At 35.9% G+C, this 254,503-nt stretch overlaps 2 protein-coding genes and 1 long non-coding RNA gene across 9 annotated transcripts; 2 read left to right on the forward strand and 1 right to left on the reverse strand.

The window, feature by feature from the left end:
* Positions 1-60,071: 60,071 nt before the first annotated feature.
* CycT (Cyclin T) lies at positions 60,072-110,003 on the reverse strand. Of its 4 annotated transcripts, none has more exons than XR_011336155.1 (9): positions 109,815-110,003; positions 97,825-98,035; positions 97,625-97,748; positions 86,815-86,860; positions 86,384-86,474; positions 67,934-68,128; positions 67,599-67,858; positions 62,196-65,572; positions 60,072-61,569 (listed from the first exon to the last, which is right to left on the reverse strand). XR_011336155.1 is itself a non-coding variant. In XM_069847596.1 (9 exons), exons 1-9 carry the CDS (start codon positions 109,958-109,960, stop codon positions 61,495-61,497), a joined length of 3,786 nt encoding a protein of 1,261 aa, XP_069703697.1. In that variant the 5' UTR covers positions 109,961-110,002; the 3' UTR covers positions 60,072-61,494. The 4 variants fall into 4 exon arrangements, 3 of the variants coding, with proteins under 3 accessions (XP_069703697.1, XP_069703695.1, XP_069703698.1); XM_069847596.1 differs by having other exon boundaries at positions 62,935-65,572; positions 109,815-110,002; XM_069847594.1 differs by having other exon boundaries at positions 60,072-65,572.
* Positions 110,004-110,145: 142 nt separating this feature from the next.
* Positions 110,146-168,223, forward strand: dgt1 (dim gamma-tubulin 1). 4 transcript variants are annotated; one of them, XM_069847598.1, is made up of 8 exons: positions 110,146-110,294; positions 122,205-122,411; positions 128,671-128,795; positions 140,191-140,298; positions 147,961-148,120; positions 160,000-160,423; positions 160,688-160,846; positions 168,030-168,223. In XM_069847598.1, the coding sequence occupies exons 2-8, from the start codon at positions 122,215-122,217 to the stop codon at positions 168,171-168,173; spliced, it is 1,317 nt and encodes a 438-aa protein (XP_069703699.1). In that variant the 5' UTR covers positions 110,146-110,294; positions 122,205-122,214; the 3' UTR covers positions 168,174-168,223. The 4 variants fall into 4 exon arrangements, with proteins under 4 accessions (XP_069703699.1, XP_069703702.1, XP_069703701.1 ...); XM_069847601.1 differs by lacking the exon at positions 168,030-168,223 and adding an exon at positions 167,879-168,023; XM_069847599.1 differs by lacking the exon at positions 110,146-110,294 and adding an exon at positions 110,623-110,729.
* Positions 152,073-158,431, forward strand: LOC138715089 (uncharacterized). The gene is made up of 2 exons (XR_011336156.1): positions 152,073-153,567; positions 153,598-158,431. It is a non-coding gene; the product is annotated as an uncharacterized lncRNA (long non-coding RNA).
* Positions 168,224-254,503: the final 86,280 nt, after the last annotated feature.

Consider the following 254,503-nt stretch of genomic DNA (forward strand, 5'->3'; position numbering starts at 1 on the left):
GTTTATGTGTAGTTATAAGCGACTTCTTTAGGGATATCACTGAAGTTTTGAGTAACATTAAAGTTCAAAGATATCATTATCCTGATGAGTTATGGTGAGCGTCGTTAAATAAGCATTGAAATGTAATAAACCATAATTCGTAACGAAAACTATAATTTACATTTTAACCGTTTATAACACTTCACAATGATAACAACAAATGCCTTATCGACTTACACTGTATGTTTTTCTTAGACGCTGAACTATATAGAGTGTCCTGGGTGAACAATATCGATAAGAAAGTTTTATAACTTAACAACCAACAAAGTCGTTTGCTGCAAAAAAAAAAAAAAAAAAAAAACAGAGGATTTCACCAAGATTTTATAGTAATCAATAAAATATCTTCACATCTTCACACGTGCATCTCGTGTGGTACGGCAGACGTCAAAACTGTATTCGGTCAGCAGTAATGAATGGAATAAGAATACCGCAAACATATACATGTAACGGAAGTCAGAGGAATGGAACATTGTATTAGTTACAGAGCTATAAAATTTTCTTATTGGTAACATTCGTCCCTGTTAGTTCCAGGCACTGTGTATTTATCAGAAATCACTGCCGCCTATTTTGATGAATAGGCCATCCGCGGTTTAAGCGTTGAAATTTGGTCGCGAGTTCCTATTTCTCCTAAGGTATGGATGTTGGTCCGTTGTCAAAATTAAGTTCTGTGTTATCTTAAGTAGAGTTCTGATATAGAACTGAGGCAAGTAAAAAAAGACAGAGGGCTCCAATTAAAATTTTCCTGTCACTTCTCGTCCGCGTAAAAAAAATTGGAGTCCACACCTGTGGGGTAACCGTTAGCGCGTCTGGCAGCGAAACCAGGTGGCCTGGGTTCGATTCCCGATCGGGACAAGTTACCTGGTTGAGGTTTTTTCCCAATATGAGCAAACGCTGGGTAACTATCAGTGCTCGATCCCGTACTCATTTCACCGGCATTATCACCTTCATCTCATTCAGACGCTAAATAACCTAAGATGTTGATAAAACGTCGTAAAATAACCTACTAAAAAAATAAAATTTTGGAAATAAGACCATAGATCCTTATCAGTAGCTTTAGTGTCAATGAGCGTGCCCCACAAGCAATCTATACCGTAAGTTAAATATAGACATGATTACTACCTAATACCACAGTCTAGTGGTGTATACAGTCACGAAGCTCAATACGTAGTAAATATGCATCCATAGATAGTTGCTAACCATAGGATTGCTATTATCGCCTCATTACAGACAATGCGAAATAGTACCTGCACAGTCTATTGTTCATAGTCCCTCATAAACTCAAGCTTCGTGACTATATAGCCTATACAAGAGTGTGCTAATACTATATATTTGAAAAGTTTATACTTATGCTCATTTTTAATCACTTGTAAATTCAATCTGATTTGATTTCAGTAACGTCAAGTAGCTAATAGTAATACAGTAAAAACTGAACCTTTAACGAAAGAATGTGATATTGCCTAAGATTTCACCGGTAAAGAATCTACTGTCTGAAGAGGCCAATGTATTTAACGAAAAATACCTAGTTTATAGAAAGTGAGAACGTGAGAAAGATCTGTTGTTATTTTCGCTTACGAATTTTTGTAAGCGTATAAGTTACACTTAAATACACTGTTGTGATATAGAAATAGTTTCCGAATTCTAATGATAATTTCTGAAAGGTAAAGAGCAAGTAGCTACTTCCTGATCCTGTTGAGAGGGAGAGGATGCGTGAATTTATACGGATTGGACTGCAGACTCGGAGGTATGTTAGCCAGTTCCCAGATAGAGGAACAAACTCGGCCGATACAGATAAAAGTTGATCAGCCTGATCATCTCCATATCATATCACCCAGGGAAAGGGAGGATGCATTTCAAGGAGACAGAAGAAATCTGGAAGAACACAGCTTCTGCTTTTATACACAATATCACTCCAGACTCCATCAGGATCACACCCGAGTTCGTCTAATGATTGGTATGAACTCTAATACTGAGGTACCGGAGGGAATATGGCAAGTATTATAGAATATGTGGCCACAGTAATTTCAAGACGAGTTTTCCGAAAATTTTCTACATATGATTAGAACTTAGTAAATTCCAAGAGTTAAAGTTTTTTTTTTTTTTTTTTTTTTTTTTTTTTTTTTTTTTTTTTTTTTTTGTATGAACGTTTTGAAAATTGTGAGCATATTGATTCTAAGTGCTGTACTGACATTCCTCAACCTGAAAATTACAAAATAAACTGACTTCATGAATGAGAAGCGTACAGTGTTTCCAAATATACGAGTTATTTTTCGAAAGAGTATACATTTTATGTCACGTTAAATTCATTAATATTGCAATACAAATTAAATCTTAAAGAGCTAAAGGTTAAGTTTTTAGAGAAGTTTATAGACATGTGTTTTATTCATACTACTAATACGTGTATATATTCAAATAGTTCAATAATAAATTTTGAAATGGTTTTCAAAGTAGATAATACATTTTAATCTTCATTATTAATCTGAGTGATGTGATTACATTCCTTGTGTCTTTGAACTACTAATTAAAAATTAAACAACAATTAGCCTGTTCAGAGAAAATAAAAATTAGTAATATTAAAGTGTGAAAAGAAATTAATAAGTAGCCTATTTTTTCTGTAGCCTTGAATAGTTTAGATGTAAGAGAGGGTTCTTTAGAATTGAATATCTAGTCAAAGACAATGAATAAGAAAAGTGATAAAAGAAAATATAAAAATACTGTACTATAACAAATAAGAGCTTAACCAGTTTGCTATGAATCAAATTATGCTGATATTAAGAATAATCATAACTCTTTCCTGAAAACAGGCCTATCCCCGAAGTAGCCTAATTTATATTTATATAAAAGTACTTGCTTTATATTTAAAACGACTAAATGTAAGCCTATAGCCTATATTTTTGTGGTTAATTATAATACACTATAACATAATATAATTAATTATAATACAGGTCATATAACATACAAATCTTACCTTACGCAAATGAAACATTTTTTATTTTAGATGAAGTCTCTTGTTATAGGCTAGATCACAGAATTTTATTCATTTATAATTATATAGGCCTACTTAATATCAGCTAAGACATGAACATCCAATAGCATAGATAGATAGTAAATATGATTTTGTATGAGTTGTTTTAAACCTTACCATTGTCTCAGAGTGGATAGAAAATTATCATTCCGTAGACAACTGTTTATACAGGCTGAAAATGATGAAACGTGATTCATGATCATGCACACAAATAGGCACTTTAATAATAATTGCGACACTTCGCGGAAAAAAAAAATGCATTAAATTAGTAAGGGAGGTCTTTTCAGAGAAATAAACACTTTAGATTTTTTATTGGTTATTTTACGACGCTTTATCAACTGCTAAGGTTATCTAGCGTCTGAGTGAGATGAAGGTGATAATGCCAGCGAAATGCGTCCAGGGTCTAGGGCCTAAAGTTACCCAGCGTTTGCTCTTAATGGGTTAAGGGAAAACCCCGGAAAAAATCTCAACCACGTAACTTGTCTCAACCAGGAGTTGAACTCGGGCCCGTTCGTTTCACGGTCAGACATTCTAACCGTTACTCCACAGCGGTGGACCCTTAGATTTTTTTTAATACTTGAATTTATAGCTTGATCAAAGGCATATGCACTGCTCCTTGCGGCTTGTTCCATTCCTGTTAAAATTGCTCAGCAATTCAATCTGTTTCACAGAACCCCAAACAAGGATTGGTATAAGTTACCACCTCATTAGACGTAATTTATGTTGCAAATGCATTTATGCTCATATTTAGAATCACGTGGAACGACGCCACAACGACATGTACCGCTGTTGCTCGCGCGGGGCCGGCGCCTGTAATGGCAGCGTCTTCTGAGAATTGACTTGAAACGGTCGGCGGAATACGGTTATAGAAAAATCTCTGTTCCAGTAAGTTGATTAAACGAATTATCTGAGTGCTCTTCCCATTGTGATCATCTGCGGGTAATTACTACTGGCTATAGAATGGGCAGAAAGAACGCAGAAGTAAAGAAAAAGAAAAAAGAAACAAAATAGAGAAAAAAGAAACGAAGCAAAGAAGCAAGGGAAAATAGCATAGGCTAAGGAAATAATGATTAAGAGGAAAAAGGAAAGTAGGAAAGAACGAATGGAAGAAAGAACTCATGAAAAAAAAGAAAAAAATTGAAGAAAGAAAGAAAGAAAGAACAATAGGCGTAAATAAAAGTGACTCATGTGAATGAATGAAATAGGTCAAAGTAATTAAATTATGAAAGAAAATCAATCAATGACTGAATGAATCAATAGAATGAAAGGAACGAATGAAAGGAAAAAAATAATAAATATCGAAAAGAAAGAATATAATATCCGACGAAGAAGATAAGATAGAGAGTACCGGTACTCTTGATTTGTCGCGTGGGACTTTCACTACGCTGCTGAGGACACGCTGGAACAGCGCCTGCTGCTGCTGCTGCTGCGACTGTACTGCCAGCGCCACTCCAAAACATCCACAATCGCCAAATAACGAAATGGTAATTAACACAAAATGGCTGCTGCCCTGCTCCACCCAGCTTATAAATCAGCCGCCATCTTAACCAGCCGTGACGCCAGCAGGCAACAAGGATCTACACCGCACAGCGCCGGCCGTGTTTATAACATACACCAGAATACCTGAATAAAATCATGGACAATGCAGTCCTCGTCTCCCTGACAACGCGCCCACTGTCCATTGGTCCACCTTCTAATCGCCTTGATTACAGGCGCACCCGCGCGCATTGGTCGCCCCCTCCCCGACGCTCCCTTTTCAAAAATGGGAAACACTTTGCCGCGAGCTCTTCCATCTCCCGCCACAGGGCGCCCCACAATATACATCACGCATTCACAAACGCTAAAGACAAGTTAGCACCGTCACAAAACTGAATTCTACAGTCAGCACTATCACAGTCTGTTGCAGGTTAATACGAACTGAGTTTCAAGGTCATCTCTTTCACAAAATACGTAGGCCTACTGTACTGCATCTACAAGCTAAGTTCTACAGGCAGCGCTCTCACGACGCAGCTCAAGACGAGTCGACAGTTTGTACTCTCAAAATATACCTACGACCTGATAGTTCTACAGGCAGGTCTCGCATGGCCTAAATGTAGGCCTATAGGTCTATATTATGATCGGAGTTTTACGGTTAGCTCTTTTATGAAGTATCTACAAGCTGCGTTCTATAGGCAACATTCTCGAGGTCTACACGATCTAAATTTTAAGGTAAACTCTTTCACAAAATATCTACAAGCTGAGTTCTACAGACCTCACTCTCATGATATAGCTACAAGACAAGTTCGACTGATTGTAGAACTACTCTCAAAATATACCTACGATCTAAGTTCTACAGTCAGCACTGTCATAATTTCATAGGCCTATACGATCTTAGTTTTATGGTGAGCTCCTTTGCAAAAGAGCTACAAACTGAGTTCTATAGCTAGCATTCACACGATATAGCTACCAGAAGAGTTCGATGCTTTGCACTTCAAAATAAATCTACAAACTGAGCAATATAGTCAGCACTCTCATCCAAGTTAGCTCTGTCGGTAGAGTGGCATCCTACGGACTGGACTGGAAGAGCCTGAGTTAAATCCCAGGTAAAGGCGAGTTTGTCATATCAAGAACTGATAACAGGGCCCACTTATTCTCATATAAAACTGAATATCGCGTCTTTCGCGGTGGTAAAAGGCGGCCGGAGTGTTTATCACATCATCATCCATTCTAGATTACTTTCCAGTTTTTGAACCATGGAAACAGGAAGTTTTGTGAGCGAAAAAAAAAGTGGAGGCTAGATGGATAGCGAGTGTAGGTTGACACATCAGGTAGGAAGGAACAATATAGCCTATTCATTAATACTTTTCTTGCAAGATATCGTCTTGCAGCAAAAAACTGATATGTTTTCGTGAACAATGGACTTGTATTACCAGATCATGTGAGTTAAACCTCAATGTGTTGTTAAAACTTCCCACTTTTGCTACTATAGGCCTATAGCCTACCCGAAACTTCCGTAATCCTTGTGTTTAAAATATAGGCTGCAAGATCGAATCCTGAACTACTAGGGCCTATGTTACAATAGAGTCAGCTCCACGAGAGTAGCTTAGATGGTAGAGAGTTGGATTTGTGATGATCTGAGGCTACGTTCTGGCGTGTGTTCGAACCGCGTTTGGACTGTTCGCGTGGTTGAGTTTCTTTCCGAGATCTTCCCCAAATTGTAAGGCGAATTTCAGGTTATTTCATGGCGAATTCTCGAACTCATCTAGCTATCACTAATTCCACCGATGCTAGATTGCCCTGCAGTTGTTACAGCGTCGTTAAATAACTGAATAAAAGCAACAGATTCTTGACTATAGTCGGTCTGGGTAGCGTAGTCGGTATAGCGCTGGCCTTCTGTGCTCGAGGTTGCGGGTTGCCGGCCCAGGTCGATTGCATTTAAATGCGACAGGCTCATGTCATTAGATTTACTGGCATGTAAAAGAACTCCTGCGGGACAAAATTCCGGCACACCGCAGTTACGAGCGTCGTTAAATAAATATTTTTTTTCTTGACTGTAGGCAACATGTTGCTTCCGATTTAGTAGTATGTGAGATTGAAAGCATGATATATTCAAGAGATGATTCTTTCCTTTTTAATCGGTTATTTAACAACGGTGTATCAATTGCATTGTTATTTAGCATCTGTGAAACTGATGACAATGAGATGGAGTCTTCTTAACAAGATGAATCGGAATATCAACATGGGATTGCCTGACATTCACTTTACAGTTGTAAAAAAAGCTCAGAAAAGAACAACTATAATCCGTTCAAATAGAATTAAAGAAAGACGAAGACTGCGAATAAAGATAAAGACGACGGTGACGATAACGATGAAAACGAGACGAGGGACGACGAAGACTGCTAATGTAAAGTAGAAATAGTAGCAGCAGTAGTAGTGGTAGCAGTGGCGGCGGCAGTGGTAGTGGTAGTAGTAGCATTTTATTTAACGACGCTTTCAACTGTAGAAGTTATACAGCGCCGAAATTCAACGTTGGTGAGAAACTGCGGACAAGTTTTGTCTGGAGCTCTCTGTCAGGAACAGAATTCTTTTACGTGCTATAAACCTACGAAAAGGCCCTCCAGCTTTACTTTCCTACCGGAAGTAGCAATGCTAAGGATTTTACTGTTCTTTGAAATCAACCCACTCAGCTAGGTCTGAATCCGCGAAGGTAAGATTCAACGGCCAGCATGGTAATCGCTAATCACCGAGGACGACAGAAATTAAAATAAAAATGATGACGAGGAGTGATTACGAAAACGATGAGTGATGACGGAAAACTATGATTACTATGAATAGTCTACTGAATACGATAAATAATTTAGAGAACGATATATATATAATGACAAAGACAATAGGCCTAAATTACGACGGATGACTGAACAATAACGAAGACGATAAATGATGACAATGATGACAAAAAAAAACTCTGAATAATGACGATGAATTATGATGAAGACTATGAATAACGAAGACGGACGATGACGAAGACTAAGAATGAAGAAAATGAATGATTACGATGACGATGACGATGACGATGAATGGAGATTAAAAATATGAGTAGTCAAGGTCAAAGAGTAGTGACGAAGGCAATAAATGTTGACGAGGAAGACGAATGATGATAAAAACAACGACGATGATGAAGAGAAGAAGACGACGATGTTGATGAAAACGAAGATGATGTGATAGCAATAGTGGCAATAATGATATCTGATTATGATTTAAATCGGTTATTTATCAACGGTTTATCAGCTGCATGTCTAGTGTCGGCGGAATTAGTAATAGCGAGATGTTTTTTTTTTTTTTTTTTGAGATGAGTTCTAGATTTTACCATGGCATTACCTTAAATTTGACATACAGATGTGAGAAAACCTCAGAAAAACCCAACCCAATAATCAAGACAAGCTGTATTCGAAGCCGAGCACGAGTCTCGCTCACTAACCCATAGACCACGTCAATGGCCCAAGAAGATATCTGCGATCAGCACTCTCATGATACTATATCCAGGATAGCCTATGTGGCTTATACCTATGAACTAAGCCCCACAGTCTTTAATGCAACAATCTTTCTGCAAGCTGATTTTCAGTCCGTAGGCCTACTCTCAATTTAGGCCTAGCTTTGAGCTGCTTTTCACAGTCAGTACTTTCACGTTACGGCATATTACAACACTCTAATTAGGCCTATGTAGTCAGAGTCTCGCTCTTGGTTGAGTGGCTAGTCATTCTGCTCTTCACTGTCATGAACCGAGTTCGATCCTCGTCTTCGTCAAAGTAAAATTTGTAGTGGACAAAGCGGATGCTGAGGGATTTCTATCTAGCTTCTACTCTTTCCTCTAACTATTATCATCATTTGACCAACACATTACAATCACTTTTCTCTTTGCGAGGTTCCGAATCAGGACTCAAGAACAAAATAAAAAAATAATTATAATTATGAACAAGTTGTCAGTGGTCCCTATCACCACGGCATGGAGCGTCCTCTGGTTGCGGATAGAGGAGACGGCCTCCAGATATGGAGGATAGCTGCGAATATATGGAATAAGCAGTCGCGGACAGCTTGTGGGTTGGGCGAAGGGCTAACAACCCATCACCATAAAAAAGAGCTTGTTGCGAGACTCCAATATAAGCCTCGGAAGAGCTGCATAAAACAGTTACCGGTTGTTCTGCATGGTTATGAAACTTGGACTCCCACTTTGGGAGAGAAACAGAGATTAAGGATGTTCGAGAATAAGGTGCTTAGAAAAATATTTGGGGCTAAGAGGGATGAAGTTATAAGAGAATGGAGAACGTTACACAACGCAGAACTGCTCGCATTGTATTATTCACCTAACGTAATGAGGAACATTAAATCGAGACGTTTGAGATGGGCAAGACATGTAGCACGTACCGGTTAATCTAGAAATGCATATAGAGAGTTAGTTGGAATACTTGAGGAGAAAAGACCTTTGGGGAGGCCAAGACTTAGATTGGAGGATAATATTAAAATAGATTTGAGGGAAGTGGGATATGATGATAGAGGCTGGATTAATCTTGCTCAGGATAGGGACTGATTGGGGGGGGGGCTTATGTGAGGGCGGCAATGAACCTCCGGGTTCCTTAAAAGCTATTTGTAAGTAAGTATGAACAAGTTGTACACATTGTGTTTAATAGGCCTAATGATGATGATGATGATGATGATGATGATGATAATAATAATAATAATAATAATAATAATAATAATAATAATATAGTCAACACTCTCACAAGTTGAATTACAGTATCTAGAAACTGAGTTTTACAGTCAGTTTCCTTCCAACCTATCTACGACATGAGTTCCGCACTCAGCACTATGAGTTATGTGCGTACTCTCCACAGCGTATCCGGCGCACGGAGCACCACCGGCCTGTCAACTTGCGGGACACCCGGTGCAGGACACGAGCGACAAATTGTTTCATTAACACACGTCGTTAAAACTAATTGCTCCCACCTGAACAACGCTGTGACGTCACTACTCTGTAAGACATCATCATGCAGTGGAGGATAGACGCACATTTAAATTCAAGGAAGACCTGAGTGAGGCCTGATTACCACCAATGGAATTCCATAAATTCAGTCATGATGCTTTCACGTAATTTTTATTCGCCTCATTCTTGTCGATAATTTAAAAAAACGATGTATTCCTTATCATTGACTTCAACGAGAGAAGTTGAAACGGCAGAATTTAATATCGTACGAACATGATGAGGGTACTGATAACACAGCAGACGAGCGAGGCCAAGCGTATTGCCTCAATATTATTTTCTTATTTAATGCATTTGTCGCGCGGCTCGTAAACTGGCAGACCTAATTAAGAGCGATTCCCTCCCTTTGTTGCATGTTTGTATATAAAGACATGAAGGCGCGGAAAAATTGCAGGGTTTTACGTTGTTTTAATGGCGGTCTGATCTCCCTCAGAACTTAGCCATAAAAATCCCCGCGAACTCCATTGCTGCGAGCGAGCTGTGTGTACCCGCCTCTTACGAGCCATCAATGCATTCAATTATCTTTATCGCCCCAAACAGATGCACCGCCTCAATAATAAACTCTGATATTGATATTTGAACGAACCTGATAACACTCACCCAAATTACACATTATTTTCTCACAGTCCATCATTTCAGTTTGATTTGTTCTGTTCCTCCGATAACATTACGTGGGAATGAGAGCAATCTCATTAGACTCCAGCTGACACAAACTCTCCAATGACGGTTTTAAAATCGATGCAGTGTTTACTTTATTTTTACTTCACTCTACCTCTCCATTTAGCTCATTTATAGAAATCGTTTTTTTTTCTTCCTTATACTGTATTCTCATAGTTTGTGGTGAATACTTTAAAAAGATACAGAGCGTTCTAATTAACGTTCAGATTGTTTAAAATTGTCATATGGCTGCATAATAGGCTTATAATGCAGACCACGGTAATTATAAACACTTTTCACTGATTTCAAATATATTTCACAACCCTCAGTAACGGTAAGCATGACAAAGAAACATTGTGTTATTTTTAGATCTTTCTTTTCCCTGAAAATGGTTTTAAAATAATAAGGTTGACTTTTTCATCTTTTAATTGCTAGTTTACATTTACCCAACCTGTTTATATTTACCCCTTTGAGAGGGGGGGTAACTGTAAATACCAATTTTCGCACGGGCTATCAGATACTGAATTTTTTTTTTTTTTCTGTTTCAGAAGAAAAAGCTGTACTCCTTCCAACTCCAATTTTGGTCACTGGTACATTTCGTCCCTTTAACCTATGATATATGACGATATAGAAACTCAGTACCTCTCCTGAGGTTCACGATAACTGTAGTTACTATTTTTCACATCTGTGACAACCTTCTCTAAATCCTCTACAGTGTAGTTGAGTTGGAAGTCTCTTTTTAATATAATTTCTTGGCATTTTGATTACTGAAAAGTACGAAATGTAACCATAGTAAAACATGTTTACAATTACCCCCAAGCAATTAAAACTATGGGACAAATGTAAATACATCATAATTTAATGAACTGAGGTTATGAGAGATCTCAAAACCATTGTAATAAATGTTAACTACTATACATTACTCATAAAAACAACATAGTCTAAAAAAAATAGCATTGTAGGTTTACTTACAATGCCAAAAATGAAGGTGAAGCAAAATTATTTCTAAACTTTTTTGTAGCCTCTTACAAAACATTCGTTCATAACTAAGCAGTTACTCCTATTTGGCGCCAAACTGTTTTGTAGGTTAACCAACATGTTAATTTTAATATTCCCTCGAATTAAAATTTTTCTATTGACAGTTTTGTATTTCTCACAGCATTTGTTTACAATTATCCCCTGTTTACAATTACCCTCATCTACCCTATATTAAGATTTTCTTTTATGAAAACTTAAATATTTTGGAAAACATACATGACACAACTATGGGCCCTTAAATCGCCGAGGAAATATTTTTCAAAGAAAGATACACTTTTTAAAGAAAGCATACATGATTCCTAAGAAGAAATTTGAAATTACGGAAAATATCGTAACCTATTAGGCCTAACTTATTAATACTCTTTCCAATTTCCTAAACTGTATACCGGTACTTCGAGAAATATTAGCAGTGTTGTTTATTTATACAATTAGGCCTACAATATGATGGCAATAAAGATTTCTGAAATATAGGCCTATTTTATCCAACTGTAATCGAAATCGATATTTCATTAATAAAGCATAAGAAAGAGACAGCAACGGATTTACGTATGGCATACCCGCTATTTCTTACATCCAATTCCAAACATAGCCTAATTTAGGTAGACCTACATAATAGAACATTTGTGCAGTTAATCATGATTAAGCAAGTCAAATAAAAATTAAATTAATAAGTACATCTAAACCATCAGTATTTCCCACCATTAATGATTTCGTCCCGGAAAAGCATGTTCCAATATGCCTACTTACGTGTAAACTCGAGATTCAATATTTCCATTGGAGTTCTACTCATCATTTTATCTTTTTTACTCAAAATTAGATGGACGAATGGCAGAACTCCCGTGACATGGGAACCTGCACTGACACCACATTCACAACAGAGAAACATTCATGCCCTTGATGGAACTGAAATCCAGTTGAAGTTGCACGTTTTAGTTGTCATGATCCCAGGCTACGAACACTAAGGTAGGCATATTTCTGTTTTCAGTGATGTTTTCCATCATGAACACATCCGAAACAGCTCGAAACTGAATGTCTGGTATAGTCTGATTAGGGTCAGGATTGTCTGATCATCAGACATCGGATTCTAGGGCAAATGCCTATTTTGTTTCTTTAGGAGAAAAGTAAAAATAATTATTAATATTTGTGTTTCATGGAAATTGAAAGGTATTCAAAGAGTTTTATAGTGCCCTAAAATGCCCTAAAACGGTTATTAGAGCCTAATTTGTTAATATTCGCCTAAAAATGCCTAACTCACTGTAAAGTTTCGCATTTTACTCTTACTTTTTATAATTTATACATGCATTCACTGCGAAATTTAAGGCATTTAAAAAGTGGAAAGTTTGCTTCACACCGGCCATGAAACCATTGATAAAGGAAACAAAATGTTTTGAATCTCACGACACTCGCAATAGATTTCACCGAATTTAACATGTTTGGAGGCATAAATGCCGACAAAGAACCAACCTTAGTTTTGAAGCAGGCAACAATCACAACATGTGCTGCTACCGATTCAGAGATATACTATACTATAAAAATGACTGTTTTCGGTCTGAAACCGATTAGCTGTACTGCCCTTCAGAGTGTCATAAAATCACAATTTTTGGAGAAAGAGTGTTTTTGAAATATTTATGAAAAGTCGTAAAACTGCGAATTAGTAGGGTAAACCGTTACAAAATATTTAAAAGACTGGCCCTCCTAGTGTTAACACTACCAGGAAATGCAACAATAAGTGGAACTTTGTATTTTTGTCCAATTGAATCTCAATAACAACGGTTCATTTGAATGCTCGTTAACAGTTGCTCTTTCCCTCACCTTATTTGTGTTGAGAAGTTTTGAGCGGTAGGACGGTTTCCTGTGAAGTTTAACGCGATAATGCCGAAAAATATAAGTGCAAAATCTACATTGATCCGGCAATGGCTAACAGAATATTCAGAATTCACTTATGATGGAAAAATAATATTCTGCAAGATTTGTAGCAAACAGGTATGTAACTTTTTCAGTGAAAGAAAGAAAGAAGTATGATACCTTGATGTGCCTAAAATGCCTATTTTCATTAAAATAGAGCCTAATTTTACAAATTTTGAGCTTATTTTAGGCGCCTAAAACTGCAATTTTTAGTGCCTAAAAATCCGATGTCTACTGATCATTCTTCTCCGTAAAACAACTAGTACCTAATTGCTGGACCAGATTGTGTAACTCCAAGCAGCTGATGGCAGTCCAACGATTCAAGGCAGATCTCTCTCGCAATAGAACTAGTTCGAGAATCTCTCAACACATTTCTAGGACTGTCACAACGGACCCATTTCGTGGCCACCACGTTCACCCATTATCTCGCTAATGAATTTATTTTTGTGGCGTTAAGTTAAAGATCGTGTAGACTATGTAAGAGTCAGAAGTGCCTGACTTCACAACTTTATGATCCGCATCTTTGATACTGGAAAAATAATAACAAGAAACTGACTTCAGGTTGGATTTTATCAGTGTCATTAATGGGTTACGTGTAAGAATTTACTAATAAATGGACATTTATTTTAGGTTGTGTTTTTTTTTTTTTTTTTTCGTGAAGATTAATTTCCCTAAGTTTTCTACTTTTCCCTTTATGATATAATAAAATAAGGAAGATTTGAACAGAACACATTGAATAATAATGATAATAATAATAATAATAATAATAATAATAATACTTACTTACTTACTTACAAATGGCTTTTAAGGAACCCGAAGGTTCATTGCCGCCCTCACATAAGCCCGCCATCGGTCCCTATCCTGTGCAAGATTAAGCCAGTCTCTATCATCATACCCCACCTCCCTCAAATCCATTTTAATATTATCCTCCCATCTACGTCTCGGCCTCCCTAAAGGTCTTTTTTCCTCCGGTCTCCCAACTAACACTCTATATGCATTTCTGGATTCGCCCATACGTGCTACATGCCCTGCCCATCTCAAACGTCTGGATTTCAAGTTCCTAATTATGTCAGGTGAAGAATACAATGCGTGCAGTTCTGTGTTGTGTAACTTTCTCCATTCTCCTGTAACTTCATCCCGCTTAGCCCCAAATATTTTCCTAAGCACCTTATTCTCAAACACCCTTAACCTATGTTCCTCTCTCAGAGTGAGAGTCCAAGTTTCACAGCCATATAGAAGAACCGGTAATATAACTGTTTTATAAATTCTAACTTTCAGATTTTTGGACAGCAGACTGGATGATAAGAGCTTCTCAACCGAATAATAACACGCATTTCCCATATTTATTCTGCGTTTAATTTCCTCCCGAGTGTCATTTATATTTGTTACTGTTGCTCCAAGATATTTGAATTTTTCCACCTCTTCGAAGGATAAATCTCCAATATTTATATTTCCATTTCGTACAATATTCCCGTCACGAGTCATAATCATATACTTTGTCTTTTCGGGATTTACTTCCAAACCGATCTCTTTACTTGCTTCAAGTAAAATTTCCGTGTTTTCCCTAACCGTTTGTGTATTTTCTCCTAACATATTCACGTCATCTGCATAGACAAGAAGCTGATGTAGCCCGTTCAATTCCAAACCCTGCCTGTTATCCTGAACTTTCCTAATGGCATATTCTAAAGCGAAGTTAAAAAGTAAAGGTGATAGTGCATCTCCCTGCTTTAGCCCGCAGTGAATTGGAAAAGGATCAGATAGAAACTGACCTATACGGACTCTGCTGTATGTTTCACTGAGACACATTTTAATTAATCGAACTAGTTTCTTGGGAATACCAAATTCAATAAGAATATCATATAATACTTTTCTCTTAACCGAGTCATATGCCTTTTTGAAATCTATGAATAACTGATGTACTGTACCCTTATACTCCCATTTTTTCTCCATTATCTGCCGAATACAAAAAATCTGATCAATAGTCGATCTATTACGCCGAAAACCGCATTGATGATCCCCAATAATTTCATCTACGTACGGAGTTAATCTCCTCAAAAGAATATTGGACAAAATTTTGTACGACGTCAACAAAAGTGATATTCCTCGAAAGTTACCACAGTTGGTTTTGTCCCCCTTTTTAAAAATAGGTACAATTATGGACTCCTTCCATTGTTCTGGTACAATTTCCTTTTCCCAAATAGCAAGTACAAGTTTATAAATTTCGCTATATAATGCACTTCCACCCTCTTGTATTAATTCTGCTGGAATTTGATCGATACCTGGAGACTTGTACTTTTTCAGATTTTCTATCGCAATTTCGACTTCTGAAAGCGTGGGTTCGGGTATAAATGGCTCAGCAGTTTGTATTTCAATATCGTCCCGATCATTTCTATTTGGCCTATGTACATTTAGTAGTTGCGCAAAATAGTTTTTCCATCTGTTTAGGATTGATGGAGAGTCTGCAAGCAAGTCACCATTCTCATCCTTGATCACGTTTACCCTTGACTGATATCCGTTCTTAAATTCCTTTATACCCTTATATAAATCTCGAATGTTTTTATTCTTACTATTTGTTTCTACCTCATTCAGTTTTTCCTTCAAGTAACCTCTCTTTTTATTCCTAAGTGTACGACTTGCTTCCCGTCTTTCATTGAAATAATTATCTCTCTTCTCCTCAACTGGATCCTGTAAGAATTTCAATTTTGCCTGTTTCCTTCTTTCTACTACCATGCAACAATCTTCATCAAACCACGGTTTCTTTTTCTTAGTTTCATAATAACCTATGCTCTGCTCAGCTGCAATTTTGATACTATCTCTGATATTTTCCCACACGCTATTAACATCTAATTCTTTCTCAACTTCGTCGGAACTTTCTAAAGTGGAAAACCTATTCGAAATTTCGACCTGATAATTTTGCTTAGCTTCCTCGTCCTTTAGTTTCAAAATATTGAATTTAGTAATATTAACTTGTTGCTCTACTCGCTTGGCTACTGATAATCTTTCTCTTAATTCTCCAATCACCAAATAATGGTCAGAATTACAGTCTGCACCCCTGAAAGTTCGAATATCTACTATACTAGTATGTCTCCGATTATCTATCAAGATGTGATCTATTTGGTTGTGTGTCAATCCATCTGGAGAAGTCCAAGTATATTTATGTATATCCTTATGGGGGAATGTTGTACTTTTGACAATTAAATTTTTCGATGTGGCAAAGTTGACTAATCTAACTCCATTGTCACTACTAATTGCGTGTAGGCTCTCTTTTCCAATAGTTGGTCTAAAAATATCCTCCCGTCCTACTTTAGCGTTGAAATCCCCCAATAAAATTTTCATGTGATACCTAGGGAACTGATCAAAAGTATGTTCCAATTCCTCATAGAAGCTATCCTTTATATAGTCGTCTTTCTCTTCCGTAGGGGCGTGAGCATTTATAACTATGATGTCGCACCATCTACCCTTAAGTACTAAATATGATAACCTGTCACTGATAAATTCGACCTTTTTTACTGCTGATTTTATTCTTTTATGTACAAAGAATCCTGTTCCTAATTGGTGATTATTGTTTCCTTCCCCATAATACAACAAGTAATCTCCTATTTGTGATATGCCATTCCCATCTAACCTAACCTCTTGTACTCCCACAAAGTCTATTCTATATCTAGCTAGTTCTTTTGCTACTAATGTTACCCCTCCTGTTCTATAAAGACTAGTTACGTTCCAAGTGCCAAATCTCAAAACCTTATTCCTTTGCTGTGGTCGTGCCAGAGAATCAGTCCTATTCCGAGGCTTACTGTAGGAATTCGTAACAAGCTGTTTTTTACGGTGATGGGTTGTTAGCCCTTCGCCCAACCCCCAAGCTGGAGGACCACCCCTTATCGGCTGTCCACGACTGCTTATTCAATATATTCTCAGCTACCCTCCATATCTGGAGGCCGTCTCCTCTATCCGCAACCTGAGGACGCGCCATGCCGTGGTGATAGGGACCCACCATACATGGAATAATAATAATAATACCGGTAATAATAATAATAGTAATAGCCTAATAATAATAATAATAACAGTAATAATAATATCCAGTCATCTATTAACATGTATCTAGTTTACAGCTCACTCTCTTAAAAGAATATTCTGGAGTATAACCTAACACATACATACATACATACATACATACATACATACATACATACATAGCCTACATAGTGTTCTGCCAAATGGCAGGTCTTTCACTGCAAAGCCAGCATTCTCCAATATTTCCTATTTTCTGCCTTCCTCTTAGTCTCCGCATATGATCTATATATCTTAATGTCGTCTATTATAATCTAACATAGACTATAAAGTGCTGTGGAGTAGTGGTCAACATATAGGTCTATATGACTACGAAACTAACGGGCTCTGGTTCGAATTATGATTGGTAGGCTTACAGATTGCTTAATTTGGAATTTTTTCAACCATTTCGCCACCATTAATTTCAACTCGATATATCATCATTCAGTAGTTTCAGGTCAACAGAGAATGCAGCAGAATGTAGTACCGTTGACTTGTATACAGATAGTATAGTTCTGAGGAGGTTGCAGAACTTTCAGGCGACGAAGGGACGTTAATCGAAGACTCTGTTGGAATTGGACGTTATATGCTGAATCGATAGAAAATACCAAACAGTGAACGATGATCAAGCACAGGAGTACGGTCCTACCGACTTAAACAATCATTCCTACAAAAAGAAGTGGCAGCACAATAAACCCGTTAGTTCGCTCTATCAATCAAAACTCTCAACGAAAGCAATTTGAGTGTTTTTCTCACTCAATAGGAGCAGTGCATTAATAACTGCGGATTCCCGGCCAACAAGTCACTCAGCTGAGTGCGCTCCAGGTATAATGGCAGTTGCCATTGGACGTATACGTCAACATATATATATATATATATATATATATATATATATGCCTAACTTGGAGTCAGGCCACAAAGGGAAACATCGAAGGAGGAAAGTTCGATCCGGTGCTGTGGATTGAATTCGGCGTAGCTCAGTGGTCAGAGCGCTTGGTACGTAGAACCAAGGACCCGGGTTCGATCCCCGGCGCGGAGCGAATTTTTCTCCTCAAATATTAAGTGTATATTGCCAGATGATACAGTTCAAACTGATAAGTTTTAGAATGAAAATTAAGACTAACTTACATAAAATATTGGACAAAATAAAACTTAATCAAATGAAGAAAATTGACACAACTACTGTCAGTTGCACCCACCACCTACCTACGATAGTCGTTCATCAGGAGTCTCTTAAGTACAATGCTTAGTAGCTTCAGTAAAAATAAATGTGCAAAAGTATGCGCAATTTGTGTTACTATGCCCACTACTTAGCGCAATTTGTGTTACTATGCCCACTACTTACGTACTGCGAATAAAGACTAGAAAGCCTGTGCAGATAAATATTGTTTTTATAGTGGTGAGTTTTACCGATCTTGTCATGTAATTTCTTTGTAACTTCAGGTGTTCTTCCAAGACTAGTCCTCTGTTTAGTTGTTTGCATTGTTAGTTTGTTTATTCACTTGTTTACCTACTTATTCATTTGTTTATTTGCAATTGATACAGTTAATATGATCACTTTTTTATCGCTCACACAAAGTATAACTCTCTCCTCAAATCATAGCCAAAATCTTTCCCCACTTAATCTAAAAGTAAACAAGTTGCCAGAACAGAACCGATTACGCGCTGTTACCTGACTCGGTTTTGCCCTAACCACACCATGAAACTCAAATGCAGGCAAATTATCAAGTTTTAGGACTGCTATTTATATAACGAGATTGTACCGTCTTGTTACAAAGATTGCAAACACAACAAATTCACTGAAACTCGATTAATACATAAATTTCACTGTTTCTATTAGTCTGTGAGGATTTTCTAACAGATTGTGCTCTTTTTTCTACTAAGAGTCTGTCTTCACGAAAAGCAAAATGTAACGTCTCGTTTGAGGGCCTTTGGCTTATTTTTCGAAACAATATTTTTTTAGGAACAAAGCATATATATATGTATATATATATATATATATATATATATATAATATAAAAAAAGGTTTGTGCTATTTTTCATACATTTTTAAGTCGGCTAACGATGTCGCAACAAGTCTCGTATCGTATCTAACTTCGGGAGAGTTGGTAGTAGCGAACTGATATTTTGAAGAGATTAATCAGAGAAGTACATCCCTGCTGAAGAGAGGTGATAGTAGCTCTCAGGTAACAATTATATCTAATAGGAATAATGTATTATAATTACATTGTAGCAGTATGGGATGAAGATAAATGCAAATAAGACGATGACCATGATCATAGGAAGAAAAATAAATAAGGTAAACTTGTGAATTCTAAATGAGACAGTAGAGCAAGTGGACAGCTTGAAATGCTTGGAGTGTACTATAAGCAGTAACATGAGCTGCTGCCAGGAAATCAAAAAAAAAAAGGATAGTAATGGCCAAGGCCGCAACCCTAATTGTAATTCAAGACAGAATTATAGAACAATCATTATGTCAGAAAAACAGGCCAGAAGATTACCTGGAAACGGAGAACTGATTTACGGCATTGAGGTCACTACGCAGTCGGGAGAACGATTGCACGTAAAAGAGCCAGGAATGATACTACTTATATTTTATAGTAACACAGGTAGGCCTATAGTACGTTCTGCGAACATCGAAAAAATACATCATATTATTTTAGTAGATTTCTTCGTGTAGCAAACAACAATGCGTCCTTTGTTATGAATTTGCTGCAATGAGTGGTGTAAGAATGGTGGGTCATTGTATGTGACGGCGTTCGTGGCTATAATTATCATTCATTTTGAAACCTTAATAAATAGTATTTCAAGATCGATATAATTCCTTCCTCAATTTCATTACTTTTAAACGGTTACCGGTAGGTATATAACGACGCTGTAACAAATATAATGGAATTAGGCCTATCTGACATCCGTCTTGCATTGTGAAAATCGTTGTAAAAATCCCAACCAGGTTATCAGACCAATCGAACTTACGCCCAAGTGCAGCCTCAGACTACTAATCCCGCTTACTACCTCTAGACCACTTATATACTGCTGCTGCTGCTACTGCTACTACTACTGCTGCTACTACTACTGCTGCTACTACTACTGCTACTACTACTACTACTACTATATAGGCCCTATTACATAGGGTACTTCAGAATGAACGTACAGTATAGTCCGGGTCAGTTTACTTCGTACCTTAAGGGTAAAACCTAACAATTTTCCCCCATTAATTACTACATATTCTAGTGGATTGTGGTGATTTTCTAGTTTGCAGGTTGAATTTTCTTTTGCCAACTTCGTTTCGAATTTCGATACTGACAAATAGGCCTACCAACAAATGGTAGTGATTTTGTAACTGTTATGTTGGCAGCTGAGACAGATATTGTCGGTACTGGAGCTCCATGCAATTAAAATTGTACTAGATTTCTGAGCCGATTGCTGGAAGCTAGTGAAATTTGAACATACTAATAATTTTAATTAATATCAATATTAATATTATTACATAATAGTTATTTTATGTGTTGCGTTTTGGTTATAATTCAAGACTATAGTCAGGTAAGTATAAATAAATATAACATACTTGAGACTGTTGTACCTTTAAACACTTTTCATATTTTATATTTTTTTAATTTTGGGAAATTAAATTTTTTAAATGAAAAAAATGCTTGAAATAATTATTGAAGATTCCTTTACAACTTCCTGTATTTAGTTTCCTGTTTTACCCGATCTATTAAGGTTGGAAAAAATAAAATGAATGGATATGTAATGTGTTCAAAGGTACAACAGATTCGTGTACCTTGGGACATATCCTCTTGTAAGTTGGAACACATGGGAATATAGATGGGAATACAGCTGTAAAAACTGACAATCATATTTAAAATGTATTTGCCATCATAAACCAGAGCAGGCTTCTCTGATTGAGATTTTATTTCCTGGAGGAGCAATAACTGCTTCAACAGCTTTCTTCAAGGCATCTGGATCAATTGGAGGCCTCTTAACTCCAGACTTACTTCGTGACATGATCTTAAAATAAAAGAAAAACAAAAACCGATAGTATCGTGTACTTTGAACATGTTCCATGGTACAAGATGTTTTATGTTCAAAGGTACAAGAGGGTGCACTTTTAAACAAATATGGCTACCAAAACTAGAGATTCGAATAAGTCATGGAAATTAAAATATGTTATTACTCACCAGATGATAGGGAACAAACTGTACTTGAAAGATATTAACAAATACAATCTGGTTTTGTGTTAGAAAACGTAGCGACTCCATCAAGAAAGCGTAAAGCGTGGTGCGAGAGTGGGGATAACTTCCTCTACTGGCGTTCTGTTCTTCCAGATTTAACCGAAAGAAGATAATTAAGAAGGAATTATGCTCACGGAGACAGCAATTATAACTAGAATAGAAAAATTATTAGGAGTAAGTATTCTTAGGCATACATTTCATGGTGATTCGGTTTTCGTAGTTAGTACTAATAATTTCATCCGGTGAAACAAGATACATTTTTAGGTTAGGTCTAGTGAACAAATTGTTTAGTCAAACCAATGAATTTCACATTGCCAGACAAACTACCTAACATGTTGATCCCTTTCTCGTATAGTTTGCCTACGTAAATATGTTATAAATTATTGAATTATTTAGAATAACCTTCCAACATAAAGGTAAAGTACGGCAAGTAAATAAGCCATTCAGTACGTAGGATCGTGATTTACTTCATATGGTGATATCTGGTAACAGTGGTTGCGGAGCAAACATGAAAGATAAATTGGTCGCGATTCCTTGTTCTATATCTACTTGATGTGTCGCTACACCACGCCAAGAGTGCACACCGCAGAGTCGTGTTAATACAGTATTATATTCCGTTCTGCAGTTTGACACAGAAATGCCCACAAGATCGCCAGACTTCATTGCACTCGACTTATTCCTGTGATGTCATATAAAGACTGACGCCTAGTGAAGAGTCTCTACGACGAATTTTTTCTTCTGCACAAATATTTACCCTCGTATCGCACTTTCAGCTACCCGATTTTTGCGTACGAGATTAGAACAATTCATGACAATTGGAATAGGACACTTGTAAATTACAAGTCAGCTAATTTCCTTTAATTTGATATAGTACCTACACAAATTAGTAAAGTGATTAAAATGTCTAATAGATAAAATTCAGTAGCATGCGCTTTAGTGTATTTCCCGATCATACTACACCATGTAGACACAGTGAAATTACTAGTCTGTAATATGCGTTTACAGTCATTTTCATACTTAGTTTGTAACTAATGTAAACTAAAGGCGTTAAATAGCACGAAATATATTATATTTAATAATTCATCGCATTAAATTTGTCTATAAATGTACGATTACGTGTATGGAACTTATCTGCAAAAAAATGTCATTATCTCTACTACAATAGTTCGCTTTCAGATATACGTAATCGTAGATAGACTATGCCAAGTTAAATCGATATAATTTATCCAAAATAACATTTTCCCAAAACAATGTATACATCCCTTCTAATATATTCTACATAAAATCTTGTGTGTGTGTGTGTGTGTGTGTGTGTGTGTGTACATGATCGCCCAAAAGTCACTACCATTATTGAACTTAGATTATATTTTTAATCTCACCATGCATTTGAAATTATCCTCCCTTTCACATTAATCTGACAACTAGTTACCAATGTAAACACCGAAGTGCATTACTATATAATCAATCAGCTGTCAATAAAGTAACATTTTACCATTCAATCTCTTTTTTTAACTCGGTAGTGACTTTTGGGCCAACCTGTAGCCTACATACTTCCATATGATTTGCAATATGACCTTCTTAACGCCTAACTTTGTTTTAGAGAACAACAGAGAAGCAGTAGATAAATAATGCGACAAAATTTTCGTCAGCGTCTTAGTTGGAGAGTGTATTTCCGCTGAAATTCTAAATTAATGTTTAAATCATCATTATAAAGAGAAAATAAAACTGTCACTCTCTCGCGTCATCTATTGTTCCAGAACTAGATAATCAACTATTTACACGAAGAAATTGATAATAAACTGTCAAACAGAGGCCATAAACTAATTAAAACTGTCAGTTGATGTGGGCTAATCTGTCAAACCAAGATTTTAATAACGTGATTAATGGAATCATAAGTGGTCTTGTACCAGCAGAAATCTTTCAAGGAACAGATTACCAATACTTTATCACGAGAATGCGATAAGGAACAGATCTAAGACGAGGCAGAACTCCAATGAAATTGTCTGTTATTAAATTATTATTATTTTGTTTTAATGAGTGAAATCTGCTATCGCGGCTTGACAGCAGATTAGCACTTCCAGATAATGTCACGACAAGTGACACGTGTTGAGCAATTGTAAGACAGCGGACAAAGGTCGAGTACGAGTAGGCATAGCAATTGCTATTCCAAAGTAGTAAAACCAATAATATTACTCAGCATTCGGTGTAATAACACTAGGGAACAAAAACTTTTTGTCGTACCTCCGAATTGAAAATAGCTTATTCTTATGGAAATCCACGCGCTGTTTCCGAAAATGCCTTTGGAGTTTTCATATCAGACTTAGTTCATAAGATATCCAAGAAAAATGAAATAAACATAAAATTATACAATTTTTAATTATCAATTTAAATGTCAATTGAAATTTTGGTATTTTTAAGGACAATGAAAGATACTTGTTGGTCAAAATTGCAATAATATTAATTTGCATGAATCGTTTAAAATATTAGCAATAAAAATAGTAAAACTCGTACCTGCATAGGTTCTAAAAAGCTTGCCGCTTGGTGGCTTTCTCTTGTAGCCAGAATTACTGTCCCTCTTCAGAAACCAGCCAAAGTCCTCCAACACTGCAGTATTCCAACGACCTTGATAACGATTTTCGATTGTGGCTATGTCCTGATGAAAACGCTTTCCCTGTTCATCACTAACAGCACCCAAATTTTCGGAAAAAATGTCTAAGTGCGAATGGAAAAAATGCACTTTAAGTGACATCCTACAGTCCATTTCTTTATGACATTGTAGAAATGTGTCCACTAAAAATTCATTTGTTCATCCCTTCTATTGCCAAGAAACCTTTCCAGCACTGCCTTAAAAGCACACCAAGCTACCAGTTTCCACATTTGATAACTTACGTTTAAAAACTTCGTCTTTTAAAAGCTTCCTTATCTGTGGGCCAATGAAAATATTCTCTTTAACTTTGAACATATTAAACTGGGAAATAATTGAAGACCTCCCCGGGATAAGCATGTAACCAACACTACTGTAATTCAGGTTTCAGAAGAAAGGAAAATAATTTCAGGAGCATATTTCATTAAGCCTATATTTACTATCATAGTCATTTGACTAAACAAGGATACAAATTTATTCAGCCATTGAACGCAATGATTTATTGTTATAAATAAATGTTTTTAAATTACTTTTACATCACATGTTTCAAGAATTTGATGTTACAGCCTTCTTCCGGGGAGGTCTATAATTATCGAAGGTAACAAAACACACTGCCTTCTCTATTAAATCCTTTAACAAATTATTTCATTAATCCCAATTTTATATGAAGAGGTGGCAGGAGAACATTTGTGGGTTTCACAAGTGGACTATGGTTCACATTGCATTGACCATGAATGAATTCCTGTCTAGTTTTCCAATGTTTAATGTTATAATGGTGTCACGACTGTCTCACAAACACATGAAGCAACGTTCATTATTTGGTGAACCTTTCCTGCATTCCTACAAGAAGTTCTTGCACTTTAAGTTCGCCACATATTTGCCATGAATATAACTAGTAATTAATTAAATTATGGATCATGGACATAGTTTCATATGTACTTTTCAAGGCTACTGCGTGAAGCAAAGAGACTGGGAGAAATATATTGGCATTGCGTAGCGAAAGTGCTTTTATATTTAACTTTAAGGAGTTGATAAATAATCCAACTCATTTGGATTATGCTGCATTCCTAGTGCAGTCACTAGACCACTGACATCATTGCAAAAACATGACATTTATGATCTTTTAGTTCGAAAAAATTTGCAAACGCTTCATGCCGTTTCCTTTAGACTGTAATTCTATTTCTAGAAGTAAATAAATGATGATAAAATAACCTTAATTTGACTGTCTATTTATGTATGTTTTGTAAATTACTTTTAGAAAGCTAATTCCATTGCTGCAACCTCGAGCCTAAGATCTCTGCTTCCCTCTTCCCAAATTTAAACCCCGTGTTAAATAATCTAAATTTGATTGTTGCCTAAGTGTGTCACGCTTCTAGTGGTGGAGATTCGTAAGTTGAATCACTTGAACCTGAGGATGTATTTGAATCATCACTGACGTTAATATCTGTTTGTTCAAATGGCTTTGGTCTTTGGGGAAACTGGGAACTGGTACTGGTGAAGTTTCACTATGAGTGACTAGACTAATTTGCTGATGGCAAATTTGGATATGTAACATTGGAATTTGTTTTCTTTTGTCTTACAGAAATAATAGTCATTCACGTGATTTTGTTGTTTCTACCTAATCATAGGCACGGCAAATGGTAAAGATTTTAAATTCCCGTATCAACGCTTTCTCAAATTAGTTCTACAGTAGGCCTACAATGTTTCGGAGCCCACATTTTATTTTGATTACCAATTTTGCGACCAAAGTAGTGAAAGTAAGCTGTTTTACAGTAATTATATATATTTTTTTCTTTTGGGATTTGATGTGAACTTTCTACAATCATAACAAAATTGTCTCGATGATTACGACACTGACATGTGCTACATTTATCCATGTTGAGCAGAGAAATAAAATCACTGCACCGACTAACAATAAGACACTACTCTCTTGCTTAAAAGAACAACAGCACTAGACTAATTCATCAAACCAGATCTCAAAACGAACGTTTCACCCAGAACAATTTTAAAAGAAGCAATAACATGTTTTTTATTAGTATAAATATTTTAAGATAACACTTCTTCTCAATACAAAACAAATTAGTTCTTCCACTCTGGCGCTCCCATCCCAGGCAAGAGAGATCCGATAATAGAGTTCTACCTGCCTCGTACATGATACACAGTTTAGGAATTAGGTGAACTCAACAAGTACGAACATTACGAAGTGTCAGAATTAAGTTTTAAACAGTGTATAAAGATTTTTAGTATTATTTGTTGGTTATTTATTTATTTTTATTGGGTTATTTTACGACGCTGTATCAACATCACAGGTTATTTAGCGTCTGAATGAAATGAAGGTGATAATGTCGGTGAAATGAGTCCGGGGTCCAGCACCGAAAGTTACCCAGCATTTTCTCGTATTGGGTTGAGGGAAAACCTCGGAAAGAACCTCAACCAGGTAACTTGCCCCGACCGGGATTCGAACCCGGGCCACCGGGTTTCGCGGCCAGACGCGCTGACCATTACTTCACAGGTGTGAACTTGGCTATTTAATGACGTTATATCAACTACTCGGTTATTTAGCATCAATGGGATTGGTGATAGCGAGATGAGGCCAAGGATTCGCCATAGATTACCTGACATTCGCCTTACGGTTGGGGAAAACCTCGGAGAAACCCAACCAAGCAATCAGCCCAAGTGGGAATCGAACCCACTCCCGAGCGCAGCTCCGGATCGACAGGCAAGCGCATCAACCGACTGAGCTATTCTCCGGTGGGTTTTTTACTATTTATTCTACAAAATAGCCTATAAGTAACAAAGTCTTAGTGTTTACTGTACATCATATTAATTTTACTACAGTCGGAAATCGAATATAAATAAAAACTGAGACCTGATAGGCTAATTTAAACAACATATTATTTGGTTTCAACACATAAAAATTGACAAAAGACAGTCATTACTTTTCCCAGTGTGATTTCTTTTTACTTTCTCCTTATAATTCCCGGAGATATAAAGAGATATGAAGAAGAAGAAGAAGAAGAAGAAGAAGAAGAAGAAGAAGAAGAAGAAGAATCTAAAACATATATTTGGAGATTTTCGCAGAAACATAAGTTTTCAACATTCCTGTTATCTAAAGAATAATTTGTTTGTCTTTTACCTCAAATATTATAATAAAAGAACGCTTTAAAGTTCGAAGTGACTTTTTAATGACCGTATAGGCCTAATATTACTGTTATTTACTTTTTGTTTAAAGACAAGATTTTGAAGAATCAGTACTGGTCATATCTTAAGAGTTAGGCCTATTTAAGTTTGTGGTTGAAGTTGTTATTGTGCTTTGTTAATTTCTGTGGCTGGAATTGGAAAATGTAAAGAACTCCAGCAGTAGATATTTGCAACTTAAAAGAAATTGATATATAAAAATCTGACCTCGAATGTTACCGTAAAATGGTGCTACTTGAAACATCGGGGTTACTTGAAACATTTTTACCAGTAATCATTTAAAGTGGTGTGGCAACACTGCTTTTAAATTCTTTCCAAGTGTTTTGTGGCCACTTGTAGACCAAAGCCAGGAAGATTATTGCTCATCATCACTAGATGGAATATCATAATGTAAGTGATTTTAAATGGGTATCATACCTCCCCATTAGTACTTAGGCCAGCCCCCTCCGTGCGTCGCCAGCCTGCGTTTGGGGAATGTTATGGAATGATGACGAAATGGAGAAATGTTGAGGGAATGATGTAAATACCTAATATGGGGAAACGGGAAAACCCCGAGAAAACCTCCAACTGCGACCTTGTTCGCCATAGTGTCACTATGGATTTTTCAAAGGTTCGAATCTGGACCATCTGCACGACAGGCTGAAAGGCCTGAGCACTCAGCCACGTTTGACCACTAGAGCCTCAATCAAACTGTCAGACCACATAACATACATACGTAGCTTACAGAAAGCAGGGAATTGAATTAAACTGAATTTGAAGGGGTAAGGGGCACTACACTTCGTGGCTGAGAAAAAGTTAGTCGATTATATTTCTTGGAGCTCTCTCAGTCATTAAATAACCGATTACAAAACACCATCAAGAAAGACGAGAAAACTGACTACTAATACCGTCTTTGTCCACTACAATATTATTTGAGCTTGCTGCGAACTGAACGTGAGTGTGCGGTGTAAGCAACAACACTTATAATCAGAAGAGTTAACGTGTTAAATACGATCGATGTAATGATTATTGAGACTCAGTACTCAAAAAACTAAGTTAGAGGGAATTCGGTTAGTACATTGTGAACAGTAGCAAAAAGATCCTACTTACGAAAAACTTGTTAAGAGACTTCAACATTATTTCCATTAAAATAAAGATTTCTTACAATTATATTTCATTATTATGTGCAGTGAAACAAAGGGAAGATAGGCCTATGTAATGTATATAAAACTAATTGACAAAATTAATACAAAATTTCTGCTTCGCTCTTTCCTTAAATAAGAAATAGTCACGCTGAACGCATTGAAACCGAGGAATTTAAAAAATCTATTATTCAGATACATACTTTAAGTGCTGAAGTATGCTTTTACTATAGTCTAATATTTATTCAGATAAATGTGTGAGGGTTAAAAGGAGTGAAGTAATACAACAAACATAATTATTAAACGTTTCCAATCGGCCTCAATATCAATAAAATATTAAACACGGTTCTACATAAATCTATACATAACAAAATTTGTCTAATGGTATTGAGAGATTCATTATCCATTTTACACAATCACTTGTATAATAGTATGTAATTTTTTTTTCACTTCATCTCATTACTCTTCAATGTCTTTTCATCTCATGTTTCTCCGAACTCAAATTGTACTTATTTTTAAATTTATCATTGTTCCGTATTCTCTCCGCAATCATATTGTATTTTTCATTTAACATCTGCTTTATATTCTGGATCCTAGTGGTCAGCCGTAGATTTCGGCCAGATGTCCCAAATTGTGGAAATTGTTGTAAAACTGAATTTAAATAATATGCATAATAATAATAATAATAATAATAATAATAACAGTAATAATAATAATAATAATAATAATAATAATTTGATACTCATAATACTGTATTACCAACATTAACCATTATCAAGTTTAATTTCTCAATAATTATAAATCGTTAAGGATATAATTAGACAGCGCGGACACACCTTTGTCAGGCATTTTACTCTGTTGTCCAAGAACAGAATCACTATGTGGCAGATATCAAACAAACCAAAGCTATGGCTTTAGTGCACCGACTGCTGTTTCAGTTATAAAAATGTCTGTTTGTCCAATTTGCAAGATACCAGATCGAGAAAATTTAGGTCTTGTTTGAATGTTTCAGCCAATTCCAAATATTTGTAAGTTATTATTATTATTATTATTATTATTATTATTATTATTATTATTATTATTATTATTATTGCAAAACTTAAAAATCATGGAGACTTCTGAAAGCCGAATAATTTTATGTTTAAGTGTTAGGTCTATATCATTACTAGAGTCCTACGTTTGGTTACTTTGAGTGCAAGTTAGGTGTACAGACGTGGACAAATTTTTATACTAAAACGTTTTTCTTGGAAACATAATATAATTCGTCATATCAACTATCAGTATAATTCATAGAGTCTCTATTGTTGTAAATATCATTGTTTACATCTTCTAGTATATTTTTCCAATGGTTAAATATATTTTGTCTGGCTGTGTTGGTACTACTGGTGTTTTAATTATACACTGTAGAAGATATTCAGCAGTCTGTTCTCCCATGGCCTGCAAGAAGACCGGACATGAACGAAATTGAAAATCTGTGATCTATACTGAAGAAGAAAGTGAACAAAAAGAGGCTTACAACAAAACATGGACTCATTTAAGCTCTGTCTGATATCTGGCTAAATGATGCTGATATTCAAAGAAAGTGTCAAACTTTGGTTTCCAGCATCCCTGACAAAATCAACGTGCTAGTAAAGAATAAGGGAATGTTCACAAAATATTAGTAACCTCCAGTTTTCTGTTCATTATTTCTGTGCAAAATACATGTTTGTTCATTATTTCTGCCGATAAATACAGCTTTGTTGCACATATAATTTGTCCACGTCTGTACATGGTTCATACTAGTTTCGCTTGGAATGAAGAGCTCTGACTCGTCTCCCCGCTTCGTTTCGTGTTTACATGTTTACATCTGCTTATTTCTATAGGCTTTGAACAATGAGAATACTACTCACGTACAAAATATACTGTCTCGTGGATTTAATAACAAACTAAATATATTTATTTAAAGTCACATTATGTACAACACAATAAGCAAAACGCATCTAGATAGGGCTAATTTTTTGCTTCACAATATATTTTTCATCCAAAAAGTAAAAACAAATGCCAATTATTTTTTTCCTAATTACAGAGTTTTGAATATTAAAATTGAACTTTTAAAATAAAGATATATTTCATCAAAGTGGAACTGAGTTAAGAGGTGATTAATATGAGTTTTTGAAAGGACTGAAATTGGAATATTTACAATTGAAAATGAGTTAATATTGAAATGTTTAAAATATATATTTCGACCCTGATGTTTCAACTTTCGTTCATTTAGAAATGATTGTAGTTTTTTGTCTCCATGTATTACTGTCTCTAATATCAGATTATGGAAATTAATTATGAATAGGCCTACCTGTTTTACACGTAAATGTTGTAACTGGACTCAGCCTATGTATGTACACATCTATAAATAAATACATAAATAAATGGTGGAAATTACAATAATACAATAAATCACAGTTTAAACAAAATCATTTACACTGACTACTTACTTCACGAGTCTCTACAGATTACAACGAGTGACTTAATATTTTAAGTGTTTCAACTGAAACATTTCTCCTTCTTCCTGATAAAATACGCTTACTCCTTTCGTGATGAAGTGCTCGCTACCAAATCCTTCTATTAGAGCACTGATCTCCAAGCGTCTAACTTTGTTTTGTTTTGGCATGTTCACTGAACAGCAGACCTGAGGTGTGTATCGCTATATAACCTACTCCATATATAGCCTACCTACAATGTTGCGGGTTGCTCGGAGCCTCTAGGAACCAAACGCAGGACTCTAATCATTACACAAGTTTGTAGTTATCCACTTGTAGTAGTTTTACATATTTTTCAACTTTATCAGTAATCTTTTGATCAAAATAATTGTTATTCTACGAGCCTTTGTTCTTCTCTTGTACATTCGTATGTATTAATCTGTCTGACCATATAAGTGTTCACGTTCAGGACAAGACATTTTCCGTTATTTATTATGATTATTTACTATTTAATAGTTAGTGAATGCAGCATTATATCGCTTGGTTGCACAAGAGCGCCTTGCGCCACTGTTGCGGGTGGTGCGCCATCTCCCCCGCGCCATTGCAGGCGTCCTCAAAATGAGCGAAATTAGCTCGAGATTAAAACTGGCTCCCCGGAACGAGTCGCTCCTAATTAGCCCCAGATTAAAGTAATGTCCGGGGAGCTATTAGCCCCGCTTTAGTGTTACCTAATTAAAAGTGTAGCGCGCAGTTTAAGATTAATGGTCACTGGGGGGCGGTGATGCCGCACAGGCTGCTTGCAAACCTTCGACACAGATCCTCGCTGCGTCGTGCTGACCCCGTAACGCGCGTTGAGAGGCAAACGTGGGATCGTCGTGATGTTTGGCTGTCACGACGTGTCCAGATTGTGGCTTCCTGTGTGCACAATGAAATTCTGTTACTCGGAGCAGCAGGTGTGGCGGCTGCACGCAGAAAGGACACAACTGCGCGGCTGTTATGACGCTTTTGCACGTGGTCCAATGTTATCTACGTCTCTGATTGAGTGGAGTAATGTGTGTTTGCTCTGCCGTGTCGACAAGATAACAACGTGTGTCTTCAGGAATTGCTGAGATTGAGATCCACTAACCATGCTCGTTGTTAAATGATTAAATAATAAATACAAATTTTGAGGTGTCACAAATCTAACTCTAACCAGAATCCATGGTCCACAAAATCAGAAAGCAGGTCTCATAATATGAGGCGAATTCTCTTCTCTCTTAGGCCTACTAAACCTTGCTGAAAATAATAGCTAATGTTACTTTACGTTCATTCAACGGGGTCTGTTGTATTAAGAGTACTTGGAATCCTTTAATTAACTGATCTCATTATCATGATCAACCGTAAAAGATTTGATCTTTTGGCTTGCTCCGTTCTCACTGTTCTGAAAATTTCGAACCAACATTAGACATTCATGAGCAGTTAGCATTAAGCAAGGTCTCCGATTTAAGGCAACACAAAACATCTGCAAGAGAACAACAACAACAACAACAATAATAATAATAATAATAATAATAATAATAATAATAATAATAATAATAATAATAATAATTTTAGTGCGTTATCTAACGACGCTGTAGAACTACTAGGTTGCTTAGTGCTTAGCGTCGATGGAATTGGTGATAACGCGGTGGTATTTGGCGGAGACCGAATATTCGCCATAGATTACCTGACATTAGCCCTACTGTTGGGGAAAACATCGGAAAAAACCCAATCAGGTAATCAGTCCAAGTGGGAATCGAACTCATGGCCGAGAGCAACTCCTGATCAGCAGGCTAATGTGCCTGCCGCCTAAGCTACGCCGGTAGCGTAATGATACATCACTTACCTATATTATTATTATTATTATTATTATTATTATTATTATTATTATTGTGCTGAACTGTTCTTGGCCTAGGCTGTGGTACAGCACAATAAAATATTAGTAAATAAATAAATAGATAAATAAATAAATTAATTAATAATTATTATAACATACGTTTATATTTTACTCTTTTGGTAACGACTCAGTTCCTTCATTATGTTGCGAATGATATTACTGTTTATAGTTCATTCTCTTGAATTATTATTATTCAAAATACATATGATACTGTACCTAAATGAATAAATTTAATTTGCATCCAAATAAAACAATGAACTTTCTGTTTTTGGATTACATACAAAAGGCATTCTCTATGATAACAAACTTAAGATAATTTAGATAAAATATATACTTATGAAACTTATTCTAATAGGCCTACTTATTATTTTTCTTTACAAAAATCGGCACTAAAGGGACATCGATGTTAAAATACATTCAATTTTTCTTTGGTTCACTAACATGTAACAAATGTGTTTCTGACAGGAATGCTACTTCTATAAGAATAACGACCTCTTCACTAAGGGTAGTTACTACCAGGCTTGGCCTGAGTGCTCCTGTGACGCTGACGAAATTCGCAACGGAAAGTATAAATAATTATGTATTTTGGTGTTATGGCAGAAGCTGATATGTACAATTTTGGCAAAAATATTTTACTGTTTATATATGTTAAAAGTGTTGGTTTTAACGCTATGGGAAAACATGGTATGTCTACTCCCATTAGCAGCTAACACCAATATTAATAAAAAAATGTTTGCTCTAATGAATCCCTGATTTTTCCTGAAAGAAAAAATTTAAAAACTGCTCTCCTATAAAGTAAGGAAAATGTACATATCAGCCTATGCCATAACACCACATAATAATTTCTCGGATTGTTAGGGGTATGAGAATATACTACAACAGTCTAGTATATACTGTCATGAAGCTCAATACGTAGGGAATATCCCTTGCTAACCACTAGGATCGTTACTATCGCCTCATCACAGACAATGCGAAATAGTACCGGCACAGTCTATTGTTCTTGGACTCTCATCACCTCAAGCTTCGTGACAGTATGTACTAGACTATAATACTACTGTGCTCATTTCGTTTATGTTTTATTTATTTGTTACACAAATGTCTCTTAACAAGCTACTATTCTACCAGAGCAATTCGTAGTTCGTGTAAGTTTGTAATGTGCGGTAACCATTACTTTATATAAAATATATAAAAAAATAACTTGATATAACTTAACAAACTTACACCTAAGTGTAGCATAAATACTTAAAAAAATTAATCAAATATTCCATACAGTAAAAACCAACTATAATTAAAAAAAATAATTCTACAACATATACAAAAACAATAAATTAATTTTAATTCAAATAATAAAATAAACAAACATAATTTATATAATTTCAGACTGTACCGAATTGCACGGAAAAGCTGTTTAAATTTCGTTCTACTTCTTAATCTTATGCAAGAAACAAAATTGAAAAAAAAAAAAAAAAATCGTTGCATTCAAATTCGAGTTCATAATCATTTTCAATTTTTATTTGAAATAAAGACGTTGATTGTTACTTGTTTACTAAAATTGCGCCATTCTCAAACAAATTTTACATATTGAAAATTAACATGTCTTGGCTTGAATCATGAGGTCTTGCTTCGCGTGTGTCAGAGGATTAAAAAAATAAATTAAATGAAAATCCCATTGGCTTCATTTCCTAAACTATTCTTGAGCTTACCATAAATTTTAATTTTGCAAAATCAACTTCGATTAACTATGTTTTTCTAAAGAGCAGAAATCAGCATCAAGTTGGTAATATTCCACGATGTTGGTATCGAACTGTGAACAGTTAATTTGTTCAGTACTTCAACTAATATGCCCACATCCACTTGAAAAAATGAGCTGTTTAGTCACATTAGGAATACTAAATAGTATATGAAAAATCACAGTACACATAAGGATGGAAGAAAGACAGACGGCTTGCCCACACAATTTCAGTATCGGGAATAATGAAAACTTTATTTTTCTGAAAATCTCAAAGTCGAGTATTTGCAGTATCACAGTGTTTTCTCTAATGCGAAATTAAAAAAAAAACATAGAATCTCTGCAATTACGTAAAACTTTTATGCTTTCGGTTGAGTGTTATCGTGTTATTAGATTTTTAAGAGGTTGGTACCTATTTATAAGGATTGTGGCTATGATTGAGAGTAAAATAAATTTAATGCTATTTATATACATATTAGTGATTATTTTTGCTTTATTTTTATTTATTAAATGTATACATTATCATATATCTGTACGAGAATTTTCAATAAAATTACAGTGTTTCATGTGAATTGCTTTGTTAGTTTGTTCTTACTCTAGATCTACAGTATGATAAGAGAAAATGACTCATGCAAGAAAGTATGTCTATCCTTCTAGCAAACAATATAAGCCTAAGGTATCACTGCAAAAGTGTAATCTTATTGTTCCTATTTTTGGATTTGAAGTTCGATCCAAATCAAAGTTATCTCTCATCGGTACGTAATGACTCTTGATTTTCAGGTTTTGAAACACTGTGTTAAAATGATCGGATAACACTATTGGCATTCATATTCCTTAAATTCCATAATTTCGAACAGCTCCGTAAATATCTAGACTAAATGCAAAACCAGAAACTATCATAATGACTATCATTTGCATGCATGATGGATTCGTTCATTTTGGAAGTTAGTTCACATTTTTAATTCATAAGAAATGCATTAAAAGGATTATTCTGTGCTTACTCTTATTGCCTAAGTGGACTTGTCCAACTGCTAAAAAGCGAGGCTAACGAGAAAGACAGGCTACTGCGCGACGTCACATTCTTAGTCATAACATGGCCAAGATTGAACAAATTTAGGCTATTGAGTAGCTTAATATGAAAGACGGACATCTGACCTCAATCGAAATTTAGATAGCTATGGTTTTTTATACAATTTTTCTTGCTCTTTACAGTTATAGTGAAACCATATGCAAACTCTAACACTACATTTATAAAATAAATTGTGTTAAATATTACAAAGAACACTGTGAATTAAAAAATTGCCTCTAGATCAATACTATGGAGACGACAGATGTCCGTCTTTGATATTAAGCTACATTATAAATGCACATTTGACACGAGTTTAATATAGCTATTCCTTTGTTTTTAGAACTTTGAACATGTATTTATATTACGCGATTGTCAAGATGGCCATGATTAGACCATGTTTACCACGTGACTCCGAATCATGCCGCAGCCTGTCTTTCTCGTTAGCCACGGCTAAAAATAATGTGACGCAATTCGTTGCCTTAGCTAAGCACGTGGTGTCAAAATAGAGCGGCGTAACTCGTTCTCATTGCTAAGCAATAATGTAACGTAACTCGTTGTCGTAGCTAAGAAAGTTACTTCAGATGTTGAAATTTACGTAACGTTTTATTCATTTGATCCTCGAGCATCTACGTTTCACTTAAAAATATATAATATAAATATAGATAAAATTCCACTTCCCTACTGCGAAATGAATAGAGATGCGCTCGATTTGTTGTCAGCTTCGTTATTGTATTTATTCAATAACAAGTTAAGGACTGATGGCAAAAGTCAACATTTTTCCAAGTATGTCTCCAAATCTTCACATAGATTTACATTGACTTAAATTGTGGGTACAAACACCTGAAGTCTATTAAATTACAATACACACACATACACACAATGTTTTTCATAAATAAAACATAAGTTAAATTAAAATGAAATGGAGAATAAAAGAATCCCTTGGAAACGCCAAACATATTTTGAAACGAATAATTTTTATAAAAAAATATTATTTTTGCGAGGCATGACGTAGTCAATATTTTTAAATTTTACTCTATATAATGTCATCTGGCACAATAATGGTCGTAAAAGTATTTTGTTTTCATAAAAATATTCGTCCTAATATTTTCTGGAAAAATATATATATATATATAAATATATATATATATATTTCATGTAAAATTTCTACCTAGTCTAGATGGCCTGGGTTAAATCCCAAATCTCTCCGCATATGAAGACATATGTCACTGTTGATAGTGATTCGTCCGTCGGATGGGGACGTTAAGCCTGGCAGCCCCCTTGGTGCTATTCGACAGGAGTAGGCTGCGTGCCAGCACCGGGTTTCCCCTTCTCCCTTCCTCATCTTCATCATCATTACTCATTCTACACTTACACGAACACTTACACATACACTCACCCTTGTAGACGATATAACCCTCCACAGATACACATCATGTACAGTATGACCCGCCGAAGTGGTATATATCTAGAACCCGAATCACGCAAGTGAAGTGGGTAGGCGGATAGGTGGAGACACACATATTAGTTCAAGAAGCGCAATAAATGTCTTTGAGAGCCGCATGCGGCCCACTGGCAGCTCTACATAATGTCATCTGGCACAGTAATGGTCGCAAAAATATTTTGTTTTCATAAAAATATTCGTTTTAAAATACAAGATTTGGTCTGTCCTAATATTTTCTAAAAAAAAAAAAAATCTCCGTTTAATTTCAATCGAATTTATTCATTAGTTACGAAGAACCCTGTAAATATAAGCCTTACGTATACATTGTGTGTCTTTAGGTCTGCAAACATCACTGATCATAAATGGAATTTTTTAGGCCTACTTATTACGGTTTCAACTGCAGAGCTTATTAAGCACAGGTGACTTAAAAAAACAAGAGAGGAGGTGGATAGCACGCCTTTCCGTGGCTGTTCTCTAAGCTATGCAAGTACTTTGATCCGGAGTTGTGCTGACTCCATATTACGAGAGTCCTGACATGTCTGTCTATATCAGTGTGAAAAGCCTCTACATTGAGCTTTGACAGGGACATTTAAAGCTCTATATATTTGGTTATCTTAAAATTAAATTCGGCTGAGATTTAATTAACTATTGTGAATGCTCACATTTAAATACATTATTTATTTTAACATTATTTCCGTTCTCGTTCCCGTACCCGGTTTATTGTGAACCAGCCTTTAGCAGCATTTAAGTATGTCCAGTAACGTCTTGCGATGTTGAGAGAAGCTTTTCAAGATACAAATCCTTCTTCAGAGACTATAGACACTCTATCTCTATTGAAAACCTACGCCATATAATTATCGTGAACTACAACCCATCGCTTCTTCTGGACAGCGATTCACATACTATAACTTCTCAATAATAAATGCAAGTTTAATCTCATCTAGTTTGACCTATATTATTATTATTATTATTATTATTATTATTATTATTATTATTATTAATTTGTTTATTGATATATCAAGAAATATAGAATTTTATTAGTGCATATTTATTGGCATATTTTAAGTTTTTAAAGGCATACTTGCATGCATATTTAGTAAGTTTTTAGGGCATGAACTTCCTGGCCCTAAAGATGATGATGATGATGATGATGATGATGATGATGATGATGATGATGATGTTACCCAGCAATTTCATAGGCCCTTCTCTATTATTTGATAATGATCTGTAATAGGCCTATATCCGTCTTTCAATGTGCACACTATTCCAAGTGTCGTAATGTTTTCTAATAATTTACAACTGTAACTGCCATCTGTTAACGGCAAGGTGCAATGACGTTACTGGTTGCAGCGTCAAGAACGCCACCTTCGGTTTGACATACACAGTACGAGCATAGACGGAGATAAAACGATTTTCTGTGAGGGGGGTTTTATTGGACGACAAAATTAGCTAACTGCCTAATGCATATGCTTATCGTGAGCATACGAATGCGCCCACACGCATAATAAAAATAATACCTTTTTTTGACGGAGGAGGGGCCCGAAGGCTTGCACAACAGCTTGAGATTATTGTGCTTAGGACGTTTTATAGTACCGGTACCACTCCTGTTCTGTGAATGATTTTTGTTTTTTTCAGTTTCAAGTAAGACTATTAATTTTACTAAGTATCATTGTAGAATATGCAAAATTCCCGGATAAATTAAATCGCATGCGTACCTACTGATTATGTGTATAATTCGAGTAAATGTTTAGAGGAAATATAGAAATATATAGACCTATATAGAAATCGAGCCCCTACAGCCGAGGTTGCGCAGAAGTTTAGAGTAGGGACAAATTGAAGCTTGCGTCCGCCGCCATGCTTTGGGAGAAGCACCGGCTAGCAGACGGCTGCACTATACAATGCTGAATGTTTAATATATATGTTTGGTGTCTCTTATAAATCAATCTGAATGGATAAATGAAAATAATGCTATTAACATTTAAATCGACCACGTTAAAGACATAATCAAGCTTAGTTACCGTTAGTTTGACATGAAACGAAAGAAAACTGTAGTAATTTCATACCGCATCTAAAGATATTGTATAGTTATTTGACAACATATAGAACGAATAGAAATACAAATGCATATTGTAGTAATAGTTCAGATGAAAAGAAAATTATTAGTATTAACTATTATTAACAAAACACTGCCTGTATAAGACGTTACATTAGGTCGATATTGTAAACACGTTTGCTTTGATGTGGACGAGAAATGAACAATTATTATTATTTATTCGCTTCCATATCACATAATATATGCCTACACCTGTAAAAATAGAAACACGTACCTAATATTTTACTTAGAAATATAAGTAGGCATACCGTGCAATAGCTTATTATTACAGCTGTAGTATGAAATAAATGTCACATGCATGAATTAGTCATATAATAGAACTCAGGCCTAGTGTACAGAACATCTTGCCTATTGATTCATTATTATTATTATTATTATTATTATTATTATTATCATTATTATTATTATAATTATTGACTCCGTTAAATATTATATTACAACATTTTAATGTAAAATTGTGTTGTACTGGTAACCTTAAGCTGTGTGCTAACATCTGCTCTTTATATAGTACTTTCTTTTATTTGGTTATTTGATGACACTCTATTAACTATTACATTATTTAGCATCGACGGTATTGATGATCGCGAGTTGATATTTGGCGAGACCAGGCCAAGGATTCGCCATAGATTACCTGACATTCACCTTACGGTTGGGGATATAAGAAAAAACTCAACCAGGAAATAGGCAGGAATCGAACCCGCGACCGAGCGCGACTCCGGACCGACAGTCCTTAGCCCACTGAGCTACGTCAGTAGATCTTTATGTACTTCTATGGTCAGTTTAACAAGTTTGAAATATGATTCTCAGAAGGAATCTGGGATCCATTTTCTAAAATATGTTCCTATAAGTGTAGAAAGATTGTACAAGTGTTCTACTTCTAGAGCACATTGCTTTCACACGATGTAAGAGTGAGTGGTAATATGCCATTAAACTGTCAACATCTGTATAATCGCTCTTTCACTTAAGCGGTAGCCTATATATCTATAATCTCAGATGATTATATGACAAGACTCCCATTATTCTTTCGTTAAAAAATAAACGAGATTTTGTTTACTGCTGGTAGGCTACGTACCATAAATTGAGTCTTTAGATTTATTACACTATTTTTTTCTTAATGATTTAACAACTAACCCAGCAATGAACACAATCACATTTTGACGATATTGTGTCATTGAGAATGATGTAAGAATGAGGGAATTGCAATCAATGTCTGCAGTAGAAGAGCCATATCGCCTCTGATTCTCAAAACACTGAGGATTATTATTACAGTGCATTAGGTGTTTTGAAAATACCATTGGGTATATAGAAATTTTTAGCACACATCCCTATCTTTGTAATGTAATTTAAATAAATTATTTACGTATTTTCTAACGTATATAAAATAACACAAGTAAAAATATTCCATGTATTCGATCATAGGAAATAGAAATAAACTAATAAGTCTATTTATGAGCAATATAAGGCGTTTATATTTAAAGTAATGCTTAGTTACATTATTTAAATTTACTTCTGTTATTTTATATTATACGTTAGAAAATATGTGAATAAGTTTAGTTATATTACAGTGAAGGAGGAAATCCACTAAGAAAACGCCTATATACTGAATGGTATTTTCTAAACGCCGAATGCTTTATAGAAACAATCATTCGTGCTCCCCAAACATGGCGCCGCGCGAACCTGCGCGAGAGGTTTCAAATTTGTAAACGACACCAGCGCCTATTGTGTGTCTAGATATATAACTACAACGTCTTTGATAGAAATAGACAGACGACAAAACAAAGTACCGTATAGTAAGGATGCTAGAAATGTGTATTTCCGTGAAAATATCGAAATCAACTTTTTACAACACTAATCTCCTTAATAATTAGTTCGGGTACACAATTTTATAGCACTAACAACTCTAAATCACCAACATCGACTTGCAAAATCTCCCCTTTGTTTCGTCGTAATAGGATAATAATTATCCTGAATTATTGTTATTGTTTAGTCAACTGTCCGAAGACAGGTCTGAACCTACAAGTGATATCAAACAGCACCACTTATGAGGAAACTAGGCCAGGAGATTATGGGACAGAGTTGTGAGTTTCTTTCCCCCTCCACTGTATACATCTCCGATTACATGTTACATGTTCCACTAACCAGAGTTCAGATACTTCAGATGCGTACAAACAAATTGTTCTTCCTCTGACACATATCGTCAAGTGAGATGTACTGCCTGATAATAGAGGTACATATCAGCCAGAACCTCAACCAGAGGATAAATAGCCATATAGGCCTAATGATAGAGGTAATATATGAAAGACGAAAATAGCGAATGAAAGACTATTACAAATGGAAAATGAGCATTATAGCATCTGGGATACCGATATTCCGAGATTTGCGACGAAGTTAGAGGGTTTGATGTGGGGTTAGGCCTACTGTGATAGACCGAGGTCTGTGATAGTTCCAAGGTAGCTATGTGACAGATAGCCCAGAAGTCTGTGACGCATAGCTTTGAGTAGTAGGCCTACTGTCATGGTGGCTTTCTTCTTGACCATACGTCCCATTCCTTATTTTCTCCTTTGAAATATATTTTACTCTCCTCTCTCTATATTTCTCGACAATCACTTATGGGACTTTTTATATTAAATAAGACGTAAAGAAATTGTTTTGCTTTAGCTTTTAATTGCAAAACAAGCTATATTTAAAGAAGATCCCATGAAACTTTCACAATAAAGTTACAGCTCATGCATTATGTCCAGACACTCTCCCACTCTTCCTACAGAGCTGCGCACGAGATTGGATGAGTCTATTTACGAATTATAGGGGACTGAGTTAGCCTTTGCCTTGAACTCGGTAGACACACGCCCGACCTTCCTTTCTACTCCTACCCCCGCCAGAGAAACGTTGTTCCCCTACTGCGCATTGCGAGTGTCTTGACAAAATGCATGAGCTGTACACTGTCTTGATGAATCCTAGAGCGAATATCTGCAGCACTTCGGTGTTTTTTCAACCATTCTTTTATATATGGTTCTGGATTCCAGCGCTGTAGAAGTGGATCATATGTTTATAATATCAAAGAAGATAGGCCTATAGGCCTATTAGGAACAGCAAGAAATGATCTAAGAACAGTAGACTACAGATTTCTGTGCACAAAACACAGATCTCCGTGTACAAAACTTAGCCACCCATACGCCGCAGCGCTCATATGAACAAGATTTTGCCTTCCCCATTACGATTCATTAAAAAAAAATAGTAGGTCCACGTAGGCCTACACCATATGGCCTCCATAACAGCACTGGCTCCGAGGTCTGTGACAAGGTTAGAGTGGATTAGATCACATAACAGATTGCTCAGCCTTAATAGGCTTTGACGTCTACACCTTTTATCAATTTCACTATGCTGCCGTCTAGCGACTATACAAGAAGTCAAGCTATAACTCTAATTTGAATTGCATGGAGCAACTGTACTTCCATCTAGCGGTCGTTCTGAATAGGCGGTGGCAATCCTGATGGTTGCTCTCTTCCACATGTTACCGATTTTAACATGGGGATGATCAATCTGTTACTATTGTGTGATCAGGAGGCCGAGAATATTCGTGTAGTGTCATATGCTCTGGAATAGGTAAGTAGCGCTAAAAAATTTACGTCGTAGTTTAGTGTATTAATCAACTATCACAAAAGACATAAAGTAGATAAAAAAACATCTTGGAGGTGAAGCCGCGCTTGCGCACAGTCGCCATCATGATACTACCAAAACATTAGCTCCCACCAACGAGTTAGAAGAGAGATTCTAACTCGTTGGCTCCCGCTTCGCACATTGACCGTTAATTGTGGTATTACATCGTCGTTTTTATTCGTAAATTCAACTAATTTCAAGATTCCTACATGTGCTGCGTTTGACTACACAAACAGATTTTCAAAGAATGGCGTACTTATTATATAGTGATTTAGCCAAGGTTAGGTTCGTAATGTTCATGTATTAGTCTGATTAAGAGAAAGGTATAGTGTAAGTTATTGATCTTATTGCAATTAATTGTTATAGTCACAATACCACGAAATAAAAATTAAGCTTTGCAGACTTAAACATTTACGAGCGAAGCTGACCTATCTTAACCCAAGTTGGAAGTTTCAGTGTCGCGTGCTATAGAAAAACCAGCATTGGGTGTAGGCTACCGAGGTTTCTCTTCAGCCGAATGGAAGAAAAATGTATCTTCCCACACTACACAATTCATTGGTTTCATATCACTTAAATAATCTCCTCATCTAGCTCACTAACTTGTCACATACTCGGCTTAATGTCACTAGTTACTCCTTCATTTAATCCATCTAACGCATAAAGAAACTTAAATCAGATGTCAGTCCCATGTGTGGTGTGGGGCGATATCGAAGATTGGCCAGAATAAATAATGGTCAATGTAGAGTATCTACCGCCCACTGAACGAATATTGGTTAAACGAGCGTTAGCGACTTCCGCCGATTTTGGAATAGACACCGATACACTTAGGTTAGGTTAGGTTAGGTTAATTTAGGCTTTTATTATCCCGTCAACATGAAGGTGAAAGCGATTGAGTGTGATTTTTTGTTTTCTATGTTGGCAGTTCAAGTGCGTCGGTGTCTATTCCAAAATCGGCGGAAGTCGCTCAACGCTCGTTTCACCCGAATATTTCACACTTTTATCACTCCCAATGTTGCGCTATAAACCACTTTTCCCAAATCTAATGTAAAAAACTGCCTACACAAGCAACGTTATACTAAATGTTTAGGATTAGTGCAAAACTGGCCTATGTCTCCTATAGTGGGCTGGACATAAGTAACATTCACCTGAATAATCATATTACAAAAATTCAAGGTAATACTTATTGTTTTACAAAACTAAATCATTTAGAAGTCATTCGCATCATCCTCGTCATATTCACTTTATGAATATTGTATTACCATATGTGTAACTATTATTAAACTGGAAACTATTATATTATTAAATAATAAATATCAGTCAAGACGAGGTTGAAGAGGACGACATACTTCCGTCGAAACGATCCTCTTACCAATACAGGTACAGTATGTTATACGGTAGTTTACAGCATGAAGAAACATGAGTGAAATAATAATTTACCTAAATAAATATGACTGTATTAATTATATGAGAATTGGTTATAAATTCTTTGATTTTTGTTATTTCATTTTACACAGATAGTCGATACTAATACAAAGAACTGCAACCAGCAATTAGTAGAAATTAATTTCCATTCGCAAACATCAATAATAATGCAACAACTATGGTAACATTTTGTATTTTTATTGTCAACTTCATTATGTACGCTACAAATGTTATGGCAAAGCAAATTTAACGAAGAGTCTATCAATTTTTATATGGTTAGGCCTAAGTGATTCCATTTTTCCTAAACAAAACTGGGACGTCCATATGAAATACTGGCAAAAGGAAGTGAATGATAACATGCATCTGTGGCGGTGCGTCAATAAGAGCACGTAAACACCTTGTTTCCATTAATACACAATTAGTTTTATTATTTAATACCGTATTGGCGTAGTGGGGATGTATAATATCAGGATCGAGTATTTTAAACTTCCCGCATCTTGCATAAACTTCTTATGTAAATTTGGCAACATCCGTTCACGTACAAGTCGTGCTCTTTTCAAGAAGGTTACAGGAATTTCACGCATGCGCGGGAGAAAATTGTCTTTCACTGGCCGCTTATGACTCGTCAAGAGCACAAAAGCGTTAAGTGAACAGTGAATCTATCTTACAGATGTCAGATGCATCGATGCCTATCGTTTACGTGCTATATCTCGAGAAAAAAATGTAATAAGCAGTGGCGGCTCGTGAACTTGTGGATTGGGGGCGCTGCAGTAGATTTTGGTATATACAAATTTCACTTCAGTCTTCTCCGCAAGGGAAAGTTGAGAAAAATTAATATTCTGTAATTCACACACACTCATGCTTGCACATTTGCACTGGTTAAGTTACGGTACTAAGATGTCACACCAAAGCAACACTCGGATATACTGATGGCCAACAATTTTCTAAAACTGGAAAGAAGTCTCTTTCGTATTTTACATGCTATATCAAAAGGATTCTACTCGCGCAAACATTTTGATTTAAGGAGGCTGGATATATAATAATAAGGCAAAAGAGGATATTAATTTCGGTTATATTAACTCGATAAGATTCTACAACAATAAGTATGTGAAGAGAAACTAAAAATTTTGTCATTAAGTTTCAAGGGAATAGAGAATCCATTTGACGCAGCATTACAATAGCTGTGTGGGAGGAGAGGAAAGATCTTCCCTTATGGCCTGGCTCTGCAAGCCATGCAGCGAAATATGGGTTTTAAACAGCGGCAGTCTCCCTCTGCTTCCCTTCACCTCTCTACCCCCTGACCATGCAAGACACACTCTCTATGAGCTGACCCCCTGCAGACCCCAGGACGATTTTGAATGCAGTGAACATTCCAGTACAGTCGACGCGTAAAAATATTATGCATCAGATAATAGTACATATTCCCGGCCAGAAAATATATAAAGCAATTTACCAATAAAAACTATAAAAATTGTTCTACAAATTAAAATAAAAATTATTTTTATTTTCTTGAAAAAGCAGGGAATGCTGCAGCTCCGCAGCTCTTATGGGCGAGCTGCCCCTGGCTAATAAGTCTGTATTTTAGCCTGCAGGTGTCAGCATCTTACTGTTGTTCCAAATGTGGATGTGTGTACAGTGCTGCTACGAGAGTGTAGTTTGTGAATTACTATACTTCAGTGTCGGCATATAGCATAGTTTGGCTTTCAAAGACGTGCTGGCTGAATGTGATGGTGGTATTAATTTAAATATCTGTATGGTGGTGTATCTTATTTAAGAATAATATTTACTGGTATGTATTTTTAGTTATCAATCTATGCGAATGGGATTACAGTATTGGTCTAGGCTATAGTTTATCAGTGTGTTGTGAATCAAAATACACTGTATTACTGAACACATACTTTTGTAAATTGTTTTATGTATTAATTTTTAACAAACGTAAACAATGAACTCTGTTCAAGTAATTTTGAAGAGTAAAGAACTGGACAAACTGGCTTTCCAGGAAAAATTGGAAATAAAAAGACTAGGTTTCATTATTATTATTATTATTATTATTATTATTATTATTATTATTATTATATTGTTTTGAATTTATATACGGTTTTTTCGACAGTGAAACATTAGAATCATGACATTTAATATTAGGCTAAAAACGTACGATTTCAAATTCTCTTCGATTTTGGAACACAAAATTGTGAACACATAATATTTTATCACGAGCCGCCACTGATATACATTATTAACTCAAAGCAAATGGCTCAACCTATGAAAGTAATTTGTAAGTTAGCATTTTTATTTGACTAGTGACAAAATAAGGTAAAATTCTTTTCTTTTCTTCTTTCATTCTTTGTTTGTTTGTTTGTTTCTTTGTTTCTTTCTTTCTTTCCTTTTATTTTCAAAGTATTAAACATCGTACAGCATTTTGAAGAACTGTCAATTTAAACAACTTGTATGTATGTGATTTATCGATGACAGTTTTCCAATGTTATGCTAAAAAATACTTGCTTAGCGATTCTGTTACGAAACAAAAAAGAAACTGTGACTTCTCCAGGAAATTACGGACGTATGAGATTTCTATCATCATAAGATCTAATAAGGTAGTAGCTATTTTGCAATGTTTTGGTAGCAACAAGATGGCGTCAGGTAAATCAAAGCGGCTTCGCTCTGTCCAATAGTATTAAGATGCTATCACAGTCTACTATATACAGTCGCGAAGCTTGAGGTGTTTTTTTTGCAAATCTCGTGATAAAGCGCTCCAAGCGGTTAGCAACTAGAAACAATAGCCTGTCCATGGTCGACTTTGGACTGTGTCGTATTTCTATCGAGTGCTAGCTCGTTGCGTATTTCACGTTGATGCTTGTGAAATGTTCGTTATTGGTTGTAATGAAAATGTTAATGGCTAAAATATAATAATTTGAATAATAATATGGAGGAGACGTTTGTAGTGCTATAAATTGTAGCAACAGTAAGAAAAAGAGGCCAGAGTTATCCTTTTTCCGATTTCCGAAAGATTCAGAAAGGTTCCTGGGTTTCCACAAGAATGCTGTGCAGAAACAAAAATTCTTAGTTTTGAAGTTCTTTGTGACTGTTAGGATACATTATATCCTTAAATTTCACAATGAAATGTTTCAGTCTAACCGAAAGAGCATTAGATACCGGCTGCTAAATTTCCAGAGAAATTAAGGTTAGGTCTACTTTTTTTTTCAGAGGATATATTTTTAATTGTAGCTATTAATTTTGTTATTATTTTTATGTGTTATTTTACTAAAGACGTAGAAAAATTAAGTTTGTTTTAATGAAATTTATTGATCACGTTTTATTTTCAATTCTGGTGGGATTATTATTGCTTAGGCCTACTTTTTTTTTTTCGAAGGACATGTTTTTAATTATAGCTGTTAATTTTGTTGTTATTTTTATTTGTTGCTTTACTAGAGACGTAGAAAAAGTCTGTTACAATAAAATTTATTGATCACGTTTTATTTCCAATTCTGGTGTGATTATTATTGCTTAACCTCATCCCACTTTGTTAACTACGTAAGCCTACACCACAAGTACCGGTACACGTAAGTTACGCCATTAATTCATATTTCTATTATTAATGTTGTAAAGGGAAATGAAAATTAATATTTATTGGTTTCATAGTTAATTATCGCTATAATCTTGAATAATTGAAGCTATTATAGTAAATTTCAGTTCGTTTTTCACAAACAAAAATTATATTAACTTATTTCTTGCAGGTATCTTCGAGTTTATGGTGGAATTTAATATACTTCATTAAAATAATAAATTAATTTTATGCATTTAATATTTCAATAATGGAAGGAAGGTGTTAATTTTTCCAAAAGAACACAACGAAAGTGTAACATATTTTGTCGTCTGCTAGGAGAGAGATCTGCGATGATGAGGCGATAGTAGCGATCCTAGTGGTGGGCAGCTACCCATGTTTGCATTTTTACTACATATTGAGCTTCGCGACTGTATATAGTAGACTGTAATGCTATACTAAAAACCAGGTTACGAACCGACTAAACCGGAAGCAACGTTCTGTTGCTCTCCGTATGAGCTCTGTTGCCACATAGTGGCGCGAGATTCAAAGCGTATTCAGCGTTTGTCACTGATATGTTTAAAATAATTACTATATATAGTTCTCGATAACACCACAGTCTACTATATACAGTCGCGAAGCTTGAGGTGTTTTTTTTTTTGCAAATCTCGTGATAAAGCGCTCCAAGCGGTTAGCAACTAGAAACAATAGCCTGTCCATGGTCGACTTTGGACTGTGTCGTATTTCTATCGAGTGCTAGCTCGTTGCGTATTTCACATTGATGCTTGTGAAATGTTCGTTATTGGTTATAATGAAAATGTTAATGGCTAAAATATAATAATTGGAATAATAATATGGGACAAGGAGGAGACGTTTGTAGTGCTATAAACTGTAGCAACAGTAAGAGAAAGAGGCCAGATTTATCCTTTTTCCGATTTCCGAAAGATTCAGAAAGGTTCCTGGGTTTCCACAAGAATGCTGTGCAGAAACAAAACTGTTAATTTGAAGTTCTTTGTGACTGTTAGAATACATTATATCCTTAAATTTCACAATGAAATGTTTCAGTCTAACCGAAAGGACATTAGATACCGGTTAAAGTTCTGTCACTTAGGCTGCTAAATTTCCAGAGAAATAAAGGTTAGGTCTACTTTTTTTTCAGAGGATATATTTTTAATTGTAGCTATTAATTTTGTTATTATTTTTATGTGTTATTTTACTAAAGACGTAGAAAAATTAAGTTTGTTTTAATGAAATTTATTGATCACGTTTCATTTTCAATTCTGGTGGGATTATTATTGCTTAGGCCTACTTTTTTCTTCAAAGGATATGTTTTTAATTATAGCTGTTAATTTTATTTGTTGCTTTACTAGAGACGTAGAAAAAGTCTGTTACAATAAAATTTATTGATCACGTTTTATTTCCAATTCTGGTGTGATTATTATTGCGTAACCTCATCCCACTTTGTTAACTACGTAAGCCTACACTACAAGTACCGGTACACGTAAGTTACTCCATTAATTCATATTTCCATTATTATTGTTGTAAAGAGAAATGCAAATTAATATTTATTGGTTTCATAGTTAATTATCGCTATAATCTTGAAAGATTGAAGCTATTATAGTAAATTTCAGTTCGTTTTGCACAAACAAAAATTATATTAACTTATTTCTTGCAGGTATCTTCGAGTTTATGGTGGAATTTAATATACTTCATTAAAATAATAAATTAACTTTATGTATTTAATATTTCAATAATGGAATGAAGGTGTTAATTTTTCCAAAAGAACACGACAATGAAAGTGTAACATATTTTGTCGTCTGCTAGGAGAGAGATCTGCGATGATGAGGCGATAGTAGCGATCCTAGTGGTGGGCAACTATCCATGTTTGCATTTTTACTACATATTGAGCTTCGCGACTGTATATAGTAGACTGTGATAACACTATCAACAATATTAGTAATTAAAATTAGTTTTTAAGAAAGCACGAGCTAATGACGCTGGTACGAAATGCGACTCGTAATGCACGTGGTACTGCAAATGGGCTGGGGCTGGGAAGTTTAGCTACATTGCCTCCGTGATTCCATTGCCAGATTTTCGTTAGCAGACGACATTTTCACGTGAGGTCCAATGAAAAGCTCCGTACTCCTTTCCCCCTCCAACCCCCCACACTCAACGTGTTATCGCTGCGGAGGCTACCCCTCTAACCCGCACTTTCCTCTCGCCGTGCCAACTACTTCCTGTTTAGTCGGTTCATAACCTGGCTTACAGTATAGTGTATTCTCTATGTACTAATGGCGTATAAATCTGTCTGCTAGCTACATCGCTCTATCTTGACGCTAATTAAACTATGTGAACTGAACTTTAATCTCCATTACTTAAACTACACCATTCATATTTTTTTATTACACACTAATTCGCCAGATGCTCTCATTAAAACGATAATCCCTATGCTTTCTGAAGTGGAAGAGTACTTCGGAATAAAATGGCAATTTAATGTAGGTAGGTCTATATGCCCGACCTGCACTAGAAAATAGAATTAGAAATATTTTCTAATAGAAAATATGGAAGAATTTTGTGGAACTGAAATTACACTGAGATCATTCAACTTCGGTTGCCACGGAAATGCTTATGTGATAGCCTATCCGATAAAAAAAAACGCGAACTAGTCAATTTCTATACTTACATAAGGGAAGTTCGCATTGTAGTATATACGAATAACCTACTTGGAAGAGTTTATTATAACCCAAGGGGGTGGAGTTTGCCATATATAAAAAACATGTTATTCAAGTTAGGTAAACTCTAGAATACAGGTAAGCAAACTATTCCAGCATTAGTAAACCGTGCCGTGTCGAGTCTCGAACCAAAGGAGAAGAGAAACAAGTGTACATCACTAACGATGGCTACGCAATTTACTCAGAATAATTATCCCTGGACCAATGTTTTAGGCTAGCTTAGTAGCCTAGATGTTGTTACAAAACATCAAGTTGCAATGGGTAATGCGTTTGATCAGGAAATAAAGACATGTACTTTTCCAGGATTAAAAACATAATTGTACTTTCCCTTGCACAAAAAATAAATAAATAAATAAAATAAAAATAAAAAAATAAGAAAAGAAATCAGCGAATAAAAGGTATTTTTTTCCTGGAATAATTATTTCACAAATTCTCTGTACAGTTGGCCTTGATTTCTCGCAACGTTACGGCACGGTTTTTAGTTGAATAATTTCGTTAACAGGAAACCATAAATAATATAAGTCACACAGCATGGTGTGCACTCAATGTCTGATGTTTTGTCAACCACTTGAGGTATGTGAAAATAAAGGGAATAATTGAGCAGAGATCTGACAGAGCGTTGGCGCGCTCAGCCAAAGGTATCGGGTTCGATACCCGGCCCGGAATAGTTTTTCTCCTGAAATTATTCAAGTCACCTTCACAGGGAGCTATACCTGAAAACCAGATTTGTATACGGTTTTTAGTTACTTGTATTCCAGAGTCGTTTCTTCAGTTGTACTTTGACATGAACGTGAAACAGACGCGTGCACAATACATGCGTAACAACAGATGGATAAATAACAATATTTACGGGATATTATCGTGTTCTCATATACAGTATACCAGCCAATTGTTAATTGTGTGACTCAAAACAATTCTTTACTTGTCCCCTTAATATTTATTATTATTGGAAAAATTACTGTTATTCATATCCTAGACAAACTTAAATTGTAGGCCTACCACAAATTGAATTTATCCCAATTGCTGCATAGACATCATACGCAATCATAGCGATTACTTCCATTCCCCTGCCACTTTTTTTATAGCTAAGATGAGAGTGAATGTTTCGATAATTAAAGTAAAACATAATAATCAAACTATTGTGATAACCCCAAATTAATTTCGTAACTGTATAGTTACTTAAGTACAGTACAAAAGTTAAAAATCATAAACACGCAAAGGGACTCCAAATTCAGACTTAAAAGAACTGAACATAATAGGAATTAATACTTAACTAAACGACGAAATGGTAAAATGTCAACTCAATTTCAGTTCATGGGGAAAGAATAGCCAATTGGAAAACAAAATTATATAGCACCTACGTATATCTCTTATAGATTGTAAACAATATGCAACCTTTGTTAAGTATATAATAACATAAAAGTTGTTATATTTCTAATAAATAAGCTATTGATCAAAGTTAATTTTAAGCAAATAATCAAAAGTAAAAATCGCACAAATTTAATTGCACTTCAACACCAAGCATACGAAGTCAATAATAATAAATAATTATTAGTTCGCTTACCTTTATAGGAGTGTTCTTGCCCATAACTTTTTCACTAATTTGTTAGACACGCACAAAGAGCTGTTACTAATCACTTGTGCACATACACATAAATAAACCGCTTCCAGTGTAATAAACAAACATGGAACGTGTAAATGTTTAGATAACGTAATATAATACTTTTCTTATATATGACATTACGCGCAACTAAGATAAAAATGGCCACTTGATACTCAAAGTCTGGAAAAGCGGGTTAGTTCTGTGAAACATAACGATGACGCGGTATCTATCGACAAAATCTTGCGATTCTTGCGACACCTGGTCTAACGACAGTAGTTTTTATGGTGGCACTCGACATGTCTGTATAAACAAGTTCCAGATCAAGAGGGCTAGGCTATATAATATTTATTATAATATCACTACGAACCCTCGCCACAATATACACACAACAGAAGAAAAATAGTTGTAAAATAGTATTAATTAATATTCCAGATCTTTGATCTTTGTTTGAAACGTTTGTTCAAGTTTATTTTTCTTTCGTTTTTAATACTGTTCATCAACTGCACATTTTAATATTACTGTACCAAAATTATAATAGTTGACTATTATTAGTTTCGGAATATTGCCATTGGACATGGTTTATTATCGCTATTATCACTCTCTCGTGTGGCTGCCCGGGTGCTTAGTGGCTGATTATAATACGTGAATTGTTTATGTAGTTTGTAACTGCTTACGACTCGCAAGGAGAGTTTTTTTTTTTTTTTTTACTTTGAACCGCCTTTTAATTACAAGATATGTTTGTGCTCGTCTTTATGTTCCCGTTATGAATGGTGGTATGACTTCACTCTTCAGTTATAGTAACGTTTATGTTCTTACGTTGTTCTGTTGGAGCATAATGAATGTATGGTTTATGTCGTCTGTACTGTGCTCAACCACGAGAAAGTCTCTGCCGGATGAGACGAAGGGGATTAATGCTGTGAATGAATGTTGATGTCATAAGGTCACACACGTGGGTACTCTTATCTCTATTGGCTAGCTCTCACAGCACAAACCATAACATTGATACAGACATATTGATACTACCCTAGTTACAAAATTAGATCACAGTTAATCTCGTCTTTTAATCTCTTCATACAGGAAATAACATATGCAGGAGAGCGCATGGTTTTTAAACTGGCGTTATAACGGTAATATTATTTATCTACTTCGTTCCAATAGATGACGCAATAGTAAGCACATTCCTTTCACGGTTGATCTCCTGGTTGGGGAACAGTACCTGCTTACGATTTCGTCACAAAAGTTCGAAGAGTGAATCATAGTAAAAATAATACACTGCATTTTAATACAAATTTAACAATTAAACATTTACATAGGCGTATGCAAATTTTACATAAATGTGTATTAAATAATGTACTATAAGCAACCATTTTGGTTCTCATTTCACAGAGTAAATTATATTTTGCTACGTTTGTTAACTTCTGTACCGGTACTTCTGTAAGCATCTTTCCTTGAACGTTGTGGCCTTGGAAGATCGTATCCATGCACTCAGGCTCATAGTAGCCTATTGTACGCCCTAACGTACATTTGAAGCACTGGCGCAGCGAGGGTGGGATTTTTGGGGTACCCCCCCCCAGAAAAAAAACCGAAACGCTGTTGTAGCTCTGCAACATTATACCAATTATTTACTTCCAGTAATACACCTCCTGTTTACAATAATGGCAACTCTCCCTAGCTACCTGTACTCGTGAAAGCTCAATTTCATCACTAAGAATTCGTACCTTCGGAATAACAGAGGGGAGGAGTGCCTTAATGAACTGGCTCTCGTATGTGTATACACACCGATATATATATATCGGTAATTTCGTGGCACATTTTTTTTATTTCAGCACATAAATATTTTCCATTTCGTCACATGACAATACTGTAATGAAAATTTAAATCTGTGCGCTCATATTCTTGATATCCCACGCTCTTCAAGTACTGCATATGGGATATCTCGTTCGAAGTGTATTGTTCATACTGATTCACGATGAATAGTTCCTTACGTGTTTGTCCATTTTTTTCTTTACTGCCTTTCCCATTTCTATATCTCTCATTTTTAGGTACCTCATATTATGTAGTTTGTGTTTTTATTTCAATTCATCTATGACCATGAACATAGGTGGATGTCTTACAAAATTCCTGCTGCAGTCCATTGTGGTAACATTCTGCCATGTATGTAGTTTGTACAGTTCGAAATTGTGGTGCTTCACTCCATAATTCAGAGGGAAAGGTTGATGTTTCAATATAATTTAGTTTTCCAGAATATGAGAAAATTCAAAATGTTCTCTAAAACAGGAAGGGTTAGTTTTGCAAAACCATCTGATACCTATAATGGTGGCAAATAGGAAAGATTAAAAAATATAAGTTTTTAACCATTTTCGAATTTGAGATGTTTTGTTTCGGAGCTCCTAGTTTGGTATACTGCTTACTTTAATTTTCCTAGATACCTGTCTTAAGTGAAATTTACATTTTGTAATCTTAACACTGGGAAAATTAATTCTGGCAGCACTGAGTGATGCTATTTCATAATTTAACAAAAGTTTTGAAATTATTAACTGCTTTCCAATATTTAAATCCAATGCCACCAGGTTGTCTTTTCGACATTTCTGGTCTTCTCTCCTGGCTGTGGGTTAATTGTAACCCACTTCTGAGGTTGGGGCGCCTGGAAGGCGGAGTTACATTACCCCGATGATGTGATAGGATGATTATGATAATGTAGTGCCAGGAGAGGTCTTAAATCTAAACTTAACCTAAATTCCAGACCATGGACGAACACAGGAATAATCCCCTTTAAGGAAAAATTCCTGTGCTCTAACCTGAAATCGAACCCAGGACCTCATGAACTATAGCCAGAAGCTCTGACCACTAGACCATGAGGCTGGTATTACATTAGTATTAAAGTATTGGTACCAAATATCAATGTATTTTTATAATTAGTAATATTATATGTATTTGAATAGTAAGCAGGAAAAGAAAACTTGACTACACAGCTGCTTGGGTCATCTGTTGGCCCACCGCACGTCACTGATACATACCTAACTAGACATCTATGGTTCTGCATTTTATCACTATAGCACTATAGCATGTGACAATATATGAGTGAAAGTAGATGTCAAGAAAATAAAAACAGCAATCCGATAATATCGTACTGAAATACTGAAGGTAAAAATTGTATATTAGCAAAAAGTGTACAGAGTGTAATATACTGTATATACTACTTAAGGTTTTAAAATGCAAATTCAATTTTGGAGTTATAAAATCTCCTCGTTCCTAGTATGCCAATATTTATTTTCAAAGTGAAATGTAATGAAATTCTTTATTTTATAAAGTTTTATAATGTTCTTAAGGAAGCATGATAATACTCTTTGTTATAATTCATAAAAAAAGGCAAGAGAGTTGATGTATACAACTACCAAATATGTCATATATTTTTGTAATATTTCTTCTTATATTCTGCATAATATTACGATGAAAAGTGAATATCGTACCATAGCCTACTCTTTGTTTGTAAATGTAGAACTTTCCTTTTGTGTATAATAGACGAAACACCAGAGCCATTTAAATCTCTTCAAGACACTGTTACGATAAGGGTTATTGTTCAATACACTGCACACACAGAAAAGAGTCCATGCCTGAATACGAAAAGAAACTAAATCTATCTCTGTTTACAATGAGGGACTTCAAAGCATAATTATGTTATGTGTTGCAGGTTTGGATAATATCTCTCTTTAGCCTTAAAGCGATAACACATGGCATGACGTATGAATTCTGTTCTGTTCTTGTACAATCAGCTTCAAATTTTTTAGTTTTATCAAATGACGCAACTTAAAATTCAACCCACGGTATAAATATTGTGTATGCAAGAAAGAACGTAATATGTGACGCATCAATGAGACTTCACGATTAAACACAGCCTCACTATCACTGGCTAATCCATACAGATCGGCTTGAATTAGCTCTGCCTTAGATACCTTTTAATTCTGAAAGTGTTTTATCTACTGATAGATGAACAGGTGTTGTTACTATGTAAGACAACTGATTTTAAGTAACTGCTGAGTTCAATGTTCCTTAAACATATTACTTTTCCACTTACCAATTATGATAAATATTCAAATTACATATGTTCATAAAATTTTATTATTATGGATTATTTTAAACATCACGAAAAAAAAAATGTTTTAGAAACAGTGACGTAGATCAAAATTACTTATGCAGGAAAAATCAATTTTTGCACAGATAATAAATCTTTGATATATACGAATAATGTGTGTTTAGGGTTAAATAAAGAGGGCAATCACGTAATTAATTTTGTATTAACTTGCAATACTTCAATAGACTTCTGGCCATGCAGCAGTAGCAGCAACAATAACAGAAAAACAGCAGAATTCTTACTTTTATCTTCTCAGTCACTAAATTCACAAAATAACTGGTGTATTACAAATCATTCTGCCACATGTTGCATGACACTGGCTCAGTCGGTTAAGGCACTTGCCTGCCGGTCTGAAGTTGCGTTCGGGCGCAGGTTCGATCCCCGCTTGGGCTGATTACCTGGATGGGTTTTTTCCGAGGTTTCCCCAACTGTAATGTGAATGCAAGGTAATCTATGGCGAATCCTCGGCCTTATCTCGCCAAATATCATCTCGATACCACCAATCTCATCGACGCTAAATAACCTAGTAGATACAGTGTCGTTAAATAACAAACTAAAAAAAAAAAAAGAAAGAAAAGAAAAAAATAAAAAGAAGTAAGAGTTGAAGACATCACCATCAGGTATAGCTTCATATAAATTAAATTAAAACGTTCAATTTGCAGTTAGAATATTGAACTCTGAATATTTTAATTAAGATATTTATTGAGAATGGTAAGAGTTCAGACTGCAGCAAGTAAACTTTAGACTGAAATTATTATTTCTAAAACAATATACATAAAATGTTATGGAAATGGCACAAAATTCTTATTAAAAATTTTATGGGCCATTTAATTAATAGTTCAGTTCTTCATCATGTTATAAATCACAAGGATCACTTAAAAAGCTTTGCACACTATGCATGCGTAGCCTGTACGATAATGCAATTGCTGATTGTCATACCTGCCTTATACTGAAAGAAGAAAATGAATTAGGTCAGATTTCACAAAGTGATCCGCAATCCCAAATGAAAAATTGAAACTCTGCAAGGGAGAGGGGGGAGCACTGAAATTCATAATGCTTTTCCTTAAGTTTTAGGGGATAATGTAGTCACAGTAGTGAATCATAGCAAAATATCATGGTGAGGTGGGTTACTCGTTTCTGTGAAGGTCATAATATGAAGACAATACAAGAAGTGACAGGCTATCAAATGCAAAACATGTGAAGAAATGCATGTGACTCAAACACATCAGCTGTTCAGGTTTCCAGAATCCCAGCAGAAAAATTTCAGAAGAGAAAAGTTGCTGCCAATTGAGTTCTGTATCATCTGAGTGAAGAGCAGCAAGCAGATCACAAGAGGATTGCAGGAGGCAAGCAGTTTCTGAACAGAAATTTCAGTAGTGGCGAAACTAAGTGTAAATACTGGGTAAGCTGATGTTTCTAACTTACTTCTCTCAGAGGATCCTGTTAGCCAAGGATATTTCTTATACCATGAAAATGGAAAATTTCTATTTTGTCTTCCTGCATCCGCTATTTTAAGAGGTAAATGTGGTGTCAATCTCCTATCTTTGTCAGCACATTTTGTTTCATATGTCCAAATTGAAAACGGTTTCTCTTTTAATTCTCCAAACAATGACCTCAATGTTTTCTCAGTATGAGCCATTCTGCACAAAATAAATAAATAAATAAAAAAACACACATGCGCACTTTTGATTAAACTAACACTCAACAATCAGTACATTTTCTGAATGACACTGGATAACGAAAATTTTCAGTTAAAATTGCGACTAAAGACTAACACATCTCGATTTAGCTCACTTCAATGTCGCAATTAACAGCAATTTAAAAATAACATGAACTATATAATCTAAAATTAGTAAAGCAATAATTTAACTGGAATGAGCTATTAGGATTAGGAGCTATGTTGCAAACATAGGATTGGAATTCCTTGTCCTACCACCCAAACTGGATATTTTGGATCCTATCACACTCTCATATTTTGTTAATGGAAGTTGAAGTGGAAATTTAGAGATTAACAACAGTATATACTTGAACCCAAGAATCAGGCCTAATTAACTTCAATACAATACAGCAACTGCTTATAGCTTAAGATTCTATGCTTCAAGTTTATTCCATTTAAAGGCACTTAGAGCAAATGAGAGTTGAATAATGCCATCGCTGCTTTGTCACAATATATTGCTTTGCCATAGGATGCAGAACAATTATTTTTATAATTTATTCCATGTCTCAGGCATTTTAGATAATATTTCACATATGTACTACAGAGTAAGTCAGCCAAGGCTAGACCAGTGTCAGCAAAAAGTTGTATGCATAGTAACTGCTGCGCCAACGCTCGCATACGTTAGACTGGTAAACATGTTCACACAGTGAGGGTGCAGCTGTATACCATACATTCAGAGTGCAGTAGTATGTCCATTATGAAATATAGCCTTTGCCTGATTCACCAGTCTTCTAAAGTAATTATTTACAATTTTGTGAAGAAATTTCGTACAATATTGAATAAGAAACGAACATATGTGAAGTGTATTCTCACTGAGGAGACGTTAGATGAAACTGGCCACTGACTAGAGAGAAGTCCTACGACATCATCCCGCTATGTAGCTCAGCAGGTAGGGGTGTTACAGTCTCCAGTGATAAGAGGTACGAAACAATTAAAATTAAAACCTTACAAAATTCGTGCACTTCAGAGGTTAACGGAACCCAATAATCAGAGCAAACTTAGGATTTGCATGTGGTTCCAACACTCAGTGTATTATGGACTACTTCAACCCACCTTAATTTTTTATAGTGACGAAGTATGGTTTCACCTCAGTGGTTAAAAGTAAAGTTTACACAAATAACCCACATTCACTTGAACTCAAAATATCTGGCACGAAATTAGAGTCATTTCGGAGAATGAACTGCGGCAAGTTGCTGGACATGTCTTCAGATGTGCAGCCTGCCAGATATCACAAGGATGTCATTTCGAACATGAATTGTGAATTTGATAAGTACATCATTATGCAATACTAACCGCAAAAGTGCAGAATGAATCCTTCGCATAAGGTAGCGTCGTTACATATGAATCAGCTGCTGTGAGTGCAATTAGGAGTCTAGCCCTGGCTGGTTCACCCTGTATATATTGAAATTTCACATTCTGGAGAAAAGGTTAGTAAAAACTGCTGTAACTGATAGCAGTAGTATTGCGAAAGCCTCTCAGAATCTTACAACCCACCATAATCATCATAACTTAACAGTCCGTTAATTAACAACAAAATACTAACAGACATTGGTAAAACGAAATATTTTTAATGAACTGTTAAATCACTAACGACTTAATGCCATCTGTTTAACAGTTATTGATGAAACTAGCCATTAATCTTATTAGTAAAAATTGTTACATTTCATATGCATCATTCCCGAATGAATTGATTTTCATAAACTGAATATGAATTCAATAGTTTAAAAGTCACTGTAAAGACTGTACACAGGTAGTTGGGTAGTCAGATAAGACAATAGGCCAAAAATCACCTTTTATACCAGTGGTGCTGAAAATATTCAAAATTATCTTTTTTAACATAAAAATACTTTCTCCATATACTTCGTATGAGAAAGTGAAAAGTACATCATAATAATGATAAAAAAAATTATATATATTTTTTTTAATCCAATGCCACCAGGTTGTCTTTTCGACATTTCCGGTCTTCTCTCCTGGCCGTGGCTTAGTTGTAACTCACTTCTGAGGTTGGGGCGCCTGGAAGGCGGAGTTACATTACCCCGATGATGTGATAGGATCTACACTTCGTGATGCAGTGTGAACATAATTCATTTAATATATGGTGAAAATTAAAAATGATATACTCTCTCGCTTTCACTTTGTTTTTATTAACGTTCTCACTGAGGGCAAGATGAAAGTGTATTGCCCTACAAATCAAACTACCATAAGGATGGGTTCATAATGTGTAACATTTACAAAGGCATCAGTTTACATCACGTAACTGATATAGATAGATAATATCTATATATATAATATTTATATACAGTACATATTCCATTGAGCCTCAGGATACAATCATACAAAATTGTTGTGTGTCGTGTAAAAAAATGCAGAAAGAAAAACAACAAATTTAATTTAACTAATGAAAATCTAAGTATATAATCTATTGTATTTGTGTCTAGCTTTCAATCCCCCCATATTGAAAATTGCATAGATACTGAAGGCAAAATATGTGTCACTTCATTTTATCAAACTTTTGGACATGGTAAAATACAATGCCAAAAAATGAATAAATTCAACCCAACTGTTCTTCAAGAGTGTCGTTTGTAATAGCAGAAACATGCTCGGACCACTCTACAAAGATGATAAAGTGAAGTAAATTTCCAGCTTCCACCGAAAAAAAAAAAAAGACATGATCTCCCAATTCGATAGTGACATCAGACATTTCATCATTGCAAGACATGCATTATTGCATCAATGTACAAACAAACATTACAGCATATTCTCTTGATTGAATGCATCACAGATTCGGTGTCGAGAGATAATGCAGCCAAATTCCCTTCATCCAATCAGGTGGGACTTAAGACAATTTGGCTGCATAATCCACAGCAATAAAGCAGAATTTAAATCCACTACTTCCCATCATGAAAGTATTAAATCACAGGAACTAAAAGTAACAACATAAGTAATACGATGTTCAAGGACTAGTCATGTGTTCGTATTTTCACTGGATGGCGGTCTGAACTACTCCTGGCTAGTCGCAAGAAGCAATGTTCTGTTGAGGTAAATAAAAATATACACACAATGAGTGGGCACACCCGCGTCCCAACTCAGTTCTCTGCTTGCCAGCTAACTGGGGCAGTTTATCTATAAACGAGTATGTTATGTCCACGAGGAAAATAAAAACATGTCTATTTTCATAATTACAATTACTGTACAGCACAATTTGTCGTTGTGGCGGCACCATCTCCATTCTACACTGGAATGTTCATATATCCCTATGAAAAAACAACTGTCAAATCCATCTCTCTTCTGACACACAAACTAACGACAATCAATGCGTTTCCTTGACAGCCACCAGAGGCAGCACCAGTAGCACAAAGCTCCCAGGTGAGGGAAGAGGTGGGATTCAAAACAGATATCACACCACCAAAACCATACCACACCCACCACACACCACTGTCCATATTCTTAGCATATGATACAACTTGATGGGCCAACACCATCACCGCGGGCATGGGTGAGGGCAGGAGGTTTGGGTGAGGTATCTGGTTGGTGGCCTCATTACTCTCTAAGGTTGGCTTCCTGAACTGGATTTCCCTTTGCTCTGATAGGCATTATGAGTGTCGGCCAATTTCTGCACCACCTGCAAGCAGCAGAAACCAAAAACACATCCAAAAAAAGTCGTACAAATTGGTTTAAAAACACAAAACACAGACACACGCAACCATCCAACTCCCAAAATTCATTAATGGACACAAGTAATCGCCATTCTACTCGCTTGAACCAAGTCCAAATAAAAATTATATATACAAATAATTGAATTTTGTATAATGACACACAATATCAATATACTTCCAAAGCCAAGATCAGCTGTTCATACTACGAATTATTAAATGAAAAAAGAAATCATAAGAGATTTCATTCAATATTTATCCAATGTGTCACGAAATAGGATTATTTTTTCAAGAAACTACACATTTCTTAATGCATATTACACACTAACTTACTACAGTTACAGTATATTCAATATACAAAATTTTAACTAAAAATATTAAAACAACTGTTTGCAAAAAACAGTTAAAGGTGACATTATGTTAAAGAAAAAGTCATGCTGTTTCAGTCATACATTTTGTATCCATTATAGTCAAATGAAGTTCAAGGGACTTGTTACACATCTGGTGAGTTGGAAGGTTTTACTAAAAGGAAATTGGTACCAAAAGCTGTAGAGCAATTCCAGAAGCTACTCCATCACCCACAAATAATACTTACAAATGTATCTATGGAAGATAACTTTCAGCACTACATGCGAGGACAGCAACAGAATTTCATCACAATTTTGACACAGCAACTCTGATGCTCTTGAATTTGAAACATGCAAATGAAAACGCACATTGCATCATCATAAAAGCACTGAAAGGCTGGGAACTGAAACAACCCCATGCAACGTTACACACTCCATGCACTGAAAAAGCAACCCAAAGAATGGGAATGGTGAAGCTGACAAGGAAACTGATTGACACACGTTAATAACTGCCCCAGTTTCTATCCAAAGCAGACTCTTTATAATAAAAAAATAATAACGAATTCTATAAATTTTATTTACAGACAGGATAATTTTATTATTTACATTCAACAAAAATAAATGCTCTGCTTGTATCTGTTCATCCGTTTCAGTCCCCAATACACCAAGAAGAAAAATTCATTACAAATGAAAAACAGGAATCTATTCTGGAGGGGGAGGTGGTGGTGGATTGTCAGGTGGAGGTCCTTCAGGAAGGGGAGGAGGTTCCTGAGGTGGCCCTAGTTCTGGCATGACCCCGGTGGGCAAAGGGGGTGGATACATATACTGAGGGTAGTATCCGTACATCTGCTGGTCATACATGTATGGCTGAGGGACCATTCCTGGGTACGCTTGGTAATAGTGTGGGTATGGTTGGTGGAATGGTGGAGGGGGCTGCTGCACAGGAGGGTAGCAGTTTCCCCTGGGACCTCCTCTGCCACCACGTACCTTGTTGCCAGGAGGATAGTGTGAGCCCCTACGATGGTGCTCCACTCCATTCTGCTTCCCATAGTTGCTTGTTGCGCTGCTTCCTCCTCTCCTCTGTTCTGCTGGGACAGTGTTGAGCCGCGCTGATTTGGTGGGGGGCGAAGTTAACTCCGATGATCGAGGACTGCTGCGCTCCCTCTTGCGAGAACATGATGGTGTATCACTACTGCTGGTTGGCAGAACAGCACTACTGCTGTTGAAGCCAATGTGCTCCTTGCTGATCTTGATCTTGATGCCGCCACTTGGTGCTGATTGTGGGCTGCTTTCTGTAGAGTCAGAGCCCTTCAGTCGTTCCTTCTGGATCTTGATCTTGAGCCCTGTCCCTGTGCTGGCCACTGGCTCCAATGTCGAGCTCAGATTCAACTTGTCTTTGGGGATGGTGATCTTGATGGGGGCGGAAGCTTCTCCCTTCTCTCCTTTGTGACGATCTTTGTCCTTATCTTTGTGCTTGTGTTTATGTTTCTTCTCTTCCCGATTTTTGTCCTTGTCTTTGTGCTTATGTTCTTTGTGTTCCTTTCTCTTCTTCTTCTTCTCACTCTTGTGGTGGTGTTCTGGCTGGACTGGCTCCTCCATTGTAGAGATGTCAATAACTCCGATGCTGACAGCCTCATCAGAGACAGCTGGCAGAGATGGGATGGTTGTTCGGCCAAATGTGCCATTCGTTGAATCCAATTCAGGAAAGGCCACAGCACCGAGGTCATCTGACTTAGCATCTGCGATCTGTGCAGCAAAAGGTCGTATCAAATCTGGGGGCTTCAGCTCCTTTGAGATAGTAGTGTTACGAGCAACTGACTCATCCTTCTTGGCACGATCCCGTATGGGAGGAATAATATCTGGCACTCTGTTTGGTAGTTTGATGCCCATTTTAGAATCACGAATGATATTCTCATAGCCCGCAATCTCATCCAGTTTCTTCACCACGGGCACCAATTCTGGCTCAGAGCTTGAGCTACTAGTTCGGTGTCGTTTTGTTGCCCTCAGAGATCCCTGTGACTTGCTGGCACTACCAGGAGTTGTAGGGGTGGGAGGCGGAGGCGATCCGAAGGGAGATAATGGTGCTGAAGGGATCTCAGGCAGTGGAGCTGGAGGCTTCTTGTTTGCTGATGAGGGAGGCGTGCGCTGCTTTGACTTACTGGCTCGTGGATAGGGAGATTCCCGTGGAACTGTGGAGCTACCTTTGTCAGGTGTTGTGGGCAATTGTGCAGCAATTCCACTCTTCTGATTTCCGCTGGAAGCTTCCATTTTGATTGTCGTTGAAGTTTGGTCTGGCTTTGTCATGGGTGTTTCAGTCCGCCTTACAGGTTTCTCATCAACATGTGCAGTACCATTTCGGGAAGGAGTGGATAAATTTGGAAGGGATGAAGGAACAGACTTTGTCCTAGAATGGTGGGGAGACTCAGATCGCTTGTTGGCATTGGGTGGTGGAACTGTAGTAGTGGGCACAGTTGTAGAGGCAGGACGCATATGCTGCGAGGACTGCAAAGGAGATCTGGGTCGAGGTTTGTGTTGATGCAGAACTGCAGTGTTTTGTAGCATTGATGATGGTGGAGGCTGTGGTTGTTGCTGTTGAGGTGGAAGGGGTGGAGGTGGTGGCGGTGGCGGTGGAGGTGGTGGCGGTGGAGGTGGTGGCGGCGGTGGAGGTCGTACTATTCTGTTTCCATAGTCTGTATTGTCCTCTTTCTTGATTTCCCTCTTTATACCATGGTATGGCTGAACTGGCAAGTGTTTGACATCAGGTCGTCTACTGGAGTCGTGCAAATGCAAGTCGGAAATGTTTGGCTTACGATCTGATAGATCTGCAACATTGGGTTTATTGCGGTCCATCATATCGGTGATAGGTGGCTTGCGATCTAATGGTTCAACCATGTTTGGTTTGCGATCCATAAGATCTACAACATTGGGCTTGCGCTCAACCATCTCAGAAACAGTCACTTTCCGTTCTGCACATTCTGCAGATGATTGTGGGGGCCTATTGCTAAATTGTTCACTGGCACCAGACCGACGGTGTCGATGGTCCAACCTATCACTACCAGCACCATGCTTGTTGTGGTTATACAAATGTCTCTGTGAGTCAACAGACTCTGAGAGCATCTTCTGCTGTGGAGGGTTCGAGGGTAAGTCTTCTTTCACAGAACTCGTTGCACTAACTCTGCTGTGCCTGCTCGAGGAGTCAAACCCAGGTTGCTGGCTTCTTTTTGCACTAGAATCCGGATGTGGAACAGAGAATGGTCTGTTTTCTGCACTTTTCATGTCTCCACGCCTGCTGTCCACTTCACTCACTTTTTCTCCTGTCCACTCAACAGCCTGATTGTCCTTCCTAGAACTAACGTTACAATTACTTCCACTATTTGTGCCACTACCTAGATGATTGCTCATGGGAGACACTGTGTCTGATGTGAACATATGTTTTGCTGTGTCTCGCCGCACAGCATCACGAGCCTGAGGTGGTCCACTGCTGGGACGTGCTGTTGGAGGTGGGTGTTTGGTGTGATCACGGTGCAGTGGTCCTGGTTTGCCCAAAGTCCCAGAACTCCCTGGAGGCATTGGTCCATGTTTACTGCTGCTGGCTGGCATGCCCTTGTTCATGTGGTGTCCATCTCTGCAAAGCATAGAGACCAACACAAATTTACTGAACTGTCAAAGTGGATAATAAATAATGCACACTGTAACTCTGTCTAGGTGTAGTGAGGTAGTTTTGTTGTAACCAGAGGTCCCAACAAAACAAATTCATTTATTATATATACAGTAATTGGATCATAAGCCTAAACTGGCGTAGGACATTATTTTTTCACAACTTATACAATTTTTTAAAACTTTCAGTCAAATTCACTTATGTAGAATTTCAAATTTTACTAGCGTTTTATGATTCTGCAAACGTAAGCATTTGTTATTTGTATGTCCTGTTCCCAGTATATCCAAATATGGTATTACACTAGAGATTTATACTGGAAGTAATCTAGTACAATGCAATTTATTAAAGTCTGATTACTTTTTAAAAATTACATTTCGTAAGTAGCCTCCAAGGCAGCAATACATTCCTGCAATCAGCTATGAAAGTTCTGCATAACTTGCCCTTTCAGAACAGGTTCGATGGCACTAATTTCGTTCCTTATGTTTTGTTTCAGCTGGATGATGGTGCGAGGCTTGTTGTGATACACTCTACTTTTGAGATACACCATAGGAAGTAATCAGCGCACACTGCTCATGGTTCAATGAACTGTCTGTGAAACATGTTTCCAGGACGAATACTTTCACGATTTGGAGACATTGCCTGGCCACCAAGATCTCCTGACCTGACTGCAGCTGATTACTTCCTATAGGTTTATCTCAAAAGTAGGGTGTATCGCAACAAGCCTCACACCATCATCCAGCTGAAACAAAACATAAGGAAAAAAATTAGTGCCATCGAACCTGTTTTTTTGGGGTGAGTCATGCAGAACTTTATAGCAGATTGCAGGAATGTATTCGTGCCGTGGAGGCTACTTACGAAATGTAATTTTTGAAAAGTAATCAGACATTAATAAATTGCATTCTACTAGATTACTTCCAGTATATGTGTTTTCTTTTAATTCGTCCTGAGTGTCCCACAACAGGGCTATAAAAACCGCACTCTATATATATCTCGACCAACCTTACATGCGATTTAGGATGTTTAATTTTCGCATTTTAATAGATTAAAATAAGCTAACAGCATAATGAATTAATATAATTCAGTCACTTTATATTAATTTAAGCAAGTTGTGAGCATGAAGCTTCACGCAAGTGTACACATGCCCAAGAGATACAGGGCTCCTACAAGAGATCTTTCCGGTTTCGAACACATGTAATTTACGTTCTATGAATCTGAGGTGCATGAAAATAGTACCAATGGAAAGGGTAGCTCAAAAAGTTTAGTTCCTTAAGTTAAAGATGTTCAATGTGTCCCCCCTTGCTAACACGGCACACATCAAGCCTATACTCAAGTTCCACGTCAGTACGCGGATTTTCCGACCACCAGATTCTGAGATTATGACTGTTCACCTTATCAGAAAGATGAAAAGTGGCTTTGTCAGAAAACACCATGGAATGAATAAATTCAGCATCGTTTTCAATTAAAGTTTGCATACTTATGCAGAAATTACTTCATAGCATTTTGTTCTCTGTTTTTAGGGCTTACAGCACCTGTAGTCGGTACGGATGAAATCACAACCGCTTGCGAAGAATCTTGTTTTAATATCAGTGCACCATTTAAGGATTGTAGGCCCACTGGGTGGATCTGCACTAAACTTTAGGTAATGGCATTGCACATTAATAACCGACTGGTTCACATGAAAATCAAGCACACAAAAAGCTTTTCTGTCCTCTATAGCACCATTTTGCCTGAAAAATGAACAAATTTGTTTATATGTGTTATTATTAGACAGTGTTACCAACTAGGAAAATAATGTTGCCACAACTAAACTTTTTGAGTTTCTCTTTCCATTGGTGCTATTTTCATGCACCTCAGTTTCATAGAACGTAAATTACATGTGTTCGAAACCGGAAACGTGCCCAATCATTCTTGTGCAGACTGTACATAGTAGAAAGCTTTTAATTCAGATTCAACTTATTTGGACTATAAAGAAATGTGACTGCCTCATCCGCACCTGGACACTCCTTGCTGTGCCAGCCTGTCTCTTTCCTTCTTCTCCTTGTAATCACGGTAATCTACACGTTGGGTTGGCTGCCCTGGTGGCTGGGATTGGCAGGAGGCTCCGGGCAGGGACATCAGCTTCTCACTGGTTGGTGGTTTGGCATCTGATGGCACATGTGACGAGTGATGTATAGGAGGACGCATTCCAGCAGGATGAAATGTTGGTCCATCCTGACTGCCATCTGGTGGCCGGATCTTACGAGGTTCTGAGTCCTGTAATACATAACTTCTTCAAAAACTGTGCAAGACACAACAATATGTTACTATGTGAGCCAGGATTCCACTTACAAAGAGACTGCCTGAGATAGCGGGTGGAAGTGATGGATTCTGAGTGGCACTGATGCTCATAATCTTGCGCTTCAGCTTGGTTGGACATTTGTCAAAGATGACGAGGAACTCTGCTGTTAGCTGTTCGAGCTGTTCCAAGCTCACTGTCTTGTCCACATACCAGAACCAGTCCTTGCCCTCATTCGACTGTGGAATCTGCAAAGTTGTGAATTACAACTAGTTTAAATGAAATAGTTTAAAAGTTGTCTTTCAGCCATGTATTGTTTCAGAAAAATAGTTATTTTTCAAAGTGCTACAAACAGATTTGACATTGGCAATAATTAAAGTCTGTCAGTGTGACTGGTTTGTTTTAATATAAGAAGAGACAGATACTCTAGCCATTTTTTTTTTCAAATAACTATTAAAAGAGAAGAGTGGTTTCGTATATGGACATCATAGAAATTACTTCTGCATGTACAGAACTAAAAAAAAAAGAAAAAGGCTAAATTACACTGGAGCTTAAATTCTCGTCGATTCATTTTTAAAACATTGCAATGGTCATCAAAAGAACTGATTCATTTCTACCTGTCTTACAGCAACAATTCATTCTGAAAATATAACCTATCCACATACAAACACTTTTCTTTTAAGTTATAACTAGAGCTCTGACTTGATGTTAATTACATATTCTGTTCCTATACATATAGCTATAAGAAAAGCTAGAATGTCGGCAGATCACAACAAAGGGATCATTATTTCGAAGTTTTAAGTTATATATTTTTACGTGTTTTGGTGCATAATATATATATTTTGACATCTATTACATATTTTGAAAGAATACACTTTTTTTTTTCCACCAATTTTCCCTCGACTTGACTCATAAATTACATGTTTAAAAATTGTTTATAAAGCTTGTCCCTTCGTCTCTAAAGCATAAAAATAATTTAATGATTGAATATAATAACGTATTGTCAAAAAAAAAAAAAAAATGGACATGCTAACATTTTGTGTATCCCCTAAAAAGTAATGATAAAGTAAGAACAAATACAATGCGAAGGGTGGGTCATTGTACTGTTACTGCGGTGAAAGACAGTGAAAATTATCCTGTGGATATGACTGTTTGACACAAACACCCCCAATCAGTTGCTCTGACAGAAAACAGTAGTTCTTTCATGCAAATCTGGCTTTCAGGTAGTAGTTCCATGTAAAGCAGATTTGAATAATTTCAAGGAAAAATTGTTCCGGGGCCGGGTATCGATCCTGGGATCCTTCGCTTAGCGCACAAATGCTCTATCGACTGAGCTACTCCAGGAAATATACACGACACCATCACAGTCCCAGGTTTGATAACCGGCACTGAAACAATTTTTCCTTGAAATTATTCAAATTAGTTCTTTCAGTTTTCTTATGAAGCTTACTCTGACATCAGGTGATACAGCTAGCTAGTCTACTGCTATGGCACTAGTGACATCTAAGTTAAAAGATTGGATTTCAATTGACGATGCCTTTACTAGTGACAACAAAATCATGCTGTGCAAAGTGTGTGACAAATGCATTTAAAAATTGAATTTCAGGTCACAAAAAACGTGCTCCATCGAAAAAACAAATTCTTCTTATACAAGTGGTGCTGAATCTTCTTCGTCTCCTACCAGTGAATTTAATAAAGGTTTGTGCGTGACAATGGTTCCTGCAAACATACTGTGGAATAAACTTGAAGTGCCAAAGTTTCAAGCATTCCTACACAAATACTGAAACTTCAATATCCCGGATGAATCAACACTCTGGAAAAATTATTTGAACACCAGCTACACTGACACAATGGAAACGATTACAGCACTTAACTTGCCAATTCCTACATATGAGTTGCATTGACGAGGCAATCAATGACTGCAGAAAATAAAGAAAAATATTTAATTCTTAATTGTGCCTGTAAACAATAAATTAAATGAGGTGCTGAATCACATATGCACCTGTAATTTTTTGTCAGTATGCAAAAATACATCTAATAAAACTTGGATTTTAAGGTACATACTTTTTATTTATTACATATTTTGCCATTTTTAACTACATATTCCTTATTTTCATATTACGAGGGTCATTCTAAAAGTAATGCCTTCTTTTTTTTGTGTTGAGCTGTAACGTCTGAGCCAGATGTCAGTGACGTAGTAAAGGTTGAACCTTCACGCTAATGTCCTGTTAGTTTGGTTGTCGTGCAACAAATAGTGGCAGCAAAGCAATCTACCAAAATGGCATCTGACATAGAGGTGAGTAAGAAACAAAACTGTGTTATTGGATTCCTCACTGCCGAACAAATTGTACCCATTGACATCCATCGACACTTGTTAAAGGTGTATGAAGATGATACAGTGGATGCGAGCACAGTGAGATGGTGAGTAGTGTGCTTCAGCAGTGACGAAAGTGGTAGTCCTTTGGGACAGGCAGGGTGAGATTCTTGTGGATGCCCTGGAGCCTGAAGAAACTGTCAATTCTGGAAGGTATAAGCAGTCACTGGCTAAGCTGAAAACCTGAACTTCCAGAGTAAGGCCAGAGAAGAAAACCTTTAGCATTCAACACAATAAAGTCTGGCCCCATAACAATTTTGCGACCACAGAGCACGTTACAAAATTTAGCTAGACTGTCCTACCACATCCATGTGCAGTCCAGATTTAGAGCCTTTAAGACTTCCATCTCTTTGAGCCTATGAAAGATGGACTACTTGTTCATCACTAGCAAAAGTGCATAACAAAAGGTGGTGACTATGTAGAAAAATAAATATGTAGCTAAGTCTTGCTCTTCTGTATCTGTTGTAGTTTCCGTGAAAATAAATAGGAGGCATTACTTTTGGAGCGACCCTTGTACATAAAATTCAAGCTCTAGTTATAACTTTGCACAAAATTATGTGTGTGTCTAATGCCTACCCACTTCACTTTGCATGATTCGGGTTCCGCATACTGCGGATAGACGGCAGGACTGTGATCATTTTCAAATTGCACATCACTTTGGCAGGTCATGTTATGCATAATGTATATCTGTGAAGTTTTATGTCATTTACTAGGGTGAGTGTATGTTAAGTGTTCGTGTCAGTGTGGTGTAGGGAATGTGTGAGGATGATGTTTATGAAGGTAGGAATTACAAGAAATATCACCCATTAACATCATATTGTTTTAATTTAACAGAAATGATCAAGATCATTACATTTTTTACAGGACTTCGACAGAAAAGCTTTAATGCTGTAAAATTCGCATGTTTGGATGGAATGTTGTTCTCCCCCCCCCCCCCCCCCAGATTTTTACATTGAAATTAACAGTTAACATGCCATTAGAAGCCTATATTGCAAAGATAAATGGGCCCATAGAACACTAAGAATGCTATGATCACATACAGAAAAAAATCGTAACTATATAATAGTTAAATTATGATATCTGCAAGCAATAAAATGTACAATAAACATGACTGAAAACTATTACTTATATCAAAAAATGTTTCCTACACATTGTACTTACAATAACAGAAATGTACTGGTATATGATCATGAGATGTCAAGAACAATGATTATTAAAATTTCAAACATCATTAGAGACATGAAAATATCAAAACCTCGATAAACACGATAAAAGTATGAAGCATACTTTTTGCTCTTTTTTTTTTTTTTTTCATCACAATTGCAGGCTTTTGATGCCAAGTTCATTACTTCGCATTAATGATACAAATAGATATTATTATCCTCTGATTGAGGTTCTGGCTGATATATATATCTATTATCAGGCAGTACATCTCACTTGACAGTATGTGTTAGAGGAAGAGCAATTGTTTGTATGGATCTGAAGTCTGACTAGTGTAATATATAGCTAGTCGGCTATGTATGCAACAGAGGGAAAAAGGAACTGGCCACCCTACCCCATTATCTCTTGGCCTAGTTGCCTCATAAGTAGTGCATTCTTGGTATCTCTTGTGAAGTTCAGACCTGTCTTCGGACAGTTGACTGAACAACAACAGATATTGCAGGATTTTGTATTACAGCGAAATACGAGAGATTTCAAAGAATATGTAATTTTTTTTTAAATTTCAATTTGAATAATTTTTTCAGATTTTGTTTTGTTCTTCAGGATATGACGGGTAACTTTGTTTTTGTGGAGTCTGGCATATCATGAACCATGCATGCGCAATGTTGACCTTTGTTTTCGTCTGCTACAGAGCACATTTTGACTGCCTCAGCAGTCTGATGATAAGCATGCTGGCTTCGAGATCTGGAGGTCGGGGTTTCGGCTATAGGAAAATTTTTCCTGATAAAATATTCCCTGAGTGTCTAGAGTCTGAAAATCTGTATGAATGCATGTGTGCTGGATTAACCAGTTTTCAAATGAAATACAATATATCAGGACTGTTGTTGGGCAGAAAACTGAACTCACATTTCAACATCACATTGTTGACAAACTAACGACATCTGTAAGCTTAATCAGAAAACATTAAGAGATGCCAGAGAGTTAACAAAGAAATAATTAAAATTACAGAGCACGTGGGCCACAGAGTATAACGAACAAGCCCCCAGATTTTTAGATTTTAAAGAATGTTTTAGGATTTATGTAGGGTTATAAATCTTATATTTAGAAATTTATAGGCATTTACGAAAAAGAAAATAAGCAATATACTATTAATGTTTTGCAGTACTATTAGACTCACATTAAAATATTCGTTATTATAACATTGTAGTCTGATGATTCAAGTGATGAAATGTTTTATGGAGCTATTTACCATATATATTAATACATATTAATTGTCTATGGAGTAAGGAGTTCAGGACAATCAGTCTAATATCGCACTCGATGAAGATTCTCTTGCGAATACTGAATCGACGTTTATATTCTAAGATGGAAGAACCGTTGGAAGAAGAGCAGTTTAGCTTCAGAAAGGGAAAAGGTACGAGAGATGCAATTGGACTGCTACAGACAATCGGTGAAAGATAACTAGAGAAGAATAAAGAAGTGTATGTAGTATTTGTGGACCTAGAAAAGGCGTTTGATAGTGTGGATTGGAATAAACTAAAGAAAATTAGTGTGGATTGGAAAGAGAGAAGACTGTTCAGTAATCTTATATGAAACGAGTCAAAGTCAGGATAGGAGAAGAAATGTCAGAAGGAAGTGAAATTGGGAGAGGAGTATGTCAAGGATGTCCTTTATCACCTACCCTGTTCAACATCTACTTGGAGGATTTAGTAAAGAACTGTTTTCAGAACATTGGAGGAGAGATAGTAGGAGGAAGAAGAATAAAGTGCATAAGATTTGTTGATCATATGGCATTGTTAGCAGAAGAGGAAATGATACTAAAGGATATGCTACTGGAGCTAAATTACAGCTGTGAGCAGTAAGGGATGAAGATAAATGCAAATAAGACGAAGAACAGTCATAGGAAGAAAAATGAAGGTAAACTTGTGAATTTTAAATGCGGAAGAAGAGCAAGTGGACAGCTTCAAATACTTGGGGTGTACTATAAGCAGTAACATGAGGTGCTGCCAGGAAGTCAAAAGGAGAATAGCAATGGCCAAGGAAGCTTTTAATAGAAAAAGGAGCATCTTCTGCAGACCTCTGCAAAAAGAACTAAGGAAGAGACTAGTGAAGTGCTTTGTATGGAGTGTGGCATTGTATGGGGCAGAAACATGGACATTACGACGAAGTGAAGGGAAGCGACTAGAAGGATTTGAAATATGGATATGGAGAAGAATGGAATGTGTGAAGTGGACAGACAGACTAAGAAATGAAGCTGTGCTGGAAAGAGTGGGCGAAGAAAGAATGATGCTGAAACTGATCAGGAAGAGTAAAAGGAATTGGCTGGATCACAGGCTGAGAAGAAACTGCCTACTGAAGGATGCATTGGAAGGAATGGTGAATGGGAGAAGAGTTCAGGATAGAAGAAGGTATCAGATGATAGACGACATTAAGATATATATGGATCATATGCAGAAACAAAGAGGAAGGCAGAAAATAGGAAAGACTGAAGAAAGCTGAGCTTGCAGTGAAAGACCTGCCCTTGAGCAGAACACTAAATGAAATGAATAGTCTATTATATTTACAACACTATTGGTAGGTTTCACCAAGTTTCAGTAAATCAATCCAGATGAAACATTAACTAGTGAACATTAAAAAATTTAACGATTCACTAAAATTCGAGCTGTTCACCAACCAAATTTTCTTAACATTTAATGAACAGTAAATAATGGCTCATTACAGAAAAATAAGTGCGTTCAATGAATTTTTCATAATTATATCACAACCTTTTTTTATGCAACCACAGCCTACTACTTTGCAAATCGTGTACAATCTTAGAAAAAAAGTTTTGTCGTATCTCTCGGTGGTGGAAATGTTGAAGTTTTGATGATTTACACGAGTATGTTTGTATGTGCGCCATCTCCATAGACTTCAAGCCGAGCGGCTATAAGCCTCTCGTCATGCTACCTTCCTTATGTCTCTCTGGTGGAGCAGTCAGTCATGCTGGCTTGCAATCTCCGGAGCCCACATTCGATTCCCAATCAGGTTGACTTTTTTATTAACGTAACTAATTTTTATACATGTTACCTCTCTTCATTTATTTTTTTTATAGTGGAACGAATTATTTCCCAACTCTGGCTCAACTAGGAGAATAAAGAAAACTCTTGGGAGATCAATTTTCTTCACGAAATAAAACAAAGATAAATAAATAAATAAAAGAAAAATAAAAAAAACACATGTGGATCTAATACTTTGTCCACATGCCACCAGCATCTATCACTTGAAATGATTAGCACGAATTCCGAAAACACGATACAACTTTGAAAAGTACAGCTTACTTAAAATACTTACTCCTAGTAATGTTGCTATTCTCGTTATAATTGCCATCTCTGTCTGCATAATTCTTTTTTTAACGTCTTCTTTCTTCAGTACATTATAGATCTACATATTAGATACAATCACGAGAAGAGTGTAAGTGCTTTGAATGGCAAGCACTTTCTTTCTTAGAGAAGTTGCTACCATGCTATTTTCTTTCTTGGACATTTTAATAAAAATCTAAACATGAAGGAAATTCATTGAAATGTGAAATATACTTCTGTCCATTAGCCACGTGCATGTTTTATACCAAGTAGTCTATAAGGTATATCTTACTTACTCGAATATTGTGTTGAATTGGAATCACAATGCAACACAACACAACAGAAATTATATGTTGATATTAATATTAATACTAGTATAACTAATTAATTATTAAATCACAAGCATGGCTATTTTCTTTTCATCGGTTTCCTACTACTGCGAACCAAAATTATTGCTGACAACATAATAATACAAAAATACTGAATTATACTGTATGAATAACAATGCTGAAATCTGTATCACTAGTTCGCTACTAATCGATAACAGATCAAACTTCTCATGCCTTCTCTCATGGAGAGAACATTAGCTATTCTTTGCCCAAGTCATGATCACGTGATACTGACGTGGCAGCCTTTTCTTGTAAAATTTGTTCGATGTTTCTACAAATTGTTGTTCTCTGCAGTCGCATTGTAGAGCTTCCTAAAGAATGCCACCTATAATAAGGTATTTATGCTGCAATGGACGATTATTTCAGCGAGTTCCACAGTTACTTTAAAATAAACAACATACAGATGTATAGGTTAAATACAATGAATTAGATCTCCTTACATTCCAGCAAGCAAAAAAGGTCCTAATGTACCAATTAGGACTTTCTAGGTCCTATAAAATTTAAATATGTTATTCATTAGTACTAAAATGAAGAAGAAACGTTATAATTTGATAATAACCAGATAGTAACAAAATAGGTTCGAACCTAAGAATCAGGGGCTTAATAATAACTCTGATATTCTCTGATATGGACATGGATATCGTACATAGGCAGGGATGAAGGGAGGCATCAGCTGTTTTTATTATTTCGATTGTTGATTTTTAAATTACAATAACTGCCATCTGCTGTTGAATCTAAACACGAACATTCATTCAGTGCAGGGTTGCCACACAAATGATTATAGTCATATGCATACGACTATTCTAATTGTATGAGGTATGACCGAACTCTATATCGCAGGCATATTTATACAACTATTTTACTGAAGGGACAAAATTTATTGAAACTTACAATGTTCGTCTACAAATAAAAAATTAACGTTCCTTTTAGACAAATTTGATTCATATGTCGTTGACTAATATGAAGGCATAGTGGGAATATAATGGTGTAGCAGATGGTTGACTCAAACTCGTTTTCTACTGCGCATGTCGTCACTTGGGAAGCAGCAGCGGCGCGCTAATTCGCACCGCAGTGCTCGAGGAACAAAACAAACAGCTGTTCTGTGTACGTGCACGGTGTTAATTCTTTGTTTATAATATATTATATTGAATGTTATTCTTGTATCAGTAATGCTATTAATGTGACACATGCTATTAGTTTAGGTTTCCGAAGAATGAAGACTTGGCAAGATAATGGTTGCATGCTTGTAGAAGGAAGGATGAAGTCAATTTACAGCACGATGAGTTTTCTCGCATGTTACTAAATTTTATTTGCTTCGCAACTCATTTGCAAAATATATTTTCATGTTAAACTTATTATTTTACTTATTCCATAGATTGCTTTGAGGGAAAAGAAAGGGGGTAAAAATCTTAAGATTTAATGTTGTTTCAGCTCGAATATGTTCACTTCATTTTGAGGAGTCAAGTTACGAAGTACCTTTAAAGCAGAAACTCCTAAATTATGAACCAAAAAGCAGTCGTAATCTGAAAGTAGACACTGTACCCACAAAATCTCTGGCGCATTCTTGCTTGAAACGAAAATCAACAGATAATCTGAGATTGGACAGATGTGAAAAACAGAGAAGGAGAAAAGAAATTCATGACATCATTGCCAATAGTTCATGTACTCTTCAGGCCACTTCCAAAACCAATTCAGACGAACATGTATCAGAGGATAGTGCATTAGACCTAAATAACGAAACGTAATTACAGCATTATAATAACTATTAATTAGTATGTTCCTGTGTATCATATTGTTAAAATTTTTCACATATGAGTCGCTCCGCAGAAGGGAATAATTTTCTCATAGTTCTTCAAAACTTTCTAAGCTAAAAGGACTTAATTACATGTCTCATAAAATGTTAAAGCTGTGTTATCTTTTAACAACTTCCAGACAGAAAAGGCTTCAGTAAATGGAAGGATTCAATTGTCTCGAATGTCAATAGAGGAGCAAAAAAGGCGTCAAACAATGGGCATAAAATAATTATTTTCTCGCTTAACCCTAGCATTATCACGGTTGGGATAAAATTGCCCACCCTTTTTATTTTCTAAATTTTTTTGAATTAATGAAATCTGACAGCTTTCACCTTTACTCTATTTGTCTCTAACATGATAAAGTATGCACACATGTGTTCTGTTTCAGATTTCAAATATAGCAGACTAATAATTTGAAGTATTTGTTAGTGGACAGATTTTACCCACCCTTGGCATTTCATATGACCTACACTTTTAAACATTTTCTAGTTTGAATTCTGTGATTTTTGTCCATTGTTGTAACTGTTTGTAATGCCGTTAAAGTCGTTTACTGTTTCAATTCTCCACTTTACCATTTACTTGCAGTGTAGAAACTTGAGTTGGTAAATATGTTCTTTCTTTATTGGTGTTTATTCAAATCTAGTTGTAGTCAGGGATACAGAACATAGACATGAGTTGTTTTGTGGATAATAGCAGCTTTAATGTTTTGGGTGAAAGTGATATTATAGTGCTATTGGAAATTGATTTACCGGCGGAGTTGAAGAAAGAAAGTGGTAGTGAGGAAGATAATACAGAAGTGGTTAGTGAGGGTGAATCAAGGTCTATTTCAAGTACAAGAAAGCCGTTCACATTACGAAAATTAATGTCAGATGTGGAAATTGTGGACTTAATTTGTGTAAAAAATATTCAGATATTAAAATTGTGTGCAGGAGCATTTTACTAAAAGAAATAAGCAGAAACACTGGAATGAAAAACTGATGTGTTTTTTTTTTTTTAAGTAATGTAAAAATGTTGACGATGAAACTTTATTGAACGTATTTGAGGAGCTCGGAATCAAAACGCGTGAAGTCCACATTTTATCGAAAATGCGTTTTTTTTTTCGAATTTGCCTTCTTTTAGGGACACTTCATCATGCTACACTTGACATTTGTTGCAATTCACATTTTCAGCCTCTTTAAAGCCAGCCTGAAATCGAAGGTCTGATTCAGAACGTATTCTTTCCATCACCCTGAATGGATCAAACCGAGTTAAGTCCATGAACTTAAGATATCTTCTAAAGAAAGCAGTACACCAGAATGAACGTAATTAATTCGACACCTGCCTTTAACAAATGTTCATTACTGACTCTTTTCTAAAGTTTGCTTGTTGCTACCTTTAAGTTCATGCAGTAAGATTTAAAAGGACGAATTTATTGCATGGAATCTCTATTTAAATCTCCACGCGCAGACAGTGAATTGGTGGTGTGCGGTAAGTGGCATTGAAAGGCAGGTGGAGGTCGTTTGCAATAAACATTGGTCTTTTACTACAAATTGTGATATTATACTCATAATTTGGTAACAGTTTGAACAGTATGTCAAGTTTCGAAAGACTCCAGTACAAAACATTTCTTGTGAGATTTACAAACTTTGCAGGTTCTCGCTGGCTTCTTTTTCTGTGGGTGGTAGGTATATGATGGGAGGGGGGGGGGAATAAGCCCAACAGTTTGCTTGTAATATTGTCGTCGTAACCCTCTATAGAATGCCTGCTTCCAGGTCAAGTTGAAGATTTGTATAGATCCTTTCCTTCCTGGGTTTGCTTCCCTTCACGGTCTTACATGCAATTACGTAGACATTGAAAAGCTGAAAAGTACCATAAACATTATATTGAAGAAACATTTCTGTAGTTTTTTTACGTATTTTCCCATAATGGAGAAGGGATATAAGACTTCATTCTGACGCTGACCTGACAGTCAACCCACAACATAACGTTATTGTACTCTATTACGCCCTTCAGTTTCACCACTGTTTATTCCCCTTCATTGTTACCCTTTTTTCCTTTATGTTGGCCATGTGGAAGTTGTGCTTCGTAGACAGACCTTTTCTGTCATGTCACTTTACTGCCAATAACTCTTACAAGACCTCGATTCTGATTCTCTTTCTTAAACTTTGTTCATTCCACTTGGAATGCAGGATAGAACTTCAATGCACTTTTATTAAAACAGTTAGAATTCTGGAAAACCTTTCGCGTATATTTAGAGGAAAATAACTCCTCTTCTTCACGAAAGATCGTTTTACAACATACAACAACCCTCTAAATAGACAGCTTGAAAAAACTGCATTTGACAGCTTGAATGAAAACTGTAAATAAAAGTCACATGGTCACAAAGACGTCATGTCTAGACGGCTATGCTTTGGGAGCGCATCACAAGACGTTAGTAGGGAAGGGATTAGTTAATACAGCTTCTTGGTATTCATAATCAATTAACCTACCCCACTTCCAAAACCTTACGGAGCTGAGCTGAGCTGAGCTAAGCTAAGCTAGCAAGCTGCAAGAAAGTCTGCAATGCTTCCCGCGTGACGTCATCACGTAGTAGAAGAACGGGCGAGGCTGCACACTGCTTCACCATTATATTCCCACCACGTTTGAAGGAAACATGCTTTCAAGGCAGAAAAGATGCTTTGAAAATCGATATCGTGGCAACACTTGCCATGCAGTCATAATTAATCTTCAGCTCCAGGTTTCATGTACAGCTCCGTTGTATCAAAGTAATACAAGTCCAAAGACCTGCTAACTTCCTTGTATGTTCGACAATGGAAGTCTCTTATAACAATAGTTATAACAATAAAATAGTTCTGCAGCAGAATTCAGAAGTCTAAACATGCCAACATTATAGTGGTTTCAGGTTTGAGTTGACTGCAGGTCAAGTAGTGGTGTCTGAAGTATTTCCAAAAAATAGAAGACAATTACAGAAAACATAATTGTTTTTCTTGGATTTTCCCCACAATTGTTCATTATTAACATGGCCAATTACATTTTTCACAATATCAGCACACTTACTTATTTCTACTACATGTTATTTATACCTTCAGCAACTTTAGAATCCTTATCTACAGTTTTTCAGAATTAGGTATGTTCATTACCATTTACATAGCTTAGGCAATATATGATGCAAATGTTATGATGGCGAATAACAATTAATTGAGCACCCTACTAAAGTGTGAAATTCCACATTTGTGTTTAAATGTATATACCATTCAATTGCACTTTTTATTTACTATGCATGCAAGAAATTAACTGAAAATCTAGTGACAGAGATACTTTTTTTTTCTCAGTACATTCCAAAATTTGATAACACAATCCCAAGGGAAAAAATGGAATTCTATGCATCAAAATCCACAGTTAATTCCCGATTTACCATGAAAATCGTCTGTAGCTGCATTTAGATTGGCAACAGGCCATGATTGTTTGGCCAAACACCTGCATAGAATTGGAATATATCAGTCCCCTAACTGTCCATTGTGCAACTCAAACCAAGAAATGGATTCGGAACACCTCAAAATCTGTGCTTCAGTGGCTGGTCATGATAATATCTTTGAAAAATATTGGAGTGCAAAAGGTCAAATGACTTTATTGTCAAACGCCTGGCATTAGAAAACAACAACATTCCAAAAAGTAATTTCATGTAATTTGTAACACTAAACTCTATAAGTTATTATAACCCTTCTAAACCAGATGATTATCTTTAATTCTTGTGGTGGAGAGGGGGGGGGGTGGAATCCTTTACTGTTATTTTTCACCTCTGAAGTCAGTGAAAAGAATTGTGAAACTGCTAATTCTATTTTCCCTAAAATAAAAAAAAAAAAAATGTGTTCAACAAAATGTATTTATTATTTCTAAACTGTGTGTTACTTTGTGTGAAATAGATTTGAATCGAGAGATGCAGTCAGAACAATCCAAAATATTTATGTTAATTATATTCGAAAGCAAAAGCAGTTTACAGTACTATTTTGCAAATTTTTATAAAGTCTACCTGAAAAAAAATTTCAATAATAAGGAAATAAATTACAAAGATTCTGAGAATATGGTTCCATTGGAAGAGATCGATCTGAGTGTTGAGGTGATAGCATTTCTTGAAGTCAATATTATCACAAAGTCAATCAAAATATCCGACAAAGTGAGCTAAAAAAGTTAGAAATACATACTTGGAATTTTTTACATAATTGTTACATAAAATACATACAAGATTTCAGTTTGGAGAAACACAATTAAACATATGGAAATTCTGAATCCTGAAAGAAAACAGCAGTCAATAATAGAATTAGCAATTAACTTCCCTAGGGTTGTAGGAGAAAATGATTATAACATAACAAGACACAGAACGGATGCTTTTAATGAGCACTGAGATACAAGTAGATTCAAAATCAAATTTTGAGCATTACTGGAATTGAGTTAGGTCCCTGAAAAATGATCATGGAAAGCCTATGTTTCCTCTATTACTTAAACTTTTATATCATGTAAAAATTTTTCCACATACCGGTAATGTGCTACAGTACGAGTGTTTTCCACAATTAATTTAAACAAAACTAAAATTAAAAACAGACTGTCAACAAGTAGTTCTGTAGGAGTTCTACAGACAAAAAAAAAAAAAAAAAAAAAAAATGTTTAATAAGTCAATATACTGTTCCAATTTTCCTATGCAACATGATTATGATTGAAGTCAACAAAATCTATGATCACAAAACAAAAGGTAGCAGTGAGGAAAGTGAGAATGAGGATGTTGAGTAGATTCACTGACTGGGATTATACAGGGCTTTCATTTAAAATCTTCCCAGTCTACGTAACTATTTATTTAAATTAAATTAAATTAAAACCAAAAACACATCAATTTAGATATTGAGGGGAAAGTTTAAAACCAGGGTTAATTACAATTTACAGGTGAATCATTGACAGATTTTGAAAGTGGAGCAGGAGCTGGCAGAATATGCTCATTATTTTCATTCTATAGTCATACTGGGCCACTAACAACAAATTTCAATAGTACGGTAGAAAATATCAAATGCTCCCTTGAAAATCTAATGATCAGAACAAGTTCAACAAAGCTGTCATACAAGCAATTATAAAGTCAAATACCATAAATACAAGAGAATGCTGCAGACTCATTTATCAGCTACAGAATATCAGCAAGCATTTAGCTCTACAATGAAGTCCATCTCACTGCGGGATAGTAGGGAATGAAACAGCAGACCAACTCACAAAGAAAGGATATAATATCCTATAGACTGTAAAGAAGAATATCTCATATTCCACAATTAAAAACTACATCCAAAGTAAGACGAGAATATTAAATGAAAAGATAGTAAAGACTGCAGTAAAGTTGGAAGTCACTCGACAAGAATCTGGAATGGATCACTAATGCTCCCAGAATATCAGTGGTAACCCTGTTTGGAATAAATACTGGCTCACCATCTCCACAAGCCAAAAATCACCTGTTCTCCAATCTGCACACATGTTCTGTGATTCCCAAGATATCACAGACAGAGAACATCTTAATTCCTGCCCTGATCTCTCATCAGAAAGTGACATTGTGTCCAAATATTGGAAGGCTCAATTGCTGATGGCTTCATCGTCACATGTAATGCATTACATACCACCACATTTTAGATTTCACCCCCTCACTCCCCTCTTTGAAATTTTAAAAGAAACTCCTATATTATACATATATAATGTTGAGCGAAATGGCAGGTCTTTCACTGTAAACACAGCATTCTCCAATCTTTCCTATTATCTCTCTTCCTCTCAGTTTGAAGTTTTTCTTAGGAAAGATAAATGCAGTAGCTTCCCATTGCTTTCCACAAACTACTCTCTCTTTCGCATCTTAAACGATCCCAGAGGGCATCAGCATGGAGGTGAGGAGAGTAAATTTGACCAATTAGGCCTACTTACTTACACATGGCTTTTACAGAACCTGAAGGTTCATTGCCACCCTCACATAAGCCTGCCATCAGTCCGTATCCTGAGCAAGATTAATCCAGTCCCCACCATCATATCCCACCTCCCTCAAAATCCATTTTAATATTATCTTCCCATCTACGTTTCAGCCTCCCAAAAGGTCTTTTTCCGTCAGGTTTCCTAATTAACACACTATACGTATTTCTGGATTCACCCATATGTGCTACATGCCCTGCCCATCTCAAATGTCTGGATTTAGTGTTTCTAATTATGATAGGCAAAGAATACAATGTGTGCAGTTCTGTTTTATGTAACTTTCTCCATTCTCCTGTAACGTCATCCCTCTTAGTCCCAAATATGCCAATTTTATTTTATAAGCTAAATTTTAGACCTCCTGCACCTCGGTAAAAAATGTAATTACAGACCTTGTCTTTTACTGCATATAGTAGAGACTATAAGGCAACTTTTGTACACACTTTATGTTTTGAATTTCGGAATTTTTTTTTTCGATACATTAATCGGCACCTCAGTTCATAACTAGAGAGCAGCACTATCAGATGCATATTGCATCAAAAGAAAACCCTACATTTAGACTGAAGTAGTAGTTCCAAAGGCTAAGATTTCAAAGATGCCCAAGAAACACAATGCAAAGACCAACAAGCTGCACTTAGGAAGCAAGCCAAGGCCTCTGGGATTCAAAAGACACAGCCAAGTCACCCACCAACTTTCCTCTGCTTGTGAGGTCATCATCCACAAATTACAAGATGCAACATTTAGCGAGATAGTCTTTGACTACAGCAAGGCGCAGGATCAGGAGCTCATGTGAGTGTCCACATGCCATGTCCCTTGGGATGGTTGGTCAGGCATTGCAGCTTCTTTGCCATAGTACAGTGCCTTCAACTTAAGATGCAACCCTGATTATGGCTGGCAATAGACTGTTCTCTATAGCAGGAAAACCAAGCGGTGTTTTGCGGCGGCAGGAAGGCAGGCGGATAGGCTGGTATTTCAAGTGGGAAAACCCAGTGGTGTTGTGCGACCCAGCATGCAATTAGTGTTAATTTGTCTTCTGTAAGGTGTGAATGTGTTTGGTGAACTGTACTCTGTTTAAGTTTAAATTTATCATTGTGTTTACCACCAAGCGACTTTTATCTTTGGGGTTTGTTAAAACAAAGTGTATGTGAATAATCCTCATACATTGGAGGAACATCAAGAAAATATTCGGGCCGTGATCTCCAGCATTTCAAGGCAGGAATTGGATTGCGTATTTCAGCATCTTGTTCGCCAGTATGAGTGTTGTATTAAAGTCATTTTGAACATCTTATGTCTTAAGGTAAGGAAATAAATGCCATTAAATTAATTTTACGGAAGATAAATGGAACATGGTGAATACAAAATATATGAGGAAGTTCAATGTATTTCTACAGAAGGATCTACATGGCGTGCTGACATAATAATTGACTGAAATAAAAAAACTGGTCTCATTCTTGACCCAACAGTAAGGTTTGAAATTAATGAAGATCAATCAAAGCAGGTACATGAAGAGAAGCGCGCTATTTACCATCCATGCTGTGATGATCTCAGTCATAAATATAATATTCAAGATTGGAATGTCTTTGCACTTATGTTTGGTGCGCGAGGAACAATTCCCAAATTTACATTGGAGATCCTCAGAAAATTAAAGGTTCCTGAAAAGACTCTTCAGACATTTGCATCAACCATTTTAAAATCTTCATTGAACATCATCAATCACCATCTCTATTCATCTTTATAATATTCAATGTATATTATTTATTTTCAATAAATTTTTATCGTTTTGATAGCTACCACATCTTGTTGCAGAATATTATAATTTTTTTTTTAAAATTTCATTATGTATTTTTCGAACATTAATTTACATTTTATTTTTTGTTCATTTGAAGTGATTAGGATGCCAATATTTTAAATCCAAGATATGGATGGCTATCATTTCGATATACTACTAAATACAGGTAGAAAGAATGCATGCCTGGCCACTTAGCAGTTCAATTACTGCACAATGCCGCTGGGTGTTACTGCTTGAGAGTACTGCCCGCCTGCCGGTGCCTGGTGTAGTTGGCGAGATGCAGCATGTGCAACAAAGGGTTCCTCGCAATCACACCAAGCACGCCATCAACATTCCTAAAGCCATTCAACATGCAGAGCTTGATGGAAGCTGACTCAGTGCCAGCGATAGAGTCAATCTAGCTGGATTCAAATGGGCAATGCAGTTTAAGCAAGATAATGTGTGGAGGGCAGCATGCAATCTACAAAAAAGGAAGGTGCCAGCACCATGGCAAATTTTCTCGCTCTACATGTTTGTTATTGAGAATTATCACTCATTTCCTGGACCTATTGAACATCTGCACATGTTATACAGATTTTGGTATACTAGATTTGCTAGGGAATTGGTCTCTTCAGATTTTTTAATAAACTTCCAGGATGAAGACAAACTGCAGCATCAGAAACTCAATGACTTCTAATTGCATTCATATAGCAGTGAGTAAGACCATTTCGCATCTGCAGACAAAATTATTATTGCAAGAAAAAACCTCATTAACTCACACAAGAACAACTCTGATCTGTCATATTTCGAAATAAACATGACCAGAGCAACTGAAACCGAACAATAAAATTGGGAAAAAGTTTCGTGACGTGACATTAAATCTCATTACTTTATAAATTATATGGTCTTTCTGTTTACATATCTCAATTTAAATAAGTTTAAAAGATTTCATAAGTGTCCTGATTTTTTAATAATAGTTAATAAATATCATTCAAATCATAACTTAAGAAAACTTCTAATGGTGAATCTTGATTATTTGTCATTCATCTAACCTAAGGAAACTAGAACTTTATATAACAGTGTGTGCCAAAATTTGTAAACTTGTAAAACTTTACAAATTGAAAATCCATTGTGTTTTTACTTATGATTTGAGATCCACTCTTTATATTATCAAATTTCTGCAGAGGATAAAAGAAAAAGAATATGGCAAGGTAATTTTCCTTATCATCTAACATGAAATAACAAAAAGCCCAAACTTTGTGGCATTGTAGGAAAAATACATCAAAGATACACTGAATTCAATATTAACTTTCTTCTTTTTCTTCTTCCATAATAATAATAATAATAATAATAATAATAATAATAATAATAATAATAATAATAAATTATTATTATTACAATATTGCGGACACAAAACACTAACAATTTTTTCATAATTTCTGTAATGGATGAACTTTTCTTTAATGTAGAGAATGCTGTACTTTCATATATTAAGTTCATTTGTAGTTATATGAGTAATATTTAATACAACATTGATGTGATTATGAAGAAGTATTACATAAGTATTACTAGTAATGTTTTCTTATTTACCATTTCTGTATTAATCATCCACCACACACTACTGGTCCAAAACTTCTCACAATTATTGTTTTGGATAGTAATGAATTTGTTAAATTTGCACTGGATACGGAAGTCATCCAATAACTCTTAAGCACTCACCTCCCAGTTGGACCACTTGCAGGCAAGATGGATGCAGAAACATGCGACAACTGTCGGTTTGTACTGCAGACACATGGTGGTCAGGTGCAGGCTGCAACAAGGGGAAACTCTCAGTTATTGCAATGCAGATACCACACAAACACCAGGAAGACGCACTTGGATGCAGAGGGTCAGGCAGCTTACCTGACCCCCATCAAAATGTGCGTCTTCCCTATTGCAGTATTTGTGTGGCCTAACTTCTTTCGTACTGCACAACCTTTATAATGTTACGAGTTACTGAAATACCTGAAACAAATTAGAAATTAAGAGAGAACATGCATTTTTTAGTAAGGACCACACCCCAAGTTCTGTCCAGCTGAACAACTGCCTCATGCGTTTGTGGTTCAGCAGGGCAGATGTTGGGGTGCAGTGACGTGAACTAAGTGCACCACCTGTTCGACGCCATAAAGTACGACGTCTGAGCTAGATCCTTGCTGGCTGTGGTTCGTTCAGATGTTTCCAAGTGAAGGAGGAGACCCGTCCACGCACGCCCGACCATCGCCGGGCGGGCGGCCACCGGGAACAGAAAGCACTCCGTTATACAAAGTGCATGTTCACCTAGCCAATTACACAATAACAAGCCCAAGTTGTCCCTACTCTCTAATACAAGAAACATTATTTACTCCAACTCCTGGACACCATATCTATTCACAATAAAACAGGGAAAGGTGATCAAGACAACACAATCATGGAAGCAAAGTATCTCAATAACACAGCAGTACTGTTAATGGTTTTATGAAAGCTGTCTTTTAATTATTACTTGGGGAACAATGAAATTTCCTGGTCATAACATGATTGTTTTACTCTGGGAACACTGAAGTTTCCTGGTCTTAACATGATTGTTTATCGAAATGTGCCATCCTTATCAGAAAAGAAAACATAACTGCGAAATTAAAAGTTTAACAAATATATAATTCAGCCTACTAACTAGCCTGTTGTATATTTATAAACCATAATAAAAGTACACAACTTTACAGGACAAAGCAAGCATTTTACCAGCAGCCTCTGTTGCAGAGTAAGTTTCTTAGTTTTGTCTATAATGCAAAAAAAATGTATTCACAGATATACATTAAGATAATGGACAGATTCAACCAACAATGTTCAATAAAAATATATTCTATGCTATTAAAAAAAAAAATTGAAGAGTTAGTAACATGATACTGTACTACCTTGCTTCTCATTCTGGAATGAGTGTAAGTATTAATATAAGAAGTAGTACGAAGAGCACATTCATAAAGAGAGGGAGGGGGTGTCCACAATTATACAATAATGCTACATGCAATATATTTTACATGTCCTCTTAGGAAGCATATTTCTCTACATAACACATTTAAAAAATACTTGCAGTAGCCTATTCAAGGATTCAGAGCATGTTATACATTAACCATTGTTAAAAAAGATTAGGATACACAATTTTTTTTAACCTACAAAGTTTCATGTATATGCGACAATATTTCAAACTGTACTACATAAAACTACGAAACATAAATGAAGATGACAAAGACAGCATACGCAAATCGTCTGTAGTTGCATTTAGACTGGCAACAGGCCATGACTGTTTGGCCAAACACCTGCATAGAATTGGAATATATCAGTCCCCTAACTGTCCATTGTGCAACTTAAACCAAGAAATGGATTCGGAACACCTCAACATCTGTACTTCAGTGGCTGACCATGACAATATCTTTGAAAAATATTGAAGTGCAAGAGGTCAAATGAATTTACTGTCAAATGCCTGACATTGTGTATATTATTCACAAGTAACTGTCCCTAAACGGCTTGCACTAGTAATGCATCCCCCAATCTGAGGTAACTCCACATGTGTTGTTAACATCATCTAGCAGAGTTGTTTAGAGGGTGGATGTCTGTGGTTGTATTTATGTTATCTGAGTGTTTATTGTGGTATTCTGATATAAAGCATGTAGCAGAAAGTTTGAAAATTAATATTTTAAGTAGTTTCATTAATTATTTACAATAGATACTCAATAATTTTAATAACATTACTACTATAAGAAACTTAACAATTATTTCACATTCAATGTCTTTGACGAGACTTTTAACATACTGCATCATGATCTAAATTGTACTAAAATGTAGTGTAAGACCTCTAGTTTACGGCAACTATCAAATTATTTGCACATTCTTGCATCTTACTTAGTTATTTTACATTACAGAAGTCAGTGCGCAACTGGTTATCACACGGTTACAGCTATTTGGAGAATTAGAATCGAAGATTCAAGAAAAAGAAACACTAACTATATAAAGACAAAAATAAGAAATACAAGAATGTTCTGAAGGTGTAGAAAATTGTTTCAAATGGAATCTGAAGGATTTTGTAGTTAATTTCAGTTGTCAGCGGAAGCAGATTCATAGAAGTAAAGAAAATTTTGTATTATTTTCATTTATTGAAAAAAAAAATTAAATAAAATCTTCTAAATCAGTATATGACGCAATTCTCGCTAGGAAAACAAGCTGTATCTACCCTATCCACTTCATCTCTAAGGAAATCCAGGAAGTTATTCCATCAAAGTAGTAGTAGACCTAAAAGAAGGAAAATTCAACATCTTGCCTCTGTACACTCATAACAGAAACTAAGCCAGTTAAATTTACTGTTTGAACAGGAAACTACCAAATAGACGAGAAGAGAAGTATAATTTAAAATCAAATCACTACGATTTAAAAGTCCTGACTATTGCATCACTTCATACAGACCATTTCTATCATACACAGTTTTAGTCTAGTGAAGAGAGAGCGTATTTCCCATGCAGTCAGTGGCATGTTCGATCCTGCTGTAATGCATTCCTTGAAATTGTTTTCCTCTCTTTTGTTTTGTTTCATTTACAGTCTTCATCAGATTACTTATTTATGTTCAATTCTTTTCCCTGACACATGTTCTAGCTACTTAGGAACGACATACAATGAAACAGAATGTATGTTATTACCTTAACTAGTGGTTTGTTTGTGAACCTGTTTGCTTGTACTCTGATCATGTGCAATGCCTTCTTTCTGGAATTTTGAAAATATCTGTGCACCATCAACAATTGTTTCTAAGACTGTACATTACAGCATTCAAAATATTTGTCGTTTTATTAGTTACATCAGTGGCATTCCCAGAGAGGGATTTATCTTTCTTGTCATGTTTTCTTTTCATAAAAGTCTCATATATTCTGCGCAAATGCTTCCTGTTTATCTGTGTATGACTTGAAATGCTTACGACTGTTACAGCTACTGCATTCTCTTCTCAGCATAGCAGTTTCGTATGCCAAACAAAAATGATTCTAACTCCCAAATCGTAAAAGATGGATCAAAATGGATTCATTTTTGAAACGGTCGCATTTATTAATGTATATCACTCAAAATATGTTCTGGTCCATCTTTTACAGTTTAGCTGTAATAAGTAGTTGGAAGTCTGTAAAATTAGGAGAAGTATTACAAGTTCTTGGGTTATTGTTTAAAAATGTTTGAATAGATCAGTCTTTATTTTTTCAATTACATATAACATGTTCCTATAAATATGCCATAAGCATTAAGATATTGCATTAATGTTACATGAAAATCTGTCCCTTTCATCCTAGTGATCCTCAAGTAATAAATGATGTTATTCATTGTGAAAAGGAAAAAAAAATTCAATCTTCATTTTTCTTACGCAAATATTTTATTATATCTATCTGAAAAGCTTTCTCAGAAAATTGGAGAGATGATAGAAGAAGAATAAGGTGAATAAGATTTACTGAGGATATGGCATTGTTAACAGAAAATACGATACTAAGGGGTATCCTACTGGATCTAAATGACAACTGTGAGAGTATGGGATGAAGATAAATGCAAACAAGACGAAGTCCATGTTATTGGAAAATAATAAAGAAGGTAAATGTGCGAATTCGAAATGAGGCAGTAGAACAAATGGACAGCTTCAAATACTTAGTGGATACCGACAATAAATAGTAACATGACCTGCAGCCAGAAAGTCAAAAGGATAGCAATGGCAAAGGAGCTTTTGATGGAAAAATGAGCACTTATTGCGGACATTTGGAAAAAGAACTAAAAAAGACTAGTGAAATGCTTCGTGTGGAGTGTGGCATTATATGGAATGGAAACAGGACATTATGATGAAGTAAAGAGAAACAACTAGAAGCATTTGAAATGTGAATTTGGAGAAGAATGGAGTGTATAAAATGGGGGGAAAAAAATAATAATAAGAAATGAAGCTGTACTAGAAAGAATAGATGAGGAAAGAATGATGCTGAAACTGATCAGGAAGAGAAAAAGAAGAAACTGCCTACTGAAAGATGCACTGGAAGAAATGGTGAACAGGAGAAAAGTTAGAGGCAGAAGAAGATGCTAGATGATAGACAACATTAAGATATATGGATCATATGAGGAGACTAAGAGGAAAGCAGAAAAGATGGAAGATTGGAGAATGCTGGGTTTGCAGTGAAAGATATGCTCTTAGGCAGAAAACTATGAATGAATGAATCTATGTCTGGTTGGGAACAGTAGCTTGAATTATGTCCCAAAATAGTTTCAGACTAATTTTAAGTAAAAATAGCAATTAAGAGGCAGAGAATGAAGTTGTAAGAGGGGGGGGGGGGATTATGGTTTATTTAACGACGCCTGCAACTGCAGAGGTTATATCAGCATTGCCGGTGTGCCGGAATTTTGTCCCGCAGGAGTTCTTTTACATGCCAGTAAATCTACTGACATGAGCATGTCGCATTTAAACACACTTAAATACCATTGACCTTGGCCAGGATCGAACCCGCAGCCTCGAGCATAGAAGACCAGTGCTATACCAACTATGCTACCAAGGGTGACTGAAGTTGTGGATTTTCAACATCGATTGTAGAGGTATTTTATCCCTATTTTAGTTTACTGGGTATTTCTCTACCAGCATTGGATTGAAACTTCTTGAATATTATGTTTAATGGATGCCATACACATTGGTGACATTAACTGTAACAAATATTTCTGGGGGAAGGAGGCCACTAGAAAAAAAAGACCATTATAAAGTAAAAACCTTACTTTTTTTAATATATGTACTGCTGTCTGAATAATAAAATATATGTTATTAAACATATGTCAGCAGATTAACAATAATTATTATACAATTAGAGCAAACATTGGAGAAAGAGGAGACACTTGTCCCTCTTCCCTCCTGCCATATAAACTCACATTTCATTAGCATTAAAAACATTATTCTAGTCTTATCATTTTCCATTCTACAGAACTATAACATTAGAATGGCACAGTTTTTTGTACATTATCATAAGTTTGATCATATTCCTGTATTTACACTGAGCAAATCTAATTTGTTATGAAAACAACTTGACTACTGTTATGTTGCGCTACATATTTACCTAACTACCATCATATAAAAATATTCTCAATCCCATTAATCTAACAATAACGTCAATAACAAAACAGATGACAAACAAATGCTTCATTACATTTTTTACATCAGAAATATTACATAAAAATATAGCATAATAGCAAGAATTATAGAGGTATCAGTGTAACAAGCATTTTAAATTGCAGGTACATGAAGATATTAAGATACTTTTTAGAAGAGAATATAGAGTATTAAAAACGACAGAACAAGCAGGTTTCAGACCTGGAAGTCTGTTCACCACATATTCTGTGTGAAACACCTCATTGAAAAAAGAATTACTTTCGAACAACCCTTACATCTGTTGTTTGTTGATTTAGAAAAAGCTTCCGATAGTGTACCATTCACCAAATTACGAGAAACCTTAAAACATTGTAAAATAAACAATACCATTATCTCAGCTATTAAAAACCTGTACGACAAATCTTAAACAAAAATTAAAATGCACAATAAGATTTCATCTGGATTCTACATTACTAAAGGCCTATAACAAGATGTTTCCTATTACCCACTTGTTTTTTAAATATATCTTCAAAATGCTCTAGCAGTTTGGAAAAAGAAAAGCTCATAATTGGGATTTTTACTAACAGATGACAATATATATCAGGCGTTCAGAGCTAAAGTGGATCAAGTCACAAATTTTCATAAATTGAGCTTAATTCATTTTCTGATTATCTGAAGTTGGATATTTTCCAAGCAGTAATGGATCAAGTCTTAATTCCAAGCTTCCGCTGGTAGGTGGTGACACCAGTCACTTTTGGCTCAGATTATTTGTTTACAATGTCCTGAGTCATAATGGATCAAGTCACCAAAGCATTGCATCAATTAACATCACAACTGTTAGAGCAAGTAAGCTTTGTCTTATTATCTAAAAACTACGTCTCATAGACTTGATCCACTTTAGCTCTGAACACCTCATATTCATTGCTATTTGCTAATGATCAATAGTAATATTGCAGAAGAATTTGAAGAACTGGAGTATATGACAAGGAAATTTATAGAGGAATATGGGAAATAGGTATGAACATAAATCTTACGAAAACACATTACATGGCAATAAGTGCAGATTCAAAAGATTTAATTTTTCAAAACAGAAAACGAAACATGAATCATTATGATGAATACACATATTGAGGAGTAAAAATAACCAAGATGATTATATAAGTGGAACAATTAACAAAGGAAGATCAGAAATTTCAAAATTAAATAGCATTTTCTATGTGATAAAGATATCACAACAGAAACAAATAATAAATAAGCTCTTGGTGTTTCAGACCACCCATATCACCTTTTTTCCCCGAAAACTATATGTTGTTCATAAACAAATTTTTATAACTGAAACTCATGTAAAGAATCAATTGGTGGCAGTTACATTTCCCGCAACAAACCAGAAGTGTGATCAACTTCGAAATTTAAAATTAGAACATAGGTCATTGAAGGTACCCACACCTGTGGAGTAACAGATAGCGTGTCTGGCCATGAAACCAGGTGGCCCGGATTCGATTCCCGGTTGAGGTTTTTTCCAGGGTTTTCCCTCAACCCAATATGAGCAAATGCTGAGTAACTATCGGTGCTGACCCTGAACTCATTTCACCGGCATTATCGCCTCCATCTCATTCAGACGCTAAATAACCTAAGATGTTGATAAAGTGTCGTAAAATAACCTACTAAAAAAATATAGAAGATAGATTGCTGAAGGTGTATGAATGGATCCCAACAGGAAAAGACCAAAACTGACGTGGACACAAGGAATAATTAGAACTATCAGAGAAAAAGGATTGCAAGATGCCGCATGGGAGAATAGAGAAGGCTAAAGAATCCTGAAAATGGGTGCAGGAATATGTCCTTGGACACTGTAAAACCTAATGAAAAAAATATCACATAAACACAACCAACATGGCTGTATGAAGTTATGTTAACATCTATACAACAGATGATCTACCAATCCTGCAAGATTATGTGGTGTTGTGTTATGTCAACTGTACCAGTTAATTATGTATATGTGAAGAACTGAAAATATTTTCTGAGCATCGAAGGTCTACTAGAGACAGACAAGAAGTACATAACATTCAGGGTCTGAGCGTAAATAACATTTCATATTGAAGGCAAAACAGTTTAATACGAATGATCTACTGAACGAATTATTGTCCGATTTCACATGTTATTTTTTTAAGTAGTTTTCTGTTCTTATGCATGTACCCAAGAATATCAGAAAATTCAGATGTCGTCTTTTGTACATAGTTTTATGTAATACTGGGAAAAAATGTGAAGCCTGTACATAAATAATAAACACACTTTGGAACTACAGAGGGCATTCAGAATTGATTGCATGATGATAGCACATAAATGGTGAAATAAAAATAAAGGGGGAGAGGGGTTGGAATGAAGTTCTCACACGAAGAGTCCACAATGTTCCAGATACCGATTTTGTTGAACATTTATGAGGCCAAGTTACAAAGACGAACAAAATACCCATCCAAAAAAATCACGTCAAATGGGCCGTAATTTTCGAGATTATAGCTTTTGAGTTTCCTTACTGCTCTTATAAGATGTAACGTAAGGAGGTGTAGTTGGATGCGGTCTTGTACAGGGTGGATGAGAAGAAATGACACTCTCAATCGAAGGTCTAGCAGTCTCCATATGCTATAGAGGTGGTCTGCCTCTCATCAAACTGTGATCGTAATTTACAGCAAGATAAATTAAAATAAAAAAGTTTATTTAATTGTTGCAAATGCTGGAAATTGTGACATTCTGCAATCAAGCATGCTTCACATCTCTTCAGCATATTCTGACACTTTCTATAGTTCGTTTTGATTTATGTTTCACATTTCTCATCGGATATTTTCCTTCGTCTTAGCTTGATCATCTGGGAGCAAAAGTACTACACAGGTTTTATATGGTTTTAACTTCAACAATTTAGTGGCATGATGAACTGAGGTACAAAAATTTTCAAGGGCTTTGTTCTAGTCAAAAACCTATTTCCTCCATTAAAATCTGTTTATTCACTTCATGCTTCTCATTTTGAACAGTCTGTTTCGTTAAATTTTTTACGAATATATTGTTGCCTTATCCGGCATAATAAAATCGGATAATCGACAACAGAATTTTCGAAGACTCTTCCTCGAAAAAACGTATTTGCAAAGTATTGCAAATAAAAATACGTCGTTTCACAGCCAAGTAGAAGCAGGATCTATAACGAGTGTAAACAGAGCCATAAACTCAAGAGAATGTAGAGGCTCGCAGCTGACTGGTTTCCTTAAAGGCTTATACCATGATGGCATTTCATTTCGTCCACTATATATCATGCTGGACCAATAATCAATTGTAGCATTCATGGATCGAAGTTACCTGTTGTCATTATGTTTACATTCTATTTTTTATTTTATTTTTTTTTTTTTTTATTTTTTTTTTTTTTTATTTTTTTTTTTTTTTTTTTTACTCACGAGGCTGCTCTAAGAGTTGAGTTGCAGAACCATTTTTTCGAAGAATCCATTGTAACAAGTTCTGTACACACAAGGAAGAGATTTTAAATATACTATTAATTCTATGATGAGGAAAGCAACAGTTCAGATGCATGATGGTATTAAATCAAGGACACATTGAAAATAAGATTCGACAATAAGAAATATGTGCTGACAAAAAGGACGATAAACAAGATGTCTGTGCTTTACAGGGAGCTTCACCTGAAAGACTAGATTTGCATAATATATACGTTACTGTGTACGTTAACAGAAAACCACAATTCTAAGTCACACAGAGATTGTGTGCACTCGTTGTGGGTCTCTGGCGTTTCGTCAGCCCACGCGAGTTGTGTGGATATAAAGGGAAAAGTTGAGACGGTGTCGGGTGGAGTTCCCGGGTAGCTCAGTGGTAGAGCGCTGGTACGTTCAACCAGAGGTCCCGGGATCGATACCCGGCCCCGGAACAATTTTTCCCTTGAAATTATTAAAAAAATTATTCAAGATGTCTGTGACATCAAAATGAATCATGAATTGCAAAAACCTCGCAAGTCACAATTTTTCTAAAATTCAGTTTTCATACGGTTGTATTATTCATATGTAGGCCTTTCAGGTGGTGTAGAAATCTCACACATCCAGTGCTTTGTGTACATTTCAGAGTGGTAATAAGTTACACTGAATTGCAGGAACACCACAAATCCAGGGCATGTGAAATTTTTTTAGAACTAAAATTTTCAGTCTCCTAGTTTGTTTTTGTTTTTAAAGGATAAGGAATTTCAAGAATTAACTATGTTATTCACATAATTTTGCTTTTCCAATTTCTTGACTTGAATATATTTTTAAAGTTCTTTTATAATATAAAAAAAATGTCCTTCCCCATCTTCTTCACCTAACAATTATTTCAAAGAAATGAAATGATTGTTACTACTCATGTATTGCAGAAACCCCACATGTCCAGGCAATTTATATTTTATGACTATTTAATACGAGAAAAATTCGTACCAGCACCGGAAATCGAATCCAGGACCTCTCAGCTCTGCATGCTGAGCGCTCTTTCCAACTGAGCTATGCCAGGACATGATCCACGGCACCGGCCGAACCCCTCTCGTAATGCTTTTACGGCCTTACTACCTGCATTTGAGACAATACAAGTCATATATGCAGGAGCGCATATTTAAATGACTTTGTGGCCATATTCAACATCAGTTCATGACAACTGCTAACAGTTAATACATCACATATTCATTTTGTATGAGGTCTCGCCCACCTCATTGAATACTACACGGCTATTATGAAATAGCCAATATGTATTATTACTATTTAATACGAGAAAAATTCGTACCGGTACCGGGAATCGAACCCAGGACCTCTCAGCTCTGCGTGCTCTTTCCAACTGAGCTATGCCGGGACACGATCCATGGCACCGGCCGAACCCCTCTCGTAATGCTTTTACGGCCTTACTACCTGCATTTGAGACAATACAAATCATATATGCAGGAGCGCATATTTAAATTACTTTGTGGCCATATTCAACATCAGTTCGTGACAAATGCTAACAGTTAATACATCACATATTCATTTTGTATGAGGTCTCACCCACCTCATTGAATACTACACGGTTATTATGAATTAAATAGTAATAATACATATTGGCTATTTCATAATAGCTGTGTAGTATTCAATGAGATGGGCGAGACCTCATACAAAATGAATATGTGATGAATTCATATTTTCTTCCAGAAAATACTAAAGATAAAAACTGAAGTTCATGTATGTCAAGTACAAGAATTTATGCTTTAATAAAAATATAGTCACTTTAAAATACTAAACGCTTTTGAAGATTATCATTTTTTGTGCCGAAAATTAAGAGCCAGTCAAAAGAATTTTCGGGTGGGTATTGATTTCTATGTAGACTGACCTCATGAAAGTTCAAAATTGGCAAATGGAATAATGTGGACTCCTCTTGTCAGCATAAAACCTACCAATTTGTCCACCAAAAATCGGGCAGCATGTCAGGAATTAAACTGCCTATTTAGTGAAAAGAAAATGGTCCACTGACTGAGGTATGTAAAAAAATAATGGTAATAAAATACCGATTGAGGTACATCTCCATCTTGGTGATAACTACTGATGCAAACAATAATAATTCATGTAATGATATATACGAAAATTTAAGTTCAGTTCTTCAGTCTGATGAAAGGCCAAAAACAGATAAGATGTTGGGGGGGAGGGGGGGAAATCATGTGATGGAATGTCAGCATAATTGCATCTGACATTCCTACCCGTAAAAATATATTTATTCCAATGATATAAACTATCACTTACCTCGCTTGTACGTTGTGTCAATAAGACACTTACCTCTAACTAGATGACAGCATCGTACAACATGTGTGTGTGGATGGTCGATGGCCACATCAAAACCCAGAGTTTGCAGCAGCACGTTCTCATTGAATACGAGGTCCTGCGCATGCTCCAGGTACTTCTGCATCAAGATGGACACCAATATGCAATATAAGTGACATCTTAATGCTCTCACACTCGCCTGGAACCACACTTACCTCTGATTTGGTGTCGAGTGGCGGCTGGTCACGGTTCAGGCACATGTGTGCTACCTTGATCACATGTTCCAGCTTTCTTGGCTGTTCTTCCACTTTGGCAGCCAGGAAGAGGGCTGCAGCAGCCATTGCATTGCGATGGAACTGCGTAAAGGAGTGGAACACGTAGAATCGATGCATGTAGACGATTGCTGTGTTGATACATAGTTGTGTACTGAGATTTAAGTTAAGGAAATTTAAAAGCTAGAAAAAGGAACCTTTGCCAAGAAAGTAAAATCACATATCAATGTCTTCAACTGCTCTGCAAATAAATGTAGACATAAATAAAAATACAATATTTCAAAGCAATTACTCCAGCAAAGAATTTTGATTAATATAGAGTTAGGTGTATGTGTATATGGAGCAGTTTAACATTGCATCCACTACTGTAACTCTTTATGCCCAAAAGCCTTGTTGCCAATTATCGTTTTTTGTCTATTTAATTTCAATTGCTTTATCTTTAACTAATGTATCACCGAGTAACTATTAAGTACATGAAGAGATCTGTAACTTTCATAAACAAGAATGATACTCCTTTTATAAATTATAAAATAAGCTCACAAATGTAACCTCTTAGAAAATGTTGTCTTGCCCACTAAGTTTTAGTCTTAAAAATCATTATAAATACTTAACTCTGAAATTGTGAATAGAAATGTTGTGATGGAGGAGCATTTCAATTATTGTGCATATATTACATTTAATAATTGTTTGGAAAACAACTGAATGCATTTATGTCATTTGGCACAATATGAAAAAAAAAAAAAAAAAAAAGTGCACGTGCGCACGAACGCACGCACACACAAAATAATTATCTAAATCAATAGTAAGTATTTGAAATCCCACTACCGGTACTAATTATATTTAGACGTAAACACTTCCAATACCAAGAAAAACTGTAAGCAGTGACACATGAACATAACATTTTTGTTCGTGTGTCACGTGTTTTTCTTGTAGAATTTGTAAATAAATCCAAATGTTGTCCATATAAGAAGTGATTGTTACGTGATTTGTGTCACTTTTATATTCATGGAACATTAAAAATGAAATGGTTTTGAAGAAATATAAACAAATGTCCATTTGAGCATGACACATGAACTCTCAACCGTTCTTTGTAATAATTGTAATCAAGCAATTACAGTTTCTATGCATTATAATTATTACCAAAGATCAGAACTTCATTATTAATTGAATTTAACATACAGAAGTAATGATTTGCCTTAAATGTGCATTCAAATATGTGATTTCTAATAGATAATTTCGCGTTCTTAAATCACAGACTTCTTTGTGCTTTTTCTCCCATAGGCTATATGTGTTGTTGCACAATCAGTGTTGTCAGATTAAAAAAATTCGGTCATAACGAAAAAAAATGACATATAACAAGCAGAGATTCATGAGATTTTTCTTTTTCGTGAAAATGTCGCATTTTCATGGAATGACCCCAAATGTAAATGTTATGGTTTATTTAACGACACTCACAACTGCCGAGGTTATATCAGTTGCCAGTGTGCTGGAATTTTGTTCCGCAGGAGTTCTTTTGCATGCCAGTAAATCTACTGCACGCTTAAATGCCATCAACCTGGCTAGGATCGAACCCGCAACCTCGGGCATAGAAGCCCAGCGCTATACCAATTGCACCAACCAGACCGACCACTATCAAAGTTCTCTGACAAAGATCTTTTATAAAATGTATGACAATGTAATGGCTTTTCTTTTATAAAAGTTTCTTTGATAAAAGATTTCTATACCTTGAAACAAATACGGACTGTTGCTACCACAAAAATTCTGGTATCGGAGTGTGAAGGAAATTAAATGTTGTAAATAAATAATTTGTACAATATAAATATTAATATTATACAGTATAATAATATTTTATAATAATTTGTATAACTTTTCAAGTCCTCGCATTGTTTTTTTTTTTAATCCAATGCCACCAGGTTGTCTTTTCGACATTTCTGGTCTTCTCTCCTGGCCATGGCTTAGTTGTAACCCACTTCTGAGGTTGGGGCGCTTGGAAGGCAGAGTTACATTACCCCAATGATGTGATAGGATGATTATGATAATGTGGTGCCAGGAGAGGTCTTAAATCTAAACTTAACCTAAATTCCAGACCATGGACGAACACAGGAATAATCTCCTTTAAGGAAAAATTCCTATGCTCGAACCGGGAATCGAACCCGGGACCTCATGAACTATAGCCAGAAGCTCTGACCACTAGACCATGAGGCTGGTCAGTCCTCGCATTGTAGCTCTTTCAATAAATTCTAATAGATGCCTCTCTTATCACGTTTTGCAATCCATTGTTTAATCCACAGGCGTTTCTTTTTCGGTTTCTTTTCAGTAAAATGCTTAGGTAATAATTGAACTATCTGTAGCTAAACAAGCATAATAATGTTCTTCATTCATGATGTTATAAATTTAAGGCGTAAATATTAGTATCAACAAATCATAAACTTAACGCGTAAATATTAATATCAACAAATCATAAACTTAAGATGTAAATATTAATATCAACAAATCCTAGGAACACGTGTTAAATGTTGTGGAACAAGTGTTAGGTGAGCTTTTGTTCCTAATTTTAGGTTATCTTTGATAAAATATTTTATAAAAGATTTTATGTAGTGTAATATATCCCAAATCCTATTTTTTATCAAAGATCTTTGATAAAATATTTTATCATATTCTTTGTCAAAGAACTTTCAACTTTGATAGTGTAATGGCAGCCTTCCTCCAATGCCATCACATGGACCTTTACCATGCGACATTGGAAAGAAGTCCTATTCAGCGCTAATTCCATACTCGTCATGTAAGCAGATATATTAAAAATTATTTTTGTTTTTGTATTGTGAACTTGATCCATCGGAAAAGTAGATAATTTTTCTTGTTTTGTTGAATTTTTGCTTTAAGAAATTGATTGCTTCGGAATGAAAAAAGTGAAAGGAATCAGTGTCGTGTTTCATGCTTTCTGAGATGACAACAATACTTTTGTGACGAATTTCTGTACCTTCTTTGAAATATACTACAAAAGAATGTATTGTGGCTTGGCAGTTGTTCCAATGCACACCTTGTATTCAATCTTGTATTACAAAAGAATAATTTTCAGAGAAGTCTGCAATAACTATGTAATTTTCAAGTTGTACATTTTCTTTACATTCCGTAAAACTTTCCATGCGCAGACTTCTAGCACACGTGTACACGTAGGCCTATGGCCGCAAATGGTTCATTAGCTGGAGATCGCAAGAGTGTACATGGCTCCGGAAAATAAATTGTTGCAAATGTATGTATACAGAACCCACATTTTTTAAATGCAGTAGTTTACAGATAATACATCAGGGAACAAGTCTATATTTTTTTCAGATTTTTAACTTGGCTATTTAATGTAGTTATTTTACTTTGAAAAAGAAATGATTAAAATATTAGGCCAAGATTTAAATTTATTTGTGATAGGTCTAAAGTAGTAAAAAGTATTGTATTTAGTTTTTCAAATGCGCCAAATCCCAAATCTCAACTTTATGTGGACACAGAGTTCCAAGTAAGCTTATGTAACAGTGCGCGCATAATTTGCGTATTTTATAATTGTCATAACTACACAAATAATTAATAATTGTGGAAATAAAACAATACGCGTCTCCTTATTTGATGTCTGGAATTCACGAAAAAAATTCGACCATTTACGAGAAGGTCGTGTTTTGTTGCTGTGCTATTTGACGTGGAATGACTGAATAGTATATTAGCTTAGTATTCCATTATGATTCAAATATTGATTATGCTCATTTGAATTGTGTTCAAATAAGTAAAATGAATAAACTATGCAAAAAATGCCATGCAAAACAAAGGGGGTAATGAGCCAAACGGATTATGTTGCGCTATTGAAAAAGATATTCCTCCTGAGATTCAAGAGCCATAACAACCAATTAAAAACGTGCTTATAAGACTACATCCGTCATCAACACACTTCTTAAATAATACATGACAGTACAACACCTTATTCCAAGTGGCATCATTCGGTGCAAAAGAAATACAAGAGTCAATTTTATGCCAACATTTAAGTTCAAGCTTAGGCTTATCATTTCATTAGAAGTCTTCCAGCTGAGAGTAAAAACCCTCAGTTCTTACAAGTATATTTTGTTTCAGATGCTGACTAATTGTCTGTTAGTTGTAATATAGTACTAAGTTTAAAAGTAGAATTGACTGAACAACTCTAGAAAGTATTGCATGATAATAATAGTTACATTCATAGCTTTAAATACAACTTTGAAAATAATTCAGAAGCAAACGACTTACAACTTACAATAAGTTATTATTCACTAAGTAATTACGAAACTGTATTTGAAAATATAATAGATTTAAGTCAATAATATTTGTTTCTAACAAGTGTAGTGAAGCGCACAGGTATGGCCAGTCTAAATAAATCAGTGTTTGTCAAATTCAGATTCTGGAATAATTTAGCTTTAAAATGATATATGAAATGTTACCAATGTAGAAAGATGAAAAAAATGTAAAATGTCGCGAAATCGTGGAATGACCCTACCCTACTAACACACTATGCATGAAATAATGGACGTAAAATGAAATAAAACTGCAGAAACTTTTCAAATGGGGCTATTCACTTTACCTATTCTTTTTTGCAAGAAAATTTCCTTGTGTTCGAATACATTTTACGCATTCACTGTACTGTGCAATAATTTCACTTTCTATTTACGAAAGTTGCAAAAAAAAAAATTCTTATCAAAAATCATAATCACCTAACAGATGAGTCCATATTAATAGAGAACTACGAACATCTCATACATAAGAAAATTTAAAAGCTTAGCAACAAACCCATAAGACAGATTATTGATGGCCTAGATCTAATACCACGTATGTGATTTTTCAAAAATTTTCATGAGAGACATAAAACTGTTTATTACTTATACATTCTATCTATTTGAACAACCGAAAAACACAATAATACCTAAGAATGTACTGAATATTGTGCTTTTCAGTGTTTCAAATAGATAGAATTTATAAATAATAAACAGTTTTGTGTCTCTCCTGAAAATTTTGAAAAAAAAATCACATACGTGGTATTAGATCTAGGCCATTGATATATTTCTTATGCACACTAATAATTATTACTGGTGATTTTTGCTGTGGGAGAAACCAGACAATAATTTAAACAAAAAATCACAATAAATGTTAGCAGTACTATACAAATTAGCATTTGGTTGTACTAAAGTTGGATAAAAAGTAATGGCAACAGTTCGATATTACTGACATGGCTTTATTCACATGGGTACAACACTTACGTACCTTCTATATAGTCGCCCCCCTTATTTATTACCTTTTGCCAAATGTTTGGAAGGCGTCGTACGCCATCCGCACGTCCATCTTAGTTGATGTTCCGTATTGACCACCCTATAGCACAGATAAGTTCATCTCTGGTATTGTACCGGATCCCTCGCAGTGGTTCTTTCACTTTGGTGAAAAAGATCATAATCGCATGGACTCATATCGGGTGAGTATGGTGGATGTTCCAGCATCTCCCATTGCCAGCGGCGCAAGAGGTCCTTGACAGCAGCAGGGGTGTGACTCCTTGCATTATCATGAAGAATGATGGGATTCTGTACCACCAAGTGTCGTTTTCTCCTGAGGGCTGGATGAAGGTGGTGCTGCAAGAACCTGCAGTAGTAGTCTGCGTTTGCAGTCTGCCTTGGAGGTACAGCGTGGTGCAGCATTACCCCATCAATGTCATAATGCCACAATGAACATCACCTTCACAGCACTTTGTGTAGGGCGCACTTTCTTCGGACGAGAACCTGGATACTTCCATTAATTTGACATTTCAAGTTTGGTTGGTTCGTATGAGCGAGCCCAGGTTTCATCCATAGCGACAATTCGTCCAAGAAAGTCGTCATCTTTCCTTTGGTACCAGTCCAACAAGGCCTGTGCGACTGCATAGCAGTGCCATTGTTAAAACCTCGGAAATTTCATGGGGTATCCAACACTCTGTAATTTTGCGGTAACCCAGAATGTCTTGAGGAATGTGGAGCACAGTTTTGTGACATACTCCGACTTCCACTGCTAACTCACGCGCAGTCCATCGGCGATCAGCATCCAACAGGGAAGCAAGGAGTTGAACTGTGTTGTCCTCCACGCGGGGTCGTCCTGTACGGAGATTGTCCTGAACGACATCCCTGCCTTCCCGGAACGCTTTAACCCATCATGCCACTGTACGATATGGCAACACTGCATTGGGACATGCTTCACGCAGTCCCTGAAAACATTCTTGTGCGCTACGACCTCGTGTCACTTCAATTTTGATCCAGGAACGTAGCTCTAGTTTTGTAAATGTGGTCTTAGGGCGCTCGCACTATCCCTATGAAAGTCAACATTCTACACACTGCAGTAGATTGACAGAGTACTCTTGTCGCTGGCTGTACTAACTCATCTAACAGTCCTTGTTCATGTCCACACAGCTCGCAGCTCTCGAACGCACCATCGTCACGTGACAGCAGTGTTGCCATAACTTTTTATCCAACCTATGTATCAAAACAACATAGGGCCACTCATCACACTTCTCATCTACTCATATGCTATTTACAATGGACTGAATTGCATGCTGCCAACAAATGGATAAAGATAGTTAAATGAGCCGTTCAGAGCAGAAGTGGTGTAAGTCTAAAATGAGTAATGAGGGTTGAAGTAAACATTCTGTAAAATACAGCACAAAGTAGCAATTAATATTCAATTTATTTAAACTATTAGTAGTCAGTGGATAGCAAGAAGGACATATTAATTTCTTCTTTGTGCTGTATTTTACAGAATTTTTACTTTAAACCTCATTACCCAATTTTGACTTACACCACTTTTGCTCTGAACGGCTCAATTATTGTTACTATACCATATTTACAATTTCTTAATTCTTACTTAGTCTAATACTGGATAGAATGAATAATTATTTAACTCCGGACTCTATATAATGTATTCTCGTGGTAGCAGATAGTAACTAATGCCGTGCAACCTTCAAAATGAACGGAGTTAAATGATCCACCTTATTTAAGTAGCGGTGACACATTCCATTAAAAAATTTCAACCACTTTATCACCAATATGTTCAACTACTCTTCACATACACAATGAAATATGTTTTACCTATAGACAATTTTATCGACAACATATACACTTTTGTTGTTTGTTGGTATTCCCAAAACGGTAATTCTTTATTAGAGCAATACCACATTAAGGAAGAAATGTATTTACATCCTTGGGTTGTAATCGAGTAATAGGCCTATGTATCATATATGAAAATACATTGGGTGCCTACGTCAATTTCACACCGAAAATAAGGGTCGAAAGTTGCTGTCAAAGTGTTGACCAGTAGGATTTCTAGAGCAAGGTGAAGAGTTATGTGGCAGAGTGGGGAAGCACATGCACCTCATTTTCGTGTTTTTCCTTACTGATTCACAGAGTCCTTTTCTCTGTGAATCATTGACAGGTTAGGTTAGTTTAGGCTTTTGGTATACCTTAGAAGAAAGGGCGCATTCTTAGACAATTGTGAGTATATGCAAGGCATAGCAAAAGACTAAATGGTGAATGTTACTTATGTCCCGCCCACTATAGGAGACATAGGCAGTTTTACACTAATCCTAAACATTTAGTATAACTTGTTGCTTGTGTAGGCAGTCTTTTACATTAGAGTTGCGAAAATTGGTCTATAGCACAACATTGGCAGTGATAAAAGTGTGAAATATTCGGGTGAAACGACCATTGAGCAACTTCCGCCGATTTTGGAATAGACACCGACGCACTTGAACTGCCAACATAGAAAACAAAATCACTCTCAATCGCTTTCACCTTCATCTTGACGGGATAATAAAAGCCTAAACTAACCTAACCTAAGTGCGTCGGTGTCTATTCCAAAATCGGCGGAAGTCGCTCAACGCTCGTTTAACCAATATTTGTTCAGTGGGCGGTGGATACTCTACATTGACCGACTAAATAAGCATAATCTAACTTAACCTGCCTTTGATTCGACTAAAGCGAGTTTTCGTAAGATTAAATCAGTGTACGGTTAAGTTAGTTTAGACTTTTAGTATGCTTTGGAAGAATGGGCACGTTCTTAGACAACTGTGAGTATATGCAAGACACAGAAAAAGCATAAACCTAACCTGTCACTGATTCGACCTTACGAAAACTAGCGTTTCACTGTGATCAGTAAGGAAAAACACGGAAATGAGATATACCTACGTGATACCCCCATTGCCGCCTATCACTTCCACCTCGACGGATTAATCCCTCCTACCTGCATCTCTTCACCGGCCCCCATTTTCACATTAATTTGGGTGTGAAATTTGCGCTGGCACTCAATTTTTTTTCTCTTTACGATATCTATGACTTGTCTAGGAGCAAAGAATATAAATACATTTGTACCTTAACGTGGTAACGCTATAGTAAAGAAATACCCCAAAAATTAATGTAAATTCTAAAATATCGGTACATTCGCAGTTTTTACTTCCACCACAATCATGAACAAATTTACGCTAAACTGGAGAATTAGCTACGGTAGCTTTCAACAGTGCCATTACGGTTACGACCAAATAGAACTAAACACACAAAACAATGTCGCCAAAATAATAGCATGACATTGGCCTGTGGCATCGTTAGGAGGAGAAATTTGTTTCTTTTCTCTCTCTACCTCCTTCGTTCGAAATATTACTGACAAATAGCACCACTGTTAGCGACAAGGTTAGATATAGATAGGGTTTGATGAGCAGATACATATATTAGTCTAAATTAGACACACGGACAGTGATAAGGCTTATTAATATTTTGAAATATACTCTCGTTATGATTATGCTGTTCTTTAAAAGTATTATGAAATATATTCTCATTAGATTATGTTGTTCCTTATCAATATTATTTCATTTCATTCTCCATGTACTAATTTAAATTACATCATATTGTACTTAATAAAAACACTGTAACTTTAAATATAAACTGTTTCATTTACGTATTACTCGTATGTAACACAAAAATGTTATAAAATATGACGAGTATATTCTCTAGATACGGCAACGGGGTCATAATTACGTAGTTAACGGAAATTTACTTTCGTTCATTTCAATGATATTCTCTGAACCACACCTTTTTCTCCCCTTTATTTCGTTGTGATAACCTACTATAAGATCTTACTACATTTGTATTTTCTTTCATTGCATTCAGAACACCGCTGTTAAGGCCTATATTCTATAAACCTTGGACTTGACTAGTGGAGCGAATTCTTTAAGAATATAGTCGCGAATTTTACTACCACCATTTCGACTGTCTATTTCACAAGGCTCAATTACGACCTGGAGACTAGTGGCAAGCGTAGTCGGCATTGCTCTACCATGCATATTATTAGTTGCGCCCAAATTTAGATTTAGGACTATTGCACTTAACACTTCTTCCTCACATTGTACTTGGATATTTTCTTAATTCTTCAAGGCACAGATAGTTGATTCTCCAGTGTGTTGTTGCCGTAAAAATATAATTTGAACTGAACTGAATGAAAAGTTATAAAGGTTTTTACTGAATATCCAGCACATCACCGCCACTTTGCAGCAACACCATATTTAATTTTTGTTCTAGGGAAAATACAATACAGCAGAAGTGTTTTCGTAAAAGACGAGTATTTTTTCTGGAACAAAAATATACAATATGGCGTTGCTACTTAGTGGTGATCATGTGTAAACATTTACAAAGTTCTTAATGGCGACAATCATCATAACATTCTGTCTCCGATTAGAGTTTACAAAAATGTGTTAAATGAGCGCTGCGGTAGCCCTCATCCCACATCGCTTCCACACCTTCAGCTCTTCCCTTTGTAATACCAACATAACTTTGGTGACATCACGAAACTTTCACGCTAGTGTACACTCTGGCAATGCCTTAGAGCATATTCCGAATCTCACCGGTGAGCAATCCGATGGCATCACGGTGTTCCGAATTCCACCAATGACGTCATTGATGCTCCACTGGTGTCACACCGGTGCCATCAACTTGCAGAGGTGGTGGCAGTCTCCATCAGCCACCATCAGTGAATCTGATTGGTTCTTGTATAGGGCGGGAATTAGCAGACGAATAACATAGTGCACTGTTGTGTCATGGCGGTGTGTTCTGCTTTAGTTCTGCTGTATTGTTTGTAATGAGCACAACGTAAAAACAATATGTTAATGGCTTATGAGTGAACATGTCAACGGACCCATTATTACTACCGGTTCAAGAAATAAATTGTTTATGCTATCTTTTCTTTGAACGAGATGGGAGTACGAAAATTTCGCAAAATTTTGCTAGAGTAGCACAAACAACAACTTGTATAGTCGCCATGACAGACATCGATCCTTCCAGCAGTTTTGTTCCTTATTTCGCTGCAACGTGACGTCATTGATGCCACTGGACCGGTGAGATTCGGAATACGCTGTTACATATACGAATCTGTGACAGGTTAGGTTAGGTTAGTTGGGACCGGTTAGTTTAGGTTTTTATTGCGGCTTGTATATACGAATTTTTGCAAGGTTTTCAAACCCAGGTGATTATTTTTAGTAATGTTGTCAGCTTAATGGCCGATATGGAAAAACTGTTAGGCCTACAATATAGGAATTTTGTGTCTATTTCATGATTATTTGTTATGTTTCACTCTATTTCAATGGTTATTGAATTACAAGTTTTACGTTCTTCACATTACATCCTAAATTTCAGAACAAGGATTCCTTCCTTTCCCTTTTACTTCAAAATTCCAACCTTGTGCACACAAAATAAATGATTGGCACTGAAAAGTGCCTTTTCGTAAGCATGATAATGCGCATTTGACAAACGCATACAAACCTGCTCTTTTTAGTATTTCAAGATACAATTGTCAGAGAGTAATCTGTATACTGAAATTTTCCCCTTTTGAAATCCGTCGCCGCAAGAAATCCCTTACAAATTCGACCATTTTCACTTCCAAAATCACCGGAACTACCTCCACGCTCGTTTTCTATAATAATAATAATAATAATAATAATAATAATAATAATAATAATAATAATAATAAAAATAAAACTCCACCTTTACTTCCAATTCTTACGTTGAAAAACACATCCAACTCCCATATATATATATATATATATATATATATATATATATATATATATATGCCTACTATTACCATAACAACGCTAGATATGTTACACTTAAATAATAACCTAAAAATAAAAAAAAATTATTGTATTTGTATGTAACTTGTTAACAGTATCTTATGTAGTCTATTTTTATATCGTACTCGATGAAACAATAAAATCACTACACAGAAACCAAACAAGTTACGAGATACCTATAGTAAACTGATTCTGGTAAAATTAAGACCGGTTAATCTATTCACACCATTAGTTCTAAATATTATGATAGAAACAGCCTCTGTAACATAATACACATCCGTTTATGTACGTCGTATACGAATACACATCCGTTTATATACGAATAGATTTTATTACAGTGGAGGTTAGGAAACCTTGATAGTATATGTAAACAAAGCGGACTCCGAGGCAGCATCATAACGCACACAGCACTGGTCTTCCAATATTTATCAGATACAATATCCTTTACCTATAAAATAAATACATTTATCTACCAAATAAGAGATTTGAAATTGGGTAAAAGTGTTCATTTTGTTACCGTAATGTTTACTACTGCTAAAATCACATGATCAATATGGCGTGGCATGAAATACATGGAACAGCATGCCATGTATGACTCACTTTCTTGAAAGTATTCATCTTGTGCAAACAATAAATATAATCACTGAATATTGAAAGCCGTTCTCAAACGTCGTAACAGTAAGAAACATTATGAAATACAACTTTTTCATTACAGAAAACTAATATAATCATTTTCACATAACAGAACTTCTCACTAACACTATACACTGCTATCACATTTTTCTCTGGGAAAGGATACACTTGTAATCTTTGTCCCATGTCTTGAATAAAATTTGCTGCTTGTTGTCTATATGATAATTCCTTATCTACTTCGTAACCACATTTTCTGCTTGGAGTATTTGCAAGTTGTTCTTTGGTAAAGTACCATTTTTCGTCCGCCGCCATTTATTCTTGCACGAAGGACATACACGGCAGTTTCAAGAAGGAAGTAGCTGAGGAGCGAATTTGATTGGTTGGTGTGTACTATATTTTAAACAAAATAACGTATTTTGCCATATATTAGACAAATTCAATGTTAGTAATAAATATTATTAATTTAAAAGTTACTTTTTGAACCATAGCATTATAATTATAAAAGAACGTTTATTATGAATTTAATTGCTGTTGTTGCGCAAGTTTATACAACGCCATATTTTGTGTAATGTAATGGGGTTTTCCCGATGGTTCGGAAGAAAACGCAGAGGGGCGTTTCTTATTATATGCATAACCCAACAACTTGGTAAGTATTTATATTTTGTGTGTAAACTGTATTAACTTTAAGTGCAAATGACAAATAATTGGAAGCCTGTATAGTGTGGAAATAAGAATATTTTGATAGTCTTATTATATTCACACAAAAAATTCATGCACACAAAATGGCGGTGAAACAACGAAGTGAATCAATGTCGTAAAAGTCATTGACCCTCTATTTTCATTATTATCAAAACTAGCTAACTAAATTGTCATATTGAAATTTTAGTTTATTTTACGCTATGTAGAATATTTCTCACGAACATAGATTCTTTGTAACAACCCATTAATGTAGTTCAAGATTATTATTATTATTATTATTATTATTATTATTATTATTATTATTATCCGTCATGACAACGCTGAAGTTAATGTCTGTCTGAGACCATTCTGTGGTTAAAAAGTGGCGGTCAAGGAATAAAAAGTAGGTAGTTTTATGTTTATTTGATGTTTGTGATTTTACCTTAATACGTTTAATGGTTTGTGCGACGGTTGTCAACTTGTCATTGCTTCCTCTGCCTATTTTTCGATGTCCAGTTTTATTGGTCAGTGAACACCAATTTTAACGTCAGGTTTGTGAATAAAATGTAATTAATAAAAAAAAAAGAGGACGGTCTGGGATTTTCAGAGTCATTATTGAATACTGAAGAACTGCTATATTTTTCTCTTAAGACACTGTGTATTGTCAATCTGTTATAACTGGAAATTTCAGGAAAAAATTGAAGTTGAAATTTGGAAAATACTTTTATCTGTAGTAGAATCTAAAACCTATGTATTTTCTAATATCAACTTATTTGTTAGGCATTTACATATTTTAAGTGTTTTGTTGTCATGGTAAGTCGCGTTCACAAAGCGAGCGATGTAATGTAAACGGAAGAACGGATCGAAAATTTCGTTCGAGAGTGAGTGTTCGGGTCACTGCCTGCTGGATCGCATCTTATGGCTGCTTACACTGCCTGCTCAATCAGCGCTTATGTCCGAGTCTTGAAAAAAAAGTTATTTTGCCGCTAGGTGACAGGTAGTGCCTATCGCTAATCGCTATGTTACTGTAACCGCTATTAACGTTACCAGTATATGCAAAGTACCCTAAAATAATTATTGTTACGACGTCCTTAAGTGCCAGAAGAGACGAGGGCTTACGGAAATGATGGCCCAGGTGTCCGGATCCTTCCACAGTGCTTAATATTAATACTAAACTTAAAACTCATTTTTTTCTAAGCGATATTATATCCAAACAAACGGTTTTGTATCATATAAATACAATTATACAAATAGGCCTATGCTTGCTGTAGGCGTTTACTAAAGTTATTATTACAATCAATTAAACTAGACGGCATTTCGGAAGACGGTCAGCCGCTATATGCGCCGTAGCATTTCTGGTGACGTCACAAGCTTGTGCAGTAGAACTAATCAGAATCAATTTGTAACAAGTACTTCCCGAGTTCGTTTGTTCACGTGTGAGTGTTTTAATACATTCAATAAGTAAAACGTACGCGCGCGGGTGTGTGTGTGTGTTTTTTTTTAAATACATGGAAGAAGGGACTGTAAAAAGAGAAGTATTGCACAGGCAGAAGCAGAAAATAGTGTTTAAGGCGTATAATTATTTTAAAAACGTTGACGAGCAGAACGCTGCCGGCCATCTTGTTGCTGGCTGCAACGTTGCCAACGCACAAGAAACGACTGCAGAAGCATGTGTGTGCGATTCAGAACAGTCAGAGCCATCTTCAGTTACAAGCCGGAGCATGGTTAGGTTTGGCAACGCTGAGTGGAGGCGGGCGGAGGCGAAATAAAGGCATGACGTTTGACGTTTTAGTGCTTTGATTTCGTTGTCACATGTACATTTTCGACATTAATTGTTACAAAACTAAGAGCATATGATCAAGATTCAGTGTATTGATGTACATAATTTATTATCGAATCCGAAATGGTATTTTATTTAAGTTTCAGAATACCGCGTAAGTACTTGCATACAGCCACTTATAACTTAAAAAAATTGAAAGCATACGTGTTTTTTATTGATGGTACAAGGGAAAATAAATAAATACTTATAGAAATGTTACTTTGTACCAAAAATAAATAAAATAACGACGTACTTTCGCAATACCCTATTCCAATCAATCTTTATGTGGCTAGTAAATTGTCAATGTTTTGCCGCTCTATGTTGTTTCACCTCTGACGTCAAAGATCTAGGGGTCATTCCATACAAAATTTTAAAATTTGTAACGTCAAGTTCTGGGTTTTTTCAATATTCTAGTAAATGAATGTCATAATAATAAATAGTTAAATGGCCTAATATAAACTTCATCTCACCAGTGGTTGAAAAGTAATGAAGGGTGAAATATTCGGGGAATTGATATGTAGACTATTAATAATATTATTAAAATGACATGCTTCATTGCATCAACGTGAAAGTTGTGCCAATACAATGATGACTCTATATATTTAAACTTACTTCTGAGTTATTATGGATTTTTACTTCGAGCATGTATTAAAATTTACAGTAAAATAAAGAAATGTTAATATTTTCAAATCGAATATTTTTTTTTACTACGCTCTGTTTTTTTACGGTGAGATAAACAATTTCGTAATCTATTACAAAAATTTTATGATGGGATCTCTAATACTGTGGGAAATATTAAATAAACCAGAATTGCAAATGTTGGCATTAAGGATCAAAGTCGCGTGCAGTGTATTACGTCACGCGCTCATACCAGACACCCACACGCGTGCTTAGCGATCGATATGACAAATGCCAGATGTTGCGACATCCGCTCAATGGTACGCTAATAGATTTCACGTGAGAGTTTGTTTTTTTTCCTGTTATAATCTCAGCGCAACTTTTTCCCTTCAGTATAGAGCATGCATGGGCACAATTTTCGGTTACTTGAGGCACTCGATTTGAAATAGTTTGTTTACTAGGAGAGGAGACTGCAGAGTAGGATGGGAAATATAAACTGCTGTGACCTGCGTCACCTTATGGTAATCGCTAAGGTGATCAGTGGCGAATTATTAGGAAAGCGCTTGGTTAACGTGAGAGACTCAAAAACTTTTATTCAATTTGGCAAATTAATTTGGCAGCTTTAATCATAAACCTCTTTACTGTTTCTCCATAGCTGAATTGATTTAAATCACAGGCGAGAAATTGCGTAACTAGCCAATAATATTCCATCACGTTGTCTACGTTTGTTTTCTTGAATATTCTGCCGTTTCTCAAGATTACTTAATAGATTTGCACGTTATCGACCTAAAATAATTTCAGAAAATCATATTTCGTTTTCTACGCACATTTGAGATTTTTTTTTATAAATTTCTTTTGGAAATAATATGTACAAACAACATTTAATTCCTCGTACCTTTTAATGCAGCGTGTTTAAGGTATAATGTCGTATTTAGTATACTATGCAAATGTTAAGATCATAAATTTTCTTCGGAATAGTACGAAAAGTAACATTTAATTTGTCTTACCTTCTAATTCATCATGTTCTTTATGGCATAAGGAGTAATGTCGTTGTATATTAAATTTATTAATGCCTAATAGGATTTTCGAGCATAACATACATCGTATGTTTTCCCCTTCTAAACAGCAAAAAAAACTCTTCCTCCCATTTCTCATGAAATAATCGTTTTCTAACGCGTACACACTGCTTTGATAATGCCATTATGCCACCACTGATATTGCTTATGAAACTGATATAGAACCTGCTCACACCTAGGAGCTACGTGAGGGAGGAACAAGGACTGTGAAGATGATGTCACTCAGAGCGATAAGCTTCTGTGAAGGTCAGTGAGGCACAAATTCTCAAGTGAGGCACGATGCCCATCTCTGGTATAGAGGGTGATTTTGTTCTGTTCTGTCATTGTAACTTTTTCCCTTCAGTTTAGATGGCAATTTTGATCCATTCTGTCATTTTAAGTTGTAAGTGTTCAATAGGCCTAAATTAAAGACTAAAAGTTGGAGTCATATTATGTGGTGTTACAACACTTTCGGACTTTAAAAATATTCGTCACAAGTCTGTAAAAGAGAAGTGACAAGTAGCATGTGTAGAAAGGTCCCGCATTTAGTGGTAGGTGATGCTATTTGAGAACGCTTTTGCCATAAGATTTCAAAAATTGAAATAGTGAAGTTGCTGGGACTGAAAGTAAGGTCGACAAATCAACAAACAGAGGCGGGAAATTCAACAAGTGAAGAAAATACGTGGCATCATACAGTGAGATCTATAATAGCAACTGCCTTAAGAAACAAAGGTTATTCAATATATGAAGAAGTACACGGCATATCCAGTGAGGGCAGTAATCGAAGAATCGACATAATTGCATTTAAACCTCCCTCTCTTGAAGGTGAGGCCTACATCATAGACCCTACTGTGAGATTCGAATCGCATGAACAGCAGCCAGAAAAAGTACACGAGGAAAAAAGGAATATATATGAACCTTCCATCAAATACCATCTGGAATCCATCGTCATTACGGAACTAATGATAGGACCATGCCCCTGTTCCAAGTCGACTTTTGTAAATCTTTTGGCCTGCATAAAAATATTTTAAGAGATCTAACAATTGCAGCACTCAAAGGCTCAATAGCTATTTTCAGACATCATACATATGGACCATGACTAATTCGTATCTCCTTGACGTTACTTTGTTTAATATCATGTGTTTCAGTATAATTCAAATGGTTATTTTTCACTCTAACAACAATGTATCACTAAGCCTCAAGGCATTTACTCTATTGTATCATAGTACTCTTTGACGATGGTAACCTGTAGTGGTTACAGGAAGAAATTAAATAAATAAATGTATCTATCAGAAATATTGACGTCATTGTTACAGAGAAATTTAGTAGAAATTTAGTACAAGGAATGGACGACAACTGACAGGGCCAATATGATTTTAGTGAAAAGTGACTGTGTAAATTTCATTAATAACTTCATTGATTGGCTTAAAAAATTCAAGATACTGTACACAACTTCACTCCAAAGTCCCAAGCAAATTATTTAAAGTACCTGAAAAATGAAATAAAGCCCGGTGAGTTCATTATCATTGGTGATTTTTCAGAGAATTACAGTTTCATTATTCAGGATGCTACACAAGGTCATCTCTGGAGTACTTCTCAAGCAACAATACACCCATTACAGAAATTCAGTTGGTGGTAATTTAGAGAACCTTTGTTTTTCAGTAATTTCGGAATGCTTAGTTCACAATAGTGCAACAGTTCATGTTTTCTTAAAGGAAAATGATGGAAATCTGAAACAACACATACCAAAATATCTAAAATATATGATTTCAGTGATGCAGTAGCTAGCGAATACAAGAACGAAAAAACTCTGTTAATCTACTCAATCATGAACACGATTTTCAAATACCTGTGGAGTGGCATTTCTTTGGAACTAGTCACTGTAAAGGGCCCAGTGACGGTGTAAGGGGTACAATCAAGCGACTCGCTGCAAAAGCCAGAACTCTAATTTCAACTCCTAAAGGACTGTATGATTGGTCAAAATGCAATATACAGGGAATTATTGTGTCATTCACATCCGTTGAAAAACATGAAGTAATTACAAAATCTAAATCCTCAAAGATTTTTCGGCCTGAAAACTGTTCCCAGAACAAGAAGTGTTCACTGTGTGGTTCCAGTTAATGGAAAGTTAGCAATAAGGCCCTTTTCTGGTTCACCAGAAGTACCGAAACTAGTTGAAATCAGACTGTGATGCTCACCGGTCGTCAACGTGGAAACGCTTCTCACAGTGACCAGCAGCAGTGATGGCGCATGGTGCAGCAGCATAGTTCACCCTTTACACGGCGAGTTGTTTTAATTTATAACTTATTTTTGAAGATCCCATTATGAAAATTTGACAGCCTAATGAAAATGCTCAGTAAATTGTCTTTTTTTTTTTATGTGAATTGAAGTATTCGATTTTATGTAATGGCGTTTTTTAAAATATATTTTTGAATTTCTTTAAACACAATTTTCAGAGCTGCACTGAATTATAGTATCTTAACAACCTATTTTGTAAGCTATCTAACAATATCTAAAAAAAAAATTGTAATTATTCTTATCACCAGAAAACAAATTAAAAATGGAGCTATGTGCTCAAATAAAAATATTTTAACTGCCCATTACATTTAAACAGTAGCTGTCGTAAACATAATTTTCTACATGATTAATATATACGACATAAAGAGTTGAATGTACAATTTTGAACAAATTTGGAGATATGAATGTTTTTCGTCATACTGTTTTGCATGGAATTACCCTATTACAATGTCTTCCTCGTTCATTCTCTCAACAAACGTGTTTACTCTGAACAACCAATCAAGTTTTCCGAACAAATACTTGTTCAGAACCGAAGCTCGCTATGTAGAAACGAGACGTCATAAACATGAAGCCGAACAAGTGAGCATTGCTTGGAACTGTTTGCTCGTTCGTCAACTTAGTGTAAAGTGTAAACGCGGCTTTAGCACTGCACCAAAAGTTGAGTAAAAGCAGTAAAAAGATGCCGAAATTGGCTAGCTTAAAACAATTAAGTGGATCAGCGGATAGAATTAATTTATGGTGTGAAAGAAGGAAGCATTGTTGTAGTTTTCAACCTAATTCAAAATATTTAAGGTTTTAAGTATACACAAATTTCACTGCTAAGTAAGTACAAGTTGTAATATCCGCTACAAAAAAAAATCTTATTATACAGGGTGTTTAAAAAATACGGGGCATAATTTCATGTATGTATTTCTCACATGTAGACAATCAAAATAGTTCATTACAACATGTGTCCGGAAATGCTTTATTTCCGAGTTATGGCCTTCACAACATTGAAATTCACCGGAACGTTTTTCTTTCTGTAGGTCGTTGCCGTCAAAGGAGACATTAAGAGGGCACTCTGACAGTTCATTCCGAGGCGAAGGTACATTCAGTGTTGTGTAGGCATTAGACTGTGCGACATGTATTCAAATCAAGAGCTGGCAGAGATACACTTCATGTACGATAAGGCGGACGGCAATGCTGCGCTGGCTCGTCATTTGTACCAGGAGAGGTACCCACAGCGACAATGTCCAGATCGGAATACATTTGTACGTCTCCATTACCGTCTGTGCGAGTATGGAAAATTTAACTCTCCTGGTTTGGGAAGGGATGACCAAGATCTACAACTCCAGAAGTACAGGAGGAGATTCTGGAGGCTGTGAACATGACTCCTTCTATCAGCACACGAAGGGTAGCGTTGCAAGTCAGTGTTTCTCATACAACTGTCTGGAGACTGTTGAAAGAGTATCAGTTGTATCCTTATCATTTGCAACGTGTACAGGCCCTGTCACCAGCAGATTACCCTGCACGAGTTAGGTTCTGTCAGTGGCTCTTGCAGCAGTGTGGTGTAAATCCGAACTTTTCTGCCTTAGTATTATTTACAGATGAAGCACAGTTCACACGAGATGGCATAACAAATTTCCACAATCAGCATGTATGGGCATATGAAAACTCACGTGCAACTGTTCCATCTCATCACCAGGTGCGGTTCTCCCTCAGCATGTGGGCCGGTATCATTGGTGATCGATTAGTTGGACCCCATGTACTTGTAAACAGACTTACGGGGCAGGCGTACACAAACTTCCTGGAAAACACCATACCTCATGTTTTAGAAGACACTCCACTGATCAATCATCAACACATTCACTTCTTGCATGATGGCGCTCCTGCACACTTCAGTCATACGGCTCGCCGGTACTTGGATCGAAGGTTTCCTGACCGATGTATAGGTAGAGGTGGCCCAATTGCTTGGCCTCCACGCTCACCTGATCTGAACCCTCTCGATTTCTACTTGTGGGGCCATTTAAAATCATTGGTTTATTCATCTCTGGTGCCTGATTTGGAATCCCTTCGGAATCGAATTGTGGTATGTTCTGAGGACATACGCAATACTCCTGGAGTTTGGGATCGTGTTCGCAGGTCAATGATACATCGATGTGAGGTCTGTATTCAAGCAAGAGGTTGACATTTTGAACATCATCTGTAATGACAACGATCTGCGGAAAGAAAAACGTTCCGGTGAATTTCAATGTTGTGAAGGCCATAACTCGGAAATGAAGCATTTCCGGACACATGTTGTAATGAACTATTTTGATTGTCTACATGTGGGAAATACATACCTTAAATTATGCCCCGTATTTTTTAAACACTCTGTATAATGAAATATGACCATTTTTTAAAGAACAAAGTAAAAAGACTTTGTCATGACGGGCTACAGTATTATTATTATTATTATTATTATTATTATTATTATTATTATTATTATTATTAACGGGAACATTAGGATCCTCACAGAGCACTGGGTCAATACTGAATAGTGTTGTCCTTGACGGAAGAAGTCGCTTAACCTAATATGAGCTTGTGAATCTGGTAAATAGATTTGAGAATTATGAAGATTTCATTGTTTACGTTACATTTTTATTGTGAATAATATACAGGCTGTTATTTAACGCTGTTTATATTTTATGTTTCTAAGTACAAAATAAATGTATGTCTTGGATAAAAAAAATTACAAATCACAAATATATGTGATCTGGGATTATATTCATTATAGGAATGGTAGGATTCATTCTTTATGATATGGCGTGCATTCAAACCTGTTATTAGGCACAGTAACTGGTTTAGAGAACATTTAATTCCCCATTTTTCTTATATACAGGTTGATTCTCGTGATTCTGCGTATAATAAATTCACAATATAAGAATATGACGTTGGTGTGTGGCGTAGTTTGCGGGAGAAATTCTCTCTCTCTCTCTCTCTCTGCTTCCTTCGTTCTGAACATTACTGAGAGATAGCACCAGTGTTAGCTACGAAGTGTATTTGCGCAAATATATTGCAAGTAGATTACGTGACTTATTACATGTCTTAGATGAGAGTCTCGAGACAAAACAGTTTTGTGCTATATTTCTTTTTTTTCTCTCTCTGTCTACCTCCTTCGTTCTGAACATTATTGAGAGATAGCATGACTGTTAGCGACAATGTGTATTTGCGTAAATATTGTTAGGATTCATCATCCACACAATATCTTTTAGGTTACCATACAAGAGGAAGTCTAATGAGGTTAGATCTGGTGACCGTACTGTCCAACCACTATTCGGGGAAAGTGACATTAATATGGTTTGTCACGTGATGGATTGATTGAAGTGGTGTGGAAACTGACTTATGCCACTTTTCCCAAGCACTGCAGATTTTCTCTTCTGTATTTGTGTGGATTGATCGTATCATAAAAACATATAGCTATACGCCATTTCATACAAGTTGAGAGGATTTGAAAGCATTTCTTTCCCCTTCTACTTTCTCTGAGTTCGTCAGCGACAGTGTAAACGACATTTCATACAAGTTGATAGGATGCGAAAGCATTTATTTCACTTTACGCTGTCACTGACGAACTCAGAGAAAGTAGAAGGGGAAAGAAATGCTTTCAAATCCTCTCAACTTGTATGAAATGGCGTATAGGTCTTATGATTCGATCTGTGCACTTACTGTGCACCACACACCAACTTCCTTATCATAGGCTATAGAGGGATTTCATGCACTATAGGCTATATGAATTTTCTGTTTTGGGTTACAACACTATCTATTGCAAAGTCAATATCATTCACCTCTGAGACCAGGCACACATGCTTTAAATCAATCATAGGCCTATTCAATCTGTGATACGCATTCAAGGAGTATGCATCCCACTGATTATGTACAGTATGTAAAAATGATGACATGTTTATTTTATTATACTTGTTGATAATTATTATTGCATTATATTACAGTTTTTTTTTTTTTTTTTTTGCAATATCAACTTTTGTTTTGTTATTAATTGAAGCGTCGGCTGGAACAACGTTATAAGTTACATTTGATCAAATTTACAGGAGCTGCAAAAATGTGTACACGTACAACGTTGTTCTTATAGGGTAGCAAACCTTTGAGTGGACAAATTTCACGTACTGCATTGATGGACAGTTGCAAGCCAAAGAGTATAGCAAGGTAACATGACATACAACATTATTATACGGAAACACGCCGAATGAAAATTTTGTAACTTACAACGTTGTTCCAGCCGACGCTTCAGTTGTTATTAGAGGAGAAAAACTCGCTGCGGTGCTGGAGATCGAATCCAGGTCCGTGGTTCTGTAGGATCAAAAATTAATCTTTACATAAACTCTTGTTTTTCCTTGCTTGAATACCATTTTACGTAAATCATTACTATTATTGTTGCATCAATAACTAAGCCTTACATTTCACTTGACGATATGTTATAGGAAGAAGAATAATGTTTATATATATCTGAAGCATGATTAATGTAATATGTAGCTATTCGGCGATGGAGGAGGAAAGGAACTGGCCACCCTACCCCTTTATCTTCTGCCTTAGTTGCCTCATAAGTAGTGCTTTGTTGGTATCATTTGTGTGGTTCAGATCTATCTAGTTGACTAAACAACTGTATAATAATAATAATAATAATAATAATAATAATTTATTTGTAGTACAAAATCAATCACAGCCTTTGTTAATTCCTATTTATAATTGCAATGCAGTTTGAGGGTACAAATATATTTTGGGGGTACGCTAGTAAAAAAGATTGAATACCACTGTTTTAAATCATCTCAACTACTCTCTTTCCAGCTAAAGATTGAAGTAAATGTAAATAAATGCACGTGGCTTAATGGTTCCTGATTGGCTATTGGATGCACAACGCCTCCAAACTCATGCTTGTCATCTTCTTCCTCACATTAAAATAGTTCCTTCTAAAATAATAAAATGTATAATATACATGGAATACGATTGAATTAAACATGCTTATAAGAACACTTTCTTACGATTTAAACAACATGTTTATATTAGTACTTTCAGACATTGCGTGTAAAATCATTGTAACGTGTATTATGGCAATGCGCATGCGTAATAGGCATTAAATCCCTCCCAAGGTGACTTGCAGCTTCACAGAGCACATCAGCACAGCTGGTATAACACAGTGCGAGATTCAGTGTTGCCAATCTCAAATAAATTTCTGTAGAATTAAAGAAATTCTCCACTCTTCAAAGAATAACATTTAATCACGAATCTACAGAAAAAGAAAATCCACTATTCCTAGTAGAGAAATAATAAATATTAACCCTCTGTGAGCATTTTACGGGTTAGTTCAATGAATGTGTTGAAATGTCTGCAATATATCAGACGGTGGCTGCCCTGCGTGCTCACTTGCTGAAAATAATTCGCCCTGGTGGCTGCTTTGGTAGCTAGCTTGCGATTGCGGAGTAATACATTTCGGTTTTGTTTACGTCTACTTCAATCTTCAGTTGGAAATAGAGTAGTGAGTTTATCACAACATGTCAGTCCGCTGTTGCAAGAGATGTCATGTAAATCTTCCTTGATGCTAATATTAATATTAAGAGTCTTTCTTATTGTCCATAATCTTCTTAATTATCAAGTTCGACAGTCTAACCAAAATATGGCTATTACACTTCCCCAACCTATAAACTTCCTTCACTTGTCCATTTCCAATATCAATTCCTAACCACTCCCATCACACTTTCACTAACACTTCATACGTTTCTCATGGTCATTCTTTTTTCTGTTTTTCTATTCCAAAAGTGATTAAATTGTTCTTCCTTTTCTCTTCTTTCAAGTGTTTCACCGTCCTTTTTAACATATTATTCTTCTTTCGTAGATATTATTAATTTACTCTCCCTTCAGCTTTTTCTTCGACCTCATTTTCTACTCACTTGTGTATACCACGGTACATTACTTTTTTACGTTAGTAGGCTCTTGGTCATTCACGTCTTACATGTCTCGCTGCTTGTTGAGGTCTGAGACACATTAATCTCTCTCTCTCGTGTGTGCGTTTTTTTTAATTGCACCAGTTACACTAAAACAAATTTATGTTGTTCTGTAGTTGAGGCGCCATGTTGAATAGCAGCAAGCCCACATGCAGTTACCCAGCTCATGAGTGCAGCGGGCAACGAGTGGAGGGCTATGACTACTGCATCAGGCACATCCTGGAGGATAAAACTGCCCCTTACCGACTCTGTGGCTATGTGTACCTGGGCAACAGTCGCCGTTGCATCATGCCTACTTTGAAGGGTGATAAGAGAGAGTCAGGGTGAGTGCAGAAGATCTAGTGCAGTTGCAGCCCACTCAAGTTATGTGGATATAAAGAGAAAAGTTGAGACGGTGTCGGGTGAAGTTCCTGGGTAGCTCAGTTGGTAAGAGCATTGGTGCATTGAGCCAAAGGTCCCGGGATCGATACCCTGCCCTGGAACAATTTTTCCCTTTTTTCAAGTCTGCTTCACAAGGAGCTTTACCTGAAAGCTAGATTTGTATAATATACAGGGTGATTCAAAAGTCGCGCGACATAGGACATCTCCGTTATTAGTGTAAGTACAAAAAATAGTTTCAAATAAAAGTTTTAGATATTGGTACGTATAGTTCATGTGCAAAATTTTAAGAAAATCGTAAGAGCCATTTTTGAGAAAATTGCAACAAACTTGTTCGCGTTTCAAGTAAAGTACCAGTTTGGTTAAGGAAAACGCATCCAAAACTGAGGTGTCACATCTCTGGAGTGTACGAAACTTAAATTAGAAATGTGGTTTGGGTCGCGCGCCGTAATTAATAAATTGTGTTTTTGTGTAGATAGGTGAGTAAGTGTTAGTTTCACCAGTGAAGCGGGTAGTAACAGACGATGTACACAATTCCTGAGAGGGTGTAAATGGTTCTCATCCATGCGGGAGGCCTGAGTCTACGGGAAGCAGCAGAAGAATATCACAGACGGCATCCAGTTCTACCTACCCCACATCATGGAAGCATTGGTTGTTTAATGGAACGGTTCAAGACAGCAGGCAGTATCCATGACAAAAAATGTTCAGGGTGGCCTCGTTCAGCAACAGGGGATGCAAACGCAGCTAGTGTACTAGCTAAGCTGTTAGTCAGTCCATCACGGTCAACCATGGAAGTGGCGCAAGAATGTGTCACCAGTCAAGTGTCCCGTGTCCAGGATACTATCCGTCAATCATTTCCATCCCTATCGTATGCACTTTTTGCAGAAACTGCATGGGGATGACACAGATATGCGGGTGCAGTTCTGTGAGTGGTTTCTTGAACGATGAACCCACCAGCCAAACCTTGGAAGTGACATTTGTTGGAGCTGACATTTCCATTTGAACGGAACAGTGAATCGACATAACGCTGTGTACTGGGCAACTGAAACCCCCACATAGCTGTAGAGACTCATAATCAGTTTGACCCAAGATTAAGTGTGTGGTGTGGCATACACGGGGATGTGGTCATCGGTTCCGTGTTTCTGAACAACAAGCTCACTGCTCCACTGTACAGATAGCATCTCGAGGCTACACTGCTGCCCTACTTGGATGATCTGCCCCTAGAAAGAAGACGTGGGTTTTTCTTTCAGCAGGATGGAACACACCGCATTTCAGATTGACAGTCTGCGAATTGCTGAATGAAGTTATCCCTGGGTGTTGGATCAATAGCAGGAATCCAGTGGAATGGCCGCCTAAGTCGCCAGATTTAACGCCACTTGACTTTTTTCTCTGGAGTAATCTCAAGTCTGTAGTTTACAGCAACAGGCCCCGAAAATTGGATGAACTGCAGGAAAATATCAGGAGAGAATGTGCACAAATAACACCTGCAGTGTTACTTAATGTGCGGAGCCTCAACAGTGTGTGGATGTGCTGTCACCAAAGGCCACCAATTTGAACACTTACTCCATTAGTGTGCATGTAGAACAATTACACAGGTCGTGAAAGTTCAAGTGCTAAAATGTTTCAGTTTGCCATTGTGACTCTCAACTTACTCACCTGTCTACACAAAAAACACAATTTATTAATTACGGTGCGCGACTCAAACTACATTTCTAATTTAAGTTTCATACGCTCCAGAGATGTGACACTTCAGTTTTGGATGCGTTTTCCCTAACCAAACTGGTACTTTACTTGAAACGCGAACATGTTTGTTGCAATTTTCTCAAAAATGGCTGTTACGATTTTCTTTAAATTTTGCACAAGAACTACACGTATCAATATCTAAAACATTTATTTGAAACTATTTTTTGTACTTACACTAATAACGGAGATGTCCTATGTCGCGCGACTTTTGAATCACCCTGTATATGTTACTGTAGGCACATTAACAGAAAACCGCAATTTCAAGTCACACAGAGTTTGTGTGCACTTGATGTGAGTTTCTGACATCTTGTCAGCCCACTCGAGTTATGTGGATATAAAGGGACAAGTTGAGATGGTATCGGGTGAAGTTCCTGAGTAGCTCAGTTGGTAAGAGCGTTGGTGCATTTTCCAAAGGTCCTGGTATCAATACCCGGCCCTGGAACAATTTTTCCCTTGAAATTATTGAATTTTGCTTCACAGGGAGCTTTACCTGAAAGCTAGATTTGTATATTATATACGTTATTGTAGGCATGTTGACAGAAAACCACAATTTCGAGTCACGCAGAGTTTGTGTGCCCTCAGTGTGAGTTTCTGGCATATTGTCAGCCTACTCTAGTTATGTGAATGTAAAGGGAAAAGTTGAGAGTGTGTCAGGTAAAGTTCATGGGTAGCTCAGTTGGTAAGAGCATTGTGCATTCTGCCAAAAGTCCCAGGATCAATACCAGGCCCCAATACAATTTTTCCCTTGAAATTATTCAAGTCTGCTTCACAGGGAACTTTACCTGAAAGCTGGATTTATACAATATATATACTTTACTGTGGGGACATTAACAGAAAACCACAATTTCAAGTCGCACAGAATTTGTGTGCACTCGATATGAGTTTCTGGCATCTTGTCACCCCACTCAAGTTATGTGGATATAAAGGGCGAAGTTGAAACGGTGTTGGGTGAAGTTCCTGGGTAGCTCAGTTGGTAAGAGCATTGGTGGATTCAGCCAAAGTTCCCGGGATCGACACCCAGCCCCGCAACAATTTTTCCCTTGAAATTATACAAAAAATCTTATCAATTGTCGATCTATTACGCCTAAAAGTGCACTCATGTTCCCCAATAATTTCATCTACATATGGAGTTAATCTTCTCAAAAGAATATTTGACAAAATTTTGTACGACGTCAACAAAAGTGATATTCCTCGAAAGTTACTACAGTTAGTCTTTTCCCCCTTCTTAAAGATAGGTACAATTATGGATTCCTTCCATTGTTCTGGTACAATTTTCTTTTCCCAAATAGCAAGTGCAAGCTTTTAAATTTCTCTAGTAATGCACTTCCACCGTCTTGTATTAATTCTGCTGGATTTTATCAATACCTGGAGACTTGTACTTTTTCAACTTTTCTATCGCAATTTCGACTTCAGGAAGTGTGGGTTCGGGTATAAATGGCTCAGCAGTTCCTATTTGAATATTGTCCTGATCATTTCTATTTGACCTATATACATTTAGTAGTTGTCCAAAATAGTCTTTCCTTCTGTTCAGAATTGAATGAGTGTCTGCAAGCAAGTCTCCATTCTCATTGTTCATCACATTTACCCTTGCCTGATACCCTTTCTTAAATTCCTTTATGCCCTTATATAAATCTCTAATGTTTTTATTCTTACTATTTGTTTCTACCTCGTTCCGTTTTTCCTTCAAGTAATCCCTCTTTTTATTCCTAAGTGTACGACTTGCTTCTTGTCTTTCATTGAAATAATTATCTCTATTCACCTCAACTGGATCCTGTAAGATTTCAGTTTTGCCTCTTTCCTTCTTTCTGCTACCATGCAACAATCTTCATCAAACCACGATTTCTTTTTCTTAGTTTCATAATAACCTATGCTCTGCTCAGCTGAAATTTTTATATTATCTGTGATATGTTCCCACATGCTGTTAACATCTAACTTCTCAACTTCGTCAGAACTTCCTAAAGTGGCAAACCTATTTGATATTTCAACGTGATAATGTTTCTTATTTTCCTCGTCTATTATCAATTGTAAGCTTCTTTAATTAATCATTTCAAAATATTTTCACTATGAAGTTTTTTAGTTAAGCCATTCTTACGTTTTCGTTGTACAGGTAGATGCCAGTGCTGTAAGAGATGAGAGATGACTATAGCAGATAAAATAGGGACAAGAGAAAAATCTCTTTATTGTGGTTGGAATTGGAGTTGAACTCGTTTTTGCTCCACTATAAGGTTTTTGTAGTGCTGTCTCAGTTTAAACAGTGTACTGCACATTGGCCACCAGTTGCTAGCATGTCATAAACATGTGCAGAACAGTCAAATTTTTCTTCATCTTCCTTGTGAATTATTTTTAATAAATGTGTGTGTGTCTAATGCTTACCCACTTCACTTAACGTGATTCGGGTTCCACATACTGTGGATAGATGGCAGGTCTGTGACCCATTTTCAAGTTGCACACCACTTTAGAGGGCCACGTTATGCATGATGTGTAACTGTGAAGAGTTATGTCGTGTACTAGGTGAATGTATGTATAAGTGTACTGTAGGAAATGGGTGAGGATGATGGTGAAGGTAAGGAAGAGAGAAGGAGAAACCTGGTGCTGGCACTTAGCCTACTCCTGTCGAATAGCACCAAGGGGCTGCAGAGCTTAACGTCTCCATTCAACGGATGAATCACTATCAACAGTGACATATGCCTTCTCTTCATATGCACTGCGGAGAGATTTGGAATTTAACCCAGGCATATTGGTGCACAATCCAGTGATTAGAAGTTGTGCACCGCCATCTCTCCTAGTCCCGAGGTAGAAATTTTACATGAAAATTTCTAACCCCACGGTGAATCAACCCAGGCCGGCTAGTCTGGAGGCAGACGCACTACCACAAAGCTGACTCGGCGAACTTTTTTTAATAAATGTAGTTATCAAACAAAATGTCGGACAAGTGGCGTGAGAAACAAACAGTCAAGTTTGTTAATGTGTAAAATTATAAGGACTTTGAAAATCTATGGAATGTATTTACTGCTGAATTTAACAGTGGACAACAATCAAAGCCAGTTGAGCTAGTATGCTATCTATTCAATAGCTGGTACCGTGTGAATAACTGTCAAACTGGCTAGCCTGTAACTGGCACGATGTAAACAAACCTTTACTTGATTTTCCTTGATATTATAGTCTTATTTAGTAATGACTAGATCTCGGAAGTTGAGGAAAAATACTTTTTTTTTTTTCGAGTATCTAAAGATGAGGCCCAACCCTATGTGAAAAGATTTAAATCTACATATTTAGACTTCAACAAACAAAATTTGATAATCTCAAGGGAAAAAATGGAACTCTCTGCATCATAATCCACAGCTAATTCCCGATTTACCACGAAAATCGTCTGTAGCTGCATTTAGATTGGCAACAGGTCATGACTTTGGCCAACACCTGCATAGAATTGGAATGTATCAGTCCCCTAACTGCCCATTGTGCAACTCAAACCAAGAAATGGATTCGGAACACCTCAAAATCTGTGCTTCAGTGGCGGATCATGATAATATCTTTGAAAAATATTGGAGTGCAAGAGGTCAAATGACTTTGTCAAACGCCTGGCATTAGAAAACAACAACAACATAATATATGTTCATTTTGAGTCATTGTAGGCCAGAAAATGGTGGGTTTTATTTGTCTTTTTTTTTTTTTGTCTTTTTCGGTTCATTGGTCCTTTTTAGCCTCTTTTTTTTTTTTTTTTTTTAGGTCTTAATGGCTTTTTTTGCAACTTCAACTTCTTTCGGCTACATTTTCACTGCCATTTTTACAATTCACCACGAGATCTTACTTATTTCAAGTATGCACTAATGACATCCGTTGATGTGGAGAGAAGTTTCTCGATGTTTCGCAATGTGCTGTCAGAAAACCGACGATCCTTTACACCTAAGAACCTGGAAATGACTATTGTGATATGCTGCAATGCTAAGTGAGGTAAAGTTCCGAAGTCCCATTTCTGTAACCATAGTGTGGTTAAGCCAGATATTCCAGTTATACTAATTTCGATTTCTTTCTCAAGGATGTTCATTGCGGGTTTGCTGAATTCATTCTAGGTGGCAAAAATCGTTCATTCTAAATTCTCCAAGTACTTTTTTTAACAAACACGGAATTCCTTTTTCAAATTATGTTAATCTAAAGAATGTATAAATTAATGTCTGAAAGAAGCATATCATACATTATAGTTTTTTTTTTCGCAAATATGTTGCATACCACCATACTTTTGTGTTTTTGAAATATTATATTCATTAAATATGTAATTGAAACTGAAATTATTAATTAATTTGGATCACCTTTTTTAAGTCCCTTTTTCCTTTCTTTAGGTCCTTTTTAGGATACCTTTAGGTCTTTTTAAATTTTTTTTAGGAAATTTATATATCTTCAACTTCCGAGCCCTAGTAATGACAATTGAATGTTGAGTTTTGATATTGTTGTGCTTTGCTTCAGGTTTTGTGCAGAGCATGCACGTAAGGCACAACTGGCCAGGCAGAAGTCATCACGCAGACATGTGCCTCCACCTAGTGCTGAATCCTTTCTGCTCAGTCTGTCACACTACAGTAACATCGAATCTGGTATGTTATTAATATGGCATATTTCTTCATTATGCTGCTTGAATTCTTCTGAAAGTATTGGTTGGTTTCTAATGTTGAGCACTTGACAATGATGTCATTTGCTCTTTTGCACTCCAATATTTAGCAGAAAGACTAGAAAATTGAATGAAAGTTGGACAGTGAAGAAATTACAATTGCAGAAAAGGCATGTAAAAGATCCCACAATACCAATTCTGTGTACAGATCAGAATGTGAGACCTGGCATATGAGCTGCACAAGAAGGGAGGGGATGTGTGATCAGAAAGAGAGTTGATTTCAGTTTGGTTAATATTACACAGATATACCAACACGGATGTTTAGGTTGTACTGAAACCTTATATTCTCCCTTCCTACTCACTGGTGATATAGCCACAGTGCAGATCTTGCCTCCTCTACTGTATATGTTTATTGAGGTAAACATGGTCTGTAAGTATGCCATCATAGGTTTTCGTGGAGGTTCAGTTATTAAATTCAATGCACCGAATAATACATCTTTTACTTTCCGTTTGCTTTAGAAGCATTGTAATTTTTTATTCATTTGGTATAGGCACCGTGCACGCTCCTCTGGTGGCGACTGTTGTTACTAACTGCGGGACAGCAGCGATAGAGTTGTGCTTGAAGCGTATGAATATACTTAACATCTCAGGTTAAATGATTAGAAATATGGTTGATCCTAAAAAGCGGAAAGGTAATGCAAATTACTGTGTTCTTGAGTGTAGTAATGCTTATAGGAACACACCAACCGATATTGTTTTTATTCATTCCCAAAACAGAAAACTGAAGCGCAACGACGCTAATTGTGGATCCATGCAGTACGCAGACGAAAGTAAATAAGGCTACACTACTTGTAATCATAGTATTATTATATACTAGGCCTGATATAAAAATAGAATGTATATAGTATTATGTTTATAAATAACCATTAAGTTAACAACGACAGGAATTTATAATTTCAATTTCAAAAAGTGTATAATTACTGAGTTCTTTACATATATATTATGTATAATATTAGCAACAATAAATAGTAATATAGGCTACTTATTTTTAAATGTATTCATATCGATATTTATTTTCTTTCACAATTGAATTGTGTGAAGTGTCTACTCAAGTGTCTATTCCATTACATGCCGAACTGAAGTCACATAAGAAATGTTATGACAAGCGTTCGGGAACAGATGATATGTTTAATGAAATGCAAGGTTTCCGAAATTATTCTACAATAAAATATGAGACAGAACTACCAGGCTTAATGGGAGTGACATTTATAGTTTCGAATATATTGTTAAAATTGCTGCCAATTGAAACACAATCATACCCGTAGAATCATAATACGAAATATTTCTAATTCTATGATTTAACCCAAAAATAGCTACCATAGATAGTCGAAACGCCCCAAGATGTAGACCATACATATTATTTTTGCCATTTTTATTAGTGAATTTCACATTGAAAGTTTTCGAAAAATTCTCTCCAAGAGTAAAATTAGTAAAGAAAATCGTCTACTCATATTTTCCAATTAAAATGAAAACTGATTGTCGTATTCTGCTATGAGGGTGATGTTTGGAGTTAATCGTACAATTATAATTATAATATATTTTTACCGCCACTTTAATGTTGTTGACATCCACAATGGTTACTGTAATTTTGGATTTTGGCCTAGCAGAGAAAGTATTCAGGAAACAATGCCTGCAATATTGAAAAATGTAGAGTGACAATTGTTTAGAAGTGGAACAGCCACACAATGTGGATCAGATTGTGGCCTTCAAATCTAAATGCTCCCGAGGCAGATCGAGTGACACATTCATAAAACTGATTGTGGATTATTGACTTTGTTAGAAGGTGGTGATGAAGTCAGGTTTTCCCGGAATAATAACAAAACACTCCGATAAAGGGATCATTGTTGTTACTCCACCGTATGTGCACGATGGTAAATTAACAGCTGAAGAAGTGGAAACTACTTATAGCGTTGCCAGTGTTCGAATTCATGTTGAAAGGTGCATTCAGCGAATTAAAATATACACTTATAACATTTTACACAAACTATCAATTGAACTGCTTCCGCATGTTGATCTTGTTATTTATTCAACTGTCCAAAGAGAAGTCTGAACCTCATAAGTGATACCAACAAAGCACCACTTATGAGGCAACTAGACCAGAAGATCATGGGGTAGAGTGGCCAGTTCCTTTTCCCTTCCATTGCATATATCGCCGACTAGCTACAAATTACACTAGTCAGACTTCATACGCATACAAACAATATTGTTCTTCCTCTGACACATATCAAGTGAGATGTACAGCCTGATAACAGATGTACATATCAGCCAGAACCTCAATCAGAGGTAGTATGTTGATGATATTGTTCATATGTGTTGTGTTTTAGAGAATTTGCAGTCGCCCATTATTCAGGAAGTGTAATTAAGACTACTTTTAGAATTAAATCACATTAAAATACGTAATTTATAGAGACATTATACACACAAATATTACATACGTCATGACATCAAATATAAGTATATCAATGTTTTAGTAATATGACTGTTCACCCTCATTCAATGGTCTGAAATCTGATTTAAATGCCAAACATCTTCACTGATATTTCAGGAACTTTGTAGTTACACTTTTACACTCCTCTAGCAGTACTGAACTTTCCACTGGGTCTATAAAATAATTAAAGACTGGAGATTGCTGGGTTTGCAGTGAAAGACCTGCCCTTGGGCAGAACACTATGAATGAATGAACTCAATCTTACTAACATTACAACTTTTTATCTGCAGAAAGCCGCATGTAATTTCTATATCACACATGACTAGTGAATGACTGCGAGCCTGTAGTTAATTAGAAATTGAGACACTGCGCGGCGCCACCAGTACGATTTTGAGACCCATGCACAGTGCCTATATTCCGATCTTATTTTTTTAATAAGATATGGATGACCATAGTAATTTTACTACGTTCCTTGGCTAAGAAATCAGCTGCCTCTACTCCGCAATGTAGAGGTACCAGTATCCAATGAAATATCCAAAGCTTATTTAATTTGATGTGTCTTAAAATTTTATGACACTCTAGAATATTATTAATTTTTTTTTTACATCTGTTGCTATAGCAAGGATAGTGTCATAGCTTTCTGATATTTATCATTTTGATACAGGAGATTTTGTAAACTTGAAAGCTAAGTCCATGATAATTTTGTTTCAAAAACCATCCCCAAATATTTGGTCTCTCATGTTCATTTAATTTTTCACCATTGAACCATAATGAAACTTTAATTTTTTTCCCCTTTAGTGAAAGTAATTGGAAGTTTTGTGAGCATTTATTTAATTGTTAAATGACCAATTCTGTAAATACTTATCAGGAATGTTTTGTTGGATTGTGTTTATTAATTATTTATCAGGCTTTGGAAAGTAAAGGTAATTGATCTTGTATCAGATTTGATTCTTGAATCATGAAGATATCTACATTATTGTCATATAAAATTTTATTGAGTTCTGTTTTTTTGGCTTGGGACAGTCCTGTATTCCATTGTAGAATTCTAATTGATAAAGAGTTTCCATGCTTGGATTCTTGGAAAGAAAGAGATACTTACCTGGAGATCCAAATGGAGGACTATTTTACCTTTAGATAGTTTAATTTTCCAGGGAGCCATCATATTTGGAGTGCTTCGAAAAAAAATGTAACCTTTTTTGATGGACACCGTACTTGGCGATTACATCACCCTTAGTTAGTGTAGCATTTTCTCTACACAACATGGAACAGCTATATTGCTATGACTTGCTCCCCAGAGCCTCGTTTGTGTACAAGTTGCACCACATGAAGATGAGGATGGGAATTAGATAGAGGTTATATATGGAATGCACTTCACTGTCCCTTTCATTTGCAACCCTCCCTTGAAAGTGTTACGAACATTCTCTTCTTAGTGAATTTTGTAAGTACAGTACTGAAACAAGGAAAGGTTCTGTAATCGTGCAATAGTGAAACAGAATTTCTGGAATTGTATTAGCCTGGAAAAGGTGAATTCCATTTCTGAATTGAGAACTCCTATAAGATGTTATTAATTAACCCCAGTGGTAGAATGATGGACGAAAAATGATAGGTATGTTTTTCCTGGAATGCTTTTATTGAAAGATAGGTTTCTTAATATGCCATGAGATCCAGTTTTACTTTTCAGCTACGATTTTTTATTACCTCTAAAAATCTACTGCCCTAGACAAGTTTGAGCCCATGAATGTTGGGTCTAACGATAAAGATTTTATCACAGTGGTTGGCACAATGTTAATATTTTCTGTTTAGTAGTGTTGTAGCAGTTTTGCAAAACTACTCCATTAAGTATAAAAAGAGCAGGAAACATCAGAATTCCTTTCAAGCTTCCTTGAAGTTATCATTTATTCCACGTTTACAATAGGTGTGATTTTGCAGTACATTACAATTTTCTGTATTTATTCATTCATTCATTCATTCATTCGTTTATTCGTTTGTTTATCAAGCCAATGCCTAGGCACTTGACAGTGAAACCATTTGCTGCCGTGTACCATATACTGGGTGTTTCAGACCACCCGCATCAGCCTTTTTTTCTCGAAAACTATATGATACTTGTTGTTCACAAAAAAATTTTGACAGCCAAAACCTATATAAAGAATCGATTGGTGGTAGTACATTTCCCATCACAAACCGGAAGTGGTCAACTTCGAAATTTCAAATGGGAACATGGGTCATTGAAGGTGCCATTGGAAACTACTTTTAAAAAGAAACCACTTTTACTGAAACTTTTTTTTCTAACTTTTATTGTTTATTCTCAAAGCAATAAAAATGATATTTTCTGAGAAATGTTGTATGTTGTTTATTTTTTCACTTAGTGTACAAGATTCTCCTGTTGAGGCTGCTGCTGAGCTGGCAGGAGGATAGACAGCAAGCTGTTATAACTCAGGCTCAGCAGCTTTCTTTCCTTTTAAATGAAGTAGAATCTTCCACTTAATTAGAGCATAGGTGGAAATGAGTCTAGTAACTAGTACAAATAACAATGTACCATACATGAAAATAAACAGACTGTAACAAACCAGTAGTAAGCTTTTCTATTCTTCTCGAAATCGTCTAGAAATCTTTTCTGTTTATTAAAAGCATTTCAAACTGAAGAAAATCCAGTTCTCGAAATATTCAATCATTACTGAAAGGATTTGTTGAGAACATCATTGATTAAGACTTCGATTTTTGTTCCATTCTGTCAGTTTTCATTAAATGATTACTGTTACAGACATGCTTTTTGATGTTTCGTTAAAAAATATACTGGATCTCAATTGCTGTTTGGAAAAATGTTAGGGACTCTACAGCTGTTACCAACATTAAACGAGAGACTGATTAGTTTTGCTGAATATAGAATGTACTCAAAAACCACTTGTAAGGCGAAGAAAAGATGTTGAACTAAATCACATTATTTTAACCTGTATAATAAAGTAATTACCTATTCTGCATCAAACTGAAAGTCATTAATGTAGGGATAAATGAAATTATGCACTGTCAACTAGTTGCCAGCAATCAGTAGACACAAGGGAATATAATATAAGCACTTCAGCACTCTGTTATTGCAAGCAATAAGTCTCCAGCAACTATGAAACCATGAGCAATGTGCGGGGGAATCATTTGATCGGGATGGCCATTGAAATGTGTATGTTAAATTTCCGAGAAACTTTGGTTGAGACCAGTTGCGTGCAATCAGTAGGTTTCACCAGAGTAATTTATTTGGAAATTGAATCTTGAAGGGACATTTGTGACATTAAAAAAAAAAAATAATGAACTTATTTAGAGATGAACTTGTAGAGCAGAAGAGAAAAGATTCAGGTAAGCAATAGAATATGATTTTATATTAATATGTATTTATCACAAACTAAATTCTGAATTAGATTTAAGTGTACTTACTACCAGCTGAATTAAATTCTTTTACAATTCCAATTGCCCTTCATAAAGTTACTTGTGAACATATCTCTGTAATGTGCTTCTCGTTGGTTTATTCTTAGTGTTTCTTTTTTTGCTATGACATTTTCAAATCAGAAATTGTCAGAGTGTCTTCAGCTCTCCCTCAGATGTAATTGTGAAGAACACAACAACTTTTGTATGAAGTCTTACTCAAAATATTCGAGAATTTGAATATTTCGAGCAAACTAGTAGTTGTATGAAACTGCACTGCTAGATGTCTTTTAGTGTATCCTTGAAGGATAATTGAACCACTTGTCTGCCAACTATCTTTATAAGTGTACGTGTTTCCGAGTTTTGGCTGTTTTCTTTACACTGTTTTCTTGTGTTTCTGCGATTTTCGAAATTTGTTCCACCTGGTCAGATTGTCAACAGGAAAGTCTGCTGCTATGTTTGGGCTGAGATGTGGAAGAACAGAAACTGGATGTTGCACCATGACAGTGCACCTGCACACATCTCATTCATTGTGAGGAACTTATTTAAAAAAAAAAAAAAAAGTAACATGACTAATGTTCTCTATGTTGCTTACTTGCCTGACCTGGCCCCTACGACTTGTACCTAATCCCTTAATTAAAACTCAAGTTTAAAAAGTGATGTTTTGACTCCATTGAAGAGATCCCAATAGAATCACAGAAGGTACTGAACATGTTATTACTGGGAGACTTCTAATGTGTACTTCCAAAAATGAGGAAAATTGCTGGAAACGTTGCATACAAGTCCAATTAGGGCAAAGTATTCATGTTTTTACTAGTCAGTGGTCAAAAATTGCAACATAACAAGACGAGAGAAGTGATGGTGATGACATTCCTGACTATAAGCAAGTACCTAGTCATGATTTTAGGAAAAAAATATTGCTAAAGTGTGACACTATTTTACGCAGGAAAGTACTTAAGGTAGTTCTTCATCTGCACTGACTGTTCACCCACAGTCTATTAAAAGAATGTGTCAGAGTGCACTTGGTGGTTTTCTCCAGAATAATCATTAAGGATGTCATGCTTATTTGATGTATATACTTGGTGTATAGATCATACTACAGTATATTGAAATTTATTTTTATCATATATATTTTTTTTAAATATTTGTACTGAAATTGATTTAAGTAAATATGTTTGTGTATTACTGTTCAATAAGTGGTAGATGGTTCAAAATGTGTACTACTGACTTGCTAGAAAATGAATATGAGATTGTTATGTTTCATCTCATTGAGCAAAACTGTGCATAATTGGGCCATTGTGTATGAGTAGTATAGTGAATTCGGGATGTGTACGGAGCAGAAGTTAATAGCCAACTAGCCATACATCAGTGTAACCTGTCTTTTTATTGGTTAATCGCACAATCTGGTGCTATACACAAATGACAAGACATGTTACATTGACGTGGCTGTTTACTTCTGCTCCGTACATATCCTGGATTGACTATAGGACCAATGTGGACCAGTTAACCAGAACTGATTGTAATTCATTCAGTGAATTTTAGAGTTAATGAAGCAAAATGTAACTAGTCTTTTTGTATCAGCTGAGAGCTACTGAGTACAATACAGATCAAGAGGCGAGACCTGGCATGTGAGCTACGTGAAAAGGGAAAGTGTGGGAGATCAGAAACTAAGTTTGTTTCAGTTTGGTTAATATTTTATGAATCTACCGACACGAAAATTCAATTCTGGCTACAACCTTATTTTCCCCCTCCAAAACCACTGGTGATACAGTTACAGCACATGGTAAGGTCACTGGACAATAATAAGGGTAACTCGGGTGCGACTTTTGTGATAAATTACCACAAAAGTGTATCACGTTGTTTATTATTCGGAATTATTTACACATAATTCCTACAAATTTTAGTTATCTTGATAAATTTGGTAAATTTGTAGCATTCTGTCATCACAGCATAAACTGGACCTGAAACATACTGCTCAGTTTTGTTATACTGCCATCCTTCTCACTTATTCTCGTATTTTATTACTCATAGTTGGTTTAAATAACTGCGAAAAAAATAAAAGTTATTTGGAAAAAAAAAAAAATAAAATAAAGAACCCTCAAAGTTATTATTTGGTGTTTAATTCAAAGTTTCTGTCACAAGATAGAGTTGGGTTCATTGGTACATCCAAATTACAGATTTTTTTTTAAAACAGAGTGTGTCATCACCACAATGCAGCAATATTTCGATAGATATATGAGAAAGCTATTTCAGGCAAGACATTTCGTGCTTAGTAGGAACATTTTGCTAGTGATGGTTATGTATATAAACTAGTGGTTCCCAAACCTTTTCTCTCTGTGCACAAAAAACTACAAAAAGTATTTTGTGCACCACATAATATGTCGTTTGATCAAAATGTAATAGATAATGGTACTATGCTTAGGCAGACTAGAGAAACAAAACAGAACGTACCTCCTCTGTGAGCAGAAAGGGCTGCATGGTTGCGACTAGAGAGACATCCTTAGTAAAATGGTTGACACGGCAACTCATTCAAGTTGGAGACAGTTTTGATACTTTAGTTTAATTGTAGTTATGGCTAGAAAGTATTTTTCTGGTGAAGATAAGGAGTAGCACCTGTTGTTATTAGTTCTGAAAATTTGGAAATCCAAGGAGGGATAATAATTTAAGCTTATGGTAGATGCCTTGGTTTTAGTGGTAAGGTGACTTGATATGTTTATTTTCTCCCAAAGAGAGACTGAAAACTAATTTCACATCCATTCATGTTGTTCTGGAAAACAACCCTTAATGTTGTTCTTAAGTTTAATGAAATGAGTTAGAACATAAAATGTAATTTCTTCAAAGGTAGGCTATAATCATTTTCTTGTAAATATTATTCATGTTTTGTAACATTTTCAAAAGCTTTTTCACAGTTCTAACTTTATGAGTCCGTAAATGGTGTTACAAAGGTTGAAAACAATTGTATTTCGACCTTGTAACAAGGACTTTTGTTTAAATAGTCTCGATATAAAAAGTTCAGGTCGTTTCTTTTCTAGTCTATGAAATGTCTATACAGTAGAAAACCACATCTTTAAAAATCTACATACTCCTTTTAGGAATATGTATTATATGTCTTTCTCATCTTAAATTCTACCGTATCTGGTTAACATGTTTTGGTATGATATTGACCTTCTTCAGAACTGGCTGTTGCTCTACACCAACCAAAACACATCCAACCAAAAAGCCAAAACTGAACATACTAGAAAAATACGAAATATACAGACACACAAAAACACATCCAAATGAAATTCTCAACACACAACTCAATTTCAGAACACACACTCCTTGACTCCACATTACACTACACAAACACACCCCCACAGGAAACAAAACAAAAGGTGCCAAGACGAGCAACAGCCAGTTCTGAAGAAGGTCAATAACAGACCGAAACATGTTAACCAGGTATGATAGAATTTAACACGAGAAAGACATATAATACATATTCCGAAGTGATATAGTGTTAAAAGTCGTGTAATCAAGATGTATACTCTTTTTAATTAATTTGCTCCTTTAGAACTTTTCCCCTTTTGTTTGTGGATTGATTACATTTATTCATATAAAATGTGAATGTGGAAAAGAGTTCAATGGATTAAATTTAACAAAGTTCACTATTTCCAGCACATCTAATAATACTGAATACAATTCTAATTGAAACTGACGTCTTGCTAGGATCTCTATGTTAGTGATAAAATAAAAAAGTTCATATGACGAGCACTTTTTCTTTCTTTGGCATAAAATCCTACCGTAACTGCTGCTGAGGTACTTGTAGATACTTGCACAGTTTGTTCAGGACAGGTTTTCTTTTTAAAACTGTCATTGACTGCTTTAAATATGTCACTCCTTGTGCACTTTTCTGAAAGTGATGTACATAACTTTTAGTGAAAGTTATTTTCGAAACAGTACCTCATGACTCCAAGCTCCGGGCTAATCCTATAACATTGGTTGACTTGTTTTTGGAGAGAAAAGTTAGGAATTGATTTGGTTATGATATAATCACTTATTTCCGGTCCCTTCTGACATTGATTCAATTTAAGTTTAGTTTTATGTTTTTTACACATTTAATTTTGCACATTTTCGTAATTATTGATATCACTGTTGTCTTATCAATAGTATGGATTTTTTTTAGTGATTCGATGGAAGATTTTGAAAAGAAGGTACATAATTTTTTCTGAAATGGTAACAAAGCTTTTCATGTAACTAACCTGTCGACACTTATTTTCTACAATTTTTGTTCGAAATAATACCATTGGTTTATTTGCAGAATAACTGTGTTTCCTTTCTGGTTTAAAACTACATTCTCACTATACACCGTGTCCCGCTTAGAGGGATCGAGAAATAAGTGATAATTTTAAGTGTAAATAATGATTTATTAACATACCTTTTTACATAACTTGATGTAAAAACTCTCGATGTGTGCGCCTTGAGTTGCTCTGCAGACATCTAAATGGTATTCAACCTCCCGCCAAGTGTTCTGTAGCATTTGTGGAGTCACTAGCGCAGCTGCATTTGTGATGTGTTGCCTCAGTTCCTCCAAAGTGTTAGCTCTGTCTCTTTGGTACACAGCATCCTTCACAAAGCCTCAGGAAAAAAAGTCCAAGGGAGTCAGATCGGGTGACCTGGTTGGCCAGGCAATGAGCCCTCATCTTCCAATCCACCTATCCATGTACGAAGAACACCACGGCCTTGTACTCGCGTAATAGATTTTTCTTCTGCTAGCCATAGCATACACTGAACTTTCTGTTGTGATGTCCACATGTTGACCATGGCGTGTTCTCCTACAAAATGGCGCCAGGCTTGTTTTAGCAACAAACGAACGAAAGTCACTCATGCAGCTGTTTTCAAACTGTTGCGTAAACTTGGACAGTTTCTCTATCTTGTCAGATGTAAATCTCAACGATATCTTTATCTGGTTTTAATTGATGAACATTTATTTCTCGAACCTTCTAAGCGGGACATGGTGTATTTAATGCACCCAGGTTATTTTCCTGTTAAAAGCTCAATGTTGTTTTCGTGCATAGGCTACTTGTTTTTTGTTCACACAGCAAACTGTCTTTAGAGTAGAACTACAGTGTTTGATGACCACAGATCTCTTGTTTCTTCCAACTGTATTTATGTATCTCAACATGTCGAGTTTAAATAACGAACTGAGCAGCAAAAAATGAACTGATATTTGAAGTACTTTATATTAGTCACAATAAATAAACATCCCTTATTTAATGCTCATTCCTCTCTGTGTACTCATTCGAGTTTGGGAACCACTGGAGTACGGTATAATTTTCAGGGCTTCAATTCAACAAAAATAATTGAAACATTATTAATTTGAGTAATAAATGAAAATAAGCCTGTGTTAATAAAATGGCTGTGTTATGGAATGGAACCCTTCAACACAGAATAATGAAACCGAGAATCTTTGTGAAAGCAGTAGTCGAACTTTAACTTTATGCAGGCGGCAGCAAAAGGTTGCAGCAGGGGGATGCCAGCAACCTGGATGGGAAGGAAGGGGATGCACTGGAAGATGCTCAGGACTTCGTCACAAAGGCCCTCAATCCATTTGGTGAGTTAGACAAATTGAAGCAGAACATGGAGAAGTTATCGTAGCACTCTGTTTGTATGTCACAGTTTTTGTTGTCTGTTTACAATCTTTTCTTCTAAACTGTTACGCGAATTTTATTTAGAAGTGTTGGAAATGAACAGAAATTTACTCAGAAACTGCACATTCTTGAAAATGTTACTGGCTAATGTTATATCACTTACTTTGTTTCCATGTCAAACACCTGAAAGGAATTGACAAACGACTTCTAGCAGCTGTGTTTGTAGTGTTTCTTCATCATCATTCTGTTGTTGTGGTATCATGAATTGGATAGGATTGCAAAGGGTGGAGAGTAAGACAAGCCTGCTTTAGCTGAGTCCACTCATATGGACCCATTGATGTTACCTCCTTAATAACTCCTCAGTGACTTGTACATTACTTGAGCCATCCAAGATGCTGGATGAACTTGAGTGCTACTGACAATGGCAAAAATTTCCTGGCACAGATCATTTTTAATTTTGCAAGAACTGGACATGTTCTGTTTTGCTTTCTAATTTTCAACTTCAACAGTCAGAATTATTGGTATCAGGTCTACTGTGGTATGAAAGTGCTTCTGTAAGATACAATGACATAGCAGATTTCGCCTTTTGTTATAAGTTGGTTTAGCTGTCATTGAATGTGAACTATGAGTAAACAGACAACCAGCCACTGAAATAATTTTCTCATTGGTGTAACTCGCAACAATGTATATTATGTCAATTGATGAGATCACTTCTGTTCTGCTGTAGTCTGTGTGTTGACTATGCAGTTTTCGTGCCTCTTTTGATTTCATAACAGCTATGCTGGTATTTTATAGAAGAAGATGAGTGCTTGCAAGAAACAGAAAATTTCGCTTTCATTCTGAGTGGGAGAAGTATCACTTTTTTAATGGCATAAGACGAAAAATTATTTCTAATGCCATTCAAGTAACGGTAGATTTACAAAAAATAAAATACCATTACACAACAGTCCATCCAGCAATCGAAGTGTTTCACCTTCAAAATAAAGCTATAAAATTATAAATTTTTACAAATATTATAACTATTTTCCCCTTTTATAATACTAGCTAACCAGCAGCCAGATTAAAATTTTCTTAGTACTCAGATCCAGTAAGTTCAGTGACTGGAGAATATAAATCGTCTAGGTCCCTTGAAATTGACACATAAGGACTAGAAGCATACTCTCTATTGTGTTAAGTATTGCTGTATTGTACCTAATAAAATGCTATTATCTGTAACAATAGATCAGTATCATCCATGTCATACAAGCTCAAGAACTACTGCTCAACTAAGAACATCACATACATATACACAAGTCTATCTCAAACTAATCAACAGGTTAAGAGAATAAACTCGATGCTTTCAATAATTTAAAAAATCAAAATGATACAGGAACAGCCACGTTGTAAAACAAGCTAATTCAACTGAAAAGCACAGAACTGGAAAAACTTGTTTTTGAGCTCTTGACTGTGGTTGAGGTGGGAAGTAATTAAAATATGGAAATAACACAGTTCACTATAGCAGAACTGGTGACTGAATTTGAAGAGAAACGAAATCAACCCAGAAAAAAAAAACCGTTAAATTCAGAGACAAAAAAAATTGCAATTGGTATTGCTGCTTTGTACACTATTATGATTCTTGATTGTATTGAAATTGGACCTGGTGTTAAAATCAAAAAGAAGAGCCCACTACATTTTCTTTTTAAGCTGTTACTACAACATTACTGTGAATGTTCTAAATAACTTGTACTTTATCTGTGAAACCATAGATTTGTGGCTACTTATCATTCCAGTGAGATGACCTAAATTGTGGTTGAATGTGAGGATGTAATGAAGAAACCTGTGACTGAAATGTAGGAAATAAATAAAAAGTAAATGTCTAAAAGCTGAGTTATTGTTATATTGTATTTCACTTGTATTTTATTCTTAAATATGAGTTAATATTCCCACAAATGTATGGTACTAACAGAAGAGAAATTAGATGATGGAGCTAGACTCAGATATTTTCAAATCATATTCAACAGAAAGTAAAGACAGAGACAGGCATCTCAAGTGAGACAGCATCCATTACTTGAACTCAAACGAAAATGCTACATGAATCTAAGGATCGTATTTTGGTTGAAACTTGTAAATGCTTGTTTGGTTTTTCTGTGATAGATATGGAGAAGGCATTGTAATGTTGCAAAATAAGTAAAAATGTTCATGGATACACACATTTTCACCTCTCTATCAGTCTGTCAATCAATATGTGTATAGTCGATGACAGAACATGTCAGTCTTTCCCTCATACCACTCCATTACACCCCTCATCATTGAAAAGTGTAAGAGGAAAGGTCTATGCTGTCAAATTGCAGTTTCTTTCTATACGTTACAATGTGTTCACACTTCAGAAGTAAAGGTTAGCTATATCTACATACCTGTGTTCAGAACCAGGTCTAATCTTCACTTAAGTCTTCAGATGACAAGTCCACTTCAATAGTAATTGTCCTCCTCTGATCGAAAACTGACTAACTGCAGAAAATTATCTTCAACACACTTTGTGTATTTTATACAGTGTGTTTCCGAGGTGGTGTTACAAACTTTCAGGGATGATGGCGATGGGCACATGTATAAATTTGAGATCAGGAACCATGATCTGGAAATGACTGAATCGAAAGTTATAAGCAAAAATAAGTGGCAGTAAATCCTCGTGAATCATTCTGTATATACCACTGATATAATTCTTAATGTATTGCAGATAAGAATATCTCCTAGTAGTAATCTCATTAGGCCTAGATTCGGCCATAGCTGATCTTCTATTTACAGTCTGTTATGTAACAATCTCTTTAATGTTCGACTACTATAATGAAATTGACAATCAGTCCCTATCGTTTTTTCGTGCATTGTTTTTGTAAGCGTTTCTGCTGTGGGCAATACCCTTTTCATAGAGCACTCATACACTGTCTATTGAATTAAATCAAGAGTGAAATCATCGACCTTGTTGAACTGAAACTTTTTTTTTCTTTGTTGCTGTACGATAACCGGTAGCTATTAATCTTCAATTCCAGAAATTTTTTTTGATGGTAGTAAGTCCAATCCCGTTGCTATCTTTATTAATTGATTTATATTTCTTGTGGACAAAACACAGGCACCATACACCAACTCATGTAAAAATATCTTCACATTTTAGACAATCCCGACACTTTGTTTCCATAATTTTTCACTGCTACCGATCACTATTTACTTCAATCTTTTTTCTTCTTACTCAGTGTTTTCTCCCAAGAAGGACCATGTTCAGGTTCACTGTCAGCTTCTCTTTCTGGAGACAAAGGACGTAGTTGAGATGTGTGTCAGTGGTAGATTCACCACTAAGCAAAGGTCGGAAAAGTCCTGACATTTTGTTAAGATCTGAAGTCCAAACACTATAACGCCAGTTTGACTGAGTTAAAAACTCACTGAACATGAGTTCATCCCAACATTCAGCAACACTGAAACTTAGGGATGTCTTTTGTAAGCAAGCGGTTCAGCTTTTTCTTCTAAGCTTTTGTGACAGTTTTTATGCATATATTCAGTATTTACAAGTGGTTTGATGAAACCTCATAATATCTACTTGTCATATCCTCCTGAGTCCTGTATACTTCATACATGATTATGATATAAGATGTACGTGCAGAGATCCGAAGTCTCCAATAATAGGTATCTACAGTATGACTACTTGTCTTATAGTCATTGACATATAAGTATATATCAATGTTAACAGTAACTCATAAACTGTTGTCGAAAATGGCCAGAAAGTCATTTAAATAAGTGCTCCTGCATACATGGCTTGTATGTCTTAAATGCAGGTAGTAAGGTCATTGATGATACAAAAAGGAGGAGAGTTTGGCCAGCTCCGTGAATCAGGTCCCGGTACAGCTCAGAGGGAAAGAGTGCTCAGCGCGCAGAGCTGAGAGGTCCTGGGTTCGATTCCCGGTGACAACGAATTTTTCTCCGATAATAGGTATCCAAAGTGTAGTATAATATACCTGTATGTATGCCCTAACTGTAACCTGCAGAATTTTTTCATCATTTTTTCTCATTTCAATGACTTTTTTTGAAGTGTAGAAATTATATTGAACTTCAAAAATAAAACAAGACATGTCTCAGGACACGGGAGGATAAAGACACTTTTACTTGGAAGCATCAAGGTGTGAAAAGTGCATAATAGCAAAATAACTTGAAATCAATGATAATGAGTCTCTTGATTTTTAAAATGAAATAATGCTACGTAAAACAGTATAGTCTACATGTACCAGCACAAAAAAATTCTACATTCAATTTTTTTTTTAAGATTTGAGATTTATTTTACATTTGTGTGAATTTCATAAATACGCGTTATTTTATGGTTTAATATTAAGTGTTAAAGGTTTTAGAAATCCTTTATGAAAAAGGTACTTTTTATATAACAGTTTGATCGAATAGTGCAAGACTAGCACAAGTAACACACACTTCTCTTTTTTTAGTGAACCTATCAATGTTTAATATTTGTTCCTGCCTTTTGCATTATTCACGCCTTCTAACTTCCCAGGCATGCTTCTGATAAATGTTGCAATCTCCTCTTGAGGAATCAGTTCTCTTGTTCTTGGAGAACCTATAGGGTATCTGGTCAATGCTGGTGGTCTCTTCTTCCCAGTTAGTGTAAATGATGCACGATGGTATTAAAATTCATCCTCGAGTAAGCTGTGTCATGACGTGAATCTCCACCTCATCAGAGCACTGTTACATCAGGTTGCATGTGGGCTTGTGTTGCCATTGAATAGCACAAAACCATCACCAATAAATGGAACAAAAGACACAACATGTTCCTGAAGGATTCTCTCGTATTTATGTGCTGCAAGGGTTCCATTCTCTACAAAACCAGCTTCGTTCTTCTGTCAAGCTTATTTCTATCTACACAATCACAGATAAGTGATTCTGGAGCAAAATGGGCAGGAGGAATACCTCTCCTCAATTCTACACACTCTTCCTCTGCCATGGTGGTAGATGTAGTGGTGGCGGTGATGGTGGTCACAAATTTTAGTCATAGGAACTGATCATCCTTAACAGATATCACTTCTTGAGCCTAATCCTGATCCTTTGAATAGAATTCAGTTGCTGTGTACCTTCATACATTTGTAGAAATTCGGGAAACAGTAGTTCGCAATATAATTCTACCAATGCAAGAGTTCGTGCACCACAAACTGTGGTTGTATAGTGGAGGAACACAACTTCTTAACCCTGTTCAGGCTTAGGGAGGGATGTTGTAATGGGAACTACAGTGACATAAACTACTTTATAGTGCACAAAACATAGCTCATAATCTTCCCACCAAAAGACAATCAGAAAGTGCTAAACCTTGGCTAAATGGACATACATTGCGAAACTTGGAGACAGATTATATGTACGAAAGAGCATATGCGATGGAATGTTTGCCTACAAGCTAGTCATCTCTACCCATTGTAGCAGGGGCATCAAGTAAATAAGAGTTCTTTGGTTTCTTCTAAGCAAAATTTTTTCATCAAGTATGAACTTGTTTTCTCCATAGAGTATATTGTTTAAAGGAAGTATTACGATCATAATGGAATTTGATGTCCTCTCAAGACTCATGACTATTTTGAGATAAGGTAGGGTGCCCATTTATCGTCCCCCATTTAGTTTTGTCTCACCATTCATATACCATTAAAGTTGAAGACTTGAATCTAATCTAGTTAAGAACTTTCAACATTTAACTACAAGACACAGAATTCGAAATTCATAAATTTGGAATAAAATTGAATATAAAACATGAAGAATGAAATTATGCAATTTTTTACATTTCAATGAAGCAGTCTAAATTTCGTCTCCTATACTTTTTAACATATTGAAGGACAATTATTTCAATAGTACAATGAAATAAAAACATAGAACGCCAAGAATGTTTATTAATAACTAATAATTATGGAAAGTATGTAAGACAGCATTCAGAAAATTATTTAAAATACTGTAAAACAAAAACTCCTTCATGTGATATTTTCTTAAGGTTCTTAGCACTTCCAAAACAAAATTACAGTTTAACTTTTTAACCTAACATTAAATAGTTAATTACGTCAAATAGAACTAAAACCTTTCAATTTTATGTTTCACCCATTCAGACACGTCACAAATAAATTGTTGTGTTCACAAGATGAGCACATTTCGTGAGACCAATGGCAGCATTGCGTGCGTTTGATCCCTTTCTGTCCTTATGTTAGGAAAATATTTCCCACATAACGGGAATGCTACATCTTCATCATCACTCCCACTGTCACTAAAAGACTCGCAGACAATGTTATTTTTTGTTTGTTTCGGTGCACTTTATTTGGTTGAAACTGAGGCTGCAGGTTGTGAAGCGACAGTGGTACAGAAGTCGACATTAAGATTTCTTCTCGTCTGCTTTCGCTTTTGGTTTTCAGACTCGTTAACTTTTCTTTTCTTTTCTGCTGCTGTGTTCTTATGGGTTGTACTGGTTACTATAAGTGCTGAACCATGCCTATTGGAAAACGATGGCTCTGTCACTGGAACTTTCCAAATATCTTCTGGACTGATCACGGAATTTGAAGTTTCAGGTTCAGTATCCTGATGTTCTGTCACTTGGGTAGGTTGATGTCGATTAGATACCAATTTGTAGCCCATCTTTATCTCCCTAACATGTTTTACGGCTTCCATCATTTCCTCCTTGCTCCATAGTTTCCGTTTTCCCATCTGAAGGCAACTAGAAATATAAATGACAACAGCCTTACTGAAATTACATGATATGGAAATAGCATTCCAAAATCCGTCCCGGGGACGAAATTTAGACACGTCCTGGGGGACGAAATTTAGGCATGTGCACCACAGAAGTATGGCGGCATCTCGTTCTAAGCACGCTGCAATATCCGGTTCATTTAATATATATTCTTACACTAGACACTTTGCTCTATATATAGGAGCAAAAAATGTTATGAAAATACGTACCTTAGGTTGTGAAACACTGCTGAGAATATATAAGAAGAATAGTTTTCCACCTTCCAGATATTTAAAACTTAAATAACAACTAAACAGACAATAACACTCGCTCCAACTGAAAGCACGCTTGCTACTGCATAAAGAGGGATAGTCTTTACTGACCATCACTAGGGTGCGACACATTATGGGCTAAATACTGTGGGGAACGAATTTAGGCAAAGGGACGAATATTGGGCACTACACCTTAATACTAGTGTTTATGTGTGTTGTATTTTTTATAAGCAGAACTTCACGGATTTTATTATTCTTTTTATCAGTTTTATCTTAAGTCATTTAAACGCAAAAGTTGATCATATATTGATTGACATAGAAGAGTTTAAAATATTAACATAACTTGTATCAGACACATGTAATACATTTTACATATGAGGTGTTCCTCCATCCACATACATGAATGCAGATCTGATTGCAAATTATGTTTAAGTACGTGCAAGAGGTATATATATTTTAATATGAGAGATTTATGAGAAATTGCTACATGTTATCAAACTAATTGTTCTTTTAAACCAACAATAAATATGGTAGAAAATGAGATGTTTTAGATGTTATGCTTATAAGTAAGTAAATGGATTTTTGCTTGTAAGTCATTGTTATCATTGGAATGATTGTGTTTGTTTTGACAATTGCAGTGGACATGGAAGCATTGCGAGTCAACAGTTCAGCAAGCCGAATTCTGGATTATGCCAGTGAATCAGACAGTGATGTGGAACCAACTGTACGAGGTGACACAGCAGAGAATGTGTCATCAGATGCCGAGAGTGTGGACAGTCAGATGGAAGACCCCTTCAAGTCAGTATAAATTCGATTTTTACCTGTTCTACAATCATTTTCCAATTTTTTTCTATTCGTAGTAATTTATATATATCGGAGTTTTACTGGCATGCCAAAAGATTAATGGAATAAATCCAAAGATGTTCCATTAGACAACAGTTACATGTGTGTGATGTATTTGTGTGCATGTGTGATAAAGCTTGTTCAAAACAAAATGTAAAAAAAAAAGGCAAATTTGTGCAGTGCAAACTAATTCTCTAGTCCTGGTAAATGGAATAGGCATTGTATTGTTATTTATTTTGTATATTGCAGAATTTACTCAATGTGAAAGTAGAAAGAAATATTTCGGGACTTCATCAGTCGTTATTTACATAATGCAAGGAGGCGTGTTTTGAAAATGCAACCAACTTGTGAAAAATGGCAGCCATGATGGTATAAGCCTACAGCAAGTATGAGAAATTTAACATTCAGATTAGGTACTTAGAATGCTATGGGAAATGAGAACGGATTGGTGTGTGTAGATTGGACTTAATAAAGACTTAGAAGTTAAGATTCTACTTACATGGAATTCAGCATACAGATTGTAGCAAATTATTATACAATACTTGTAGGAGTTTCATTGTTAAAACAAAATCAATGGTTCAATGAACTTGTAAAAATTTTTATGGTTAAGTACTCTTTATCCCTTGCGGCAGCTCACGAATGGTGAGAAGATTTATATATTTATATTATATCACAAAAAGTATGACATGCAACCAACTTGTGGAAAACGGCAGCCATGGAGAGGAGGAACTGATGTACTGTACGCTATTTTTACTGTCTGGCCAGAGAATTAATGTCAGTCATTGAGTCATAGTTCTGATAAGTAGCTTCATACTGCTAGGAAACAAACAAAAAGGTTCAGTATCTACCTCTTTATTGTATTGATTGAAATGGTAGTTAAGTGTTCAAATTGCATGTACACAAACATGCACACACACACACACACACTCACACACTTCTGTTGTCTAATGGTAGATCTTTGTAAATTCTGAGTATCATTGTGTTAATGTCGTAACAATTAAAGATCAGAGAGAGAGAGAGAGAGAGAGGAGTGGGCAGGAATAAAAATTTTCATTTCGTGGAAAAAGATATTGGCCTAAATTATACACTTAGAAGCAAACATTTTGATGGGGGCAGATAAAAAAGTTCGCCAGGGGTCGTTAACAGAAAGAAAACACAATTTCAATGGAAAACTTTATTGGAACAGACACAGTAATTGTTGAGCTATTTTTAAACGTATTCCCCACCATAATTGAGACATTTGTCATTTCATGGGATCGACAGAGAGGTGCAGACGGCTGTCAAATGCTGGTTCCGATCCCAGGCAACTGACTTCTACGACATAAGGATACAAAATTGATCCAATGTATGACAAATGTCTCAATTCCAGTGGGGAATATGTTGACAAATAGCGCAACAATTGCAGTATCTGTTTCAATTATGCTTTTTTCTGTAAACAGAACCAGGGAAATACACTTTCTGGACGGCCTCGTAATTTCGGTCGAATGGTCAAAATTTGTATAAGCACTTCTTTTGACATTATTAACATGGTGGAAGAAAAAATTTAACATTTTTATCTGCCCCCATCACAATGTTTACTTCTTAGTCCCCATCCCGAACATTTTATATATTTATTATTATTATTATTATTATTCTGTTGGATCAGTAATTGAAGTGTATACAGTGGAGCCTCGATGCATCGTTCCCGTTATCGCCTTTTTCATCCGCATTTTTTGGTCCCGGAAATAGGCCCATATAAATAACGATATTTTTTTCCCGGTCCCATCGTTCCTCGAACTATCGTTTTATCGCATCGATCGTTGCGAAATCACGGTCCCGACGCCATATTTTCCCGCATGGATAGTTTTCTTTTACTTTGAAAGGGCGAACTTTTTGCTCTCCATTATTATCTTTGAAGCAAAAGGATACAGAAGATTGCGATCAGGAGACTGTGTCAAACTTCGCGGAGAAACTTAAAATGTATTACGCCGCCATGATACGTGACGTGATTCGTCATAGTGCAGCGCGCGAATTCATTTGGTATAGTCTGCTAATGCGGAAATTCTGTGGTATGAAGACTTATTAGATTTTGAAAAGAAATGCAGTTTTATAGTAACTTATTGTTTAATCATACTTTTCTACACAAAAACGATGTGGAGGTATATAAACACTTGATAGAGTTTTATTATGGAATATATTACGCAGTCGTCTTACCTAACGAGATTTTTCGTCTTACTGCTGCGAATTGTTTCTAGTCAGCGTGCTACAACACAGACGCAGATCTCCACAGTGGCAAGTGTTTCTGTACATTGTTTATGTTCAGCACATGTTTATATGCTTAGAAGCGTACCGGAGAATTATCTTTATAGAGTTACTAAAGAGGTAGAAAGTTCCGGCATTATTTTCATGTGTATGTTATAGGCCTAATTTGTGACGCAGGTTCTAGTTGCATGTAATGCAACAATATGGGTTAATGGAAGCCCGCCTACTTGGGAATTGATTTGTGGTAACACATATCTGCATTCTGAACATATCACGAATCTAGGTTTATGATTTTCTCATACTTCATATCTGTTTAAATTATCAGTAATGACCGTTCCTTACGAGATTATACAAGCTGGCCCATAGCGCTTGAAATACGCGTCTTAACTCTGAAGTGGTTCCCTCGTAATGCCAATTCCGCCGCTCGGAGCGCTGTTCTAGACTAAATATTCATAGCAGAACACTTAAATGACATTGACATTTGGGGCATTTAAAGGACTCACAATTGTTTATTAAATGCTTCGTACAATATTTTATGGACAATAGACGTAATTTCCAAACTTCTACGTCTCAATTATATTACAATAAAAGGCTGTCATTCTTGATATTAAAAGAGATTACATATTATAAACTAAGGTACTACCTTTCTGTTGTTCAATTCATACACCGTACCTTTTCGGAAATAATGAAAGCAGCAATATATTTTACATGAACACTGTAGTCTACCCTTTTCACGTATTCATTTATTATTATTATTATTATTATTATTATTATTATTATTATTATTATTATTCCAATGAATTAAGGTACTGTATTATCTTCCATTTCCCTGACTTCATAATTTAATCATTTGTAAGTAGGCCTAACTTATCCCTTTCTTTTTTAAAAATATATTGACGTTGAAGTGTTATGATTTTTACTAAAGCAAACAGCAGTCACAATACATGATTAGTACAAATGTGCGATTTTTCTTGCGCAACTTGCAGCGGTGAAATAAATATCTAATAGGCCTGCTGATTAACTGTTACTTACAAATGACTTTTAAGGAACCCGCAGGTTCATTGCCGCCCTCACATAAGCCCGCCACCATCGGTCCCTATCCTGTGCAAGATTAATCCAGTAGTGGGCAGTAATAGCAAATGCTATGATATTTTAGTGCGTGTAAGCAGTTTTTAAATTAGGAGTTAGAATTAAATTAATTAGGAAGTTAGACTGCAATACATGTGATTAGAAATGGTTTTCGAATTTGACCATTTCCCATAACATAAACAAATATCTCAGGAATCTCAGGGACAATATATTTTAGAATTTGCCACCCATAGGCACATGCACATCTGCTCTCCCCGATCCCCATTTCATTTTTAGTAATGTCTGAATCTCGCTCCCCTTAGCTGTTTTCTGTCGTCACTCATGACAACATATCAATTTAATGAAAACATAAAGTAAAAAATTCTGAACACCATGCAGTGATAATTGTACTTTATCACAACGAATAATTGTAGTAATTATTATTTATTTATTTATTTACTTATTTATTTATTTATTTATTTAATTCTTTATTTATTTATTTAATTATTTAATTATTTATTTAATTATTTATTTATTTATTTATTTCATTATTTATTTATTTATTTATTTATTTATTACTCGTAATGTCGTAATAATATTTGATTTGACTTGGAGGATGAGGGGAGTACGTTACACTAAACTCGGCATGCTCAACATTAAAATTGCATTGCTGCGTATGTTGTATCTTAAATAATGCAAATCGTATATGTGTCAATATTCAGCAGTAATAATTAACCATTGTCGTGGAATATTTCGCCACTATAAATGATGATGGTAAATCATACTCTTTTCCTCGAATAACGCTGCTGATTGCCTTAAGGCAAGACAAGCTAAGAACTATATTAATTTGATTTTGATGATGATGATGATAATAGTAATAATAATAATAATAATAATAATAATAATGATGTCTGAAAGTAGCAGAAACTGGTAGTTAACTTTCAGCAATTATAACAAATTAGAGGGAACGAAATCTGAAGGAAAAACACGGAATTGAAAACAATCAACTTGCCAAAGTAAATGAACCAGATGAACAATGTAGTTTGGAAGCAAAATTTTTAATTCAACAAATTCAGACTTTCGGGAAACAAAATTGTAAATTCCATTAAATGACGCTGAAAATCTGCATACCATACTGATATTTAACAAGTCATAAATAAATCTCAAATAAGACTGTAATATGCTTGACATATTTATAATTTTCGTACCCAATCAATAATGCACAATTAATCAAACTATTTTCACGATACACAATGCTTAGTAATGGAACTATTCATCATTTCTTAGTACAGCGAAGCGAACCTAGCGGCAGAAATTGTCATGACTCTCAGAGACCTACTCTCGATCGTGCTATGCGCCAGCTTGTATAATCTCGTAAGCAACGGTAATGACTAACATCTTGTAAGGACTAGCGAACTAATTTCTAGTGTGTACATCATCCTCATCACACATGAATGAATTGGTACTAAGGTGTGGGAGATGGGAAAACTCCACCTTTCTGTTTACTTCATTATCGTTGTTATCAGAAATTCACTATAGAATTCAGACATAAAATATGCACAATAACTAATTGCAGATTTTTCTGCAAGAAATAGTGTACATAATGTTGTAATAAAGGTGCATTCAGTGTAATCACTAACCATTCGGTTGTTCATTTTATACCCTATTTAGGCAAATAATACATTTTTAATCGCAAGTTTACAAACAAGAATAAAATATTACGAGACACGTTCATTATGTTTTTATATTATTTATGAAGATTATTGTTAAAAATTAAATGCATCGATTATGTGAGTTTTCCCAGTTAAATTATCTAGAGAACCGTGGGATACGTAACTCTGTTGCGTCTGTTATATGCCTAAATACCGGTACAGTCATTTTTATGGTTTCCCGGTATTATCGCTTTCCCGTATTTATCGTTTTTATTCCCTGTTCCCCAAAAAAACGATGGATCGAGGTTTCACTGTATATCCCTTTGTTCTCTAATTGTTTTATTCTTTTTATGCTCGACCATGCCGAAATGTAGTAATTATACACCTGGAAGCAGTCCTTTAATGCATATCATTAAAGTGCACCTACTCATTAAAGTACAGGTGTTCAGCCAATGACAACTCAGCTTGCAGGTGTTCAGCCAATGACAAGTCAGCTTTGTACCGTTATAAAACCGCAAGTATCGATTATTCTCGGATATGCAATCGAAAGAGAATTAGCGAAAAGTCACGGAGGCTGGAAATCCAATACTGTCGCAGAAGATTATGTTCTGTTACTATAATAATTAGCGTTAATTGTAAATAATATTCAAATAAATTCAATTTGTCATCTCGTTTTTCAATGTCGAGTTCAATAATCAAGGTTATATCAAGTTTAACGGGATTACATCAAGGTCAATGACCTTATTGTTCCTCGGAAAAAATCAATACTTTCGCATCTGCGCACATCTCACAATTCACGACCTAGAACAAGGTCACTTCCGATCTTGTCAGATACAAATAAAATGTATGCATCTGAATAATTTCAAGTTAGAAATATGGTCGAGCATAAAAAGTCGTATGAAACTTGCCTATAATGGTAATTAAGATGCTCGTATGAATATTATGAAACTCGCTTGCGCTCGTTTCATAAATATCCATACTTGCGTCTTAATTACTATCATTATAGGCTCATTGCATAATGTACTATTATTGTCTTCTAATGTTACTCCATAGCATCACCAAAAACCCATTTCTATGTTTCTTCATTTTCGTTCATTTTGTTTAGTAGATTCCCAGACTTCTGCTTCATAATATTGTTTTATAAATTCTTATTTTAGTTTCTTTTTTTATTGTCTTATTCAAAACTAGCTGTACCCATGCGCTCCGCTGCACCCGTTAGAAATAAATATAAAGTAATCACATAATTAAAATAGGACATTTGATCCAGGGAACATTCGTGTTTGATAGAAGGATAAATCGTTTAATATGTTACTTAATTTAAATTGCATCCAAATAATTAAAATGCGATCATTTTGGTCCAGAGACACTCATTTGGTGCAATGACAATTCCTTTAACCTGTTTCTTAATTTTTATTACATGCAACCATAGTTTAATGAAGATTGACATCATTTAGATTTAATGTGTATATTTTATTTTGCTTGTTATAGGTTTCCATTGAATTATGGTAATAACTTAATTTTAACCCTTGTTTTCTACGTATTCAGTAAATGGTGCTTGGCCCACTATAGTTGTGAACCCTTCAAATAACTTAAATTATATTATATAATATTACATATTATATTATATCAGAAGTTACTGTAATAACATTATAGCATTATGTCCATCTAGAGAAACTACACTTTCCAATGGTGAAATAATAATTAATTATACAAATCGGTTAATTTAGCTTCTGATATTACTTCATACAAACACAAACATTCTCTGTAGGCTATCTTTCATAGCTTTCGATTGTTGCTGTCCAAGGCCCCTTATAGACGAAGTCATTTGTTTTTTAATTCATTACACGGCCTTAGATGGCAGTTATTTTAATTTTAAAATTCATTTATCTCATTAAATATCAGTCCTATCAAAATTTTTTAAGGAATAAAACTTATCGCAAATGATTTTTAAAGAAACTTTTGTTATATAACATTTTTCACAAAAATCAATAATAAGCGAGATATTTCGATTTATTTAATTCAGGCCCCCTTATAACCCCCCTTTTAAATAATGTATTTTGAATGCCATATAGCCTAAAATCTAAGTTACAACAAACTTAATTTATATTCCAATTTTCATCGAAATCCGTTCAGCCATTATCGCGTGAAAAGGTAACAAACATACAGACAGACAGACAGACAAAAATTTCAAAAAAGCGATTTTCGATTTCAGGGTGGTTAATTATATATGTTAGGACCAATTATTTTTGGAAAATCGAAAATTACCAGAAAAATTTCAGCTACAGATTTATTATTAGTATAGATTACTGAATGTAGAGTAAATGCAAGAAGAGCTTGCCACAGAAAGCTGCGCGAACTTTCGGAAACATTCGGGTGCACTCGACCTCGCTTCGACTCGATTGGCAAACTGTCGACAGTTCTCAGTCGTCTGCTGGCTTGATGTTTCGAGTGAGCGCATGTAACATAATCTAAACCTTGTTGCTAAATAACTAATAACATAACATTGTAGAAAATACAGAAGCACGAATTTTTTACATGTAAAATCACTGAATGAAATGACAAAGATGTTACAGGAAATATGTAATAATTATTGATATTTGACGTTGTAATAAAACACTAATAACTAATACTGTGTGATTTTATTCATATGTTCCGATAACTAGGGTACTATGGTCGGTTTATTTTAATGCTTATGTTACGAGCGGAGCCTGTTTCGTTTTTCCTGAATTTATAAACGTTATAAATAATTCCCTAGTTTGACTGTGTAACGTTTTATCAGCACTTTCTAATTTAGAGCGAAACGGGGGACATTGTTAAGTACATAGAATGTTATACAGAACTCTGTTATGTAACAAGCACACTTTGAACTACATAAAACTCCTGATATCAGGGATAAAATGCAGAATATTTAACGGAAACGCTAGCTTCTACCCGCTCTGCACACCAACACTCCAGGATAAGAACAGTTCAAGACCGCGCTTTCGAATGCGCCCTGTAATCAGCATTAGGTGATTCATAGCAGCCCTGTAACGAGCATGGCGGTACGAGGACCGAATATCGTTCTCTGCGCATCAGTCAAATGGGCAAGCTTTCTTTGCACTTCCTCTAACTATCTTCCTGTTTTCCTCGAGCTGTTGCTTTCTTAATCTCTAAATCACTGATACCATTTTTATTAAATACTCAGTAGTTACACATACAACTCCAGGGACCAAGATAATTGTATGAATTTACCCCTTTAACAATACCATCACCAAGAATTATATCCATTGTTTCATTCCTAACACCCAAGCATTCATTTTTGCTATAATAATTCTTAATCCCCATTTCCATATATTGTTCGTCTAGCTTGAGCATATAATTTATATATTCCTCATCGTCTGCTATTGATCATTGACAAAATGTATGGAGCAATATGAGTATATAATAATGTTTAATAAATTTTAGGACCAAATGAGCAGTAAGAACTCATATTTTGTCGTTCTTTTCTTATGAAATTTATTATATCAGAATCTTCATTATTTAACTGAAGACTGAAGATTTGGAGAGTCTAGTGTATGATCAGGAATATGTTGGAAAAAAAAAAATTGTTTCCCATGCTGCAAACAATTGGCCAAGAGACTGGCAAAGACAGTCGGCGATGCTTGGGCTACAGTTTGTGATGAAAAAGAGAGATACTTTTATCAGGTCCACACTGAATACAAGAAAGCAACTCCAATTCTTTGAGAAGAAGGCAGATTATTTTTTTCCAGAAAGCAAAATGAAAATAAAAACAGAATAAACAAAGAGTAAGCTGTAGGTGGGTGTATGGAATTCATTAGTAGCCATCTCCCCATGGTGAGTTCTGGGTTGATGCAACCTGTAACATATTTGTACCTTTTATTTTGCATTCCTGGCATCTCTTGGAACTTAAAAATAATACTCCTTTTATTTTATCTGTCAGTAATAACAAATCATAGCAGTCTGCATGAAGTGAAGACCTGCAAACATGCTTATGTTAGGAAAAAAGTAAGATAATCAAAAACAACCCCTCTGTGGCTCGGTGAAAAGTACTTTTAGGAGGTCAGAAATTTTTGTGCAAAACATTAGCACCATTATGCAACTTGCAAACCCTTAAATTTTTTATTTTGGAAAAAAAAAATTTCGGCCTTCTTCAATATACCCTAATGTACAGATCCAGAAACAAAATTTGGGCCACCTGAATTCTCCAAGTTCCAGTTATAACATATTGCGCAACCTCATTGCTTACTGACGATGAAAACTTGCAAAAATTCAGGTAGCCCAAATTTTGTTTCTGGGTCTGTGCATAGTCCTTACAGCTTGGATATAAATGTCACTCCATTTTCTTTCATAACTGGTCATAATTTTATCAGAGGAATACTATTGTATGTTTTTTGAGTTGGAAGGTATCTTGCTAATCTTTTTTCTTTATGTTGTCTGAAGATGAATGAATTAACTGCGCAGGACCATTCTGTCCGAAAACCATTCTGATCTTTTAAATCTTTAATTTTATTTTTGATTCTACTTTGTATGATTTTTCCATGTAATCTTGAAATCGATTTTGTTATACTTAACCCTGTAAAAAAATATTGTACTGTGATAGTGACAATACAGTACATGCTGCTGCTGCTGCTGCTGATGATGATGATGATGATGATGATGATGTAGATGTAATATATGTATCATATGTAATATATGTGATATGTACATATATACCGTATAAATAGACTGTGGCTGAGCTCCGTTCATAAACATGTATCTGTTCCCAAGTTGTCATAACTATGCATTTCATTTTGATTTACATTAACAACTCTTCCCATGAAAAAATTGAATGTTGCTTGAACCAATCATAACGTAGCATTTTCTATCAGCTACTGCTTCACAGAACACTACTGTGTTGTTATTTGCTATATGCTGTGTTACATAGTGTCACTACCACGTACATAATTTGTGTGTTAATGTTATAAATAATTTGTTGTGCTACTATGAAATGTCGCAGAAACAAGATGTTATTCAGAGAATGATAATTTACAGAGTGAGAATACTTTCCATAAAAGTCTAGCATTAAATAGATGTCCTAATTGGTGTGAAGAACTCATCAGCTGTTATGTAGTGATAATTGTGGCATTGTAGCATCTCTTGCTACCAACATTACGAAAAGCTGTCAGGTGCATAGTTCCAGTTGCTTGGGTTTGTGTAATAATGTTATACAATATGTTCTTAATCAAATTTCTTAAAACTTATGTAATTTTGTATAATGTGGAAACTAGTACAGTTAGCAAAATAAATTGGGCCCCTTGCGATTCTGCTTTGAATGAGTTTTACTTGATGGGTTTAACAATTAATATGTTTTATTTAAGATTGAACATTGTGACGTGTATAATTTAAAAACTGTAAGTCTGTCTGTAGTTTGTAAAGAAACATTTTACATTGACTAAATTTAATTGTTTATATCACTTTGTCCTTCTGCCAACCCTTTAATAAGGGAAGGTTGTAGTAATAAACTACTGTATATGTGTGTGTGTGTGTGTGTGTGTCTTCCTTCCTCTTCCTCTTTCACTCTATGACACACTCTCCACTTCTCTGTACCTCTCTCTCACTCTCTTCTTTCGCTTTCCCTCCCTCTCTACCCCTTCCCCTTTCTTTTCTATTTCTCTCCCACCAATTTTTCTGTGTCAATATAGGGTGAAACCCCCTTTTAACTAATCTCTGGGGGCAGTTTTTATTTCCTTAAATGCTTGTTTCCACTTAATATGAAAAAGAAATTGCTTAAGAGTAGAAATTTGAACAGTTTTAGACCATTTAACTACATTATAATTACAGTAGAAACCCACTAGTCCTAACCCTGCTAATCCGAAAATCCAGATAATCTGAACATGCAAGAAAAAAAAAAAGAGAGAGAAAGAGAGAAGAGGAAGGAGAAAAGCAGTATTTTAATTGGAACTCGCGTCAATTTAATGCTATAGCATTTAGAAACTCAAACATAGATATACATAGATTGATCACAAACATCTGGAACAGGATAATTTCGAGGGAAAAATTGTTCCGGGGCCAGGTATCGAACCCAGGACCTTTGGTTAAACGTACCAATGCTCTACCAACTGAGCTACCTGGGAACTCTACCAGACACCGATCCAATTTTTCCCTCTATATCCACAGACCTCAAAGTGGGCTGACAACTGTCAAGCAACCAACATTGAGTGCACACTAACTCTGTGCGACTTAAATTGTGGTTTTCTGTTAACGAACAGTGACGTGCATTATGCAATTCAAGTATTCAGGTATAACTCCCTGTAAAGTTAAGTCACAGGAAGTTATACCTGAAAGCTTGATTTGCATCTGGAACAGGCTCGAAATTTCGCAATTCCATTCACATGTATCACTTAGAAGCGTGATTTTGTATGAAGCATATTTCTTAAAAATGGGAATCAGTGATATTGTTTTATGGCAATTCTGCTAGGACTTTTGAAACCATTCCTTGCAAATGGGAACTTTAAAACGAGGCTTTACTATATATTGTTTCATCATATCAATTGAGTGTTAATAATAATAATAATAATAATAATAATAATAAATTTGTTTATTCTGATGTGTTAAGGCCATCAGGCCGTTTTGAAGTAGCAGACTTATAAATTTTGAGGTATGTGTGATGTGTTTATTTTTTAAGAATAATGAAACTTTTTATAATGATACTATATGATTAATATACAAGTACATTCTTTAAGGAATTTATAAGAGAACCTAAGAATAAAATGTCCGAAAATCTAAATTTTTATTCTTGGCACTATTAAAACCAAGTGTATGTTACTCGTTTTACTACTCTTGACATTTTGTAAAATTAAGCCCTTTAAATTGAAGTCATATTGGCTCATGCAGGCATGCTGGTGTATACACTGCAGAGGAAGTGACACTTGTAACACGAGACAAGCTGATCCGGTTGCAGTCACTGTACATCGAGCAGTTTCGCCGTCTGCAACATGTGCTCAAGGAGCGGAGGCGACGCTATCTGCATGCCCTGAAGCGGGAAAAAGAGACCCTGTCCAGCATCCACAACCAGAGTCGTGAGTCTCTTCGTGAACAGCGGCTGTATGAGAAATTGCGTTCATTAAATCACTATCATAAACGCAGTGGTGTGGAAGCAGTGCTACACAAAAAGGCACTGGAGCGGCGTGCACATGCCACTGAGGGTGTTCACATACGACCTGCTCCCACTGCCAAGTGCATATTCACAGAAGGTGGTGTCAAGTGCGGGGAGCGCACATTGCCTGTTGCCAAGCATTGCCTCAAGCACATTCTAGAGGTAAGTGCAGCATTGCTATTGTTAAATTATATTTTTAACTGCCATATACTACCTCAAACTCATCTTAGAGATAAGTACACTTTACCCGTGCCGACATCTGAGCACTGTAATAATTTGTATATGTATTTCCTTGTAACATTGAAAATTATGGGTATTGTTTCTACAAGATATGTCAGTAAAGTGGAAATGAAGTTATACTATTCGTGCTCTGAGTCCCTCATGTTATGTTCCATTTACAATTTTATTGTGTTGTTGTGATTGCAGGATTCTCATCAAGTGCTCTTCCGCCCATGTGGTTGTCGGAGGGCAGACTTTTTGTGTCGTGAACCAGTGCCTAATATTCTGGAAGGTGCCTCATGTGTGTATCATACAAACCTGCCCCTTCCACTACCACCTCTGCCAGCAGCAAATCTGGGTGTTCAGGTCAGTTTTTATTCTCTCTGCCTGATCTTAATGGATGTTGGATTAAGATTACAATGTATGGACATTCCACTTTGCTCCACCTTTGTGTTATCCAGAGAAAAGTAGCATGAAATTGGAGGAAAAAATGTATGTAATTAAAAACATTGTAAAATAATTTCATTCGTATTATGTAACATAAGTTATCTTAATTTTGCACTATATACTATTGTGTTGTTTTAGCTTTCTTAACATACTATAAATATAAAAGAAAGCCATTTTCAGCATTCTTATTGTATATAAAAATGCATCTTAAACCATTTGTTAAATATAACATGAAATGGTGATGTACTCAAATTTGACTGCTCAGACACATTTTTCTCCTTCCCAAATATTACAAAATTCGTCAACCTTATTGTCTAAACTGTATGTCCCAAGATACTATGTGACACAGAAGTCAGTTGACAAATGGGAAACATTACTCTAATTGGAAATATAATTGTATACAGTATGTTCATTACCGCAAATGTTCAAAATGTGCTTCATTTACTTGAAGACAATGCCTCACTCGATCTTCACATTCTTCTATCATACTTAAAAGTGCTGCAGGTGGGATATGCTGGATAACATGGGTGATCCTTTGTTTCAAGTCATATATAGATATAGAGACTGTCTGAAAATGTACTGTTTCACAAATTCCCATAGAAAGAAATCGAAGGGTGTGAGGTCTGGTGACCATGGAGGCCATGACTGAGGTCCACGTCATCCAGCTCTGTGCACACCGAACACCTCATTTAGTTTCTGGCGAACTGTTAGAGCATAATGTGTTGTGGCCCCATTTTGTTGAAACCACATACTTATCCGTTTGTTCAGTGGCAGATCATACAGGAACTCCAATGCAGTGCTGTCCAATAATTCCTCATATGTGTGTTGGTTTACATTTCCATCAAATATGGTCCCACAATCATATCACCTAGTATTCCATACCACACCATAACTTTTGGAACACCAGGGTTGTTAGCTTCATGCATCCATCTTGAGTTTTCTTTGGACCAGTATCGTGCATTTTGTGTATGTGTCTATCCAGAAAGAATAAGTAGTTGTCGCTGAACATAACACGCTGAAGAAAGTATTGATCAGTACGCAAACACTGTGTGATTCAGTTGCAATATGTTCGCCTCTTGAGTGGATCTTCTTCTTGCATTGTCTGTAATTTGTAGGGGTGAAAACGTGCAGATTTCAATATTCTTTGAACAGATTCTCTACTGATACCACTTTCTCAAGGCACATAGCGCACTGACCTTATAGGGCTGGCTGTCATGTCCGCAATTACATCTATTGAATGCTGTCTGTTAGTAGCAGATTTGGAATGACCAATTCGTTGCTTGTCGAGTACACTGAAAGTTGTTTTAATTTTTTGCAGTAATTTGGCTACATTTTGGTATGATGGTTTTGGAATGTCAGGATAACAATTAAACTCATCTGCAGCTTCTCTTGTTCTGCGTCAGAAGTCCACGTGATCTTTTCAACTTTCAATGAATATCATTATCACAACTGAAAACAATAAACAATAATGTTAACTGCTTCAACTTTTACTAATCTCAAAATAATAACTCAGTAGCTTCAAACAATCAATCTTCTTAATGTATCCAGCTGTTTGCTGACAACATAAAGTCCACTGTAGTCTATTCAGTTGTTGTTTTTCACGAGAAATGAGGGGTATTTTGATTGGTGTTCATTATAGATGCCTGTTGCTAGTAGCCAGAGGTGGGGTGTAGTCAATATATACTACAGGGCTGTGTCTTCTGCAACTGGTACTGATGATTTTAATTTACTTCTTTTGTGGTTTATGGATGGACAGTATATAAGAATGTGTTCCAGATCTTCATCATGATTATTACACCACAGACAAGTAGGATTATCAGAAATGTGAAATCAGTGAACGAAACAAAACACAAAGACAAACTAACGGACGAAGCCTGTCACTGTGTGTTTAATGGCTTAATAAATTGAATTGAATTTAATTTAATTTTTGTACTATATTCATTTTACGCATTCCACGAAACTTAATTCAGGAAAACTGATGAGACAAAAGGTGGAGAATTCTAGCGGTACAAAAGGAGAATATGTACTGCCAACCTAACAGTATAAATGAAAAAGATCACTCAGATTATGGGCATCTTGGATGGAACACGTCATTATATTACTTTGTACAATAATTATTTCAGTTTTAAATTTAATAACATTTTCCATTTGTCTACTGTCTTCTGGTTCACATAGTATTATTGGTTTCAAAAAAATTTTTTACATGCAGAAATACACATAAAAACAAATATTGCATCAGTTAAAATATATTTGTAAGTAATTGCCATAAAACTAGTTCTTTAAAATATATTCGAAGTGAGTAAAAGAAGTAGCAAATTTCTTTCAAGAAATTGACAATTCACTGTTCAACACACGGAAGTCCTGACAAATAGTTCCTCGATCCAGAACTCTGTCAGTTTACCTCTCTGATTGTTTTGAGGAACATTTAATGTGAATGAGGTTCTCTCCTCCCCCTTCCCAAATAATTTCCAGAAGTAAGTGTAATAATTTTGTGGCTATACCCCAAAAGGATGTCCATGTAGCTAAGCATGAAAATTCTGATCCTATTTGGAATAAGAAAATTATGTCAGTTGATAGAAAGCAAGTGTATTATATATGTTGTATAAAATATTTTCGCATGATGTGCTATTTAGGAGTTGACATTGAGAAATGTTATCTGTTTTAAATAGCATTACTTTAGCTTTTGTAAATTAAATTACCCCAAAATCGTTAAATATTCTGTGCATAGTTATACTAAAGTTTTTGTTTCTTACTATAATCAGCCAAGACCTGTATGAAATTTTGCTAGCCTGTCAATTTAATTGCATTTCTGAAATGGATTAGCTGTAGGACAGAATTAATTAAACCTGTCATGGTAGATTAGAATGATGGATTTCCAAAGGAAGCTGTGCTGGTTCCTCCCCACCCCCAAATATCCATTGCTTTTGACCAGATTTGAACCGTGGCTTGTGTAAAAGGAGAGACTATGTCATGAAATGATCACATCACGTGATAGGTATACTCCCAGTAATGGATGTGTATGCTATGTAAATGGTTTGTTTTCTTGCCTTAACTTACCATTACATATGGAAAAATCTTTGATTGTTGTTTGCCATATGTTTATATGAATGATAACATTTTCTATGCAGTTCAAGAGACTACAGATAACTTCACTTGATACACTATTTGGAGGAACACTAATGTATTTTCAAAACACATTTACTCCTCTGAGGACTTCATTTCGTGTGGGGACACTTTCTTTTATAGATTCAATTTCCTCATCACTGTCTTCATCGTGGGCAGTAGTGACAGCATGATCCCCAATCATGTCGTCAGCACTGCGGTTTTCAGAAGTCACTAGACCATTACCAACTGACACAAAATCTTCTCCCTGTCTCTCCTGTACTGGACACCAATCTTCTCTCATCATCAATTATGAAAGGGACATTCATTTCATAGATTGTTATACCATTTTGCACTATCAAACTTACTGCACACTCCACAGAATTCACAGAAAGGCTAGAAATGTATTGACAGGGAGACTTTTGAATGTTAAAATCCTTTCATACAAAGGAAAGTACAATTTCTGACAGTGCTGACTGAAGGGATTTTTCAGATAGAGGGTGATATTTCTTTCTTGCATTTGTGGTGCAGTGACCCTCAGTACAGTCACAGCAACATTTTCTTCACCGTGCTTTTAAAACATTTCAAGTTTCGTAATTCATATGGGATTTTTTTTTACTCCTTTGCTATTTGAAAAAAGTGCTACAAGTTGGATTTGGAAGCATTACAATATGGTAAAATTATGCAGGATTATAATGAAATGTCCAGGGACCGTATAAGAAATGTATAATGAACGAGATAGCATTATAATTGGGAATGCATTAACAAGGTTTTACTGTATGTATTTGATACATAATAAGTCCAGTAATTGAGTGTGCATTTCTCGCGTGTTAATCTTGCTATTCATCAATGATCATATAATGCAATATCTTTTCATGTTGATTATGTGGCAATTAAGTAGACAATCAGTGAAATATACCCTTAACCTCACTTGATGCAAGGTATGTGTCATTGTGGATTTGATAAAAATGTTGATGTATTTGGATGTTTATCTAATTATGACTCAGAAACTGAATCAACATCAAAATTTGTATTGCCAAAAGATGAAAACATATGTAAACTCTGACTTTGACATATTGCGACAAACTTTTAAAACATCCTGCTGTTTGCATGAAATATTTCCATCAGTGTTGATGTAAAATAATGATATAATAATAAAGACATTTGGTTTGTTTCATGTTACTTCTCATTTGAAAGTAGATTATTGTTTTTCTGCTTTAATAGTGATCATTAGAGCCAGGATTCATATACAAGTGCATATGTTCAGTGGCCAGTTGAAAATCATGCAACAACATTTTTATACATATTTTGAAATTTATGACAATGAATATGCAAGGTTAATCGTGCATATTTTTGCATATTTTCAGGATTTCGTTGCATAAACCTCCAAATTTGCATATTTTGTAAAAAAAAAAAAAAAAAAAAAGATTTTGGATTGTTTGGTTATCAGCACATTTTTTTGGTTCATTGTACTCGATGGGTGAAAATTCCTTGCATATGAAGGATAGCTGTGGAATAGCCAAAACAACCATTTCCTGCTTTTGTTCCATTGAACTACAGCACAACAAGGAGGATTCCCAAACATCTCTACCTACCTGACTCTTAACACATCCTACACATCAGCAGTCCAAGTGGGAAGTGCGTGATTTTGTTGTATTTTATGTGCGGGTTTTGCGAGTTTTTAATACATCCTGCAAAATTATTGAAAATAGTAGAATCCCTATCAGAGCACATTTCCCACGCACAAAGGCCCACTGGTGAGGCTATCAAGATGAAACTGGACATGGTGCTATAAAAAAACCCTGGTCACAGTGCTGTTCTCAAAGTAAAGAGGATCTTGTGTCAAGAAAGTGTGGCTTGGTTGAACCTGGATCTTACAAACTCACTATTTGTATTCTAAAATTTTGTCTAGTGATGTTGAAACAATCATTTTCAGTATTAAAAAATATCTGTATGGATAACAAAGCATGACATCTTTGAAAAATTGTTAATTGTGTTTTGCAACCAGAAAAAAATAAGCTATAAAAAGAAAGCATACATATTGAACATTTATCTTATGTAAAATGAAAAGCATATACAGTATACCTATCTGACATAACATTCAAATTTTGTTTTTAGAAAGATAGTAAACCCTACAAAAATTGGGTTTTGCATGTTTCTTTTTTTAGTATCTATATTTCAGAGTTTGCTTGTGCATGTAAATCCTGATCCTAGTGATCACTAATCCAGAATGGAAGGTAGAACTAACTCACTAAATTACCGCAAAGGTGTGCTACACATGCCGAAGTCTGTCTCTTACGTAAGCCATGGTTTGAACCCATAAACCTCAAATGTAATGGCGAGCAAGGTAATCATTCAACCACGTAGGACAGGTTGTTATAAAGCTGAGGATACAGGCTTACTTAACAGCAGTTTATGTTCATCATTCTACGAGGGGGATCCAGGAAATAATGACCGTTTTGTTGTAATAATTAAAAAAAAAAAATATTTGTTTGAAAAAACAAAGTCTGTTACATAACTGAAGCTTCCTTTACTTCTCTACATAATCACCACCTACATTTAAACATTTGTCGTATCTGTTCACTAGCTTTAGAATTCCCGTGTTATACTCCTCTGCCGCCAGTTCATTAAGCCAGGTGTTCACTGTCTTCTTCAACTCTTCATCACTTCCAAAACGCGTACCACCCAGAAAGTCTTTCAGCTTAGTGAAAAGGTGAAAATCGCTAGGAGCAAGGTCTGGACTATAGGGCGGATGATCAAAGATTTCCCAATCGAATTGATCCAGCAAGTCTCGAGTTGAAGCAGCAGTGTGCGGGCGGGCGTTGTCGTGAAGAAGCACAACTCCTCTCGAAAGCATTCCTCGCCTCTTGTTTTGGATGGCTTGCCGTAGTTTTCTTAAAGTCTCACAATAACGATTTGCATTGATCGTAGTGCCTTTTGGCATGAAATCCAGCAAAAGAACACCTTTGCAATCCCAAAAAGACAGTAGCCATGACTTTTTGTGTTGAGAGAGTCTGTTTGAATTTTCTCGGTTTCTTGGGTGATGAGGGATGATGCCACTGACGTGATTGGCGCTTGGTGTCTGGTGTGTTGTGAGACACCCAGGTCTCATCACCAGTCACAATTTGATCAAGAAAGGCGTCTCCATCTGTGTGATATCGCATCAAGAATGTCAATGCTGAGGCCATTCTCTGAGTTTTGTGTTGGTCACTCAGTTGCTGTGGAACCCATCGTGCACAGATTTTGTGGTAGCCAAGATGTTGCGACACAATTTCACCAAGCAAAGAACGAGAAATGTCAGGAAAGGCAATATGCAATTCGTCGAGTGATGTGCGCCTGTCTTGCAAGATTCTGTCGTTCACTTTAGTCTTCAGGTCTTCTGTGATGAGTGATGGGCGTCCGGGTCGAGTTTCATCGTGGACATTTGTTCACCCATTGTTGAACATTTCGCACCATTTTCTCACATTTCTTTCATTCATTACAGTGTCACCATACACTTCTTTCAATTGCCGGTATATGTCTGCAGGTTTCAAATGTCGGGCATTCAAAAATCGAATCACACTCCTCACCTCACAGTCGGCGGGATTATCAATCACGTCGTTCATTTTGAAGTAACACAAAATGCACAATGGCGACTTGTTGCAACCAGTAGTCACAACATTATGAGAACACATGTTAAGGAAGCCAGTTGACCTTCAAACAAGGAAGGGGAGTCGGCTGCGCGGCGGGTATGCGCGAACGGTCGTTATTTCCTGGATCCCCCTCGTATTTACGAAATACCTCTGTTTTCTTTGAAGAGAAAGGAGAAGTGTGCCTTTCATGTTTCGTACATGTGCAATTTCCTTACAGGACGATGAATAATTTTCAAGAATACAAGCAATAATTATATACATAAAACAAGAAGTACTTAAGGTTGGGTTGCAAGTAGGATCATGAAGTAAAGGGAAAGAGAGAGACAGACACAAGCAAATGTTGTGAGACGGAACTAATATGATTGTAGATGGATGAAAGTGGAGAAGAGGTGATGGAATCATCGCTCACTGGTGGGACAGCACGCACACAGAAGAATGACAATGGTGAAACAACAGACAGTGCTGCTAACAAGACCATTGAGCAAGAACTAAGTACTGTTACTGATATGTGAGTTGTATATTTTTGTAATCTTAAGCCAAGATTAAATATTTGATCATAGTGTTTGGTTGCAATTAATTAATATTTCCCCTTCATTAGCAACTTTTACTATTACATTGATTAAATGATCACAGAGTGCTTGCAAATGTTATCTTGTGTGATTTGTAACAAATAAAAAAAAATACCCTTCAAGGCCCTCCATAGGTGGAGTTGTCTGCACAGCAAGAGGTGTGTGATAGAAGTGACATCAGCAGTACAGTAGCTAATAACTTATAACTTGACTCCTAGTTGTTGAAGAAAGGTGCGGTTTTTTTCATTGCTCGTAGCAGACAGAAAACTGTAATCTGATATGATAATCCCAACATGTGATCTTTGGTCGGAAGGGGCCTTTCAGTAAGCATACTCCAGATAAATTTCATCAACTCTCAACATCTGTGCCCCATCTCACTTCCAGGTTAGTAAAGAGCTTCATTTACCTTTATTAGGAACTGACTGTAAAATTTGCCATAATATGACTACATACCTGGAGAAAATACTCCATTGCATATTTTTAGTTACATTACTAAATATAAAATACTGTGACTTTTAAGTTCAAAAGAATAATGTTACTTTTATTCACAACAAGAATGACTTTCTATAACTGAATTTAAACACTCCCGTCAACAATGGATATGTCACTCCACACAACAACACAGTATTCGTTATTGCACTCCACAGACGACAATGACAATTCACTTGGATTATTGAGAATAACAATGTACTCCTAATCTCAACTAATGTTCACAAAGTACTGTTTACAAAACAAAACTGTCAGTTCTCAGTTCACAGTTCGTTTGCCTTGGCTAGTTCTTCTAGCTCATTCACTCAAGTTCACAGTATATCGAACCCAAAACTTCCAGAGACAATCCACTGCACTCGAACTCGAGACTTCCGGATACGCCGCACTCGCCTGGTCGCTGCCACAGTTGTGGTCCTCCTCAAGTCGAACCCAGGTCTCAAAGGCTGGCTTCCTGCTGCTTCACAAGACTGACTCACTGTTCTAAACTAAAACTGGCTTTGGTTCCTCTTCGCTCTTCTATTTATTACCAAATCATAGCTTCCAGAAAGTACTGTTTCGAGTATCTTCCACCCAATCAGCTCGCATCGCTTTCCAGAACCATCTGCTTGGGAGGTTTCGTTCCCCCTTCACCTCACACAGCCTGGCGCCTGCCTAAGTCCATGTCCTGTAGCTTTTCCCCTTTTGCTTCGCACCACACTGCACCTTTCTTTCTGATAGATGCATGCGCAACTTCCTTTGCCACGCCTTCCCTTCTGCCGGACGCGTGTTCGCCTCCCGACACGGCGAGAACTTTCCATCATGGTTGCCACAATACTATGTGGAAATATTATTGGTGCCGTATCACATGCCTTGTACATAATTGGTTGATTACTAGTCTTCATATGTAGTCGATAAGATCTTTCTGACAGTACGAAGAATTTCATTTCTGAGAGCCCAGTACTGCCTCTGCTTAGATACTGTGACTCACATAAAATAGAGCACTTTTTCCAAATTGCTAAAAATGAAACAGATGGTATTCTTGATATACAGTAACTTTCATTATAACTAACTAGCTATACTGCGCTTCATTGCACTTGTTATAAATAAATATCACCGACTTAAATCTATTATATTTTCAAACACAGCTTTGTTATAATTTGTGAATAATTAATTTATTATAAGTTATAAGTTGTTTGCTCCTGAATTATTTTCAAATTTGTGGTTTAGCGCTATGAATGTAACTGTTATTACCATGCAATACTTTCTGAAGTTGTTCAATTAATTCTCTTTAGCACTCTGTTAGACTTAACAGCGACTGAAACAGAATATATTTGTAAGAACTGAGGGTTGTTACTCTCAGCTGAAAGAAGACTTGTCACCAAACCATACAATTATGTCTCTGAATTTTGTTTTGCCTTCAAGCAGAAGTGTCTTTTGAGTCTTTTGATTTGGCTTTTTCAAATATAGCATAGGCTTGTCTGTGTAATGTTGAAGTATTGAATCTTTTCCCAGAGAATACTACCCGAAATTATTAATGTCCATTAAATGAACGAAAAATAAATCAAATTCAAAGCACCAATGTACTACTGCTTCTCTAGCAGACAGCAGAGCCTGGGTACTGTCTGCCATGATTCTTGGTAGAGCAAGGCACAGTCTCGCAATGTCACCTACAGAGCTTTCACTTACATAATGTAGATCGACTGGCACAAAGGCCTAGCAACATGCGGCAAACCACCTCCTGCACGCTTGGCAGTCCATCTCTGTAGGAGTGGTTGTGTTGACATTAGATTGCTTGTCATTCTTCTGATTGTGTTAGTGAAGTGTTTAGATTAGCTTGCTCACATGATACCACAGAAATTTACATGAGAGCAAATGGTTTTCATGGTAGAGACTTATCTGAAAAAGAGTGATTGTGGAAAGGTAAAAAGACGATTTGCAAGATTTTCTATGGCAACACCATATGCAACCTCATTAAACATTTATAGAAACTGGGTCAGTATTAAATAAAAGCAGCAAAAGACCACGGCGTGTACTTACTGAGGAAAAACTAGATGAAATAGGAGAAAGATTGGAACACACCTCATAGAAATATCTCTGTCGTCTCACACAAGAAACTGGTATCTCCAAAAACACAGCATATGAAGCCACTAAAATTCTTAATCAGAGTCAGAGAGTTGTCAGAGATGTGTTGCAGCAGAAGGTCATCATTTGGGACACATTATTCATTAATGTCCAATCATTGCTTCTCTGTACAGAATGGCAAATACCTGCTATGGGATCTACATTCTAGACTGCTGCTGTCACTGTCTTGTCTCGGTAGCTCATATAGTACGTGTCGGTTCCACTGCTTAACCGAAACGTCTCATGTTTGATCCCAGATAAAACTTTTTTTTTATTGAGGTGTAATGAATTTCTTCAGAGTTCCTCGACTGTCTAATTTGTCGCAAAATATGAATAATTTATGCCCAATTTCTGGGTCTTACAAGTGGGCTGAACCTCGTCAAAATAATAAATCTTACTTGGAAGTTAAAAATATTCTTCCTCAAACAAAAATCATAAGAAACAAAAAGAAACCTGTTAATTTAAAATCTTGTCCACATGCCATCAGCTTCTATTACAGTTCTATAGATTGACAAATCGAACTGAAACCCTGACCGAGTTACTACGTGAGCGCTGGCTGTCTTGGGGTGAGCAAGTGAGAAAGTACGGGGGGAAGGGAGAGAGCACTATGCAAGAGTGGTTGGCACCTTTGCAGGTCCACTCGCAGATTGTCAAACCTGCTAACAAAAGCATTAAAAGTTTGACTAGTTGCCTGCAGTGCTAGCATAATGGAACCTTCCCAGCCGACAGTCGAGGCAAAAATGAATCCGTTATTGTGGTAAAACTGGAGAGTGGTTCTTCTATTGGTCGCGATGCCCACACACACCCTCTTAGATATTTACGTGGTGATTGGTGACTGAATGACGAGGAGAGAGGGAGAGAGAAGAAAGAAAGAGATTCCAGAAGTTCGCATGTTTTATGGGATTTCACTTGAAGTTGTCAAACTATAAGTCGATCTGTCACGGATGTCACGAGATTGTGGAATAAGTTCTAATCCCCGGCGAGATCTTCCCAGGTGTCAACAACTTGATCCCACAATTCGTCTCGATTTCGAGGGCGTCAGTGGGCATTGGTGGCTATCCTTCTCTTTTTCAATTCCGCCCATAAATTTTCGATGACATTCAAATCAGGTGACTTCGGAGGCCAATTAATGATTTCGATCTCGGGTCTCCTTTGAAACCATCTTTCAATACTTGTGGCATAGTGCATGGTATGGTTATCCTGCTGGAACAGCAATGTTCCTTCGGGAAAATGTTCTAGGGGCGGAAGGAAGGAATATATTTTCCAGAATGTGCTCGTAAGTTCCCGCAGTAAACCGGCCATCGATGCGTTCTGTAATGCCAGGTGCATCGTAAGACATCCACCCCCAACACGATATGCTAAAGCGCACCGATCTTTCACGTCGGTGCACATAGCGTTGATCATGTTGAAGACCATCCCCACGAAAGACATGGACAGGACCTTCGTAATCACTCGAGATGGTTGTTTCGTCGGAGAAAATGACATTTCTCCAATCGAAATCCACTCGATTGGTAGCGAAGGCAAGACGGTCGACAGCTTGTGCTTCCCCCGATATTTCCATTTGCGCAGCTCTGCAGCTCCTAATACCGCGGTTCCTCAACCTGCTGATCACAGTCTGTGAAGAACTGGGCAAGTTAGATGCTGCTCTTATTTCGTTAGCAGTCCGAATGGGGTCCTGTCGAACTGTCTCGAATAAGAGAGCATCCTCTTCCAATGAAATCCGCAGACGCCCAGGAAGAGGGCGATTTTCGACCTCCCCTGAATTTTGGTAACGATGAACCCACCTCGTGGCTGTACTTCCAGGAACACCGACCAAACAGCCAGCAGATCTAGCCCCATATCCAGCCTCAACTAGAGCTATAACTCACTGTCTCATGTCACGTCGGTTCGCCATTAAGATGAAAAATGAGGGATGACGATAATACTTTAGTGTAGACAATGATTATTTAACGTGATATAGAATTATTGAAATAAGGGGCATTTTGCACAGTAAGAGTTAATAAATCAACCCTAAATTAAATATTTAAATCACAGGATGTAACAGGAAGTCCAATTGTTGCGAAACTAATCAAATTAAATGTAATTACATTAAGTAAACAAACCCCAAGTTATGACACCACATTGCTACAGCTAAATTGTAGGTTATTGAATAGGTCCGTGTTTATGCGTTGGATGACAAAACCAAACATCGAAAGTTCGAATCTTGCAAAGGAATGTAACTTCTTGCTTTTGTAATGTAAATCAGACTTCTAACTACAATAATTTATATTTCTTAATATTTATAGCCAACATTGAATTTGTAAAGAAAAGACTTCAGAACTCTCATATGGAATTTGTGATCCATAGTGACATAAACATAGATTATCTCTCGGAACTTTTCCGTAAAAGTAAATTAAATTCACAACTTGAAATTGGAAACCTTAGTCGTAGAGTTATTTTCCCACCAGCATACAAGCTGAAGTAGCACAGCCATTGATATAAGTTTTGTACACAGAATTAGACTGAATTCCTATTCGACAGAACCTATAATCAATGGCTTGTATGAACATGATAAACAAATCCTGTTTCCAATGTTACTGAACAATTTCAAAATATTAATTTAAAAACTAAAAAAGGGTCGTAAATGCTGTATCTAGTGATTATTTAAATTTATGTCTACAAAATGAATCTTGGAAAAAGGTGTATGTTACTGGTACTACTGATATTAAGAGTAAATATATTGTATTCAGTGGATATTCTCCACTTAATGTTGTGAAAAAATTCAAAAGTAAAAACATGTAGATAACCCAGGGACTTAAAACTCGTGTATTAAAAAGAAGACTATATGTAATGATCCTCATCTTCTTAAATACTACAAGAAGTACAGTGTAATTTATAAACAATTATGAAAGAGGGAAATAGAACACATTTGAATAGAAAAGTACAAAATTCAGACAATGCAATTAAAGCTATTCGGAATATTATTAAAGTTAAACTTACAGATATCCTAAGAAAGAAAATATTTTTTCATTAAAACCAGTGATTATGAAGTAGAGGATCCCAAATCTATTGCAAATTCTTTTAACGTCTTACAGTATATAGTACAGAAATATTATTGACAACTAAAAAACATTCAAGATTTTGCAAAAGATAGGTACTGCAATTAGTTACTTAACAGGTACATTTAATAATTAGTATTAATATTGTGACGCCCACGTGAGATTCGATCTCACTACCGACGGAGGAGAGGCTAAGTCGGCCTTGTTTTGGGCGGGTTGCGCGCGCATCTGCCTCCTGGGGCATGGCTACGCGCGGTTAAGGAGGGGACCAGCAGCGTGCGAGATGATTCGAGAATGGACACACGCGTCGAAATATCGCGAACTATCCAGAACTCGTACTTTCTCGCAACGATAGTTTAGCTATAAAAGAAGAAACGCGAGCGAACTTGAGCAGTTTCAGTTTATTCAGCCATTCAGTGAGTAAGCCAGTGAACAGAGCAAGCCAGCCAGTCTTGTGTACCGGAGTTCGACTTGAGTGTGCGTCCGCAACTGTGTCAGCATCCGAAGGCCTGAGTTCGAGTGCAGTGGACCGCAGTTGGAGGGACCTGAGTTCGAGTACAGTGGACTGTATCTGGAGGTCTGTGGTTCGAGATACTGTGAACTCGAGTGATTGAGCTAGAAGAACTGTGAACTGAGAACTGACAGTTCTGATGTGTAAATAGTGCTTTGTAAATATTAGTTAAGATTAACAGTTCATTGTTGTTCGTAATCGTCCAAGTAAATTGTCATTGTCGTTTGTGGAGTGCAATAACAAATACTGTGTTACTGTGTGGAGAGCAAATCCTATTGTTGAGATAATAAAGTTACATTGTTGTTAGTAATAAATCGTTACAATATATATATATATATATATATATATATATATATAATTAATAACTGCAACAGTGCTTTTTCATTCAATCATAACATGAATGAAATTGAATGCACATTAAATTAAACACTATTGCAAACACGTAGATAAAATAGTTAAAATCAACTGAAGGGGTGAGAATGAAATAATCCAAAGCCACACTTTTAACAAAAATTGTTTTGTGCGAGTGCATTTATTACACATATGGGAAAGCTACTAATAAAATATTGTAATAATTACTCAACAAATGACATAGTCTAAGGACTCTAAACCTTTGTAAAATTTTGTCTGTGTGACTTAGGAATATTTTTTAATTTCATTTTAATTGTTAGCTTTTAATATATATGCATTTCCATTGTATATGTGTGTGTATGTATATATATATATATATATATATATATATATATATATATATATATATATATAATGCATTCATTACATTAACGTTTATAATATTATAACTTGTAATTTTGCATTGTTTGTAATCATTAACACTAAATCTGAGGACTTTGTAAAACTCTATTTTAACGTTACTTAGCTATTTCAACGTTATTTAGACAAAAAAAATCGTTGATGTAGACTAAGAATCGAACTCACTCTCTTCTAGACAACACGCAGAAGTCTTGGCGTCTGAGCTATTGCAACGACACAAAAGCTTTCCTCTCTGTGCAGAGTGTTGATCTAGTCATGAAGGTCCATTGTCGATTTAACTACACGATTTATGTATATATTTATCTTTTATTTACGTAATATCATATTTTTGCAGTTTTTGAAGTGAATTTCGGAACGATGCTAGTAACAAACCAAATAGCCTGAATCTATGTAACTCAATATTCGTTATCTTGTGTATCAGTGCTCTGGTCTCTGATCATGCACAGTGTTTTACATCTGAGACTTTGGAATATTCAATCATCTCATTCTTTTCCAGGGAAACTGTACATCTATTATCAGACCGTACACCTCACTTGACGATACGTGTCAGAGGAAGAATAATTGTTTGTATGCAATCTGAAGTCTGACTAGTGTACCCGTAATATATAGCTATTCGGCGATGTATGCAATAGAGGAGGAAAGGAACTGGCGAAACTACCACATTATTTTTTGGTTTAGTTGCCTCATAAGTGGTGCCTTGTTGGTATCACTTGTGAGGTTTAGTCCTGTCTTCGGACAGTAGACAAAACTACAACAACAAACAATTTGAATTACATACATAATATAAAATAGGTAATGGAAACGAGCTGGATTTCATTATATTAAATTCAATTATCATGACATACTTTATATATGCATGTACTGTATGTATAGAATTATTTAAGTTATATACATAGATACGCACATAAATACATACAAGATTGTCAGTGCGCCATCAAAATTGCTTAAAATTGTTGTAGGATCTAAGCAAGTACTGCAAACCAAAATGTTCCTGAAGTCGCTGCTGAATGAGGGTGTACCCTGAATATCAGTAAAATCTTCAGAATCAAATGGTTTTGTTGTAGGATCTAAGCAAGTACAGCAAACCAAAAGGTTTCTGAAGTCGCTGCTGAATGAGGCTGTACCCCGAATATCAGTAAAATCTTTAGAATCAAATGGTTCGTTTAAGAATTACGATACAGAAAAGTTAAATAACAAATATCAATTTGAACACTAATCACTAAACAATTAAAAAGCTAAAATCATTATTAAATACTGTATACAAACTGTTACTACTAGGCGAAGGGGCACAGATCAATTTACGAAATTCTAAATGTGGTGACACAAAAAATTTTAGGAAGTGAACCTGCATATACGCTTGCAATGAAATATATGTTGCTTCATGTAGATTTATTTAACTCTCATTTATTGTTAAACCAATACTTAGAAACAATGGTCAATAGAAGATTGACTGATATGAAGATAAGTACCACGAAACTTACTGGCATTATCTCAATTTAGTTTCGCCGAAACAAGATACAGTTGATGGATGCAATTCTCAATTTTGCTCAAAACCTGTACGAAGGCTTCATGTATCAGCATCTTATCAAGCAGAGTGGCTCCTTACCGTTAACTTTGAGGTTACTATGTAACACTCCGTAATACTGCAGACAATGAAAATAAGTTCCACACATAATTTCCTATCGAATACAAAAATACACCTCTACGTAAAACATACAATGTTCAAAATCACTAATATAGAAGTGGTTTATCATTGGTTCAGTAATCAGTCTATACTAATAAATGTTATAATATGCCGAATCACTTAGACAAACACAATTCAATGAGGTTTAAAATGCTGATAACATAATTTTCCTATATGACCATCATACAAGGATCCAAACTTGGCGGTAGAGAATTTACAGACATCTCTGGAAAATATTTCCAGTTGGTGTAATAAATGGAATCTTTGAATTTCAGAAAACAAACTGATTTCTTTACTTTCATTACAGGATATTCATTGAAAATCTTTAACCTAACAGTACAGTAAAGCAATAAATTCACTGCTTACAACGATTATCAAAAAATCGTACAACTACACTGAAAGCTAAATTGTAATGCAACCCACATATTATGAAAACTGAAGAGCATTTCTCGAAAAGACAACGTAATGAAAATCGTACCATGGCAAAAATGTGGAGCGGACAACGTAATAATACAATTCTGTATATCATATATTCGCCCAAAAATTGATTTATGGCAGTGAAGTTAGGAGTAGACCATCCAAATTCCATTTAAAGGAATTGAGAGAATGCTGCCCTTTCGTTATGTTTGAGATGTCCAAAAACAACAAATATTAATACATTGGAAATTTAATTAGACATACCTCTTTAAATCTATATTCACAGAACATTTGACGAAAAATACTAGTTAAAAATCAGTACAAATTTCATTTTCAGTATTTCAACTAACCGAAAACGTAAGACTTCCTCCCCAATTCCTCAATGACAAAATCAGTTTAATCCTATCCTCACTCAAAGCCCACCATCAGATATCCAAATTATAACCCAATTCCTCTCTGGAAATAGTCTCCCAACAAATCTGTAATCTAACAATTAAAGGCAATAAAACAAATCACACCCTGTACTGCTGTTGAAGTCTTGTTTTCTACAAATATGTCTCGTAGAGTACACCCATATTTATACTGACGGTTCCCTAAGCCAAAATGAAAATACATTTGGTGCTGCCTATGTATGGTACAAACCAAGAAAAATATCGTATACCATGCATCTCTAACCATTAAATTCTCATACATACAGCATTTCTCTACTGCCATAGCTCTAAAGAACAAATCTTTTTTTATATTTACAGACAGGATGTAAGCCTTGAATAAAATTGGTGAATACGAAAAGAAAAAAAAAAAATAATCTCTATGTAAGAAGGTAAATCAGTCCTTGTTTGATATCTGGGCCATGGGGAAAGAAGTTATTTTCAGTGGGTTCCTACCTATGTTGGCATACTTGGCAAGGAGATTGCAGACAGGCAAGTAAAATTGCAGCTATTCTGCATCCTAAACCAAAACAAACATTTCCACTCAAATAATTTGTAATGCAATGCAAAAGTCATTATCGGAGACCTTGATAGAAGTATGAATAATATGAAATTTAGAAACACACAAATGCCATTAACATTTATAAATATCTCCCATATCTACTACGTACTTTTGCTGCAAGAAGTGGAACAGAATATACCACCACAGATATATACTTTCAAAGATTCAATATTTCACATTCATTTACCTGCAGATTTTACTAGAATGGAACTTAAATTCTAACTTATATTCCACTCAATTGTAATTTCACTGCAGATATGAAAAAACAAGTTGAAAGAACAGCATTAGTAAACTATTAGAACCCCCTCACTTCCTGGTCAATGGCTGAACAGATTTACATGAACTTCATGATATTGGCAACAATATACGCTGTTATGGACTCAAGTATGAAGAATTAGGGAGTAAGCAAGTGTGCTTACATGTCAAGTAGTCAAGTGGTCATCCATCTCACGCAGTATGATGAAATTGCCCCTTGTATCTCTCAATAGAAGGGAAAACACTCATCAAGTTGACATAAATCCCTAACAGATGGCTGGTCTTCCTGAAGAAATATACAGTACTTGATAATTCTAGCAACAGAGAAAACCATTGTACAAATATTACTAACAATAAGATGCATCTCATACCTTTCATCAGGAATCACACGTTGCATGTTCAAAAATCTGGGCTAATGTTACGTTAACGAAATTTGCACTCATGCTATGATCTCTGTTCTAGAAGCAACCCGATAGCAACCTGAGATGCGGATGCTACTCTTCGTCGTCGTGGTTACAGGTACATCAAACAGATCGAACTGTAAACACCGAACAAGCTCTACTGAATTCGAAGATAACTTAAATTAATGTTTGAATGAGATCCATACTATGAGTTGTTTTGTATACATCTAAAAGAAATCGTTGGTTCAGGATTAATTTATTTCATGTGGCATAAAACTTAACTAATATTTATCTTTTATGCTGCAACTTTAACATACAAGTGGAACGATATTAGGACAATTTATGTTAGTCCTCAGTATCCAGTCCGACGGCCCAGTCTATATTTTTACACCGTATGTCCTAGTCTTTTACCGAAGCTTACTTGTAGGACAATTTTATGGTATTATTTGGTCTGAAAATATGATATAAAGTCGGGTTCGGACGAAATGATTTCTCCACTCTAATAACACGAAAGTGACCAGTTCCTTCTTTCTCAAATAATAATAATAATAATAATAATTTATGGCTAGAACAAAAATACATTAATTTTTTATATAAAATTAGTAGCACTCCCAAAAAGAGTACATACTCGTGCTCAGGAAGCATTCTACAAACTTTTAAGATAAGTATTTTATTAATTAAGAGAATAAAAAGTAAAACGAGGAAAGAAAACACAGTTATTACATTTTCTCCGTAAACAGTAATTTTTAATTGATTTTTTAAAAATAAGGAGAATTAGCAAATGGAATGTGTGGGAATTTAGCTATTGAACTTTGGACCGAAGTTGATAATGTGATTATAAGCTAACCATATTTGGATTTTTATGTACGAAGACATTGTTATAAATTTGATGGATATCGAATGCTTTAAATTCAGAACACAACAGTTCTGAGAGATAATCAAGAGGCTTATTAAGACATTTTTGTTATTCTTTTCTGTAGCAGTGTTATTATCAAGAGGGAGGTGCTAAAAGCACAAGCCTATCTTATGATACATAATGTAATATAACTTGTAATAATGCTTAGCCTCAGTGTTACAGTAAAGGAAGCAAGACCTATCCTGTGTCCTTACCACGTGCCATGGCCATATCACAAATGGGTTTGGAGGGGGAAGATAAGTTTTAGTCTGATATGAACTTCCATGCCGTAGATTTGTATAATATTAATCTTCATGAAACAAACTCTCTTTCTTATAGTTCATGCTTTCCTCTCTCGCACAGCTCGCATGTCAGGTCCTTCGTTTTATTATTTTATTGGTTCGTTTTAAATACTACCTAGGGTCTGAGAACTACTCACTTTTATGAATCATCTTGCTGATACATTTGTTTATCTCGGTTTTTGCCGTGACAACGTTTTATAATTATTTTTAGCATTCTGATTATCGTATCGTTTGTGTTTTTGTTTTGTTTTATGAAGAATTTTAAATATGGACGCAAATAGCCATAGTAGCTGACGTGCCTTTTTCAAACCCCACTAAACTCCCACATGTCACGTCTCGCCTCCTCGTCTGTAGTATGGATAGTCGAATGATTTCGTAGAATAACAAAGTAGTGAACGATTATTCTTAATCTGATGCAAATAAATAGAACAAGTTTACCCCAGTGTACTGTTAAGTGTTGGTGGATTAATATTCCGAGATTCGTAACTTGAGATCATTAGAAGAACAATAAAATTGGACGTATGCATTTTTAAATACAAGAGCAAATCAGGAGATTTCATACCAACAGGTGTTAATGAAAATGGTACAACCGTAGTTTTAGTACGATTTAATAGAAGCGGATAAGAATCAAACCAATTTTTAATAAATTTGGTACCATTATTTGCATTAAGGTAGGTATCATCTCAAGGTTTACCAGCAAAAAGAACAACGTGTCGTCCAGTGAAAATATCTCACCACTGAAGTTTTCTAAATTAATTGCCAGTAAATCATTAATATATAATAATATATCTAACATATTATATATTAACAACAAAGTAAAACAACATCAAGTACTGTACATCACTACGCTCCGTATTCCAGCTACCTAAAGACTGAAGTTAAAAACACTTTGTGTGTACAGTACGCCGAACACAGGTAATGCAACAGATAGGATATAAACAAACAGGTCGTCGCTGCGTGTTCATGGAGTACAGTCAATTCCAGACATTCTGAAGCTATACTAGTAAACACATGCTTTAGCATGATGTTCATTTTCGTCGTGACCTTTTCAGTGAATAATAACGTGCATTCGTAAGTTACGGAACTTGAACATATGCGGATATCACTTGAAATGATTTTATATTGTCAGAAATTCTTTCAATAGCACATGACATAATAGGTTCATGATGTAGTACAAGATATTCCTATTTTCCGATATTTTCTCGTGTTTTATTAGGATATTGCATGTCGCTCATCATTGAAAACACACCAATTTTCTACGCACTTTTCTAAAAATTCCCTAAAATGTAGATTATTTAATTTATTAATTGGAATGTTGGCACTTAGCATCATATTAAGCTACATAAATCCATGTTAAACGTCGAGTAAATATCTTCATAATTTTCAGATTGTAATGGTACTGGTTCTTTTGGATTACGTTCGAAACACTTTCTGTGTCTTTTGGTATCTCAGTGTATTTCAGTGCACTTTTTTTTGTCACATTTGCATTTATTTTACACAATTTATATGTAATGTCTATATTGACTGTGAAAATATTACTTCAAATACCGGTATCCTCAAATATGCCCTGCAATATTATACGCTTGAGCATCTTACCTGAAGCATTTCACCTACACAATGAACATTATCAGCCACAAAGATGTAGTTATTTAAATAATACAACTAGTAAGAGCAGTGATCGATAAGACTATTCACTATGATTGCATCCCGGTTTTGTCTTTCTAGAGCAGGGCTAGGCACAGGGAGCGAATCCAAACTCTAAACGGAGACGCTTAATATTCAAAGATGCGCTGTGTTCGGCGTGGAAGAAAGGGGTTGAAGAGAAGTCATATGGCTCCCCGTGAGAGAGTACAATTAGCTCTTGGTTCCCAGTCCTGTTCTAGAGGAAGAGAACAGATGATGCGTAACTATTTTGTATACGAACGTATTGTCGTACCATCGGATCTATGCCCCTTCGGCGCTGTCGTCGTTCTTGGAAAAGTTAACTCCTCTACTCACCCCTTTCCACCCGTTTCTCTTCCACTACGTCAAACAGCAGGCCACGAACCTTTCGAATAGGGATGTTGCCAAACTTTCGTTAAACAGTGTCATGTCTCTTGAATATTGCTTATAATACTGTAAGGTTAATTATTACTTATTCATAATTTAATTTAAGTAGGTCTAATGACGTTGATTAACTTATGCAAAATGTTATTACTTGCTTAATAATATTTCTTTCGCCACTCCGTACTACAGAATTCATGGTGACTTGACAACACTGGACTGCAAGTGCAAATAAACTGTCCCACAAGAAGGCTCAAAATTGTGAGTAGTGGGGGAGAGAAAGAGAAAGGGATAGAAAAGAGAGAAATAGGAATACAGGGAGAGAAATGAATTGCCGAGGCTGAAAAGGAATTAAGGTTCAGTTCGCATATCTTACGGGGGTACAGATCCGATGGTCGAACTATACCTCTACCTGCGCTGTGACGTCACATAACTTCGAATCAGGCAACCTCGTTTCAGTTCACAGGTAGGTAGAATAAGGGGCCTATACATCACTATTTCTTTTTCTCTCTAGCGTTGTCTTTTTCTTTGAACAGGGAATAACTCTTGCTGATAAGCAAGTACATAACGGTACTAATTTATAGTTGCTGCTGCTGCTGCTCCTGCTGCTGCTACTACTACTACTACTACTACTACTACTACTGCTACTCCTACTACTACTACTACTGCTGCTGCTGCTGCTGCTGCTACTACTACTACTACTACTACTGGCTTTTAAGGAACCTGAAGGTTCATTGCCGCCCTCACATAAGCCCGCCATAGGTCCCTATCCTGTGCAAGATTAATCCACTCTCTATCATCATATCCCACCTCCCTCAAATACATTTTAATATTATCCTCCCATCTACGTCTCGGCCACCCCAAAGGTCTTTTTCCTCAGGCCTCCCAACTAACACTCTATATGCATTTGTGAATTCGCCCATACGTACTATATGCCCTGCCCATCTCAAACGTCTGGATTTTATGTTCCTAATTATGTCAGGTGAAGAATACAATGCGTGAAGTTCTGCGTTGTGTAACTTTCTCCATTCTCCTGTAATTTCATCCCTCTTAGACCCAAATATTGTCCTAAGAACCTTATTCTCAAACACCCTTAATCTCTGTTCTTCTCTCAAAGTAAGAGTCAAGTTTCACAACCATGCAGAACAACCGGTACTATAACTGTTTTATAAATTCTTTCAGATTTTCTGACAGACTAGATGACAAAACTTCTCAACCGAATAATAACACGCATTTTCCATATTTATTCTGCGTTTAATTTCCTCCCGAGTGTCATTTATATTTGTTACTGTTGCTCCACAATATTTGAATTTTTCCACCTCTTCGAAGGATAAATCTCCAATTTTTATATTTCCATTTCGTACAATATTCTGGTCACGAGACATAATCATATACTTTGTCTTTTCAGGATTTACTTCCAAACCGATCGCTTTACTTGCTTCAAGTAAAATTTCCGTGTTTTCCCTAATCGTTCGTGGATTTTCTCCAAACATAATAATAATAATAATAATAATAATAATAATAATAATAATAATAATTTGATTAAACCTAACTGTAGACAAAAATAAGATAGAAAAAGCCCAGGCCTAGATAATATTAATATTGAAATAATAATGTATGCTTCTAAAGAAGTGCTTGATAGATTCTTAAACTCTCTTAGCTTATGATGGCAGCAAAGACAAATTCTTGATTCCTGGAATGGAGCGAAAATTATGCCAATTTACAAAAAGGAAGACAGAAGCAAATGCCAAAAATATAGGGGCATCAGTCTCCTAAACGAAAGATATAAAATATAGCTATACAAAAACTATAAAAAACAAATTACAGAAAGTAATAGAACCTATTCTATAGGCCATTCTCTATCTCGTGAAACTTGCCTGCGCGTAAGGGGAAAGAAGAAGTGGACTAAGAAGCTTCGCTTCCTCGCTGCTCTCCCACTTTCTAGTTGGCTTTCCCCCACCATAAGTTTCTTACTGTGAACTACGGCGTACTCGAGCATTTGGTTACGAGATAACGAATGACTTATACTAGAACGGGCATGGGCACTATGTTCCCGCGCGGGCCCTATGTAGGGGATTGTTGGATAAAACAGGATAGTATGATAAAACGGGATACCCGACTTATTTCGTTGGAAAGTGCTGCAACTTACCGAATGATGCGAGGACTTTGTTCTTAGACTAGAAGGGAACATTATGCAGTGCTCACATGCAGAACGAACACGTTAATTTTTGTTGTGTAGAGAAAAGTTTAAAATCAGCTGCTTAACTAAATTGTTTCGACTGATTTTAATTGGTACATTCTGGGATTTAATTTGCAGAGTTGAAGAGGTAAGTCTCTTATATAAATAAAATATTATTAGTCTTTAATTCTTTGTAAAGAAAACCGCTGTAGCTTTTACCGTTTTGTTGTGACGCCATGTTTTTCTTTACAACTCCTAGTCGGACAAAACAGGATACCCTATGGTTTGGCAAAACAGGGGATAGTATCCCGTTTTATCCAACTTGCATTGCATATGTGGGATTTCACTTTAAATTCTGAATTGAATATGTTCTCGCTATGACAATCAACAATGACAGTAGTTAGGAAGAAGAGGATGAAGACAACGACGAATTCTCTAATTCAAAATCTGGAGCTGCAGCACCCCCAGACATTTATGGTTCTTGTCTCGTTTTGTGTTGTGAAATACATTTATTATACAGTCTCTATTTAGCGGCTCGAATTTTAAAAACAATTTCGCTCTCATTGACATGCACGCAATCGTTAGTGAAGCCACTTCCTTCCCTGGTGCTGACATGCACGCAATCGTTAGTGAAGTCACTTCCTGCCCTGGTGCTACCAGAGCGAAACCAGAGACGAGGACTATAGCCCTGGAGCTGCCAGTCTCGTCTCAGAAGCTTTGTGCGTTAGTTTTACCCCTCCCCCTGCTGCCCCTGGCCAAGAATCCAGAGTTTCCAGGCGCTGCAACATTTGCAGCAATTTGTCGTTTTATGTTGTGAAATACATTTATTATACAGTCTCTATTTAGCGGCTCGAATTTTAAAAACAATTTCGCTCTCATTGACATGCACGCAATCGTTAGTGAAGTCACTTCCTTCCCTGGTGCTGACATGCACGCAATCGTTAGTGAAGTCACTTCCTCCCCTGGTGCTACCAGAGCGAAACCAGAGACGAGGACTATAGAGCGCAGCCATTTCCTTCCCTGGAGCTGCCAGTCTCTTCTCAGAAGCTTTGTGCGTTAGTTTTACCCCTCCCCCTGCTGCCCCTGGCCAAGAATCCAGAGTTTCCAGGCGCTGCAACATTTGCAGCAGTTTGTCAGTAGCGCGCAGTTTTAAATACATTTTCTTTAACGTTGTGAGTATAACAAGTGCGATAATGTTTAATTCTCTATAGTATTTACAATCTATTCAGTTCAGTACCTTAACAATTCAGGAGAAATGTGAAATTAAGTGCCCATCAGTTAAATCTCATAGTGGAAAGAGCCGCTAAACAAAATAGCCTACAAAGCTCGCATATGTTTTGCTAATGTATCCAGTATCCCTGCTTTCTTCTCTCGATCTCCACATAGTCTGTATTAAATTAATGTGTTTGAAAGACAATTCCATCAGCTGGGGCAACAAGATGGAGTTTTAAATAAAAACAGTAAATGTTGTTAATGAGAAGAAGGAGCCATTGCTAGAATGTTTTCAAACCATAATGGAATCTGAAACATCTAACATCACAATAAATGAGGCAAGCGCCCTGGTGCGTACTGTTGAAGATCCTGAATTCAATTTCTGGCTGTTTTTTTTTTTCATTTATTGATGTATCATGTAGATATATTATACAACCAGCTATAACATCAGCAGTTAGATATTTCTAAGGTTCAAATCTCCATATAAAAAAATTAAATTATGGTTTATTTAACGACACTCGCAACTGCAGGGGTTATATCAGTGTCGCCGGTGTGCCGGAATTTTCTCCCACAGGATTCTTTTAAATGCCAGTAAATCTACTGACATGAGCCTGTTTCATTTAAACACTTAAATGCCATCGACTTGGGCCGAGATCGAACCCGCAACCAACTATATTACCGAGGCCGACTCTACATATCAAGCTTTGTTAATGCCATACAGATAATACGAAACAGTGCACAGTTGAGCAGCGAGATCTGTGAAAATGAATACCCTAAAAAGTGTCGTCAGGTCGAAAGGATTCAGACAAGGGTTGCGGCAGCCAAGGAAGTGTGTGACCTCATTATCACACAAGCTAACACCCGATTCCAGTTCATAGATTATCTGATATTATCTTCTCTTCTGTGTCAAGAAAAATTTGAATGCTACAAAATCTCATTTCCTGAAAATGATCTAAATGTATGTGAAGCTTTTCCCAATGCTCGATAAAGACAAACTAAAAACGGAACTCACTGTGTTGTATCAGAAATATCAGTGACTCAGTCAAGCTCTTGCAGTTTCTTCTCTCTGAGAACTTGCAGGCCTTATTTTCAGAAGTTGTGAAACTACTACGCATAGCTATCACCATACCAATGACAACTTCCGAACCAGAACGTTTTTTCGTGCATTAAGAGAGTAAAATCCTATCTCAGAAATACGATGAGAGGAGAGAGACTGACCGCATTAGCTATGTTTTCCATTGTGAAGACTATGTTAAACGACATATCGGATTTTAGTAAGATGATGATTCAAAAGTTTGCAACCTACAAGACAAGGGGCATGGAACTAATCTTTAAATAAGGTATGTTGCTTGGTTTATTTTTGTATGCAGCCCCCCTTAATTCAATACCCACGAGCCGCCATTGAGAGGGATGATGAAATAAGTGTACTCAATGCCAAGAATGGGCTCATCAGGCGTGCAGTAGTATAGACTCGGAAGACTGCGATTAATTCTACTGTAACTTTTGTAAATGAAAATTTCTGCAATAGGACTATGAATCAATGTCAACAAACGTATAATAATTTGATATTTTTCATTTAAGCATTTAAGTTTTGCATCACCTGTAGAAGTGGTATTTACGCTCTACTTCAAGAAATATCCATAAAAGATTTGAAATCTATCCTTTCAACTGTCTGAAAAACGTAAACAATGTTGAGAAACAGTAGAAGTCTACCCTAGAAACCGATTGAAAAAGTAAACAGATGTAAACCGAAGTGCAAGAAATCTCATCTCTCAGCGAATAACACCGGGTAAAACAGTTTTATTTCATTCTAAAGAGGTTGAACGATAGCAAGGCGGTCAATTACGAACTTCAACCACAGTCTAATATATACAGTCGCGCAACTTCAACACTTTTTTTGCCAACATTCGCGACACTAGCGCCCAAGCGGCAGGCAAGGCACTGGTCATGGGGTTGATACAGCCAGCACGTGCTTTAAAGGGATGCGAGATGTTATAATAACGTTTTAATCATGCGTCGGAATAAAGGCAATGTGTGCAATGACGAAAATTGCAGTAACTACAAGTTTAAATCTCCGAATTTGTCGTTCTTCAGATTCCCTAAAGACCAAGAGAAAATCATAACTCAGTCATAACCAATAATCCTAGTTGTAGGTAGCCTACGTATTGTGTCCTATAAAACATTTATTACTTATCAGTTACCTATTTGTATGTCAGGAAGGACCAACGAGTTAGATACTATAGAGAGGCTGAAGACCTCTGATAAGCGCTCCCTGCGGAGGCAAACAGTACTATGGATCGTTCCCTAAAAAACATGGCGGTCTATAGTACCGCCAGCCTCCGCAAGGAGTGCTTATCAAAGGTACACTGCAACGAGTTGGTACATGTATTATATTTTTCAGATACATCAATATTTAATTAAAAAATTTCGCTATAGGTTTTGTAAAAAAGCTGATTTATAAATGAAAAAGTAATAATTAAGACTTTAAAATTTCCAAAAATGTCTCATTCCCTCGGATTTAAATGAAATTTACCGTAAATCATAATATTCGTTGCTGGATAATTAAAACCTCTCAATACAGGTACCATTGCCGCAGAGAATTATAAGATAAGACGCACTGAGTATAAGCGAAATATCTGTATTAGTAAGTTTGTACCATCAAGAGTTTAGTATTTATTGTGTTTATAGGGCCTACTCCAATTTTCTTTTTATTAATGCGTAGGGCTCTTTTTGTTAACAAAGAGGAAAGTTAGCACTTGCATCACACACAATTTGTCATTATTGTTCAAAATAATGTAAGAACAGTTTTATTCTGCAAAAGCCTCTGCCTAGTTGCGAGACATGTGTGAGATCAATGTTTGTTTCAAATTATATTAGACTACACGATGTCTCCATCACGCGACAATATTTGTTTCATACTATATTAGACTACATGATGTCTCCATCACGCGAAAAGAAGTGTACCTAGCTGTAGCTCCTGTTGTTTCTGATAACAATGTTAATCGTAAGTATCTTATCGTTTCAATAAAATGTGGTGAGTTATGATCATGAGTAACTTTCTATTAGTGTCATTCTTTAATTATTATGTTGCATGCTAAGAGGTTATTTTGTAGTTTTAACAATTGCAGTTTTCAAAAGTTCTCTGTGTTAATTCCAATTTCAAATTAATTTTTCTCAATAACTTAATTACTGGATATTTTTTTTTTAATTTTCGCCACTACATTTCCTATATTTTACTCCTATTAGTTACATACGTCGTCTCTCTTGAAATCACCTGGTGAGCACTGAATTACATAATTTCATATTAGGTTAGATTAGCTGTAAGGGAATTAAATTTGTGACGAAGTCAAAAAATTATTTATTTTTCTTCTGCCGATTAAATTTTTTTTAGGCTTTGCTTTGGTTGCATCGAGTATAGCTTGTCATTTAATATCTGGGCTATATTTAGTGAAACTAATAAAACATTGGCCTACAGCTGTTATAAAACGTAAAGTTTTTTTGTGTATTTTACTTTTTACTTATTAATATAGTCTTAATATGTAACTCAATTCACAATAATACTAACTTCACTGTATTGTATTGTATTTATTAACATTCCATGGTATTCATACATTCTTACAGCTAGAATATGGAACAAGTCAAGAAACTTATTCATGAAGTGTTATTCAATGTCACGAATTCACCTACAGAATAGAAGGCCCTAAATAATTTTATGTTTTGAGTTTAATTTTTTATATCGATAGGGAGGCTATTAAAAATTTTTACTGCCATATAGCGCACTCCTTTTTGATAGCACGATAGACTTGCCGATGGAGTATGAAAGTCATTTTTTTGACGTGTATTTATGCTATGAACTGTTGAATTAGTTACAAAGTTTTCACGATTACATACGAGGAAGACTATTAATGAAAAGATATACTGAGAAGCCATGGGCATTATTTGTAGTTTTTTGAAAATAGTCCTACACGATTCCCTAGATTTGGCACCTACTATTATTCTAATTACTCTTTTTTGTAATAGAAATATGTTGTTACTATCTGTGGAATTTCCCCAGAATATTATTCCGAAACTCATTACCGAGTGGAAGTATGCAAAGTATATTGTTTTTAAGGTATTGATATTACTATCTTTTGCATAGATCTAATAGCAAAACAGTCATTTCCTACAACATCCGAACCACGCCCCTTTGTTTTGACTAACCGAAACATGGCGGACCAATGTTCAATTGTCTTCAACTTTCTGAGGTCTTTGTCCTCTCTATAGTATCTAACTCGTTGGGAAGGACAGTTTAAATAAAAAACAAAGTAAATACCTGTTACAGTATATTATTTTTTTGCAGAGATCATATGTGTAAATGTGTAACCATTCCGATTTTGGATAATATATCTACAGTTTTTAATGCAAGTAATTCCATAATTTTTGTATTCGTTTTTTTTTCTTTACATTTTTCAAGAATGTTATATAGCATTTAAGTAGGTATCATGGTGTTAATTTTGCAAGAATTCATGGAGTATAGTAATCCTTTTGCAAAATATTCACTTCTTGAATAAATCCAGACTGTGTCGATAAATTTCTGATGTGTTGGTGTAGATTCATGTGGCAGACGTATTAAATTCTCAAGAAATAAAAGAGCCTTTTTAAATTTAATGTAAAAAGCAAACTTTTCTGTAATAATTTGCATGACTGTTATTGGTGTTGATTTTACATTCCCGTGATTATTTGAGCCGTTCAGTGCAGAAGTGGTGTAAGTCAAAATCAGGTAATGAGGTTTAAAGTAAAAATTCTGTAAAATACAGCGCAAAGTAGCAATTAATATATCCTTCGTGCTATTCACGGACTATTAATAGTTTAAATACATTCAATATTAACTGCCACTTTGCACTGTATTTTACAGAATGTTTACTTTAACACCTCATTTCCCATTTTTTACTTACACCACTTCTGCTCTGAAAATAAAATTAGGCCTACATTCTCTGAGTTAATTGAAGTTACAATTTTTTCAACAAAATTGTGTGTTCATTTATTTCTTCTCACCTACGTCATATTAACAGTAAGTGCATTTAAATTACTTATATATAGGTAGGATAAGTTAAAATTAGGCATTATGTGTGAAAACTGGAAATGTAATGTAAAATGCGGTAAACTTGCCATAAAAATTTAAACCATAACATCAGCACTATTTGTGACTCAAAATAATAAAGGAAATACCGGTTCTTAAGAAATGGAAAAATAATGAACTTCATATTAATGTTTAAATCCTCCCCTTTTCTTTATTTTCAAGTTTACCTCAGCGGCCGAGTTTACCCCAATTTGTGGTATGCAAAATCGTTAATTTCTCAGAAAATAGGGAGAGGAGTTCACCACGCGATGTACCTTAGGAGATATGCCCTACAATTTTGAAGCAACTAATGTTTACTATTCTCACAGGAAATACAAAGTTCCAATGATTCATAAATATATTTAGGAATGAATTGAATTAATCGACCACGCACGAACAATTATATTATTTCAAACCATGATACGTGATCAGGGCCATGATTCAGTTGTAAGGAGCGGAAAGAATTACGTTTATTCCCAGCTTCTGAAACTTGTAGATTAACTGCGTGTGAAATTCTTCCAGGATTCTAAAGTAGAATTAATAAGAACCACATACACTTATTGTATAGCATAAACATATAAAATAAATTACGCAAAACCCGTTTTCTGATGTGTTATCATATGTCGTGTGCACACTTTTAACTTGCCTGCCGCTAGAGGGCTACTGTCGCGCTAGCTGTCAAATGTTGGCATATTTTATACGTATGAGTTGCGTGACTGTATCTATTCGACTGTGGTTTGGCTTTCAAACACGTGCTGACTGAATGTGATAGTAGTATGAATGTAAGTATCTGTACGGTGGTGTATATTATTTAAGAATAATATTTACTGGCATGTATTTATAGTAATCAATTTATGCAAAGTAAAGTGAAAGACTATTGAGTAAAGTGAAAGACTTGAAACTTATGTAGGACCTATACATAATTATGTAGGTTGTGTTGTAAAATTAGGTATTTTATTTTATGTTTTATTGTTATTGTGTTAAATTGTATTGTGTATTCTTATTGTATTGTGTATAAAATTGTATATGTGTTGTAAATTGTATTGTGTATTGTAGATTTTATTGTGTATTCTTATTGTATTGTGTATAAAATTGTATATGTGTTGTAAATTGTATTGTGTATTGTAGATTTTATTGTGTATTGCTTATCATTTTATTGTGTATTGTTAATATTGTATATACCACTGCCACCGGGTGCTTGCCCACTTGCAGTGTAAATAAATACATACATACAAATGGGATTACAGTACTGGTATAGGCTATAGTGTATCAGTGTGTTGTGGATCAAAATATATTACTGAACACACGCTTTTGTAAATAACGGCATTATGGTATGTACTAATTTTTAACAACCGTAAACAATGAACTCTGTTCAAGTAATTTTGAACAGTAAAAAAACTAGGTAAACTGGCTTACCAGGAAAAATTGGAAATAAAAAGATTGGGTTTTACTACTACTACTACTACTACTACTACTACTACTACTACTACTACTACTACTACTACTACTACTACCACTACCATTATTATTATTATTATTATTATTATTATTATTATTATTATTATATGTTGTTTTGAATTTATATATGGTTTTTTCGATAGTGAAACATTGGAATCATGACATTTCATATTAGGCTAAACGTATGATTTTAAATTCTCTTCGATTTTGGAACAGAAAATTGTGAACACACACAATATGTTATCACGAGCCGCCACTGCTCCATATATTATGCCAAATTCTTCAAGCTTCTGTTTATTGTATCTTATTATAGAGTTGCATACCTGGTAATCATAGTCTCCTATCGCTGTGTCGCTACCGCCCACAATTATAGGCTTAATATCGGCTCGTTTTGTTTCAGGGGCGTATTTTGCGGGCTACGGGGGCTACCGGCGGTAGCCCAAGGAAATTACAAAAGAAAAAGTTTATAATATAACATAATGTAATAATTTTGTATTATTAGTTTTACCATAGTAATTAAAATTAAAGTAATTGTTAGATATATTTTGTGTAATAATAGGGTCAGCGGTAGCCCAAACCCTTTAACCAGTATATGCCACTGTTTTGTTTCGACTTGTGCACCTGCGAACATGGTAAAGATCATTTTAGCAACGCATAGGGTTAAATTCAAACACTTCCTACATTGGAAAAAGAGGATCTCGACTCCATCATTTCTTTCCTTATTTACACATAACGTCTAACGGTCTTACTAATAAAAACTCTATATACAGACGTTTAACTGTCTTATACAATGAGTAGCTCGTTTATAAGTTGTGTGTAAATTTCTTACTAATAATCACTACATACGTCGTGTATAACAGTATAACTGTTACACAGCTACGTCATAGTTTCGTCATTACTTCGTTACGAAAGGTAATAGAATATCAGAGGTTCTCTACTGGATCCGGTAGAGCGCTCTAATGTGGCGTGTTGAAATATCGATAGTACAACCACAGTCTAATACTTACAGTCACGCAACTCATACGTATAAAATATGCCAACATTTGACAGCTGGCGCGACAGTAGCCCTCTAGCGGCAGGCAAGCTGAAAGTGTGCACACGACATATGATAACACATCAGAAAACGGGTTTTGCGTAATTTGTTTTATATTTTTATGCTATACAGTAAGTGTATATGATTCTTATTAATTTTAATGTAGAATCCTAGAAGAATTTCACACGCAGTTAATCTACAAGTTTCAGAAGCTGAGAATAAACGTAATTCTTTCTGCTCCTTACAACTGAATCATAGAACTGTTCACGTATCATGGTTTGAAATAATATAATTGTTCGTACGTGGATGGTTAATTAAATTCATTCCTGAATATATTTATGAATCATTAGAATTCTATATTTCCTGTGAGAAGAGTCAAAATTAGTATGGTAGCTTCAAAATTGTAGGGTACATTGCGTGGTGAACTCCTCTCCCTATTTCTTGAGAAATTAACTATTTTCCATACCGCAAATTGGGGTAAACTCGGCCGCTGAGGTAAACTTGAAAATAAAAAAGGGGTAGATTTAAACCTTAATATGGCAGACATTGATTTATGAAGTTCATTATCTTTCATTTCTTAAGAACCGGTATTTCCTTTATTATTTTGAGTGACAAATAGTGCTGATGTTATGGTTTAAATGTTTATGGCAAGTTCACCGCATTTTACATTACATTTCCAGTTTTCACACATAAGCTTAATTTTAACTTATCCTACCTATATAATACGTAATTTACATGCCCTTACTGTTAATATGACGTAGGTGAGAACAAATAAATGAACACACAATTTTGTTGAAAAAATGGTGACTTCAATTAACTCAGAAAATGTAGGCCTAATTTTATTTTCAGAGCAGAAGTGGTGTAAGTCAAAATGAGTAATGAGGGTTAAAGTAAACATTCTTTAAAATACAGCGCAAAGTAGCAGTTAATATTGAATTTATTTAAACTATTAGTAGTCAGTGAATAGCACGAAGGATATATTAATTGCTACTTTGCGCTGTATTTTACAGAATATTTACTTTAAATCTCATTACCTAATTTTGACTTACACCACTTCTGCTCTGAACAGCTCAAATAATCACTGGGAATGTAAAATCAACACCAATAACAGTCATACAAATTATTACAGAAAAGATTGCTTCTTATATTAAATTTAAAAAGGCTCTTGAAAACTTAATACGTCTGCCACATGAATCTACACCAACACATCAGAAATCTATCGACACAATCTGGATTTATTAAAGAAGTGAATATTTTGCAAAAGGATTACAATACTCCATGAATTCTTGAAAAATTAACACCATGATCCCTACTTGAATGCAATATAACGTTCAACTTTTGAAAAATATATAGAAAAAAAAAACACGAATACAAAAAGTATGGAATTACTTGCATTAAAAACTGTAGATACATTATCCAAAATCGGAATGGTTACACATTTACACATATGATTTCTACAAAAAAATAATATACTGTGACAGGTATTTACTTTGTTTTTATTTAAACTCTCCTTCCTGACATACAAATAGGTAACTGATAACTAATAGATGTTTTATAGAACACAATACGTAGGCTACCTACAACGTGGATTATTGGTTATTCCTGAGTCATGATTTTCTCTTGGTCTTTAGGGAATCTGAAGAACGACAAATTCTGAGATTTAAACTTGTTACTGCAATTTCCGTTATTGCACACATTGCGTTTATTCCGATGCATGATTAAAACGTTATTATAACATCTCGCATCCCTTTAAAGCACGTGCTGGCTGAACGAGTCTATGGCCAATGCCTTGCCTGCCGCTTGGGCGCTAGTGTCGCGAATGTTGGCAGAAAAAGTGTTGAAGTTTCGTGACTGTATGTCTTAGACTGTGGCCAAACCATGGATAAATATATAAATATATATTCATCTATGGCCAAACTATGCTATTATGCTAACACCAACGAGTTAGAAAGAGAAGCCTATCTTTCTCTTTCTAACTCGTTGGCTAACACTGATGTATAGTAATTCACAAACTACACTCTCGTAGCAGCACTGTACAAAGTAAACGTTCCGACAGTGAGATGCTGACACCTGCAGGTTAAAATACAGACTTATTAAATGTTCTCCTCGAGATATAGCACGTGAACGATAGGCATGGATGCACCTGACATCTGTAGGATAGATTCACAGTTCACTTAACGCTTTGTGCTCTTGACGAGTTATAAGCGGCCAATGAAAGACAATTTTCTCTCGCGCATGCGTGAAATTCCAACGAGTTAGAAAGTAGAAATAGAAGACTATAGAGTGGCCATGTTGTCCTGTACAGCGCTCTTTGCGGTGCCACCGCGAAACACGGCAGATCTGAGCTAAGCGCCCACCTTTGTAAAAACTCGTCTGCTTACAATGTTGTATAACGGAGGTAAGAAGTACAATAAAACGAAGAAAAAACATGCCTGTTGTGTGTGCTGCATATAACTGCAATGTCAAAAGGAAAAAGACATCTGATATATCATATTTCATGTAAATTTTATGAAGTTTAGTCCATAGTTTTGTTAATTAGCAGCATTTTTTTTCATGCATAAATGTGTAACAACGCCCGGCATAAACAAAATAAATGGTTCACTGGTAATGTACTTACACTAAATACGGATAAAACCAATACAATTCCGTTTCAGACCCAGTGAAAAACAAATAGCAATACAATATTAAAACTGTATTTCGACACCGGCATCCTTTATTTCTGCTCTTTCTGTCCTTACTGCTTATAGAAGAAGACGATGAGCTGTAGCTTATAAGAAGTAGGCCTATTTCGAAGACAAACGATTAATCAAATAAATAGTTCACTAGTAATAAAGTTAAACTAAATACGCATAAAACCGCTACAATTCCGTTTCAAACCTAGTAATAGCAATCAAATATTAAAATTGTATTTCGACACTCGCATCCAAAATAACGCAAAACTCTGGGGTAGGTCGTATTGTTGTTAGTATTTTGACTGGAAGGACATGAAAGAACATAATTGAGCACCCACGTGCAATAATGGGGTAAGTATGAATATATTTCGTAACTACTTACCCCATTATTGTACGTGGGTGCTCAATTATACACTAATAATTATCTGTGGTGCCACAGCCCTTGAAAGGCTCAGACAGACCAGCCGGCTGTCGGCCTCACGTTCACATTTCGATAATAATTATACTTTACTGTAACAAAAAAACTGAAAGCGTGTTTTGTCATGTTTCACCCACGTTACAAGCTTGGAGTAAAGGTTGTTTACTACAGTTAGGGCCTACTTTCATTCTATATCTTATGGTATAGTAAATAGTTTTGCAACGTGTAGAGACTTGGAAAACAATTTAATAAAATCATCCGAATCATACTCGTTCATTTCATAGGCAATCTTGCAGGTCGCATTTAAAAGAACCTAGGAATATTAACATTTTCTTCTTTATATTTGCTAGGACTTCTTGTCATACTACATGACAATTTTGCATAGGTTAATCTTTTAAGCATTCCTTCTAGGAATAGCTCAAGTGTTTTAAATTTAGCGTACATAAGTTTAGATTAAGTTCCTAGCACGTATTTGACGAAATACTAGGTTTTTCCACTTCAGTTTTAACTGATTTATGCAAACAAAATTAAGACAGCTGACGATTCTAATGTCAGTTATCACCAAGCCCACTTTGTTTTGAGCGCATAAGTTCATTACCGACGGTCGTTCAATTTTCTTCAAACATGGCGGCGCAATGACCACTCTATACTTTCTCTTTCTAACTCTTTGTGAAATTCCTGTAACCTTCTTGAAAAGAGCACGGCTTGTACGTGAACGGATGTTGCCAAGTTTACATAAGACGTTTATGCAAGATGCTGGGAGTTTAAAATACTCGATTCTGATATTATACGTCCCCACTACGTCAATACGGTACCGGTATTAAATAATAAAACTAGTCGTGCATTAATGGAAACAAGGTGTTCACGTGCTCTTGTGCTCTTATTGACGCACCGCCACTGATATGGAGTGACAGCGACTAAAATGGCTTAAATAGAATAATTCATGAGCAACGTGAATAATTTCAAGGAATTCAGAATATTACTCTCATGGGTACGAGTTCTAATGACATCATGAGAATCGTTCCCTATACATTGATGAAACTGTGCTTGAGTCTTCGAAATTTACACAAAATATAAGGACTATTACATAGGTAAATTGAATTAAATTTTGTAAAGAGTGGTATACCATAACCATTAGTTTAAACGGTAAGTTGTCATACTGTGTAAGCCCAGTAATAGGGAGTTTCAAATTTGGAACCAACAGCTGACGTAGAACAACAATTCATGGTTGAACTGCACGCTAGCAGTTACTAATATGAGTGTCCTTGATTCCTACGAGATACCAACTGTCGTAACGTGGTCTACGGAATGAACATGCCAAGTCACTTTTCTTAAATTTTACAGGGGAGTATTTCTTAACTTCAATGCACTGATAAGACATAATTAGTTTACATCTCATTTAGTTTCAGTTACCATAATATATTGCAGGTTTTTTTGACATTATTATTTATTGGAAAGTGTCACCTTATGAGCTAGCAGATGGGGCCAAAGTAAACAAAAAGTAACTTAGGTTGTTTTTTTCGTGAACCTTTCATATGCTACCTACTTCGACTGACATCCCATAAAGTGTTTATTCATATGGAGACAGCAACTGAGTAGTGTAAGACAAAAGAAAACTAAATTGTACTACAATGCTATCATTAACTATAACATTTTGTACAAACTCATACTGTATTTAATTTTATTTATTGTTAATGTATATATATATATATATATATATATATATTTATACACATACACTCAGGATGTAAGGGATATAGGCTAAGTGCCATTATTTTAAGTGATGATTATTCATGTCATAAGAAAGAAAAAAATGTCGTCACAATTTTTTTCCAATTGCAATATTTAACTAATTATTAAAGTTTACAATATTAGATGTTTGGCAACGTTGATGATAGGGAGGAGGAAGTTTATAAATACACAGTACAGCTCAAGAGGATACAGACATTCCGGTACAAAACAGTTGCTCTATTTCAATGCAGGGACGGACCAGACCAACTGTTGTGTACATAAAACGAGCAGCAAATACAAACTTTCAATCTCATTAATAGAACATTATGGTAAATTATCATTTTATTTAACAATATTGCTCTATTTTCATTGTATGTCTAAAACATAAACAATAATGGTTTACTGCATAAGATCACACGAATTTTTTTTTCTAATGTAAAATTTTAACCTCTCCTGCTTCCGTAAAGCAGTATCATTTTTTAAAGAAAATTATGGTTGTGTGATTTTCGAAACAGGGCAATAGACTCCCAGTTTCTAATAATTATTGAGAAACTGCTAGATAAGTTGGCCGATTAGGTAACCATCTTTGCGGAAAACGTTGACGGTGCATCCTTCTTGTCGCACTTGAATTACAACGGCTCTATCCATAAATTAATAACATGTCATGATATTCCTGAACTGTGAATGAAGTTATAAGTTGTTTATCCAGTACCTGTACTGAACTGCCATCCGCTCGGCAGGAGACCTATAGACAAGGAGCTTGAACTCAGCTGATCTGTGGAGAGGTAGTCAGCTACATGAATTCTGCTGAACATGTTTCCTCGTCTCTCACGCCAGAATATTAACAAATTTAAGCATGTGTTATTATTTAATTTTACGAAAACATAATAGAATACACAAATATTTATTTAAACTAATATCAACTCTCTGCTAGATATACCTATTGATGTAACTATTTTTGCAATTTTACTCACGATATAAGCAATATAACGCAAATAAAATAAGGAAAGAAATATTTTTTTTCTGGAAAAACTGTAAAGTTTTGACCCTATGTCGTATGAACATTTTTTTATCCTGTAGACAATCCCCGAAGACTGAAAAAGACGACACTTATGTCCCTTACATCTGCATGAATGTACAGCTTAGAGCACATTTCACAGTCTCCCATTCTCGGCTTGAAAAAAATGTGTATGACATCATTAATAGAAGTTAAAATAGCACACAAGACCGTTTTCACCTAGCGAAAAAAATCACACACACAAAAAACACTTAATTAGGCATTGGCTGTTGCTTCTTTCTTAACAATAAAATTATGCTCGAGAATTCCTCAACCTCAGGGATTACCTCTTCAGGATATGAACCCTAGTCATCAGCAGTGGCGTAGCATGAAATTTTGAGCAGGGGAAGCTAACTCAAGTTGTCTTTCATGCAATATGAGAAAACGTATTACAAAAATACAGTCTTAAAATAAATAGTAGTCAAATTCAAGTCAGCAGTCGGATTGGTTAGAACATCGTGAGTAACACCAATAAGGCATGACCTCAAATGATACGTAGTAAAATATGATTTCACGGTTTACACATATCTCTTAACAAATAGACACGTATACGTATAACATTAGCTCACTCCCTGTTATACTTAGAGAAATCACAATATTAGTATCATTACGTAAGTATGCGTCTGTCTTTTGGTTGTGTCCTTCATTGACAGCAAGGGAGTCGGTCATTTGTTTTGTAAATCACACTTTTGTCCGTAAGTCAGTCTTGATAATACAATTGTCCTCAAAAATTCAAGTAAATTAGTGTCAGGAACTGTTATTTCACTCATTATTTATTATATCAGCCACAATGCATACTAACACTTCAACTGAACACAACTGACGAATAGGGATAACTCGGAAACTACTTATTTTAAATGTTAAAGCTAGCTTCTTTTCGAGCCTTGTGACTAGGGTAGTTTAAAAGGGATGGAAAATCTGCGGTGTGGATTACACAGAAGAAACCGGTCTGCTTGGAAGCTGGTGTGTGCAGGCTTCTTGTTTACTGCTGCATCACAAAGAATCCTGAGCTGCCGCATCATAATAATTAACGCGTAAATATAAATCCTATTAAAATTAATAAATAATTTTCTCCATGAACTGCAGGTTTATTATGAAATTATTATTAACTGGGGAAGCTAAGCTTTTTAGCTTACATTGACGCTACGCCACTGGTCATCAGTCACCCTGTGTATGTTGTCGATAAATCTAATAGACCAATGTAAATACTAAAAATGTTAAACAGATTTATTATGTATAATATTTCGAAAAAGAATCCTTCGACGACAAGAAATACTTGTTAAATGTCGAGGAATACCAAGGAGTCAAAGAATGTAAACCGGTGAAAATAATTCCTATTTCATTAGATGTCAAAAGAGCAAGTTAACATTAATTTTTTATGGAACTACGAATTCAAAGAATTAATGAAAATGAAATAATTAAAACTTTCTAATATTTAAGCGAGATTTTACTCATGTTAGAATTCTCTTTCGTTACTTGCTCAATAGCTTGTCATCTAAGAGCAAGCGAAATACATTCACTTAAAGACATCAGGTTTTTTTTTGGCGACAGTTTGTTGGCTTTTGGATTAATTTCTGGTTCGTTCTCAGGTGAGTTTCCACGTCCTAAACTAATATTCACTTTGCAAAAATACTGCATACAACGTTCTTTTATGTCGAGAAAACCGTTAAAATCATTCATTCATTCATTCATTCATTCATTCATTCATTCATTGTTTTCTACCCAAGGGCAGGTCTTTGAATGCAAACCCAGCATTCTACAGTTTTCCTATCCTCCGTCCTCCTCTTTGTCTCCTCATATGATCCATATATCCTAATGTTGTCTATCATCTGATTTCTTCTTCTGCCTCGAACTTTTTTCGCGTTCACCATTCGTTCCAGTGCATTCTTCAGTAGGCAGTTTCTTCTTAGCCAGTGGTCCAGTCAATTTTCTTTTCTCTTCCTGAGCGGAAACATGGACATTGTGACGAAGTGAAAAGAAACAGCTAGAAGCATTTGAAATGTGGATATGGAGGATCGAGTGTGTGAAATGGACAGACAGAATAAGAAATGAAGCTATGCTAGGAAGAGTGTGTGAAGGAACAATAGGCCTAACGCTGAAACTGATCAGGAAGAGATAAAGTAATTGACTGGATCACTGACTCAGAAGAAACTGCCTACTGAAGGATACACTGAAAGGAATTGTAAACGGGACAGAAGTAGATATCAGATGGTAGACAACATTAAGACATATGGATCGTATGAGGAAGGCAAAGAATAGGAAAAATTGGAGAATGCTAGGTTTGCAGTGAAATGCCTGTTCTTGGGCACAAAATATGAATGAATTAATAAATTCCTGATCAGTCTGAACATTATTCTTTCTTCACCAACTCTTTCTTATTGTGTCTGTTTATTTCGCATTCTCAATTCTTTTCCACATCCACATTTCAAATGTTTCTAGTCGTTACTCTTCATTTCATCGTAATGTCCATGTTTCTGCCAATGCCACACTCCACACAAAGTACTTCACTAGTCTCTATCTTACAAGCAAACATTCTGACGGGGACAGATAAACAAGTTAAAAATGTTTTCTTCCACCATGTTAATAATGTCAAAAGAAGTGCTTATACAAATTTTGGCCTCTCGACCGCAATTGCGAGATCGTCCAGAAAGTAATTTTCCCTCGAGCCGTTTACAGAAAAAAGCATAATTATACGAGAAAGATACAGCAATTATTGCGCTATTTGTAAACATATCCCACACTGAAATGGAGACATTTGTCATACCATGGGATCAATTTCTGTATCCTTGTGTCATAGAAGTCAGCCGCCTGGGATCGGAACCAGCGTTAGACAGCCGTCTGCACCTGTCTGTCAATCCCATGATATGATAAATGTCTCATTTCCAGTGGAGAATATATTCGAAAATAGCGCAACAATTGCCGTATCTACTGTATTGCAATACATTTTTCCAATGAAATTATGGTTTCTTTTGTTAACGACCCCTGGCGAACTTATTTTTTACGGCCCTCGTAATTGCTGTCGAATGGCCAAAATTTGTATAAGCACCTCTTTTGACATATTAACATGGTGAAAGAAAAAAAATAACTTTTTTATCTGCTCCCATCAGAATGTTTGCTTGTGAGTTATTTTTACAGAGGTCCGCAGAAATGCACGTTTTCCCTATAAAAAGCTCCCTTTTCCATTGCAATCATCTTTTTTATTTCCTGGCAGCAGCTCATGTTACTATTTAAAGTACACCCCAATTACAGTAAAACGATGTTAGGACGATGAAATATTATATCTTTTTTGTAGATGACTGTGCTGTGTCACCTGTTTAATTCTGCCACTTAAATTATTTATAATCTGTTTACCGCAAAGGGAAAATACGAAACTATTATGATCAGTAAATATTTCAAAAACACACGCATTACGACATAATTTCTACTGTTCGTAACATCCGGATTGTGTTGTATACTCAAAACACCCATTCCGACGTGTTCATAATAATAATAATAATAATAATAATAATAATAATAATAATAATAATAATAATAATAACGTTACTCCATAATTAATTTCTATTTTGTTGCGCATTAGGATGTTATTTATGACTAGGCTTCGTATTCCAGCTACCCAAAGACTGAAGTTAAAGACACATTGGGTATATAGAACGCCGAACACAGGTAATGCAACGGATGAAGATATAAACAAACACGTCGTCATTCCCGACATTCTGAACACATGCTTGAGCCGTGATGTTCATTTTCGTCGTGATCTTTGCAGTGAATAATAACGTGCATTCGTAAATTACAGAACTTGAAATGATTTTATATTGCAAGAAATTCTTTCAATGGCATATGACGTTACTGATGCATGATAGAGTATAAGATATTCCTATTGTCTGATATTTTATCGTGTTTCATTAGGATATTGCATGTCACTAGTCACTGAAAACCCACTCATTTTCTACGCACTTTTCTAGAGTCTTTTTTTAGAGTCTGGCTGAGCAGAAGAGAAGGCTAATGGCCTTAGCTCTGCCAGATTAAATAAATAAATAATAATAATAATAATAATAATAATAATAATAATAATAATAATAATAATAATTATTATTATTATTATTATTATTATTATTATTAAATTAAATATTCCCTAAAATGTAGATTATTTAATTTATTAATTGGGATGTTGGCACTGAACATCATGGTAGGCTACACTAATCCACATGCTAAACGTGGAGTTAATATCTTCATAATTTTCAGATTTTTATGTTACTGGTTCTTTTGATTACATTCAACACCTTTTTCTGTGCCTTTTGGTATTGCAGTGTCTTTCAGTGCACTATTTTTTGTCGCGTTTACGTTTATTTTACACAATTTATATGTAATGTTGTCCATATTGACAGTGAAAATATTAGTTCAAATATCCTCAACTATGCCCTACAATATTACACGCTTGTGTATCTTATTTAAGGCATTTTACCTATGCAATGAACCTTCAATCAGCCACAAAGATGTAGTTATTTAAATAATACGACTAGTAAGAGCAGTGATCGATAAGACTACTCACTGTAACTGCGTCCCGGTTTTGACTTTCTAGAGGAAGAGGGCAGAGGATGTGTAACTGTTTTGCATACGAACGTACCTGTACCTGCGCTGTGACATCACATATACTTGGAATCAGGCAACTTCTTTCCAGTTTATACTCGTATGTAGCTGAAATACGGAGTCTATTTTGACATTGTCAGTAGGTTGTCCTTTCCGATCATGTATTCCACTTTGGTTATTATTTTCTGTCTGCTTAGGAGGTCGAAATCCTTAGTAAAATCTACAAATGAATCGGGGATTGCAGAAACAGTACATGTCACTGTGTGTGTGTGGCGTATTGACATGTGCTGTTTCTGCAAACTCCGATTCAAATAGTGCGTAGTCTTTTTTTTCTTTGGGTGTCTCAGTGTTTCTCCTATATTCCCCAGTAGGATGTTGATTGTGTGCAGAGCTCCTCTTTCTTTTCTGAACTCACACTGTTCCTCTGGTAGCTTTCTTTCGGTTGCCGCAATCACTTTGTTGGTTACGAGATTTCCGTATATCTTGTGTGATATAAGGTAGGAGTATCAAACAAGGTCCACCAGAAGTTTGGGACCGTCTATTTTTTCAGTGGTTAAATATGGGAAATCGTTATTTTCTGTGTTCACAGTTGAGCTAGTGTTCTCTTTGAAAATAAATGTTCTAAATGTAGCCTATGCTATGTTTTTAAGATTTTGACCTTGGTAATTATTTCAAAATTAGTTGTCATGTGGGCCTTATTGAAAGCATAGGGTCTAAATAAGGCCCAGGACCTCGTCATCGTTGTTGATCACAGGGGTGAACGGAGATTCTTCACTGTTAATGACTGCCGATGTTAGATTATTGACATCATCAGGATTATCAACTTCTGCCTCTTCGTCGGATGACGGTCTGGTACATCTGTATTTGAACCTGAGTTTCCTTCAACAGATCGCAGATTCAGGAATAGTTGAGGAAAAATTTCTGTTCCTCGAAACCTTGCAATCAAATTACCTGGAGTCATTGCTCTGAGACAAACAGGTGACAACAGTTCACCAAATCTTGAACATGTGATCTTTCTGACACTTCATGCACCAACCATCTCCCACCTGGATTAGAGACCTGCAGTTTTTCTTCAGTCTCTTGCTCACTACTACCTCGTCACCAATATTATATCTTAAATCTAATCATACAGGGTGTTTAAAAATACGGGGCATAATTTCAGGTATGTATTTCCCACATGTAGACAACAAAATAGTTCATTACAACATGTGTCCGGAAATGCTTTATTTCCGAGTTATGGCCTTCACAACATTGAAATTCACAGGAACGTTTTTCTTTCCGCAGGTCGTTGCCGTCAAAGGAGACATTAAGAGGGCACTCTGACAGTTCATTCCGAGGCGAAGGTTACATTCAGTGTTGTGTAGGCGTTAGACTGTGCGACATGTATTAAAATCAAGAGCTGGCAGAGATACACTTCATGCACGGTAAGGCGGACGGCAATGCTGCGCTGGCTCGTCGTTTGTACCAGCAGAGGTAGCCTACCCACAGCGACAATGTCCAGATCGGAAGACATTTGTACGTCTCCATTACCGTCTGTGCGAGTATGGAAAATTTAACTCTCCTGGTTTGGGAAGGGGACGACCAAGATCTACAACTTCAGAAGTACAGGAGGAGATTCTGGAGGCTGTGAACATGACTCCTCCTATCAGCACACGTAGGGTAGCGTTGCAAGTCAATGTTCCTCATACGACTGTTGGAGACTGTTGAAAGAGTATCAATTGTATCCTTATCATTTGCAACGTGTACAGGCCCTGTCACCAGCAGATTACCCTGCACGAGTTAGGTTCTGTCAGTGGTTCTTGCAGCAGTGTGGTGTAAATCCGAACTTTCCTGCCTTAGTATTATTTACAGATGAAGCACACAGTTCACACGAGATGGCATAACAAATTTCCACAATCAGCATGTATGGGCGTATGAAAACCCACGTGCAACTGTTCCATCTCATCACCAGGTGCGGTTCTCCCTCAACATGTGGGCCGGTATCATTGGTGATTGATTAGTTGGACCCCATGTACTTGTAAACAGACTTACGGGGCAGGTGTACACAAACTTCCTGGAAAACACCATACCTCATATTTTAGAAGACACTCCACTGATCAATCGTCAACACATTCACTTCTTGCATGATGGCGCTCCTGCACACTTCAGTCGTACGGCTCGTCGGTACTTGGATCGAAGGTTTCCTGATCGATGGATAGGTAGAGGTGGCCCAATTGCTTGGCCTCCACGCTCACCTGATCTGAACCCTCTCGATTTCTATTTGTGGGGCCATTTAAAATCATTGGTTTATTCGTCTCCGGTGCCTGATTCGGAATCACTTCGGAATCGAATTGTGGCATGTTCTGAGGACATACGCAATACTCCTGGAGTTTGGGATCGTGTTCGCAGGTCAATGAGACATCGATGTGAGGTCTGTATTCAAGCAGGAGGTGGACATTTTGAACATCTTCTGTAATGACAACGATCTGCGGAAAGAAAAACGTTCCGGTGAATTTCAATGTTGTGAAGGCCATAACTCGGAAATGAAGCATTTCCGGACACATGTTGTAATGAACTATTTTGATTGTCTACATGTGGGAAATACATACCTGAACTTATGCCCCGTATTTTTTTAAAGACCCTGTACTATCTTCAAAAGGAATAAAATAGCTTCCGAAAAATAATAATACCTGAAATATTACTTACAAATGGCTGCAGAAATACGTAAAAACTGCACTTTCCATAATTAGCCAGACAAACACCTCAAAACACAGCAACATATAACGGTGGCAAGCCAGTTACTGCTGACATGTGATATTAGTACCGTTCAATGCGCATTAGTAGAGGACTCAATCGCTGTTGTCATCTAGCAGATATCGCGTATACTTTCAGCACAAGAAGGGGTGGGCCTTGTTAAGAGCTGTGGCTTGCTTGATACACCTACTCACTTCAGTATGAATTCGGATCTGACGTGTCTCTAATGAGATTGGATATACCAGTATTCTGGAGTAGATTTTATTTGGGCGGGAGTCGGGATCTGCACGAGGGAGCGGCTCCGGATCGGCGTGATGGCGCGCTACCGTCTGAGCTATATCGGTGGCTTTTTGTATTGTATTTCATATATTAAATCGTACCTTCAGTCTTCTCCTTGTATTGTTTACTTTTCATTTTGTATTGCATTGTAATATGTCTTGGTACGTCATTTTTATTGCATAGGCCTAGGTGAACTGCATCCGAATACGAGCTTTTGCTCCTTCGGGTGTTATAATAAAAACGTCATCTATATAATCAGAAGGAAACAATTATATGTAACTGGAAAATTATAATATTCATAATATTAACACTATATTATTTGGAAATCGTCAAGATCATAGAGAATTTCTGTCAAAAATAATCAAAGTGTCTAACATTTTTTTTTACGAAAACAGATTATGAAGTTCATCTTCCATACACAAACGAAAACTAATCGTTGTGGAAACGATTAAAAATTAATACGACGGTGATGAAAATGATGATAATAAAAATAAAAAAAAAATAATAATAATAATAATAATAATAATAATAATAATAATAATAATAATAATAATATAGGCCTACTCTTCATTATAGAGATAGCAGAAATTTTTTCATAATTTACAATTACATCCTTTAGCGACATTAACTTTCATTTACCCACAGCTGTGGAGTAATGGTTAGCGCGTCTGGCCGCGAAACCAGGTGGCCCGGATTCGAATCCCAGTCGGAGCAAGTTACCTGGTTGAGGTTCTTTCCGGGGTTTTCCCTCAATTCAATATGGGCAAATGCTGGGTAACTATCGGTGCTCGATCCCGCACTCATTTCACCGACATTATCACCTCCATCTCATTCAGACGCTAAATAACCTAAGATGTTGATAGAGAGTCGTAAAATAACATACCAAAAAAACTTTCGTTTTATATGCAGTCATATATGGAAATCTCTATAGAACAATGTCATATTGTGCCGTTTTAGTTTCGGCGCACTATCTTCCTCTCTTTCTTTTCTTTTTTTCTTTATTCTTGTTATTTTCTTTTTATTATTAGTTACACTTACTGTTCATAGGTGGCTTCCTACCCCTCCATTTTTAGTTTTTCTTCCTCCTGTAGATAGCTTGTTTTATTTCCGCCATTCTTGGTCTCCCTTTTCTCATGCATAAGGAGCGAATTTAGTTATCACGTGACAGGGGCTTTGATTTTCATTAGCCATTTTTGCTTTCATTTTTTCTTTAGCGTCGGTTTTCTGGGGGAGAATTTCGACAAGTTGTTAGTTTGGGGGAGACTCTCGTGGAGTAAGGTTGGATGACAGCTGTGGAGAGCTGTGGGTTGGTGTAACGGCTATCCGTGATGGGATCACGGATAACCCAGTTCGGGAGGGACGTGGACTGCTGTAGTCTGGGATCGAACGGGGTTTGTGACTTACTACAGGCAGAAACGTAGCCGAGCTGCGGTGAAGTATGCTGTGTGATTATGGAGGCGTGAGTGTTGAAGAGAGACCATTGTTGAGTTGGTTTCGAGACTGGCCTACCAGGAATCATAACAGGTTTTTATAAGTCAGTAAGATTAAGTTTATTATTATTAGTAGAAAGATTTTGATTTCATATGGAGTATGAGATTATTTATTAATAAGCTGGCATTCGCAACGGTGTTACATTGGTTGTGTTTGGTTGTGTATTAGTGCCTTTCGGCCATAACAGACAAGTTGGAACTTGTCTAGCAAGCTACTTGTAATTACAACCTGTGAGTACAGATGGCGTTACTAGTTTGTGTAATGGTGAATGCCAGTTCAGTGACCTTTAGTGGCAAGCCAGTGTCGATGCGTTGGTGAATTATCAGTGATTGTATTTTTACTGGAGACCTTGGTTCATTTCCATTTTTCTATAGTGTTATTAATAAATGTGAACAGAGAGAGTTGATTATTTATATGGAGTGTTTTCTTTGTAGGCCTACCACCTTACCAAAGAGACCCTATCATACCTTTCGACGGCAGGGTAATACTTAATTGTTTAAGTATTGTTTACTTAGCATTTTTACCAACTATAAAAAGTAGACAGAGGCCGAACGTTGCAATATATAGCTATTTGACTTATAATTTGGTAGATTTTTTTTTTTGCAGTTGTCGCTTGAAAACATTTTTAAACACAAATGCAGCGCGGTTTCGATCAACATAGAGTGGGCAATCACGGCAGCGCGCTGCACCTACGGGTGAGTAAATACCACACAACAGTGCTGCTCATCGGAGTGACTACTACCGCGGAGGAATCGGAGATTACGAATAAAGCTCTCCACCGGTGATCTCCGATACTACCGTAGGTGGAACAGGGGACATATGGAGGGATGCGGTGGTTCGGAGCGAAGCGACAGTTAGCTCAAGGACGACCGGCGCGTACGGACTGATGGTAGTTGTGAATGGAATAAAATGGCACCAAATCGGATATCCGTGGCATGGAAATTCTCTAATTTAGTTAAAGGTAATAATAAAGTCGCACACTGTAAACTTTGTGGGCGAATTTACTCTAAGGGTGGTGGAACTTCGAATTTGTTAGACCATTTGAAGCGATCGCACAATCGCGAACTTGATGAAAACAATTACGCAAAACATATGATACGATTTATTTTTAAATTGTTTTAGTGCTATTGTTCCCAAAGGCTCACAGTCTAGGAAAGTCTTGAAATTTCTCTTAAACTAACTTTCGAGGCAATAAAAACATATGAAATGTTTACAAGACGACTTGAGTTATATTTTGCTGTTTAGACAACTTGAGTTATATTTTACTGTTTGGATTAAAATATTTCTGAATGAAACTAAAGAAACTTGTGGTAATAATATAATTACAATTATTCTTAAGTTGATATCCGCTTATATTTTTATTACAGAGAAAGAGTGGCGCGTTTTAGAAGAGGCAGTTCAAATACCGACATCCTTTAACACAATGATCACAATTCTGTCCGGTGAAGAATCTGAATAAATTATGTTGGACAGTAAACTTTAACCCACTGATAGCCCACATTTCTTTTGTTCCATTCTGAAGCTCCCTTAATATATTTTACGTTAAACTAAACCGATTAGAATAGTAATTGACAAACCCTGTTTACGATTAAACGAGAGTTTCTATGAGAATTAAAGTATAAATGTTTACATTACCTACTGAAAAGCTTTACTTCTGCTTTAGTTTTGCAGTTAGATTGAATGTTATTAATTTGATCAATGACATAAAACTAATACGTCTTTCCACGAATTTCAAAACTAGAAAAAAAAATCTGTCAGCTAACGTAGCACTTTAAGCAACACAAAAAAGAGCCGAAGAAAGAGAGAGAGATTAGCATAAAAGAGAGAATAAACAACAACAAATTACAACTTATTTTAAAAGATACGCGGACGTCAGCGGAGTCGAATCACTACCTGATCCAATTAAAGGAATGCTCAGCGGAAAGTGTATGTCTGCGCCACAGCACATATACAACCTGCCCGGCATCAATCGGAGGTAACCGGAGGTCTCCGATTGAAAGCGCACAAATAACCGCTCCGGAGAAAAACTTAATCATAAGCAGCACTAGCTAAAGCATAAAGGCGCAGGGAGAGGAGGAACTAAGAAGAAAGGCACCGAGAATATGTAAAGAAAGGGAAAGATTGAAAAAACGCAAAGGGAGCTTCAGTTTTACAAATACTCGGTAAAAATGAACCGAACATAAGGCCTCTTATCGGTTTTCAACTCACGCGGTTATTTTAGTTTACATGTTTCATTTCCACGTACTGTTGGGATGCCTATGGAGTAGGGAGAAGTTTGTAGGCTACTATCTTGATATCTCCTCTCATGTTCGAACATTGCACGACACTAGCTACAACATATGCCCTATATATGCGATGGTTATTCCAATCCAATAGGTGACCTGTATGACATTCACGAATACAATGCTGACAGACAGGCCACCCTCCCAGCGTTGCACTTTAAACTGATCGTTTTAGATACGTATTTTAGAACATGAAATGAAGCAAAATGAAGACTTTTGTTGCACTTTTTCGCACCTTTTCATTAGATTAATATATTTATATCTTTTTACTCCCTCTTTGATGCTTCAGCACCTTTTTCCTTCCCTTTCTTCCATGTAAAAACTTGGACAGAAAAATAAATTATTTTCATTCTTCTTGAAGAACCACATAAAATTCTATAGTCTCGTTTGTAGAGCAGAACGAAAACTATAATATGGTACATATTTATATCATGTAGCATCTCCAATAGTTCCCAAGTTAATGTAGGAAAACTCGCGATAGAAAAAACAAATTTCAATGAAACTTATTTTTATCAGCAACTTTTTTCACCTACTTTTGTACACACCTTCCCTCCTTTTTCAACCATAATCAGTGCTGCTCATCGGAGTGACTACTACCGCGGAGTAATCGGAGATAACGAATAAAGGTCTATTCACACATCTCCGGGACGTGACGATGCTCTCCGTGACGTGGCGGCACCTTCCGAGAAAATAAAATATCGTCGCCTTGCAGACAAAGCGGTGCGTTCCTACATCTCCGGCAACGGCATTCGCCGACACGTTCAGTGCTTCTCCGTCATCCGTGCCGGCAAAACGTTTTCGCTCGCCACCGATATTTTTTTGTTTTTACGGACGTGAAAGACAGAGGGTACCGCACGCTGAGCGGTTGCCTTTTGAAATAAGACGGTCCCCCCCAACCTTTTCTGTCCACTCGGGGATGGGATAATCTCTGTTTCTGCTTTCTGAGACAAACATAAATGTTGCCAATTCTCCCCTGAATGCTAACTCTAATTGCAGTCTTTCTTAACATGTTCAAACAATTCACAAGTGTTTTTGTTTGCTGTTTGAAAGTCTTGTAAATTCCTTAGTTTTTTTTTTTTTTTTTTTTTTTTTTACAAGATAGCAATGATAGATGAACAGCAATGTTAAAGATATAATTAACTTTATGAGGCACATTAACATTACCATGCCAACTCCATATCCATCAAGGGAGTTGTGTTGCAGGAAATCAAATCAGCCAATATTAGTAAGAAACTTGCAATGGAGTTGCTCGCAGCCTCGTATGAACACTAAATGTTACGACTTCCTCCGTACCACTGTGTTCTAAATCCTTTGGAAATGTTAAATATTATGTCTTATTTAACGACGCTCGCAACTGCCGAAGTTATATCAGCGTCGCCAGTGTGCCGGAATTTTATCCCGCAGGAGTTCTTTTACATGCCAGTAAATCTACTGACATGAGCCTCTCGCATTTAAGCACACAAACGCCCAGGATCGAACCCGCAACCTCGGGCATAGAAGGCCAGCGCTATACCAGGTCAACCTTTGGAAATAATCTGGCATCAACTAAAGTCTTATGTTAGGAAAAACAATATTACTCCGACTTGAGTGTAGTGTGTTGCGTGATGGATCTGCAACAATCGGTTCCCATAATTGGTCCTCCTGTGTTCAACATGCAATTAAAACGGAACAGAATTATATGAAGTATGACAGGGACAGTAACCAAGAGAGATTTATGATTCGTTTAGGAGGGAGTGACGACGAATAGAGGTAAGAGAAGCAAAATGTTGTCACATTTTATTACATAACATTTCAGATTTCGCTGCGGATTTAGACACGAAACACAAATTGACAATATTCTTTCGGTGTTACTTTTTATTATTATTATTATTATTATTATTAGGCCTATTATTATTATTATTATTATTATTATTATTATTGATATAAGGATAAAACTTTATTAGTTTGAAGAAATTGATCGTACAATGATTCTATAACTGATCTTTATACAGCAGTAACTCAAAATTAACCATTCATTAATTCGTGATTGATTGAATTAAAGTACAATTTGTTGTATAAAGGCCCGCTCACACTTAGCGGAATCGAACCGAATCGAAACGAAAAGTCTGCTGCCGCTCACATCTAGTGGAATCGAACCGAACAGTACTTTTATGTTTTGTGTTTTGTCATACAAAAGAGAATAATTCTACACAAGATTTATTAATTTTTCTTCGTTCCTATTACATTGTGATTTTTGTATACGTTCTATTTCAGCAATAACTTTCAATAGTAAACAAATTAAGCCGCCAATAATGGATGTGGTTCATTAGTTTTTTTCACGAAGGCTTCACGAGAACATACGATCATACCCGTGACAAGAAATTCTATTCCGGCAGTGGAATAAATATTCTAGCTCATGAGTTCTGTTCTGATCGATTCGATTCGACTCGCCTCTTTCTGCTATCTTCCATTTAAATACATTGTGAAGAGAAATTCTGTTCGATTCGATTCCGCTAAATGGGAGCGAGCCTAAGAAATAAATATACGATTGTTTCATACCCACACCACGTGGGGCGAAGTCAATGTAAAATGTGACAACTGCGCGCCTAGAAATTTCCTCATGCGTCCCTTAATGACCGGGGTGGACCGTAGTTCTGCTACCAACAAAAGAGACCGACTGGGGATCCTTTGAAAAATCCTACCGAGTTACAACTGCACGGAACGGAAATGTGAGAACAGACGTGAAAAAATCATGTCGGAAAGGACGGATACGGACACGGAAAGCACCGTCACGTCCCGGAGATGTGTGAATAGACCTTAAAGTTCTCCACCGGTGATCTCCGGTACTACCGTAGGTGGAACAGGGGACGTAGGAGGGTTGCGGTGGTTCGGAGCGAAGCGACAGTTAGCTCAAGGACGACCGGCGCGTACGGAATGACGGTAGTTGTGAGTGGAATAAAATGGCACCAAATCGGATATCCGTCTCATGGAAATTCTTTAATTTTGTTGAAGGTAATAATAAAGGCCCTCACCGTGAACTTTGTGGGCGAATTTACTATAAGGGTGGTGGAACTTCGAATTTGTTAGACCATTTGAAGCGATAGCACAATCGCGAACTTGATGAAAACAATTACGCAAAACATATGATACGATTTATTTTTAAATTGTTTTAGTGCTATTATTCCCAAAGGCTCACAGTCTAGGAAAAAGTCTTGAAATTTCTCTAAAACGTAACTTTCGAGGCAATAAAAACATATGAAATATTTGCAGGACGACTTGAGTTATATTTTGCTGTTTAGACAACTTGAGTTATATTTTACTGTTTGGATTAAAATATTTCTGAATGAAACTAAAGAAACTTGTGGTAATAATATAATTACAATTATCCTTAAGCTGATATCCACTTATATTTTTATTACAGAGTAAGAGTGGCGCGTTTTAGAAGAGGCAGTTCAAATGCTGACACCCTTTAACACAATAATCACAATCCTGTCCGGTGAAGAATCTGAATAATTGATATTGGACAGTAAACTTTATCTCATTGATAGCCCACGTTTCTTTTGTTCCATTCTGAAGCTTCCTTAATATATTTCACGTTAAACTAAACGACTAGAATAATAATTGACAAACCCTGTTTGCGATTAAACGAGAGTTTCTATGACAATTAAAGTATAAATGTTTACATTACCTACTGAAAAGCTTTACTTCTGCTTTAGTTTTGCAGTTAGATTGAATGTTATTAATTTGATCAATGACATAAAACTAATACGTCTTTCCGCATATACTATGAATTTCAAAACTAGAAAAAAAAATCTGTCAGCTAACGTAGCACTTTAAGCAACACAAAAAAGAGCCGAAGAAAGAGAGAGAGAGATTAACATAAAAGAGAGAATAAACAACAACAAATTACAACTTATTTTAAAAGATATGCGGACATCAGCTGAATCGAAACACTATCTGATCCGATTAAAGGAATGCTCAGCGGAAAGTATATGTCTGCGCCACAGCACATATACAACCTGCCCGGCATCAATCGGAGGTAACCGGAGGTCTCCGATTGAAAGCGCGCAAACAACCGCTCCGGAGAAAACCTAATCATAAGCAGCGCTACCACACAACAACGTGGATACAAGGCAATGGAAGTCAGTTGGCACGTTTGAAATAGCTTACATAATCTGAGTGCAAGCAATGAAGTCTAGCGTACGTTTCCTTGACAATAGATAATGAAGGATAATGCAATCAGATGAAAAGAATGACAAAGTTTTATTAATAACTAGCCGTACCCGTGCGCTCCGCTGCACCTGTTAGAAATAAATATAAAGTAATTACATAATTAAAATAGGACATTTGACCCAGGGAACATTCGTGTTTGATTGAAGGATAAATCGTTTAATATGTTACTTAATTTAAATTGTATTTAAATAATTAAAATGCGATCATTTTGGTCCAGAGAGCAATCATTTGGAGCAATGACAATTCCTTTAACATGTTTCTTAATTTTTATTACATGCAACCATAGTTTAATGAACAGTGACATCATTTAGATTTAATGTGTATACTTTATTTTACCTGCTATATGTTTCCATTGAATTATGATAATAACTTAATTTTAACCCTTGTTTTCTACGTATTCAGTAAATGGCGCTTGGGCCACTATGGTTCTGAACCCTTGAAATAATTTAAATTATATTATATTATATTATATTATATTATATTATAATATATTATATTATATTATATTATATTATATTATATTATATTATATTATATTATATTATATCTATACTAATAATAAATCTGTAGCCGAAATTTTTCTGGTAATTTTCGATTTTCCAAAAATAATTGGCCCTAACATATATAATTAACCAGCCTGAAACCGAAAATCGCATTTTTGACATTTTTGTTTGTATGTCTGTCTGTCTGTCTGTCTGTCTGTATGTTTTTTACCTTTTCACGCAATAATGGCTGAACCGATTTATATGAAAATTGGAATATAAATTAAGTTCGTTGTACCTTAGATTTTAGGCTATATGGAATTCAATATACTTTATTTAAAAGGGGGCTTATAAGGGGGCCTGAATTAAATAAATCGAAATATCTCGCTTATTATTGATTTTTGTGAAAAATATTACATAACAAAAGTTTCTTTAAAAATGATTTCCGATAAGTTTTATTCTTTACAAAATTTTGATAGGACTGATATTTAATTAGATAAATGAGTTTTAAAATTAAAATAATGCCATCTAAGACGGTGCAATGAATTAAGAACAAATGACTTCGTCTATAAGGGGCCTTGGACAACAATCGAAACAGGGGCCTTGGACGTCAACAATCGAAAGCTATTAAACATAGCCTACAGAGAATGTTTCTGTGTTTTTATGAAGTAATATCGGAAGCTAAATTAACCGATTTGTATAATTAATTATTATTTCACCATTGGAAAGTGTAGTTTCTCTAGATGGACATAATGCTATAATGTTATTACAGTAATTTCTGAGTGAATTGAGGACAGGTAAGATTAAAATAGCTTCTTATGCACATAAAATTTGATAGGCTATTCTGTACATTCGTTTCATGTATTTCCTAAAATAACTTTTATGTATACATTCATTTTTATCTCAGAGAATTAACGAACAAGGAGAGTGCATTGATTTAGTACGCAGTAATAGTACGTTAGCTTAGCAATCCATTATTTTATAATTCAAATTTTAACAATGCTCAATTGAATCGTGTTAAAATACATAAAATATATATGCAATAAATGCAATGCAAAAAACATTGGGTAATGAGCGAAGCAGATTATCTTGCGCTGTTGTAAAAGTTGTTCCCTGGATCAAATGTCCTATTTTAATTATGTAATTACTTTATATTTATTTCTAACAGGTGCAGCGGAGCGCACGGGTACGGCTAGTTATATTATATAAAAAGTGTGTTGATAACGGATGTACTCCGATAAGTAACTTTTTAATTTGTTATGGGGGCTCTTGAATTTCAGGAGGAACAAATTTTATTTTACAACATTGCAACATAATCTGCTTGGCTCATTTCCCAATTTTTTTGCATTGCATTTAATGCATATGTATTTTATGTATTTTAACACGATTCAATTGAGCATAGTTAAAATTTGGATTATAAAATAATGGAATGTTAAGCTAATATATTATTACTGCATACTAAATTAATACACTCTCGTTGTTCGTTAATCTCTGAGATAAACATTATTTTAAGAAATACAGGAAACGAATATACAGAATAGCCTATCAAGTTTCCTGTGCATAAGAAGCTATTTTAATCTTACCTGTCCTCAATTCACTCAGAAGTTACTGTAATAACATTATAGCAATATGTCCATATAGAGAAACTACACTTTCCAATGGTGAAATAATAATTAATTACACAAATCGGTTAATTTAGAACCGATATTACTTCATACAAACACAGAAACATTCTCTGTAGGCTATGATTCATAGCTTTCGATTGTTGTTGACCAAGGCCCCTTATAGACGAAGTCATTTGTTCTGTATTTCATTACACCGCCTTAGATGGCTTACGTACTTACTTACAAATGGCTTTTAAGGAACCCGAAGGTTCATTGCCGCCCTCACATAAGCCCGCCATCGGTCCCTATCCTGTGCAAGATTAATCCAGTCCCTATCATCATATCCTACCTCCCTCAAATTTTTTTTAATATTATCCTCCCATCTACGTCTCGGCCTCCCCAAAGGTCTTTTTCCCTCCGGTCTCCCAACTAACACTCTATATGCATTCCTGGATTCGCCCATACGTGCTACATCTCAAACGTCTGGATTTAATGTTCCTAATTATGTCAGGTGAAGAATACAATGCGTGCAGTTCTGCGTTGTGTAACTTTCTCCATTCTCCTGTAACTTCATCCCTCTTAGCTCCAAATATTTTCCTAAGCACCTTATTCTCAATCACCCTTAACCTATGTTCCTCTTTCAGAGTGAGAGTCCAAGTTTCACAACCATACAGAACAACCGGTATTATAACTGTTTTATAAATTCTAACTTTCAGATTTTTTGACAGCAGACTAGATGACAAAAGCTTCTCAACCGAATAATAACACGCATTTCCCATATTTATTCTGCGTTTAATTTCCTCCCGAGTGTCATTTATATTTGTTACTCTTGCTCCAAGATATTTGAATTTTTCCACCCTTTCGAAGGATAAATCTCCAATTTGTATATTTCCATTTCGTACAATATTCTGGTCACGAGACATAATCATATACTTTGTCTTTTCGGGATTTGCTTCCAAACCGATCGCTTTACTTGCTTGAAGTAAAATTTCCGTGTTTTCCCTAATCGATTGTGGATTTTCTCCTAACATATTCACGTCATCCGCATAGACAAGAAGCTGATGTAACCCATTCAATTCCAAACCCTGCCTGTTATCCTGAACTTTCCTAATGGCATATTCTAAAGCGAAGTTAAAAAGTAAAGGTGATAGTGCATCTCCTTGCTTTAGCCCGCAGTGACTTGGAAAAGCATCAGATAGAGACTGACTTATACGGACTCTGCTATATGTTTCACTGAGACACATTTTAATTAATCGAACTAGTTTCTTGGGAATACCAAATTCAATAAGAATATCATATAATACTTCCCTCTTAACCGAGTCATATGCCTTTTTGAAATCTATGAATAACTGATGTACTGTACCCTTATACTCCCATTTTTTCTCCATTATCTGTCGAATACAAAAAATCTGATCAATAGTCGATCTATTACGCCGAAAACCGCACTGATGATCCCCAATAATTTCATCTACGTACGGAGTTAATCTTCTCAAAAGAATATTCGACAAAATTTTGTACGACGTCAACAAAAGTGATATTCCTCGAAAGTTACCACAGTTGGTTTTGTCCCCCTTCTTAAAAATAGATACAATCATGGACTCCTTCCATTGTTTTGGTACAATTTCCTTTTCCCAAATAGCAAGTACAAGTTTATAAATTTCGCTATATAATGCACTTCCACCCTCTTGTATTAATTCTGCTGGAATTTGATCGATACCTGGAGACTTGTACTTTTTCAGATTTTCTATCGCAATTTCGACTTCTGAAAGCGTGGGTTCAGGTATAAATGGCTCAGCAGTTTGTATTTCAATTCCGTCCCGATCATTTCTATTTGGCCTATGCACATTTAATAGTTGCGCAAAATAGTTTTTCCATCTGTTTAGGATTGATGGAGAGTCTGCAAGCAAGTCACCATTCTCATCCTTGATCACGTTTACCTTTGGTTGATATCCGTTCTTGAATTATTTTATGCCCTTATATAAATCTCTAATGTTTTTATTCTTACTATTTGTTTCTACCTCATTCAGTTTTTCCTTCAAGTAATCTCTCTTTTTATTCCTAAGTGTACGACTTGCTTCCTGTCTTTCATTGAAATAATTATCTCTCTTCTCCTCAACTGGATCCTGTAAGAATTTCAATTTTGCCTGTTTCCTTCTTTCCAAACAATCTTCATCAAACCACGGTTTCTTTTTCTTAGTTTCATAATAACCTATGCTCTGCTCAGCTGCAATTTTGATACTATCTGTGATATTTTCCCACACGCTGTTAACATCTAATTCGTTATCAACTTCATCGGAACTTTCTAAAGTGGCGAACCTATTCGAAATTTCGACCTGATAATTTTGCTTAGTTTCCTCGTCCTTTAATTTCAAAATATTGAATTTAGTAATATTAACTTGTTGCTCTATTCGCTTGGCTACTGATAGTCTTTCTCTTAATTATCCAATTACCAAATAATGGTCAGAATTACAGTCTGCACCCCTGAAAGTTCGAATGTCTATTATACTAGTGTGTCTCCGTTTATCTACCAAGATGTGAGCCTTAGATAGCAGTTATTTTAATTTTGAAACTCATTTAACTCATTAAATATCAGTCCTATAAAAATTTTTCAAAGAATAAAACTTTTCGGAAATGATTTTAAAGAAAGTTTTGTTATGTAACATTTTTCACAAAAATCAATAATAAGCGAGATATTTTGATTTATTTAATTCAGGCCTCCTTATAACCCCCCTTATTTTGAATGCCATATAGCCTAAAATCTAAGTTACAACGAACTTAATTTATATTCCAATTTTCTTCGAAATCCGTTCAGCCATTATCGCGTGAAAAGGTAACAAACATACAGACAGACAGAGACAGACAGACATACAAATAAAAATTTCAAAAAAGCGATTTTCGGTTTCAGGGTGGTAAATTATATATGTTAGGACCAATTATTTTTGGAAAATCGAAAATTACCAGAAAAATGTCGTCTACAGATTTATTATTAGTATAGATTTCAGGTTATTACTTGCGCATCGGCATTAAACAAAATAAGTTGTAGAACGTCTAATGTTTATTGCATTCTCAAATGGTGAAAATAATCAATTTCCCGATTTTCGTGGAAAACAGACTTTCGACTCAATTCCCAAACAAAAAGTAATATTATACGTACGTTCTGTCTCTCTGCCTAAAATACTGTATACTGTACAACGATTTCTCCTAACTATTCGTCGGATTTTTTCATATTTCAGTGTATACGAGCAGATTTGTTGACAATACTGCATTGCATTATAATCATTTTGGGTAATTATTAGTGCTAAATAATAATAATTCTAATTCAATATCCGTTAGATGATTTCCTTCCTGATATAATCTGTATTACACAGAATCAAAATTAAATTACAAAAAGGATGGTACGGATACTAATAATAATTGGTGGTAAGGATTCGAGGTCGGCTTTGGTCTAGTTAGGCCATTGTGCAATTAGACAACTGTTTTGGATTCATTCGCCACATTCATATTTCTACGTAAACGAAAAATTGCTGACCAATTGACACTATCATGGACAGGTTTTCAACCTTCTATAAATATATGACACGGTTTTCCTATCTTGATATCCTTCCTAGAGGAAGATATGATAAAGATTTTATCGGTGTGTGCAAATTGCGAACCTATATTATAGCGATTCTACTCCTACATGTAAAATGCGAACTAACCCTAATCACGCATACATATAAAATGTGACCTAACCTCAGTTACGGATAGATGAAAAATGCGAACTTAGGGGAAATGAGCGACGCTAACTTCCACTCTAATCCATGCTTATGACATGACTGACAGCTCGTAAAATCTTGTGTGCTCAAAAACTTTCTCATTTCCTCACTGAGCTATATCATGTTAAAATGGGATTTTATTTAGGAGTTGCTGAAAGATAAGCATACTCCAACAGGGTTGTACTTCCATTTCTGTATTCAATCATTTTCCTGTGCAGGATATCAAAATTATGTTTTGCCTGTCGTTTCTTTGGTAGTGAAGTAGAGTTTTATTTCTAGTAACATTTTTGGAAAGTTGCATGTAGAACTTGTATAGCCTTGTTTTCCATATTTATATTATTTATTACTGTAAAAGAAAACGCGTAGGCCATTATTATTAAATATGAATTATACTATGTATAAAAAACTAGCTAATACCCTCACTTCTCGCTGTTAAATACTTACATAATAGACCATGTTAAAAAAAATTAAAGTCGAATGTTTATTTCAAGAGATTATCATAGGATCTAAGGCTAACAATACACACAAATGCTCATTCTTTAAAAGTTTATCTGGGTGTATTCAGTCCTCATTGTACTAGTAACAAGGAAGATATCTATTATTGGCGGGAAAATCATCTTACCTCTCGCTCGCTCTCTCAAACGATTCAGAACTACGAGAGTCACAGTCCCGAGAATGACGTTATCGAGAATATAACGATCGACAACGAGCGAGACTCGGGAACTCCCGCTTGGAAAGTGGACAGGAAGCACCTCGTAGCCCAAGACACCTGGCTCGATTCCGACTGAATTAGCAGTCATGCGATGGTACTTACGCAATTGTGTGAGTAGATTTACTAGCATATTAAAAAACCGTGTAAGACAAAATTGTCAGACAATTGTGACATCTATACATGTATACTGAGGCACAATTATTAACTACTACTGCTATTACTATCATGATCGCAATAATAAAACAGTAGTAATATAATTTGTAAATTGTGTTCTATAACTTGGTATGAATTATTCAGGATTTATTATTATGAATCACAAAAATGTCATTCCCACGATCGGGAATATTACTGTGTCAATCAGTAACAATAAACCCCGCCCTGGTGAACCAAAGTAAGAGAATATTATTAGATTCTGTAAGCACATCCTATCACTGCGCCTGTGACGTTTGGCAAGACACTGAATATTATAATATCTTTTCTCTTCCTACCCTACAATGATGCAGGGTTGAAGGGAAGGGATTAGATACGTGTTCCGCTTATGACGTCTGCCTCAATTGGAGCACATTTTTGCATCCCTGTTCTACACGTTTTTAGACCGCGTAACGTGTAATCTCTTCTAGACACTAGGGTGCTATACATAGCCATATCGCAGCACGCGCTACGAGCGTACTAAGCTAGCCCCGGCTATCCACTGGTTACTTGCACAGAATTCAAATCATATCCTATCGCTAACACTGGTTTATGTCTACGAAAAACGCTGATCATCCACCGGAAACCCGCGCTAAAAATGTCTATGAATACGGCCCTTATAGATTGGGAGTTAATAAGTATTTTTGTGCTTTCTTTAATCTTGGAATTAATTTCACCCTCTAGCTCTGATAAAAAATGCGTTAAAAGAACAGAAATGAATAAATTAATACAATTAATCACGAATGAAGTAGGAAGTGTGTGTCATCATCATCATCCTTCATGCATTAGGAAATTGATTCCTGTAGCAGCTACTGAAATTGGTCCATCCATCTTTTGGCTGGTCTTCCAATATTTCTTCTTCCCCGAGGTTTATATTTCCAAAACTTATATGGTATCCTGTCCTCCTGCATCCTTGAAATGTGAGACATCCATGTATTTCTATATTCTTCTATTTTGTTGTTTAATTCATATATCTCAAGTTCTTCTCTTATTTCTTCGTTTCTTTTATGTTCTATTTTCCTGTAACCTGCTACGTTTCTAAAAAATTTCATCTCATTTGTTTGTAATCTAGAGGCATCTCTCTTTTTCATAACCCATGTTTCGCTTCCATATAGTAAACTGGGCACTGACATCACCTTATAAAATTTTAACAATGTATCTTTTCTAGCTTTTGATTTCAGAGAAGTGTGTGTAAATTTGGAAAATATTACACAAATTATAATTTTACTCTCTTGAACTTTTGTAATGCAATATGTACCACATTAAAGACAAACGAACAATGATGGTAATGCAAATCTGGCTTTCAGGTATAGCTCCCTGTGAAGCAGACTTGAATAATTTCAAGGGAAAAATTGTTCCGGGGTCGGGTATCGACTCCAGGACCTTTGGCTTAGCGCACCAACGCTCTACCGACGGAGCTATCCATAAACTACACTCCACATCGTCTCTCATCGTCTGGCGTCTTGTGAGCCCACTTGAGCCCACTTGAGATGTGAGGATATAAAGGGAAAAATTGAGACGGAACAATTTTTTCCTCGAAATGAGGGTAATGTAGATTAGTGTAGTAACTATAATTGCTATTTTCTTAATGTTTTCAAATTCCCAGCAAAAAATATTATGCTACTCCGTTGCTTTTATTATGCATATCAGAATAAACATGTCATTACACTTACGGCCGTAAAAATGGTCAGGAACTTGTAATATATAATTTTGTGTAAAGTTGGACGAATGGTTATGCGGGAATAAATTTGGAATTTTAATACCAGAAGGAAACAAAATACACAAGTCTTAATCTTTCCGAAGTGCTTTCATCACGTGATAAGGCTGTGTGTGATATTTTGCAGTAGAAATATGGGGTATATATGACAGTGCGCTTTCGCCTGCCCGCCCTCTCAGAATTCGCGGGCTATAAATACGGAGTGAAGAGGATTCTTTATTACAACGACAACAATGACACTTATGAAAACGACAGTGCCGCCATACAGGTGAGTTTCCTTCCTTGAAAGTTCTTTTCTAAATATATAATTAATTTCATTTCTATACTCATTTCGTGTGATTTAATTCATGGGGGGGGGGGCGGCTTTTCAGCCTCTCAAAACAACACGAGCCTCTCGCGCTTAAGCAACGCTGCCTAGTTGTAATGTTACGATTCAGTCGCTGTTAGTTATGGTAAGTTAAATATTATATGCGCCTAGACAAAATAGTATAGTCACGAAGAAGCTGAGACGTAAGAACTAAGTCGCGTGAAAAACATTATAATTCATAAAGTCATAACAAGGAAAGGATTTCGCTCGGACAGAAATTTTTGGCTAAAAATTTATCCAGAGACTTACCTCACAATGGTGATGAAGACCGTAAAACATGCATTTGTGTAACTCTTCGTTTGGTAGGTGTTGGTCAATATATTTCTTCAAAAATGTAGCCTACATGAGGTTTCTCTATAAAGTGCATAAAACAGCATGGACCAGAGCAATAAGCACAACGCGCAAAAGAAACGTCTGAACAATCAATCTTCTGCATCACACTCCATTGCTGAAAAATCAAATACGACCTGAATTATATTTTTGAAGTCCAAGGCTTGTTCAGGATTAACATAACCAGCTGACTGCCAAGAATACCGAAAAATAGGGCGGTATACCGGAGCAGACAACTGGTTATGGCAGTGGCGTATACTGGTTTAAGGGTCTGGGCTACCACTGACCCTATTATTACGCAAAATATATTTTAAAATCCCTATAATAAAATTCCTTACCTATTTATTTGTGAATTCCAGACGTCTTGATTGGGACGAAAATACTTTGATGACTTTGTCATTGAAATTACAGTTGGGCCGCTTGCGAAGTTTCTGTAGAAATGACTTTTCAATGGACATCAGTGCCAAGCCGGATAAACGTTCTTGTGTATGAGTTGATCTACAGTAGGATTTTATTCTCTTCAACGCAGAAAATGTGCTTTCTACCGTTGCTGACGTAGCTGGTATTGTCACAATTGATGTTGCCAATTTAAGGACTTCAGGAATAACTTGGTTCAGCTGGTTTTCATATATGGCAGATAATATTTCATGGATAGGTTTGTTCGAAAAATCAAAGATTTCTGCTGAATATATTACACTTAATTCATTTTTCAAACGCACTTGATCAAAGTGACTGTTATAGGACTGAAATAATTTGTTTAGTGCCTCATTCGGGAAGTTTTCTCTATAAGCAGAAAATTTTTGAGAATTTAGAAGATGTGTGAACTGAAGCTTTCCATAATCAGAAAATCTGTCAGTAATTTCCATGTGCATACGATCTAGTATGCTGTAGTACAGCTGCCTGTATTTCAATTCATCATCTCCTTTTCTTCGCTTTAATGGTGGTTCCATTGTATTGGCTGAAGAATTTTCATTTTCCATATTACTCCATATGGACGGAAACCCACTACGTCTGAACTCGGATATAGTATTTTTTAACTTCGATACCTATTGCAAGCAGTATGCTATGTCTTGACTTTTTGTCTGAAGAATATTGTAGAGCACATCTGTATGTGCGAACACTCTAGCATAGACTTCAAGAAGAAATATATTCTGAAACTGTGTGAAAAAATACAAATATCCTTGAGCCTGCACAATTACATCATCATCCCAGTTTTCTTCAGAGTCATTACAAATGATATTTTCAAAGAAAGCAGTCAGTTGTTCTCTGTATTCCTTCACTGTATTTACAAGCCGGGATGTAAAATCCCATCTAGTTGATGCTACTTTTGGGAGTTTCTTGTTCATAAATTCCTTGAATTTTTCTGATCTTTTAGGAGATGATGAGAAAATGCAGCTAAACCCGACAGTGTTTTGAAAAAAATGCGGCATTCTGTAATGGATGAAGTAGTTTGTTGCAAAACTAAATTGAGAACATGGCTGTAACAATGGACAAATAGTGCTTGAGGATACTTTTCTTGAACTTTTGTTTTTAAGCCATTAATATTTCCCGCCATAACTGAAGCACCATCGTATGTCTGTGCAATTAAGTTATTGCCGACATTGTATTCTGCTATAACACCTTCCACATGCTGAAACAAAGCAGCAGCAATTTTGTCCGAACTGGCATTTGTGAATCCTATAAAACGTTCTTGAACATTGGCAGTACTATCGACGTATCTTAAAACAGTGGACAATTGACTCTGATTAGAGCAGTCACTTGTTTCATCAACAACAATGGCCACAAAAGGTGTTTCTTCTATTTCAGATTTTATGTTCTTTATCATAACCCCACTTATAGCAAGTATTAAGTCATTCTGAATTGCAGGAGAAGTACCACGGAATACTGTTGAACTCTCAAGGTGATTGGCCAGTAAATGGTCAAATTCACTTAAGGAACTTAAATATTCAATATAATTTCCTCTATTGTCTGATTCCACACTCTCATTGCGATCCCGAAAAGCCAATTCTTGTTTTCCTAGAAAGCAGACTGCGTTAATAAGACGCAGTAAAATCTCCCGATTTTTTTTTCACAAGATCATTGTGTTGATTGATGTGTAGAGCTTTTTGCTTATCTAGCTGTAAATCAATTCTTGTCTTCCCAAAGTTTGCAAAGTTCATGCTACTACAAATATGAGCTTTTGATTTGTCGTGTTTTAGGACTGCCGTTCGAAGGGAGTTCATGTTAGAAAACCCCTCTTTTGACCACACATTAGTTTCGCGGCTAAATAACAAACATGGCCAGCAAAATAGTTTAGACAGTTTAGAACTACCACATAACCAAATCCACTTACCATATGATGTTGAAGTGAAATGGCGTGTGTATTCACGCTGTTTTTCTTTTACGTTTATGGACAAATTTAATTGAGGAGTTGGTCTTTCCATTTTCACAATTTCAACTTTCTCGTTGTATGTACGACGGTTAAAAGGCACTTTTAATAAACCTTCTATTACACAGTCATTTTCAACACAAACCTCTCCAGAAACGTGTTCTGCCATATTTTTCGCAATATCATTTAATTGAGAAATTAAAAACTTAATAATTAACAATTAATATAACTCTTAGACACTCGAACAAATCACAAATTTAAAATACTGCACTGCAAGAACGCAATCACATTGATGAGCTAGCGTACTAAGCGTATTGTTGCTTCGCGCCTGCGAAGAAACCGATCACGAGAGCGGCAACTCACCCGGCCTACACTACACGATGGAAACAGAAGGGAGAGGGGGACGGGCAGTTGTGCGACAGAACAGTGTTAGCGGAACGGTCACAGGCTACCCCTCGTAGCAGCGGTTTCTCCAGCGATGCCACCTTCACAACTTGTTTCTTTTCGAGAGCAGAGAGCGCATATAAATCTAACGATTACCTTAATTTTAATTACTGTGGTAAAACTAACAATACAAAATTATTACATTATGTTATATTATAAACTTTTTCTTTTGTAATTTCCTTGGGCTACCGCCGGTAATCCCGGTAGTCCGCAAAATACGCCCCTGCGTTATGGATAGCAGAGTACATCGAATACGGTATGTCAGTTCTGCGTAACAACTTCTATGGCGTGAAAAAGAAATACATTATAATAAAATGTTATTAGAAAAGACAATTTATTATATACCTAAGACAAAATCGAAACAGAAAATTACGCATAAACCAGAAGGTCATCGAACTTAAATACTTACTTAAACTGCACAACAAATTAAATTACATGATTAATTAATAAACTACTAGTTACAATTGTGAATAAAATATATATATATATATATATATATATATAATTTGAACTGGTAATGGAAATTACGGGAAAACGGTTAAACGGATTTTAATAAATGACCCCTCATTTTGAAGCTTGGAACCTAATTTTTTTTCGGAATGTAGTAGTTTTCAGTGAAATGTCAATTTTCCTACATCATTTTCCTTTTTTTCCAAAATCCATCTTTCGTCAGTTTTGAGAACTAATTAATTGCATTCACGGCCGACTTGATGTTCGCTACAATAAACAATAGGCTATTACAGCTACAGGATTGCTGACATAGAGTTCAGATGGCTCAGATTCTTTCCCATCATAATGCCAATATGTCGATCTTCATTTGTGCAATTTTTTGATAACGCATAAAAAATAATTTACAGGTATGATTCTCTGGTCTGTAGTTTTTCGAGTACAGCTGTGTATTGGATATTAAGAACTACAAAACTTAAGAATGTTTGATGACATTATTACCATTAAAAATGAAATATTATTATAGTTAATGCAACACATAATGCTATACTGATATATGAAAGTGAAACCTTTTGGCGCTTTATGTAAGTAGACGCAGAGAAAGAATATTTTATATTAGATCTTCATTTCTACAATTTACTGAGTAACGGCTATAGGCCTATATAAACTTATGTTACTGAAAACTATAAAACTTACGTAAGGTAACAATATTGTTATTAAAAATGAAATACTTTTACAATTATTAATCAAGTGGTGTGGGTCCTTTTCATATATGTAATGGCAATGTGATATAGATATTTATATGTCTGATTCTCTATCTTTCCTTGGTAGTAATTGAGTCATGCTTCCTATTTTAGCTGCGTCTTTAAACGACATCAAAATTAATTCCATATTTCTTTGGTTTAATTGATTAGATTTGTGATCGCTGCCAAGCATATTTTGTTGTAGGAAAAATAGCATGTCATTTCACTTCTTGCTACCCGTGATGAGTAAGTTTATTTCCCGCCACCAGCAACAAATGAAACACTGAAACTGCTAACGATTTACGATGGACAATTTTATTTAGGGTGCATATAAGATTCTACAACTCTGACATATCATTCGCCTCATTTTCCACATCTCAGCAATAAATTCCTCACAACAGCCTATATTACAGAAAATATACGAAATAACATTCATTATTACACAAATTAATCCAGCAGTATTTGATAGATCAGTATTGTCTGGAAGAAGCGCAAAAAATTACAATTCATAGGAAAAGATCAAAAGGTATTACTTATTGATAAAATAAGAGGCCTACAAGATTTTGTAGTCTCTTGATCACCTCAGCAAGATCTCTTAGTGGGAAAAAGTGATTCTGCCCTCTACATTTCAGGGTAGTTCACGAAACATGCAGCAGCTATACCAAGATGCTAAGTCTTTTTTTCAAAGCATGACAAACCTTATATTTCTTAACTTTCACATACAGTCCGCAATGACCCGAAATAGCTATTGCATTACTCCCACATGAAGAACCCACTGATCATCCTGACATTGTTACTAGCGATTTCGCATTGAAACTCAAGAACTGAAGACTGATAGGTTCAAGGAAAAGTATTTGGCATTAAAAAAACATTCAGAGGGAGTATGTTTCACTATTATGGAAGCAAATAACTATCAAAATGTCTGGCATTCTTCATTGAAAATAAAGCTGAATAATTTTTATTTGAACTTCTTATGGACTTCGTTTGCAGCAATTGCTGCACAAGCCACTAGTTATAATATATATCTTGGGACACTGCGCAAAGTAAAATAAGACGTTTCACTTTGGATTTGAAAGTGTTTAAGGTCGGGCAATCCCTAACAATCTAGGTAACGAATTCCAAGAATGGATAGTAGTGTTTATTGTTAAAGATGAAGAATACGCGGCTGTTCTGTGTAGAGGGACTGGCAATAAAGTTTCATCTTGTGACCAAGTGTACAGATTATGAATTGTTGACAGATTATGAAATCGTGATGCAAAGTATTTAGGGGCTGATGTATGCAAAATCTGATAGAGAAGAGAAAGGCAATGCAAACTGCATTTGTCAGCCAGCCGGAGCCAAGACAATTTATTCATTGAAGGACGGTGAGATAAAATTATAATCATAGAGATGGATATTACATATAAACCGAACACAGACATTATGGAGGCGTTGTAATTTTTGAATCAGGTTAGAGCTGAGATCACTTAATAGAACATCGCAGTAGTCGAATGGTGGCATGATAAGTGTCTGGACTAAGACTTGTTTTAATTTAGAAGGAAGAACTTTTTTTTATTCATCGAAGTGAGTACGATATAGAAAATATTTTTTTACATACATGTTTAGTCTGTGTGGCCCAGTTTTCTTAATCTGAAAACCGATCTAAGGCCTAAACACAATGTTTGGTCACATTTCAAAGTACTGCGTTGAACGTTTGCTAAGTGGTTGGCGCTTGTGTGGTTTCAAATAATCGTAGGCCACCGTTTGGTGAGAATCATCTTAGCATAATCATTAAAAAAGATGAATATCGGAACAAGTGAAAAAAAAATTTAGCATCCGCTGTTCAAGCTACTATAGTAATATTCTGAATATAATAAATTATACGAGGATATTCAAACTTTTTTCTTTCAATAATGTTGCAGCGCGTTTCTACTAAATAGCGTAGAATACTAAGTGTGCATTCCAGTTAGCCTTTCTGTGCACAGATTTCCTTAATTTTCTATGTATGGGTAGGTTTTTGTAAGAGCCCGCAGTCGTAGTGCTGGTAGTGCACTCTTCGATTTTTCTATGGTGGTATCAATTCAAAGCGACCTTTTTTTTTTTTTACGATCGGATGTGTTTCTTGTTCCATTGTCGTCACATGGTTAATTGCAGCTGTGTGAATAGCCAGCGAGAAAATATTGCCATATTATTGTTTGTTCCTATTTTCGCTGTAAAATACTGACGCCTCATCATAAGATATGTAACCAGTCTTAACCAAACGTTGATATTAATTATAATAGCCGTAAATAGTCCTATCCATTGTTTTTAAAGTGCAATGGTCAGAATCTCAGTTCTGCATGACATATGCATAGCGATGGAATTCAGTTAACAAGTCCTAAAAGAGCGGGCAGTGTAGCTTCCCCAAAGAGTTCGCGCGTGCTCTTTGAGGTAGATTTCCAACGGTAACTTATTCCAAGTTCAATGTAATATTTTCTTCAAGTACTACAAGCGAAAAACCGATCCCAAGCTTGTGTTTACCGAAGAAAACTTAGAAGAGTGTTGTAGAAGACTGAAAAATGAAGAAAGTAAAAGTAAAATAGCACCATCTTTAGGTGTGAGTGAATCAACTTTGAGAAATGACTGAAACTTGTAAGTTCAAAATTCTGTTTGTTGGTCTATTTTTATTCAAATTTATTCAATTTACATTCTTAATTCGTTGTATTTTGTTTTGTTGCTAGGGTACTGTACCATCATCACTTGGACGATTGAAGACAACGTTCAGTCCAGATCAAGACAACGAGCTGACAGGGAGACCGAATCCTGTCGAAGAAGAAACTAAAGGACACGTTCAAGGATCAAGCAGTAGGCCTAATGATAATGGAGCTAATAATGAGAAATCACAGCCAGTAAGCCTATCACTATCTTCATTGATGCCTTTTTCAACTGTTACATTTGACCAGGAAGTACAAAGAAAACGAAAAAATCTGTGTGTGTGTGTGTGTGTGTGTGGTGTGTATTGTATCAAATGCCTACCCACTTCACTTTACGTGATTCGGGTTCCGCATATTGCGGATAGATGGCAGGACTGTGACCCATTTCCTAGTTGTACACCACTTCAGCGGGCCACACTGTACATGATGTGTATCTGTGGAGAGTTATGTCGTGTACTAGGATGAGTGTATGTGTAAGTGTTCGTGTAAGTGTAGTGTCTGGAATGAGTGATGATGATGAAGTTGAGGAAGGGGAAACCCGGTGCCGGCACGTAGCCTACTCCTTTCGAATAGCACCACTGGGGCCGTCAGGCTTAACGTCCCCGTCCGACGGACGAATCACTATCAACAGTTACATATGCTTTCTCTTCATATGCACTGCAGAGAGATTTGGGATTTAATCCAGACATGTTGGTGCATAATCTAGTGATTAGAAATTGTGCACCATTTTTCCTAGTCCCGAGGTAGAAATTTTACATGAAAATTTCTGACCCCGCCGGGAATCGAACCCGGGCCGGCTAGTCTGGAGGGAGACACGCTACCACAGAGCTAATTCGGCGGACATACACCCATTTTTGAGATAGTTAAAAATAATTCCAACAAAGTAGGCCTATAATGACAACTGTTGAAAATGAAACATCCAGACTTAAAATCTACATTCTATGAAGAAAGGAGTTGCTATGACATCAATGATATATCAAAATATATCACACATACATATAAAGTGTTCTGCACAAGGGCAGGTCTTTCACTGCAAACCCAGCATTCTCCAATCTTTCCTATTTTCTGCCTTCCTCTTAGTCTCCGCATATGATTAATATATATCTTAATGTCGTCTATCATCTGATATATTCTTCTGTCCCAAATTCTTCTACCGTTCACCATTCCTTCCAGTGCATCCTTAAGTAGGCAGTTTCTTCTCAGCCAGTGACCCAACCAATTTCTTCTGCTCTTCCTGATCAGTTTCGGCATTATTCTTTCTTCACTCACTCATTCTGACACAACTTCATTTCTTATTCTGTCTGTCCATTTCACACGCTCCCTTCTTCTCCACATCTACATTTCAAATGCTTCTAGTCGCTTCTCTTCACTTCGTCGTAATATCCATGTTTCTGTCCCATACAATGTTTGAAGTTTTTCTTGGGTAAAATAAATGTTGTAGCTTCCCGTTGCTTTCCGCACACCACTCTCTCTTTCACATCTTGAAAAATCCCAGGAGGTCCCAGCGTGGAGATGAGAGTGGATTTGACTAATTAGACCCTCCAGACTTCACCGAAATTCGCCGCAAGGGTACATATCTGTTCTATCAGGGTTTTTGACCCAATCAAAGACCGGGAAATTCCAATTAGCCTTTTGTCCTCCCCTAAAATATATCATAGCATGGCAAATAGTTTCTAACTTTATGGCACAAATTATGCCATCATAATAAAAGTCATGACGTTTTAGTTGGCATGGTAATATTTTACGGCTCTGTACAATAATGTGGCATATTGTGCACGACTTTGACGAACGATAAAGACTGTTTTTAATGGTGGAGTACGAAAGCGATAATTTTATTGATAGATAGATTTAGATAGATAGATTTATTGATATAGTTCACAAAAGTACAAAACTTAATAATTTAACAAAAGATCTATATGCAAATGTAGTTCTACATAATAAATATACAATTTCCTAAACTAAGATAATTTTATTGATGATCTGAATGAAAAGGAGCGAAAAAACACAACGCCATCTATCATCGAAATGCAAGATTTCGCTTCTAGCCATCTGCTAGAGCTGCATGCATATTATTAACTTAATTGTATTAATTTCACAAGTAAGCTTTAGTCTGGCTGCGTTGCAATAGAGTTGTATAAGACAAACAGATACTATATCAATTTTTCTGACTGAATCTTTATCTTCCTACGATATAGTAGTAGTAGTAGTAGTAGTAGTAGTAGTAGTAGTAGTAGTAGTAGTAGTAGTAGTAGTAGTAGTAGTAGTAGTAGTAATTTATTCACCATAAAGATCTTTACAAATCATGGCTTCGTCAATCTTATTTCTAAGTCTTACTCTAGTTTCTGATTATACTATGGACATATTTATGAATTTGTAGCTTTGTTATTGCAGGACATCTGCTGACATGATACAATTACGCATTAGTAGGCACTTTCTGCAAGGTCTAAAGACATAAATTCCTCTACAGTATATGGCATATATAAAACACCTACATGCACACCTTATCTTCCTACGATGTACAACACGCTACATGCATTAGGGTTGCAAAAGGCAAACAGATGCAGTATCAATTTTTGTGACTGATACCTTATCTTCGTACGATGTACAACACGACACATGTAATTGAGTTGCATTAAGGCAAACAGATACCGTATCAATTTTTCTGACTGATACCTATCTTCCTACGATATACAACACGACACATGTAATTGAGTTGCATTAAGGCAAACAGATACCGTATCAATTTTTCTGACTGATACCTATCTTCCTACGATATACAACACGACACATGTAATTGAGTTGCATTAAGGCAAACAGATACCGTATCAATTTTTCTGACTGAAACCTTATCTTCCTACGATATACAACACCCTACGATATGCAAGCGAAACAAAATACATAAAATAGACAATATCGAGCATGGAACCTTCGTGTTTCGGTCTGATTAATTTCAACTGTTGTGAAATCTTACTCAATCTTGACATAATACCGAATGTTTATAGAAACAGATCATAATTTAAAACATTACAAGGGCATTCATGTACGTAAAATTAATCCCAATATTTTAATAGAAAAATCGTAATAAATAGTACTCATTTTATCTGTTGCATAAAATTTTAAGTTCAGTTATACTTATACTGTATGTCACTCATAACAGAATATGATTACTGAAAGAGAATTTGTCTCTGGCTGACATTTCTTTTTCACTTTCTCGGTCACTAATAAATTCAGTTCTGAAGTCTGAAAAGCATACACTGGTTCGGTAATGGTGTAATGGTAGTAGAGATGGAAGAAGTATTCCTTCATGCTGGAACTGTTTCACCTGCCTTAGCTCATCTGGAATACAAAATTTCAAGCAACAATTGCGAAGTAACAATTTAAAAAAATGAACTGTAAGCTGATCCTGTCATCTGGGAGATGTAGGAATTGTACATTGCAACTATAGCTACATTATTTTTGTATTGTGAAATATCTATAAATTCTAAGACTTATTATTGAAAGAATTTATTGATTGGAGGCATGATTATATGAATACAAATTTATATCACGCAAACATTTTTTGGAAACATATTTTCTACTCCATTTCGTTTATCGCACGATATTACTTAATGTACGGAATCATTAAAATGCTTCTTATCGCGTGTTTTTAGTAAATTTTGAGTAATATCATTCAGTAAAAACGATATTCCATGTGTATAATTCCAGTAGCCACCGAAAATGAAGTTCCTGCTTAGGGATAGGGACACACCTGCAGGCAAGTACGCAACATGTCCAAAATCACTTTTTCAGAATCAGGTCTCTTACAATGGTTAGGCAGTTCATTTGTTTGGACTAGCTAGACATTACGACACAATAGAGCAGGCGATACATAAATACTTCATCAATATTACTCTGGTGGCTTCATCTGCAAGCATTTTCGATTCGTTTGATATGTTACATATCAATTTATATGTTTCAGTTAATTCCCGATTTACCACGAAAATCGTCTGTAGCTGCATTTAGATTGGCAACAGGCCATGATTGTTTGGCCAAACACCTGCATAGAATTGGAATTTATCAGTCCCCTAACTGTCCATTGTGCGACTCAAACCAAGAAATGGATTCGGAACACCTCAAAATCTGTGCTTCAGTGGCTGGTCATGATAGTGTCTTTGAAAAATATTGGAGCGCAAGAGGTCAAATGACTTTATTGTCAAACGCCTGGCATTAGAAAACAACAACAACAACATATGTTTCAAAATCGATAATAATAATAATAATAATAATAATAATAATAATAATAATAATAATAAATTCATATCTACAAAATCATAGAGAAACCCATAATTCTCCTGTTGTGTTTCTTTTGCCGCTGTACTTGGAGCTGTTTACAAGAAGTAACATCTAATGCTAGAAGATACTCATTCCAATGCTAATGAGTAGACAGCGGAAAAAAAAGTCATTCGGATGTGAAGGTAACTACAACGCGAGTAGTTTGTCTCGTCAGAGGGTAGTTGTTTACGTAAGCACAGCAGGCATACTAGAGGCGCGTGCAGGCAAGAACTGTTTTCGAATCGATAATTCAGAAGGTGCCTGATATTTTGTGTACTTTTCTATAAACCCTTTAAAGTGAGGATTGTCCAACATTTTGAATGGAATATTGCAACTTATCATCATTCGACACAAATCCTGGCCAAAGTTATATTTCATATTTGAGGCGGAATTTGAACTTGAACCCTTATTTTCTTCTAACATAGAGCAACATTTTTCATGCGTTTCTGTGTATTACATTGATGTTCTATCGATTGTTTCGTTATCTTTTTTAATGCACACATACATAACCGACATTTAATTGTTTCACCGGTATCAGTACTAAAAATGTCGACACCATATTCTTGTATTAAAGAATACACCCTATGTTTTTTTAACATCTATCTTCGGCATTATGATCACTTCACCGAACACAAATGAAGAATATGTTTACGTATCTCAGTGTTCCCTGTTCACGTACGGACGAGGACTGACTCAGAACAAGCCATTGTCTATGCGTACAGTACTTGTAAATCGTAAACATGACTTTTATTTCACTTTTTTCCCGCTGTCCACTAATGAGTTATTCTGCAATCGAGACTTTACAGTAATTCATGCTGTACTACTGACTGGTACCTACCAATAGAAAGCACTAATTTCTTCTTACTAACAATTCCGGAACAAATTCCCACACTTGCAATTAATTTTCGTCTCTAAAAGTATTGCTGATTCTTGGAGATAGTTATCCACTTTTGATATTAGATACTTTTTCATAAGTGATGTAGATTTGAAGCAAACTTTAGTTGCAGAGTGTTGTGACATGAAATTAAACTAAAGACTCAGATTCTATGGTCCACCTTCCAGCGAGGCTTGCTATCCCACGACTATACCAGTTTTTTTTATTCTTCCACGCACAAGTGGGCCACGGATCGAAACAGAAGATAATTTGAAGGCGCGATTTCAGGCATATATGCCGGGCGTTGTAGCAGTTCAATTCTTCTCAATTCATGGATTTTTTCCATGGTTTTTACAGCAGTATGGGGTTGCAAGAGGGTTCTATTTTGATTTGCTAATGCCGTGTACTTCTCTCTCAAATCATGAACTCATTCTAATTGTTGAGAATAAAGATCCGCATCGACTACACGTACGTTTGGAACGAACTGCCAGTGAATCACGCCTTCAAAATTCCACCAGACACATAATGTTACTTTGAGGCCGAAATCGATTTGTTCAACGACTGCTTTGAAAGCCGTGAGCCAGTGTTTTGACGTGTCAGGGTTGCGGTAATATACCCATTTTACATCACATTCACAATTTTCCTAATAAATCTATCATTCATAGCATTAGCGAGGAGCTGACGACAAATATCCATTCTGCGTTCGGCCTGTTCGGCTGTAAATTCATGAGGTAGAGATCTATAATTCCTGTATGATTTTCTAAGTGTCCTAATATGCGATGTATCGTATCAATTGAAGCAAGTTCTTTTAACAATCTTCGATTACTAGTAGCAGTAATAGTAGCAGTAGTAGTAGTAGTAGTAGTAGTAGTAGTAGTAGTAGTAGCCTAGTAGTAGTAGCCTAGTAGTAGTAGTAGTAGATTTACCTTTAGTAAAACCATGTTGGGCTGAATTGGGCTTATTTTTGACATAAAATGAAACGTGTTTGTGAATAAGTCCTTTAAAAATCTCAGAAAAATTATTTAAGGTAGAAATAGGTCTGTAATTAGTAACACTGTTTTTATTACCACTTTAAAAAACAGGAATAATAATAATAATAATAATAATAATAATAATAATAATAATTCTGTCTCTTATTCAGGATCTCGCTGATATGTAGGCCTACCTATTATCAGACATTATATCTCACTTGATATGTCAGAGGAAGAACTATAAAATTGATTGTGTATGCATCTGAAGTCTGATTAGTGTAGTACTGTAGTATGATAATAAACTATGAAGTATGAAACGGAGGGGAAAAGAAACTGGCTACCCTACCCCATTAACTTCTTGCCTCATAAGTGACGCCTTATTGGTGTATTGTAAGGTTCAAACCTGTCTTCGGACAGTTGAATAAACAACAACAGTCCACACCTGTGGAGTAACGGTTAGCGCTTCTGGCCGAGAAACCAGGTGTCCCGGGTTCGATCCCCGGTAGGGACAAGTTACCTGGTTGAGGTTTTTTTCCGGGGTTTTTCCTCAATCCAATATGAGCAAATGCTGGATAACTTTCGGTGCTGGACCCCGGACTCATTTCACCGGCATTATCACCATCCCATTCCCAATAACCTAAGATGTTGATAAAGCATCGTAAAATAACCTACTAAAAATAAATAAATAAATAAATAACAATAATAATAATAATAATTCTGCCTTACACCTCCTCTGGCTTCTCAATTAGTAAGCATGCCATGGTAGAGTTAAACAACACAATAACCATAACAACAACATATTGAAATAGAGATAATAGCTACTACCTCTGATTGAGGTTTTGGCTGATATGTGTGTCTATTAACAGGCAGTACATCTCACTTGACGATATGTGTCAGAGGAAGAACAATAAATTGTTTGTATGCATCTAAAGTCTGATTGGTGGGATATGTAGCTAATCGGCGATGTATGCAATGGAGGGGAAAAGGAACTGGCCACCCTACCCCATTATCTCCTGGCCTAGTTGCCTCATGAGTGATGCCTTATTGGTGTTACTTATGAGTAGACTTCGTGGAATTGCCACGAGAATCGCAAGGTTTACTGTGCACGCTATGAGAAGGGGGCGTGCAAAAGATGGAGTATGCCTCTGATGTAAACACTGAGCAGTATACTGCGATTATAATAAAACCTTTACCCCGCATTCAAGAAATATAATGAATGATCATTGAAGTAGGAATGTCTAAACATGTAAATACACAATTATTTATAGTGAGATATATTAACTCTTAAAATTTAATGTAAGATATTCACATCATCCTTGAATATGTGCATTGCAGTGAAGAGTTACGTGCATTTTGAGCGACTGCAAAGTAACCTCCTCCATTGGTCACTTAAACAGTTTTTATTTTGGGAAAATGTACGTTCAACATCACACGATGTAATACGTGCATATTTTAAGAAATGAAAGTTACTACTTTTTCGTACACCAACTTCAGACGTCTTGTCGTGACCTGATGGTACATCATTTATAATACGAAGTTGTGAATAGGCAGAATTTTTAGCAATAATGTTTCTCAACTTACATTTCATTTTTTCTGAAATTAGTGAATTGTTATTTTGGATAACGGTTTGTGACACTTTATTCACTATATTAAGGGCTTCTGAGAGTTGTAATTTAGACGATTCTAACAGGATGATACTTTTGGACACGATTTTAAAATTAGAATCAATGAACAGAATATCTTCCAATAGCTGTTCAGAAGGCAATGATTTTACGGCTGCAACAACGGAACTGTCTGTGCTATCCAACGCATCAATTACCTCCATTATTTTGCCGTAATGTTCTGCATAATAATGAACAGCATCCAACCACATTCCCCAACGGGACAAGACTGGCTGTGGGGGTAAGGGTATTCCAGGGGCAATTATTTGGAACAGCAACACTCTCATTGTAGTACATGTATGTTTGATTGAATTCTTGTCTGCACTGAACAAATGTTAAGCTTTGACTATTCCAACCACAGTAATGCAAAAACAAGTGCTTACACAGGTATACATTAGCTGTAGCTGCTCTATCTATTTGGACCGGTCACAACTCTTAACATGAACTGCTTATACTATGAGACCAGGCTGTCGCTCACCTCCTCTATACTACCGTACACCAGCAACCTGATTGCATGCTGCGTGTGGCAATTCAACGAAGTCTACTTATGAGATTCAAACCTGTCTTCGGACAGTTGACTAAAGAACAACAATAGTGATTATACACTGCGTGCGTTTTATTTTACCCCGTTTGTGGATGTAGAGCGGACGAGGCAGTGCACAGCGCAGCTGTATACATGCGAGTAAGTGAAGAGAAAATGTTTAATGTGTGCTATGTAGTAACATTTAAAATGGTCCACCGCAGTGGGGTAACGGTTAGCACATCTAGCTGTGAAACTAGTGGGCCTGGGTTCAAATCCCGGTTGGGACAAGTTACCTGGTTCAGATTTCTTGCGATGTTTTCCCCTCAACCAATCGAAGCAGAATTGAAGGATAGCATTCTGCCATCATAATTAATCTTATCCTCTTTCATCATAATCTCTGTTTCTTTTCTAGGTTTCGAGCCTGCTCCGATGCAGAGTTGGCTACGTACCGCCCCCTAACTTGGACCCCATGGATATGTGGTCATTCGTTGTTGGTGGTAGCGCTATGCACCATGGGCTCTCCACTGGAATCTTGGTAACTAATGGGACCACTGTGAGGTCTACGCGGAAAGATAAAGGGATCATGTAGGCTAATTCATAAGCGATGCGCAGGGGAACTGTAGCCGAGGGGTGGACTAAGGGCATGCACACCATTCCATCCCAGGTAATACAATGGGCCCACTCGAGCGGCCTTCGTGCGAGAACAACCCCAGTTCGTGCCAGCTACTGAAGGGGGATTAGTAGAATAGAATAGAACACTTGAAATCGTGAGGAAAATGACAAACAAATTGTAGTATTATGGTGATAAAATTCTTCGCGTGAAACTTCAGATAGCTACTTATTTATCCGATAACCATTTATAATTATCTTTCCTCACCATTGTGTAAAGACTACGAAACATGTATATAAATACAGACAAAATTTCTCGACAAGTTACTCGTCTCAACATTGCCTGTCTGTTCAGCAATCATGTTGCAAGTAAAGGTACGTCTATATTGGTTTTGTCTGTACAACTATAGTATATATGCTTCATGGCAATATTGTTTTTTTGTTATTATAATTTAAAAAATACTGCTTCAGGAATTAATTATACTTTACTGTGTTTTATATTAAGTTTGAACAAATTGTGTCCTCGATTCTTTCTATCTTCTCAACAGCAACGCGATGGACCTTTTTTCTATATGGAAGCTTGTTTTCGTATCTCATTCATAAAATGCAGCCATAAAACATCTAGTATAAGTATTTTTGATGAAAATGTATGAAGAATATCTGTAATATCATTTCACTATGAAGACTGTATAAAGTTACATAAGGAAAATCATTATTCTACACGGGTATTTCAACACGTTGTAATTATCACACACTGTCTTACTACAATAATTACTTTTAATACCGGTATCAAACAATGTCCATATTCAACTTCTTTAACGCTTTAGAACTACGTATCTTTTAGGTTTATTTATATATAGATGCTTTAATTCCGAGGTCATACTGCGACAGTCTGTAGCTTTATTGTTGGGAATGCTTGTTTTGGTATTGTGCCTGCTTTTTCTTTGTAATTGGGGTTAAGTCCGGTATTTTTTTTTTTTTAATTTAACTGAAACTTGGTTATATTCTGTTGAGGGAAACCATTCGTGGATGCGAGTCCAGTGCGTTACCACTGACTGAGACGTGTCTTTTTTTTTTAAATTACGTTTCAAGTTTTACTGTCCCATGGTGTTGCGTCGTGGTCTCAGGCATCATGTCCAGAACTTTCGTTACGGAATGCGCACTGATTAGAGTTCTCATAGACAAGAGATATTCTCATGAAATTTCGGCCAGTGTATGGGACCGGTGCTCACACAGCATCGTGATGAATTTGGAAAGCTACGATAAGTAGCGAAATCCAAGCTGTAACGGCTGGGGGAATTATCATGCTAACCACAAGATACAGTACTGTATCTCCGTTCTAGTTGGATAATCGTTCACTTCTGCATGTGGACATGAGGCGAGCAGCCAGCTGTTCTGTCATGGCGCGCCGCGGATTTATTTATTTTAAGTTTTGCTATTACTACAAGACTGTAGACAAAAACACAGAATAAAATATTAGATATTATAAAAATATTTCAATGCCTGCAGTTAAAAAAAAATAGTTCGCTTAATGTACTGTATTCTAAATTACTGTCTCCTAGGATGAAGTTTTGTGATAGACGACAAAAATTGGCCGTTGGCGCACATGTAAATATGTACAATTACGCATTAATCTTTCTCTAACACTTCAGTTGCTATTGCCACTTCATTTTCTATCACGATGTACTTACTCCATTTCGTATATCAAAGTACGACAGTATGTGAATTCCACCTTTCAATGCTATTCATTTTAAACTAGGCAAGTACAACTATTACAATAGGCCTATGGTACAGTTTCCCTAGAAAAGGATGAGACGATTGAATATTCCCAAGTCTCAGATGTAAGACACTGCGCATGATCAGAGACCAGAGCACTGATACACAAGATAACGAATATTGAGTTACTTAAATTCAGGCTATTTGGTTTGTTACTAGCATCGTTCCGAAATTCAGTTCAAAAACTGCAAAAAATATGATAATATTACGTAAATAAAAGATAAATATATACATAAACCGTGTAGTTAAATCGACAATGGACCTTCATGACTAGATCGACACTCCGCACAGAAAGGAAAGCTTTCGTGTCGCTTCAATAGCTCAGACGCTAAGACTTCTGCGTCTCGTGTAGAAGAGTGCGAGTTCGATTCCTAGTCTACACAACGAGTTTTTTTTTTGTCTAAATAACCTTGAAATAGCTAAATAACGTTGAAATAGAGTTTTACAAAGTCCTCAGATTAAGTGTTAATGATCACAGACAATACAAAATTACAAGTTATAATATTGTAAACGTTAATCTAATGAATGCATTTATACATAAACACACATACAATGTAAATGCATATATATATATATATATATATATATATATATATATATATATATTAAAAACTAGCAATTAAAATGAAATTAAAAAATATTCCTAAGACACACAGGCAAACTTTTACAAACATTTAGAGTCCTTAGGCTATGTCATTTGTTGAGTAGTTATTACTATATTTTATTAGCAGCTTTCCCATATGTGTAAGAAATGCACTCGCACAAAACAATTTTTGTTAAAAGTATGGCTTTGGATTCTTTCAGTCTCACACCTTCAGTTGATTTTAACTATTTTATCTACGTGTTTGCAATAGTGTTTAATTTAATGTGCATTCAATTTTATTCATGTTATGATTGAATGAAAAAGCACTGTTGCAGTTATTGATTAATTACATATATTAATACTAATTATTAAATACATCTGTTAAGTAACCAGTTGCAGTATCTTTTGCAATATCCTGAATGTTTAAGTTGTCAATAATATTTATGTACTATATACTATAAGACATTAAACGAATTTGCAGTAGATTTGGGATCCTCTAGTTTATAATCACTGGTTTTAATGAAAAAGTATTTTCTTTCTTGGAATATCTTCAAGTTTAACTTTAATAATATTCCGAATAGCTTTAATTACATTATCTGAATGTTGTACTATCTATTCAAATGTATTCTATTTCCCTCTTTCATAATTTTTTATAAATTACACTGTACTTCTTGTAGTATTTAAGAACATGAGGATCATTACATTGCAACTCATTACATATAGATTCTTCTTTTTAATACAAGAGATTTTTAAGTCCCTGCGTTATCTACATGTTTTCACTTTTGAATTTTTTCACAACATTGAGTGGAGAACATCCACTAAAGTGATTCTGAAATTAAAGTGAAAAATACAATACATTTACTCTTAATATCAGTAGTACCAGTATCATATACGTTTTTCCAAGATTCATTTTGTAGACATAAATGTAAATAGTCGCTAGATACAGCATTTACGACCCTTTTTTAGTTTTTAAATTAATATTTTGAAATTGTTCAGTGACATTGGAAACACTTAGGATTTGTTTATCATGTTCAGACAAGCCATTGATTATAGGTTCTGTCGAATAGGAATTCGGTCTAATTCTGTGTACAAAACTTTTATCAATGGCTGTGCTACTTCAGCTTGTATGCTGGTGGGAAAACGACTTTACGACTAAGGTTTCCAGTTTCAAGGAATGAATTTAATTTATTTTCACGGAGAAGTTCCGAGAGATAATCTATGTTTATGTCACTACAGATCACAAATTCCATGTGAGATTTCTAAAGTCTTTTCTTTACAAGTTCAATGTTGGCTATAAATATTAATAAATAATGTAAGAAATATGAATGATTGTAGTTATAAGGCTGATTTACATTATAAAAAGCAAGAAGTTACATTTCGCGGCAAGATTCGAACTTTCGATGTTTGGTTTTGTCGTCCAAAGCATAAGCACGGACCTATTCAATGCTTATGTTAATAACCTACAATTTAGCTGTAGCAATGTGGTGTCATAACTTGGGATTTGTTTACTTAATCTAATTAGATTTAATTTGATTAGTTTCGCAACAATTGGACTTCCTGTTATATCCTGTTATTTAAATATTTAATTTAGGGTTGATTTATTAATTCTTACTGTGCAAGATGCCCCTTATTTCAATAATTCTATATCACGCTAAATAGTCATTGTCTACACTAAAGTATTATCGTCATCCCTCATTTCTCATCGTAATGGCGAGCCGACGTGACATGAGACAGCGAGTTATAGCTCTAGTTGAGGCTGGATATGGGGCTAGATTTGCTGGGCGTTTGGTCAGTGTTCCTGGAAGTACAGCCGCGAGGGGGTTCATCGTTACAGAATTCAGGGGAGGTCGAAAATCGCCTTATTCCTGGGCGTCCGCGGATTTCTTCATTGGAAGAGGATGCTCTCTTATTCAAGACAGTTCGACTGGACCCCTTTGGGACTGCTAACGAAATAAGAGCAGCATCTAACTTTCCCGGTTCTTCACAGACTGTGATCAGCAGGTTGAGGAACCGCGGTATTAGGAGCCGGAAGGCTGCGCAAATGGAAATATTAGGGGAAGCACAAGCTGTCAACCATCTTGCCTTCTCTACCAATCGAGTGGATTTCGATTGGAGAAATGTATGATGTTATGTGGACAAGATTTTAAGTTAACTGGTCTCTTTTTGTTTTTTATAATTTTTGTTTCAGGAAGAATACTTTTAACTTCCAAGTAAGATTTAATTATTTTTGACGAGGTTCAGCCCACTTGTAGACCAAAAAATTGGGCATAAATTATTCCATATTTTTCGACAAGTTATATAGTCGATGAACTCTGAACAAATTAATTACACCTCAATAAAAAAAAAGAGTTTTACCTGGGATCGAACACGAAACGTTTCGGTTATATGGTGGAACCGACACGCTACTATATGAGATACCGAGACAAGACAGTGACAGCAGCAGTCCAGAATGTAGATCCGATAGCAGGCATTTGCCATTCGGTACAGAGAAGCAATGATATTTTGTGACTCGAGCTATGTTGTGAAATCGTGGCCTTAAATGGCTATCTTCTTCGTGATCCTTATTCTGGGCCTTGTCCTTGTTGTGGTCCTTGTAACAATTCATGTTCTATTTGTCATGGTACTTATCGTTATATGTCGATATCGAGTGAACCGCGCTGTAGAACTTTAACTTCCGACAACCAAGAATCGTCTCATTCTTTTTAAGGGTAACTGTACAGTAGCAGGAAAGTCAGAGCACTACCTGCCAATATAAATGAGGAGTTTGATTAATTTACTTGTATTTGTCAGTTATCACATTAACAACGCCAAGAGCTTGGACATCAGGATTTTTAACCCTATGGTTGAACTGGAAAGTTATTTAAAAATCGTATCTTTGACTCTTCCACAAAATAATTAAATAACCAATATAAGAAAAAAAACAATGATTTTTTTTAGTAAAATTTAAGTCACTTAATGAGATGGCCTCCTGCTTTTAATTCATGAAGGCTCAAATTCGGGTATTATTTTAATAATGTTAGACATACTGCCATTATATCAATTTAATTCAGTCAGTAGTGTTGAAAATTTCGAATCAATTAGAAACACTGTTGAAAATGAGTTCAATATTGAAGCAGTAAGCCTACTTCTTGTCTCATATAGGCCTACAATATAATATATTTAAAAGAAGATAATCCATTCCATAACACTCAGAACTGAATATGAAGCCTTATTTCACAATTTTTAACATCACCTTTCACACAGGTATTTCCCCACAGCACAAAAGTATATCGGTATTTATAATTCTATTTATTGATGGTAACAAAAATTAAAGACAAATTCTTAACTAATCCAGGGATGAAATTAAATACTATTATAGTCACAATCAAGCCATGGTATGAAAGAAAAATTTCACAACCTCGAGTGGGATACGAACCTGCGACTTCCTGTACTCCGGTCAGGCACTCTACCACCGAGCTATCGAGATCGTCTCACGCCAAAGGCCTGGAATTATCCTTTCATATTGGAGACTCTGTTATAGAGTACTGTCCATAGCGTCTGATCTAGTCAGCACTGCTTATGGGTGGGAAGGAACTTTACAAATGTAATATTCATCTTTGCGATGTTGGTGACGTATAAACGTCCGTTGATGTGACATATTAATGAAATTAAATACTATTATAGTCACAATCATGCCATGGTATGAAAGAAAAATTTCACAACCTCGGATGCTGAGAGTAAATATATTGGAAGATGTCTTTTTTTTTAAATATTAAATTATTACAAATTTTGTGGCAGATCAAAGCATAACTATAAGCCTACTTAATTTAGAAATCTCTGATTTAAACTATGGCTGATATGTACAGTTACCCTTAAAAGGAATGAGACGACTCTTGGTCGTCGGAAGTTAAAGTTCTACAGCACGGTTCACTCGATATCGACGTAACGATACGTACCATGACAAATGCAACAAGAATTGTTACAAGGATCACAGCCAGGACAAGGACCAGAATAAGGATCATGAAGAAGACAGCCATTTAAGCCACGATTTCACAACATATCTTGGGTCACAAAATACATTACAAAATTAGGTGAAACTTTGATATCCTCCCACCATCAAACATGGGGGGGGGGGGGGAAACGTACTTAAATAATTGAAACTCACCTCAGAATTATAACACCACTCTAGAGACATGATGTGTTCACTGAAAAGGTTATATACTTAATAGGTAACAATTATGTATAGTGAACAATACTCTATATTGAATAATTAGCAAAGCAACATCTTTAGCACGACTTAATGACTTGTAGGCTACCCCAAACCCCGAATTCCACCCCTCTGAGCATAAGACTTTATATACTCGGTTATTGTGGCCTAATGTTATACATAAAAACAGTTAACAATAGGTATCTCAGTTGTAACATCATACAATACCCAAATGAGACTATGAAGTAATTACATAATTAAAATACGACTATTTGGTCCAAGTATCATCTGTTTTTGGTGCAAGAATAATTAGTTTAACACGTTTCTAAATTAGTCTTGAATACATTCCTTAACAAATCCCTCCAAACCAATATGAATATAGTGTGGGCTGTGTACGAATGTAATTCTTTGTGTTGGTCCCTATTGCCTGTCTTTGTTTACATAAATAAAAACACATTAAAGTTAACATAATAATAATAATCCGTGGCGCTACAGCCCGTGAAGGGTCTAGACCGACTTAATATGTGCCTTGTGTATATCTGTAAAATTATTCCATCTCTGACTCTCATTTGTTCATAATTAACGCAACTGAAATCAAACGTCAAATTTTATTCCCTTAAAATAACATTAAATTTAACTACATATCTCTCATTTATCTTAAGTTTCGACAGTATATAAAATTTTCTGTGCATAATGATCTGTTTTCGTCCTATCTTATGATCCTATCTTGTATTTGTGCCCAGTCATTTCATTCAGGAGCTTCTGTAATGACATAAGGCTTTATGTCCATCTAAAGGAACTACATTTTCCAATGATGAAAGAACTATCCAAGTCAGTTAAATAGTTTCTGAGATTGCCTGATACTAACACACACTCTTTATAATTATAGTTAGTACAGATAAACCCATGAATATCATAGAATACAATGATATTCGTATAAAAAGGATTGCTAAGTGAATATTTTCTGATTGTTGTGTGAGGCCGCCTTAAATAAATGCGTAATCATTTGTTTTGTCTTTATTACTCATATATTAATTATTAGTCTGAGGTGGCATTGACATAAAAGCATTGTTATTTTAAAACTCATATAGATCGTTAAATATGAGTCCTATCAAATTTTTTCACAGGACGAAACTTGTCGCAAACATTTTTAAAGCAACTTTTATATATATATATATATATATATATATATATATACATGCTACAAAGAAATCAGTAAGCAAGATATTTCTATTTATTTGCTTCAGGCCTGCTTAAACCCCCCTCCCTTTTTAAAGAAAGTATTTTAAATCCCACATATCCTAAAATCTAAGTGGGAACTAACTTATCTTACATGCCAATTTTCATCGAAATCTGTTGTAATTTTCGAGTGAAAAGGTAAACATACAAACAAAAATTTCAAAAATGCGATTTTCGGTCTCAGGATAGCTGAATATACGTGTTTGTACTGGTACCAATTATTTTTGCAAAAGCTAAAATTACCAGAAAAATTTACGTTATAGTTTTATTATTAGTATAGGTTATGTTAGTGAAAGTGGCAAAAAGAGGGATGGTGATCATTGGAGACACTGTACTAAATTATTATTGACTTTAAAGTTATATTTATTTCTTCTTTTTCATTATAATTTGAATATTGATTATTCAGTTCTGTGTCTTTGTTTCATAAATTGTTATTTATGTTGAGAGGGCAGCATTTTTTAATGGGCCAGGACAGCAAAAATGTTAAATACTAAAGCCCTGCTATCAGATCTGTTACTTGTGGCTAGCTAGTTGTAAAACCAACCACTTTTCTTATAAACACAGTTACCGTGAAAGCTTAAAATCTCGTATATATTACAGTTTTTTTTCCTTGTGCATTTGTTGTGATTGAACAATGACAAGTTATACCTCTTGTACTGCATTGGAAATAAAAGGTACGGTACCTATGTATTTGTACGAGAAATCTTTAGAATGCAAGGATGAAAACTTTTATAAATTTAATAATAAGAATGTTCCATTACTTTTCAACAGTAAGATTTCATTGTAAAGTAAAGCATCCCTTAGTTTAATAAAAGGTGTACCCACTGGGAGTTTTAAGATGTTTTAGCCCTAGGCAGGGCCGCCGAGAAGGGGGGGCAAAGGGGGCAAGTGCATATGGGCCCATGAGCAGTAAGGGCCCGTCAGATTAAGCGAGTCTGATTACTTTTTATTATCACCAATAATTATTCACAGATACATACCGGTACTATAAAATTTTGTAAGAACATTTGTTACATGAATCTGACATATTAACCAACAATAGTAGAATTAATACAAATTACCACTTCATTATGTAAATGTTTAACTTTTATATAATGGAATATTGGTTTCCCATGTTAACAATCATCAACACGACGACACTTGAGGGCTCCGAGATTTGCCTGAAATATGTTCCCGTCGCTTGTACCGAACACGTTCAATTGGCTTGTCCTCTTAACTACCAACCCCTGCTGGCCCACCACAATATGCTAGTGGACTCTCCAAAATCCAAGCCAGAGGATTACGTTTCCTTTTCAGTAGGGCCTACATAGTAGGTTTTTTGACGAAACTTTCGTCTTTTCATTGTCGTTTTTCTAGTGAATTCTGTTCATTAGTGTTACCAGTGGACAATCGACAAGTAGAAGCATAAGTCGGGAGCTGAGAAGCGAAATTGAGCGACCTTGGAAAACTAAAAGTAGCAGACAAATTGTGTCATTGGGTGTGTCGTTCGAAAACAAGAGTCTTTCCAAAAATAGTATTACAGTATTTTCAAAAATCAAGAATGAAGAATGTGTTCCTAGAGATAGACTAGAGTGGAGTGAAACAAATCAGGGAAAATAGTACAGTGACTGATTTGTTTCACTCCACACTAGCCAGTCTCTGGGAACACAGTTTTGAAAATAATACTGGAAATGCTCTTGTTTTGTCACTTATAAGGTTATTAGGCAGGTTGAGGGTACTTTTTCGAACAATACATTCAATGACACAATTTATCTGGCACTTTTTAGTTTTTCAGGGTCTCATGTTACTTGCCATGATCCAGAGTTAGGAACTGGTGTGAGTAAATGTGTTTCACTTGCACATATTAACACATCATTTTTACTATTGTTTGCTTGTTCTGATTCAATACTACTGTTATCAGAATCTTTTTCTAGACAGCCACAACCATCACTTCTAAGTATGAACTGTCTTCATTTTTGACAATCTGAAGAGACGGGCTTGTGATTAGTTTATTTTCTGCACCTTCACTAGCAGCGCTCAATTTCACACCAACTTCAAACAAAATGAAGGAAATAAAAATGTATTCAGAGTAACAATGTGTCAAGAAAGACTGAGTAACCTTGGCCTCCTTAGTCTGGAGAGCGATCTTGCTAGGTCTTTAAATTTTGATTATATAATTGATGATTTTGCATCAATGAAGTCAAGGAGAGTTGTTTGTTGATGTTGGCCTGCAAGTCAGAAATTACAGTTGTTTAAGAACAGTGTTTTATGAAAACGAAACAAAACAAACAACAACGAAAAGACGGAAGTTTCGTCACGAAACATATTACGTAGGCCCTACTGAAAAAGAAGCGTGATGAATATAATATATTGTGTTTATGTGAAGTTTTGCTAAAAGTTTTTAATGTAACAAAAGTGTATATTTTTAGATTCGTATTTGTGTATCGGGTTATCTTTTATTTATTTTGCAAATAATTATTATGGTCAGAATAATTGGTACTGGTAACTTGTCATTTTTAACTTTTTTTTCAATGGGGCCCGAGCACAATATTGCACAGGGGCCCATAAATCCTGTCGGCGGCCCTGGCCCTAGGCCAATCATGCTCAGAATCCTTGTACATAATCGAAAAAGAGAGGAGAATTGGGAGGATAAATTTAAAAGGTACGCAACGCGTCCTTGCAAGGGGTTGGGGGCTGTAAGAAACTAAGTATGTGAGCTCTAAGCCTGTTGGCCACTAGTCTCACTCCGGGTTATGCTGCTCCACTGAAGGAACTCTAGAAAATTTTGAAGGGGAAAACCGAAAATGGACGTAACCTCTTAGGTACCACATACGCGAGGGGGATGGAAATGTGATCAAAATGATCATGGGACAGGACGAGGAGGAGATGGCTGGTGTAGATGTGCACATTGAAATGAACTGTCATTTCGCAGTGCAGGAGGAGTCGAGAAGACTCTGTCGTCTGTTGTTCGATGACAAGGCAAGTGAAGACCGCCAGGAGAGACGCCGTGAATTCTTAATCTGCAAATTGAAAGGTTCCCTGTCCTTTCGCATTGCGACTTGTGTGATGTTGCACATGTATTTCATAATTTATATACTCTGAACTAGGGCTTTAATTTGTTTGTTAGAAAAAAGGGGGGCTTATGGGGAAGGGCATTTCTCTTAGGGCTCATCCCGACATTTGTCTTAACGCCTTAGGAAAACCACGGAATACCTTAGGCAGGATGAGTTGTCTCAATATAAGAGACTAGCCAATTTGGCTTTTAGGTAATAGGTCGATTGATTTATGAATTTAGGATAAATGTAATTAATAATTAATTTTGAGTAATTAAGGGGTTCATGGGGATATGAGTGCAGGTCCATGGCCCATTTATTTTAGGGCTCATCCCGAAATTTGTCTTAGAGCCTTAGGAAAACCACGGAAAAACCTTAGGCAGGATGAGTTGTCTCAATTTCAGAGACTAGCCAGTTGGCTTTTAGGTAGAATGACTCTATGAATCGATGGATATATGCTAGCCAATTGGCTCTATGATAGTTCCATCGATCAACAAATATGCAGATGTTTCATTATATCTCTGCCGGTCAGTGACCATTAAATTTCAAATGACTTATCTTAGCTGTGGGCAACAGCATATTAAAAAGCATTACAACCTTTTCCTATCTCCTCTCCTCCCCACCGCAAATGCGACGTTGTACAAAGGCAGAGGTAAAATATAAGATCTGTACATTATCTATAAATGATCAGTTCGTCCTTGCAATTCTATGGAGTCCAAAGAACGAGTCTGCTGCAACTCTTGATTTATATAAGGTGAGAGGGATATATACAGTTGATGTACGTTTTGAAATAGAATAGTAACTAGTCCATTCCCACTTTTAAGATGCTTTGACACTATGTAATATGCAATTCTTTTTCAGAGTAGAGAGCTGGGATATAAAACAATAGGCCTATTGGTGTTGTGGTTCACGTTTAGAATTTCATTACTTGGCAAATCAGTCATTATCAACTTTCTTTTCTAAGATTTTACACAACAGCTTCATTTTGTATTGTATTTTCTAAATTACATCTTGCTACCCAAGTCCATTCCACTCTGTATTTTTATAATTTATATATTATTTTATGCTGTCTGATTAAAGATGTGAAATTTAGCGAAATGTATTAATACAATATAGGGTACAGCAAATGGTCAATTATCAATAGGAGACTATACATACAGGGTGTTTTAGAATTCAAAATATTTTGAGATAGAAAGTTAGGTGTTTGCGGGTTCAAACTTGCACGTGAAATATTTTTTTGGGCCAGTACGCCACTGATTGAACCTACACGTGGCATGGCGATAAATTTGGAAATGTGTCGGATACAATATTGTTATGTCTCTGTGACACAAGCAGTAAGCATTGTAGATGGTTTGTCAGAGGATGAGATCGAAAGTTTAAACTCCAACAGGTCTTTCTTCTTCTTCTTCTTCTTCTTCTTCTTCTTCTTCTTTTTTTAACTTAAAGTATGTAATTTTAAACTGGTATTGTAACATTAAAAAACCAGCTCTAGTTATTTTGTAATGTACGTAATAATGATAATAATTGTTTACAAAGGTGAAGAAGGGATGTAGTTTGAGAAATACATATTCATTACTTTGGACAAGCCACAGTATGTTTATCAATGAACTTGTAGTTTACATAATTTGTGCATACCAGTATTCTGTTTAATAGAAACTATCTTAACAAAATGGATAAATGGGAAAAGAAAGAAATTTCCCTTTTCGTCTTCCTTAGAGGAAGTAAGCAATAATATTCAGGAATTACTGTACAGTATGTACGTATGTTGTAATAAAGGAAAACAAATTATTCTTTCACTACTCACTGTCAGTTGGAAAACAAGTTACAGGAATTGTTCAAAGTAACGACCTCTGCCTTAAGTATACAGTATTTTTCTGCAACAGATCAAGTATTTTTTTCTGAAGTTTATGAATTATTCTTGACAGGAATGGAACTGAAAGAACTTATGCCGAATGTTATTCTAGAAGTAGAATCTGCAGAATTTATTGTAATTAGGATCGTTACCGACAACTAAATGACCAGTAACAAAATGATATCTGAAATGTGTGGAGGACATCCTAAGCCACAACTAGGACGCTCTTCTTGATTTTCCAAGCCCTCTGTTTTGTCATATGATTACTGTCATTTAATACAAATATGAGAAGTCTCTTTCTCAAGAAATCATTTCTCAATAATAGCAGTTCAACAAGTCCCAAGTACCTTGCAATGTTGTACAATATTCAGAAGAATGAAGTCTGGAAAAAAAGTCTAGTGTCTGAATGAGATGAAGGTGATAATGCCAGTGAACTGAGTCCAGGGTCAACAGCAGAAAGTTACCAGCATTTCCTCTTATTGGGTTGAGGGAAAACCATGTAAAAAAAATAACCTCAACCAGGTAACTTGCCCTAACCTGAATTGAGCCTGGGTCTGCTCGTTTCACAGTCAGGCATGCTAACCATTACTTCACAGCGGTGGACCTGGAAATAATGAGGAATTGGTTTAAAATTCATAATGTTAGGAATACCACATAAATCGATTCTCATGACGAGACTTGAAAGTATTTTTTTAAGTAGATAATTCCAGACCTAATTGATTGGAGAGTGATTTTATGAATTAGGCCTACCTTCATCTTTGGCAAAACTTCTGTACAAATCCGAAGCTGCAGTTTCTGAATTAAAAAATTGTTGAAATAAACATCTGTATCTGTAACCAGAGTTTTTCCTTTCAACATCGCAACATCAACCTCACACACACTTCCGCTCATCTTGTCCCATCACTCCCAGTTACCCTCTCTACACCTGCAACTACAGCATTCAGCAGAGGGACGTCAGCGAAGACTGGCGCACGACAATGGCCTAACATCGTTCCATCATCACCCCCAGTATGGTTCGGCCCATCTTGTCCCAACATCCTTGTTTCCCCTCTCTACACCTGTAACCACACCATTCAGCAGAGGGGTATCCACAGAGACCGGTGCATGACACACTGTTGTAGTTAGTTGTGTCGACTTATGGTTTGCCACCAGCCAGTTCAACCAATTGTCAGAATGCTTCCCATAACATCAGGACTATTAATATTTTATTTGCATTAACAATTATATCAAGAATCATTCATGATTCTAGACCGGATGGTTTGATTTGGCGCACAGACTGAAACTGTTAAATAGACGTTTTAATAGTCTTCTTTTCCATTCTTGTTTGTAATTCAGAGTTGGTAGAGGGATTTTGTTTTCTTCCATTAACGTATTTTGTATGCAATTTTGCTTGATTTTTTTTTTTTTTTTGTTAATCTTTCTAAAATAGATGTAATTTCTAATTCATGTCGAAGTTCGTCCTTTCTTTTATAACCTAATAAAGTGAATCCAGCTGTTTTTCAACAACAGTAGTACAGCAGAACCTCTATTATCCGTGGTAATGAAGGGGGTAGAGTGAACTGTTAGTCGAAAAAATTGGGTGATCCATACCATAAAAGGTTTTCATAAATTAAGTGCATAATAGAGTTTCGTAACTTCCTCCGTGGTTTTTTGTTTCAACAAGCTAGGGGTGGGTCAGAAGTTAACTAATTTAAATCTGATTTTCAATTACGGGTTTTTAATGGCCAAGGAAACTTCTTATGATGGCTGTCTGTGGAAAGATAAGAATATTAGGAGAGGTCTTATGTTGTAGATTTACATACTTTTTTACACTTTGCATTTGTTTTCATTAATTGCGCACAGTTGTAATTCCTATCTCGTATTTTGATGCTAGATGAACCATAGTTTCTCTTTTCCCAAACCACTCAGTTACTTGCACCTTTTTCCGTAACACAACACATTTACTTTTGACACCTGTGGAAGACATTTTGCACAGAAGTTAGACGATACAACCACTTAAAGAGTAGACCACTGTGCAAGGGTAAAGGTTTGTAAAAAAAAAAAAAAAAAAAAAACCATCCCCTAAAAAAATTCGTACTAATATGATGTACAGTACTTCATATTTTTTGCAGTAAAAAATAAAAAAATGAGTGATATAAAAAAAGGCAGTTGGACAATCCACCAATCAGTTAATAGGGTGATGGAAAATTGGGGTTCTACTGTATTTCCTTTCTGCTGTATTTAAGTTCGTTTCGAAATGTCCAATTTTGCTACCATACAGTGAAGTTGGAACTGCTAGTGTGTTTGTGTATATGTATGTATGTATATATATACACAGTTGCATCCCAGCGAACATTCCTAGTGTTTCTGTCAGTCAATCAGTGACAGATCATTCATTCATTCATTCATTCATTCACTCACTCACTCACTCACTACAGCTGCCACTTGCACCTGCAAAGTTAAGGTACTTCGCCAGATTAAAACTTGCGTACTGTGTTATATCAATAAT

The sequence above is a fragment of the Periplaneta americana genome, chromosome 15 (genome assembly GCF_040183065.1).
Source record: "Periplaneta americana isolate PAMFEO1 chromosome 15, P.americana_PAMFEO1_priV1, whole genome shotgun sequence".
NCBI classification, from domain to species: domain Eukaryota; kingdom Metazoa; phylum Arthropoda; class Insecta; order Blattodea; family Blattidae; genus Periplaneta; species Periplaneta americana.

Excerpts from the sequence above, each read along its gene's own strand:
- CycT (XM_069847594.1), bottom strand. The coding sequence starts at position 109,960 with ATGGCGGCGGACGAAAAATGGTACTTTACCAAAGAACAACTTGCAAAT. Across the intron at positions 98,036-109,814 it reads ATGGGACAAAGATTACAAGT|TACACAACTATGTATCAACA; the intron begins GTATCCTTTCCC and ends CTTAAATCTCAG. Across the intron at positions 86,475-86,814 it reads TACTTTATGGCGTCGAACAG|CCTGCACCTGACCACCATGT; the intron begins GTGGTGCACTTA and ends CCCTTGTTGCAG.
- dgt1 (XM_069847598.1), top strand. The coding sequence starts at position 122,215 with ATGTTGAATAGCAGCAAGCCCACATGCAGTTACCCAGCTCATGAGTGC. Across the intron at positions 122,412-128,670 it reads GGTGATAAGAGAGAGTCAGG|GTTTTGTGCAGAGCATGCAC; the intron begins GTGAGTGCAGAA and ends GCTTTGCTTCAG. Across the intron at positions 148,121-159,999 it reads CAGATGGAAGACCCCTTCAA|GCATGCTGGTGTATACACTG; the intron begins GTCAGTATAAAT and ends TGGCTCATGCAG.